This window comes from Ovis canadensis, chromosome 2, assembly GCF_042477335.2.
Source record: "Ovis canadensis isolate MfBH-ARS-UI-01 breed Bighorn chromosome 2, ARS-UI_OviCan_v2, whole genome shotgun sequence".
Lineage (NCBI taxonomy): Eukaryota > Metazoa > Chordata > Mammalia > Artiodactyla > Bovidae > Ovis > Ovis canadensis.
This window is the reverse complement of record NC_091246.1, coordinates 10,813,914-11,042,258: the sequence shown is the minus strand read 5'-3', so window position 1 is coordinate 11,042,258 and position 228,345 is coordinate 10,813,914. Positions and strand designations below refer to the sequence as shown.

The following is a 228,345-nucleotide window of genomic DNA, read 5'->3' as shown; positions in this document are numbered from 1 at the left end:
ACTTCTAAATACCAGATGAATTCAATAAATTCTTGCACAACCAATAGTCATTTCTCTTTAGAGCTGAATGTCCATTTCTTTGCTTTTCTTCTTCTCATTTGTGATTCTGGAGTTGCTCATGAGTTAGTACAGTTGCACTATGGCTGAAGGACATTTTTGCAATATTAAACAATTAATAGTCCTCTCATATTTGTATATGTATCAGTTTATATGTACTATGAAAGTGAAAGTTGCTCAGTCGTGTCTGACTCTTTGCGACTCCATGGACTATATATACAGTCCATGGAATTCTCCAGGCCAGAATACTGGAGTGGGTAGCCTTTCTTTTCTCCAGGGGATCTTCCCAACCCAGAGTGAAGCATAATACTGATTTTTTACTGTCTGCCTCTAGTTATTGCTTTAAGAGATGGTAAAAAATGCAATATAAGTGATAATTTATGATATAAAATATATTTTAATATACTATGATAACCATTTATCATATGTATCCCCATTTTAGTGTTTTAATATATGTAAAATTTGGTTCATTTCTGAATCTAAATATTAAGAATTTAATCAGCAACTTCAGTTGTTTACTTACCAGAGGACATGTTTTCTTCAAATTGAAATTAATTTTTAAAACTGTCTTGAGAAGTATAGTCACTTAAGAGACTTTGTCCAGTTTGACATTACTTTTGTTAAACAAGCAGGCCATTAGGCTGTGGCAAACCCAAATGTAAGCCTGTAAATGACTCAAGGTTATGAAATGGAACAACCAATCACTAACAGCCAAGTAGTCTTTAAGTTACAGACAACCCATCATTTCTTTACTTCTGCCCTTTCCCCATAAAAGTCTCTCCCCAGCTCCTATCCATGGAGGACTCCTAACCACTTCTGGTTTGGCGCTGCCTGATTCAAATAGATTTTTGCTTGAATAAACTCTTACAATTTTAAAAATACTCTTAGAACTTTTAATATACCTCAGTTCATCTTTTTTTTTTTAAATTGGAGCATAGTTGCTTTTCAATGTTGTGTTAGTTCCTGCTGAACAGCAAAGTGAATCAGCTGTGTGTACACATATATGCCCTCTTCTTTGCATTTCCTTCCCATTCAGGTCACCAGAGTAATGAGTAGAGTTCCCTGCGCTATACAGTCATTCTCTGTAGTCAACTTATACATTGTAGTTTTACATGCCAATCCCAATCTCCCAGTCACCTCGGTTTATCTTTCAACCCACCATTTATGTGAAAAATCTTATTATCTTATAATGTAAATATTTTGCTACTATAAAGGCAAGAGAAATTAAACTGTTTATATACTTATTTTGCTACTCATATTAATATCAACAGACACCCACCCCCAGACATGAAAACTAAAGCTTGTTGTCCTTGATATTTAGCCAGCTTTCAGTCATCTGGGGGCTTCCCAGGTGGCACTGTGGTTAAGAATCTGCCTGCCAATGCAGGAGACACAGGTTCTATCCCTGGGTCAGAAAGATCCCCTGGAGAAGGAAATGGCAACCTACGGCAGTGTTCTTGCCTGGGACATTTCCATGGACAGAGGAGCCTGGCAGGTAACAGTCCACGGGGTTGCAGAGAGTTGAACACAACTGAGCACACGCCCAGTCATCTGGATCTATGATCGGGCTGTGTGTGTGTCAGTCAGTCAGTCGTGTCGTATTCTTTGCAGTCCTATGGAATGTACCCCGCCAGGCTTCTCTGGGCATGGAATTCTCCACGCAAGAATACTGGAGTGGGTTGCCATCCCTTCTCCAGGGGATCTTCCCAGCCCAGGGATTGGACCCAGGTCTCCTGCATCGCAGGTGGACTCTTTATCATCTAAGCCACCAGGGAGGCCCATAAATCTGGGTCCTGAATGTAACTTTCAGCCCCATCTTGCTACACTGCTCAGCAGTTAGAAAGACAAAGCCTCATGCCTGCACAGTCTCACTACCTCTGTATAATGAAGATGAGTCTGTGGGCCTGCATGATCATTTATCACCCTGTGTATAAAGCACAGGCCTGTCCTGAGCCACCAGGGTGGCAAGGATCTGGGAAGAGCTGGTGGTGTTCAAAGATTTTGGGAAGGCTCGGGAGCTCTGCCTTAGGAAGCAGGAACTCTCCCGCTGCTGCTGCTAAGTCGCTTCAGTCATGTCCGACTCTGTGCAACCCCATAGACGGCCTCCCACCAGGCTCCCCGGTCCCTGGGATTCTCCAGGCAAGAACACTGGAGTGGGTTGCCATTTCTTTCTCCAATGCATGAAACTGCTCCTCTTCTATTTTAGAGCTTTTCCTGTATCTTTAGAGAGTAGTGTTTTTTTCCTTTCCACCTTTTTCTCTTTTTCATTATCATTACCTCTAGAGGAGAACGGTTAATGAGGTTTCAGATTTCCCAGAGAAGGCAATGGCAAGCCACTCCAGTACTCTTGCCTGGAAAATCCCATGGACAGAGGAGCCTGGTAGGCTGCAGTCCATGGGGTCGTGCAAAGAGTCAGACACAATTGAGAGACTTTACTTTCACTTTTCACTTTCATGCATTGGAGAAGGAAATGGCAACCCACTCCAGTGTTCTTGCCTGGAGAATCCCAGGGATGGTGAAGCCTGGTGGGCTGCCATCTATGGGGCTGCGCAGAGTCAGATACGACTGAAGTGACTTAGCAGCAGCAAGCAAAAATAACTAAATACTAAGGAATCAGATTTTGTTGGGTGGGGCTGAGCTTTGCCAGGCCACAGCCATTGTAATGTCTAAGACTATATGCTCCCCTCACCGCCACCCAAGAACTGGTTTTCACCTTGTCTGTTTGGGAATGCACGTTATTGAAGGATGCTGCTGCTGCTGGGAACGTTGCTTGCCACCAAGGCATGCTCTCTTCTTAGACTTTCCCCTGCCTGCTTGTATTCCTCATCTTCTGAATCCCTAAGGATGAGTTCAGCTGCACGTTACAGGGATCCCCATTAAACAGCCTGAGACTTTAGGGATGTGTGTGTGTGTGTTTAAAAATATTTATTTATTTGGCTGCGCTGGGTCTTAACTTGGTTGCAGCTCACAAGATCTTCGATCTTTTGACAAGGCATGCAGAATCTTTAGTTGCAGCATTCAAACTGAGTTGCCGCATGTGGGATCTAGTTCCCTGACCAGAGATTGAACGTGGTCCCCCTGCATTGGGAGTGCAGGGTCTTAGCCACTGGACCACCAGGGAAGTCCTGGGATGTGCATTTTCCATTTAAGAAGGCCGGAGTTAAGTGCAGTGGCTCAATGATGCCATCAAAGACACACTACATTTATGCCCTCGGTGATCCTCGGGGAATTGGGAACGCTTCGCTGGTGGCCACAAGATGGCAGTAGCAGCTCCAGGCATCAGGGCCTCACAAGGCTGCATTTGAAGGGAGAGGAAGACAGGGACACAAGCAGTCATGAGGGGCAAAGGACGGGCAGCCAACTCACAGCTGCTCACAGTTCTTTCTCTCCTTGCTTACTTCCTCCTTCCTTTGCCTTTTGGCTTTGCCTGAAGTAGCATTCTGCTGACCCACACCACATCAGAATATACCACATCAGGAGGGGGCGCGAGCAGTTAGAACTAACTGGTCAACCTCGTGCAGGTTATTTAACACCGCTGAGCCTCAGCTTCCACACTTAGGGAGTGAGGGGCATAGACTAGATGCTTTATGTAGGTAAGCTTTTTACTGAAGTTATCACATAAGGGCTCACAGAGCAGAAAGGTATTGCTTGATGAAGTTTTACAAAGAACTAGCCCCCCTATTAAAAAACAATACCATTACCCCAGGAACCCCCACAAAGGTAACACTATTCCACTTTTACCTCAGTACATCAGTTTTGTCTGTCTTTGAACTTTATACAAATGAAATCAGCTGGAGACATTCCTTCCTATCTGGCTTTTTTCACTCAACACTATGTGAAATTCATTCACCATGTTGCATCTTTTTTTTTTTTTTTTTGGCCACGCTGGGCAGCTTGCAGGATCTCAGTGTCCCATACTAGTGATTGAAGCCAGACCCCCGCACACAGTGAAAGCCTAGAATCCTAACTACTGGACCGCCAGGGATCTCCCCACCACGTGCTTCTTCATTCTCCTTGCAGTATAACATTATATTTGTGTCACTACGCTGTTGACAGTCAGGTGGGTTTTTTCTAGTTTTGGTTACTATAAATATCTGCTTCTATGGAGATTCTTGAATCCATCTTTTCTTTTTTGGGGGGAAGGGGCCATGCTGTGCAGCTTGTGGGATCAATCTAGCTCCTTGACCAGGGATGGAACCCATGCCGCCTGCATTGGGAGCAAGGGGCCTTCACCACTGGACTGTGAGGGAAGTCCCTCTTGAATCCATCTTTTGATGAATATACATATGCATTGTTTGTATGTCTCAGGAGTGGAACTGTTGGGTCATATGATGTCTGAATGTTCATTTTCTAGATGCTTTTTAAAGATCATTCCTCGTGATGGAACCAAAGACTATCACGGGTCACACAGCTAATAAACAGGCTTTCCATTCTGTCCAAAGATTCACTAATAAGCCTCAGTACTAAGGCTTCCAGTGCTTGTCAGCTCAATACCCTTCTCCAGCCCAGCCTCTCACATGGCTAGACACTACAAAGGAATATACATACACCTACACACTCCAGAGCCATCTTGTAAAGACAGTCAGGTAACAGGTAGCCCTCTGTACTGGCAATGAATCACATTTCCGTGGCCAGATGAAGCTCCGGGAAGCCTGCAGGGTTAGCTAGAGAAGTCTGGGGGTGGAGGGGGCTCTGGAAAACATCTACTTCATTGTGAGGGTCTTTACAGCCAGAGCTGTGATATGAATCTGTCAGCAGACAGTTCATCTGAGCTCTTCGCCCACATTTTAAGCACCTGGTACATGGTCAATAAAAATAAGCATAAAGTTTAGGGCAAAAGGACCAAATAATTAGAATTTTATAAGAGAAAATTGCCTTTCTGAGCAACTTTTCATCAAACAGGAAAATTTTCCAAAGTAACAAGTTTAAAAGCGCTATTGACACAAACAGGCACATCAATATATGATTTAGAGAAATGGGTGGAGCTATGAGAAACAGTATTTCTTAAAGTATGGTCTGTATAGACCAGAATCAGCATCAGCATCAGCTAGGATGTTGTTTTTAAGAAATGCAGATTCCAGACCCCATCATCCCTAAATCAGACTCTCTTAGGTGGGTCTAGAAAGTTGCATCTTAACAAACTCACTGGTGGTTCTTAGGCACCAACTCCACCATCTGTACTACATTCCCTGCTGCAGAGGGTCTCCGTGCTTTCAAGCTAGGAGCTTCTACGTGGAAAGATGAAACAATCCTATCACTTACCCACAAGCTTCTCTGCTGTTTCTGGGGTAAGTTCTAATTTCTTGTTTGCAAAAGGCCTCCAGTGGACCTTCTGGCTTTTGCTTTTTCCTGGGACATCACTGGCTAAATTCAACTGTGCACACAATTTTGCCTCTGTTGGTGATAGCGCCTTCTCAGTTGCCCCTCTTGTTGGAGGCGGCCCGCTGTGGCTTTCTACATGTCACTCTGAATGCCCTCTGAAAACCTCCTTTGTCCTCATCAGCCGTCCACTTCAGAAGTGGTGGTGTTATTTTGAGGCAGGGTTTGGGATGTCATATAAAATAAAGCCATGATTGTATGAAAAACCAGAAGAGGATAAGCAGCTAACACAAACATGAATAAGGCCTAAGCACATGCTGTACCAGGGGAGGGAAAGAGAGAATGCTTCACTGTGACGCTGCTTTGTTTCTGAGGTCTGGGTGCTCATGGAAAGCCCTGAGACTTGCTATGACGTTTCAGGATTCAGGCATACTTACCGAATTCTGGGGCCCAAAGCCCTGTCTTCTGAAAGGTTCCAGCTTATGGACAGCGGTGAGGGGACTGGGAGGTGGGGGAAGGCCCCATGCTGTGTTCTTGGGTCCTGGTGGTACCTCCCCTATGCACACACATCCAGTGCATTTTCCTCAGAGCTGAGCCCTAGAAACCCAAGCTTCCCTCTATAAATTCCAGTCAACAGTGCAACCTTTTGCTCCGATGCAGACACTTCACATTTCCTCCTTGCCACCATGTTGCTTTGAAAACCTTTTAGTAGAAGCTCAGGCATATAGTCTGGAACACTTGCTCTATTTCAGTGACAGTTTTCCACCACAAAGAACACTGAAATACAACAGGAAATGGTGACTATGAATAGGCAGTCCTAGGCTAAATTGGAATGGTGGAAACTGTATTCCAAAATGTTTTCCACAGAAGTTCACTTTCTTTAGTTTTGATGACTACCCACTGGATCATTGTGGCCACAAGCCATTGACCAACCAGGAAACTAGAAAATAAACTGTTTCATATGGGCTTTCAGAGACTCTGTTTTGTTTTTGTTTTTGTTTTTTAAATGGTAGGAGCATAGAAAAATGATACACTGACCCCAAATGAGCAAATAGAGGAGTTTGGAGAGTAGCATGTTTATGAAAGCTTTATGATTATCATTTCATAAGAATAGTAGAGAAAGCACAGAGGGAAAGAAAGGGGATTAAGATTTAGGGAACATCTATCCATGCCAGCATTTTGCTGGGAATGTTAGATAGCAAATGCTATTTTGTTCTCACAACCACCAAGTAAAGGAAGTTTTACTACCTGCTCCTTGTCCTTTTTGGTTTAGGAAGTGGGTTCATTTAGGTTAGGTAACTTGCTCATGGTCACCCACTTAGAGTTTGCAATCAGGAATTCAAATATTGGTCCCTTTTCACTCTTACTTGGCATTCTGAAGAGAAAGCTGTGTGGAGTTTGAATAAAATAAGACCTTGATTATGGGAAGGTGGCCTGGGTGTTAAAGAAAAAAAAAACACCATTCAATAAAAAAAAAAAATCTGTTGTACATCTATAGAACTCTCATGTCTAGTTATATTCATGCTATTTGCTTTAATTGAAAGAACAGACAACAGGGTCTGTCATAGTTGTAAGTATCCCTTGAATATAAAAGTATTAATTTTATACAACTCCAAGATGGCTGGACACTGGCATTCCTGTGAGGTAGATTTAGTATTTAAAATTGTTCCCAGTATCCTCTGAGCCCTGTTCTCCTCCACCAAGGCAGACCCGCGTTGGGGGTGGGGGGAAGGGAACAGATGATAACTTGAGGACTAAGGTCAGATGATTTAGACCAGGGGAAATAAGGAAAGGTCTCAGTGAATCCCTGGGAGATGTTTTGGGTCAGCTTTAGCTCTTGGCATTCTCCTCCTGCTAAAGTATCATTTGTTTGTTTGAAAAAAACAAAAACAAAAACGTGATGGAGACCACAGTGAATCCCAGCTTCAAGACTAGTCAGGTGATGGGACTTCCCTGGTGGTCCAGTGGCTAAGACTGTGCTCCTAACGCAGGGGGGCTGGGTTTGATTCCTGCTCAGGGAACTGGATTCCATAGAAGGCAACGAAAGATCCCCACCCACTGCAACTAAGACCCAGGGGAGCCAAAAAAAAAAAAAAAAGATTAGTCAGGTGAAGCTGGATAGACCTAAAGGGTTTGGGAAATAGATCAGGAAATGCGGTCCCTTATAAGGGCACCCCTCCCTGTTACTGTAGTATCAATCTCTCCTAACATGGGCTGATGACCTCTACTGACTTGGCCCTGAACACAGAAGCGGTGAAGCCAGGTAAAGTGGAGAAAGAAGGTGAACTTCCATCTTCAAATAGCCAAGTAACGCCTTGACTATCTCCATCCGGCTAACGAAGGTCAGAGTCCAGCCCAGCCAAAAGCCTGGAAAGGAAGCACAGAAGCATGAAAACCAACGACAGGGAACCTCACGATGCTTTCAAACGGCAGTTCGGTCAAGGTGTGCGTTTAAGAGTCATAGATCAAGTGTAGCACTCGCTTTCTATTTACTGATGCTCTCTCTCCTGAGGTTCTACCTTACATAAACCCGGTGAACTGCAGAAGCAAGAAGGCATAGGGATCTCAGCGTGCCTCTGATGAAATCCACAATGCCTCCTCGAATTCCCTTGTAGGTTTCCCCGCCCGATGTTCTCTGTGCTCAAGGAGCCTCATAACCTTTTATGCCATTCTTGCTTCGTCGTTCTATCTCGGGTTTGAGAGGCCAGAAAATCCCAACTCACGTGCGTGTCCCTAAAGCCCCTGCCCCAGTCCCAAGCGTGGCTGCCCCTGGGCGCAGCAGTAAACGCGGCTGGAATAGAACAGGGCCCTCCAACGTCTGTTTCCACCTCTGATTTCCGTTAAACATTAGCTCCGGGGTGTGCGCGCAGACCCCAAGGGGCCGGCCTCCGGGAGACGAGCTTGGACGCTCGCCCGACCGCCGCAGAGGGCCGGGGGCGCACTTCCTGCGGGACGGCGGGCGGGGACCGAGCTGACCGCCTCCCCTTCCCCGCCCCTCCCGCGCTCTCCCCGCCCCCTCCACCTCCCCCTCCCTGGACCGCCGGGCGCCGCGGGGGCGGGGCCGCGAGCTGGCTGGGCGGCGTGGCGCTGCGGGCCGGGCGCCCGGGCTAAGGTGCGAGCGGACCCGCCGCAGGCTCGGGTGCCGAGCGGGGGCGCGCGGCGCGGCTCGGAGCGGAGCAGCCCGGCCCAGCCCAGCCCAGCGCGGCGCGGGCAGACGCAGCCGGCGGGTGGCGGCGGCGGCGGCGGCTCCCGACCCCGCTGGTGCTGGGCCTCCGATCGAGCGCGGCCTCGGCCGGGGCGCTGGGGGAGCCCGCGGAGGCGGGCTGTAGAAGGAAGCGGCGGCGGCGGCGGGCGCGTCCCGAGCCGAGCGCGCCATGTCTGGCGGGCCCCCCAAGGCCCTGCCGTCCACGGGGCCCCAATCTCTGCGCGACATGCCGCACCCGCTGGCCGGCTCCAGCAGCGAGGAGGCCGTGGGCGGCGACAGCACGCCCAGCCCGGACCTGCTGACTGCCCGCAGCTTCGGCGACAAGGTGGGACGCGCGGGGCTGCGGTTGGGAGACTGGTTGGGCTCCCGAGGGGGATGAAGCATCTAGAGCCCGGCTGGGCACCGGGCCGCGCCCACCCTGCCGCCCGTTTCCCGGGGGCCGGCGTGCCTTAGCCCCAGAGCCTTGGGAAGAAGCGTCTCCTCTCTGCCGCCCCCGCGGGGTTGCAGTCGCGCAGGGGGAGCGGCCAGAGTCGAGGGGCTGGCCGGGCTTGGCTGGTCTCGAGCGCCAGTGACAGCTGGTGGGGAGGGGTCCCGCCTGCTCGCTGAGGCTGGAGGCGTGTGTGCAGTGCTCGGCGCCAGTGTCCGGGGATGGGGTCCCGGTTCCTCCAGATGCAGTCACTTGTAGCTCCGCCAGTTTGCTGGGACTGCAAAGAAAAAAGAGTTAATGGTTTTCCGTGGTCTTAACTGCCAGAGGCTTCTTACCCCCCGTTTGTCACGTGGGGAGTGATCTTTGTTTAGGTTTGCTGTGTGCCCAGGAGAGTCACCTGACTCAGATCCCCGCCGGCTGCGGGAGGAGAGTGCCCCTGTGGTTTTCTGTCTGGGGCTCCATTTACCTCTGACGGTCTCCCACGCTGTTTAGGCTTGGCAGAGGCTGGTTTTGTGGCTGATGGGAAGAAAGGTCGCCCATTGACCTCCTTTGTGTAGAGGGAGGTTCCTGATTCTCTTAGAGCAGCATGACCCTCCTGCTGCTTTGAGGGACGGGAGAGTCCAGTGAAGGGTTAGGGGCGGACGGCATCTCCCTTCCCCCCACAGGCATCTCAGCTGTGATCAGGACTTAGCAGTGATTGTATCAGCGCTGCTGTGGTGACTTAGTCACTAATTGCAGAAATTAGAGTTGTTCTCAACACCTGTGATCAGGATATTTATTCTCTCCTAGTGAAATACTAAATGAATGCCTCTTTGTCCCAGTACTAAATGAAATCAGGAGACCCAGCTTTCTTTCCCCCTTAGATGGGAGGACATGTGGTGGTGAGTAAAATGAGTGTGAGAGCTCTGAGTAGTCAGAATAGCCAGGGAGTGGGACTTGATGAACCTTCCCAAGAGCTTTGTGAAAGCAAAGAGTAGAGTTGGGGGAGCAAGGGGAGGGACAGCATTAGGAGTAAGGAAACTTATAAAGCTAATGAAACCAATGGGTTGAGCAACTGGAGGTATGTGCATGTCTCTTTGTAAATATTTCTCTTTATTTTATAGAAGATTATAAACTATATGAAGGTTTCAGTTGCTTGGAAATACCTTGCCTATATTTGCTGTTTAATAAGTAATTGTTGAATGATGATAATTTGTTGCTTTCTTATGGACAGAACTTGGTCCTGTGTGTGCATGTAGAATAGGAATTGAGGTTAAACTTATGATATCTTTCTCAGGTCTATATAGGATAGTGAATTAATTATCTATGGCTGTGTAACCAATTACTCCAACATTGAGCATCTGAAAATAGTGTCTGGGTCAGAAATCTGGGAGCAACTTAAATCTCAGTGGTTCTGACTCAGATCTTTCATGAGCTTCTCTTCAAGCTTTGACATAGGCTGCAGTCACTGAAGACTGGATTAGGGGGTGGATTCCAGCTTACATGCTCACTCACTTGTCTGTTGTCAGGCCTTCGTTCCTTTCCATAAGGCTGCTTTAGGTGACAACTGGTTTCCCCGAGAGCAAGGAATCCAAGAGATGGAGAGATCCCAAGATGCATAATCTCAGAAATGATATAGCTGAGCCATATGCTATTGGTCACACTGGTCATCACTGGTACAGTCTGGGAAGAAGGTATGAATCCCAGGAAGTGAGAATTGTTGGGGCCATCTTGGAAGTTGATTGCTTAATGAACCACTGTTGGAGGACACCTGACTCAGAAGTGTGGGCATTTTTGCTAAGTACTGAAAGGACAGATGCCCTGTACCCCCAGGATCTAGTTAGTGGCCCTGAAGTCAAGCTTAAGTCTAATTACCCCTGGCTTCCTTTACAGGGACAGATCCCTGAGAAAGGCAATCTTGAAGGCATTATTATTAATTATTAGAATATTTAATAAGTCTCTTTAGAGCTATGAGGAACATCAAAATGACCTCCCTCCCAAGGGCCTGATTTATAGTGAGCCACTTTTCCTTAGAGGCTTACAGAGCAATAGAATTTCTTTCTTTGACTGGGAGGAACATTTTCCTTGAGTCTTGGCATACACATATGTTCTCATAACTCTGGAGAAATTTGAGAGAGAAGCTTATCAAGCAACAGAGGTGAATCAGGACCCGTGGAAGGAAGCCTTTCCGTTGTCCCGGTTTCTCTTGCCCAGGAAATATCGGGGTCATTGGAGGGCAGGTAGGAGCATTGAGTGCTTTGGTCTGTCTTTGAAAAGGAGCCTGTGTCTTCTTGCCTTTTGGGGCCTTGGGATTGTGACCCTGGATACCTGACTCATAGTCAGTTCTGGACCTGGAGAATGAGTGTTTGACAGGCTGCTCATAGTGCAGGGTTATTATGCAGAGGGGAATTGCTTTCTGTAGTGCTATGAGAGGGAAAGCCTTGCGTCTCAGTCCAGCAGACACTTCTCAGTGGCCTCTGGGGTTTTGGGAAGGAAGGAAAGACCAAATGTGATGGCCTTTTCACCCACAGTCTAAAATCATTCAAACCTTGGTGTGAAGGGCAGACTCCTTTCTATCAACCAAGGGTTGCTAGGAATTCTTTTATGCTAGCTAAACTCACCGGGTCTTCTAGCACTGTATCTTTTATCGCCACCTGAAATGTAAATAAACCACTCAGCCCATTTCTCTTTTTTTACTTTCACCTGCAAACCACTCTGGGCTTGCTTCTCCCCTAACTCAGCCTCCAGCTCTTGTGTTCCTCCCAAAACGTAACACCAAGTCCTCTCAAGCCCCACCTGTGGTTAACACCTCTACCCACATCCTTAACCTCTTCACGGAGCTCTTTCACCTACTTTCTGCTCCCTTAGATCACTACTTCCCCTTCAAAGTCTTCAAAACGGAGATGTCTTTTCCTCCTCCACTCCACTTATTTCAAGTTCAGGCGATGGGGGTCGGGGTCCTTTCCTCCTCCACTCTGCTTATTTTACGTTCAGGTGGTCGATGTCCTTTCTCTCCACTGCCTTTTAAAGACCAAGTGCTGCTCCTTTGAGGCTCATGTCATTGTATTTGCTCACTCAGAATATGTTTGAGGGCCTCCTACAAGCCAGGCACTGTTCTAGGACCTCAAGTCAACCAGCTGAAAACCCCTGTCCTGGTTGGGTATATTTTTAGTGATTTTATGTAATGCTGTGAGTGAGTGAGTGAGTGAAGCTGCTCAGTCGTGTCCGATTCTTTGCGACCCCATGGACTGTAGCCTACAAGGCTCCTCTGTCCATGGAATTTTCCAGGCAAGAGTACTGGAATGGGTTGCCATTCTCCAGGGATCTTCCCGACTCAGGGATTGAACCCGGGCCTCCCGCATTGCAGGCAGACGCTTTTCCATCTGAGCCACCAGGGAAGTCCCTAAGTAATGCTGTGAAAGGAAGTCAAACTAGAGGGGCGGGGGGAGTGTTCAGGATCACTGGCTGTACAGAGGTGGGTAGACCTTATTGAGAACTTGAGATTTGAGCAGAGAATTTGAAGGAGTTGAGGGAGTTAGCGAGTGGATGTCTGGAGGAGTGTCCTGGTGGAACAAACAGCCAGAGCTAAGTCCTGAAGGTACCTGCTCAGCATATCAGGGGCTACCCTAGAAGCCTGTGTGGTTGGGGCAGAGTGCTAGTGGGGAGGCCTTGACCATGGGTAGAAGGGGAAGGGGGCCAGTGATCTAGAGCCTGGTATGCCGCTCTCAACTTATGCCTTGACTTTGAGTCCCATTGCAGGGACTTGAACAGTAGGAGGGTATGATTTGACTTAAGTATCGAAGGATCACACAGGCTGTTGAATTGAGAATCCTTTATTTGACTGCTCCACTGAGTTTAGTTTCCTTTTTGTCAAAAAGACATAAACTGAGCGCAAACTAGCTGAAGAAAAGGAAAAAAAAATCTCTTGGCTCACATTGAAAAGCCGCAGGTATTTTGGTTTCTGGAATGGCTGGAACAAGGTATTCAAATGATGCTGGGAGTCTGTCACTTCCGACTCCAGGCTCTGTTTCCTTCTCTCTGTGTTAACTAGTGACGTTCTCAAGCCGGTGAAGGGATATAGCCTACAGACAAGGTTTGCAACTCCAGCCGAAAGAGAGCACCTCTTTCCTGATATTAATAATTCCAGCCAAAGCTCTGGGCTAGAGTCTTCTGGGCCTGAATTGGGTCAGATGCTGAATCTTTGTAACTGATTGCCCAAGGCCTGGGCCAGGTCCTTATCTTTGGAGGGTAGAGGAGGGAAGTTTTTGTATGTATGTTTTAATTGTGAATATAAAATAGATAAAGTATATAAATGTTATCTGTATTATGTATCTATACAGTTTAAAGAATAATAACATGAGCACTTCTGTTCCTACCCCCACCCTCCAGACATAGAGTTAAGGCATAGACTCTTACTCGTATTCTGGGAGCCCTCTTTGTGCCTGGGAAGAAGGTGGTGGTTTCCGAAGCAGGGTCAGGATGCTCTTAGGAGGAGAAGGAATGAATGAATGTTGGACGAGCATCTGTTGTTTCACAAGTGTCCATCACAGTTTGTCCCTACTTCTTCATAACTTCCCTACTTCTCTTATTCGTTAAAATCTTTAACCCCCCAGCTGTCTTCTCCAATTATATCTTCATTGCAAGAACTCTGTGCAAATCTTTCACCTCCATCCTTTTACCCAGTTCAGTTGCCCTCTCTTGTGGCCACACCCTCGCACTGTAACACCGACAGCTGTGCCCACTCTGAAATAGTGCCATCAGATAGCTCTTATCTTGCCTGTCCTGCTGCCAGTCAGTGAGAACTGCCTGCACCTGTTCCCCCAAGGCCTGTGCTCACTGGACTCCTTTAGATTCCATGGCTCCGCTTGTCGGTTTCTTCTGCCGCTGTCCTTGACGCAGTCCCCTCACTCTCCTTCCTCTACATCCAGTCTGGGTCCTTCCGTTTGTTCCTGTCTTTTGCCCGTGCCTTGGGAGGGGAGGTGCCTTGAGAGCTGCTGCCAGTGTAGCCTCACAGCTTCCGAGCGCAGCCGGGGCCTTGGCAATGTTGGGCCTGTTGTGTTGTGCTCAGGCGTGTCTGACTCTCTGCGACCCCATGGACTAGAGGGGCTGTTAGTCCTGTCTTCACCATAGCCCAAATTGATGAGCCTAACATCCACACATTACTTTCATATTTACATTCCCTTTTCCACCCCTCTGCAATTGTGTGGGAAGAGGGGCTGTATGGACTATAGGACCCCACCAGGCTCCTCTGCCCATGGGATTTCGCAGGCAGGAATACTGGAGTGGGTTGCCATTCCCTTCCCTAGGGGATGTTGGGCTGGGCCTTCCTTTCTTTCCTCCCATTCTGCACCATGGCTGATGGAAGCTTTGCTCCTCACACCTTGCCACCCCCGCCTCCTCTCTACCCGCTCATTCTATTGGCCTCGCTTCCTGCCTTAGAGAAGTTAGAAGCTGCTGTAAAAGAACTTCCTTCCACCAAACTCAGGGTGATCAGAATCCGTGGCCTCCCTTTCTGTACCTCCCACCCGGGTTGCAGTAGAAGAGGATTCAGAGGCCCATCCTGGACTATGGGTACAGCCCACCTGCTCTGGCCTCTCAGAGACCCTCCTTTTTGTTGGCCTGCCTCACTCCTGTGTCTTCACGCTCCCTGTCAACTGGCTCATTCCCATCAATTTTTTAAAAATTTAAAGAAAATTTTTATTAAGAATATTTTTTAAAATTGATGTATGTTTGATTAGCAGTGTGTTAATTTCAGGTGTATAAGCACAGTGATTCAGTTTATGTACCTGTATCCATATATATCTTTCAGAATCTCTTCCCATATAGGTTACTAAAAAATATTGGATGTAGTCCCCTGTGCTATACAGTAAGTCCTTGTTGGTTTTCTGCTTTAAATATACTATTGAGTATGTTAATCCCAAGCCCTGAATTTATCCATCCCCTACCCTTTTCCCCTTTGGTAACCATAAATTTGTTTTCCATGTCTGCGGGTATGTGTCTGCATTTCCATCAGTGTTTAGAGGTCCTCAAGTTGCTCTTGCTTCTAAAACAAAGTAGTTCCCTTCTAAAACAAAGGGAACTCTTATGATGCTTCCTTCTCCATCTCATGCCCTATTTTGTGACTCCTCTTCAGAGCCAAACCTTTTGAAATAAAGGTTTGCTCCTCTTGTCTCTAGTTCCTAACCGCTAGCTTACTCAGCCTACTGCTGTCTGGCTTCTGGCTTTACTACAGGTTCCTTGTGACTTCCTTATTGCTAAATCCAGTAGGCACTTCATATCTCTGCCTTCCCTGATTTCTTGATAGGTTGAACAGCACTTGATCCTGCTGAGTAACCCCCTGCTTGAAACCCTCTCCTCTCTGGGATTTGTGTGTTAGAGTGTACGCTCTGGAGCCAGGTTGCCTAGATTTGAATCCCAGCTCCACTGTGTGTAGTCTTTGTGACAGTAAGTTATTTAACCTCTCTGAGCCTCAGTTTCCTCCTCTGTGAAAAGGGGATAACAGAAGTGAGTACCCCCATCACAGGGTTGATACGAAGATGCAGTGAGTTCACACTTAGAGTAGCGCCTGATGCATGCTGCTGCTACGTCGCTTCAGTCGTGTCCGTCTCTGTGCGACCCCATAGACGGCAGCCCACCCTTGAATAGCTGTGAGGTGGTGGTAGTGGTGTTTGTTATTCCCTGATACTGACCTCTTCACGTTTTCTTGATACATTTCTGTCTGTCCTTTGTCAACTTGAATATTGGTTGTGGTCTGGTCAGGGAGTTAAAAACTACAGTAGGTTTTTTCAAACTGAGAGACTATAATGCAGGGAGTTAATTACATTGGTGCTGGAAGACATGTTGAAGTCACGCCGAGGACAGGGAGGTAACCCAGAGCCTAGGAAAGCAGGAAGCTGCAGTCACCCAAGCGGTGGGGGTGGGGGGGGGGGCGGGAGGAGGTGAGGTCAGCAGAATCCAGGAGCTTCTGTGGAAACTAGACCATGGCTGGACAGCTGAGCCAGTGCAGAGACCACAGGAGGAGGGAGCGCTGGAGAGGAAGCGGCTGCGGCCAGGGATGCTCTGTGACCCAGAGAGGAGGGCTTAGGGTGGGGGAGAAACACACTCTGGCTTCTCTCCTCCTCCCGCTTAAGGTCTTTCATCTGTGGCATCCATTGGCCCCAGCAGCATCCTTGGTGGACACGTGATCCTAGCAGAGCCAAGTAACCAAACAGAGATTTGCTCAGATGGCTGCTGGGGGGAAAGAGTCTCTCTTTTTGTTAGATCATGAGCCATTGTTCCCTGTGATGTGGAGAGTGGAGCTGGAGAGGAAGAGGGGGACGATCCCTGAAGATCACCTGAAGCCTGGATCCACCTGTGCCGGCCGTGCCTGAAGCCAGCACTGCTGTCCGGACATCCTGGCTACAGGAGGCCATGATGCCCTTTTAAAAAGTTCATTTTAGTTTTCCCTGTGCTGGGTGGCCTCTCTTGTTGTGGCTCACGGGCTCTGGAGCGCAGGCTCAGTGGTTGCGGTGCCGAGGCTTAGTTGTTTCTGCATCACGTGGGCTCTTCCAGGACCAGGGATAGAGCCCTTGTCCCCTGCACTGGCAGGCAGATTCTTAGCCACTGGACCACCAGGGAAGTCCCGAGATTGCCTTTTTGTCCCTTGAAACTTTAAAAAAAAAATGACCAATTCGTCTACTTTAAAACATGAAGTGAAAATTAAATTTTACTTTGGGAGCGTGGAGTGGAGGATGCTTAGTTCCTCTTGGCCAGCCTCACTGCTGGATATGTTATAAATACAGACTGTATTAGCAGCAAATCAGCTTTGGTGGCAGAGGTGTGTTTTCACCAGGTTCCTTGAAGTTCGAGGTGGCTTTTAGGGGCCGGGTGGGGAGGGCATCATGGGCCCAGGGAGCAGCTAGAGCAAAGCTCCTGGGACGGAAGAGACTTGTGTCCACTGGGGTTGCGCTGGGTCAAGTTGTGTGTCGGGAGTGGGTTTGGAGAGTCAGGATGGGGATCAGGGAGAGAGGAGGTGGGCAGACAGAGCAGGAGGAGGCTGAGACTGCTTTGGATGCTCTGATGTGGAAGTTGTATTTCTTAGACAGCAGCCAGCCCGTGAGAATGTTTGACCAGGGGAGTGTGTGATCAGTGCTTGGGGTGGGGAGAGTCTGGCAGTGAAAGAGCTAAGTTAGAAAGCTGTCAGTTTAGTTTAGGTTGCCGTTGTGGCCTGAAAGAAGAAAAATGAGAAAATGAAAAGATGACTAGTTTTGGTGCAGTGGGGATGGCTGGTTTTCTAGTCTAAGAAAGAGACTGGCGCCCTCACTGAGAGGAAGAACACAGCTGGGGAAGCGCATGTGAGCAGGTGTAAAGATGGCTGGAATGCAGCAGGAAGTCAAGTTGGGACAGTTTGTCTGAACCCTGCTGCTAAAAGCCCACTCAGACTTCAAGGTTTAGCACATGTGCTGCCTCCGGGAAGCTCTTCTTTATTTTACGAATGTGTAACTCCAAGCAATCCAAAGCAAGATGAGAGTGGAAGATGAAGAGGTTGAGGTCAGAATTTAAACAAAGTGGATATTAGCAGTCAAATGGAAGGCAGGAGATCCTAGCAGTTTGTAGGAAGAAAGGTGGTAGCTTGGGGGAAAAATAGGGTTGAGGGAAGGTCTTTAGGATGGGGGATCAGGGATTAATAGAGGTTACAGGGAGAAAGACAGATGTTCCTTGGTAAATGAGAGTCTCTCAGAATAAGTACATAAGTAACAGCTTGATGAAGGTGCAGTAACTCATATGTGAGCAATTGGGTTTGTTTACTAGACCCTGGGGCGGGTGAGTCATACGTTCTCTCACGTTTGCCTTGCCCGCAGAATTCCTCATTTTGGCTGCCACAGAGCAGGGATCAAGAATTTGTGCAAGTGTATGTGTGGGTGTGTGTTGGGGCTGGAGGGGACAAGGGCACAAGTGACATGCAGAAAAGGTGTTTCAGGACTCTCATTTGAAAAAAGGCACAGAGGCAGGAAAAGCATATGGCACCTTTGGGTATCACAGTTTGGGCACTTCTCAAAACCTGAACCTCTTGAGTATCTGTTACGTGCCCGGCTCTGTGCTGGATGCTGGGGACATTGAGAAAGATTAAAAAAAAAAGAAAAAGATCTCTCGGGACTTCCTTGGTGGTCCAGTTGTTAGGACTCTGCACTTTCACTGCAGAGGGCAAAGGGTTCAATCCCTGGTTGGGGAACTAAGAGTCTACATGCTGCCTGGTTCGACCAAAACAAAAAAATCTGTCTCCTGAGAGAGTCATGGTCCAGTGCAGAAGAGAGGAGACATATACCCAGATGCAATAGAATGTGAAAACCCTAGATATATTCACTGGCACTGCGGCCTTGGGCAAGTTCCTTAACCTTGTAATGCCTCAGTGTCTCCCTTGTTAAATTTTGGATTATTTCAGGTAGTGTTCTGAAGTTTAGAATAGTATCTGGCACATAGTAAGTACTATGAAAATGCTGGTGTTGCAACTGCCTTAGAAGCAATAACTGGGGGTCCTGGGAGCCTGTACAGAACATGCACCTCAGTTATCCCCACCCTGGGAAGGGGCTGGGTCTTCAGACAGCAGCCCTTGTCAATTACTGGTTGACCACTGCATGGATGTGGTGTTTGAGCATTAAATTCTGAGCACTTTTCCAGCCTGCCCATGGATGGGCGAAGCAGGTTCAGCAATGGGGGAAGCAGTTGGGCCAAGAAGTGTGGGTGTTGGTGGTTGGAAGTCAGGTCAGTGGGCGCTGAACTGGCCAGCGAGAGGAGACAGATGGGCACCCACGGCATCTACATGGAAATAACGTGTAGGGGTGGGGTAAGGAGTGATGGTGCTCAGGAGCGTGGTGACTTTTCCAAAGGAGATGCTGTTTAAGCTGGAGGGTGAAGTAGATGTTTCCCAAATGGACAGGAAAGAGGGGTAACTGGAGCAAAAGAACCAGTCTGCGACAAAGCTTGGCAGTGTCCTTTTGCAGGAGTGGTGGGTAGAGGGGAGGCAGCTTCAGGAAGGCTCTGACTCACCGAATTCAGGGGGTGTACTGGTCAGGAGTTTCGTTTGCAAACAATGGAAACCAAGCTCACACTACTTTGAGTGAGTGAAGTTGCTCAGTCATGTCCGACTCTTTGCAACCCCATAAACTGTAGCACACCAGGCTCCTCCATCCATGGGATTTTCCAGGCAAGAATTCTGGAGTGGGTTGCCATTTAAGCAATACCATATGCACAGACCATTAACGCCACCTTTTAGAAACATACAATGTAGTGATTTTTAGTATATTCACAAGGTTGTACAGCTGACACCATTATCTATTTCCAGAGGGTTTTTGTGACTTCTGGACCCCATAAAACTTGTGACCCCAGAAAACTCTTCATTTTTATTATCAGACACTCCATTTCCCCCACTCCCAACCCCTGGCAATCACTAATCTGCTGTTGTTCTCCATGAATTTTTTTTATTCTGAATATTTCATAAAAATGGAGTTATAGAATATGTGGCCTTCAGTCTAATGTTTTAAAGGTTTATCCATGTTGTGTGTATCAGTACTGATTCCTTTTATGGGTGAATAATATTCCATCGGATGAACAGACTACTTTCTGTTTATCCATTCAGCAGTTAATGAGCATTTGGGTTGTTTCTTAGATACATATGGTTGACCCTTGAACAATTTGGGGATTAGGGTGCTGACTCCAACACAGTTGAAAATCCACATTTTAACTTTATAGTCAGCACAGTTCTACATCCATGGTTTCAATCAACCTTGGATTTTGTAGTGAGAAAATCCAGTGATAAGAGGACCCACATGTTGTTCAAAGGACCACAGTATGCTTAAAAAAAAAACACATTAGACTTCCTGGTGGTCCAGTGATTAAGACTCCATGCTTCCAATGTAGGAGACTTGGGTTAGATTCCTGTTTGGGAAACTCGGATTCCAGCTGCCCTGTTCAGTTCAGTTCAGTAGCTCAGTCGTGTCCGACTCTTTGCGACCCCATGAATCGCAGCACACCAGGCCTTCCTGTCCATCACCATCTCCCGGAGTTCACTCAGACTCACATCCATCGAGTCGGTGATGCCATCCAGCCATCTCATCCTCTGTCGTCTCCTACTCCTCCTGCCCCCAATCCCTCCCAGCATCAGAGTCTTTTCCAATGAGTCAGCTCTTCGCATGAGGTGGCCAAAGTACTGGAGTTTCAGCTTTAGCATCATTCCTTCCAAAGAACACCCAGAATGGACTGGTTGGATCTCCTTGCAGTCCAAGGGACTCTGAAGAGTCTTCTCCAACACCACAGTTCAAAAGCATCAAGTCTTCGGTGCTCAGCTTTCTTCACAGTCCAACTCTCACATCCATACATGACGACTGGAAAAACCATAGCCTCGACTAGACGGACCTTTGTTGGCAAAGTAATGTCTCTGCTTTTCAACATGTTATCAGACCTTTGTTGGCAAAGTAATGTCTCTGCTTTTTAATATGCTATCTAGGTTGATCATAACTTTTCTTCCAAGGAGTAAGCGCCCTGTAGTGAAGCCAAAAAAAAAAGAAAAGACATGAAATACAATTTATTTAATTTTCTACAATAATTTTGACATTTGAAGTTAGTAGTAGTTTTAGACTTGAATGTACAATGAGATGGTTGTAAATACCCTGATTATTTGTTTTTTAACCATCTCAGCCATTTTTAGGTATATAGTTCAGTTGTTCAGTCTCTCAGTCATGTCTGACTCTTTGCGACCCATGGACTGCAGCATGCCGGGCTTCCTTGTCTTTCCCTGTCTCCCAGAGTTTGCTCAAACTCATGTCCATTGAGTTGGTGATGCCATCCAACCATCTCATCCTCTGTCATTCCCTTCTGCCTTCAGTCTTTCCCAGCATCAGGGTCTGTTGCAGTGAATTGTCTCTTTACATCAGGTGGCCAAAGTATTGGATATAGTTTGATAGGTATATTCATATTGTTGTGAAACTGATCTCCAAAGTTCTTCATCTTGCAAAACTAAAGTCCTGTACTCATTAAATATAACAGCTCCCATTATCTCCCTCCCCCCAGGCCTTGGTAATCACCATTCCACTGTCTTTATGGATTTGAAGCCTCTACTTTAGATTCTTCATATAAATAGAATCATACAGTATTTGTGTTTTTGTGACTGGCTCATTTCGCTTAGAATCATGTTCTCAAGGTTCATCCATGGTGTAGCATGTCATAGGATATTCTTTTTTAAGACTGAAAAATATTCCATTGTATGTATGCTGCTGCTGCTGCTGCTAAGTCGTGTCTGACTCTGTGCGACCCCATAGACGGCAGCCTATAAGGCTCTGCCGTCCGTGAGATTCTCCAGGCAAGAACACTACTACATTTAAAAAATCAGTTATCCATTGATGGGCATTTAGGTTGCTTCTACCTCTTGCCAGTGCTGCAGTGGATGTGCAGCTATCTCTCCAAGATCCTGTCTTCATTTTTTTTTTTTTGGATGTATAAACCCAAAAGTTTATATATAAAAACTGGATCATATGCTAATTCTATTTTTAAAGTTTTGAGAAGCTTCCATACTGTTTTCTATAGTGTTTGCACCATTTTACAGTCGCACCAACTGTGCACAAGGATTCCAATTCCTCTGCATCCTCACCAGCACTAATTTTTTTTCTATTTTTTTGGTAGTAGCCATCCTAATGACTATGAGGTTGTATCTTGTGGTTTTGATTTGCACTTCTCTGACTAAGGATGCTGGGCATCTTTTCATATTCTTGTTGGCTATTTGTATATCATTTTTGGAGAAATGTCTAGTCAAAATCAGATTATCTGATTTTTTTAATTGTTGAGTTGTAGGAGTTCTTTTATATCCTGGATATTAACCCCTTATCAGATATATGATTTACAGATGTTTTGTCCCATTCCGTAGTTTGCCTATTAACTCTTTTGATTTCATCCTTTGCACAAATTCTTTTAAGTTTGATGTGGTTTCATTTGTCTATTTTTGCTTTTATTATCTGTGTTTTTAGTGTCATATTGAAGAAATCACTGCCAATTCCAGTGGCATGAAGCTTCCCCGCCATGTTTTCTTGTAGAAGTTTTGTAGTTTTGGGTCTTTAATCCATTTTGAGTTAATTTTTGTATATGGTATTAAGAAGAGGGTCCAATTTCATTCTTGTGCATGTGAATATCCAGTTTTTCAGTATCACTTGCTGAAAAAATTATTCTTTCCCCTTTGAGGGTGTATATACTTTTAAGTATTCTTGCCTGGAGAATTCCATGGACAGAGGAGCCTGGTGGGCTACAGTCAACGGGGTCTCAAAGAGTTGGACACGACTGAGTGACTTCACACACACACACACGTACTTTTAAATATAATTTCTTACTAGAATCAATAGAGCGTATTAATACTTGAAGTATTAATACTAACATGAATTTTTGTACGTGTGTTTGAACCTCCTCTGTCTTATGTGCTGTGGGAGGCATTAAGTTCGTTGGGAGTTAAGTTACCTACATTTTGGAAATAACAATTACCTGGGACAGGTCAGGGCTCAGACATTCCAGGTGAAAAATGGCTTACTGGATGTATAGAGTAAAAATGATTGTAGAATAATTCTTTTATTGTGAAAGTGGAAACTTAGACCTTCTTTTCAGGCTATTTAATTAGGGAAGAGGTATGTTCTCAGGAGGGCTTCCCTGGTGGCTCAGTGGTAAAGAATCCACCTACCAGTGCAAGAAGATCCCCTGGAGAAGGAAAAATGGCAACCCTCTACAGTACTCTTGCCTAGAAAATCCCATGGACAGAGGAACCCAGCAGGCTACAGTCCATGGGGTCACGAAAGAGTTGCATACGACTGGTAACTAAACAACAACATTCTAAGGAATTAGGCTTATCATCTTGCTGCGTCAGCATCTGTGCTGCCAAAATGCAGTATAGCAGCCTTTTTTCTGCACTGTCTGCTCCAGTAAATCTTGTTTATTTCATGACTTGCATCAGCACTAGTGAAGGACGCTTGGACTTTTTGTTCATTCCTCAGAGATTTATATGGGCCTCTCATGTGCCCTGCTTGGGGAATGCAAAGATGAACAGATGACCTTACCTTCTAGCCACTCAAGGTCCAGGAAGGGAGACAGGGAAGTACAGATTAGTCACTGCTGTTTAACATGATGACAGGGGTACGTGCTGAATGCCAGGGGGGTAGTCAGAGTAATTTATTAAAGAAAATTTTAAGTGAAGCACGTTGGAAGGAGGTCTTGGGTTAGCTATTAAAGATAACAACTGCATTTTTGCCTTCTGAATTAGTCAGTGTTGGGATTTCAATGATTTAAATAATTGTTTTTTGGCCTGAGTTAATAGTAAAATGTTCAGTCCTTTAGCTTTTATGGTATGCATGTTAATGCAGTGATTGTTCTTCACCACCGTATGTATATCCAAGATTGGCCATGTAATTTGTGGAGCCCAGTGCAAAATGAAAATTCTTACCCCTTGTTAAAAAAAATTATTAAGAATTTCAAGATAGTAATAGCAGAGCATTAAACCTAGTGTGAAATCCTTCGGCACGTGGGGTCCCTGTGAAGCTGGCGCAGAGTGTATCCTTTGGACGTCCTGGTTTCCGGGTCCTATTAAAATCACCTCTTGACCATCTCAGTCTTCTGGTTCAGGACTGTTGACATTCTGGGGGTATGCTTGCAGTGAGTCGGGGTCCCCCAGGCTGGCTTCTCCATTCTGGGTTGACTGTGGGGCTTGCCCGGAACACTCCATCCCCCAGTCAACATCTAGACTAACTTAACACGGTCTCCTGTATGCCCAGACTGTCATGTTTAACATCCGCTTGGGACTGTTGTCACGTCCCTAACTGTTGCTTCTCTTCTCTTTTCCTTATGTTCTGATGTCTTCCCCATCCAGGGTGTCCCCACAGTTACCACCTTTACCCAGAGACGGCAGTAACCTGTCTGTGATCATTACAAACCTTTAGGGAGCACTTATTTTGGTTGGGAGCCGTACTGCATCCTCCCGGAGCACTCCCCTAGCATGCATTTACCATCTCCTTTTCCTTTGACAGCTGGGGAAATACAGGCTTTGAAAGATGAAGTTGCATTTACGTATTCAAGGTCACAGAGCTGGAAGAGAGGGGCTGGGATTTGAACTTGGATCTGTCCAGTCTTAGAGCCCACTCTCTTCAACGACTGCTGCAAACTGGCATCGTTTTCCAAACCCACTCCCCACTGTTTTGAGCGTGTATTTGCATTAGGCACTGTAGGGTTGCGTTTCTTACACAAAACACAGTTTCAGGCCAAGGGAAATGAAACCAACCCCTGTGTATCTTAGCCTGTGTCTCTTCCCTCATCTCAGTTTCTGGTTTTTTCCAGCCTCTTCCTCCCCGCCAGCAGCCTCCCTTGTTAGAGAAGTCTCCCAGGGCTCGCTGCCTGCTGCCTGCTCGCTCTCCCGTCACCGTCAGGCTCCTTGGACGAGCAGTCTTTGCGCGCTGCTCCCATCTGCCTCACCATCTGCCTCCTCTTGCCTCAGCATCCAGCCCCACCGGCCAGGTCCTGCCTCGACCGCTCGCAGCTCAGGGAGAACCGCAGCAGCTGTTTCTGTGCCATTAACGACTCAGGCCTTTATTGCCGCAGAGGACTCCGTGGTCTCTCCCTCCAGGACCCTCTCTTTTCAGTAGAGGAAACTGTGACTCAGAGAGAGGAGTGATATATCAGATAGGGTCACCCGGCTGGTTTGTGGCAGAGTTGAGGTCAGGACCCAGGTTTCTAGACCCTTGGTTCAGTGCTCATTTTCCTTGAGTGATACATTAACTAGCTTCCCCTCAATGCTTTCTTTCTCTGCCTTTTTTTCTCTCAGGGTCTTAAACTCTGTTCACGGCCCAGTGCCTGGCACAGAGTGGATGCTTCATTCACCGGATGAGTTAATTCTCTCCTCTCTTGCCCTTCCTTCCCCTGCTCTGCCCCTGCTTCGCTGGGCCCTCCTCTCCTTCCTTCTAAGTTCTGATGGTGAGCCTGTCCTGCCATGCTTCCTGCCCTTTGCTAGTTCCTTAGGTTTCATCTCTGGATGGACTTTACTACTGCAGCAGGGCTTAGGACTCCCACATCTTCCTTTCTAGCTTTAAACACATCTTTCCAGGTATTTCTGTGATTCTTGTTTTAGCACATTATAATCTCCCTATGGTGAAAGTATTTGAAACCACATCATTCTTTGCCTCTTTTTTTAAACATGCTGTTTTTATATATAACATCACTGCTTTTATTTTTTTTTTTTTAAGAAAAAATTAAAGGTACAGGGCCCAAGTATTATCAAGAGCAGATTTTCCCTAAAAATGCAGGAATCTAGGTCTTTCGCCTATAGGCAGCTGTGTGCCCTGATGTGGAGGCCCACTGCTATGGCCTGCATATCCCTGGCCGCACGTCTGTTGTGTTTTCAGACGAGAAGCCTCAGGTCAGAGAGCAGTTCGTGTGAGCAGTCAGGGAGGTCTGTTGCGCCAGGCTGTCTCTCCAGGTCTTTACTCCAGTGTGGTGTGGCTGAGGTGTGATTCCCTGCAGCTGGTCTCAGGACTCAGTGAAGCTCAGGTTCTCGATGTCTCACTGCAGAAAGAATTCAGTAAGAGACAAAGTGATAGGTAAGAAGCGGATTTATTTAGAAAGAAACACACTCCACAGGCAGAGTGTGTAGGCCATCTCGGAAGGCGAGAACAGCTGACATCACTGTTCCTTATATGTCCTTCATTTCCGCTGTCATTGTGAATATCCTAATCAAGATGTTATGTAGCTAAACACTCATCATCTGAGGACTTCTTCGACAATGCTGTTGCCTGGGCCCCATCTCAAGAAATTTGGATCCCATGAGTCTAGGATGGTCCAGAGCCCAGTATTTCTTAAAAAGGGTTTTCCAGAGAATTATAACGTGTAGCCAAGGTTGAGATCAGTTGCTTTAAAAGGATCCTCTGATTCACTCAGAGGAAACGCGCCCTCAGACGTGTGTATCTCCTACACTGTACTGTAAACTCCGTGAGGCCAGGGGCTCTGATTGCTTGATGCTGTAATGGCAGTGTGTGAACAAAGCCTAGGATGGGGTGAGTACCCAAGTATGTGCTGACTCAATAAATAGACACGTGCACAAATGTATTTGTTGCAATGTTATTTTTAATGGCAAAAGATAAGGAGCCTAAATATCCACCAATAGGGAGCTAGTTTTGTAAACCATGATAATCTTTAAAATGTATTAAAAAGAGTATACACACACACTCATTTGCAGTAGTGGCAAGATATAGTAAGTGAAAAAGGAAACATTACTAACCACGAGTGGCCTGCTGTCGCTTGTGTGCATGTGTGAGAGTAGTGCAGGTGTGAATGCTACCTCGCAAGGGTGCACTGGTGCTTCTCAGAAGGTAATTCTCTGACCCTTTGAGAGTGTGGCCTTCCTTCCTTGGAGGCTCCCTGACCAAATCAGAGAGGAAGAGCCCTCCTTCTCTCTTCCTAATTTGGTTAGTAATAGTTGGTATTGATGAAAAAGGGAAAACTTGATTAACAACCCTTGTGTAACTCTGTGTTTCAAATAGACAAACAGTATATACACTACTGATACTGTGTATAAAGTGGATAACTAATGAGAGCCTACCAAACAGCACAGGGAACTCTACTCTGGTGTTCTCTGGTGACCTAGATGGGAAGGAAATCCAGAAGAGGGCATATACGTATATACATGGCTGATTCACTTTGCTGTACGGTAGAAACGCAATATTGTCAAGCAGCTGTACTCCAATAAAAATTATTAAAAAAAGAAAAATGGGGCTTTTACTCGAAGTCATGTGCGGTGGGATGTGTACGTTGTTCGTGCCTGAAAACAATTAAAACTGCGCAGAGGTAAAGAGGACTCAACTCAGCTGCTAACCCAGGGGAGGGAGGAGACGGTGCTCTTCTGTCGCTTTTTGTTAATATTTATTTATTTTTTGGCTTTGCTGGGTCTTCGTTGCTGTGCGGGCTCTTTTTTGCTGTGGAGAGTGGAGGGAGGCTCCTCTCTCGCTCTGGTGCACGGACCTCTCGTTGCGGTGGCTTCTCTTGTTGTGGGGCACAGGTTCTAGGGCACGCAGGCTTAGGTAGTTACGACCCACAGGCTTAGCTGCTCTGAGGCGTGTGGAATCTTCCCGGACCAGGAATCGAACCAGTGTCCCTTGCATCGCAAGGTGGATTCTTAACCTCTGGACCACCAGGAAAGCCCTTTTCTGTAGATTTTAATCTGTTCTCATCAAATACGGGTGAATACTAGCTCAGAGTGAGCTTTTACCCTTTTCTCCCAATGATCATTCAGTTTTCTGAACTATCATTTTTTCCCTGGGGTTAAGACATTTTTTTCTTTCCTGCTTCAAGTCACTGAGGAGGAGCAGGACCTTGCCGTGTTTCACCAGCTGTCTGTACCTTGTCAGACCCTGTTTTATGCTCTTGCCCCCACCCTCCCTGACCACAGGACTGCCGTGGCCCTCGCCTAGCTCCATGAAAGAGACACATTTTCAGCCAGTGATGATCAGAGCTCTTCTCCCTTCCAGTTTTCCTCGTAGCAGTCCTTATCCTGGTGAGGGGTTTTGGGCTTCGTTGCAGCTTTTTAGAGAGAGGGATGACCAACTTACAAACAAATGCAAATGGAAGACGTGGTACCAGGGGGTGGTTATGTTAGTGATGGAGAAGGAAATGGCAACCCACTCCAGTCTTCTTGCCTGGAGAATCCCGTGGACATGGGAGCCTGGTGGGCTGCTGTCCGTGGGGTCACACAGAGTTGGACACGACTGAGGTGACTTACTTAGCATGCATACATGCTTATGTTAGGGATAGACCGACAGCTCTGTCTGAAACAGTTCAGTGGACTTGACTTTTTCAGTGTAACCAAATTCTCCTTCCCAGGTCTTCTGGGAGGTTCGGCACATTATTGTAGGTATCTATGGAGCTTTTTGAGTAACCTAGGTACTATTTTATATAATATTTTAGACTGGACTGTTTAGATTTTTAGACTGAAAATTGGGGCTAACGTGCATCTACAGATTTCTTTTTTTAATCTTTATATTTATTTATTTATTTGGCTGTGCTAGGTCTCAGTCCTGGCATATGAGATCCTTTTAGCTGTGGTATGTGAGATCTAGTTTCTTGACCAGGGATCAGATCTGGGCATGCTGCTTTGGGAGTGTGAAGTCTTAGCCACTGAGCCACCAGGAAGGTCCCCACAGATTACTAAGCGTGTCTCAAGTGCTGTGGTTTGAGCAAAATGGTCACATCTCCACTTTCAACCTGACTCTGAAGAAGATAGGCACTGCTTTTTTCTCTCAAATCATCCTTCTCTTGGATGTGTGAGTGGAAAAGGATAACATTCGTTAAAGACACACTATAGCGTCCCAAGATTGTAAGCTGTAGAAGTTTTGGTATCACATCGCTGAATATGTTTTCAGGTATTGACCTTGACAGGCTGGGCTGCTTACTTAAAATCACAAGACTGTCCCGTTTTAAACTCTGTTGGAGGTTGAATTATGATGAAACTGACAGAAGAATCTTGCTGTTGACTTACTGGTGAATCAGGGAAACTTCATTTCTCTGTTGGTCTGTGATGTTGCAGGAAATGGATGGAGAGAATCTGTCCATCATGAGAAACAATGTTGCCAGCAGCAAGAGGAATAAAGGGTTTTTGCTCCTCTGGTTCCAAACCAAAGTAATTTCAAACTGTTCATTAGAAGAGTTAGAGTAACTGTAGGTTTGAAGCTGGTGAAGCTGAGTAGAAAGGAAAAAACATAACCTGGAGAGTTAGCCAAGGGAGTCCTAATATAATCACTTACTGGCTGGGAAGTCATTTACCTGCCCTGAGCCTCTCTTATCCTGTCAATAAAATGAGAATTATAGTGCATGCGTACCAGCTTAGTTGCACAGTTATGTCCAACTCTTTGGGATCCATGGACTGTAGCCTGCCATGCTGTAGCCTGCCACGCTCCTCTGTCTGTGGGATTCTCCAGGCAAGAATACTGGAGTGAGTTGCCATTTCCTCAGCCAGGAGACCTTCCCAACCCAGAGATCAAACCTGGGTCGCCTGCATTGCAGGCAGATTCTTTACCATCTGAGCTAGTAAGGTGATTCTGATAACTTAATGACATGCTTCAGTTCAGGTCAGGTCAGTCGCTCAGTCGTATCCGACTCTTGGTGACCCCATGAATCGCAGCACGCCAGGCCTCCCTACCCTACCCATCACCAACTCCCGGAGTTCACTCAAATTCATGTCCATCGAGTTGGTGATGCCATCCAGCCATCTCATCCTCTGTCGTCCCCTTCTCCTCCTGCCTCCAATCCCTCCCAGCATCAGAGTCTTTTCCAATGAGTCAACTCTTCGCATGAGGTGGCCAAAGTACTGGAGTTTCAGCTTTAGCATCATTCCTTCCAATGAACACTCAGGACTGATCTCCTTCAGAATGGACTAGTTGGATCTCCTTGCAGTCCAAGGGGCTCTCAAGAGTCTTCTTCAGCACCACAGTTCAAAAGCATCGATTCTTTGGCGCTCAGCTTTCCTCACAGTCCAACTCTCACATCCATACATGACCACAGGAAAAACCATAGCCTTGACTAGACAGACCTTTGTTGGCAAAGTAATGTCTCTGCTTTTCAATATGCTATCTAGGTTGGTCATAACTTTCCTTCCAAGGAGTAAATGTCTTTTAATTTCATGGCTGCAGTCACATGCATAGTAGGCCCCAAAAGCTGTTCTCACAACTTCATTTGTTTATTATTTTTGGCTGTGCTGGGTCTTTGTTGCCGCATGGGCTTTCCTCTAGCTGCAGAGAGCGAGGGCTGCTTTCTGGTGGCGGTATGCAGGCTTCTCGCTGTGGTGGCCTCTCTTGTGAAGCATGAGCTCTAGGGTGTGCGGGCGTCAGTGGTTGTGGTGTATGGGCCTAGTTGCTTCATGGCGTGTGGAATCTCCTGGATCAGGGATCGAACCCATGTCTCCGGCATTGGCAGATGGATTCTTCACCACTGAGCCAGCCTGTTTTGAAAGGTACCAGTGGTAGGCATATGTGCACCATGTGGTGTGTTAACATTCAGAACATAATAATACAGGTGAAAGAAAAGAAAAATGCTTCCTAGACTATAGCAAGGTTGTGTAGTTAAGAATTTTTATAAGACTGCATAGAAGGAAGAGGAAACAGACCCAGTTCTACAGAAAGAATGCATAAATTGTGGGAAAGAAAACCTTGAGTTAGCTCTAGGGTTATTTTCTGCAGTTCAGGGCCAGATTATAGATAGCTTTAACCAATAAACAGCTCACAATAAACATTCACAATCATGTCATATTTACATTACCATTGATGTGATTATTGCCATGACTTGATTATGGTAGATATTTTCACTTCCTCTCCTTTATTTGATTTTTGTTTTGTTTGAATAAGAGTAAATTACTCTTGGCTCATTCAACATACTAAAAAGGAAGAGAAATCTTTCTAATGTGTGAGCTGTATACCTTGAGAAGAAAGGTCTGTTTCAGCTGGCAAGAAAACAGAACTCCCTCCTAGAGGAAATAGATGAGAGGAACCAGACCTAATCAGGAAGCTCATATTCCATTCATTTATTCATAAAATATTTATCCAGTGCCCGGCACTGTTCTAGGTGCTTCTAGCCAAATCCCTTTTGGACAGACCATTGCATTTCTGGGCTTTTCAGGTTCCTGTTTCTCTTCCTCTGCCCCAAGATCAAAAGATAAAGTTCTAAAATAAAAATTACTGTTAATTGCAGTTTCTTATTGCCTGTATGTACAGAAGCTATTTATTTTTGAAATTTTATCATGCACTTAGCCACCTTATTGAATTCCTAACATGTTTTGAATCATTTTTCATTTATTTTCTACTTGGAAATCCAAGAGAATCATATACTTTGCAACTGAATGCTTCTTTCCTAAAATATATTTTTTTCATTTTGTTGCACTGACCAAGACCTATGGAAATTCTTAAAATAGTGAGGGCATTTTTATCTTGTTTCTTGTTGAAGGGGATATATTGAGTATTTTCTCATTAGATATGTTTGTTGTTGTTTTCTTATCAAGTTAAAGTTTTTTTTTGTATTCATTGCTTACCAATTAAAAAAAATTAGGAATGGAATTGGGTTTAATAAAATGCCTTATTAGCATCTATGAAAATTATTTTTTTCTGCATTGATATTTTAAATAGTTAATTTCCTAATACTTACTTATACTTATTTATACTGAGAATGAGTCCTACTTAGTCTTGGATTCAGTTTGCTAATATTTTGTGTGGAATTTTACTTTTATTCTTTATTTCCTATTTATTATGCTTTCTTTTTGTTTTCTTTCTCCTTTTCCTGACTTTGGATACATTGATCAAGTGTGCTTTTGTTCAATTTTATTTTCTTCCAAGTTCTGTTTCCTGTTTCTATTTGACTAATGTCTATAATTATATTCTTCTACCATAATCAAGTTTTAATTAGTATTTGTAACTTTCTCCAGAACAAGGAGAGACCTTGAGTTAGTTTTTACTTCCCGTCTTAGGTTTTAGTGAAATTATTGAGTTCCTCATTGTGATAAAAATTTTTTTTTAAATTAATGCCTCTTCTATTTTATGAATTCTTTTTAACAGTTGAGTCAAATTATCAGCTCTTCCTTAAACTAATATTTCTTTCTCAAACAAATCTTCATCTGATTTATTTTTCAGTATACTATATTTTATGTCTGAGAGTAACTTAAGGAAAAAAAACACAACCACCCTGGATGATATATATTCTATAACAACAGCTGAGTGGTGTATATTATTCTTTTCTTGTCTGAATGGTGATTTGGCTGAGTATTTCCTCTTGAGACGTACATAGAGATTGCCTTCTTTTCCACTTTAAAAACATAAATTTAAAGCATTGTTGAGAAGTAACTTCTTGGGGTGTAATTTATATAAAATAACTGTGTCATTTAAGTGTGTGATTCAGTTAATTTTGACTCTTGCATACATACCTGTGGAGCCGCTATCACAACCCAGATACAGAGCGTCACCTCCCAAGGCTTTCATGCACTTCCGTAGTTCATATTTTCCCTCACCTTTGGCCTACTTAGCCACTGATCTGCTTTCTGTCACTGTGTTAGTTTGCACTTTCTAGAATTTTGTATAATTGGAATCATAAAATATATACTCTTTTTGTCTAGTTTCTTTCAACATGATGACTTTATATTGTTGCTCTATCTATAGTTCTTTTTTTAAAAAAATTATTGAGTATATTCATTCATTCATTGAATGAATATAATCACTATCTGTTTATGCGTTCACTCATTAATGAATATGTAGGTTGTTTTGAGCTTTGGGCTGTTACAAATTAAGCTACTACACTTGAAGAAAAGAGAACAAACTAACCTTTAAAGCAAACAGAAGGAAGAAATTAAGATTAGAATGGAAATTAATGGAATAGAGGATAGGAAAACAATAGAGAAAATTAATAGGACCAAAATTTCATTCTTTGAAAACAGTCAACAGAATTGGCAGCCTTTAGCTGGAATTGACCAAGAAAAAGAGACAATTCAAAGTACTAAAATCATACGTGAAAGAGTAGACATTCCTGACCTTACAGAAATAATAAAGGGTTATAAAGTAATGGTGTGAGCCGTTCTGTGTCAGTGAGCTGTGTGACTTACAGAGAATGGATGCATTCTCAGACACAAATACAGCTGCTGTGAACATTCATGTTCCTGTCTTGAGTTGACAGGTTTCCCTTTCTCTTGGGTAAGTGCCTAGCAGTACAGTTGTGGTGTCCCAGAGTTCCAGCAGCTCCACGTCTTTGCTGAGGCTTGGTATTGTTTGGTCAGTTCTAGTGGATGCGTAGTAGTGTCTCATTGTCACTTTCGTTTCTTTTTTTATGTGGTTACTGTGACGTTAAACCTCTTTTCACGTGCTGATTGGCCATTTGTATACGTTTTCAAAGTATCTTCAAATCTTTTGCCTATATTTATAGGGTTGTTTTTCTTATTGAGATATATACATATCTCTCTATATATTGAATATGCTATATATACTGAACTAGTTACATATTCTTCTTTTAAAAATCACTTTATTGAGGTACGATTGACATACAGAAAGCTGTTTATGTTTAATGTATATAATTTGAGTTGGAGATAAGTATGTATCTGCTTAAATTGTCACTATCGACTATGCCATAAACATGTCCATCATGTCCAAAAGTTTCCTCCTACCCTCTTTATATTGCTATTCCTAATATTGTTATTTGTAATAAGATCTACCATCTTAGCAAATTTTAAAGTGTACAGTGCAGTATTGTTTTTTTCTTTTTAATTTTTTTCTTTGGCCACAGCTCACTGCATGCAGAATTTCCCTGACCAAGGATGGAACCCACACCCCTGTAGTGGAAGCGGAGAGTGTTACCCAAGGAAGCCTCACTACTGTTAACTGTGGGTGCTGTGCGGTACATTAGATGTCTAGTACTTTCCATCTTGCATAATGAAAACTTTGTACCCTTTGACTAATACTGCCCCATCTTCCCATTCCCCAGCCCATTTCCCATTCCCATCTATGGGAATGAACTATGAAAGAGCAGACTATGCATCTGTGAAATGAACTCTTTTAGATTCCTCAGATCAGTGGGATCATGCAGAATTTGTCCTTTTGTGACCCACTTATTTCACTTTGCATAATATTAATAATGTTCTCCATGTTCATTCATGTCATTGCAAATGGCAGAATTTTCTATTTTAAGGCTGAATAACATTTCATTGTGTGTGTGTATATATATAGGTATGTATCTCACATGTATTCTTTTTAAGAGTTTTTGATACATTCTAGATACAGGTGCTCATCAGATATGTGTATTGTATTTTCTCCCATTCTATAGCTTGTTGTTTTTTACTTTAAATCAGACTGTGTATGTGAGAAGGGGAGGAAAGAGGGAGGGAGAGCGATTGAAAATTTTTGGTGTGTTTTGCCAGTGCATTGCCGTGGCACAAAATCCAGAAGATACAAAATTGTATCTGATGAAAAGTGTCCCTTTTTGCCCAGGCCCCATCATTTCCCTTCCTCTGGCAGCAGGTTTCCCTCCCCAGAAGCAACCAGGTTTACCAGTTTCTGGAGAAGCTTTCTAGACGTAGATGTTATGTGCGAATATGAAAGTACACACCTGTAATCCTTTTGAAAGTCAAATGGCAGCATACTGTACAGAGAGTCCTGTGCCTTGCTGTACACTAGTTATAGATCTTAGAGACCATTCCATATGGTACATAACTCTGTTCCTCCCTCCCCTCCCTTCCTTTTCTGTTAATGACCGCATAATATTCCTTGATCTCAGTTCAGAGTCCCAGGCGAGAAGTCTGTGCCGGTGATTCTTTTTCTTGCTTACCCGATCTTCCACGTATGCCTAGGGTTTTCTTCTTAAATTGAGAGGTTTAGCAGCCTGCTTGTATTTAGGTGTATATTTTTCTTAGATATTTGTACTCTAAAGCCTTTCAATTTTACTGCTTTGTCTGTATCCTTTTTATTCATTCTTTTTTTTCTTTTCCTTCATTCTCTTTTTTAGGAGAAAGGACTTGTGGCTGTTTGGATTTTAGTCTGTACTTTTCGAGGCTCCACTTTTTCTGGGCTGATTTTATCAGGTTATACTTTCATTCTTTATGTTGGGAAGATTCATTGATTTGACCTTCTGAATGATGGATTTATTTTTAATTTCATTCCACTCGACTATTTCTACTTTTCTGTTTAAATTGAATCTAACTTGTTTTAGCAATCATGTCTCTAGACGTGCTCTCACAATGTGGTGTCCACGATGATGATCCTGGCATTGGGCAAGAGCTGACCACCTTTAGACGGAGGTGCGTGGACCTTCTGGTCTGCACGTGGGGTTCGGCTGCTTCTCCCTTCTTGGAGAGGCACATGCTGTTGTCCCAAGTAATGAGATTTGCTCTTGGGCCTCCTCTGGGGCATGCAATTGTTTGGCCATGTCATACCTATGTTTGCATACAAACGTGCATGTATGGCCATAAGCTGGAGGAGGAAATGGCAACCCACTCCAGTATTCTTGCCTGCAGAATCCTGTGGACAGAGGGGCCTGGTGGGTTGCTCTCCATGGGGTTGCAGAGTCGAACATGACTGAAGCAACTTAGCATGCATGCATGCACTGGAGAAGGAAATGGCAACCCACTCCAGTATTCTTGCCTGGAGAATCCCAGGGATGGAGGAGCCTGGTGGGCTGCTGTCTATGGGGTCGCACAGCGTTGGACACAACTGAAGCGGCTTAGCAGCAGCAGCAGCATGGCTATAAGTGATACACAGAGACCGTGTGGTCAGCCTTTGCCTGACTGCAGTGGTTGGGTTGGGATGGGATGCCACGCGGTAAGAAGAGGATGGAGAAGCGATCCGTGGCTTTGCTCTTGGGCAGGCTTCCTGTCGGGGTGGGGGGCAGATAACAGGACAATAGGCTGGGTGGACCTTTCTTAATTGAGGAAGTGGGGAGACAGTTGCCCTTCAGATGGAGAACTTCACAGTTGATCCAAAAATACCCTTCCTCTTTTCTTTCTTTTGTCTCTTTCTTTTTTTGGCTTTGCTGGGTCTTCCTGCTGTGCAGGCTTCTCTCTGGTCGCAGCAATCGGGGACGCTCTCTAGCTGAGGTGCGCTGGCTTCTCATTGCGGTGGCTTCTCTTGCTGGGGAGCCTGGGCACTGGAGTGAGAGATCTTCGGCAGCTGTGGTTCCCAGGCTCTGGAGCACAGGCTTAATAGTTGCGGTGCATAGGCTCAGTTGCTCTGCGGCATAAGGGATTTTCCCAGACCAGGGATCAAACCCCTGTCTACTGCACTGGCAGGCAGATTCTTTACCACTGAGCCGTCAGGGACGTCCCCTTCCTCTTCTCTTTCTTCAGGTTGCGTTAGAAACTCAGCACTCCACTCCCTTTTCCTTACCCCCCCTGCCAACTCAGTGCTTCTGTGCTTAGTTACTTCTGAATTGGGGGTTTTCTCAGACCCTTGCCATATCCAGCATTTCCCACCGTGGTCCAGTTAGGTGTTGGTCTCTCAACTCTGGCTAAATTTGATTTTTATATAAATTTGATCCTGTCTTATCGCATCTCTTCCAGAAATACTGCAAAATAAAATTTTTTTGAATGATGGCATCCATCCCCATTTTCCAGATTTTGAAAACAGATTTATTCCTAATTTTATATTTCACTTGTCATTTCTGTGGAATTTGATGGACTGCAAGAGTCAACCCCAGGGCTCAGCGCATACCCACTGTGGACGTACTGGATTTTGTTATTTTTCATTGGCAGGAATGTACCTGCCTTTTCCACCAGTTTCTCTTTGTTCCCCTTGCACATAATTTCAGTAGCAGCAGCTGCTGTTAAATTGAGTGCTATGGGCTGCATGTTATGTCAGAGCTGATTTAATTGTTCTTTCACTTTGTGCCCCCTGTGTACCAGGTGGACGGTGTTTTGGCTATGCACAGTGCTTAGCAGATCACCCCCAAATGAGGTAGGTTAAAAGACACATTAAAAATATATGTATATATTTATTTGGCTTCACCAGGCCCTAGTTGTAGCATGTGGGAGCTTCGCTTTTCACCGCAACATGCAAGATCTCAACATGCAAGATCTTTGTTGAAGCATGCAGGATCAACTTCTCTGACCGGGGGTTGAACCCAGCCCTCCTGCATTGGAAACGAGGCGTCTTAGCCATTGGACCACCAGGGAAGTCCCAAGACACGTTTATTCTTATGCCTTGTGGCTCTATGCATCCCCTGGACTCAGCTACATGGTTCTTGCTTGGTGTATCTCATGTGGTCATCTGAAGGCTTGCTTGAGCTGGGTGCCTAAATTGGCTTGTGGCTGGCAGTTAACTCAAGTGATATTTTCATGTGGCTTGGACTGCTCCAGGCAGGCTGGCTGGGTTCCTGGAGGATGTGTCCCAAAAATGAGCATCCCAAGAGATGGGAAATGGAAGCTCCTGGGCCATGTGAGGACTGTGCCCAGAATCGGCACAGCATCGTTTCCGCCATATTCTTTTGTTCAAAGCATACATGGGGCCTGTGCAGATTCAGTAGGGTGGGTTGATAGCCTCCATCTCTTGATGGGGAAGTGGCCAGGGCACATTGCAGATAAACATGTGGGATGGGAGATACTATTATGTCTGTCCTTTAAAATACATGAACTGATCCAGACACAAAGATAACTGATCCCAGGACCATAGATCCTCAGACCTTCTGGGACAAAGGCAGGTGAATAAACAGGCAGTCACAGCGCAGGTGATAATGTGTTTTGAGAAGGGTAGACACAGGCATGATAGCAGTGTAGGGGATATCTGACCCAAACTGGGCAAGTGCTGGAGTGGATGGGGAGGTCTGTTAAGAAAGGAGGCATCTTAGCAGGAATATCTCTGGAGCTGAGTCTTAAGGCACACAGGGACATTAGGTAGGTGAAGGTTATGGAAAGAGTTCTAGAGATGAATTGCACAACAATATGAATGTACTTGACACTGTTGAACTGTACACTTAAAAATGACTAAGATGGTTACGCTTCATGTTATATGTATTTTGCCACAGTTAAATAAAAAGCAATCACAGGACCTGTTTGGCACAGCCTAAGGAAAAGGAAAGCACTCTAGAGTCCTGAACACGTGATGTGTGGATTTGCTGATAGCAGCTGGAAGGAGATCTCTGGGCCTTTTACTTGGACTTTTGGAAGCTGTTATCTTTACACCAAAAGAATGGGTTTCCTGCCTGCTTTGCACAGACTCCTCCCCTGTTGTAGTAACACCACCGTGCGTAGAAAAACTTGCTCCTTACTCTGAGTTTTAGTACACCATTTGGCCGACTGTCGTTTGTGTCCTTTGCTTCCTTGGGTGATTTTGAGGACTGTCTGTTTTCCTGGGCTTGAATTTCATAGGAAGATGAAACTCACTGGGTATAAATATTACCGTCTGCTGTTAGTCTCAGCTGACAGAGGAAAAACACACGGGTCATTGAAGACAAATACATGTGGGTCATGCCTCCTGCATCTCTGTTCTTGACAGAGGTATTGATGACACCTAGGTATGGCTGCAGATTGAAGGAGGGGACAGTTCTATCACCAACATTTTCTCATAGCTGATAAAGGTAGTTCAGCCCATCACAGAGTCTCTGAACCATCGGGTTGTCACCCAGCCCACAGTCCTCTTCTTACTTACAGGGTCCTTCCTTGCTCTTCTCTGGTGGCTCAGATGGTAAAGAGTCTGCCTGAGGTGTGAGAGACCCAGGTTCAAACCCTGGGTCAGGAAGATCCCCTGGAGAAGGAAGTGGCAACCCACTCCAGTATTCTTGCCTGGAAAATTCCATGGACAGAGGAGCCTGGCACGCTGCAGTCCATGGGGTCGCAAAGAGTTGGACACGACTGAGCGACTTCGCTTTCTTTTCTTTGCTTGCTCTTCTGGCTCTGAACAGAGCTTGGAAAAAGCCATTTTATTTTATTGTTGTCCTGAATATTTTTTTAATGTTGTTGTTGTTTAGTCATTAAACTGTCTGACTCTTTGTGATCCCCTGGACTGCAGCACACCAGGCTTCCCTGTCCTTCACTGTCTCCCTGAGTTTGCTCAAACTTGTGTTCATTCGGTTGGTGATGCCATCCAACCATCTCATCCTCTGTCTTCCCCTTCTCCTCCTGCCCTCAGTTTTTCCCAGCATCAGGATCTTTTCCAGTGAATCGCCTCTTTGCATCAGGTGTCCCAAGTATTGGAGTTCAGCTTCAGCATCAGTCCCTCCAATGAATATTCAGGGTTGATTTCCTTTAGGATTCAGTGGTTTGATCTCCTTGCTGTCCAAGGGACTCTCGAGAGTCTATTTTAGCATGGTATAGTAGAAACAGCATGAGTTTAGAACCAGAGGTAATCTTTTTAATCTGCACTAATTTGACAGGAGAAATGATATCTTGTTTTAATTTTCATTTTGTTGATTACTGTTGAAGTTGAACAATTATTTTTTTTTAATTGAAATATAGTTGATTTACAATGTTGGGTTAGCTTCAGGTGTACAACAGAGGGATTCGGTACATCTTTTTGGTTATCTGTCTTATATATGTGTGTATGTGTTAATCCCAAACTCCTAGTTTATCCCTCCCTGCCACCTTTTCCCTTTGGTAACCATAAGTTGGCTTTCTATGTCTGTCAGTCTATTTCTGTTTGGTATATAAGTTCATTTGTATAATTTTTTAAGATTCCACATATGTGTGTATATGTGTGTGTTAGTTGCTCAGTTGTGTCCAGCTGTTTGCAACTCCATAGACTGCAGCCCGTGAGGTTCCTTTGTCCTTGGGATTTCCCAGTGATATCAAATGATATTTGTCTTTTCCTGTCTGACTTACTTCACTTAGTGTGATAATCTCTAGGTCCATCCATGTTGCTGCAAATGGCATTATTTTATTCTTTTTTGTGGCTGCATAATATCCCAGAACAATGATTATTTACTGTATTGTCCATTTTTATACCAGGCTCTGTCTGTCTTTAATATTGGTTTCCTGAACCCTTAATATCTTAAATCAGTCTGTGGTCATACATGTTCAAATCCTTTTCCCAGTTTGCTGTTTATATTTCTACTTTTATTGTTTTGCTGACATGAAGAAAAAAATTGTTAAATCTGTTGCTCTTCCTTTATGGATTCTACTCTGGAAAGTAGAAACTCTGGAAAGTTTTTCCAAAGCACAGGATTTTATATACTGTTCATCTAAGTTCAGTTTAGTCACTCAGTCGTGTCTGACTCTGCGACCCCATGAATCGCAGCACGCCAGGCCTCCCTGTCCATCACCAACTCCCAGAGTTCACTCAGACTCACGTCCATCAAGTCGGTGATGCCATCCAGCCATCTCGTCCTCTGTCATCCCCTTCTCCTCCTGCCTCCAATCCCTCCCAGCATCAGAGTCTTTTCCAATGAGTCAACGCTTCGCATGAGGTGGCCAAAGTACGGGAGTTTCAGCTTCAGCATCATTCCTTCCAAAGAAATCCCAGGGCTGATCTCCTTCAGAGTGGACTGGTTGGATCTCCTTGCAGTCCAAGGGATTCTCAAGAGTCTTCTCCAACACCACAGTTCAAAAGCATCAATTCTTCGGTGCTCAGCTTTCATCACAGTCCAACTCTCACATCCATACATGACCACAGGAAAAACCATAGCCTTGACTAGACGGACCTTTGTTGGCAAAGTAATGTCTCTGCTTTTGAATATGCTGTCTAGGTTGGTCATAACTTTTCTTCCAAGGAGTAAGCGTCTTTTAATTTCATGGCTGCAATCACCATCTGCAGTGATTTTGCTGTTGCTGTTGTTAAGTCACTTCAGTCGTGTCCGACTCTGTGTGACCCCATAGACGGCAGCCCACCAGGCTCCCCCGTCCCTGGGATTCTCCAGGCAAGAACACTGGAGTGGGTTGCCATTTCCTTCTCCAGTGCATGAAAGTGAAAAGTGAAAGGGAAGTCACTCAGTCGTGTCCGACTCTTAGCGACCCCATGGACTGCAGCCTACCAGGCTCCCCCATCCATGGGATTTTCCAGGCAAGAGTACTGGAGTGGGGTGCCATTGCCTTCTCCAGCAGTGATTTTGGAGCCCTCCAAAATAAAGTCTGACACTGTTTCCACTGTTTCCCCATCTATTTCCCATGAAGTGATGGGACCGGATGCCATGATCTTCGTTTTCTGAATGTTGAGCTTTAAGCCAACTTTTTTACTCTGCTCTTTCACTTTCATCAAGAGGCTTTTTAGTTCCTCTTCACTTTCTGCCATAAGGGTGGTGTCATCTGCATATCTGAGGTTATTGATGTTTCTCCCGGCAATCTTGATTCCAGCTTGTGCTTCTTCCAGTCCAGCGTTTCTCATGATGTACTCTGCATAGAAGTTAAATAAGCAGGGTGACAATATACAGCCTTGACGTACTCCTTTTCCTGTTTGGAACCAGTCTGTTGTTCCATGTCCAGTTCTAACTGTTGCTTCCTGACCTGCATATAGGTTTCTCAAGAGGCCGGTCATGTGGTCTGGTATTCCCTTCTCTTGAAGAATTGTCCACAGTTGATTGTGATCCACACAGTCAAAGGCTTTAGTATAGTCAGTAAAGCAGAAATAGATGTTTTTCTGGAACTCTCTTGCTTTTTCAGTGATCCATCGGATGATGGCAATTTGATCTCTGGTTCCTCTGCATTTTCTAAAACCAGCTGGAACATCTGGAAGTTCAGGCTTCCTGCTGAAGCCTGGCTTGGAGAATTTTGAGCATTACTTTACTAAATTAGCATTACTTCATCTAAATTAGGAAACAGCAAATGAAATCCAAGAAGCTAACTCTGGCCAGCTACCTTGTTTTTTTTTTAAATATATATAACTCATGAGTAAAGAATTGTTGTTGTTAACTTTCTATTTTGAAATAATTATAATTCACAGTCAATTATAGATTCACCAAAAGTGTGTATAAGAAGATTCCAGGTGCTCTTTATCTAGTTTCCTCCAAAGCTAACATCTTGCTTAACAATACCAGCACATTGACACTGGTACAATCCACAGAACTCATCCAGATTTCAGCTGTTTCACAAGTGCTCCTTTGTGTGTACACTCATGCCCGTTGTTTGCTCTCTACAGTTCTATCACGTGTGTAGATTTCTGTAACCAGGACCACCACAGTCAACATGCCAGCTCTTTCCGCACAGCAGGGCTCCCTCCTGCTGCCGTTTAATAACCACGCCCACCCCGTCCTCCATGACACCTTCAGTCCTAAGAGATTTTGAATGGCATTTTTAAATGACTGAAAAAAATTTATATTTCATGACATAAGAAAATTAGTGAAATTCAGACTTCTGTGTCCATAACTGAAGTTTTATTGGAATGTAGCCGCACCTGTTTGTCCACCTACTGTGTAAGACGACTTCTGTACCACAGCAGACTTGACTTGCTGCAGCGGAGACTGTGTGACCTGAAAAGCTGGAAATATTTACTGTCTGGTCCTTTACCAGAAAAGCTTGCCAGCCTCTGATATAAAACATCATCTGGTTATTTTTTTAATCTTGCGTTTCATTCTTTTTTAAACAATTTAAGGTAGAGTCAATGTATTGCATTTAATTTGGCATATGACGTGATATTTATTTTTGCACTTGCTGTAAGGATATGACTTAATTGTTTCCTAGTTGGTTAACCAAATTCTTCATCAGCATTTATTGGCTAGTCTGTTCTCTCCTCACTATTTGAAATTCCATAGTTATCATATACTAAAAACTCAGATCTGTTCCATCACTTTAGATATTGATGGGATTAATCATTAGGCTATTTTGGCAGGATATATTCTACGCAGGATTTCTCTGGGTAGAGAAGCCCTCGCCTCCTGCATTAACACTAAGTGTTCAAGCCAGACGTACCTGTGCACGGTGGAGGCTGGCCTCTCAGGTTTATTTCTGCGTGCACACCCTGTGATGTCTCTGGCTTGATTCTTCTGGAGCCCGTGGGGGATTGCGGCTGGCCACACGGAGCTGTTGGTTAATGGTTTCTGGTCCTTTATGTTGGATCTTCTCTGGAGCTGGCTGGCTCTTGAAAAATCCTTTGAGAGGCAAGTTCTCTGGCACTGGTGGATTGGGAATTTACTGGTTTGAAGGAACACACGTGAAGGATGGCTCATGACCAGGCCGTGCTGCACGTTCCGAGGTGAGCGCAGTGGTGGTGGGTCTCTTGTTGGGTGGGTCCTTGTCCCGAGAGATCTCTTGTGACCAGGGGCCGGTGCGGGACAGCCATAGCTTCTGCTCGGGTCTCTTGGGACTGGGCTTCAGTTGTGCGTTCTACTTTGTACTGGCAGAGTGACCTTAGGCCCATCCTCTAACCTTCCCTGGACCTGTTCTCTTAGTAGGAACATGTATAGTCAAGCTCACCACCCCCCATCCCACCTCTGTATTAGTTTGAGGGTTGAGAACGTACCATGTCAAGCTTGCACAGTGCTCAGCAGAGAGTATGAGCTTAAAATATTTAATTTGTTTTTCCTTGACTTAGAGGTGTGTGCATATGTATGGATTTTTGTTTCCAAGTCCTGTGATCTTTCCGGAGAAGGCAATGGCAACCCACTCCAGTACTATTGCCTGGAAAATCCCATGGGCGGAGGAGCCTGGTAGGCTGTAGTCCATGCAGTCACGAAGAGTCGGACACTTAGAGAGCGACTTCACTTTCACTTTTCACTTTCATGCATTGGAAAAGGAAATGGCAACCCACTCCAGTGTTCTTGCCTGAAGAATCCCAGGGATGGTGGAGCCTGGTGGGCTGCCATCTGTGGGGTCGCACAGAGTCGGACACGACTGAGGCGACTTAGCAGTAGCAGCCTGTGATCTTTCTCAGTCCCAAGGGTTTGCTTTCGGTTTTGGCATTTTGTTTTGTTTTGAGTTGCTTCATAGCCCAGGCTCCCAGGGCACTCAGCTGGCTGTCTGCCAAAGGTGGGTTCAGGTGACAGCCAGAACCCTGTGGCCAGGTGCTGGAACCAGGCGGTGCTGACACTCTGCGGACGGTTGGCTCATGTGGCTGTAAGTGGACGCTGGTGTGAGATTCTCCCCGTGAGTTCCTGAGTGAGCGTGCTGGCTGTGACAGAGGAAAAATGACCTGAGACAGGTATCCCGAAAGCAGGTGTCGGAAGGTGAGTGGGTGGAGTCTGCTCGATGGAGGCAGCTCCCCCTCCCCAGGTGAGAGTGTCAAGTCCTGGCCACCTTGGTGTAAGCCTTGCTGAGCACAGTCACTTTGGCAGGATTTGCCCTCTAGTCCCAGGGATGGGCTTCATGGATTTAACCACAGCACACAGGGCTGTTGACCTTCTGTTTACTCAGTTTTGCTGGAACTTCAGGAATTTCTAATCCTCTGTAATTTACCTGTGTTTGAAACATGATCCCTCTAATGTGGCCAGACTGTTTTTTTTTTTTTTACCTGCTGAGGAGACATTCATCAGAGTCTCCCAGGCCACCCGACCTTATTGTTGGCGACTCTTCTCACCTGTCCTTTCTTCTCTGTGCCGTCTCCCACCTGACTCAGGTACCACTGGGGGCAGGGCAGGGGAGGTGTGCCTGGACAATTACAAGGGCTTCCTAAATGATCCCTCTCTCGTCTCCTGTTTCTTCTCCTCTCTATTTGATCTGTGTTTGTTTTATTTTCTTTCTGAAGTCTTTTTGAAAACCTTACATGTGATTGTCCCTTTCTTGCCTAAAATCTTAGCCACTGCCTATAGGGTGCACTGCAAATTCTTAAGCCTCGTATTTGAGATCCTTCAGAGTTTGGAGCTCATCGGCGCTCCAGGCCTTCTCTCTAGCCGCTGCCCCTGGTTCAGCCCACGAGGCCAGTCCCTAGCCGTGTCCTTTGCCTCTTAGCCTGTGTCTGCCTGCCGAGGCCACGCTCCAGGCTGGGGACGCCTCGGCCCCACCTGGAGTGGCTCTTCGCTGTGTACACAGGCTTCCACAGGCATTCTCTGTATCCTCCATGCTGCCTGGCCACCTGGGTGGGTTGGCCTTACCATTTTCCAGTGAGCATTGGTGAATTCAAGTGGTGTTCTTGCTGCCACAGAGCTGGTAGGAGGGCTGGGGTGGCAGGGTGCCTCTCTGGAGCTGGCCTCGGAGCGCAGTTACTCTCGCTTTCTCTGGACTCCAGCACAGCGCTGCCCCCTTATTCGTGTATTTGTCTCGCTATATCATGTTGCTGTTTGTCCTGGGTCCCTGCCACACCCGCACTCCACCCTGAAACTTGATTCCTCAAATTCTCCTGCTTCTAGAATAGTACCTGGCCCTCTGTGGGAACTTGATAAATGTTTGTTTGGATGAAGACATGAATGAGTAGATTTTTTTTCTTTCCATATCCTGTAATTTGTGGTTTGAGGGAAGATGGTACCCTGGTAATTAGGGTACTTAAAACGCCTGTGTGTAGGAAAACATCTCTTTTGGCCTACAGAAGAAATAGAAAGTGGTCATTATTTTGTCCCATTCCCTCTGCCATCTCACAGAGATTCCTTGAAGTAAGATGCTGAAAACGTATTTAATTATATATTTTGTAAGAAGGTAATCCTTCAGCTAAATTTTGTCAAACAACAGCTATACCTAAAAGAGGCTTTGAAGAAAGTTAACTCTCCCTTGATCTGTCTGTCCCCGCCTCCCCACAACAACCACCTTACCTGAAGAGTAATAATAAGCATCCTTACTGTGGACAGTTGACATCTTTCTCTGTCGTGTGAAGTGTAAATGAAAGCATCTTGAGAAATCCTTGTGTCTTGCTCTCTTGTATACTGGCTTCAAGACAAACCTCCACACCTCCCCACGGGGATGCGTACCCTCCAGCCTCTGCTGCGCCACCACAGGGAAGCTGCCTGTTTTCTGACTTTGTGTTTATTTATGTATTATTTTAATGATTCACTTTTGGCTGTGCTGGGTCTTGGTTGCTGTGCAGGCTTCTCTCTAGTTGCGGTGAGCGGGGGCTACTCTCTTCGTTGCCAAGCTCAGGCTCCTCATTGCGGTGGCTCCTCTTGTTTTTGGGGTGTGGGCTGTAGGCACACGGGCTTCAGGGGTTGCGCGGTGCAGGGTCTTAGGCGCTCCTCCACGCGTGGGCTCTTCCTGGATCAGGGATCGAACCTGTGTCCCCTGCATTGGCATGTGGATCTGTGACCGCTGGACCACCAGGGAAGCCCCTGACTTTGTTTCATCCTCATAGTTCATAGGCATATAAGGTCGCAGTATTTTTTTTTTCCCTGTCATTCATTCCTTGACTTCTTTTACCTGTTTCTGCCCTCTACGTTTGTACCCAGTCTGAAATACTTCCACTCATCCTTATATTAATATTTACAGAACTCGTTTCTGCCTCTGAGCTCAGAACACCCACATAAGAGGGCCAGACCAACCAGTATGAAGCACAGGGCCCTTTTCTTGCATGTCCTTCGTTCCTGCCTTTCCGCCACTTTCCTTTTCTGGTTACTTAGTTGTGAAACTCTCTTGAGCTGTTTTGGTGTAGAATGTCCTACTCTTGCTTTTTATCTCACTCTTGGTTGTTTAGGACTGTGATCAGCTGGATGTTGAGTGCCTTCTTATTTTCCAGTAAATCCGTTCACCATGGAAATAAAGAGAGATCCCCCATGTCCCGGTCCAGTTCGAGTCATGTCAGTAGGAGTGTGGGGATTAGATCTGGAGCAACCAGGTAGCCAGGTAGGTCTCAAGCCTAGAAATGCATCTGTACTTTTGGGTGGGAGGTGGGCATGCTTCAGGCTTCTAAAAAGGATGCCATGGGGATTGCATATCTCAGGCTTTGAAGAATTTCTCAGAAAACCATCTGTTTTAACTCCTCTGTGGTTAGATGCAGATTCTTGAATCAACACAACAGTGTTTAATGCCACAAGACTAATATTGAGAGAATCCTGTTAGGGAAAGAGTCCTAATAGATGAAGCAACTGTGACCTATTTGAGTACAGTCACATATTTCCTTCTAATTTGACAAATGCTCACCTCAGGTTAGTTTTAGGCTGGGATGGAGGTTCAAGGGCATCCTCCTAAAGGCTGGACCTAAAGGCTGGGTCTGTGTGTCACAGATCGTTGAGCGTGAGAGTACGCAATTAAGGAGCACAGATTGTTGAGCATGAGAGTACTCAACTAAGGAGCGATTTGAATTTAGGGAGCTCAAGTTCAGATATACTTCTGCTTCCTTTTTTAATTGAGAGAGACAGTTAGAAGCAGCAGGGCTTAACTTTGTCCCCCATGGGTACTTTTGGGACTCTAAAAATGCTAGGTTCTCTCCGAAGGAAGAGTAAGATTTACAAGGGCACGTGCAAAATTTTGCGCATAATTTTTGGCATGGGGTGTCTTTGGATTCTAGAAAAGAGTCCCAGTTATGGAGGAATGGTGAGCCTCAGGTCATTTTTGAGGACAAGACACTTTTAGTCTTGCTCAATGCTCAAGGCTGTTTTAAGCACAGCTGAATGGTGTAAGCATAGCCTTAAAAGTAACCACTTCACTTGAACTGGTGGTGGAGTCTTGCCCTGGTCTGTTCCTCACTTGAATGGTTTTTGTCCTTGGAAAGCGATTTGGTCTGAGGTGATGATTAATCAACAAGTGTTTGATCCCCTAGTAGATATTCAACAATATAAGTATATTGTTTTGTCTCAGTCCTTGTTCTGAAAACCAAGATGCTTCCCTTCTCTTTCCGTAGGCGTCTGACTCGTTAACTCAGACTCTTGAGTGCATTCCACGTGTGCAGTGCTGTGTCAGACGGTAACAAAAATCATGTCAGTTAGGACCAGTTTGTGAGATGCACAAATGGTACAGTTAAGGAGTGTTATGTGAAGGGTGGGAAAGAACTAAAACATATAAGGGATTATGGTAGCACATTGCTTGTGTGTTACCTTGAATCCGTACACCCTCTGTGTCATAGATGGAGAAATGGGGCTCAGAGAGATTGAGTACCTCACTCCAGGCCTGGTGAGGAGCAAAGCCAGAATTCAAGCCCAGTCATTTGGACTCTAACAAGCCCAGGTCTTCCTTCCTGCGTTGCCTCGTCTGTTAAAAGACCAGAGGTAGATGGAGTGTATTAAGGTTGGGAGAGTATAGAAATGAGGCCCTTAGACTGAATATCCCCAGTAGGGTTTTTTTTTTTTTTTTTGACTGCACTGGATCTCAGTTGCAGCTTGTGGGATCCATTTCTCCTGACCAGGGAGTGATCCCAGGCCCAAGCTTGGTGTCTTAGCCTCTGGACCACCAGGGAAGTACCCCCAGTAGGTCTTTATGAAACATTGTTTCTCCTCTGTTGATTGCCACCAATCATGTAACTTTTTCTCAGCTGGTCTTCTGGAGCTCTTTATGTGCTCCCGGCCTCATTCTCATTCTTGTATGGGGTGTCTGGGTTATGTGGTGAACCACAGCCCTAGGTGAGAGAGCAAAGACCTGACGTCCTCACATTACTGCCTGCATGACTGCTTACGTGCAACTTCTGAGTCTTTTCTTATAAGTGACACAAACAACTTGGGATCTGAGGGGTTCTCCGCCCCAGAGCCCTGCGTGATTTTGATGTAGAAATGTCAGGGAGGAATGACTTTTCTGCTAAGCTTTCAGTTGGCAGATTGCATCAAGGTGGGAAGGAAAGAGGTTTTCAGAGAGGTTTTTAGTCATGTTCTCTTTGTTGGGTACTTTGGCTGAGGTTTAATTCATGTGTTCAGAAAGCTGTCTGCTTGGCCTTTTCGTTCCTCCACATCATGCATATATTTGACCAGCAACAGAGTTACAACCTTTGTGATGTGGGTCCTAGGTATCATTCAGTTAGGGACAAGCTTGCAGAAATACCTCTCCTTCAGCCTGGAATGTGCAGACCAAGCTCTCCCACTGTCTTGTTTTTCTGTTCAGCAAATTTTCTTGTTATTCTCGAGTTGCCCCAGCAGCCTTTGCGTGCCTCCCTCATTTCGCATGGACCTCCATTGTATCCCAAGTTGTTTTGCGTCATAGGTAGAGGTTTTTGTGGCCATGTGCCCAGCCAGATTGAGTCATCTAAACACAGGGGTCACATCTTCGTAGCTCTGTGTCAGCACTTTGACTAACGTGTGTTAGATATTTCACTATGTGGTTGAACAGTATATATCCTCTTTAGAAGGATGGAAAGAGATCATGTTTAAATTCATCTGAGGGTAGGAAAAAACCTTTCCTCCCAAGAATCACAGGAATGTCTGAAGAGTCTTAGAAAAAGCTGGTAGTAAACATTGGAAGCTGAGCTGGAGAATGTGGATGTGGGCTCTTGCTCTTCATTTGTAATCTTGCTGGAGGTCGTCTTTTGGGTCAGTAGAGGATTTTACATGAAGGGAGTTTTTCTAATAGAAAAGCTGGGGAAACAGTTTCATTTGAAATGACTTTATTAACCTACAAATAATTACAAGTGATCTCTTAACATGTCTAAAGAAGAGCCTTTTTGCCTTATAAGTAATGCTCCAGAATCTGAAGTGGGAAAATGTAAGTCTGCTCAAGGAAGATGCTAACCTAGACGTCACAGACTGCTGGGCTGTGAGAATTTGGGGACACTTGTGCAAGCAACCTTGGAGGTTTGGGAGAATATTGGAGATGTGATTCTAGGACAGGGGTGGAAAGGAAGGAAGACTGAACTTCTGCTGATGAGCAAGTAAGAGTTCTAGGACTTAGGTCACACAGTTAAGATGAATTTTATGTAACTCTGCAGAAAAAAAAAAAAAAAGCTGTACCTCTTAAAATTCCATGTTCTTTATACACTATTTCCTACCCAGGTTAAAAAAAAATTACGCAGACATTTTTGGGACTTCCTGGTGGTCCAGTGATTAACTCCCAATGTAGAGGGGGTTGATCCCTGGTCGGGTAACTAAGGTCCTTCGTGCTGCATAGCTCAGCCACAAAATAAATTGCGTAGACATTTTTATAATTATATGTATTAGCCTTGCTGTGGTAGTGAACAGCTCGCAAAATACAGAGGTTTGCAGCCAGCATTCATTTCTAGGTCAAGTTACGTGTTGGTGGCTATGAGTCCGTTGCTATGGCTCTTTTCCACAAGTCTCCGTTCTGAAAGCTCAGCCCGTTTGGCACGTGCTAGTTGCAGAGCAGAGGAGGGAAGAGACCATGAGAGCTGATGGAAACATGCCCTGGCTCTTAACGCATCTGCTCCCATCTGGCGTAGATCACATTCGCTCATGCACCATTGGCCGAAACAGGTTACTTAGGGAGTGGGGATGAGCTTTCCTGGCGGCAGTCACTTGGCAATAGTGAGGGTATATAATCCTCTTAAAGGTACGGAGTGAATAGTTGCAAACGATAATACAGTCTACCATACGGTTTGGTTTCTGTCCTCTCCTTTGGTTGCTGAACCACGTAGTAAATGCCTTACCTCGATTTAGACTTACAATTTTAAAATGCGTTAAATGCATTTTCTGCCTGTTATGGGTATCACAATTTTAGATTAATTTTTGAAGAAAGCACCCTTTGGCCATAAAGTAATGTGGTAGATCCCTGCGTGTCTGGCTTGAATGACTGCAGTGCATGGAGCCCTGCTGTACATTGTTGATTTAGCTCAAGTCTCCGGAGCGATATGAATAAAGGAGTGGTATTAGGTATCAGAGTCTTGTTTCTGAATTTAATAGACGTGCCTTCAGGGTTTCATATTGCTTCCTTCTTTAAAACTATATTACTAAGATCTAATTCACATACTCTAAAATTCATCATTTTAAACTATACAATTGAGTCATTTTTAGTGTACTCACAGCACTGTGCAACCATCATTAAGGTTGAATTCCAGATTATTTTGTCACCTGAAAAAGAAAACTCATATTTATTGTGTTCACTCCCATTTCCTCTTGCCTCCAGCCCCTGGCAACCAAAAGTCTGCTTTCTGTCTCTCTAATTTGCCTGTCTGGCTTCTTCATATAAATGGAATTATACACGTGGCCTTTCATGTCTGGCTTCTTTCACTTAGAGCAGTGTTTTCAAGGTTCATAGCTGATGTTTTCAGATATATACTCTTTAACATATTTAGGGATCTTTTTTTCCTTAGTTAGAGATTTTAATGGAATGAGTGATATTTACCAGTGAGTGATGCCAACAAACATTTTGGCAGATGTGTACACGATTATATTTGACAATGATCAGTTAATGTAATACATAGCATTATAACTTTCTTAAATAATTTTTGATTTCCTGGAGAATGTTTGACTCAACCCTGATATATTATTTTTCTTTCTTTCTTTTAAAAACCAGTTCTTTTAATGTACCATTTACTTTATTGACAAAGTTTACAATTAATCCGATTTCCTTTTTTTGTCCTACTATCTTGATATCAGATATTCTCTGATGGCTTAGACAGTAAAGAATATGTCTGGAATTCAGGAGACCCTGTTCGATCCATGGGTTGGGAAGATCCCCTGGAGAAGGGAATGGCTACCCACTCCAGTGTTCTTGCCTGGAGAATTCCATGGATAGAGGAGCCTGGCGGGCTACGGTCCATGGTGTTGCAGAGTTGGACTCGACTAAGCGACTAACACTTTCAGTTTTTCATAGGTAACTCCTATAATAAAATGATTTGAAACCTTCCTCATGTTTTGAAGTGTTTTGGAGTGTTTGAACAAAACAGAGCTTTTTTCCATGAGGCTCATTAGAGCTCAGCTGTAAAGCCATTGGGACTTAGCTCACCTCTCAGTAAAAGTTCTCTGACCACAGTGCTGAGGTTATTTATTTGTTTAGATTTTGTGCCTGAATTAATTTCTCCTTGGCCATACATTTTCCTGCAAAGTCATCAAATTCGTAGAGACTTAAAGATTTATTAACATAGCTATTCATAGCACACCCTTGTAATTTATAATCATACGTAGAAGTAAGATTTAAACCACTGTTGCCTGCTCATTTTCCCCCACACTCTTTCTGTATTGATCAGGCTTCCTAAGTTTTAGTTTATGTAATTAATCTTTTAGAAGAATTAAATTTTTTGTTTCATTTATAAGTTACACATTAAAAAAAAAACAAAACACATTGTTTTGGCCAGGCAGCATGTAGGACCTTAGTTCCCCGACCAGGGATTGAACCTGTGCCCTCTGCCTTGGAAGCTCAGAGTCCTAATCACTGGACCACCAGGGAAGTCCCCTGTTTGTTTTCAATTTATGCTTTAATTTTTTTATTCCCTCTTCTACTCTCTGTTGACTTTTCTTTTTAAATGAGAGTACAAAGTAAATGTGGACTACAGCGTACTGTTTCGTGGGATAAATCTTTTTCAAATGTATACATTTATCTGCTCTTAAGGTCTATTGCTTTCCTCATGTTTCAGCTTTCTTGGGTCTGGATGATGAGTTAACATAGGCTGGATAAATGTTTCGGTTTTCTTGGGTCTAATGAGGTAATACAGGCCTGCTAGTTGCCTCTCACCAGAACAGATGAGTAATTAGATACCCTGTTTGCACCTGATGTTACCTTTGTCTTCTCGGACTGTAGGTTAAGTTGAGTGACCAGCTGACAGGTCAGTTGAGTGGTCTGTCTGTGGGGAAAAGCCCTAGAAGAGAGCAAGCCAGGGTCAGGGGCAGGCGGTTAGCAAGACCTGGCTTGGTTCCTCTGTTGTTTGGGTCCAGTATAGCCTGGCCTCCTCCTCGCTCTACGTGCTCTCCTCATCTCGTGGAGTTCAGCATTTTCAGAATGTGCGCTCTTGCCTCCTCTATGCTTGGTGGACCCACCCAGGGCAGCTGACTTCATGAAGGTGCAAGCAGGCACCTTCTTGTTCCTCTGACCGTTCTCTTGTTCAGGATGCCTTGAGAGGCTTTGGCAGGCTCTTCTGAAACTAGATCATTGTGGTGCCCACATTTCTCTGCTGCTGCTGCTAAGTCGCTTCAGTCATGTCCGACTCTGTGCGACCCCATAGACAGCAGCCCACTAGGCTTCGCCATCCCTGGGATTCTCCAGGCAAGAACACTGGAGTGGGTTGCCATTTCCTTCTCCAATGCATGGAAGTGAAAAGTGAAAGTGAAGTCACTCAGTTGTGTCCGACTCTTCGCGACCCCATGGACTGCTGCAGCCCACCAGGCTCCTCCGCCCATGGGATTTTCCAGGCAAGAGTACTGGAGGGGGCTGCCATCACATTTCTCTAACGGTATCAAAAAGAGAAACTGCAGTATTTTAGCATGACTTGTTTTCATTACATCCATGTTGGCTCCTAATGCATACTACTTTCTTTCCTAAACCCTGTGTTTAATATAGCAATAGAATTTTACTGGTGACTTCTGTTAGTTTAATAACCTGTTTTGGGGTTGGTTGACCATGATGTTGGATCTTTTAACTGAAATTCTTTGAATAAGCGGAGTTTCCAGAGTGGCCTAATTATATATTTCTCTTCCTAAGTAAAAAGGGGTGGCTGGGAGAAGAAATTCTCTTATAACTGAAACTGCATAGTAAGAATTGATCATTTGGAGCAATGAGAAGTTTTCATTTATTTGTCAACTCTGCAGTTGTAACTCTCACAAGGGCTACTGTAGATAGACCTATTGTTACAGTGAAATATTAACAAAGATGTGGTTAAGGCAGGGACTGTGACTCTAGGTGTAATTTTAATTTTTAGCAGCATTTATTGTTGGACTGCAAGGAGATCCAACCAGTCCATTCTGAAGGAGATCAGCCCTGGGTTTTCTTTGGAAGGAATGATGCTAAAGCTGAAACTCTGGTACTTTAGCCACCTCATGCAAAGAGTTGACTCATTGGAAAAGACTCTGATGCTGGAGGGATTGGAGGCAGGAGGAGAAGGGGACGACAGAGGATGAGATGGCTGGATGGCATCATGGACTCAATGGACGTGAGTCTGAGTGAACTCCGGGAGTTGGTGATGGACAGGGAGGCCTGGCGTGCTGCGATTCATGGGGTCGCTAAGAGTCAGACATGACTGAGCGACTGAACTGAACTGATTGTCTGCTGTGAACCCAGCCCCATAGTCTGTAAGGGTATGCACGAATATGTGCAGACAAGTTGACTTTGGTGTGTGTGTGTATTTTAATAGTGATGTAGAGACTACCATGTTCCAGGTACTGTTCCAGTTGCTCCATTTGTTAACTCAGTCTCATTATGCCCATTTTATAAGTGAGGAAATTGGGGCATAGAGAGATTAGGAATTTGCTGAAGTCATGCTGCTAGTAAATAGTGGAACCGGGGTTCAAAACTAGACAGTTTGGCTAGGTTGGCCTGTTTCATTCACATTCAACTGGCATTTATTGAGTACGTTATATTGGGAAGAGATTGAGTTGGATCATTGCCAAAACTCATTCATTCATCAAATACTTACTGAGTACCTACTATGTGTCACAGAACAGAGGAGTGGACAAGACAATGTCTCTGCTCCTGTGGAACTTATGGACTGGTGGGGAGTCAGACAATCAATTAATATACAATACATTTTCAGAGAGAAGTGAGTCCTGCGATGAAAATAAAGCCAGGGAAGGGACTGGAAAATGCTGGAGGGGTGCAGGGCTATTTTTAGATTTTTGTGGGCTGAGAACGCCTCTCCGAGTGGGTGTCATTTGAGCAAAAACCAGTTTGAGGAGAAAAGCCAGCCCAGTGGCAACAGGAGCCAGGAGAGCCATGTCCAGGCAAAGTGAGCCGCAAGCGTGAAGGCCCTGAGGTCAGGGTGAGCCAAGGCCAGAGCGTGTAGAGCAGGATGAGCGGGGGGAAGGGGAGGATGTCTGGGAGGAGGTCAGAGATAGTGATAAGATCATGCTGGCCCTGGTGGGTTATGGGAGGGAATCTGGATTTTATTCTGAACGTGAGTGAGTGGAAGTCTTGGAGAGTTTTGAGCCAGTGTGTGTATGTGTGTGTGATGTGTTTTGATTGACATTTTTCAGAGCACATTCTGGCTGCAGTAAGGAGGACTGACCGTAAGGGAGCAGCAAGGAAACAGGAGGGTTTTGCGTTCAGCCAAGGGGCTGTCTCACTTCTCCCGTCCTGTAAGTCACTCTAGTTGCAAAGGCACGGCTCTCCCACAGTGCCTGCTCAGGTCTCAGGGAAGCAGACACGCTGCCGGAGGGCTCCGGGGGCAGAGGAGTCACGTCACTGAGTCCACCTGACCCCTGCCCTTCCTCCGAAGATTTTCATATATTCTCTTTACCTTTGTTCCTCATGGGGACAGTATCTTGAGAGGGGTTATCTGGGGAATAACGTGTATTCAGACCCTAAAGGAAAATGTTTGCATTCCTGGACTTGTTTTAAAAACAGACGCTTCGTGTTTACCCAAAAGGATTTATGGCCTGAGAATGGAGACAGGGGACGGTGTTGGGCTGGGAAATGCCACACAAAGGGGATTCAGCTTGATCACACCCTTGACCCCAGAAGCCTGGGCTCAACTAAGCAGAGTGATGACTGGCTTCCATACATTTGAACACAGTCCTCAACTTTTTGAGTCTGCTTCCTTATTGGTAGAGATAGTGTTTGCTTACTAACCTCACAAGGTTGACACTGGGGGCAGTGAAATAAGAATGTGGAAGCCCTGTGCACGGATGTGTCGTGGAACTCGAAGACCGTAGCTTCCCTTTTTAGAAATTCCAGGCATATCGCTCATTAGCTATGCATATATGCTCAAATAACACCCCAGGGAACACCTTGCGGGATAGGTATGGGTGCTTTTCCTGGTTGTGTAGTTCTAAAGGAAAGAATGCTATGTGACAAGGTCTGGCTGACGTGCTCTTGTCTTCCCCAAACCCCACTCACTGACTTGAGAACTGAAGTTCCCACTCTCCGTCCAAGACTTTTTAGACCTTCTTGTGGGCTGTTCCTGGAGAGTTATTGACTCAGGTCCCCAGAGCAAAGGTTAGGGGAGTTGGCTGGAGTCATGGGGGGACCTGCAAACAAACGGATAATCACACACACACACAAACAAGGCACAGTTAACAGTTGTTGGGGATGCACAGTACTTATGGGTAACCTATATATGTAAATAAATGATTAAAACTATGAAAATTGCTTCCGTGGATGTATCTTCAAGGTATTGAGAAGGGAGTGGCTGTTCTGCCTGGGCGTGGATCCAGGAAGGATTCCAAGAGGGGGTCATTTGGGCAGATTCCTGTGAGATCCTTGGAGCCCCCTGCATATAAAGAGGGGTGTGTATATGCCGTGCAAGCCATGATGAGGATTATGCAATAGCGTAGTGATTTCCAGGATCAGTTCAGGGCAGATTGGGGAAATTTGCTGTCTGAGCTGATGTTGGCTTATCTGACTAAAGGTTTTGAATTCTTTCATTCTTTTGTGCAATGTTTAGCTGTAGGTGATAAAGCTTTTCTGAGGCCCAGTGAGCTAAAGTTGACAAAAAAAAAAAAAATCAGGGGGGGCCCCTCAATGCCTAATTGAGTGTCTTACCTGAGGTCAGCGTTTAAATATTTACTGAAGAGATAAAGATGTGATGGTTGTCTCAGAGCTCCAGAGATGTCCTCTCATGGATCCCTAGGCCCTGGGGTAGGACACTGCATGCCCCGTGGCATCAGTGTGCTGAGGAAGCAGTTTACAGGATACTGCTGTATCAAGGTTCTGTGGGCCACACGAGAGCAGCTGCTGAGGGGCTTGCCTTCCCAGCTGACAAGCCCCTTGGCTGAGAAGTGGAGGGGTGGGGTCCGTTCCCATTGAGTATCTTCTGTGAAATGATACCCTTTCGGTAATTACAAAAGTATTTGTGATGACATATGTTAAGAATGTGATTAAATTATCTGTGGTCAGGGAGACAAAGGAAGGTGCATTTTTAATTTACTTTCCATCACCCATTGAGATGGGTGACATTGCCCTTGACCCCAGGCCATGCTTCCCTCCGCCTTGTTCCAGACCCTGTTCCCAGATGTGCCCTGTTCAGCTGGAGCTCGTAGATATGATGGCTTGGTTGACTTTTCATTTCCTGTATGTTCTTTTCTCTGGGGGCTAAGTCATATCCAGCCTGCACACAAGAAGATATCATTCAGGGGAAAGCACCTCCCCACCCGCAGCCTGTGATCTGACTTCCCCACAGGTCAGGAATGCAGACAACATTCCTGACCAAGGCCCTTTGCTTAGTATCATGTCATTTCTTGCCATATTCCTTAGTCGTTGCCTTCTAATTATTCCAAGGTGACATTCAGAGGCTTTCACATCTGCTAGGACAGGGTTTTGTTCTCTTGTCAAATCTTAAAATCAGAAAAGCAGCAGTAGCATAAGGTAACTGGAAGAAAAGCAGAAAAGGTAACTAGAAGACTGCATATTTTTTGATATTAAAGGGACATAATTGATTCAAGTGGCTTCCTGTTGAGACCTAAGAAGAAAGAAGTCCCTAAGTTTTTAACCTTTCCTCCCCTTTCTTTTCTGGTATTTGCTCTCCCCACCTCCTTTAAGCTTTTCTATTGTGGAGAATTTTAAACAAATATGGAAGAGGAGAGAATTTTTAATGAATCTGCAAGTACCAGCTTCAGTAATGATCAACTTTGGTGTATCTTGACTCTTTGTGAATCCATGGAGTGTAGCCCACCAGACTCCTCTGACTGTGGAATTCTCCAGGCAAGAAAGAATACTGGAGTGGGTGGCTATTCCCTTCTCCAGGAGATCTTCCTGACCCAGGGATTGAACCCAGGTCTCCTGCTTTGCAGGCAGTTTGTTTACTGTCTGAGCCACCAAGGAAGTCCATTACCCACCTATCTGTCTTTAATTATTAAAAAAAAATGTTAACACCACACATTCCATCATTTAATCTATGAATACCATAGTTACATGATACTAAAAGATGAAGACTTTGTAAAATCACCATACTTTCATTACCACACCTAATAATTCCTTCATGTCATCAAATAAATATTTGCTATTAAAGTTTTCCTGAATATCCAAAAATGTTTTAACCCTGTGTTTTAATCAGGACCCACTGCAATTGTTGATAGATCTCTTAAATTTCTTTATGTCTATCGGTGTTCTTTCTCTCTCTCTCTCTTTTTTTTCCTTGCAGTTTATTTATGGAAGAAACTGGATCTCTAGTTCTCTTTAGTTTCACAGAGTGTAGATTCTGCTTATCTCGTCCTTATAGACTGTTTTAACGTGTTCCTCACTCCTCTGTGTTTCCTGTACATGGATGTTGTGCTTTGTTCAGGATGTAGATTCAGTTTTCTGGGAAGCATACTTAATAGGTAGTGGTGTGAACTTATTCCAGATATATAATGTTTAATTATCTCTTTGTGATGGTTGGTTGAGTTTTCAAATGTGTTAGATATTTAAGAGGGTTCTGGCCCTTTAATGTCCACCTGGGCCCAAGTGGCGGTCTTGAGAAAGTGGGGAAATGAGAGACTGGCGTGCTCAGGAGTTCCTTCTCTGTCCAAGTCTGACGGTGCAGGTGGCTTTTAGGAGGTGGCTCTTAGGTTCTCCGTCCCTGAACTGTTGGTTCCTGCAGCGCTGGGAAATGAATCAATAGGATTTGGTGGCGAGCACTGTCTGTCGTGTGTTTCTTGTGGTCATAAAAGACTCTGTTCACTTAAGAAATGTTAAGAAAGGAGAGGATCAGATTCTTTGAAAGTTATTTTTGTATTTAGAGGTGTTTCTCGGTTTGGCCGCGCCAGCCACTTTGGCTGGTGTTCTCTAGGAGAGTGTTTCAGCTCACGTGTAAGGTGATTCTTTTCTTCCCTCAGGATCTCATTTTGCCCAATGGCGGTACTCCAGCAGGCACCGCGAGTCCAGCTTCTTCATCTTCCCTTCTCAACAGACTTCAGCTTGATGATGACATGGATGGTGAGACCAGAGACCTCTTTGTCACGGTTGATGACCCTAAGAAGCATGTCTGTACAATGGAGACCTACATCACGTACAGGATCACCACCAAAGTAGGTCCCTCCGTCCTCCTCCACCTGTGGGCACCGCTTGGAGAAGCCAGCCTCCCGCCGTGGTTCCTGCCTTTTCCTTTTCCCTCCCTCTGCACAGCTCTGTTCGCCTTTATCACAGCTGTGGGTACAGCTCTTTCAGAGAGTGGATATATTCAGATTTAAAAGGGTTATATGTAACTTTTTTCTTTTATCTTAAAATGAAGGAGAAATTGTGACTCCAGTCTTTCAAATTTAGTCATAGAAAGTAAGACATTTACTTTCTATGGTGGCAGTGTTTAATATGTTAATATCTCATTACTTTCTCTCTCTCTCTCTCTCTTTTTTTGTTTTTGTTTTGGCTGCACTGTGTAACATGTGGGATCTTAGTTCCCCAAGCAGGGATTGAACCTGAGCCCCTTGGACTGCCAGGGAAGTCCCAGAATCTCTTTACTGTTGAAATTTATGAGTCATTATATCAGCCTGAAGCTCTGTGATGAGACCATGATTTTAATCTGGTGTCATTAGACTTGATGTCAAAAAAGGATGGGAATTAATATTGATTGACTTTGTGCCACAGGCCACTGTGTTACTGCCTGGTCTTTTCTGCACCGGTTGATGTTAGAAAATTTGTGTGTGTGTATATGCGCACATGCTAACTCAGTTTTCCCCCACCTCTTTTGCCACTGGGTAATATTCCTCAGTATCACTAGGTGCTTCAGTGTGTAGCATGTCCTCAGAGGTCCTAGGTTGATACGTGTATTCCCATGAGTCATTTCTAGTTAGTTAATTTATTCCCCTTGTTGTTGTTCAATCGCTAAGTCGTGTCTGACTCTTTGACACCCCATGGACTGTAGCCAGCCAGGCTCCTCTGTCCATGGGGTTTCCCAAGCAAGAATACTGGAGTGGGTCACCATTTCCTTCTCCAGGGGATCTTCCCCACCCAGGAATCGAACCTGCGTCTCCTACATTGCAGGTGTGTTCTTTACTGCTGAGCCACCAGGGAAGCCTTGGGAAATTAGAACTTTGACTACATGTGCCTTTGTTGGCCTTTTTCACCCCGGGGTCAGCTCATCTTTTAGCCTGCAGTCAGTGAAATGCAAGCCTGGTTTGCTCGCATTTGTGCGCTAAACAGCTGAATGGCGAGGTGGCCCCCTTGCTGGCCCAGCAGTGCTCGCCTGTCTTGCTACGCCCCTACCCCTTCTGTCCTCCGCCCCGCAGTGTGCCTCCCTGCCATCGGGCTCTCATTGCAAGGTTCAGTTTTTACTTCTTACTGTGAATTCCACTTCTGACCTCAAATCAGACTCCTTTTCTTCTCCTGTTTCAAATAGTGACACCAGGTTTAATACCTTGGTGATTCACCTGGAGCCTTCTTTCTGAGTGTTGTATAAAAAGGATGCTTAGGGATATGTGAAAAGGAGAAAAGTGAACTGCATTCACTCCATCTGAATGCAGAGTTCCAAAGAATAGCAAGGAGAGATAAGAAAGCCTTCCTCAGTGATCAGTGCAAAGAAATAGAGGAAAACAACAGAATGGGAAAGACCAGAGATCTCTTCAAGAAAATTAGAGATACCAAGGGAACATTTCATGCAGAAGATGGGCTTGATAAAGGACAGAAACGGTATGGTCCTAACAGCAGAAGATATTAAGAAAAGGTGGCAAGAATACACAGAAGAACTGTACAAAAATGGTCTTCACGACCCAGATAATCACGATGGTGTGATCACTCACCTAGAGCCAGACATCCTGGAATGTGAAGTCAAGTGGGCCTTAGCATCACTATGAACAAAGCTAGTGGAGGGGATGGAATTCCAGTGGAGCTATTTCAAATGCTGAAAGATGATGCTGTGAAAGTGCTGCACTCAATATGCCAGCAAATTTGGAAAACTCAGCAGTGGCCACAGGACTGGAAAAGGTCAGTTTTCATTCCAATGCCAAAGAATGCTCAAACTACTGCACAATTGCACTCATCTCACATGCTGGCAAAAAAGAAAGAAAGAGGGAAGGAAGGGAAGAAAGGAAGAAAGAAAGAAAGAGAAGTCGCTCGGTTGTGTCCAACGTTTCGCAACCTCATGGACTATAGCCCACCAGGCTCCTCTGTCCATGGGATTTTCCAGCAAGAGTACTAGAGTGGGTTGCCATTTCCTTCTCCAGGGGAACTTCCCAACCTAGGGATTGAACCCAGGTCTCCTGCATTGCAGGCAGATGTATTACTGTCTGAGCCACCAGGGAGGTCCACATGCTGACAAAGTGATGCTCAAAATTCTCCAAGCCAGGCTTCAACAGTATGTGAACTGAGAACTTCCAGATGTTCAAGCTGGATTTAGAAAAGGCAGAGGAACCAGAGATCAAAATGCCAACATCCGTTGGATCATAGAAAAAGCAGGAGAATTCAAAAACAAATCTACTTCTGCTTCATTGACTATGCCTTTGACTGTGTAGATCACAACAAACTGGAAAATTCTTAAAGATGTGGAAAACCAGACCACCATACCTGCCTCCTGAGAAAGCTGTATGTAGGTCAAGTAGCCACAGTTAGAACCAGACATGGAGCAACAGACTGGTTCCAAATTGGGAAAGGAGTACATCAAGGCTGTATATTGTCACCCTGCTTATTTATGCAGAGTACATCATGCAAAATGCCGGGTTGGATGAAGTACAAGCTGGAATCAAAATTCCCTGGAATCCAGGGAGAAATATCAATAACCTCAGATATGCAGATGACACCACCTGTATGGCAGAAAGCAGAGAGGAACTAAAGAGCCTCTTGATGAAAGTGAAAGAGGAGAGTGAAAAAGCTGGCTTAAAACTCAACATTTAGAGAGATTATGCTAAGATCATGGCATCTGGTCCCATCACTTTATGGCAAATAGATGGGGAAACAATGACAGTGAGAGATTTTATTTTCTTGGGCTCCAAAATCACTGCAGAGGGTGACTGCAGCCATGAAATTAAAAGATGCTTGCTCCTGTGAAGAAAGGCTATGACCAACCTAGACAGCATTTTAAAAAGCAGAGATTACTTTGCCAACAAAGGTCCATCTAGTCAAAGTTATGGTTTTTCCAGTAGTCATGTATGGATGTGAGAGTTGGACCATAAAGAAGGCTGAGCACAGAATTGATGCTTTTGAACTGTGGTGTTGGAGAAGACTCTTGAGAGTCCCTTGGACCGCAAGGAGATTCAACCAGTCCATCCTAAAGGAGATCAGTCCTGGGTGTTCATTGGAAGGACTGATGCTGAAGCTGCAGTACTTTGGCCACCTGATGTGAAGAACTGACTCACTGGAAAAGACCCTGATGCTGGGAAAGATTGAGGGCAGGAGGAGAAGTGGACAACAGAGGATGAGATAGTTGGATGGCATCATCAACTCGATGGGACATGGGTTTTAGCAAGCTCCGGAGTTGGTGATAGACAGGGAGTCCATGGCGTTGGAAAGAGTCGGACATGACTGAGTGACTGAACTGAATGAACTGAGGGATATTTGAGGATGAGAGAGGGGACAGAGGGGAACACAGGTTCCCAAGCACCTGCTCTTGTCTGGGACCCCGACTCCTGCTGAGATTATCAAGTAGAGTTAATGGTCCAAGGATGAGGTTGTGCAAATACGTTATTGCTTTGACTCCCAGGCCTAGTTCAGATTTCTGATGACAAAAACTGGCCAAAGTACAGAGTTGCTTTTCCTGAGCTCAAATGAACCTAGGGCTGGGACCGAATGCAGGCAAAGTGTTGCCCACCCAGGTCTAAGTCATGGGTACCTTATCTCTCCATTTGTGGAGAGCAGCTTTCTCAGGGCTGGCAGATCCTAGCAGTTTTCTCTGCAACTTCTAGAAGATAACATCCTAATAACAGAATTACTGAGCATTTCCCACATGCTGTACTTTTATGTGTTTTATTTGCAGTCGAAACCCTTCCAATTTTATATAACTAATACGTGCTCATTACAGAGAAATTAAAAAACTCAAGTAAGTTAAAACAATAAAATAAAAAAACACAAGCTCACCAGCAAGAAATAATGATTGAGAATTCTCTGAACTATTTGTGTCTATCCATTCACAAAAATGAGTATTTTGCTAGTGGCCAATTAGCCTAATATGTTGCAAATGTCTTTCGCTGCTAGTAAATGCCAGTGAGCACAATTTTATGCTATCGTTTCTAAGCGTGCAGCAGTATTCCATTCTGTGGATGGACTGTCATTTATTTTGTGCTAAGTGCTTTAAATATATCATCAGTTAATCCTCAATGAAGTAGGTACTGATAGTATTCTTACTTTTGCAAAGGAGGAACCTAAGACGCAGCAATAATTGAGAAAATTGCTCAAAGACATGCAACTAACATGTGTTGAAACTTAAACCCAGATCTGTCTTGTGCTGTGCTTTCAAAAAACATGATTTTCCAGAAAGTTCCACCCCCACGCCCCCAGCACCTTGGTGTCTACTACCATGGTCTGACTGTTGAAATTGATGAAGAAGTGCAAGTAGACGGGTGTTAGACATAGAGAGGCGCCTTCTGCTCCCTTTAGAAGCCATGCTCTTCTTGACTTTTATCCCATCACCTGATAGTCATCACTAAAGCTTTTTTGTTGTTCAGTTGCTGAGTCATGGCCTACTCTTTGCGACTCCATGGACTGCAGCAGGCCAGGCTCCTTGTCCTTCACTATCTCCCAGAGTTTGCTCAAATTCATGTCCATTGAGTCAGTGATGCCATCCAACCATCTTATCCTCTCTCACCCCCTTTTCCTTTTGCCTTCAATCTTTCCCAGCATCAGGGTTTTTTCCAGTGAACTGGCTCTTCCCATCAGGTGGGCCAAAGTATTGGAGCTTCAGCATCAGTCCTTTCAATGAATATTCAGGACTGATTTCCTTTAGGATTGACTAGTTTGGTCTCTTTGCAGTCCAAGGGACTCTCAAAAGTCTTCTCCAGCACCACAGTTCAAAAGCTTCAGTTCTTTGGCGCTCAGCCTTCTTTATGGTCCAACTCTCACATCTGTACATGACTATTGGAAAAACCGTAACTTTGGTTATACAGACCTTTGTCAGCAAAGTGTTGTCTGCTTTTTAATACGCTGTCTAGGTTTTTTTTTTTTTTATAACTTTCCTTTCAAAGAGCAAGCATCTTTTAATTTCATGGCTACAGTCACAATATGCAGTGATTTTGGAGCCCAAGGCTTATGCCCCAATTAATTTCTCTCTTCAAATGCCTCAGTGGTCAACAGAGGCTAAATGCTGCTGAGGTCAAGTTATATATAAGGATTACAAAGTGAATGTTAGATTTAATGACCAGAAGGCTGTTGATGACTAAGGTGAGAGCAGTTTCACCGCGGTGGTGGTACAGCGCCCCGTTTGGCAATGAAAGTAACGAGAGAAGAGCAGTGGCTGTAGTGGGGTTGTGGCTTTGCGGGGAGAGGCATTTTGTTAGGACGGAGGAGACTTGTATCAGTGCCACGTGGCCAGTGTTGGTAGAGAAGAACTGGGTCAGAGGTTGGAGGTAAGGATGGAAGCCACTGAGGAGGAGGAGGGAGAGAGTCCTGAGCAGAATTGGGGGAAGGAACAGCCTCCATTGAGGGAGGCCTACTTTTCCCATTGTTTCTGGAGGAAAAAGGGAAGTAGGAGTTTTTTGTGGCAGGAAGTTGAGGGATTCTTTGCTTATATCTGCAGTTTTCCCATAAAGAGATAACCAAGTCTTTACAAAGAGTGAAGGGGGAGGTTTTAAAGTGGTGCTTAGAAGCTTTCAAAACTTTGCATTAACTCATGAAAAATGGGGAAGAGAATTGACTAAGGAAGTATCCAGAGATTGCTTGGCAGTGTTTCGGGTCCAGTTGTAGAATTCATGGTTTCAGTGTGTTTCTCTGATTCTGTTTTTCCTTCAGAGAGTGCCTAAGTCTGGAAAAGCAGGCAGTAGGTGGTTGCATTTTTGCCAGAGCTGCTTAAACGGTGGGCTTCCCAGATGGCGCTAGTGGCGAAGAACCTGCCTGCCAGTGCAGGAGACAGACGCGTGTTCGATCCCTCAGTTGGGAAGATCCCCTGGAGGAGGGTATGGCAACTCCAGTATTCTTGCCTGGAGAATCCCATGGACAGAGGAGCCTGGAGGGCCACAGTCCATAGGGTTGCAAAGAGTCAGACAGGACTGAAGCGACTTAGCATGCATGCATGAATGACAGCTTGGAAGGGGCATTTAGGATATCAGCAGGGAAGAGGCTGAAGTGATTCATCGTAGAACTGACGGCTGAATAAGGAAGAAGTAAAGACAAGAGTGGATGGATTGTCAGGAACTGTAGATCCCGAGGCTGAATAAACAGGGGTACTGGGAAATGGAAGAGTCCGTATTATAGGAGGTGCCAGTTAGCAAGGGAGATGTCTGAATTTCAGCATGATGGCAACGTCTGTGGGGCTGCCATGGGCATGGGGTGAGGTGCTGTTGGCTTGGAGGTGAGTGTTGTGTGTGGGAACACCTGGGTCTTGAGGGCAGCGCCGTTACAAAGCCTGAGAGCCTGGTCTATCAAGGAGTCAGCAGAAGGGCCGGCGTGTCAGCGGGTGACAGCGCGAGGAGGGCCAGAGAGGTCTGTGTCCTGACGGCAGGGCCTCTCAGGGATTTTCGGGCCGCGGCGGAGCGCGGGAGGAGCGAGCCGGCCGTCACCAGCGGCTCTCCGCACTCTCAGAGGTCTGTGAGATGTGAGAACGCCTGCAGCTTTCCGCCTGATGCACAGCAAGGTGGAGGGCAGGGTGTGGTTTCGGGAGAGCCAGCGTTCAGGACTTGAGCGGGTCGGGGAACTGCAGGACTATCACTTACGGAACAGGAGTCCCAGGGAACTAGGTGGGAAGATCTAAGGAGGAGGTAAATGGGAGCGCAGAGGGAGGCAGCCGGAAGCCTCTTCAGGTGTCCTTTCAGGTGTGCTGAGCGCCGCGGGGCTTTGAAGCAGAATGAGATGCTGCTGCTGCTGCTGCTGCTGCTGCTAAGTCTCTTCAGTCGTATCCGGCTCTGGGCGACCCCATAGACGGCAGCCCATCAGGCTCCCCCGTCCCTGGGATTGTCTAGGCAAGAACACTGGAGTGGGTTGCCGTTTCCTTCTCCAAGGCATGAAAGTGAAAAGTGAAAGTGAAGTCGTTCAGTTGTGTCCGACTCCCAGCGATCCCATGGACTGCAGCCCACCAGGCTCCTCTGTCCATGGGATTTTCCAGGCAAGAGCACTGGAGTGTGCTGGCTACCATTTGATAAGGGAAGAGGTCCTTTCTACAGGGAGGTAGTTGCTTAGGCTTCTTAGGATCCAGCTGTGGCCTAGATAGATGGCATTTATTACAAAAGACTGAATCTCTCTAGAGTGAAAGGACTGTAAATTTTGAATTTAATGAAAATTCTTGGGAGAAGCTTCAGTCCACAGTCACTGGACCCATCAGCCCCTAGGGAGTAAGGAGGCGTTCTTTTGTGGGAAGGTAAGGCCCAGGGGACTGGGTGAGCTCCTGGGTGGTTAATTTTACTGTGGCCCTGTGCTTAGTCTTCCAGCGTGTTAACAAAACGGGCTGGAGATGCTTAAGAGTGACCAAGGAGATATTCGTAGGGTGCAACGGTGAAAATCGATATTCTTCATTACCACTCTTGTGCTCCGTTGCCTATTTGTAGATCTGACTTTAGGTGTGTACACATGATCTGGTGATCTTGTGGAACATTCTAGACTGTGGAACACAGTAAGGTGTGAAGTGGTTGCCTCTCATCATGGGATTGTGGGTGTACACTTCCTTTTTTATTGTTTTGTTGATTACAGATACTAGAAAATAGAGATAAACACTTATGAGTACTTTATTTTTCTAAGTTAGACTCTGAATTTCAGAGAGGAAAATTTTACTGCAGACTCAGAGTTGGGGTTTTATTGACCTGCAACTGTTACGAGCACTGTGTGTCTTATAACAGACGATTTCCCTCCAGAAATCCACAGTGATGTCTGTGGCCCAGTTTTAACAAGCATGCAGAATTCCAAGGTGAGTGCGTGTTGCTAGCCTCATTCTCAGCTCTACTTTTTCTTTCTGTCCTTATTTTTCCTCTGTCTTGCTCACCTACTTCTAATTTATGTCACTTGATCATATTCCAAGTATCACTATATCTTTTCTAGAACAAGAAGTGGTAAAGATAAGTAAAATAAATATTGGGTCAGCAGTTGTGAGCTTCCTTTCTGTTTTATGATTTTTTTTTTCATGTTACTGGTTTCCAAAGCATCAAACAAGTTTCACTGATTTCTTAAGTCTTCTGTCCGTAAATGAGTTATTTTTTTAAATGAGTAGGTTTTTTTGTAACTATTAAAAGTATTATACGAGAATATTAGAAAGTTTGGAAGTAAAGTTGCATGTAAAGTAGATAGTTGTCATTATCAGTTCTAGATTTTTCTTCTAACTTTTTATGTCCAAAATTTTAATACCAATGAAATCATATACAATTTCGTATCCTATTTTTTTTCTTAAAACTATATTGAAACATTTTTGTTGTTAAAAATGACTTGTAGGCATGATTACTGATAACTGTAGAATAATTATATGATAATTTCCTTGACCATTTTTTTTATTGTTGGATATTTAATTTCTTTGAATTTATTTAAATAATATTTCAGTGAACATCATTATACAAATATCTTTGCCACAATTTTAAAAAGTATTTTCTAATGATAGAGTCCTAGACATAGAATAGTAGCAGTTAAAGACAAATATATAAAGGGGCTTCCCAGGTGGCACGGTGGTAAAGAATTTGCCTGCCAATACTGGAGACTCAGAAGATGTGGGTTCAATTCCTGGGTGAGGACGATCCTCTGGAGTAGGAATGGCAACCTGCTGGAAAATTCCATGGACAGAGGAGCCTGGTGGGCTATACAGTCCATGGGTTTGCAAAGGGTCAGACATGACTGAGTGACTGAACACACACACACACAAGCCACAAATAAAGGGGATAATTCAGGCAGATATTTTTAAAAGCTTACAATGAGGGCAGCCTTCTTACCAGTGACACTAAAAGTAGCAATGCTAAAGGGGAAAAAAATGGATAAATTTGACTATTTAACAATTTTAAAAATTCTGTGTAATAAAAGCTATTTGGCAATTATGATAGGTTAAATGGCTCTAAAGCATTTTCACATATGGAAAAGACTAGACTCACAAATTAAGAATAAACTTCTCTAACAAAAGAAGAAAAATATGCAGCCAACAAATATTCTAAAAGATATTCAATTGAAACAGTCATTAAATAAACAAAACAGTATACTATTTTTCAGTTATAATTCCATCAAAGATAACCAGTATTGAGAATATATGGTTAGAAAATAAATTGGTCTATATCTGGAAATAGTTTGTTGATTAAAAATTAGTATAATCTTTCATATTTACTGTTTCATACTTTCAAGAGAATTATCAAACAGTTGCTCAGTGATGTTTGCTGTAATGATCTATTGATTGAAAAATTAGAAGTAACCTAAATGGTTATTTGGTTTAATTCTGGTATATCCATGTGGATTATATTGATATAGAAAGATATCCAAGATATATTAAAGAGATATAGAAAATATGAGTGACTATGCATAGAAAAAAACATGGAAACCGTAATATAATTGCATTTTTCTCTGTTCAGAGGGATTATGGTTTGTATTTTATATTACTTTAATTTTCCTGACATTTTAAAATAAATGTATCTAGTCTAAATAAGAAGGAAAAACAAACAAAAAAACAAAAGCAATTGCCTGAAAGTAAAATTGGTTACAGCAGAAATAAAACTTGTGTTTCATCATGCATACTGCTTTTTGTGGTTATCAAAGATTGATTTTAAAATTAGAGTAGAAATGTTACATAGACTATAATTCAGTGAAATGGTTTTGCAAACTATAATAAAGAGGAGCAACCAGTTGATACCATGTAACATTTAGGAGGGCAGAAAGCAGAGCCCTCTTACCAGTTCTGTTTACAATGAAAACGAGTTGCATTAATTTGTCATCGTTCAAAACCTACTTCTCATGAGCCCATAATCATTGGCAAGTCCCCAGACAGAGTCTGTTGGGGGCACTCTGCAGGGTCTTGAAGCACTTCCGTTCCAGCTGCCTTCCTGCCGTTGAGGGAACCGAAGCTCTGGGAGTTGTGGTGGCGTCCCAGAGATGCTGGGACTGCTCATGCCCCTGCTTCAGGTGCGGGGCCAGGCTCTGTTGTTAATTGTTCTTGTTGTTGTTCGGTGGCTCAGTTGTGACCCCATGGACTGAAGCACACCAGGCTCCTCTATCCTCCACTATGTCCCCAAGTTTGTTCAAACTCATGTGCTTTGAGTCGGTGGTGCTATCCAATTGTCTTGTCCTCTGCTGCCCCCTTCTCCTTTTGCCTTCAGTTTTTCCCAGCATCTAGGGGCTAGCCACCCTGGTGGCCTAGAGGTTAAAGTGTCTGCCTCTGATGTGGAAGACCTGGGTTCGAGCCCTGGGTCAGGAAGATCCCCTGGAGAAGGAAATGGTAACCTACTCCAGTATCCTTGCCTGAAGAATCCCATGGACAGAGGAGCCTGGCGGGCTACAGCCCACAGGGTCGCAAAGAGTTGGACACGACTGAGTGACTTCACTTCACTTTCCCAGCGTCAGGGTTTCTTCCAGTGAGTTGGCTCTTCGCATCAAGTGGCCGAAGTGCCAGGCTACTGCCCATGTTTCTGTCACCCTTGTGCCTAGAGATTCATAAATAGTGATTTAGATTTAACTTTTTTCCTTCTCCTCTCTCTCTCTGGAGTTCTACAACACTCATTCCTCTGGGGAGTCTTCTAATAAATCATAAATGCCTCATTAAACAAACGTGCCCATGTCTCCTGCTCCTGCCTCTGCTTCACAGGGGGAGGTTGTGTTTCGTGGGCATATGCTGGTGTGCAGAACTTTGACAAGGGGAAAAGAGGCAGGAAGAGTTGGGGTCTTGTCCAAGATCGAGTCCTTTGACTTCACAGTTTTGCTCAGTCTGTGAGCCTGGCTTCCGGGGAGGATGAAATCATAATTTTCGATGCCAGAGCTGTCCACTGGCTGCTTCTGTGATGGATGACTCTTGTTTATGTGTTTTTAAGGTTTTCTTGGTGCCATGGATTAAAACAGACTTTTGATGTGAATGATTTCAATAAGTTTATAAAAGATAGCTTGAGCCATTTTTATTCTGTACTTTAAATTCTGAGAACTATGACTGTCATATAGTCGGTACCCTCATAGGGAAAAGTGGTGTATTGGAGACGTAATTTTGGTTTGGACTAATTAATGTATAAAAATCTTGCTTTGGTATAAATTCATTTTATTTAGTATTGGTTTTTATTGTTAAGTGTTGAAATCACATTTCAGAAAACTTAAATTCAGGGAAGGGGATGTGATTAATATTTTTTTCTGCCATACAATGATATTTTAGTATCATTTCCTTCTAGATTTAAAAAAAAAATCATCTAAATTGCAGTATAGTTTCAGGCTTATGGTCCTGGCAGGATATGGCAGAGTAGGCAAAACCTTTTCTATTTTCATCTAATCTGGTTCCTAAATGAGCAGGTAATCTGTTATCTCTACTTTTTTTTTCCTCTGCCTTGGGCAGAACTTATCAGCATATTTAGCAGAAGGTGGAAACTTTTGTTTTTTTTTTTAAACAGAGTCACAGGTTTGGATTCAGTAAGCAAGATTCTCAGTGGAATTACTCTGTGTGTGTGTTATTCACTTCAGTCGTGTCTGACTCTTTGCGACCCCATGGACTGTAGCCCTCCAGGCTCCTCTGTTCATGGGATTCTCCAGGCAAGAATACTGGAGTGGGTTGCCATTTTCTTCTTGAGGGATCTACTAAAAGAAATTTTCAAAGTTAAGCTTGGAGATGAATCAAATATTTTCTGAACGTAGTTTTGGGGGATAGTTCCATTTCCGAGGGGAAGGAAATCTCAACATTTTCCTTATAGATCCTTGAAATGTTTAACTGGACCCCATGCCTAGACTCGTCATTCCATCCCGGGAAACCCTGCCATGTGGCTGGCGTGTTTGGTGGAAGGAAAGTGCGTTCTTGCCCAGTTAGGTTATCCAGAAAGAGCTTTTTTCCTTCCCTGCTGCCAGGACAGCTGCTCTTTCCTCACCCTGATTTTGTTCTGCTCTTCTCGTCTGCAGAGTACTCGGGTGGAGTTTGACCTGCCAGAATATTCTGTCCGTCGAAGATACCAGGATTTTGACTGGTTGAGGAACAAACTGGAAGAATCCCAGCCCACTCATCTCATTCCCGTAGGTACTAAGTCAGTACAGCTTGTTACTCACTTTTCCTTCTTTCTCTTTCCTGACCGTGTTCACTCAACTCTCACCCCTCAAATTATGGGCAAACACTGCCTTACATTTTATACCAGATCCACCCATCAACTGTTCATTTTGTGGATGCTGTATAATTATTTCACATTTTGGGTTTTGATTTCTGATCTGCTATATCATATGCTGGTTTCTTGGGTGGAGTGGGGTAGATTTTCATATTCCTTGTGACAAGGAGATTGATTTTTTTTTTTTTTTTTAAGTATGGAGAGTTCTAGTTCTCCTTTGCTGCCTCCTCAAAGGCTGGCTGTTGCATCCTGCCTAGATACAGTTCTGAGGTTTGGAGAGCTGCCACCAGGTGGAGAAAGATGCCTCAGATTACAGCTGGCTGGGTTTTCATGAGACATGGGTAATTCAGGGAGCAGGAGTCTAGCACACAATCCATCAACCATAGCTTTTCCTTTAAAACAACAAACCCAAAGCCGCCTAACTCTATTTGTTGAAGAAACATACTACTCATCCGTTACTTTAGTTGCACATTAAAAAAAAAACAACAAAAAACTAGAGCAAATAAAATTTAAAAGACTACTTAAAATCAGCATACATGTGGAGTAATTCTCTGACTACTTTCTCTTTGAAGTATAAATGACTATTTAGATCCTAGATGCTTCTTGAGCTTTGGGGCTTTAGGGAAATTTGGGTCATGAAACACTTCAATAGGGCTTTCAGTTCAGTTCAGTTCAGTTGCTCAGTCATGTCCGACTCTTTGCGACCCCATGAATCGCCTCACGCCAGGCCTCCCTGTCCATCACCAACTCCCGGAGTTCACTCAGACTCACGTCCATAGAGTCCGTGATGCCATCCAGCCATCTCATCCTCTGTCATCCCCTTCTCCTCCTGCCTCCAATCCCTCCCAGCATCAGAGTCTTTTCCAATGAGTCAACTCTTCGCATGAGGTGGCCAAAGTACTGGAGTTTCAGCTTTAGCATCATTCCTTCCAAAGAAATCCCAGGGCTGATCTCCTTCAGAATGGACTGGTTGGATCTCCTTGCAGTCCAAGGGACTTTGAAGAGTCTTCTCCAACATCACAGTTCAAAAGCATCAATTCTTCAGTGCTCAGCCTTCTTCACAGTCCAACTCTCACATCCATACATGACCACTGGAAAAACCATAGCCTTGACTAGACAGACCTTTGTTGGCAAAGTAATGTCTCTGCTTTTCAACATGCTGTCTAGGTTGGCCATAACTGTTCTTCCAAGGAGTAAGCGTCTTTTAATTTCATGGCTGCAGTCACCATCTGCAGTGATTTTGGAGTCCCCCCCCCAAATAAAGTCTGACACTGTTTCCACTGTTTCCCCATCTATTTCCCGTGAAGTGATGGCTTTATCTTTCAGTAAAAACCTTGGCTGGGTAACTTCTCAGCACTGCCTGCTGCATCTTCCAGTCATCCCCTCATAGTTGGAAGAGGCTGGCTATGCTGGGAGCTCTCTAGCAGTTTTCTTAATTTTCAGGGCAGAAGTGGCCATGTTGCTAGTGCTGTGATGAGAATGAACCCCACCTCCACCCCCGCCTCACCCTCCACCCCCCACCCCCTACTCCCATTCCCTCTGCTCTTGAAGCCTAAAGTTTCGCTTTTCCTTTTTCTGATCACTTCAAGACATGCCAAAAGAAAAAAAAAAAAAAGCCAATAGTTTGTAAGCACTTGAAACTATCCCTTAAAGATATTAATTTGGCAAAATTGGTGACTAGTGAATTTTTTTAAAATAGACTTTTATTTTAGAACAGTTTTAGATTTACCAAATTCTTGAGAAGACAGTGCAGTGAGTTCTCATAGACCTCATGGCCAGTTTGGCTTATTTTAATAAACATTTTCTATTAGCATGGCACGTTTGTCACAAATAACGAACCAGTACCACTTTACATTTAGTCTCCTTAGTCCCAGGCTGTTTTGGTCGTGACGGTTTCTCAGGCTTTCCTGGTTTGGGATGACCTGGATCGCTTTGAGGAGTGCTGGTCAGGGTTTTTGTGGAATGTTCCTCGGTTGAGATTTGTCTGGTGTTTTGCTCGCAGTTAGCCAGGCGTGATGTGTTTTGCGGAGGAAAAGCACAGAGGTTAAGTACAATCCTCATTGCATCATGAAAGGGTACATACTGTCATTAACAGTATTTATCACTGTGGATGTTAATCTTGTTCACCTGCTTTGAGGTAATGCTTGTCAGGTTTTTCCACGGTACAGTTACCCCTTTTTTCTCTCCTCTGTAGAAGGTTGCTCTTTTTGTGTAGTCCATACTATGCATAAGGGGAATTAATGTGCCACCTCTTGGTAACTAGGTGAATTTGAAGTTCTGCACTTAAAGATCAAAGTTAGACAGCGACACCTACTGGTAAAACATAATAGCCTCATGTGTAGACACAAGCCAGAATTAGGAGACTGGAAGTCTTCCAGAATGCCCAAGGTGAATTTTTAAGTCTGTTATCTTTAACCAGTATCTTTAAGTCTGGTTTCCTTTGGTCTGCGTGGAAGCATTGAGTAGAAGGTACTTTTTAAGCATGTAGAGATTTAAATTTCTTTGTAAATTCTTAGTGCATATCTGGGGAGGAGAGAGATTCAATGTAGGAGAGCATCTCTGACTTAAACATGAAAGTCAGACTGGAAACCGCTTTTTTCCCCAGAAGTTCACTTTACAGCAGCTTTTCTAGGAGGTGATTGTTTGTTGTTAATAATCAACTTTGTGTTGGTCCTCTTACAGCCCTTGGGAAGGTGAGGGATTATGAGATGGACAAAGACGCCTCTCCAGGAGAGTTTATTATCAGAGGGAGACCCAGTAAACATATAGCATAGTTATTGTTTAAATTTTCATTTCTTTTTTTTTCCTAAGAAAAGCTTTATTGAGTTCTGATTAATATACCGTACAATTCACCCATTTGAAAATACAAGTCAAGAGCTTTTAGTGTATTCATAGAGCCATCAGCAGATCAGTTTTAGAACCTTTTCATGATCCCTAAAAGAAACCTCTTAATCCTTGCCTGTTAATTCCAAACCCTGTCTTTCCCAGTGCCTGGCGACCACTACTCTGTGTTCTGTCTCCATAGGTGTGCCTATTTCTGGACGTTTGATATACGGAGAATCATACACAGTGGTCTTTTGTGACAGTTTTTTCCATAGCAGAATGTTTTCAGTGTTCATTCATGTTCTAGCACGTGTCAGTCAGTACTTTGTTTTTGTTGTCAGATGAGTGTCCCTTCTATGGATATATCACATTTTCTCTGTTTGCTGCCTTTGATGGACAGTTGGGTTGTTTCCACTTTTTGGCTGCTGTGAGTAATGCTGCTATGAACGTTCATGTGTGAGTTATTGTGTGGACATATGTTTTCCTTTTTCTCGGGTGTATACCTAAGACTATAATTGCTGAATCTCGTTTAACTGTGTATTTAACCTTTTGAGGAACTGTGAGATTGTTTTCCAAAGTGGCTGCTTCATTTTATGTTCATGCCAGCAGTGTATGAGGGTTCTGTTTCCTCCACGTCTGCATCAACCCTGGTTATAACCTTTCTTTTTGATAATAGCCACCCTAGATGACTCTTGAGAGTCCCTTGGACTGCAAGGAGATCCAACCAGTCCATCCTAAAGGAGATCAGTCCTAGGTTCATTGGAAGGACTGATGTTAAAGCTGAAACTCCAATACTTTGGCCACCTGATGCGAAGAGCTGACTCATTGGAAAAGACCCTGATGCTGGGAAAGATTGAGGGCAGGAGGAGAAGGGGATGACAGAGGATGAGATGGTTGGATGGCATCACTGACTCAATGGACATGGGTTTGGGTGGACTCTGGGAGTTAGTGATAGACAGGGAGGCCTGGCGTGCTGCAGTTCATGGGGTCACAAAGAGTCGCACACAACTGAGCGACTGAACTAAACCTAACTGAATGGGGATGGATTGGTATCTCTCTGGTTTTGATTTGCATTTCCCTGACAGCTAGCATCCAACCATCTCATCCTCGTTCGCTCCCTTCTTCTTCTACCTCAGTCTTCCCCAGCATTTCCCAGTTTCCAACATTCCCCAGGCTTTTTCCCAGGGAATCGTCTCTTTGCATCAAGAGGAGCTTCAGCATGAGTCCTTCCAATGAATATTCAGGGCTAATCTCCTTCAGGATGGACTGCTTTGGCCCTTGCCGTCCAAGTGACTCTCAAGAGTCTTCTCCAGCACCGGGTTGTCCTTTTATTATTGCATTAAGACGGTTCTTTATATAATCTGGATACTAGTCCCTTTTCAGGTATATGATTTGCAAAAATTTTCTCTCATGTAATGACTTGTCTCTTTATTTTCTTGATGGTATCCTGTGAAGTTTTAAAATTTTAATGAAGTCCAGTTTACCTATTGTACCCTGTGTGTGTGTGCTTTTGGTGTTTTAGCTAAGAAACCATTGCCTAATCCCACTGAATGGGGATGGATTGGTATCTCTCTGGTTTTGATTTGCATTTCCCTGACAGCTAGCATCCAACCATCTCATCCTCGTTCGCTCCCTTCTTCTTCTACCTCAGTCTTCCCCAGCATTTCCCAGTTTCCAACATTCCCCAGGCTTTTTCCCAGGGAATCGTCTCTTTGCATCAAGAGGAGCTTCAGCATGAGTCCTTCCAATGAATATTCAGGGCTAATCTCCTTCAGGATGGACTGCTTTGGCCCTTGCCGTCCAAGTGACTCTCAAGAGTCTTCTCCAGCACCGGGTTGTCCTTTTATTATTGCATTAAGACGGTTCTTTATATAATCTGGATACTAGTCCCTTTTCAGGTATATGATTTGCAAAAATTTTCTCCCATGTAATGACTTGTCTCTTTATTTTCTTGATGGTATCCTGTGAAGTTTTAAAATTTTAATGAAGTCCAGTTTACCTATTGTACCCTGTGTGTGTGTGCTTTTGGTGTTTTAGCTAAGAAACCATTGCCTAATCCCAGATCATAGAGATTTACATCTATGTTGCTCACTGAAATTTTTATAATTTTAGCTCTTATATTTAGGTCTTTAACCTATTTTGAGTTTGTTTTTGTACGGTTAGTTTTCATTATCCAGGTAGTGAAGCTGGATATCTTCCTGTGACTTTACTGGAGGTTGGCATTTCTTTTATGAATTGCCTCTTTATTTGAAAATTTTTTTCCTCATTGTTTTGTGAATACTCTGTATATCTGCAAAGGACATTAACGCAGTTGAGAATATCTATTTTTTTCTTAGTTACCTTTTTTCTTCAGCTTGACTCTGTAATAGATAGTATCCCTTCCCTCCCAGTCATGGTAATTTTTCCCTTACAGTTTCTGGCTTTGAAGCTTGTTTCTAACCTGGGATGTTAAAAAAAAAAAAAGTAATATATTTTCTTCTGTTACTTTTATGTCCTTGTGTTTAGTGCTTAAAGCTGGAGTGTATTTTGACGTGAGATGGGGAGATCTTGTTTTTTCAGATGGTGAGTTGTCCCACAACTGCTTAGGAGTAGTCAGTCACCTATATCATAGCTCGTGTGTTAGACTCTGTCATGCATTAGATTTATATAGTCTTGGGCTGTTTCTGAACCTTCTGGTTCATCGATCTCTTTAGTGTGGTATCCCTGCTACACTACTGAATTATTATAAGTTTACAGAATGTATCAGCATCTGGTTGGATAGGTCCCTGTCTCTACCCACAGTATTCTTTGTTTTCCAAGTTTTTTTGGCTATTTGCACATGCTTTATTTTTCAAGGGAACGTTAGAACTTTAGTGAATCAGCTGGAAAATTGGGAATGATGGTGGAGAAATGGATTTTTTTGCTGTTTTTTTTTCTTCCAATTTTAGTCAGCTATGGTTAAAACTTTGTGAGAATTCCTGAGCTTTCAGAGCCTATTGCTTATGTTAGGAGCATGGAGATAAAGTTCCCACTCTTTGGAGGGCTTCCCTGGAGCCATGTGAAATGGTAGACAAATAGCCAGCCGGACTTTGGTTCTGGGGAGGCCCCCAAGTTCTTTCATTTGCTTCTTCCCATTGGCTGCCCTGAGGCTTGCCCGGTTTTCAGCCCCAGTGGCTCTGAACTTGGTAGCTTCTGGGGCTCTCCCAGGGAAACTCAACCCCTTACTTCCTAAGTCGACTGTTGGCTTTGCCTGAATAGTATCACAAGATGGTTAATGGTGATGGGTTTTTCTCTCAACCCAATCTTTTCTGCTTTGTGTCTTTAACAAATTCTGTCCTATTAACAGTACCATTATATTCTCTAGTGCTCCAAAAAAAAATTTCTCTTTTTATATTGCTGAACTTTTCTGGGATTTGAAAAGCAGAAACAATCAGGTGTTTTTCAAATGGCACCCTAAAGCTAGAGTTGCGCTGGATGGGGATGTTTGTCATCTCGTAACGGCAGTTCACTTTGCTTTTCTTTGTAATCTGACAGTGTGAGCCACCAGAGTCTTCACTGTGATGTGGATTTTGCTTTTTAATTTACATTTTGTCTTGGAAGTTGGCTTTACCACTGCTTCGTGAACTAGGGCACAACTCATTACACAGCAGAGAGATTTCATGACTCAGTGGGCACAGAGTTTGGAGATGAAGCAAATACATTTATTAAAATCTTTAGTTTTCAGTTTCACTTGGAAATTTAATGCTTGCTTCAATTTTTATGATGGGAGCTTTTCTAGAAAGCTGCATTTGTGTGTATTACGGACCCATTTATGTTTTGGGTAGCGGTAAACACATAGGAATTAATAAGGAGAAACTTGTAATGCAGTGTTGGTTTTTCTTAATATGAAGTAATCAGTAAAATGTCTCACTTCACTCTTTAGTTGGTTCCTTTTTCGTCCTGTTCAGTATATGTGCTTTTAGCTGATCAAGCACGTAAGTTAATAAGCAGTGAATTCACTGGTTGAACCTTGAATTAAATCAGGCTTGGTGACTGTTCTTTATAGGAACAAAATTTTTTTTAAATTTTATTAAAGTGTAGTTGAGGCGCAATATTATATAAATGACAGGGGTACAGTGTAGTGATTCACAGTGTTTAAAGGTTCTGCTCCACTTATAGTTACCATAGCATATTGGCTATATTTCCAGTGTTGTACAGTATATTCCTGTAGCTTGTTTTGCACCTAATTGTTTGCACCTCTTACTGTCCTCCTCCCGTAATCGCCTCTCCTCTCTCCCTGCTGGTAACTGCTGGTTGCTCTCTGTATCTGTGAGTCTGCTTCTGGTTTGTTACAGTCACTCGCTTGTTGGACCTTTTAGATTCCACGTATCAGTGATGATGTTGTTGTTCAGTCTGCCGGTCTTGTTTGACTCTTTACGACCCCATGAAGTGCAGCATGTCAGGCCTCTCTGTCCCTCACCATCTCCTGAAGTTTGCCCAAGTTCATGTCCGTTGCACCGGTGATCTGGCCATCTCATCCTCTGACGCTGTCTTCTCCTTCTGCCCTCAGTCATTCCCAGCATCAGGGACTTCTCCAGTGAGTCAGCTGTTCGCATCAGATGACCAGAATACTGGAGTTTCAGCTTCAGCATCAGTCCTTCCAATGAGTATTCAGGGTTGATTTCCCTTAAGATGGACTGGTTTGATCTCCTTGCTGTGCAGGGGAGTCTCAGGAGTCTTTTCCAGCGCCACAGTTCAAAGGCATCAGTTCTTCAGCAGTCAGCCTTCTTTATGGTCCAGCTGCACAGCCGTATGTGACCACGGGGATATAAGTGACATCATACAGTATTTTTCTTTCTCCGTAGGACTTATTTCACTGAGTATAATACCCTCCAAGTCCATCTATGTTGTTTCAGATGGTTAAGATTTCCTTTTAATCTTGATGCTCTTTTATTTGTTTGTTACTTATTTTTGGTTAGGAGCAGTGTTTTCTGTTAGTTTGATATGAATAGGAAAAATAGTTTTCTGTCACGTAGTGGCTATGCAGTAAATATCTGTCAAATTGCATAGAAGAAGCAATTAAAAAAATGACAAGAGGACAGTGGACACATAAAGACTGAGCAGTTGAAATCTTTGTCCAGATTTGCTACCCAGAAACAGTAGCTTTTCTGAGACAATCTACTGTACTTTTATTTCATAGATTATAAAATACTTTCTTACAAACTAATATAAAGTATGGTATATATGAAAGTACTTTACCAGAGTATTTAGTGCTCTAAAATGTAAATGTTTTAAGATTAAACCTTGATATAGTTAACATTTTGTAACATTTTGCAAATAGGATTTTTGAAGGTTCCAACATATATATATATATATATATATATATACATATATATATATATATGCATATATAGTTTTTTAAAAACTTCATTATGGAAAATGCCGAAGTCGCTTCAGTGCGGTGACCCGTCAATGTACTCATCACCTAGTCTCAGCACATATCAACTCATGACCAGTCTCGTTTCATCTCTGTCCCTACCCACTCCCTCATCCCCACACCAGCTGATTTTTTTCTTTTTCAAAAAAGTGACTTAAACAACATTTTTAAATCTAATAGTTCTGGAAGTCGAAAGTGCAAAATCAGTCTTCATGGATTAATATCAAGAATCCTGGAGTGGATAGCCTATTCCTTCTCCAGCGAATCTTCTGGACCCAGGTCTCCTGCACTGCAGGCGGCTTAGTAGAATAGTTGGTATATTAATATACACGGGGCTGTATCCCTTCTGAAGTTTCTAGGGGGGATTTGTCCTTCCCTTTTCCATCTTCTGGAGGCTGCCTGCATTGCTTGGCTCAGGCCCCTTCCTCCATCTTCAAAGCCAGTGGCATTACATCTCCTCTCCTCTCTGACATCTGGTTCCATCCTTCAATCTTTTTTTTTTTTAATTAAGATAAAATTTACATAACATAAAATTCACCAAAGTGTATAATTCAGTGGCTTTTATTCTATTCACAGTGTTTTGAATCACCATCACTATCTAATTTCAGAATATTTTCATCATCCCCAAAAGAAGTCCCATACCCATTAAGTAGTCCCATCCAATCCCTTCTTTTTCTCTAGCCCAAATATTATGAATAATGCTGTTTGAACATTTGCCGTACAAGTTTTTGTGTGAAACCTTGCTTTCAGTGATTTTGGCTATATACCAAGGAGTAGAATTGCTAGATCGTATGGCATTCTAAGTTTTTGAGAAACTGCCCAACTGTTGTGCCAGTGGCTGAGCCATTTTACACGCTTGCCAGCAGTGTGGGAGAATTCCCGTCTCCCTATCTACGTGCCAACACTTGTGATTTTCCTTTCTTTCCCACCTTTTATGGCCATCCTAGTGGATTTGCAATGTTATCCCAGGTGATATTTTTTTTTTTAATACTTTGGCTTAAAACGTATATGGAGGTGCTGCTGTTTAGTCCACTTCCTTTTTTGCTTTCTGCCCTCAGAATTTGCAAGTTAATACAAGTAGTTGGCATTCATTTGACATCTACCATGTGCTGGGAGCAGTGTTGAGCTCTTCACTTGTATTATTTCACTTACGGGGTATAGTTACCCTCGACTTGACCAGCAATCCATACTCATATGGGCTTCCCTGATAGCTCAGTTGGTAAAAGAAGATACCTGCAATGCAGGAGACCTGGGTTCAATTCTTGGGTTCAGAAGATCGTCTGGAGAAGGAATAGGCTACCCACTCCAGTATTTTTGGGCTTCCCTTGTGGCACAGCTGGTAAAGAATCTGCCTGCAATGTGGGAGACCTGGGCTCGATCTCTGGGCTGAGAAGATTCCCTGGAGAAGGTAAAGGCTACCCACTCCAGCATTCTGGCCTAGAGAATTCCATGGCCTGTATAGTCCATGGGGTTGCAAAGAGTAGGACGCAACTGAGTGACTTTTACTTCAGATTCCTATGCATAAACAACCCAGTAGGTAATTATAAGGGGGCGGAAGAGAGTAGGTGTATTCTTTTAAGGAAGCTTGAAATGGGAAGAAACAAATTTATGAAGCCACAGACATTTGATGATAAGATTGCTTATTATGGAAGGAAATTCTGTTTGCAGAAGGATTCACTCCCAGGTTCCTTTAACTAGCAAGCTTCTTTGGTTCATTAAACCACGTTCAAGGTACTAACTCTGAAGAATGGATAACTCTTTTCAGAAGGTTATCTGTTGTGTGAAATGAGGCACACCTAACTACTAATTTGCTCATTAGACCTTTTCCCTGATTCTTGTTCAGCGTAAGCAGATGGGAGTATGCTCAGCAGGACTCATGAGATTAAAATGTCACTGGATTTGGTAATTAGAAAGTTTTGATGATTTGAGAAGAGTGGTTTCTGCATTAGGCAGGGATGGGGCAGAGAAATGCAGCCTTGAAGGCAGTACCATAGATGGCTTCATTTTGGGGTGAATAAAGGTTAGGGGTGGAGAAATCAAGGGGAAAGAGTGAAAGTAAAGGTAAATGGTTCTTTTCAAAAAGGTTGAATGAGACAGGAAGGAGATGGAGAAGATATAAGGTTAAGAGATAGATTTTTTTTTTTCCCCATGGTCAGTAGCATGAGAACCAACCATGTTTTTGTAGACTGAGAATAGAGCTAGGTCAGATGTTGAAGACAAACGGCAGAGAAGGTGTAAATAATTGATGAGGACAGGTGCAAGACAGTGAACTAATGGACACAGATGGAATGGTTAGCTCTGGGCACGGGGATGTTCTCTGTAGCAAACTGAGGCGTGGAGGCAAAGGTGGTACCCAGTAGAGTCTTGACTCTTGAGATCGAAAACATGGTCTTTCCAAAGCACTTCAGGTTGAGGCTGTTGAATTCGCTCATACCCAAGTGCTTCTTTTCCAGGAGTGCTGGTATTGCCAATTCCTAAATATTTCAAGTGTCTTCTGTTATAAAATCTGGGTTGCTTCTTGGCTTTCCCTACTCTTAAGTGCTTAGGATTCTACTTTGGGGGCTTAAGTTCTTGTTCATGTATCTTATTTCAACATTTGTGTACGTGTGTGTGTGCACGCATGCGCTTAGGGGTTTATAACTTGAAAAAAATTTCTTTATAGACATATTACAGAATTTAAGGAGGTCGCAGACTTAAATGCTTGTGCCAGTTTTTTGGTCTCCTCATCAGCACTTGTTTATTTTCCTTTCCTGTCTTTCTCCATCTCTATTATGGTCATCCTAGTGAGATACCATCCTAGTGAAGTGGTATCTCACTGTGATTTTGGTTTGTATTTCCCTAATGACTAATAATGTCGAGCATCTTTTCATGTGCATTTTGGCCATTTGTGTGTCTTCTTTGGACAAATGTCTACTGGGTCACTTAACCTTTTAAAAATGTAAATGTTCTTTTAATATTTCATAATCAAAACACTTCCAAATTATGCATTAGTGGGTACTCTCTTTCCCTGTGGTGGCAGTGATGAGGAAGGCCTTTGAATGAAGCTGCCACGGAAATAGGTTAAAGCTCAAAGATCCCTTGGCGGCCAGGTAGTATTAAATTGCCCACAATGTTGGCTGAAAGTAAATAACAGTGGAGAAATTCAAGTAAGGAGTAAAGGAAGTTATATCATTAAGAACTTTTAAACATAAACCTAAATGAAAAAAAAGGGCTTTGGAAAATAGGGTATTTTGTAGACACAGGGGTTTCCCTAATATGTTTATTTTTTTTTTACCAAATTCTTTTATTCTTTGAACTGGAAGTAGAATCTGAAGCTATTTAAATAATATGGTTTGTGTCTGGCTCCTTTCCTGTCTTTCTTATCTTGTGCTAACTTTCCCACTTTGTCACCTGTGCATCAAACGGCGTAAAGATAACAACTGGATTTACTGGAAGATGTTACCTGACTATTTTTGGTGTTCCAGAGACTGTGTTCTACTGTTTCATTTTTTTATTATTATTGTGAAATTGACAGTGTAGTTGTAATTTTACTCCATCAGCGTTTTCTCAGACTTGTTTATACTGATGACTACATAAAGATCTAACTGATTTAAGAAAGACCATTCTTGATGGATGGGTCCCAGGACTTATTTGCTAGCCTAGTTTTTCCTTGCACCTGCCTATCAATTATTCTGAATATTTTTCTCCATGTCATTGTAGCCACTTCCTGAGAAGTTTGTGGTGAAAGGTGTCGTGGATCGATTTTCAGAAGAGTTTGTGGAGACCAGAAGAAAAGCTTTGGATAAATTCCTGAAAAGAATTACAGATCACCCTGTGCTCTCCTTCAATGAACACTTTAATGTTTTCCTTACTGCCAAGGTAAGGCAGACTCTTTTCTATTCCTCCCCCAAATCAGCATTCTTTCTACGCTCCCTTGAAAGGTGTTCTGATCTCTCCAAGGCACACCTGTAGTGAGTGGGTGACATAGAATTGCTCTGGGTTTGTGTCTTAGTGTTTTTTCTTGGTGCTCGTCTGCCCTGGCATGGTTTCCGGGTTAGAATTCGGGAGAACTATCCCCCTGCAGCAGCTGAGGAAGTTAGACTATTTTCACTTGCCAAAAGTAGAGATGTTTTCCTGAACACTTACCAGTGATATTACTGGATGAGGCCATTCTGATAACAGTGGGCATGAAAGGGCAAGAATGTTCATTGAGGGTTTGGTAAGGACATTTTTCACAGGAACTTCATGAGTGTTGGCTCAGAGTCTCATTTCATGGGTGAGGAGACTAAAGCTCAGGGTGTTCAGGGAGTTCAGCTGGCATCACTGGGGTGTAAACTGGGTCTTTGTGGCTCCTGAGGCCACAGTTTTCCTGGGTATCAGACCACCTGACCAAGAGGAGTTTAGCATTACTTCAGTTCAGTTCAGTCACTCAGTTGTGTCCAACTCTTTGCAACCCCATGAACTGGAGCATGCCAGGCCTCCCTGTCCATCACCAACTCCCGGAGTCCACCCAAACCCCTGTCCAATGAGTCGGTGATGCCATTCAACCATCTCATCCTCTGTTGTTCCCTTCTCCTCCTGCCCTCAATCTTTCCCAGCATCAGGGTCTTTTCCAATGAGTCAGCTCTTCGTACCAGGTGGCCAAAGCATTGGAGCTTCAGCTTCAGCTTCAGCTTCCGTCCTTCCAATGAATATAGCATTACTTACCTGCAGCCAAGTTCCTAGCAGGTGGGCATTTTCCAGGCACTTGCCAGGGACAGAGTCAGGACAAACACAGGTGCTGGATTCTACATAGTCAGACTCAAGTTGGCCATCTCCCCTTCAGTAAATTTAAGAAAATTGAAATCATTATCAGGCATCATTGAATCACATCAGGCATCTTTTCTGGCCACAATACTATGAGACTAGATATCAATTACAGGGGAAAAAAAAAAGCTGTAAAAAACACAAACACATGAGATTAAGCAGTACATTTCTAAATAACGAAAAGGTTACTGAGGAAATAAAAAGGGAAATAGAAAAATTCCTGGAAACAAATGACAGCAGGAACATGACAGCCCCAAACCTGGGGGATGCAGCTGACTCAAGGGGGCCACCCCCTGCCTAGTCGCGGGACTTCCCTCTTGGCAGAACTGGTCCAGAACCCGAGGTGCTCCACTCTGTCTGTCTGCGGAAGTGAGAGCTCGTGTTCAGACTCTCGTGCCAGCTGTCTTCCACCCCCCATCCCTTTATGCTCATGCCTCCTAGTCTCATGTTGAGGCCATAGGTAATTCCTCCCGCATTGGCAAGGATATTTAGGTCCAGGTACTTTCCAGTTTTCTTTTTCAAAATCCCATATTGAGAAATATTTACAAACAGTGTCACCTGACGTAAAGACCTTAGGGGGATGCCATTCTGCAGACAGTGAGGACCACATGCCAGAGTCCGCCAGTGTTGCGATTTGTTTTTTTTTTTTCCCCCTTTTTCCCAAACCTCAGTTGGCACTCAACCTCCTGGATGACATTCTTATTCATCTTCTCTTTTCCCTGGAAGCCTTCCCTCCACAGTTCAAACTTGTGTTCTTTTTAAAAAAATGAATATTTCCTGGTGAACTGCTCCTCAGGCACAGTTCTTCCAGAGTAAACACAAAGTAAACTCCCCCCTGTTCTCCAGAAGTACAACACACCGTTTCACCCAAATTGCAGGTTCTTCATCCAGGCAAGCCCTCAAGTTTCATCATTTTTACTGAATAAAGGGACAAAGCAGGAGAAAGCTTGGATCCCTGGTCACTAGGAATTTGTGTGAAAAATAAGGAGGAAGGTATTTTTTGTGTGTGTATGTGTGGTTTTTATTTGTGGGCCAAGCAAGGTGAACTGATGTTTAAAATGTCTTCAGGTTTGTTACTGAAGGAGAACACACGTCCAGAAAAGTACGCCAATCATAGCTCAATAGGTGATCAGAAAATGAACACGCCCTTTGCGACCATTACCTGTATCAAGACAGAAAATCCCCAGCACCCTGGAAGCCCCCGTCCCAGTCACTCCCGCCCTCCTCCTCCCTAGAACGAACGCTGGCCTGATTTCTAGCATCGCAGAGCGCTGGCTGGGTTTTGCCGCACGGCCTTTCCTGTCACTGCGTCCTGCCTCCCACCCTCTACATCCCTTACGTGGCTTCGGTTGGATATAAATGAATGAATCTCAGCTGTTGAATTTTGCTCCTAAAGACAATTTAGGATATTTTGTACAAGAGAAAGGGACTCTTTAAAAAAAAGTTGTATTTCAACAGTTGTGCTTAAAGAAACGTGTGCAGGGTCAGTGTTCCTTGTTGGAAAGGAAGGAGTCCAGCCCTGGAGAAAGAGACCTGGTGTGCAGGAGCAGGGGTGTGAGCGCGGTGGCCGCGATGACACGGGAGGAGATGTGTGTGTCTGTGTGTGTGTGGTTAGCCACGATGACACGGGAGGAGACCTGTGTGTGTCTGTGTGTGTGTGGTTAGCGCCTTACCTAACTCAGCTACTTTTCTTTTGCTTTTTAATAATTAAAAATACATATTTATTTGGCTGTGTTGCATCTTAGGTGTACTGCAGCATACAGGAGCTTAGTTCCCCAGCCAGGCATTGAACCCACATCTCCTGCATCAGGAGGTGGACTTGTAACCACCGGACCACCAAGGAATCCCCAGTCCCTTATTTTCGGAGTCCTCCATTTCCTAAAGGAATTGGCTTACCGAATCCTGGCCGTGTGAGCGGGTGAGCCCTTTGAGTCTGTCTCTTCGTGTGTCATCCTTAGGACCTGAACGCCCACAAGAAGCAAGGGATGGCATTGCTGACTCGAGTGGGCGAGTCGGTCAAGCATGTCGCTGGCGGCTACAAGCTGAGAAATCGGCCTCTTGAATTCGCAGCCATTGGCGAGTACTTAGACACGTTTGCGCTCAAGCTGGGAACCATCGATCGAATAGCCCAGCGGATCATCAAGGAAGAAATAGGTGAGCTGTGTGTCAAGGTCTGGATCAGGCCCGCGAACCACATTTGCAGAAATGGCACTCGTGTGTGCCAGGCAGAATCAAACTGCTGAAATGCTGGAGTGGCAGAACCAGGCCACACTATGCTCGTGAAACCAACACACACACGTATATACACGGAACGGGGGAGGTAGTTGAGACCAGAGGGGAATTTTGTACTCCATCCCTGGCCTTGCATTTCATCCTGTGTTTGATTTCCCCACGACAAACAGCCACTCTGAGCCACTAGGCTTTTCTAGTTTTCTCTCTCGATTTCCCTTCTTCCATCGCCAGAGGATGAGATGGTTGGATGCCATCCTCTCTCTCATCTATAGGGACGATCATTTAAAAATTAAACGAGTATCTTTTCTGGCAGAAAGGTGATTGAGAAGGACAGCCTGTGTTTGCCAAAGTTCTGATCCTAAGGAGGTTTCAGACTTGAAATTGACTCACCTGCCTCGCCTTGGCTTCATTTCAAGCCCACTCTTCCTGAGAGTTCCAGGCCTTTCTTTAACCTTCCTGGTTGCTGCCGCTGCTTCATCCCCACCCCTCTCTTGGCCACTTGCTTTTCTGTATCCCAGAATGTGGGGGCCTTTTGTCTTCTTACACACGTGTAGGCCAAACACACCCAAACACTATGTGTGATCATGCTGGCATGTGATGTGAAACGTAGGAAAGGATTCCCCGGTAGCTGCAGTCCATTGGTTATTGAAAAATGGCAGCAACGTTTTATCGTAATGGCAAGAATCCTGGTGACAATTGATGGCCAGATTTTCTTTGTGAGGAGAAATAATATTTTCCCCTGTGTTTTAATTCTCCTTTACCTGCTGCTGGTCTTATGTGGGCCTGCAGGTTTTAGAGATGGCTTTAGGTACCATCCACACCTAAAGATCATGTGGGGTAAATTCTGATGGGCCCAAGGTGTTGGGGTGACCCCTGAGTGAGAAAGAGAGTCTGCCTATGTAAGCCCACACTTTCTTATATCAAGTATTTCCTAAAATTCGATTGGTTTTCCATTGTGACTGATTTTCTTTTTTTTTCCCTTTTGAAAACATCCCCCTAAACCTATATGAAACTCTGCTTCCATGGCCTGTCAAAATATTGCTTCACTGTAGGAGTAGGTGAGTAAGTTTTTTGGAAGATATTTAGTGGATGTCACTCCCAGCACTTTCCCCCTGAAGGCTTGGGGGCTCCCATTATCCAGAGGCATGACATTTCCATTATGGAGTGGAGTTGACTGATGTTGTGATGTTAGCTACAACATCAGCTTACAGAGATTGTAAAAAATATTCTGTTACCATCAGTGCTGTGTTTAAAGGGAAACATGCTCAGAGAGCTCTTTGCTGCAATAGTTACTGAGTCAGTAATACCAGCGATTACTGCCCAGCCAGATCTCAGCTGGTTTTTCTCTTCCCCCTTTCAGTTCAGTTCAATTGCTCAGTTGTGTCTGACTCTTTGCGACCCCATGGACTGCAGCACGCCAGGCCTCCCTGTCTATCACCAACTCCCAGAGTTTACCCAAACTCATGTCTGTTGAGTCGGTGATGCCATCCAACCATCTTATCCTCTGTTGTCCCCTTCTCCTCCTGCCCTCAATCTTTCCCAGCATCAGGGTCTTTTCAAATGAGTCAGCTCTTCACATCAGGTGGCCAAAGTATTGGCATTTCAGCTTCAACATCAGTCCTTCCAGTGAACACTCAGGACTGATCTTTAGGATGGACTGGTTGGATCTTCTTGCAGTCCAAGAGACTCTCAAGAGTCTTCTTCAACACTATAGTTCAAAAGCATCAATTCTTCGGCACTCAGCTTTTTTTATAGTACAACTTTCATATCCATACATGGCTACTGGAAAAACCATAGCCTTAGCTAGATAGACCTTTGTTGACAAAGTAATGTCTCTGCTTTTGAATATGCTATCTAGGTTGGTCATAACTTTCCTTCCAAGGAGCAAGCATCTTTTAATTTCATGGCTGCAGTCAGCATCTGCAGTGACCTTGGAGCCCCCCAAAATAAAGTCGGCCACTGTTTCTACTGTTTCCCCATCTATTTGCCATGAAGTGATGGAACCAGATGCCATGATCTTCGTTTTCTGAATGTTGAGCTTTAAGCCAACTTTTTCACTCTCCTCTTTCACTTTCATCAAGAGGCTCTTTAGTTCTTCTTCGCTTTCTGCCATAAGGGTGGTGTCATCTGCATATCTGAGGTTATTGATATTTCTCCCGGCAATCTTGATTGCAGCTTGTGCTTCTTCCAGCCCAGCGTTTGTCATGATGTACTCTGCATATAAGTTAAATAAGCAGAGTAACAATATACAGCCTTGACGTACTCCTTTTCCTATTTGGAACCAGTCTGTTGTTCCATATCCAGTTCTAACTGTTGCTTCCTGACCTGCATACAGATTTCTCAAGAGGCAGGTCAGGTGGTCTGGTATTCCAGTCTCTTTCATAATTTTCCACAGTTTCTTGCCCAGCCAGATCTCAACTGGTTTCTCTTCCCCTTTTAGAGTACCTTGTAGAGCTGAGAGAATACGGGCCCGTGTACTCCACATGGAGCGCCCTAGAGGCGGAGCTGGCTGAGCCCCTGGAGGGTGTGTCAGCCTGCATCGGCAACTGCTCTACAGCCTTGGAGGAACTGACCGATGACATGACGGAGGACTTTCTACCTGTGCTCAGGGAATATATTTTATACTCTGACTCCATGAAGGTAAGCTGGCTCCCTCATTGTGCACCTAGGTACTTTCTTTGTTGTCATTAACCAAAAACTAATTGGTTATTGCCTATTTGCTTGTGGTATTGGGCTTCTCTGGTGGCTCAGCTGGTAAAGAATCTGCCTGCAATGTGGTTAGACCTGGGTTCGATCCCTGGGTTGGAAAGATCCCCAGGAGAAGGGAACAGCTATCCAGTCCAGTATTCTGGCCTGGAGGATTCCATGGACTGTATAGTCCACGGAGTCGCACAGAGTTGGGCACGACTGAGCGACCTTCACTTCACTTCACTTAGGTTTCCTTCTTCCTAGATGGGCAGGGTCAGACATGTGGACTGACCTCTTTCCTGAACATGTAAAAAGAACACATGGTAAATCCAAGTATGTGAATTAAATGAAAAAAAAAAAAAAGAAAGTTTGAAAGAGATTCTTACTAGAATCTTAGAGGGGGAGCTAGCTAGAGTTCTCTGAGTGTTTGAGATGTAACATCTGATTAAGAACAGTATGTTGTGAGAAAAGAGCAATTGAATAATAATTAGAGCTCTTTGAAGTTAAAGTGTGGTTGCTAAAATAAAATTGAAGAGCACAGTTGGAAAATGAGGCTGAGGAAATCTTGGGAAGTATTGTAAAAAAAATGTAGCTGGAAAGTAGAACAAAAATGCGAAAATACTGAAAATGTGGAAGAAGGATAAAAGACGTAGAGGATTCATCTCGAAGGTTCAGCGTCTGACTAATAAGAGTTATGATTGAAAGGACAGAGAAAACTGAGAAAAGGAAATTATGAAAGAAGCAATACAAGAAAGTTTCCCTAAACCAAAGGGCATAAGTCTTTAGATGAAAAGGACAGGGTGATTACCCAGCAAAAGGACTGGACAGAAAACCAACCCAAAGCATATCATTGTAAACTTTTAGGGCAGAAGTGATAAGATTCAGGTACAGGATCAAATGCTTTAATGTCCGCATTAGAAACTGCCCCAGCCTGCAGTTAGACCAGTTGGAGAGTGTAGCTGCGGGGGACTCCTGTGATGGTGGGCAAGGTTTATCTTGGCTAGCTGGCTCATTTTTATAGATGAAGAAGCAGAGGCTCACAGGTAGATCTTTTCTCTGCTCCACGGTCCCAGTTCTAATGAGCAGCCACCTTATATTCATGCCTTTACTGTTGGCGAGAGAAACTGGGTCAGTTCCTGCTTGTCAAGGCTGAGGCGGACCTTGTCTGTCTTTAAGTGTCCTCGTGGCACGGCACGTTCTGTTCCCTTCAGAGGCAGAGAGAGAGCACAGCAAACGGCCCTAGGAGCCCACGTGGAACTGATGGGTCATGGTCAGTGGACAGTGAAGGCAGCTTGTGCTGGATTGGTGGCTGAGGATGTGTGCTTCCAAGAACACTGTGGAGTGGACAGAGCTTGAGAGAGAAGGGTACTAGAGTTAACCTCAGGCCCAGGACTCAAACACGCTGTAGACATCTGCAGGTGAGCCCCTTATATGGGCTCACATTCTATACACAGCATGTATATAAAATATGGTTATGATAGTGATGGGCTGGGAGAGAGAACATGTTAGAGTCTTTAGCAAAGTCCTAGCAGTGCTTTTTGAGCACTGGTGTCAATATGACCAGGCCAGGAGTTGGAGAAACTTTATTTAAGAAAGTTAGGGAAGGGCCCTATACTTCATATCTCACACTGCCTTATTCGTGGAAGGTAGTCGGTGAATATTTAATTGAAGCTGACAGTGTGGTGCATTTAGAATGTTTACAGATATCTAACTATTGTATGACACCTATCTTGTTATTTTTAATAACTTGTAGTAGGTTTATCTACACGTAGCAAGTCAAAGAACATGCTTATCTCAGAAGTACTGCTGATAACTAGTGAGATGAGAGTCAGGGAGAGAGTGATAAGGTAAAGGCCAATGCGAGTGGAGCCAGCTGAGCAAGGGAATGGGTGGCAGGTGGGGAGGTCAGATAAGTAAAGGATAAGACGTGAGGAGATATACGGTAGTGTCTTAAAGGTCATAGTTGGTAAGTCTGGATTTTGTTCTTAGGAATAAAAGAGAAGCCATTTGGTTTCATGCAGGGAAATGACAGGCTATGGTTTGTACTTTAGGAAGACAGCTGGTGCTATAATAATGAAGAATGGATTGTGGAGAGAAAGGGTCGGGGGGAGGGAGAGAGAGATAAAGGTCCGGAGGCCATCAGGAAAGTGTTGCAGGGAGCCGAGTAGCAGATAACTGAGGGTAGAGCTTGGGGAAGTGAGCAAACTTGGGGTATATTTTGTGTGCAGGACCAGCTAGACTTGCTGCTATGTTAATGTGAAGTGAGACATGAGGAAATTTGAGGATGACTCCTGGATTTTGGGCTTCAGCAACTGTGTTGATAAAGGTCCTGTTTAGTGAGGTGCAGAAGTTTGGAGAAGAACAGTTGGGAATCAAGTTGTTTTGGCCATACTGAGTTTAAAAAAAGTGCCTATTAGACATTGAAGTAGAGCTGTCATGGCAGCTGGTTATGAGTTCAGAAGGAATAGAAATTTGGGAGTGGTTTGTTTATAGATGGCATTTAGATCTGTGAGAGTTGGGGCGATCGTCTGGTGAGAAGAGACTGAGGCAAATAGTCCGGGACTCTTCCTGTATCTTCCAGTATTTAGCGGTCTGACACCTAATTAGGGGGCTGGACAAGTAGGAGAAAGGAGCCTGAGAAGGAGTGGTCAGTGTGCTAGGAGAAAGAGTAGAGGAGGACCTTAGTGAAGCCCAGAGAAACAACTGTTAGAAAGAACATGGTAAGCAGTGACCATCAGACTTAATAATGCGGAAGTCGCTGCTGATCGTGATTCGAGGTGTAGGATGTAGCTACGAGGTTTGGGTTGGAAGACCCAACAATTGTTTTAAAAATTCTGATCATTTCGTTGCCATACGATCTCTTGACTTTATTTTAAATTTTTCTTAAACATTTTTTTTTGGAGTATAGTTGATTTTACAATGCTGTGTTTGTTTCAGGTGTACAACAAAGTGATTCAGTTATACATATATTCATTCTGTTTCAGACCTTTTCCCCATAGCAGTCGTTTCAGAATACTGAGTAGAGTTCCCTGTGCCATACAGTAGGTCCTTCTTGGTTATCTGTTTTATGTATAGTACTATATGCATGTTAATCCCAAGCTCCTGATCACCATGTTTCCCTTCTGTTAACCATGTTTGTTTTTGATATATATGTCTGTTTCTGTTTTATAAGTTCTTGTGTGTCATTTTTTAAAAGTTGGATTCTACATGTGAGCGGTATAATATGATATTTATCTTTCTCTGTTTGACTTAAACTTCACTTACTATGATAAAGTCCAGGTCCAGTCTGATTTCTTTGGCCCATGTGCCTACTCCCCCAGAGACCACGAGGTGGAGCTAATGAGTCAAGTGACTAGTCTATGCCTTTAGGTTGCCCACTTAGCTGCTGCTAAGTCACTTCAGTCGCATCCGACTCTGGGCGACCCCATAGACGGCAGCCCACCAGGCTCCCCCGTCCCTGGGATTCTCCAGGCAAGAACACTGGAGTGGGTTGCCATTTCCTTCTCCAATGCACGAAAGTGAAAAGTGAAAGGGAAGTCGCTCAGTCGTGTCTGACCCTTAGCATGGACTGCAGCCCACCACGCTCCTCCATCCATGGGATTTTCCAGGCAAGAGTACTGGAGTGGGGTGGGTGCCTTTCAAAACTTAAAAAAGAGATTTTCTAGAAGGCTGATTTGAGGGGAAGAAAGTCCTCCTTCCTAAACAAAAGTGGCTATAGGCTTGAGGGCCTGATTTCTTGAAAATGTGAAGAATTAGGGATGTATCAATGTACATAATGATCTCAAATATTTTTAAATTTAGAAAAATATAAAAATCAAAACTCTGAAATTCCCAGTTAGGGCTGACTGGATACATATTGAAACTTCCTCTTTTCATACAATCAGAATGACTCCAGAATGATTTCTTTTTTTTTTTTTTCAGGGCTTAAGTCCGAGGGGTGGGGGTGGGGGTGGGGGGCGGTGGGCTGGAAGAGCAGCAGGAAGGGAAACTGCAGCAGTACAATTAGGAACCAAAAGCGAGTTGAGAGGTGGTAGAGACTCAGGTGACTCAAGGCTGCTTAAGCTGACTGCAGGGAAAACTGAGAAGCCACCTAGTTTACACTGCGGACTCTTTCAGGAAGGTGAAGAGTGGCCAGCACCAGCTACCTCTGGGACTGCGGGAAAGAGGGAGCTGAAGACAAGGATTGAGCAGGAGTCTGTTTAAGAAGCAGCTAGAACGTCCAGTTCTGTCCTCCTTCCAAACACCGGGGCACTGTCCCTTCACCACTCGGGCAGAACTGGAGGTGTATTCTCTGCTGCACACGCTTGATCGCTCAGTCTTGTCCGACTCTTTGCGACTCCGTGGGCTGTAGCCCGCCAGGCTCCTCTGTCCGTAGGCTTCTCCAGTCAAGAATACTGGCGTGTGTAGCCATTTTCCTTCTCCGGGGGGTCTTCCCAACCCAGGGATCGAACCCACGTTTCCTGTATCTTCTGCATTGCAGGCGGATTTTTTACCCACTGAGTCACTAGGGAAGTCCCCATAGAGGGTCTCTGCTCCAAGAGACACCAGGCACCGTTGAGGGTGGGGACTGAAATCCTAAAATCAAGAGCGAAAGGTTACTGAATGTTGAAACTCTTGGTTGTCTTCCTCTGCTTGGGCTCTCAGCCTTATACCTTTTCCTGGAAGAGTTGGAGGGCCTTTTAGAAAAATCTAAACAGGCTGGGAGAAGAGACTAGAATATACTGATATTTAGTGGGAGGGAGGAATCCTCAATGAAAGGACCCAGCAGAGTCCCTGTAGAGAACTGTCAGGAAGCCCTCAATATCAGAGAAGTTTCAACCAGTTTTTAGTGTTTCCGTCTTGGGAGAGTGTGCAGAAAAGGCTTACCAAGTATTTAAGGGAAGTTTCTAATGTGACTACAAGTAAATACAAAGAGGGAAAAACATGAAACATCACTGCGGGAGAAGAACTTTTCCAGGAAAAAAAATTCATTGGTATCTTCAGAAAGAGAAGAGATGTCACAGCAATAAAACAAGCATTTTTTAAATTCCAGAGAATAAGCAAAGAGCTCATGGAATGACGATCAGGACAGAAATGAAAAAACAAAACCACAAACAGAGTTAGAAGAACAGTTTAAGGAAATGACTATAAAATGAAACAGAAAGACAGATGGAGGATTGGAGAGAAAAAGTACACAAAAGTGAGAGGACCAGACCAGACTAGATATCTACTAATATCTCAGATATCCAATATCTGGAAAACAGGAGGAGCAAACAGAGAGATGGGGGAGCATCAGAGTCATTCAATAGAAAAGACTGGAAGTGAAGACAAAACATGTTACCGGCCGTGCCTGAAAGATGAGGTGGTTAATGCTTAACCTCTTCCTCTACATTTTTCTTTATTTTTCAAATTATCTGTAACAAATATTGTGTAAAATGAAGGCACAATGTGTGGTTTTAGTATTAGCAATATTGTCCTAGAAAATGTAACTCACAGGTGGTTTGTCATCAAAGAACGAATGTGTAAAAAAGAGCCTGTTGGAAAGGGCGACCTAAGTTTGGTCATTTAAGTCACACATTATGTCACCAGGATCAAATTCAGACTCAATTTCTTGCCTCTAGGGAAACGCTCTCATGGAGGGACACCCAAAGACAGGCCCCAGGGCTATGTGGGGTGTCAGATGTTTTTCAGTTATTATAAGTGTTCAAAATCGAAGTGCATTTGACATATTAGTCTCATGTGTGCCCTTAATGACCCCGCATTTGCATACATTGTAAAGTGATCACCAAAATAAGTCTAGTTGCCTCTGTCACCTAACAGGGTTAGCACAGTGTTATAACCATGTTCTCCATGACGGTGCACCCTCATAACTTAGTTATGTCTGGAATTTTGTACCTCTGGATCCCCTTTAGCCATTTCGTAACCCTCCTAATAACCCTTCTTCCCTCTGACAACCACTGACCTGTTCTCTGTGAGTCTGGACTTGGTTTGGTTTTGTGTGTTTGAGTTTTATTCTCATTTGAGCTTCTTTGTTACGGAACACTCCTCATTAAACACAATCTCCCCCTGGCTCTTTCGGGCTGTCAGCCCTAGGCGTACCAGGCCGTAGGCCACTCTGTACTGTCATTCTGTCCATGTGACTGAGCTGTTCCTACTGCTCTCATTTACTCTCTCAATCCCGTTTCACCTCTTACAAAAGGATCTGATGCTCAAAAACCTTCTGGACCCCAGGAGCCTTCGGGATAGCTGCTGACCATTTGCACTGGGGCTGTCTTTGGACTGCATTTTCCTCCGCCCCCACGTCTGTGAACCCACAGCCTCCTTAAGGGGAGGCGTTCCTGTTTCCTGGGTGTCGGGCTTTCCAGTTGATCCTGACCACCATGACACGCTGGAAAAAATCCAGTGCAGATGTCGAGAGCCAAACCACAGGCTGTACTGGGTCAGCCAAAAAAGTTCATTCGGGTTTTCCGTAAATTTGGCTTTTCTGCAAGATGGTATGGAAAAGCCTAAACAAACTTGTTGGCCTGCCTAGTATCTGTGGTCTAATTTCCTGATGCTTTTGTTTAATGGCTGTAAACATTTTGGATGACAGGTATTATGTTTCCATTGCTTAACTTTTTTATTCAAACACTCGCCCACTCACATTCCATCTTATTCTAGCTCTCCTCCCACCTGCTCCCAGCCCCCACCCCCTGGCTTATTTTAAAGCAAATCTCAGGCATTAAATCATTTCATACAAAAATGCATATCTCTAAAATACATTCTTTTAAAAAAATTTTTTAATGCTCATCATTTTTAAAAGTCTTTATTGAATTTGTTACAATATTGGTTCTGTTTTATGTTTTGGGGTTTTTTGACCATGTAGCATGTGGGATCTCAGCTCCCCAGCCAGGGATCGAAACCGTACACCCTTCTTTGGAAGGTGAAGTCTTAACCACTGGACCACCAAGGAAGTCCCCAAGCATTCTTTTAAAAAAAAAGAAGGACCACATTATTCAGTTCAGTTCAATCTCTCAGTCGTGTCAGACTCTTTGTGACCCTATGAACCGCAGCACGCCAGGCCTCCCTGTCTATCACTAACTCCCGGAGTTCACCTAAACTCATGTCCATTGAGTCGGTGATGCCATCCAACCATCTCATCCTCTGTTGTCCCCTTCTCCTCCTGCCCTCAATCTTTCCCAGCACCAGGGTCTTTTCAAATGAGTCTGCTCTTTGCATGAGGTGGCCAAAGTATTGGAGTTTCAGCTTCAACATCAGTCCTTCCAAGGAACACCCAGGACTGATCTCCTTTAGGATGGACTGGTTGGATCTTGAAGTCCAAGGGACTCTCAAGAGTCTTCTTCAACACCACAGTTCAAAAGCATCAATTCTTTGGCACTCAGCTTTCTTTATAGTCCAACTGTCATATCCAGACATGACTACTGGAAAAACCATAGCCTTGACTAGACGGACCTTAGTCGGCAAAGTAATGTCTCTGCTTTTCAATATGCTGTCTAGGTCAGTCATAACTTTCCTTCCAAGGAGTAAGTGTCTTTTAATTTCATGGTTGCAATCACCATCTGCCGTGATTTTGGAGCCCCTAAAAATAAAGTCAGCCACTGTTGCCACTGTTTCCCCATCTATTTGCCATGAAGTGATGGGACCGGATGCCATGATCTTAGTTTTCTGAATGTCGAGCTTTAAGCCAACTTTTTCACTCTCCTCTTTAACTTTCATCAAGAGGGTCTTTAGTTCTTCTTCACTTTCTGCCATAAGGGTGATGACATCTGCATATCTGAGGTTATTGATATTCTCCCAGCAGTCTTGATTCCACCTTTTACTTCTTCCAGCCCGGCGTTTCTTGTGATGTACTCTACATATAAGTTAAATAAGCAGGGTGACAATATACAGCCTTGATGTATTCCTTTTCCTATTTGGAACCAGTCTGTTGTTCCATGTCCAGTTCTAACTGCTGCTTCCTGACCTGCATACAGGTTTCTCAAGAGGCAGGTCAGGTGGTCTGGTATTCCCATCTCTTTCAGAATTTTCCACAGTTGACTGTGATCCACACAGTCAAAGGCTTTGGCATAATCAGTAAAGCAGAAAAAGATGTTTTTCTGGAACTCTCTTGCTTTTTCCATGATCCAGCGGATGTTGGCAATTTGATCTCTGATTCTCCTCTGCCTTTTCTAAAACCAGCTTGAACATCTGAAGTTCCTGGTTCATGTATTGCTGAAGCCTGGCTTGGAGAATTTTGAGCATTACTTTACTAGTGTGTGAGATTAATGTAATTGTGTGGTAGTCTGAGCATTCTTTGGCCTTGCCTGTCTTAGGGATTGGAATGAAAACTGACCTTTTCAGTCCTGCGGCCACTGCCGAGTTTTCCACATTTGCTGGCATGTTGAGTGCAGCACTTTCACAGCATCATCTTTCAGGATTTGAAATCGCTGCACTGGAATTCCATCACCTCCACTACCTTTGTTTGTAGTGTCACACCTAAATAGCTATTTTTTTCTTAATAGTTCCTCAAATATGCAGTTAGTGTTCAGTTTCCCCAGTTGCCTGAGACACTGTTTTTAGGCTTTTTCCAAAGTGGAATATAAATAAAATCCATACATTGCTTGATATAGTTTAATTATTTTAAGAATCCCTCCCCCTATATTTATTTTTCTTTGCAATTTATTTATTAAAAGTAAGGAGTCATTTTTCTCCCCCTCTGCATTTGAAAAGAGAGGTAGTGAAGTTCCACGTTACTGGGACCATTTGGAAATCATGATGAAATGCTCTACATTAAAAATATATGTAGCGTTGAGAGAGCTTTACTCCGTGTCTCTAATTAAAAGCTTCCTTTCATCAAGGTCCTCCCGGGCCACCCCGTGTGCGATTCGCCATCTCCCAGACCCTCAGTCCTGCACGCCTTCCTTCCTGCTTTTGTTTTTCCTCCCGGACACCTAGCGTCATCTTCCAGACTCTCAGGCCGATTCTATTTTATCTGTGTGTTGCCTGCCTCCTCCCTGGAACGTAGGCTCCAGGAAGGCGAGGGTTCTGTGTGTTTTGCTCTCCGCCGTATCTCCAGCACCTGGGTAAATGAAGAGATGTTAAGGCAAGACAGAAGTGGGGTGGGGATGGCCGTGCAGACCCAGGGGAGAGTGACACAGGGTGGGAAGCATGTGTCCCCCCATCCACTGGCATCAGAGAGCTCTGTCGATCTCTGGGAGAAGCTCAGAGGGTAAAGGTCTTTGGCCCATCACTCGGTGCTGGAGAAACTGCTCTGCAGATGCTGACCCAGTATCTTGAAGGCCCTTTCACTCCGTTGTAGGCTGAGACCCCCTCAACCAGAGCCAGCATGGCCGGGACTAACAGCAGAGCCTGTGCTGTTTGGGGAGGGAGGCCAGTCCCTTCAGACCACCGCCCATGGTGTGCGAAGGTGCTCCCAGCAAGGACGGTAGTCTTCAGCAGTTTATCTTGATTCGGAACAGGTTGCCCTGGCTGGCTGGCAGTCAGGCTGGGGAACCACGCGCGCTCTGGAATTCAGCAGAGAGGCCCGAGTGAGCCACCGCTGTGCTCTAAGCCAGCGGTGTGGCCTCAGCCAGGCCGCTTCGGGGTGCCTCAGTGCTCTTGCCTGGAGAGCGGAGATAGCACCCTTTCACCCCCGCAGGGTTGTTAAGAGCTTTTGTGGTTGTCGTGAGTTTTTTCTGCAGTCCGATGAGGTAGGAGCGCTAGCCCAGAGCGCCTCTTCAGGCTTCAGGAGAAGGCCGCGTTCCGGTGGCTCCGGGCTGGCAGCGGCTGAGGAGAAAGAGCCCTTACCTCTCCTCGGGGCCAGGGCAGTCCTGAGGAAGTGTGGCTGCGTCTTCGGCCCCCTCGTCTGCCTGGAGGCGGGGGAGAGGCGACGCACTGAGCTGAGTGGAGTTCACAGGGCTCCTGTCCCCATCCCTCCCTGCCTGAGGGCCTGGCAACCTCATCAGAGAGGCTTGCGACTCTCGGCAGAACTGGGGACAGGAAGCATGCCACACTGTGCTTACTGTGTTTTGAAGGAGTTTTAAGAGCATTTCTAGCTTTGGCTGGGAGTTTCTTGCCACACTGACAGGGGTGTGTCTTTGGAACAACTCATCATTTGTGGAGCCTGTTCCTAGCCTGGATATGAGTGCTTTTCCCAAACCATGAGAGGCGTCCTGTGAAGGGAGTACAAGGCAGAACCAGGTTCTTCAACCAGCACCCCCCCACCCCTGTCCTCCTGGCCCCCAGCGAACCACATTTGTGTCCCCATGGAGAGCAGCTCCTGCTGATAAGAGACCAGTAGATTTAGAATGCTTTCGGCTCTGTGAAATCTAGAAAGGAGCCCTGGCTTTTTTGTTCTTTTGTGTTTGCTTTATAGATTTGTTCCATCCAGTACGACAGCCACTTGCCGTCGGTGGCTATTTCAGTTTAAACTCAAATTATGGAAAATTAAATAAAAATTTAAATCCAGTTCCTCAGCCAAACCAGCCACATTTCAAGAGCTCAGTTGGCATGTGGGCCTAGCGGCTGCTGTGCTAGTCCATACAGGTCGTGGATCCTCTCCATCACAGCAGAAAGTTCTAGGCCCAGAGGCTGACGAGTGTGGGGAGGAGACCTCCGAACGCCTTCGAGAAAGTTGAGAGGAAAACAATGAAAAGCGAAGCTATTACAGGTTTCATCTCCTGCTCTTCTCATGGCGAAACACTTCTCCAAGTACATACTTAGGGGAGACTGGGGGTTCCCCATGTTGACGCCTTCCATGAGAAGGTTGTCCCCAGAGCGCTGTCCGTGACTCAGTCACTCATCACATTTCAGCACATTGTACAGCTGAAGGTGTCCACTGCGGTGGCCGAGGAACGGCCCCATCCCACCGGACCCCATGCTCTGCTGGAGAACGGGAGATTAGAAACTCAGAGATTAGAAACTTCTGAGTCAGTGGCAAAGAAAGTTCTTGTTACTCTTGGTTTGCCACTTGTGGTTCTACTAAAAGAAGAAAAAGAAACCTTTGGATGAAACATGCTTTTCTAGAAGGTTGACTGTAAGCTTTTCTGTTCTATCTGTTGGGGTCTGAGCGGCAGAGACAGAGGGAAGCACCCAGGGCATAAGTTTAGGGACTCACACTTAGGTGCCAGCCTTGAACTTGCACAGACCCAGGACTGAGTGTCTCCTTAGAGTTTGCATCCTGGGTGCCTGGCTTGCCTCCCCCTAGTCCTGCCCAGGCTGGCCCCTCTGCCCATCCAGCGCTGCGTCTGACAGTCTCCCCATGTGGTCGCAGGGCTTCTGGCCTCATCCGTGGCTCTTTGAGCATGAGCAGCCTCGTTCCACATCCACACATCTCCCATAGACAGACTCCCTCAGGTCCGAGCTGTGTATCTTTGTTCTTCAGGTACCCGACCCAGAGTGGAGGACAGATACGTGGCTAATAGTGGATCACTGATTGGATCAGTCCACCAGGGGGCAACTCGATGAATTAAAGAGACAAGAACTCTCCTGACTTAGACTTTTCCATTAACAGTTCAGACAGCATCCCACCTTGGCACCTGCCAGGCTCCATGGCCTGGCACAGCTGAGGTCTCTGTGCACAGGGGGCTGAGGGTCCCCTCATCCACATACCTGTGGGTTGGGCACCGCTCCCCCCACCCACCCTTCCCTGCGATTCTGTGACTTTGAGCATCAGGCTGAGTTACTGCACTGGAAAGCTCCATCTCTAAGCATGGTTCTCCTCTCCCTCCTCCACCGGCTCTCTCCGGAGCCCATGTCAGCCACGACCAGGCAGTCCTGGGAACAGAGCCCGTGTCAGCTGTGGCCAGACCATCCTAGGAGCTTGTGGTGGTGGCTTGGGCAGGTACGGGGTGCAGAGGCAGTGGTTGTGCTCACGCTTCCCTTTCTCCCGCCCACAGAGCGTGCTGAAGAAGAGGGACCAAGTGCAAGCTGAGTACGAAGCCAAACTGGAAGCTGTGGCTCTGAGGAAGGAAGAGCGGCCCAAGGTCAGGGGGACCCCTGGGGCGGGCGGGCTGTGCCACCCCACAGCTGTGCCAGGTGAATTCATGTCCCTTGATCGGTATGACCAAAGTGACCAGTGCCAGCTGGGTGGGGTTGATGCTGTTCTTTTCCTCTTTTTGCTCCCTTTTATGTCTGATGTACATTGAGGGGTTGAGCTTATTCTTACTGTTTCCTGGGGTTTTTTTTTTTTTTTTTTTTTTTTGAGGTTTCCAGCTCCGCGATTCAGAGGCAGTTCCCATCTATGAAATGGGACTGAGGAGAAAGGAGGACAGTCTAGATCAGTGTTCTCAAAACTGTAACCCACCCAAAAGCACAGAAGCCAAGAGGCACACTGTTAAAATGCTGTGTGCCCAGCCACCCTTTGCCTGTAGCTGCCGGTCCCGCTGACTAGCTCCAAGCCGCTCCTCTGATTTTCTGGAACACAGTGCAGCCTGCTGAGCCCACATCTCAGTCTCATTTAAAAGAATGACAAGGGATACTGTATGTAAAAATCTCACTCTTAACAATTTAGCTTCTAAATATAAGTACAGAAGTCACTTTTCCTGGCAAGGGATGGAAGGAGAGACAAGAAGTTCTGCCACTAGCCCAGCTTGGAAGCTGAAAATCCTGTGTTTAAGAGATGTCACTTAAATAGTTCTATCAGCTGTCCTACCTACTCAGCACCCAGTGCAAGCTTTCTCAGAAACTGGTCTTTTGGTAGCTGTTCAGCCCAATTTGGGATGGCGCCTTACCACAGACAGGAACTAAAGGGTATGAGTAATAGGCCAAACTGGCTGCCTGCGGGTCACACCCACCTGGGAGCAGAGGAAGCTGCTGTTTCTGGCTCCCACGTTCCACCCAGCTAAGCTGTGGGGCTCGGGCCTCGTGCTGTGCCCTTTGTGCCGGCCTGGGTGAAATCTTGGGTGTTGAAATCTTCCTGCTGCTGTTGCCCTCACTTCCCTGGAGCATCACTTGCTCACCCATCTGACTCATTCTCTTGGCCACAAGAGTTCTTCCAAGAGGGGGAAGGGTTTCTTTCCAATCTGGAGGTTCCAAACATTCCCACACCCTAAGCACAGCATCGAGGGGGTCGGGGGGAGGGCGCAGTGTCTGTCTTCCCTCTGTTTTGTGGAATTCTGAACCACTCCAAAGTGAACTTGCTTCTCGTATAGCAATGGTGATATTTAACAAAGCAGGTAAGTGTAATCAACAGTGGGGTCAGCTGAAATTGTGTCTCCAGTTTGGGGTCTGGGGCGGCCGCTGCTTTGGTGGACCGTGGAGGGCTTGGTTGGCGGCCTGTTCAATCAACCACCGCTTGGTAGATGGAGCCCAGGCTTGGAATCAGATGGCCCTGGGTTTGAATCCCCACTCTGTCCCCAGCCTCTGTGGGATTCATCCATGTGATTGCTGTGAAGATGGGAGAATCAGTCAAGTGTCTGATGCAATAACAGATGCTGTGCTGGTGGGTGTTCTATTGTCCAGACTGGCTCCGCATTGCCTCTAGTAGGAGTGCTGAACGAGAGCTTCGTTTTCTAGGTTTGTTGGCCACTTTTTTTTTTAATTATTTTTTTTTTCCTGAGTGCAGTGTTGGGGGCAATGTTTCCTTGTGACCCAAAGTGTCCCCTGCATCCCCACGCCTCCCAGATGTCTATAGCAACAGAGAGACAGCTGCTGTGGGAAATTGAGTAGCTTAAGGTTTGGCTGTGTTCTGTTTAATGTCTTATGTTTGAGCTTCACTTTCCAGAGCTGCTGTTGGTGAGAAAAGAGCCAGGCTTTCAGGAAGTGGGTCAGGGCTGATGTTCCCCCAGGACTCAACAGGCTCTACTGTTGGTGACTGTCATGGGAACAAGACTGCTCACAGGTCCATCCCAGGGCTACAGGCAAGGAAAGGACTCCCACCCGAAGACGGGAGGTTCTCACAGGGAGGTTGGGGTCTGGGCTGGAAAACAGAAGATCTGCGGGAGTCTGGGGGCTGACTTCCTTTTGAGTCTTGAAAGGTTGCTCTGAAGAGTGAGGCAAAGTTGATTTTATGTGACGCCAAGGAGAGGTGTTGAAAACTGACCACTTCTTTGTAACCCAGCAGAAGGGGTTGGCCTCTTGGGTCTCAGTGTCCCTCACTGGGATTTCACAGGGGAGTGGATGCCTTTGGACAGAGGGCTGAGCCCTGTGACTCCGGCTGTTGGCCAGGTGGATGGGGAGCCCGGTGACTGCGGCTTCTTGGCATGTGCTGTGCTGGAGGCAGGCAGTAATGAGGCCTCTGGAACGGAGGGAAAATGTTTGTATCGTAAAATTTAAAGATTGCTGTGGTTTTAGGTGAAGGAAAGTCCACAGACCCTGAGGTGGTTTATTCTCAGGCAAGTGGAGCTTTGATTGTGCAGACTCGGCTTCCTTATTTTAATTTTGATTTTAATTTGGAGAAATGAAAGGCTCTGAGCAGGGAGGGAGCTGGCTGCTTTTTGCTGCCTCTGTCAGGACCATGGACTTAGGGAAATCTGAGAATTTGCCCTTCCTTAGAAGCTATCAAAGGGATGCTATCAAAGCTACTAGTGGAAACAGAGGGGGCCCAAGGAATTGCATTTAAAACTGGTCAGCAAGCATGCACACTCTAATGTGAACTCCTGTGAGGGCAAACCCCAGGAGACCAGGCACATTGTATTCTGCATTTGATTCTCTACAAATGCTTATATAGTCACATGTTGATTCAAAAAATTAAAAAAGGGATGCCAAGAGAGAATGTTTTATGAAAGGTTAAAAGAAAAAGAGGGGCTGTTTCAGGCCCCGACCTACTGAAGCCTGGTACTGGATCCTTCCTGAGGCTGTTGGAAGTGGGTAGCACCATCATGGGTGGAGGCGTGTGGCGCGACTGAGGTGGATGGGGCAGAAGGCTAGATGTGCGCTTCTCAGGGTGAGCAAGGGTGAGGAGGGGAGGGAGCGCTCGAGGCCACTTGGACGAGCCTCTCAAGGGCGGTGGACCTTTACAAATTCTTAGAACCACCAGAATGGTGAACATTCTGGAATGAAGGGGATGTGGCAGTGGGTAGCAAGACCTCCAGTTCTGAAATAGCAGCTAGAGACAGGGGGACTTCTGAATACGGAGCTTCCATAGGCCTGAGAGTTCCGCAGGAGTATCTGCTGTTTCCAGATACCTCTGGTGAGTGAGGAGAGGCGCGCCTGATGACTCCCAGTTCTCTCCACAGGAGCCGTGACCTCAGCCTGGTTTAGGAAGCCAGAGTAACCCACCACAGCAGGGCAGGGCTCTGGCACCTCCGTTGTTTAATTCCAACAACAGCCTTCTATCAATGTGGTTCCCACCTTACAGATGAGCAGCCAGGGCTCAGGGGACCTATGTGACCCACCCACAAAAGCTCAGACATGGTGGAGCTGGAATTGGGCCCCTGATATGTCTGGTGTCCAAGCTGGAGCCCTTTATCCCCACTGCGAGGGCTCGCAGCAACCTTTGCTTCATGCTTTTGGAAGATGTGTGGCTGATGCTGGAGGGACTGGCGGGGAGAACCTGGGCCTGCCCGTCCATTCAGCCATCACGCATGTGAGCCCAGGGCTCCTCTCTCCTCAGTGTCCGCTCTCCACACATCTTGGGTGCTCACTTTTCCCTTCTCACCAGCCATTCTCTGGAGTTTGCATCTTTTTTTCTATTTTTTTGAAGCATTCTTACTGAATATTTGCCAAATTCAGTAGCCTCTTCTCAAACTTTACCCTGCCTCAGTGTTTTCTCAACTTCTCTTCCATCTCACAGGTCACATAGAAAATGAAAATATTTGTATGGAACATTGGGATTGAGGACCAGATTGCTTGAAACTGGAGGTGGCCAGCTCTGACTTCCTCGGGGGCTGGGGGGACCAGTATTGCTGTCGTTCACACGGCGCCAGTTAGGAAGTTCTGCCCGTTTTTCAGTTAGCAACATGTGACTGAGAAGACACCTGTCTCGAATTGACTCTGTCCTTGGTCCTGGCACCTGTCCCCCAGCAACCATGAGTCCCCTCTCCCCCCCAGTACTGGGGTCATGTCTGCCTTATGTAATCTTTGAGGACTTTATTAACCTACTGTCATCATGGGAACAGATAATATGTCTCCAGCCTACCTCTGAGAAGAACACTTAGAGATTTATATGTAGGGCCGAGCAATGCCTGTTTCATGGAAAGAGCTCAGTGATACGTTTCTCAGTGAATGCTGAGTGAGCTCACATTCCCGCCCTGCTCTCTAACACAGATATATGCTTTATCTCATCCTGTGTTACCCTTCCCCCTCCACTCCATAACTCATATCCTGTAATGGAACTTCTCATGAGAGTTAGGAGAACCAATATGGAGAATGCAGCCTTGTCCTCTCTTCAGAAATTTTGGTCTCACGAGGTCTTATCTGGGGCTTCCCAGGTGGCTCAGTGGTGAAGAACCTGCCAGTGCAGGAGGCAGGGGAGATGCAGGTTTGATTCCTGGGTTGGGACGATTCCCTAGGGAAGGAAATAGCAACCCTCTCCAGTATTCTTGCCAGGATAATCCCATAAACAGAATACAATCCACAGAGTCATGAAAGAGTTGTACCTGACTTAGCAACTAAATAACAGCGAAGTCTTATCTGGAGACTTTTTTGTCCTTCTTGGTAGGTTGTGAAAAGCAGCACCCAACCATTAGCATTAGATAATTCCATCTGTAACCCCTCCAGACAATACCTCTAAGAATACCTCAGTCAAAAAAATCAAAACTCTGAGATAAGAGGGAATGCTGGTTGTTGCTCATGGGTAAATTGAGACATCATCCAGAAAGAAACAAAAATGAGAGGAACACAAGCCCCAGTGGCCCTCCTCTCCATAAAGTTGGGCGATTCAGTAGCTGGTTACTTCAGAGTACAGCTCACCTCTTAACACAAGATTGCTGTTATTCCCTTCTTTTTAGCTCGCACTCCCCCTGCCTCCTCCATCCTTGCGCTTCTGTGGCTCTGCTCTCTCTGACTTGTTTCCTGCTTCTGTGTCCAGGCTTCTTAATAACTTTTGCCAACTCCTCAAGTAACCCTGCGCATGTGGGTCCTTCCATGAGTTCTGTTCTCTGCCAGTTGGGGTTCTCTCTCTCTCTCTGTCTTTGGGGGTCTGTGGCCTGTGAGCCATTCCTGAGGTGGCTCCAGGGGTTGTCTCGCCTCTCATCACTTGTCTGTCCCCTGGAGTCACAGGTCCCCACTTCTACCATCTTTCTTTTAACACTCGTTTGGCTGGGTCTTAGTTGTAGCACATGGGATCTCTTGCCAGGTCATGTGGGATGCTTTCTTGCAGTACATGGGCTCTCTAGTTGTGGGGTGCAGGCTTAGTTGCTCCTCGGCATGTAGGCTCTTAGTTCCTGGACCAGGGGTTGAACCCACGTCCTGTATTGCAAGGTGAACTCCCCACTGTAACACTGGGGAAGTCCCTCCATCTTCTGCTAGGTGTCGCCTCAGTGGTATCCTCCCCTCTCCCGCATCCACGTTGTCCTCAGTCTCCAGCTCCTCCTTACAGTGTGCGAGTCACAGGCTCTGAGTGAAGTGAAAGTATGTGAACCATCTCCCCTCCATGTCCAGCCATGTTTGTTTTCTTTCTGCCTCGACTCTGGGAGACTTGAGACAAGATCTGCCTGCTGAGACCTAAGCCCTTTCATGTCCCCTCTGTGCCCCGTGTGGAGTATGTTGGGAGAATGATAAGCAAAAACATTTCCCACACTGAGGCTCGGGCAGCCATACAGTCTAGAGCTTCCATCCCCAGACCAGACCCAGGAATCTTTCCTAGGCGAGCGCTCCCTGGAATCAGAGCGCCTGCCCACCTTTTCTCACTGTGTCTGGGAAGTCTACCTTTCAGAGCTTGGCTTTCCTCCTTGCTGCCGCAGTTTTGTTAAGCAAACAGGATGTTGTTTCTGGACACTTTTCCCCAGATACTATAGTTAGCAGTGGTCGCAAGAGGAATAAGGGAAGTGGACTGTGCCTCCCGGGAGGGTGGGGAGGCTAGGCCTGGTTTGCTGGGTGGAGGCTGGTTCCCAGGATGTTTGCCAGGGATGCTCTGCAGACTTTGCAGACGCAAAGTCAGGCAGTATTGTTTTTACTTCAGTTTCCCCCAAGGTGGCCAATAGTAACAGGTGAATCAGCAGGGAAAGGCAAAAGTGACTTCAGTTCTGGCATCAGAAGATAAAAATCAAGTCCTTTTAAAAATTTCCTCCAGGAATATAAGTGCTTTAGAGGACACTCACCCTGGCCCTTAAAAGTTCCTCACTTGTTTTGTTTTGCTGAGTAACTTGCAGGATCTTAGTTCCCCAATCAGGAATTGAATCTGAGCCCACAGCAGTGAAAGTATGGACTATCAGTGCCCTAATCACTGGACCATCAGGGAATCCCCCAAATTTCTTTTCTTTTCAGTTGCCTAGGATACCTTTCTATATCTTCTTCTCTCACTCATCCTTGTCTCTCCCAGGATAGTTTCCATGCCAGGCAACACTTGAATTCCCTCGCCTGAGTGGCTTCCCTTCCCCTGCCCTTGTATACTTCAGCCATGGCCAAGTGCCGTCAGCACTTTGGAAACCCTGAAGGAGTCAACTTCCCCAGGCTTGGGCTTGTTTCTGGGCTCCTTGCCCATAATGTCTGGGTATAAAACTTCCATGGTTGGTAGAGATTGACCTTGATGGTTACATTTGGGATCAGAGGCCCCAGCACACAAAATGTACAAGGCCTCACTTGTTTTGGGAAAGCATTTGGTAGGTGACTGTGTGATGCAGCTTTGGGCAGGTTGCCTCCCTGCCCCAAACCCCCTGGCCACCATCAAAGTCCAGTGGAGCCTCTTGAGTTAGGAGAGAAGCCAGCTTTATGTTTTGGGTACCAGGGTTACCATTTCCCATTACCTTCTTATAATATTGGGTGTTTTCTTTCCAACTATACTGGAACTATACTATCCAGCTATCTACACCCAACAATATTGGGTGTAGAGTGGGTGAAACTCACCAAAGCAAAGTGAAAGTTGTGAAATTCAGGCAACCTAGTTCTGTTTTGAGAAAGTCTTCCAAACTTCCTTAAGGAAAACTAGAACTAGCCTGCTGTATATTTCTTCTTTGAATTTCATGGTTTATGGCATGCATAAACAACTTGCCTTCCATTTTCCCCAGAATTGCCCAGTTTTGACTCTTTATTTTTGATTATCTGCTATCTGAGAGTGCATGGATAAGTATCCAGCTGATTTGTAAAGTGGCCAGTTGTCTTCTTCTTGCAGTGAATTATCTGGCTAATGAGAAACGTCACGGGTAATGGGACAGTTCATATGATGTGAAAACACTGATTTTCTTCTTTCAGTATGGGGCATGGGAGAATAGCAAGGCAGTGCCAAACACTCACAAAGCCTACATACACTTTCACTTATAGATGGGTAACTCCTAAAAGGAACAAAAGACAGATGACTCTGAATCACAGTGTTTCTTCTTCCTGTTTGTAAACAGGCAGGTGTTTCCCCCATGAGTCACTGTTTAGCTTGGATGGGTTTGAAAATTTGGGTCAGGGATGGCACTTTTCAGAATTCCTTTTTTCACTTGGAAACCCAAGGCTATGCCTGCACCTCCAGAGGAGGGAATGTGTTCGTGGCATTAGAAGGCAGTAATCTGGCCTCTCACAAACATGAACCCGGGGCATGAGGTCCTTGTTATACATACAGAGCTCTCACGTACGCATTCCCCTCCCAGGTCCCAGCAGATGTGGAGAAGTGTCAGGATCGGATGGAGTGTTTCAACGCTGATCTGAAAGCCGACATGGAGAGGTGGCAGAACAACAAGAGACAGGACTTTCGGCAGCTGCTCATGGGAATGGCCGACAAGAACATCCAGTATTATGAGAAGGTAATGAGCTGATGATGAGACGACAGTCCTCCCCTTAATAGCCAGAGCCTCTGGTCAGGGCCTGCCAGAAGTCCGGAAGGATCCTGCCAGGCCCATCTCCTTCCCTTAATTTACGTGTTTAGTCTTAGTGAACCCCGTGTGTCCTCGCCCTGCCTCTGCTAGATGTGGTGCTGGGTTTGGAACCGGGGGCCCCCCTCAGGTGCCCACAGGGGTTTCACTTGCACACCCTGCTGATGAAACTGGTTTTACCCTCCAGGCCCTCTAGTTCTTCTAGCAGCTGCTTGCCAGTCAGGCCTGTAGCGCATGGATGCCCCCAGTTGATGGAGGCTCTGGGGCCCTGTCAGGCTGTTCTGGTTCTGCACCCAAGGGTTCTTCGCATTTATTCTTCTATGGATGCCTTTGGTCATCTGGTGAAGAGACTCCTTTTTAGAACACTATTTGTTTTTTAAAATAGACTTTAAAATACTGCTTTTAAATACCTAATACAAAAGGATATAGGATTACAAAGGAAAACTATTAACACTAAAAAACAATTTCTTTTCACGAGTCCCTTGATCTGTGGACTTCACATTAAGCACCCTCAACACACACACACAGGCTTGACTGTCATCAAGCTGCAGCTGAATATCCTCAGTCAAGGTTTGCCCCTAGCACATCCAACTCTAGAGCATGGTTGCTAATGAATCCTAATATTTCTTAAAAGCTTAATGAAGATGAAGAATGGCCCAGTCGTAATTCAACAAGTAACCTGTAGACTTGAAATCAAGCTGGACAACCGTTAACTCAGCTACTCTCACCACAATTCTAGAAACATGTCCTCGGCCCAAACTGGAGGAATCCATCTCCTTCAAAAACATTGATGCTCTGGCCGCTGCTCAGAGGCAGCGTGTCTGCGTCTTAGTTTGGAGGAGGGTTAAGGGAAAAAGTCACGGAATGGCCCTTGCCTGCCAGGTCGAGGATGGACTGCTTCGGGGAGGGGGAGGGGCCGTTCTCCTTTCTTCGGTACCTTTCTTCCAGACGCTCACTGTGTGTCTGAGTTGACATTGGGCTGGATGCTTTGCATATGTAAGCTTGCTAAATTTAAACTTAACTTTGACCATAACACTGTGACGTGGGTTTTAGAGGCCCTCAATTTAAAGCTGAAGACGTGGAAGCTCAGCAAGGTTTTAAAACTCTGCCCAAGGTCACACAACTTGTGAATGACTGAACTAGGGTCAGAGTTGGCTCCACTGGGTCCACAGGTCTGAGGATTCCCACGCACTATCAGTGAGGGGGACAGTCCTGCCTTCCCACAGGTGGAAAGATCATTCCGGGTGCTGCCAAGGCTTCATTCCTCTGCTGACTGGGCCATTAGGTGGGGTGCCTCTCTCTGCCTTTGTTTCTTCATCTCTAAAATAGGAGTGATCCTTCTCCACTGAATGATGGTGAAGAAACACTGAAATGATGCCAGAGCACCTAGAATGTGCCTGGCGTGTGGTTGATGCGCAGTGAATGGGGCTTCCATCCCTCCCTCCCTCCCACCCTCACTGTCCCCCACCTTCCCACTGCACCAGGGCCGACTCAGCTGATGTCCCCTCCTCTTCTTGGTGATTAATTCCAGTGTTCCCAGGGCCCAGATCTCAAACCCAGGGCCTTTATCTGTGTCCTCCCACTATACCACAAACAGGGCCCCTGCCCTGGGGCCTCGTCTTGGCAGATGCTTTCTGTGTACTATCTGTGTACCTGGTTCCTTGTACACATCAATACACAGAGCAGCCGGACTCCTGCCATTCAGTTCAGTTCAGTCGCTCAGTCAAGTCTGACTCTTTGCGACCCCATGAATCGCAGCACGCCAGGCCTCCCTGTCCATCACCAACTCCCAGAGTTCACTCAAACTCATGTCCATTGAGTCGGTGATGTCATCTCCTCCTCTGTCATCCCCTTCTCTTCCTGCCCCCAATCCCTCCCAACATCAGAGTATTTTCCAATGAGTCAACTCTTCGCATGAGGTGGCCAAAGTATTGGAGTTTCAGCTTTAGCCATCAGTCCTTCCAATAAGGACCCCTTGTCTAGTGATAAGTGAAAGGAAAAGTCACGTCCTACTCTTTGCAACCCTATGGACCATACAGTCCATGGACTTCTCTAGGCAAGAATACTGGAATGGGTAGCCTTTCCTTTCTCCAGGGGATCTTCCCAACCCAGGAATCAAACCCAGGTCTCCCACATTGCAAGTGGATTCTTTACCAGCTGAGCCACAAGGGAAGCCCAAGAATACTCAAGTGGGTAGCCTATCCCTTCTCCAGCAGATCTTCCCAACCCAGGAATTGAACTGGGGTCTCCTGCATTGTAGGCAGATTCTTTACCAATTGAACTATCAGGAAAGCCCCTGTCTAGTGGAGGAGACACGTTAATTCAAGAATACCACCTCTTCAGAGAGATGCAGGCCCTCCAGGAAAAGAACAGAAAGCTGGGAGAAAAGTTGAGGGAGGCATCATTCAGATCAGGATGGAAGGGGCAAGCAGAGTGGGCAGGAAAGGCCAGTCTGAGGACACAACTTTTAACCTGAGTCACAGAGACAAAGAACAAGTATTCCAGGCAAAGGGAGCAACATATGTAAGGGTCCTGGGGTGGGAAAAAGCTTGAGCATCTGGCCAGTATTTCACTTGGTAAAGAAAGCTCATATTTAGTTGGTTCATTTGTATTGTTTGAATTTTTTTGCAGTGAAAATGTTTCCATGTAATAGTTGTATAATAAAATATATTTTTAAAATGCTAAAAAGGGAAGAAAGCAAGCAGGCAAGCTGGTATGGCCTTGGTCCCCATCACTGACATAGAACCTTCCAAATGAGAGATGATGGCAGAGGTAGAGAGCGGGACCCAGGATGCCGCGGACCCCACTCTGGGTCTCTCTCTGACAGCAAGGTCCTTGAGGCTCCCCAGGCCTCCTTCTGTAGGGTAGGGTCTGAGTCCAGCTTCTCCAGCTTCAGAGTCACCAAGGAAGGAAGTGGTGAGCCATCCACCACTCCTTCCCCCGGCTTGACTTGGGATGTGTGTCTCCTTGGAGATGTGTGTCTCCTCCTCCCCAGTGACTCAGCACAAAGTCCTGCTTCACCCCGGTGCTGCCTCTCAGGAAGGCCTTGTGTAGTTCTCCACCTCAGATCCAAGGTGGCTGAACGAGAGCCCCCCGAGTCACACGTCTGGCCCATTCCAAGATGGTTTCTACCTCCCACCCACACGTGGAGCAGTGTCTCCACCCCGGATAGGAAGCTGGGGCCTCACCAAGGGTTTGCAGCCTGCCTCTCTCTTCTGCTTTTGAAAGGGAGGGGATTTCTTTCGGTGAGTACCTTTCCACTCACTGGGATGAGCTTTACAGATAGTTCATTTAGGCTTCGTAGAGACATTGCTGTCTCTCACAGAGATGGGGGAGGAGGATGTAGTCAAAACAAACACCTGTTGCCTCCCTTCTTTCTACTAGCTCTGAATAACCCGTGTAGGGCGTCATTAGACACAGGTGACCCAGCAGGATTGACTGTGGGAGGGTAGCTCACAGCTGACCCTGAGATCTGCATCTCCACGCTGATGCGCTGTGTGTGTGATGTCATTCCAGTGCCTCTTGGCGTGGGAGTCGATCATCCCGCTACTGCAGGAGAAGCAAGAGGCCAAGTAAGCTCCTTCCCGGACCGAGACTCTCCTACCTGCGCAGGGCCTGGCCGCCGCCCCGGAACGTCCCTGCGGTGCCGGACTCGCGGCAGCGAGAAAACAGCCGCAGCAGCATCTCTCCTCGGTGTACTCCTTTCCCTCCCCCTCCCCCGCCTCTGTCCGACAGTTGTTTTCCATGAGTATTTATTCCTTGGTGGAGTCCGTAAAGGGCTGTCGTCATCTCTCGGCGGAAGAAGCGTGCCTCCGTGGTGTGAAGGAACCTGCTCGGTGGGACACTATGAAGATTTGAAACTGAGGGGCACGTCAGCCCTCAGCTGACATTCTGACATCTCCTTACAGTCTCCTCTCTGGGGCCAGCAGAGTTGCCTGCTGAGGAGGAGAGCCGGGTCCTGCTCCGCAAGGCCGTGGGGAAGGCATGAGCAGGAGGCGGCGCTTGCTTTCTGTGGACGCCCGGCCGCTCTGACATTGGCCTCCACGGGCCTTGACTCGTCTCGGCCTGGAAGGTGGTGTCGGCGCCTCCAGGAAAAGCCCTTAATGTACAGTGGTCTGTGTGGCTCTGAGTGTGGCCTGCTGCCTGCCCGTCACGAGTGACACCTGTGTTACGGTTTCCGGTTCGTGTGGGACCGCTTAAATCAGTGTCTTGGTGCATCCACGCTAGAGCCAGCCAGCCAGCGTCCTTGTCCTTATGCCAATGCCTTGGGAAGTGGAGGGAGCAGTGTTCCCCAAACTCGTTTTCTGACACTAAAATGTAGTAGATTGGGAACTGTTTTATGTAAAATGAAAAAAAAAGGGTGCATTTTTCTCTGTGACATTCTTCACCGTTCTTTTGCTTGTTAAATGTCATCAGGGTAGAGAGACAGGCCTGAGAGGGGTCATCTGTTGTCTTGAAGTCAGAATAACTCTGAGTTGTTGAGAGTTGCTGAGGTCAGCGGGCGTATACCAAGCCCCACCTCCCGTGTCCACTTTGTGCAATTTGCCTTTACCTCACCAAAAATTGCTAGTGTAATGTTTCCTCCTCTGTCCACTGAACGTTTGGGCAAGCTCTGGGGGAGAGGCTGGCGTGTTCTTAGGATACAGTGAAGGTTTGTAAACTCTAGTGTGAATGAATGCTCCACATGAAGTGCTTTAACTTTGCTGTTTGCTAGTCAGAAAGAAGAGCCCGCATCCAGATGGGCCTCGAAGATGACATGTGTGACAGCAGACTCTTTGCTTTCTAGTTAAGCTCACATCTCCTCCTGGCTCCATTTGAAGCCTTCATTTCAGACTCTTAACAGGTTTCCTTTTCCAGTGTGTCAACACAAAATAGACAAAAAGGATCTCTTCCTCCAGCTTATTATCTTTCCCCTCTTGAAGTGAAACTACCTATGTCATGTTTGTGTTCTTTTGTCTGTGGCTCATCTCTTTAAAATTACAAATCTGAGCCTCAAATAAGCGGTAGTATTATTTTTGTCTGTTTGTTTGTTTGTTTTTAATGAAACAGCTGTGCTGAGACCCTGCTGTGTTTGCAAGTGAACCTGCAAATACTGGTCAGCATGCAACCTCCTGAGGTCTCTGCATCCTGCTTCCAGCTGCAGAGTTGATCTTGGGGTAGCCGTGGCTGTGATGCTGGTGGGGCAGCCATTGGACAGCCCGGAAGAGTTTGGTTTTGTTTTCATCATGTTTGAAAAAGTCATGGTTTAAGGGATAATTTGTGTGTCAGTTGGTACTTTCGTGCACTGTTAGACCCCGTTCATGCCATTTTAAAATCCTCTGATGTGAATCTTCCGTTTGGTACAATTAGAGATGATTCAGTGGAGAAAAAGGGTAAGAAGAGTTCACTGACCCCGAGTGGTGAGTCAGTGTTGCATTCTACCTCTAAACCATCCTGTTGGTGTGGCTGTGGTGGTGCGGGTCCAGCCTGACAGCTTGCTGGTAGAATCGGGGCGTGTATCTGATAGTGGATTGATGGCCTTCTGTGGATATTTGGCAGAAGACACTAGACTGTCCCAGAGGTGAACAAACGTGCGAAGTCTTGCCTGGTGGAACGTATGCTTTAAAAATGTCTGGCATGACGAATGCTTGGGAGGAGCCATGGAAGGAGTTACGGGAAGACGAGACTCTAGTTTGCTGCTACTGGCCAGAGCCCAGGGACGTTCCCGTGGGAGGTCAGTTGGGCAAGAAGGCAGCCCTTCAGAAGAAACCCATCAGGTTCCTTGCTGGGACGTATGGAGATAAGTGGGGTACACAGTCATCCTCTTACATGATTGGAGGCAGAAGACTGGTTCTGAAGCATTGCAGGCATCTTGGGCTTCTGTCTTTCTCTGTTTATGTGGTCCCTCAGTGAAGTGCCTGTACTTTTAAGCCTCCAGGGAGAACTGGAATGAGGCAAACCAACCTCCAGCATGCCACTGTTAGCAGAGCTTGGAGGACCAGGGTACCTTGCAGCCTTCCTTGGAGGAGTGGTTGTTTCAGAAAATGAACCTTTGTCCCTTATTTCTGGCTGGCATTTGATGAGGTGAGGAGGCTGGCCCAGAAGGCAAGGGATAGTAGGCAGTGGTGGAGGCTCTCCAGCCCTTTGCATCCCCAAGGGCCCCACCATGGAAGGTCCGCAGCCCCAAGCATTCACCTCTTTATCTCCATCATCACAAAGGTGATTCCCCATGAGATGCGTAACCCAGAGACCTCTGTGCCAAAGACGGCCTCCTGGTTTGTCACCCCATCCTTCATGGCTCCACAAAGTCATGAATCACCAACTCCTCTCTTGTGTTTATTTTCTGGGAGAGGTTTGCTTCAGGCTGTGTCTTAACCTTAGACACATGTGGACAGGTTGAAACTTGAGTACATGGCCGTGGAGTGGAAAGTCATCCCTGTTGACTGTCCCTGGGCTGGGGAAGTGGAAGGTTCCATTCACCTGAGTTAGAAGTCCAGGCTAGGGCAGAAGAAAGAGCTTGTAGAAACTGAGCGATTTTAGAAATGCAGATGAGGTTGAAGAGAGCAGTGGTGATTTATAGCATTTTAGGGATACTGCTCGTCCTTACCCCATGCTGGATTGCCAAGAAGGCTGTCAGCTACTGTGCTCAAAGCAAAGAACCTGCTCCTGCTCAGGCCAGGTTCGGGATTGGGTTTTATCCTTTATTAAGGCTTAACAATGATTCCTCAGATAAGTGCGATTGTGGACGTGACTGGCTTGTATTTCACTGTGCTGCTCAGTGAACCCGCCACACGCCTTCCTTTAGCTGAAATAACAAAACCCAGCACACCTCTAGGGATGGTGGTGAATGTAACCCAAGTATGTCCTCATGCCAAATTTCAGCCACACCCAGAGGGTGTCTTCCGTGTTGTTGACTTGAATGTGTTTTCTCAGTCGCCATCCACAACTGGGGGAATTAAAAGGCACACGTGGCCCTCATTGCTTGTGAGGCTGCCATTTGTGTTGGGACGCCAGGCAGTTCAGTCTAGAGAAGGGAACCTGCCATGTGGCTGTCTGCACGTGGACTTGCTTTTGGGACAGCATCAGCCCAAGAGGCACTCGGAGTTTGTATGACTTGGCCCTGCCATTGACAGCATTCGAGTTGCAGGCACTTGATTCTGTTTCAACACTATTCACTGAGTCTCATGAGAGTCCTTCTTTGCCCTTTGTCCTGAGCAGATGAGAGTGAAGGGAGAGCAAAGTCTAGACTAGCTCATCTTCTGAGCAGAAACAGCCCTTTAGAGCAGTCAGGGTGGAGCCCATTTTCAAGCCATCCTGAGACCCAAACAGATGAGGCCAGTGTAGGTCTGTGTGTGGTCAGGGTAGGGCACGCCAGTGCTGATCCCTGCCGTCTCACTCATGGCCTGATGGTCTCATCATCAGGCTGGGATAACACAAAATTAGGTTGGGGTTTGCGTCTGCCTTCTCCCTTCCCAGAGTCCCCAAGGGGCCACCAGGTGGAGCACGCCCACGCACCCACTAACTCACTGTGGTCTCTCTTCTTCCCATGGCGTTTCCCTCAGATTTGCCTGCCACCCTCTGGGCCAGACCTACAGATGGAGCTGGGTGTGTTAGAGTTGTTCACCCCCTTGCAGTTTTGAATTCAGTGAATTTAAGAAACCTGATTTTTTCACCAGCCCACCCAGTAGGTGGCCAGCTTTTTAGGTTGAGGGTACCTGGTCTCCCCATGTTGCACAGATCAGAGCAGGTGCAAGGTTGTGTGTGTTAGAAAAGCTTTGGGGGAGGGGTGTTACAGGGGGTGTGACTATTCTCTCAATCATATGAGTTTGAAATGTTCTCTGGATATGACTGTCTATGCCTTTCTCTGTGGCCAAAAAAAAAAAAAAAAGTGTTATCCAGGTAGTTTTTACTACCATAGATAGCCGGTAAATAAGTGCTTGGAAAAAATAACTCTAACAAACCAGTAAGATATTTGTTTCATTCATAAACATTGTGTATTTAGCACTTGAAAATCAACAAATCCAGACTTTTGGACATGCCACAGACTGTTAAATGCCTAACTGTACTTTTTGAGAATTTGTCAACACCTACTAATATGCCTTATTCTTCAACTACTGTTGTTTAGATTCTGGTTAGAAAAGAGTTTTTAGAGATGTAATCAGTTGTTCAGTTTAAACACTTGAGGCCTGACCTAGCCAGTCTTCATTCCTCTTAAAGAAACAAGCCAGAAAGTGAGGTTCATAATTAGGGCTGCCTTTTGGGAAGAGAAAGCTAAGTACTGCTATTGCCAAATGATATTTTTTGATAATGTCAGGAAATACAGGGACCACAAAACCTTTTTCGTTGTTGTTTGCAAGTGTGAAAGACGCATTTCGTGCCTTTTGGCACATATTTTATTGTAGAGGATATTATGGTATCAGCATCGACAAATCACAGATACAAAGAACTCTATAGATGATGACATATAAATGGTTTACCCCGATTCTGTAGAAGAGCTTTTTAAAAGATACTGTGGGGACCTAGAGGCAGCATATTTTACATAGAAATTCTCCACAGGTTGAAATGCCAAAAAACAAAGAACACATGGTGTTGACTCACAGAATTTGGTCCTTTGTCACAGAGTTTTCACTATTAATAAAAGCCAGTAATTGGGTATTGCACAGTGTACCTCTCCAGGCAGTGCAGCCCTCTCACCAGGTGATTCTGGGCTCCCTGGAGCCTGGGTGTGAGCAGGCAGCCCCTGCCAACACGGCTGTGTGACAGGCTGGCTCACACTCTCAGACCATCCCTCCAGTCGCGGGTGCTGCTGGAAGGAGGGAAGGGGAATTGCTTTTTCCCCAGTGGGGAATTGAGGAGGAGATAGTACACTGCAAGCAAAAACGTGACCCAGTGGGATAGAGTGAGGCCTGTGTCAGCTGGGCCCTTGTTGAATAACAAACCAGCATCTCCGAGCAGTCAGCGCCATTGCCCTGGGCACCCCCGCGGTTTGGTCCCGTCTTGTAGCGCCCTGTCCTCTGTCCCCGTGTGCCTGTTCCCTGATGTCTGTGTGTCGGGAATGTGTTCAGACATGAGGTACATCTGATATATTCCCATGAAATAAACTGCCAGCAAACTTTCTAACTTTTAACTGTTGGGGGCGGGGGGGAGGAAAAAACCAAACCTTTTTGCTTAGGTCATGTCCAAATTATCGACTGTTTATTATTTGAGAAATCATTCTTTACGTTTAAAATTTTAAAAGAAAATCCTTGAGGTATTGATGAAGTCCTCTGTGTAAATGTGTTCTCTTCTGTCCATGCTGGCATTAAGCCAAATCAAAAGCTGTGAAAAAAAAAAAATGTGCTTGAGAATGTGTGTTGTAGATGAGAAAGTGGTTTACAGATCAAAGTCTTTGTTTCATGAAGCTACCAAACTTTAAAAAGAATGTCACTTTTTTTTTTTTTAATTACGGAACCCAGAGATTATAAAAAAAAAAAAATTCGTGTTGCATTTTTGATGCTGGCATGAGATTTTTGTCCACTTTTTTTTCATATCTGTGTAAAAAAAAATTCTGTCCATTGTTTACTATGGGATTAGTATTACATTTCAAGGTAAAACAAATGAATTTGTATTGCTTGATAAAAACTATTAGCTTGTAAATTTTAAAAAGGTTTCTTTACCTCAATTAACTTAAAGTAATGGACCAATAAACCTATAAAAGATGCTTTCTTTACCTTGAGTCATGTTCCATTTGTACAGCTTTATAGTACAGAACCGGCATGACTCTTAATCCTATTTTCTCATTTTCTCTAAAGGAGGTATCTGTTTATAGGCAAGAATCAGGATATGCAAAGCAACATGAAAAAAATACCAACTGTTTTATTCTTCATTTCTTATCCTCAATTTACCCTTTCCTACATCTTACAAGATGGTACTGATCTGAGAAGATGAAGAAACCACCTACTGTCCATCTGTAACTGTGATTGGCAGGAAGGCTGGCAGCCGGCCTAGGTAACTACATGAAGGATTTCTTCCCACTTTATCCTGTAGCAAAGCACAGTGTCATATTCTGAGTCAGAGCCAGTCATTGCCTATTTTTTTTATTGCTATTTTTTTAAAAATCTGTAAAGGAGAAATATCTGTGGTTCTTTAGCGCATCTGAGTGTGTTGTAAGTCAGAGACCCCAATGCTCAGTTAAACTTACCTAATGATGGCCATGCACTGGAGCTAGACTTCTGCTGGTGCTAAACTTGGCTTTTTGATAGTAGACATTAATATAAGACTTCAGTCACACAGAATGAGGCAGGAAGGTGTGGGGTAAGAGATTTGAGATCAAGTCTTAGCTTTTCCACTTACTAGCTATGTAGCTTTGGGCAAGTGCCATCTTTCTGAAATTCAGCAATATTATCTTTGAAATGAAGACATGCCTTTCCTGAAGGGTGGCTGATAGAAACTAGCAATAATGTCTACAAAGCGCCCAAGTGTCTGCTGGGCCCTCCTTATGTCATAACCCTTATGGGAAGACTTATCCTATTACTTGTTCAAATCCAGCCAACTTAAATATCAGAGATGTTCCCATAAGAATCCTTCCTGTGTGCTTTACTGAAAATTTATGTATTGCCAGTTGAAAATTTTAAAGGGGGGATATATCATTTTTTAAAACTGTTTTCCTTTTAAGAAGAGTATGAAAATAGTATGCTGGAGGATTATAGTCAGACTGAAGGTCTGGGGAAATAGAAGTGAGTGGATGATTAAACAGGAAGTGATAGGAAGGGGATGGATTTCAGTGGTGAGGCGAGGATGCCTTGGTGATCTCCAGCCTGGGAGCTGGGAGATGATGCCATTTACGGAAACAGGAAATCAATCAGCAGAAAAACCATAAAAGATGGAGTAGGCTTAGATGGTGGGGTAGGAGAAGAATTTGGTTTGGACTTACATTTGAGGAGACCCAGGGGGAGGTGTTGACTAGATTGTTGGTAAGAGCATTCTGGTAGACTAGATTACCTGGGAGGGGAACCAAGGGCAGGACTTTGGGGTCCTCAGGAATTAGGGATCCTGGGGCAGGTGGAGGGGGGCTCAGGGAAAGTTCAAAAGAGAAAAAGATCTCCATAGAGTTAAATAGTGGTTCCTAAGCTTGAGAACTTGTGAAAACACCAATTTGGGGGCCCCACCCCTAGAGTCTGATGGGTTAGGGTTAGGGTTGGTATGGTAATCTCTAGGTCTCAGATCAAATTAGAGAATTTGCTTTTCTAACAGGTTCCCATTGGATGTTGATGAAGCTGATCCAGGAACCACACTCTGAGAACTAATGGTTTATAACATCTGCTGGAAAGACCTGGAGAAAGACCTGGAAAGACCTGGTGACAGGTGGGGTTGAAAGAGAGTCAATACTATGGTGTTGTGAGCCCAGCTTAGGTGAACACCCACAGTTTATGGCAGGGTCAGTATGGACAAGTAAGGAAATTTTTCTAGATGTTGAGAGCAAGCAGGAATGGAGAAGCTAGTGATTAGATTCATTTAGGTTGGGGGACTGGTCAGGGGCTGGGGTGGAAGGCAAGGAGTCAAGAGGAATGAGCAAATTGATTAGAGTTTGCCTAGAGCGTGGCCTTGAACTCATTTTCCCCATCACACGTTCTCTGCTCCTGTTGCCTGTCTTAGCGAGGACCTGTGCCTCCCTTCGAGTTGCCTGAATCCCAAATCTGAATCATTCTTGCCTCCATCTGCCTCACTCTCTGCAGTTCATCCACTACCCACTCCTGCTGACCTCTAGCTTCCAAATATTCCCCCAAGTCTGTCTAACCTTTCTCCATCCTCATAGCTTCTTACCTAGTATCAGCCCACCATCACCTTCACCTGGATTCCTCAACAGGCCTCTCTGCTTGTCACTTTTCTGCAAGTCTTGCGCACTCCTTCCAAAGCCTGTTCCTTCTCAGTGCTGCCAAAGTCCTCTTTCTAATATACAGATGTAAGCATTCGACATTCTTGCCTAAAACCATTCAACAGCTATCCTAATTACTCTAAAGAGAAACTGATTCTTCCTTTTTCAAAAAAATTTTTTATTGACGTATAATTGATTTACAATGTTAATTTCTTCTGTACAGCAAAGTTACTCAATTATACACACACACATATATACTTTTTCATATTCTTTTCCATTATGATTTGTCCCAGGATATTGAATATAGTTCCTTGTGTTATACAGTAGGACCTTGTTGTTATCCATCCTATATATATAATAGTTTGCTAAACCCAAACTCCCATTCCTTCCCTCTTCTACACCACCCCCGCCGCCCTGCCTTGGCAGCCTCAAGTGTCTACTCTGTATCTATGGGTCTGTTTTTGTTTCCTAGATATGTTGATTTGAGTTGTATTTTAGATTCCACTTTGTAAGTGATATCGTATGGTATTTGTCTTCCTCTTTCTGACTTTGCTTAGTATGATAATCTCTAGGTCTATCCCTGTTGCTGCAAATGGCATTATTTCATTCTTGTTCATGGCTGATTAGCATTCCATTATATATATGTACCACTTTCTTCATTCATCTGTCAATGGACATCTCAGGCTTTTCCTTGTCTTGGCTATTGTAAATAGTGCTATGAATCTTTTTGAGTTATAGTTTTGTCTGGGTATATGCCCAGGAGTGGGATTACAGGATCATATGGCAACTCTAGTTTCTGAGGAGCCTCCATACTGTTCTTTATAGTGGCTGTACCCAGTGTACATTCCCAGAAACAGTGTAAGAGGGTTTCCACACCCTCTCCAGCATGTGTTATTTGTAGACTTTTTAATGACAGTCATTCTGGCTGGTGTGAGGTGGTAGGTACCTCATTGTAGTTTTGATTTGCATTTCTAAGGAGGAACCTTTTTTAAAAAGCTAATGTGTTCACTTTTGGTTGCCCTGTGCCTTTCTGCTGCGTGAGGGCTTTCTCTGGTTGCAGTACGCGGGCATCTCATTGCGGTTGCTCCTCGTATTTCAGAGCACAGGCTCTAGGCATGTGGGCTTCAGTAGTTGCAATGTTTGGGATGTAGGGCACAGGCTCAGAAGTTGTGGCACACGGACCTAGTTGCCCATGGCATGTGAAATCATCCCAGATCAGGGCTCGAACCTGTGTCCCTTACATTGGCAGGCAGGTTCTTATCCACTGTACCACCAGGGAAGTCCCTAAAGAGAAACTTTTTAAAGGCTCTGATTTGATGTTCCTCCTCACTGTCCCAGCTCACCTCTCGATTCCAGCCCCCTCGATACCTCTCCCTCCATCCCTCTTTTCTCCCTCCATGTTGATTTTCTGTATTTGGGGATATTTTCACCGTCAGGTCTTCCAGCATGTTCCTTCTGCCTGGAGTCTCACTTAACATCCAGCCTTGGTAACTCATCTTTCCAGTTTTATGCCACTTCTCCCGAGAAGCCTTCTCTGTGCTCTTGGATTTGGGTTATATGCTCCCTTATGTTAGTGTTCATTATAAGATACATGACTGCCTGTTGTTCTGTCTGCTCCGCCCACTAGGTCAGACACTGGTGGGCTGGGAGCTGTCACAGGCTTGCTTTACCTCAGCACCTAGCATGGTGCTAGGACCCGAGAAGATGTGCCTTGAAGTTTTGGACCAGTCCATGCAGGGCATCAGTGATGATAACAGACTCCGAGCCCAAATGCTCTGAGATTTAAATGCATTCTCTAGCTTTAAGTTTTATCCTAGTCTGAGAATGCCATGTCTGAGTTCTAGAGAGAAGCAGACCAAAGAGACAGTGAGTCACACACTCATGCTATGAATGTTGATTTATTAGGAGGTGAGTCTTTTATTCACATAATTTAAAAAAAATAAGTACCTCAAAGTGGTGTTAGCATATCTCCCCTCTCCTTTCACACCTCTCACTGTGGGAAGTACTATTGATGGACAATATTCCTTTGAAGAAAGCCTTTTTGATAATTTCCTTCTTAAAACTACACTGACTTCAAATGCATGAGCCCTAGATCGCTCCCTTGTCATTCATGGCTAACAAGGCCTGAGGGAAGAAAGCTAAACTCTGTTTTCAAGGTTCTGTTTCAATTTTAAAAATACTGAATGATGTTCACTGTTGGCAGTTCTTTTGAAAATTCCCTTCCTCATCCCCCTCAGGTGGTTGACTGCCTTTGCATTCTCACACAGGACTCCTGGGTGACTAGTTACCATGGGTGGAACCCCCAGAACATTCCTGGAAAAAAAAAAACTGGCTTCCATGTTGGGTATGGCTGTGCCTGTGGCCTCTGTATCTCCCTTGAAAATTTGCACTCTACTGTCTGCAGAACCCAACCTCTGCCTAATAGCAACGTCTGAAAGCTGAGAAAGTGTCTCCATCACCAGTTAAGTGCTTTCCGCCACCCACCCAGGACCCCTGAGCCACAGCAAGTCATTCTGAGGCCAACTCTGGCTGGAACTTGGGTTCACTGAGCAATGGATTGCTGTGGACACCAGTCCCTGGTCCCGTCCCTTGGTCTTCAGAGGGAGTCTGGCCGTTGCTGGTCTTTCTGGCTCCCGCAGATCAGCATCTTCATTTCTCTGTGAGGTCTCCAGGCTGCAACCATGAGGCTTGCTTATAGGCCACGATGCTGTAAGAATTTACAACAGAGAATTACAGGGGAACAGCTGGAATCAGGAGGGAGGGTCTCTAGCCATCTCTCGGAGACTCTGTCCATTATGGCAGCAGAACCGCTGTACTCTCTGGAGGAAAGTGGCCCCAGAGAATTTCCCTCACTCCAGCCTCCTTCCTGTCCCGTACTATGGAGAGCCCTTTGCATCTGCATTTTCCCTTTCTTGGAGCCTCTTTCCATCTCACTTCTCTCTGATGATGCACTCCCATGCGGACCTCAAGCTCAAGCTTCACTCATCCCAAGCGGAATTAGCTGCATCCCCTTCTGCCTTTGCATTGCCCTTTTCTCTCTTCCATAAATCATCACATTGTTTAAAAATACTGGGAGATGAGATGGATCCCTAGGAATGAACAGCTGTATTGAAGTCTTGAATCTGTGTGTCCTTCAGCCTCTGGTGTTCTCCTTCTCCACTGTTTGAGCTCTAGGAACCCCAGGTTCTAAGCTGGAACACAGTTCTTCCTAATGGATGGACCACATCTGGAGCTAGTGGGTGGGGTGTGGGCAGAAATCCAAATCCTTCTAAGGAAAAGCTTTGTAGAAACTTCCAAACACAGATTTCCTACCTTCTGTGAGCGCCAGGGCTCTCCAGGGAGGAGTGCTCACTATCCTTAAAGCTCACTGTATGACAGAGCTGGCGGGAGGCGAGTAGAGGCAGGCAGCCCAGGACCACGGGGACTGTTCCAGGCCCGACTCCACGGCTCACCCCAGTATGGTTGGTGAGTTATTTTAAAGCAGGACAGGAAAACTCTTCAACATTAAGATTCTCTGCCCATTTGAGTAACCATCTCCTCCGCTTTAGAGTGTATTGTGCGCCTGCATTGTGTCAACTTGATCCCCTTAGAAGACGCAGGAATTCCTACTCGCTGGGAAAGAAAAAAAAGAATTTCTTCCTGGTGCCAATAAGATAATTCCCTGGGAGATAACATTCCTTTCTCAATCTTGTAATAGGTCACAACCCACCACTCACCTTGTTGGACTACGTAAACTGTCAATATGTTGCTTTGGTTTGTCCCCGCCTGGTCCATCTTGGGAAATGTTTAAAGCCTGAAGTATGGTCATTTATAATGTGTTTTTTTCCAGTGTACAGCAAAGTGATATATATATTCTTTTTTGGATTCTCTTCCATTATAGGTTAGTAGATATTGAGTTCCCTGTGCTATACAGTAGGCCCTTGTTTACCTATTTTATATGGCACCCCACTCCAGTACTCTTGCCTGGAAAATCCCATGGACGGAGGAGCCTGGTAGGCTGCAGTCCATGGGGTCGTGAAGAGTTGGACACAACTGAGCAACTTCACTTTGACTTTTCACTTTCATGCATTGGAGAAGGAAATGGCAACCCACTCCAGTACTCTTGCCTAGAGAATCCCAGGGAGCCTGATGGGCTGCTGTGTATGGGGTCGCACAGAGTCGGACACGACTGAAGTGACTTAGCTGCAGCAGCAGCAGCAGCAGTGTGTATATAGGAGAAGGAGATGGCAACCCACTCTAGTATTCTTGCCTGGAGAATCCCGTGGACAGAGGAGCCTGGTTGGGCTGCTGTCCATAGGGTCACACAGAGTCGGGCACAACTGAAGCGACTTAGCATGCATGCATGTGTGGGAGAAGGAAATGGCAACCCACTCCAGTGTTCTTGCCTGGAGAATCCTAGGGACAGAGGAGCCTGGTGGGCTGCCGTCTATGGGGTCACACAGAGTCGGACATGACTGAAGCAACTTAGCAGCAGCAATGTGTATATGTTAATCCCAAACTCTTTTAATTTATCCCCCACCCCCTCCACAATACGTTGTCTCACAAACATAGAACTGTAACTGTGCCTTGGCGTCTTATAGGTAGAACAGTCCTCGGCGTTTCCTGAAATAGTCTCCCTCTGGGTTATAATCCTTGGATTAGCAGGACTAAAATTTTCTATTTCTTCCTTAGATTGACTGTTGATCAACTTTTGTTGATTATGGTGGTGGCCAACCCCTGACATGGCAGCTCAACAGGCAGCTCCTGGGTGGTCAGTAGTGCTGACGTCACACCCTCTGTCAGATTGTTCTTTCATTAAAGACTTTGAGTATTTCTTATGCACTAAGCTCTCCCAAAGAAAGGCAATGCCAAAGAATGCTCAAACTACCGCACAATTGCACTCATCTCACACGCTAGTAAAGTAATGCTCAAAATTCTCCAAGCCAGGCTTCAGCAATACATGAACCATGAACTTCCTGATGTTCAAGCTGGTTTTAGAAAAGGCAGAGGAACCAGAGATCAAATTGCCAACATCCTCTGGGTCATGGAAAAAGCAAGAGAGTTCCAGAAAAACATCTATTTCTGCTTTATTGACTATGCCAAAGCCTTTGACTGTGTGGATCACAATAAACTGTGGAAAATTCTGAGAGAGATGGGAATACCAGGCCACTTGACCTGCCTCTTGAGAAATCTGTATGCAGGTCAGGAAGCAACAGTCAGAACTGGACATGGAACAACAGACTGGTTCCAAATAGGAAAAGGAGTAGGTCAAGGCTGTATATTGTCACTCTGCTTATTTAACTTATATGCAGAGTGCATCATGAGAAACGCTGGACTGGAAGAAACACAAGCTGGAATCAAGATTGCCTGGAGAAATATCAATAACCTCAGATATGCAGATGACACCACCCTTATGGCAGAAAGTGAAGAGGAGCTAAAAAGCCTCTTGATGAAAATGAAAGAGGAGAGTGAAAAAGTTGGCTTAAAGCTCAACATTCAGAAAACGAAGATCATGGCAACTGGTCCCATCACTTCATGGGAAATAGATGGGGAAACAGTGTCAGACTTTATTTTGGGGGGCTCCAAAATCACTGCAGATGTTGACTGCAGCCATGAAATTAAAAGACGCTTACTCCTGGGAAGAAAAGTTATGACCAACCTAGATAGCATATTCAAAAGCAGAGACATTACTTTGCCGACCAAGGTCCGTCTAGTCAAGGCTATGGTTTTTCCTGTGGTCCTGTATGGATGTGAGAGTTGGACTCTGAAGAAAGCTGAGCGCTGAAGAATTGATGCTTTTGAACTGTGGTGTTAGAGAAGACTCTTGAGAGTCCCTTGGACTGCAAGGAGATCCAACCAGTCCATTCTGAAGGAGATCAGCCCTGGGATTTCTTTGGAAGGAATGATGCTAAAGCTGAAACTCCAATACCTTGGCCACCTGATGCGAAGAGTTGACTCATTGGAAAAGACTCTGATGCTGGGAGGGATTGGGGGCAGGAGGAGAAGAGGATGACAGAGGATGAGATGGCTGGATGGCATCACTGACTCGATGGACATGAATCTGAGTGAACTCCAGGAGTTAGTGATGGACAGGGAGGTCTGGTGTGCTGTGATTCATGGGGTCGCAAAGAGTCGGACACGACTGAGTGACTGAACTGAACTGAAGCTCTCTGCTGGACACAGCATACAAGGTCACTCAAACAGGTGTGGTTCCTGCCCTCAGGGAGCCTATGGTCTAGTGAGCAAGCATGTAAAACTAATCACTAAGAAATCGTCAACTCTCATGCTCTGAAGGAAAAGTATAGGAAGCTAGGGGATCATATCATAGAAGGATCTAACTTAGATTAGGAAGGAAATTTTCTCAAATCCTCTTTGAGAAAATGGTGTTCAAGTCAAGACCACATCTAGCTATATTAAGAAAGAGGTGTGAGGCGTCCAGCTTCTCAGTGGTAAAGAATCCATCTGCCAGTGCAGGAGACACAGGTTTGATCCCTGGTCTGGGAAGATCCCACATGCCAAGGAGCAACTTAGCCCATGAGCCACAACCACTGAAGCCCGCATGACCTAGAACCTGCACTCTGTGATGAGAGAGCCACCGCAGTGAAAAGCCCCTGCAGGAACAAAGACTCAGCCCAGCCAGAAAACATGACATGTGGGTAAAGAAGGGGGCAGGGCATGAGGGGGAGGCTCCTGGGGCTGCAGCAGAGAGGGGAGCATGGTGAGTGGCAGGAATAGCAGGCTGGAGAAGAGGGTGAGGCTGGGTTATGCAGGACCTGTGGTCCACTGTGAGACAGTGGCACTCATCCTAAGAACTGTGGAAGCCAAGTACAGAGCTTTGAGCAGGAGATGATGTGAACTGGTGTCCACTCTAAGGAAATTTCTCAGGCCACCTGGTAAAAAGAGGGTGGATGGATGTGGGGAGATTGGCTCAAGGGTGAAATTGATCCCCCAAGTGATTTGCACTAGGGGTAGCCACAGTAGTTTGAGGCATATATTTGAGGTAGAATCAATGAGGCTTGATGGATGGGAGGTACGGGAAGATGAAGAAGCAGGAGGACTTTGGTGACCCTCAGATTTCTTTCCTGGCTGAGTGTGATGCCATTTAATGGGATGGGCAAGACTGGAGGGAAGCAGATGTTAGAAGAGCATCGAGGATGCAATTTTGGAAACTGAGATGGTAATTTGAAATTTTGAAAATAATTTAGATTGCTTCGAGACTATGAAGTGAGAAGACAACCCAGATCTGAGCCCCAAAGAATTCTTCCACCTGGAGGTTTGTGGAGAAGTCAGAGAGGTAGGAGAAACCCGGGAGAGGAGGTGTTAAGAAAGCCAAGTGACAAGTGCCTTCCAAGGAAGAAGTGACCCACAGTGTTGGGGGCCCCTGAGAACCGATGTGGGGGGGATGGCAGGGAGTCCAGTGTACTCGGCTGTGAGGAAGTCAGATCTCAGCGCGGCCCCGGAGGCATTGAACAGGGAAGTCAGTCTGGAGGGGGTTGAAAGTGAGTGGGAAGTAAGCAGGTGCAGACCAGCACTGGACAACATGGCTGGGGCGAGGAGGAGGCGAGAGGGTGGCCAGCCACGTGTCAGTTCTGACAGGAAGAACTCAGGAGATGGAGTTGCTAAGTACAAGTAAACTCTAAGGGGAGAAAAGGGGTGGCACCGTCAAATAGTGACTAAGAACCAACTGCCTGGGTTCAAATCCTGTCACTGCCCCTTATTAACTGTGTAACCTTTGGCAAATTACATGACACCTTAGATTTTGTTTCTTCATCTGCAAAATGGGGATAAAATAGTAATTGCTTCAGAGGATTGTTTGAGAAGGCTAAAACATATGAAACATTCAAAGTAGTGCCTGGCACATAATCAAGGCTGTTTACATGTTTGCTAGTATTATCTTTGAGAGATTGAGGGAGGGGAACAGGATGGGTACAAAAGAACTCAGGCTTAGAGGTCTCCTTTGAAGAAGATGAGCCCATTCGCTTCTGATGGCATCTATGAACCACAAGACAGCAGCTGAGTACATGTGTGATGAGGGGTTGGGGGCTTGCGGATGGGCAGAATCAGACAGACATTCCCTCAGCATCTCCTGCTGCACATAAGGAAGAGTGAGGAGAGGGCAGGTTCTCATGGTGCCGTGAAGTTGGCTCAGTTCAGTACCAGGAAGGGCTGGGGCCACAGTCACTTATTGCAAATGAGCTGTTGGCAGCTGGGCCCAGGAACCTCTCCTCTCCACCTTCTGCCCTCCTCCACTCCCTGCTGTGACATGTCTTCCTGGGCTTTTCTGCCTTTGGAATGTAGCTCTTTTTTCTGCAGTTCGAGAGTTCTACTGGTCTTTCCTGTTGATCGTGCTTAGTGATTGGTGGTGCAGCCTTGGCCGCTTGAAAGAATTTTTCAGGATTTTGTTCATTTAGTGACTTTGTGGAGAGAAAAGTACTAGAAACACTCCCTTTCTACCAAAGGTTCTCAACCTTGGTTATACATCCGAATAAACTGGAGAGCTTTAAAAAATTCCCATGCCCAGGCTATATCCCAGATCAACTGAGTTAGAGTCTCCGCGGTAGGATCCAGACAGTCGTAGTTTTGTAAATCTCTCCAAATGATTCCAATGTACAGCAGGCAAAGGAGGCTTTGTTAGCACGCAAGTCCCTCTACTGCTAAATGTCTCTAACAGAGGCATCTACTTGAGTGCCTCAATTCACGTAAGCATTACTACTTAGGATTGGTTCAAAATACTGACCCGGCTTCTGTGGTATAAGCTGAGGAAGATCCTGGATATCTTAAAATTCCATGCACACAATGTAGGACTGGGCCCAAGTCCATTGGGGTGAGGTGTCCCCACCTGGGGGGAGAGCAGCCCACCTGCTTCACATGCCCCAAAGTCTCTTTAAGAAGGGAAAGCAATGAAACTGTAGAAAGGAACCATTTATTGCATATTCTTATGGCTTTCATTTGTCTATTTATCTCTCTAGCTATGAGATATTAACTAGTCTAGTCAGACTTGTTTTCTTTTGTTGTTTTTTGTTGATCTGTTTAGGTCAAAGAGACTGTTTCAACCAATTGCCAATCAAACACGACTTGGTAACTTCCAAGTAGCATAGTTATTAATCCATTACTCACTTGGACAAAGAGCTGGCACTCCAGAGAAGTTTGCATTGTGGGTCAGGTCTAGCTAAGCCCAACCCATTCATCCAAGACTCTCATAAAAACAGGGGCACATGAAAAGGCCTAAGGGCTGGACAGTTTGAAAATGAAAACTGGCCAGAGACTACAGTGGTAATCAAGTCTGCTGTTTTGCACAAATTCTCTCAGCTGTTTGATCTTATTTTCTCAACTGTGAAATCAAAGAACCCTCATGATTGATGGCTTCTGTCTTAGGAAGCTCAACTTTCTATGCAAGCACATCAAGCTATACAATGTGATGCGAGAATCCAAAGGCAGCCCTTTTCACCATCCACTTCCCACTTTTTCCAACCTACCTTTAGCTTTTCCCAACCCACCTTTAGCTTTTGCCAGCCTGCCTTCAACTCTTCTACTCTGCAGCCTAGAATGCCACCATTAATGATATGGAGGGCTCCAGTGTACTACCAAGCAGATCCCTTTAAAATGCAAAGCCATGTTATGTCCTTTGTATCTTATTGTGAATATCATACTGTGTTCCTTTTTCCTCTGGTGAGATTGATACAAGCGTGAGAAAAGGGCCTAAACAGACCAAAGCTCGACTGTCTAATATGTAGCCACTAGTTACACTGGCTTCTGAACTCTTGCATTCAAATGGAGTCCAAGTTGAGATGTGCTGTCAGTATAAAATATAGCGGATTTCAAAGACTTAATTCAAAAGAACTCATTCATTTTGTAGGTTGATTACAAAGATATTTTGGAGCTATTGGGCCAAATCAAATATATTATTAAAATTATTTCACCTGTTACTCGTGTTTAAACGTGGCTACTAGAAAATTTAAAATTATGTAATATGGCTTGTGCTTGTGGTTTTGTATTTCTTTTGAATGCGGCTGGTTGAAGACCAGACTATTTCATGTGGTCTATATTGGTGATAACCTCAGCTGGCAACTCTCCCCACGGGCCTTTGTATCTCCAGCCTTCCTCCTGCCTGTTATCTTCCAGAATGTAAGCACTCTTGTTTTACAAATGAGACAATTTCCCCAGAGAGGTCAGAGGAATTACCCATGTCCTTCCGGGGTGCTCAAAGCCCTCCCAAGATACAGAGAAGAAAGAATACTTGAAAGTGAGGCCAGATGACTGTCACCTAAAGGAGACTCAACAAGGTCTGGGTGGTTCGAGAGGGTTTCTTATCCCAGCCTCTGATTACAAGAAAGTATATGAGGTTCCTATTACAAAACTGCCAGGAAGTGAGCCAGCATGTTGAGGCCCTCTGTTTATTACTTATGACTTTAGGGAATTCCCAAATTACCAGATTATTAGTTTGGGGGAACAGGAGAAGTTTTTCTTAGTGGGAGAGCCTACTCAGAACCCATTGTGTAAATGTGAAAAGTAAATATTTTATGATAATAGGCTGGAAATGCTCCAACGGTCCTTGACCTCAGCCCCAGCCCAAAGAGCAGGAACTGCTCCTATCTTACCCAATCGGTAGGATGGCCAGGAAGGAGAGAAAAGAGGAGAGCGCAAAGCAGGTGCCGATGAACTTCTCCATGGTGAGCTGATAGATCTTGTTGTACAGCGTGGATGTCACCACCCCAGTCAGCGTCAGGGACAGCTGCAGGATGACGAACACCTTTCCTGGGAAGGGACCGAGGTTACCAAGGTTACTGGGCTGTCCCTCCGTGTTCCCTGATAGCTGAGTCTCTGGGAAGCTCTCGGGATCCCCCTCCCCTTCCCTGACTCCCTCTGTGTTCCGGCGCATGTTGCCAGGATTCTGGCCTCCATCCACTTGGCTCTCCCCACGGCCTGTGGGTGGCAGTGTTCTCCTTTGTGACTTTCCCAGTCTTTCCCCTGGTCCTGCTCCTACCCCTTCCGCCCTGGATGGACACTGGTGTGTGCCCAGTGTCTTCAAGGCTGCTGCTGGAGCTCTCTCCTGTGCCTTCTGTCAGTCCAAACCCTCAGATTCCTTTCACTCACCATAAGAGGAGCCCTTGATGAGTTTGGACATTGCTGATCGAATGGTTGTGACGGGGATGAGAGCGAACAGCATGATGGCCCGAGCTGGAAAAGAAGCACACGAGAACACTCCTCACTGGAGCCCTGCCTGGGCCAAAGCGTAAATCAGAATAACAGAAAAACCTCCCTTAGAAGCCGCCTCCCCGCCCCGCCCCAGAGCAGGCTGAGTCCCTGAGCTCTCGGATGGAGCTGTAGGTGCTGCAGACCCATCTTGAAGGTGGCAAGGCACCGGGGACGTGGTGACAGGTGGTGAAGGGTGTCTTTATTGGCAGAGTTAAGTGGTTTCTAAGGAAATGGAGCTGATGTCACTCAAGTGACTTACAGCTCCTTGCCTCCCAGGAGGGACGTGTCTGCCCTCACCCTACATCATCATCTCTGGGACACAGTCTCAGTAGCTTTGGCAAGCTGCATCCAGAAACGTGTGCCACTAACACAGCTGCTACACCCCGCTCTTTCCCTCTAGCCCTGTTCATCATCCTGATGTGGGTGTGTGTGTGTATGGCGAGGGGGTAGGGTGGGGTGGGAGTGGCTAGAAGTGATGGGGAGGGAAGGGGAGAGGTTACTCAGGCTTGCACTTGGCCTGTTTAACTGGGAGCTTGCTAAAAGTAATCTAGCCATTTTGTGAGATGTTTTTCTGAGCCGTGTGACCTCAGTCAAAGGGTGGTCTCTGGGAACCGTGTAGAGTTGTTCCGTTAGCCACTGGCAAGTCGCATGACTACTTAAATAAAATGAAAAGTTCCATTCAAGTTGCACTAGCCACATTTTAAGGGCTTCATAGCCACACATGACTAATGGCTACTGTATTAGGCAGAAACGTTACAGAACATTTCTGTCACTCTAGAAAGTTCTGTTAGAGCACTGGTCCAGAGTGCTCTGCTTGTGGTTGTCTGTGTCCTCAGAAACTTCATTCTGCTTCCTTGAGGGAATGTATTATATTGGTTGTGGAAGGCATTTATGGAGGATTTTTCTCTCTTTTTGAAAAGCCTGTGCTTGACCTGAAATTATTTTAATTAAAGGACCTTTTCAGCTGGATTACTTGAAAATGTTTTATCCCTTTAAAATTGGGGAGATAAACTCAACCCCATCTCTTCCACTCAGGGCCTGAAGCCTCTCCTGACTCCCGGCACCACTGACCATCTCTCCCTTGACTTCCTAGAGCTACGGACCCTGCTCTGATTACATTTCAGTGGGCAACGCAGATAACACAATACAGCCAAACTCAAGTGCGCATAATCCTGTGTCCCTTGTGCCTCCTAGGTAGCAGACCTGATCTCTGGTGCTGAGCTGTGACAGACCACAGCACCGCGGCTGTACACCCCGTTACTTAGGGCATCAGCAGTGTCCTCGTCCTGCCTCCCCAAGAATGCCAGACTCACCAATGTAGAACATGTATGTCTCTTTCACAAAAGCCAAGAGGAGGGCTCCTGACGCAAAGGAGACCATTCCGATCATGATCATGGTGGTGTCCTGGAAATAGCGGGAGAAGACCAGCACGCCCAGGAAGCTGGTGATGAAGATGGTGTACCCCGAAGCCATACCATAGCCCACCTGCACTTGGTTCCAACTCAGAGGCTCCCTCAGCACGAAAAGCGGCATCACATCCACTGTGCCCACCACTGCCAGGTCATAGATGATGGCGCCCACAAAGAGCAGGGCAATGATGATTTGTTTGGGCTTAGCCATTGCAGGAGGTGGAGGGGGCCCCGCCACATTCTGCTTGTCTGTCTGATCAGGATCCAGGGTGTCATACCTGCCGGCAGTGCCAGGCACTATATCCACGGCCTTGCGGGGCTTGGCCTTGGACTCGGGGACCTTCAGCACGAACAGGCTGTACAAAAGGGCACAGGTGGCACAGCTTACACTGCAGGCGGTCAGCACCAGGCCCTGCTTGGAGTGCCCGACCATCTGCTTGAAGAGATGTCCCGAGACCATGCTCCCGCAGAACCCCGCCAAGCCCAGAATCAGGTCAATCACAATGAGGCGCAGGGAGCGGCGGCCCTCGGAGGAGCCGAGGGATCCCAGGGCCATGACCCCCGACCAGAAGGCGGAGAAGCCGCCGCACAGTCCAGTCAGCGCGGCCCCTGTGTACAGCATCTCCACGGGCCAGTCCAGCAGCACTTTGAGCAGCAGCACGAGGCGGGAGAGCAGGAAGCCCAGCAGGGGCACGCAGATGGAGACCTTGCGGTGGTAGCGGGCGCTGAGCCAGCCCAGCCCGTAGGCCGACAGCAGGGGCGTCAGGCCCATCACCAGCTGGTAGATGATGTAGAAATTGGAGATGGCCCTCTGCTGTTCGTCCTCGAGAGCCCCCCGGGGCGACGGGCTGGAACTGTGATTGGAGAAGGTCCCGACTCCGAAGGACGCTTTCACCACGAGGAGCAACCCCGCGTCGTAGAGGGAGGTGGCCACCTGCGTGGAGGCCACCACAGGCTCGATCCAGGTCCACACCTGGAGGCGAGGCAGGGGTCCCCTCCACGGCCAGATGCTCCCCTGGCACATGATAGGGCCTCTGATAGGGGGATGGAGGGGCTGGCCGGCTGGCGCTGCGGCTGCTATTCCCGAGGGCTGGGGCTCCGGGTTCGCGCAGGAACCGGGTGAGCTGAGCTGAACCCGAGCACAGGGCGCAAGTGACAGCAGCCAGCTCTGCGGCCGGTGACCTCCCGGACCGCGGCCACTCCTCCCCGGACCAAAAAAGGCCACGCTCCGCCCCCGCCGGGGGAGCAGGACTGGCCGCGGCCCAGGGAAGCCACGCGTCTGGGGAGCGCACAGCGAGTCCCGGTCGCGTCACGCTGCTCTGATCCGTGCAGGTAGCTGGGCGCTCTCTCCCCTGGGACTTGCCCAGGCCTGGCTTGAGTCCCCCGGGCAGGAAGCAAAATTCTGGCCCTGGAAGGCAGTTTGGAGTAAGCAGTGGGGTGCCTAGGAATCTGCCTGGGATCAGTGGAGGGGAAGGACAGTGAGGTTTTATTTAAGCAACGGGGACCTACATGCTGTAGGGAGCCCGGGTAGCGCCAGACTTCGAGAGAAACCAACCAACCCACCCTCAGGAGCGCTAATCTCTCTTTGATTTCAGACTTGTGCATAAATACCTAGCCGCGGGATTGCTGGGTCATAGGGTAGTTCTGCTTTCCTTTTTTTTTTTTTTTTTTTTTTTTGAGGAAACATCGTTTTCCATTGAAGCTGCCCCACTTTCCTTTCACAGCAACAGTGAGCAAGGGCTCCAGTGTCTCACAGCCTCCATCACCTCTATAGCTATTCCGGTATAGCCATCCTGAGAGGAATTAGATACCTCATTGTGGTTTTGATTTGCATTACCCCGACGATTAGAGTATCTTTTCATATGCACGTTGGCCATTTGTCTGTCTTCTTTGGAGAAATTTCTGTCCAAAGAACTTTTTTTTTTTTTTGGTCTAAGTCCTTAGCACATTTTCGTTTTATGGCTGAATTGTAGAAATTCGTACACATTTTGGAGATTAACTTCCTATACGGTGTGCATTATTTTCTCCCATTCTGTAAATTGCCTGTTGACTCTGTTGATTTTTTCTTTTGCTGTGCAAAAGCTTTTTAGTTTGATGTAGTCCCACTTGTTTATTTTTAGGTTCTTGAAGAGAGATTAGCACTCCTGTGCTCATTGTAGCACTATTCACAATAGCTAAGATATAGAAGCAACCTAAATGTGTATTAATGGCTGAGTGGAAAAAGAACATGTGGTATATAAATATAGCTGAATGTTATTTGGCCTTTAAGAAGAAGGTGGTCCAGTGGTTAAGAATCTGCCTTGCAATGCAGGGAATGAGGGTTCAGTCCCTGGTCAGATAACTAAGGAGGAGCAACTGAGCCTGCGTGTGCCACAAATAGTCTGGGCACCGCAACAAGGATCTTGCATGACTCAGTGAAGAACCTGCATGCCGCAGCTAAAATCCGATGCAGCTGATAAATAAATATTTTTTTAAAAAGAAAGAAATTTTAAAAATATTTAAAAAAATAAATAAAAAATAAAAAGAAAGAAATCCTGAGATTTGTGTCAACATGGATCAAACCTGAGGACATTATGCTAAGTGAAATAAGCCAGTTGTAGAAAGACGAATACTGCATGATCTCCCATATGAGGTATCTAAAATTGTCAGAGTGGGACGGTGATTGCCAGGGATGGGGGTGGAGGGAAGAAGAAATGGGGAATTACTAATCAACAAGCATAAAGTTTCAGTTAAGCTAAATACAGAAGAAGCTCCAGAGATCTGCTGTTCAACGTTGTATTTATAGTCAATAACATTATACATGTAAAGGTTTGTTAAGAGAGGAGCTCTCATGTTAAGTATTCTTACCATAATTAAAAAACAAACAAAAACCTCAGGAGAAGCTATGCTTAGCCCTTCTTCCATACCAAAGACCTCTCAGAGAAGAGTCCTGCTTTGAGCACCTGAATTAATGGGCCCAGAGCCACGACAGGACCCAAGCCAGCAAAGGTCCCAGTCTGGAGGCTTTGGCCTCAAACCGCAGGACTGAGAAAGAGACGGGGAGGTCCTGTCAGCCCAGCATGTCCCTACAGATGCTAAACTGGACTCTGGCAGGGGCAGATTCCACAAAAACAGAGTCACCAGGATTATTTGCTTCTGAGTAAAGTCCCCAGGACCCTTTCTCTTTTCTTTGCAGTTCTTCTTCCATGTCATGGGCTCACTGCCTTGGATAGGTGGAGATGGGTTTCCCTGGCTGCTTTGCTTCCTGTACACACTCCTGCAAAGAGGACCAGGGCGATGGGTGGTGCAGGGGCAAAGGCACACCACAGACAGCAACGTTTCTTCTTCAGGATCATCCCCAGGGGTGGAAAGGCAGAACACTCCAGTTCTCTCCCTGTCTGCTTAACCCCGATGCAGCTCAGGCAAGCAGGAACCTGAAGTCATACAAGGGAGGATCAGATCTGCGCGGAGAGTTTATGAAGTCAAAAGGATAACGTACCTGTGGGAGTAGGGACTAAACTCTAAATGATTTCGTGTAGATGTGCACCCTTTAGACAGTTTTTAGATGAGTTATAATCTCCTCTACCCCTCCCTGTGCTCAGGGCCCTGTGTCCAGGTCCAGTCAGCTCTGCCTTCTGCAAAGAGAACGTCCCACCTCATCTGTCTTACAAGCCAGGCAGTCCCTCAAAACTCCCACACTGCCCTCTTGCACTCCGTCACGGAGGCCCACCTTGGGAGGTGCTGGTTTCACCCAACCCATGCCTGGCTCTCCCACTCCATTCTTAACCCTGTTCTTCCAGAGGCCACAACAAACAAAGCAGTCCGACCAGCCTGTACCTGTAACGGGCAGAGGCTCCAGGGGATGGATAGCTTGTGGAGGAAGATGGTATTCATCCATCAGATATGGCCACCAGAACAACAGCCTGGACCAGATGGATCACTTTAGCGATTTAATCAAGAGGTCTGTCTTTTCTTGGGGCCACAGAGCCTAGAAGACAGCCCTAGAGGTCTGGGAGGGTCCATGAGGTCTCACTTCTTCCCATACTTTGTGAAACCAGGGAAATTTGAGGGGCCTCTGAGAGATTCATGCCCAGTCCAGGACACATTTAGTGGGAACTGTGTCATCATGGTGCTAGCCAGCCCTGGGACCTGAATTCTCTGACCCAGAAATGAACTATTATCAGGGCAATTGGCGCCTCTCCCAGTTTAGGCTACTGAGGTTAGCACTGTATCTTTCATCATGTCCCACTCCTCTCTCCATCTCTGAAGCAGGCTATAGCTAAGTGAATGCCTGGCTGTCCTGTGTAATCTAGGCTACCAGCAGGTATAGCCCTTAAGTCAAGTTGAGGCCTGACCCTGACACTTTAGTCTCTAGCACAAGGCTTGCATTATTCAACTGCGAAGGTTAAATACTCATTTTTTTACATTGATAAAGTCACACTATTTGAGAAGAAAGGGACTTATAAAAAGGAGCAGCAACATTTACTGAGCCTGTATTATGTACTAAGCAATTTACAGGGGCTTCCCCATGGCTCAGCGGCAAAGAACCTATCTGCCAATGCAGGAGACGAGAGATGTGGGTTCGATCCCTGGGTTGGAGTAGGAAATAGCAACCCACCCCAGTACACTTGCCTGGGAAATCCCATGGACAGAGGAGCCTGGCCAGCTACAGTCCATGGGGTCGCAGAATCAGACTAAAGTGACTGAGCACGCCCAAAGCAATCTACAGGGATAAATTTCATCCCCCACCCCCCACGCCAAAAGTCTATAAACTAGTTTATCACCTCATTTTGTCAGAGGAGAAACGGGCCAGAGAGGTGAAGTTATTCACACAAGATCACACAGCTAGGAAGGTATAGGGGAAATATGGTGTCAGGGAATGTTATCTGAGGGCATCCTTCCAACCTGCGCAGGAATGCGGAGAGGGGCAGGAACACTTAAGTCATAATGAAACCTTTCTTGATCAACAATGTATGAACAAATGGAGAGGACTCAGAGGGGTGGATGAAATGTATTGATTGAATGTGTATCCCAGGCACTTCTCAACCGAACAGGACATCTGTTTTCTCCACAGACGGCCCCCAAAGAAAGGAACAGTCAGTCTTTGTTTGGATAATGCCTTGGGTTGTTCAGAAGGTGAAATCCCCAGGCCTGGGTTTCAGCTGTGGAGGAGGCACCAGAGAGTGGGTGGAGCCTCTGTGCCTGAGTCAGGACAGCAACTGCTTGCTGCTTTGGAGGGAGGGGGAGTGGTGGGGAGAGTGTAGAGGGGGTGGGGAGGAGGGGAGGTGGACAGGAGGTGTGGGGAAGTGAGAGTCTGGTCTGTTGAGAACAGGAACTCCCCTGTCAGAGAGGTCAGAGGAACTTTAAAAGAATAGGAAGGTCTAACAGGGCTTTAAAGAGCTTACAGTCTCTCCTGTGTATATAAATGTTTCCTGAGACCTCATCCGTGCCTCCTTGGTTCTACAGAAAAGTCTACTCGTGAGCATATTGTATGAGTAGGAGTTTTTACTTTGGTAGAAACTGGTGAAGGAGCTGTAATTCAAGTCTGGATTAACATAACTCTGGGCAGAAATCACATGAGCAGAAAGAGACCATAGGAACACCAGTCTCCCAAGGATTGGCTGTAATCTGGAATGGGCTTGTCACAGGCTGTGGACTGCGGGAGTTAAGCCATCTGACATTGACGGTCAAGGAGCCCTGGTGGCTGATGCAGCCTGCATTGATGGGAAAGGTGTTCTTTATTGCTGATGTTTTGGGGGCTGAGAAGAGCCTTTCCCCAAGACAATGCAAGTGAAAGAAAGAATATGCCTTTCAAGACTTAACTATATAATGAACAAAGAGGCACAAACTCATCCTAAGATACAGAGATAAATCTTGTCAATGACCATCCAAGAACTTTCTTTCTAGGGTTTCCCAATGGCTGGGCCATCTCTGCAAGTACCCAAGTACCTGTGCCTGAGCACAAACAATCTTATATAGCTGCACAGAGGGAGAAGATATGCTAGTTATATGAATAAATAATTTCTCATAGTAAGTTAATACACTGGTATTCTGAATTCTCTGCCTTTCTCATTTAGTCAATGTGGGCCTCTTTTTGGGAAATGACTTCCCTCTTACGTGCTGATGAAATGAAGTTTTTTACTCTGTCAGGCTGAGAGCTAGGCCTTGACTATATTAGGTTATCAAAATAATGATTGCACTCCATGGATCCCCTTGGGAAATTATTTCATTGGCCATTCCCCCTCTACGTGACACTCTAAGCAATTGGTGGCTCTGCCCAATTTTACAGATGAGAAAACTGAGACCTAGGGTAGTGAGTCATTTGCAGCCACACAGAGCTAGAATTCAAATCTTGATTTAACTTCAAAGTCTATCCTATTTTCACAATGTTCCACTTCTGATATAATTGAATAGAAGAGATACATTTTGAAAAGGCATGTATTTGTTGAACACTTTGTCAAGTACTGTGAGCCTGTTTCTATCTACGGTATTTTCAAACTCAGTGACTAACTAATTAATTAATTCATCATCCATCCATCATTTACAGCAATTTTGGAGGATCTGGACCACTATTTGGTACCAGGGAGGCAAACTGTTTGCCCTCAAGGATCTTTCAGTATGAAGAGTTGCCAACAGGCACTGTACTAACACTCCAAATTCTATTTTACACATGAAGTCACTGATGCCAGCCCACAACTCCTCTGTCAAAGATTCTGGCTTAATGAGGTTCCTCTCCACCCCAAGTTCATCTCCCAAACTAAATGGTCTGATGAACAGCCTGCTCGATACTGTAGAAGTAAGACATCTGTTTTTACTAGCCAGGACACACTGATTCTTCTGATATTGTACCGTATTTTCCCTCTGATGAACCATTCCAAGGGTAGATGAGACTCAGTTCTAGCCAGTCACAGCACTGAGTGCTTGTGATCACAGTGACTGGCTCATAGATGGAACTGTGACCCAAATTTGGACCAATAAGAATTGGCGCAGGACACTAGTTAGGGAAGAGACTCTCTGCTCATCTTAGACTGGTAAGGATGAAAGCTTGGAGTTGCTGGCAGCTGTTTTGCTCTCACTAAGGCAGAGCTTGCCTAAGATTGAACCCCTTATCAAGTACATCAGAGCTGAAAGATGGACAGTTAGACCCTGATGGCATCCTATGAGCTGTGCCTAACGTAAACTACCTCTTCATTTTTTGATAATAAAATTTTCTGTCTTCTTTTTTCCCAATCCCAGTTTGATTTAGGTTTTCCACCAGCTACAAATGAAAAAGATTTGATGGGGCCAAGCACACGACCTCTCATCTCTTGTGACGTCTACCCTTCTTCAGCCACAAACTCCCTTGGATCCTGAGTCTGATCATCAACTGTACCTGTACTACCTCTAAAGTCATGGAAAAGGTAATGGCAAACCACTCACCATTCTTGCCTTGAGAATGCCATGAAGAGTATGAAAAGGCAAAAAGATATGACACTGAAAGATAAACCCTCTGCCAGGCCGGTAGGTGTCCAGTATGCTACTGGAGAAGAAGTGGAGAAATAGCTCCAGAAGGAATGAAAAGGCTGAGCAGAAGCAGAAAGGACACCCAGTTGTGGATGTGTCTGCTGGTGAAAGTAAAGTCCAATGCTATAAAGAAAAATATTGCATAGGAACCTGAAATGTTAGGTCCATGAATCAAGGTAAATTGGAAGTGGTCAAACAAAGAGGTGGCAAGAGTGAACATCAATATTTGAAACTAAAATGGACAGGAGTGGGTGAATTTAATTCAGATGACCATTATATCTACTACTGTGGGCAAGAGCCCCTTAGAAGAAATGGAGTAGCCCTCATAGTCAACAAAGAGTCTGAAATGCAGTACCTGGCTACAATCTCAAAAATGACAGGATGATCTTGGTTCCTTTCCAAGGCAAGCCATTCAAAATCATACTAATCCAAGTCTATGCCCCAACCACTAATGCTGAAGAAGCTGAAGTTGAATGGTTCTATGAAGACCTATAAGACCTTCTACAAGACAAAAAAAAAAAAATGTCCTTTTCATCATAGGGGACTGTCAAGAGATACCTGGAGTATCTAGCCTGGATAACAGGCAAGTTTGGCCTTGGAGTACAAAATGAAATAGAGTAAAGGCTAACAGAGTTTGGCCAAGAGTACACATTAGTCATAGAAAACACCCTCTTCCAACAACACAAGAGATGACTCTACACATGGACATCACCAGATGGTCAATAGCGAAACCAAACTGATTATATTCTTTGCAGCCAAAGATGGAATTCTATACCGTCAGCAAAAATAAAACTGGGAGCTGACTGTGACTCAGATCATAAGCTCCTTATTGCAAAATTCAGACTTAAATTGAAGAAAGTAGGGAAAACCACTAGGCAAATCAGGTATGACCTAAATCAAATCCCTTATGATTATACAGTGGAAATGACAAATAGATTCAAGGGATTAGATCTCGTAGACAGAGTGCCTGAAGAACTATGGATGGAGGTTGATATCATTATACAGGAGGTGGTGACCAAAACCATCCCAAGAAAAAGAAATTCAAGAAGACAAAAATGGTTGTCTGAGAAGGCCTTACAAATAGCTGAGAAAACAAGAGAAGTGAAAGGAAAAGGAGAAAAGGAAAGATCAGCTCAGTTCAGTCACTCAGTCGTGTCTGACTCTTTGCGACCCCATTAATCACAGCATGCCAGGCCTCCCTGTCCATCAGCAACTCCCAGAGTTCACTCAAACTCACATCCATCAAGTCAGTGATGCCATCCAGCCACCTCATCCTCATCAGAGTCTTTTCCAATGAGTCAACTCTTTGCATGAGGTGGCCAAAATACTGTAGTTTCAGCTTTAGCATCATTCCTTCCAAAGAGCACCCAGGACTGATCTCCTTCAGAATGGACTGGTTGGATCTCCTTGCTGTCCAAGGGACTCTCAAGAGTCTTCTCCAACACCACAGTTCAAAAGCATCAATTCTTCGGCACTCAGCTTTCTTCAGTGTCCAACTCTCACAGCCATACATGACCACTGGAAAAACCATAGCCTTGACTAGATGGACCTTTGTTGGCAAAGTAATGTCTCTGCTTTTTAATATGCTAAACCCATCTAAATAAAGATTTCCAAAGAATAGCAAGGAGAGATAAGAAAGACTTTTTAAGTGAACAATGCAAAGAAACTGAGAAAAACAATAGAATGTTCATGTTTGGGAACGCATGTAAGAATTAAAGATTTTAAAATTTAAAAAATAAAAAACTAAAAAAACTTAAAAAAATAAATAAATAAAAAATTAAAAAATAAAAATAAAAAAAAAGGAAAGACTAGTGGTCTCTTCAAGAAAATTAGAGATACCAAGGGAATAGTTCATGGAAAAATGGGCACAATAATGGACAGAAACAGTATGGACCTAATAGAAGCAGAAGATATTAAGAAGAGGTGGCAGGAATACATAGAAGAACTGTACAAAAAAGGTCTTAAGGACCCAGATAACCACAATGGTGTGACCATCCACCTCGAGCCAGACATCCTGGAGTGTGAAGTCAAGTGGGCCTTAGAAAGCATCACTACAAACAAAGTTAGTGGAGGTGGTGGAATTTCAGCTGACCTATTTCAAATCCTAAAAGATGATGCTATGAAAGTGTTGCACTCAATATGCCAGCAAATTTGGGTAACTCAGCAGTGGCCACAGGACTAGAAAAGGTCAGTTTTCATTCCAGTCCCAAAGAAGGACAATGCCAAAGAATGTTCAAACTACCCTACAATTGGACTCATTTCACATGCTAGCAAAGTAATATTCAAAATCCTTCAAGCGAGGCTTCAACAGTACATGAACTGAGAACTTCCAGATGTACAAGCTGGATTTAGAAAAGGCAAAGGAAACCAGAGATCAAATTGCCAACATCCATTGGATCATAGAGAAAGCAAGGGAATTCCAGAAAAACATCTATTTCTGCTTCATTGGCTACACCAAAGCCTTCGGCTGTGTGGATCACAAAAAACTGTGAAAAATACTCAAAGATGTGGGAATACCAGATCACCTTATCAGTCTCCTGAGAAACCTGTATGCAGGCCAAGAAGCAACAGAACTTGACATGGAACAATGGACTGGTTCAAAATTGGGAAAGGAATATGTCAAGGCTGTATATTGTCACTCTGCTTATTTAACTTATGTGCAGAGTATATCATGCATATACCAGGCTAGATGATGCACAAGCTGGAAACAAGATTGCCAGGGGAAATATCAATAACCTTAGACATGCAAATAACACCACCCTAATGGCAGAAAGCAAAGAGGAACTAAAGAGCCTCTTGATGAAGGTGAAAGAGAAGAGTGAAAAAGCTGACTTAAAACTCAATATCCCAAAAACTAAGATCATGGCATCTGGTCCCATCACGTCATGACAAATAGATGGGAGATAAAATGGAAACAGTGTTAGACTTTATTTTCTTGGCTCCAAAATCACCATGGATGGTTCCTGCAGCCATAAAATTAAGACACTTGCTCCTTGGAAGGAAAGCTTTGACAAACCTAGACAGTGTATTAAAAAGCAGAGTGTCCATATAGTCAAAGTTATGGTTTTTCTAGTAGTCATGTATGGATGTGAGAGTTTGAGCTCTAAAGAAGGCTGAGTGCCAAAGAATTGATGCTTTCAAACTGGTGCTGGAAAAGACTCTTGAGAGTCCCTTAGATGGCAAGAAGATCAAACCAGTCAATCCTAAAGGATATCAACCCTGAATACTCATTGGAAGGACTGCTGCTGAATCTGAAGCTCCAATGCTTTGGCCACCTGATGCAAACAGTTGACTCACTGGAATAGACCCTGATGCTGGGAAAGATTGAAGGCAGGAGGAGAAGAGGGCAACAGAGGATGAGATGGTTGGGTGACATCACTGACTCAATGGACATGATTTTGAGCACACTCTGGGAGATAGTGAAGGACAGGGAAGCCTGGCGTGCTGCCGTTCATGGGGTCGCAAAGATTCAGTCAAGACTGAGCAACTGAACAACAAAATTCTGACTACAGTCCCCTTTCCTGTGTTTCTTGTTCAGCTATTTCTACTTCAGGGTTTCCTTTATCAGGACCTGCTCACTCCTACATTAATGTATGACTTTCCAAATCATTCCAAATCAATGTATGATTTTTCCTTCTTTCCCATCTTAGATTTTATGGTACATCATTTTAGCAATACCCTTTTCCATATATCAAACTCTCTGGTTTTTCTATCTTTGCATGTCAACCCTGGATGAACCTGGTTATCTGCTGGCATTCAGGTAGCTGAGGACTTGTTGTAAGTCTCACAATAAGGCAGATTTGCACTATAAATTTATTGGCTCCAATCTCAAATGAGCCCTCTAAGCTACCCAGCTGTCCTATGATATTCCTCCAGTCAACTCTCACTCTTTCATCCTCCAAAATTACAAGTTCAGAACTTTGCCATGCCCCTCAAACTTTATTTTCCATTTTACTTCTAGACAGTCCATTCAAACTTTTCAACTCTGCAATTTTCTATCTTCAGCTCTGTCACAAAATGGATTTTCTGAAGTCATTGATACATGTCATTAAATCTAATGGACATTTTCTTTCCTTAGCGTACTTTACTGAGCAGCCGTGGAGAGTTTTGCCCTCTCTTTTAAACCTTTGAGAGTTTATGCTCTTGCTTTGCCTATACCACGCTTCCTGGTTTATCTCCTTTCTCTGTGACCACTCTTTTCTTTCACCTTTGGAGATTCAAACCCTAACCAGTCTTTAAAAGTTAAAATTCCTTGTAAGTTGGTGCAGCCACTATAGAAAACAGTATAGAGACTCCTCAGAAACTATATAGAAACTAGCTTCTATAGTATGAAACTAAATATAGAATTATGATATGATCCGCATATATCCAGACAGAACTCTAATTTTAAAAAATACATGCACCTCTATGTCCATAACTTTATTCACAATAGCCAAGACATGGAAACAATCTAAACATCCATTGATGGATGAATGGATAAAGAAGATGCAGTACCTATATGCAATGGAATATTACTCAGCCACAAAAACATGAAATAATGCCATTTACAGCATGGACCTAGGGATTCTCATAATCAGTGAAGTCAGTCCAAGAAAGACATATACCACTGGATATCACATATATGTGGAATCTAAACTATGACACAAATGAATCTAATCTATGAAATAGAAAGAATCACTGAGAATAGAGTGGCAATTGCCAAAGTGGAGGAGGTTGGAGGAGGGATGGAGTGGGATGTTGGGGTTGGCACATGCAAGCTTTTATATATAGACTGGATTAAACAACAAGGTCTTGCTTTTTACACAGAGAACTATATGTAGTATCCTACGATGAACCATAATGGAAAAGAATGTAAAAATGAATGTAAAGGTAAAATTCTTTATTGGTGCAGCCACAGGCTCTCATCTCAGTCTCTTCTCTAAACAATCTCACCTACACACATAGCTTTTTTTTTAAATTTGTTATTTTAATTGGAGGCTAATTATGACATTGTGGTGGATTTTGCCATACACTGACATGAATCAGCCACGGGTGTACATGGTCCCCTATCCCGAACGGCCCTCCCACCTCCCTCCCCATCCCATCCCTCTGGGTTGTCCCAGTACACAGGCTTTGAGTGCCCTGTTTCATGCTTCAGACTTGCACTGGCCATCTGTTTCACATATGGTAATATATAGGTTTCAATGCAATTCTCTCAAATCATCCCACCTTCACCTTCTCCCACAGAGTCCAAAAGTCTGTTCTTTATATCTATGTCTCTCATACTGTCTTACATATAGGGTCATCATTACCATCTTTCTAAATTCCAAATATGTGCATTAATATACTGTTATTCTTTCTGATTTACTTTACTCTGTGTAATAGGCTCCAGTTTCATCCACCTCATTAGAACTGATTCAAATGCATTCTTTTTTAATAGCTGAGTAATATTTCATTGTGTATATGTACTACAGCTGTCTTATCTATTCATCTGCTAGTGGACATCTAGGTTGCTTCCATGTCCTGGCTATTGTAAACAGTGCTGTGATGAACATTGGGGTACACGTGTTTCTTTCAATTCTGGTTTCCTTGGTGTGTATGCCCAGCAGTTGGATTGCTGGGTCATATGGCAGTTCTATTTCCAGGTTTTTAAGGAATCTCCACACTGTTCTCCATAGTGGCTGTACTAGTTTGCATTCCCACCAACAGTGTAAGAGGGTTTTCTTTTCTCCACACCCTCTCCAGCATTTATTGTTTGTAGACTTTTTGATAGCAGTTATTCTGACTGGTGTGAGATGGTACCTCATTGTGGTTTTGATTTGCATTTCTCTGATAATGAGTGATGTTGAACATCTTTTCACATGTTTGCTAGCCATCTGTATGTCTTCTTTGGAGAAATGTCTGTTTAGTTCTTTGGCCCATTTTTTGATTGGGTCATTTCACCTACACATATAGCTTTAGGTACCATTTGTATATATCTGCCTGCAATGCAGGAGACCCAAGTTCAATCCCTGGGTTGGGAAGATCCCCTGAAGAAAGGCACAGCAATCCTTTTCAGTATTTGTGCCTGGAGAAGCCCATGGACAGAGAAGCCTGGCATGCTACAGTCCACAGGGTCGCAAAGAGACAGACAGGATTGAGCAACTGACACTTCCACTTTCATATACAGATGACTCATTGCTTTGTCTCCAATCCAGACCCTTCTGAACTCCAGACCCACATATCAACTCCCTGCTTGATATCTTTCTAATGTATACAAGTCCATACTCATCATTTCCTTCCCCCAGCCCCATTACAGCATCCCCTGTTATTGTGAACAGTGCTAACATCCATCCGTCCAGATAATATGTTATAGAAATATCCTTGATATCTTTCTCTCTTGCCTTATTTATGCAATTCTTCACCAAATCATCTTTTCTTAATCTCTTAAACATCTCCATGATCCATTGAGCTCTTTCCCTTTTGATATTAGCACCCTAGTTCAAAGTATCATTATCTCTTGTTTAACCCACACAATCAACTACCAATTGATCTTTATTTATTTTCATTCTTCTTCGGGAATGAAATCAGATTTCTCTTTTCAAGATATATATATCCTATTTGAGGGCTTCCCTGGTGGCTCAGAGGTTAAAGCGTCTGCCTGGAATGCGAGAGACCTGGGTTTGATCCCTGGGTCGGGAAGATCCCCTGGAGAAGGGAATGGCACCCTACTCCAGTACTCTTGCCTGGAAAATCCCATGGATGGAGGAGCCTAGTAGGCTGCAGTCCATGCGGTTGCAAAGAGTCGGACACGACTGAGCAACTTCTTTCACTTTTCACTTTCATGCATTGGAGAAGGAAATGGCAACCCACTCCAGTGTTCTTGCCTGGAGAATCCCAGGTATGGCGGAGCCTGGTGGGCTGCCATCTCTGGGGTCACACAGGGTCAGACACGACTGAAGTGACTTAGCAGCAGCAGCAGCAGCAGCAGCAGCATATGACCATGGAGCTAAGTTTGACTCACTGGTACCTTTGGGATGAGATGCTTAGCCTCATTAGCACTACACTTTGGACACACAGTGGATTTTATTGAGTGGTGACAAAGGTGAGCTCACGATCCTACTATTCTTGCAAGCCCTGGTTTACTGAAAACTTTGCAGTCAGTGGGGCTGGATGTAGAGGCAGGGGTGACAGCCCATATTTCCTGTCTCATCACCTTCTGGTGGCTCCTAATAAACCAAGAAACTTCATTGGCAAAGGTGCTTTAGGGATCACATTAATCTTAGGAAATCAGCCCTTGTTGGTTCTCCTAGGTCAAGATATAGCAGCTCTTAAAATACACACACACATACACCTGTCTTGCTTCTTGTCTCAGACAAAAGCTAATGAATGTAAATTGATACAGCCATTTTGGAGAACAGTATGGAGATTCCTTTAAAAACTAGGAATAAAACTACCATATGACCCAGCAATCCCTCTACTGGGCATATACCCAGAGAAAAATCACAATTCAGAAAGACACATGTACCCTAATGTTGACTGCAGCGCTATTTACAACAGCCAGGACTTGGAAGCAACCTGGATGTCCGTCGACAGAAGCAACCTGGATGTCCGTCGACAGATGAATGGATGAAGACAATGTGGTCCTTACACACAATGGAATGTTCCTCAGCCACAGGAAGGAACGGATTAGAGTCAGTGGCAGTGAGGTGGATGAAGCTAGAGCCTGTTTAAAGCAAGTCAGAAAGAGAGAAACAAATATCATATTAATGCATTTATATGGAATCTAGAAAAAATAGTACTGATGAACCTATTTGCAGGGAAGGGATGGAGACACAGATGGATAATGGACTTGTGGACACAGCAGGGGAAGGAGAGGATGGGATGAATTGAGAAAGTAGTATTGACATACATACACTATCGTGGCTAAAATAAATAACTAGCGGGAAGCTTCTGTGTAACACAGGGAGCCCAGCCTGGCACTCTATGGCAACCTAGAGGGGTGGGATGGGAGCGGGAAAGGAGGCTAAGAGAGAGGGGGGATATATATATATATATATATATATATATATATATATATATATAAAATTATGACTGATTCACATTGTTGTATAGCAGAAACCAACATAATATTATAAAGCAATTATCCTCCAATTAGAAAAATAAAAGCTAATGCCACCATTCTCTCCTCTCAGGTACTTCACCATATTGATTCTCTAGGGGGAAAGATCCCTATATTTCAGGAGCTGACAGAAACTTGAAGTTCCCTAATTTAGGAGTGGGATTCTAAATTATGCCCCTTACCCAACACATGCTCAGCCACCTCTGAGTGAAAAAAAATCTCCAAAATGTTACCTCCCAAATTCAAGAAATTAAAATGCAGTGTCTGTTCCTAGTTAAAGAAGTTTTGTCTCAAAAACCATCTTTTATAATTCAGGAAGAAGGCAAGGAAAAAGGAGGAAGCAGCATTATTGTTATTTTAAAACTGAAATATATGCATGAGTCATCCTGACGTGCTTTTTTTTTTTTTTGGTTTGCACTATCATTTTTACGAGTCAAATTTTCTTGTGTGTGTGAAACAGAAAAAGTAGATCTTAGAGAGACATGAAGGGCATAGGCCTGGGAACACCTCTGTAGTGAGGTAAATCAACTTAGGACATGGTCACTTTCTGATTTCAAAGACTGCAAGTATCAGGGAAACACAAACACTATGGAAACGGCTGAAATTAGTCCAGAGGAAGAAAGAAACAATCAAGGGCATTTTCCCACGTGTAGATGTTGCCAAACTTATAGAATCACAGTAGGGCTGAAGAGAAAAGACCATCTGCTTCCCCTTTCAGAAATCAAGATTCAGGAGGAGTTTTCAAGATTTAGGAGGAGTCATAATAAACCTGGGTTAGTTTATTCCACATCACTTCCCTTTATTGAGGGAGGGGTTCCAAAATCACTACAGATGATGACTGCAGCCATGGAATTAAAAGATGGTTTCTCCTTGGAAGGAAAGCTATGACAAACCTAGACAGTGTATTAAAAACCAGAGACATCGCTTTGCCAACAAAGGTCCATATAGTTAAAGCTATGGTTTTTCTAGTAGTCATGTGCAGATGTGAGAGTTGGACCATAAAGAAGGCTGAGTGCCAAAGAATTGATGCTTTCAAACTGTGGTGCTGGAGAAGACTCTTGAGAGTCCCTTGTAGTCCAATCAGACCAGTCAATCCTAAGGGAAATCAACCCTGAATACTCACTGGAAGTATTGATGCTGAAGCTCCAATACTTTGGCCACCTGATCCAAACAGCTGACTCATTGGAAAAGGCCCTGATGCTGAGAAAGACTGAAGGCAAAAGGAGGAGGGAGTGGCAGAGGATGAGATGGTTAGATAGCATCACTAACTCAATGGACATGAATTTGCTCAAACTCAGATAGTGCAGGACCAAGGAGCCTGTGTGCTGCAGTCCATGGGGTCACAAAGAGTTGGATGTGACTTAGCAACTGAACAATAATAACATTTGCACTGATACTTACTGCATGCAAAATTGTGTCCTTTTGGCCAACCACTTAAAATGTTATACAAGATGTATTATTGATTATGGTAAAAATTTTTGTCATGATTTTTAATGACTTTTGTTAGATGGTGAGATAACAGTATAAAAGCTATCTTTTGGGTGAAACCTTTCGTCCATTTACATTTAGAGTAATTATTGATATGTATGTTCTTATTGCCATTTTAATTGTTTTGGGGTTGTTTTTATAGTGTTTTTTTTTCTTTTTTTTTTTTGGTGGTTGTTTTCTCCTGTGATTTGATGACTTTCTTTAGTGTTATATTTGGGTTCCTTTTTTCTTTCTCTGTGTATATTTACTATATATTTTTGGTTTGTGGTTATCATGAGGTTTTTAATATAGCAATCTATATATATGATAAAGTTTCTGACTTCTTAATCTTAAATGCATTTTAACAGCCCTGCATTTGTACTCTTCTCTTATGATTACTGTTCTTAATATTATTTCACATCTCCATTTTTGTGTATCCCTTAACTGCTTATTGTGGATATAGTTGATTTAGTACTTTTGTCTTTTAATCCCCTGCTAACTGTGTGTGTGGGTGATTTCCTACCTTTTATGTATGTTTGCCTTTACTATTGAGCTATTTCATAATTTTCTTGTTTCTAGTTGTGGCCTTTCCTTTTTCACTTAGGCAAGTTCCCTTGACATGTGCTGTAAAGCTGGTTTGGTGGTACCAAACTCTTTTAGCTTTTGCTTGTTTGTATATCTTTTGATTTCTCAGTCAAATCTGACTGGGAGCCTTGCTGGGTAGAGTATTCTTGGTTGTAGGTTTGTTCCCTTTTATCACTTTAAATATATCAGTACATCATGCCACTCCCTTCTGCCCTGAAGTTTCTGCTGAAGTCGGCTGATAGCCTTGTGGGATTCCCTTGTCTTAGCCATAGCAATCAGAGAAGAAAAAGAATCCAAATTGGAAAAGTAAAACTGTCTCTGTCTGCAGATGATGTGATACTATACATAGAAAATCCTAAGATGCTACCAGAAAACTACTAGAACTCATCAATAAATTTGGAATTTTGCAGGATATAAAATATACAGAAATCTCTTCTATTTCTATACACTAACAAAAGATTTAAAAGAGAAATCAAGGAAACAATCCCATTTGCCATCACATCAAAAGGAATAAAATACCTAGAAATAAACCTAAGGAGGCAAAAACCTCTACTCAGAAAACTGCAAAATGCTGATGAAAGAAATCAAAGATGGCACAAACAGAAGAGATATACCACGTCCTTGGATTGGAAGAATCAATATCGTGAAAATGATTATGCAACCCCAAATAATCTACAGATTCAATGCAATGCTATAAAATTGCCAATGGCATTTTTCACAGAACTAAAACAAAGTATTCTACAATTTGTATGGGAACAAAAAAGACCCCAACTAGCCTAAGCCATCTTAAGCTGGAGCTGGAGGAATCAGGCTCTCTGACTTCAGACTATACTACAAAGCTATGGCTATTAAAACAGTATAGTACTGGCACAAAAACAGAAATGCGAATCAGTGGAAAAGGCTAGAAGTCCAGAGATAAACCCATGCACTTGTGGTTACCTAATCTGTGACAAAGGGGGCAAAAATATATGATGGAGAAAAGACAGTTTTCTTCAATGCTGGGAAAACTGGACTGTTACATGTAAAAGAATGAAATTAAAACACTAACACCATACACAAAAATAAACTCAAAATGGATCAAAGACATACATGTAAAGTTGGATACTATAAAACTCTTAGAGGAAAACATAGGCAAAACACTCTGACATAAATCTCAGGAGTATCATTTTTTATCTACCTCCTAGAGTGATGGAAATAATAACAAAAGTAAACAAGTGGAACTTAATTAAACTTAAAAGCTTTTGTACAGCAAAGGAAACCATAAACAAAATGAAAAAACAACCCACAGAATCGGAGAAATGAAATGACCTACAAGGGATTTAATCTCCAAAATATACAAACTCATGCAGCTCAATAACAACAACAACAACAAAACCAACCTAATCAACAAATAGGTGGAAGATCTAAATACGCTTTTCCCCAAAGAAGACATACAGATGGCCAAAATAGCATATGTAAGGATGCTCAGCATCACTAATTATTAGAGAAATGCACATGAAACCTACAAAGAGGTATCACCTCACACAGCCCAGAATGGTCATCATCAAAAAATCTGCAAGCAATAAATGCTAGTAAGGGTGTGCAGAAAAGGAAACCCTACTACACTTTTGGTGGGAATGTAAATTGGTACAACTATTATGGAGAACAGTATGAAGGTAACTTAAAAAACTAGATACAATACTTCCCTGGTGGATCAGTGGTAAAGAATCTGCCTGCAATGTGGGAGACCCGAGTTCAATCTCTGGGTTGGGAAGATCCTGGAGAAGGAAATGGCAACCCACTCCAGTATTCTTGCCTGGAGAATCCCATGGACAAAGGACCCTGGCAGGCTCCAGTCCATGGGGCCGCAGAGAGTCGGACATGACTGTGCAGCTACCACTTCACTTCACTTGGTTCAGTTCAGTTGCTCAGTCATATTCGACTCTTTGCAACCCCATGAATCACAGCACACCAGGCCTCCCTGTCCATCACCATCTCCCGGAGTTCACTCAGACTCACATCCATCGAGTCTGTGATGCCATCCAGCCATCTCATCCTCGGTCGTCCCCTTCTCCTCCTGCCCCCAATCCCTTCCAGCATCAGAGTCTTTTCCAATGAGTCAACTCTTCGCATCAGGTGGCCAAAGTACTGGAGTTTCAGCTTTAGCATCATTCCTTCCAAAGAAATTCCAGGGCTGATCTCCTTCAGAATGGACTGGTTGGATCTCCTGGCAGTCCAAGGGACTCTCAAGAGTCTTCTCCAACACCACAGTACCAAAGCATCACAGTCCAACTCTCACATCCATACATGACCACAGGAAAAACCATAGTCTTGACTAGACAGACCTTTGTTGGCAAAGTAATGTCTCTGCTTTTGAATATGCTATCTAGATTGGTCATAACTTTTCTTCCAAGGAGTAAGCGTCTTTTAATTTCCTGGCTGCAGTCACCATCTGCAGTGATTTTGGAGCCCCCAAAAAATAAAGTCTGACACTGTTTCCCCATCTATTTCCCATGAAGTGATGGGACCAGATGCCATGATCTTCGTTTTCTGAATGTTGAGCTTTAAGCCAACTTTTTCACTCTGCTCTTTCACTTTCATCAAGAGGCTTTTTAGTTCCTCTTCACTTTCTGCCATAAGGGTGGTGTCATCTGCATATCTGAGGTGATTGATATTTCTCCAGGCAATCTTGATTCCAGCTTGTGTTTCTTCCAGTCCAGCGTTTCTCATGATGCACTCTGCATGTAAGTTAAATAAGCAGGGTGACAATATACAGCCTTGACGTACTCCTTTTCCTGTTTGGAACCAGTCTGTTGTTCCATGTCCAGTTCTAACAGTTGCTTGCTGACCTGCATACAGATTTCCCAAGAGGCAGGTCAGGTGGTCTGGTATTCCCATCTCTCTCAGAATTTTCCACAGTTTATTGTGATCCACACAGTCAAAGGCTTTGGCATAGTCAATAAAGCAGAAATAGATGTTTTTCTGGAACTCTCTTGCTTTTTCCATGATCCAGTGGATGTTGGCAGTTCACATATTGCTAAAGCCTGGCTTGGAGAATTTTGAGCATTACTTTACTAGCGTGTGAGATGAGTGCAATTGTGCGGTAGTCTGAGCATTCTTTGGCATTGCCTTTCTTTGGGATTGGAATGAAAACTGACCTTTTCCAGTCCTGTGGCCACTGCTGAGTTTTCCAAATTTGCTGGAATATTGAGTGCAACACTTTCACAGTATCATATTCCAGGATTTGAAAGAGCTCAACTGGAATTCCATCACCTCCACTAGCTTTGTTCATAGTGATGCTTCCTAAGGCCCACTTGACTTCACATTCCAGGATGTCTGACTGTAGGTGAGTGATCACATCATCGTGATTATCTTCATTGTGAAGATCTTTTTTGTACAGTTCTTCTGTGTATTCTTGCCACCTCTTCTTAATATCTCTGCCTCTGTTAGGTCCATAGAATTTCTGTCCATTATCGAGCCCATCTTTGCATGAAATCTTCCCTTGGTATCTCTAATTTTCTTGAAGAGATCTCTAGTTTGGTGGTCGAATGTAAAGTTGTGTGTCCACTTTGGAAAACATTCCAGCAATTCCTCAAAAGTTTACACACAGAGTTACTATAAGATCCAGCAATTCTAGTCCTAGATGTTTATATAAGAATACTGAAAACATATGCCCCTACAAAAACTTGAACATGAATGTTCATAGTAGCATTCATAATAGCCAAAACGTGGAAGCAACCCAAATATCCATCAACTGATGACCAGATTAAAAAATGTGTTATATACTTACAATGGAATACTTTATCGTAAAAAGGAATGAAGTGCTGATTCACACTACAACGTGGATAAATCTTGAAAATATTTTAAGTGAAGATCAGGCACAAAAGGCCCTGTATTCTATGATAACACTTATATGCAGATTAGGCAAATCCATAGGGAGAGAAAATAGACTGGTGGTTCCCGGGGACTGCAAGGAGGGAAATGGAAAGCCCGTTAATGGGTAGCAGATTTCTTCTGGGGTGATAAGTGTTCTGGAATTATATGGTGGTGATGGTTGTACAACCTTGTTAATATTTAAAAACCCCTGCACTGTAAACCTTTATTGAAGTATGGTTGACTTATATATTGTGTTAGTTTCAGGTATACAGCAGAGAGCCAGTTATACACATCTATTTTTTTCTTATTCCTTTCCCTTATAAGTTATTACACAATATTGAGTGGGGTTACCTGTGCTATACAGTAGGTCCTTATTGGTCATTTATTTTATATATAGTAGTGTGTATATGGCAACCCACTCCAGTACTCTTGCCTGGCAAATCCCATGGACGGAGGAGCCTGGTGGGCGGCAGTCCATGGGGTCGCTAGGAGTCGGACATGACTGAGTGACTTCACTTTCACTTTTCACTTTCCTGCATTGGAGAAGGAAATGGCAACCCACTCCAGTGTTCTTGCCTGGAGAGTCCCAGGGACGGGGGAGCCTGGTGGGCTGCCGTCTTTGGGGTCACACAGAGTTGGACATGACTGAAGCGACTTAGCAGCAGCAGCAGTGTGTATATGTTAATCCCAAACTCCTAATTTATCCTTCCCCTTGCATTTTCCCTTGGGACCATAAGTCTGTTTTCTATATCTGTGAGTCTATTTCTGTCTTGGATATAAGTTCATTTGTATCTTTTTTAGATTCCACATGTAAGCAATATGATATTTGTCTCTTGTCTGTGTTGCTTCACTTGGTATGATTATCCATGGGTTCATTCATGTTGCTGTAAATGGCATTATTTTGTTTTTTGAATGGATGAGTAATGTTCCATTGCTTAATATACCACATGTGCATTATATACTTTAAAAGGATACATTTTATGATATATAAATTATCTCAATTTTTAAAGGTGGACTCTAAACAGATTCTTTAATTTCATTTAGAAAATTACAAGCCAGGATCACTGATAACATAGATGCAAAAATCCTCAACAAAATTCTAGTGGACAGAATCCAACAACACATTAAAAAGATCATACATCACTACCCAGTGGGCTTTATCTCAGGATACAAGGATTCTTCACTGTATGCAAATCAATCAATGTGATACACCATATTAACAAATTGAAAGATAAAAACCATATGATCATTTCAAAAGGTGCAGAAAAAACTTTTGACAAAATTCAACACCCATTTATGATAAAAACTCTCCAGAAAGTAAGCATAGAGGTAACATAATATCATAAAGGCCATATATGACAAACCCACAGCAAACATTATCCTCAATGGCAAAAAACTGAAAGCATTTTCTCTAAAATCAGGAAGACAAGGATGCCCATTAGTTCAGTTGGTTCAGTCGCTCAGTGGTGTCTGACTCTTTGTGACCCCATGGAATCTCACTACTATTATTCTAATTTTAGATATTGTCTTACTCTTTGTATATGACCAAACTTTTAAATCATCGAATGATTATAAAGATTTTTTATTGTATAAATTTCGTTAAAAATGCATAATAGTCATTTACATTCTTGCTTGCCACTTAAAAATTGCTCTGGACGCATATGATTTAGTGTGTCATTAAGCCCACATTTATGTTATTGTTATATCAATAATGATATTGCTCACAAGAGATTTCCATGAGGAAAAACCCTGTTTTAACTCTCCAGAACCTAGCAATCTCTGACATTCAGTAGATATTCAGTAATTATTTGTGAATAAATCAGTGGATGATTAGTTAAGAGTTACAATTCCAAAGTTTTTTCTAAAGCCATTTAGCACTTCCTGGTCAATAATACAAGATACTAATACAGATGAAAGGAAAGGTGAATGATGAAGATAAAGTCAATTTTCTAAAGTCGACCCTATGTTTTGAAAGCATGTTCTTTTTAATTTGTTGGATGTTGGTCTGCACCCTGCAGGCCTGAAAGCCGTGTAGTTGCCCAGCCTCAAGACCAAAGAAAGAGCCTGCAGACAGTGACGGAGACATCGGTAGTTTATTGCACTGCTGCTGCTGCTGCTAAGTCGCTTCAGTCGTGTCCGACTCTGTGCAACCCCATAGATGGGAAGCCACCAGGCTCCCCCGTCCCTGGGATTCTCCAGGTAAGAACACTGGAATGGGTTGCCATTTCCTTCTCCAATGCATGAAAGTGAAAAGTGAAAGTGAAGTCACTGAGTTGTGTCCAACTCTCAGTGACCCCATGGACTGCAGCAGGCTCCTCCGTCCATGGGATTTTCCAGGCAAGAGTACTGGGGTGCGGTGTCATTGCCTTCTCCGAGTTTATTGCACAGGGGGATCTTATAGGTCTGAACCAACACCCAGATGAGGCAGGCAGGTAGTGGAAGCAAACTTCACTACTCGGGGGTGTGGCTACATTTATAGGGGTAATTGATGTCAGGTTGACTCATCAATTACCAAGGAAACCACCAGGAAGGGAAAGTCCCTCGTAGACCTTACAGATTAAGGACCACCAGGAGAGCAGATGTTTCTGCTCTCATTTAGTTAATTGTTTCACTTATTGCTTCCCTTCAATAAGCTAGCAGGTAGAGCCAGTCTGGCCTAAGGATTCCAACAATCACTAGCTGGGGAAGTGGGAAAAGCACTTGCATGTGACTAGTGGGCAGGCAAAGTGGGGACTGGTCAAGCAGGAGATGTCCAAAGAGCAAGAGAACAGCCGTCTTGAATGGCCTGACCATCCATTCTGCCCCTACATACTCTGCATGACCCTTGCAGTGGTGGACACTTGGTCCACCCCTTTTCTGCTAAATCGTTGGGGTCAGTCTGTAGAGACACAATGCAACTGAATACCACAAATACAATACAGATTACCAGCAGCTAACAAGCAGCGAGAGGAAGCCAGGTGCTTATCGGGTCAGTTTTTCATGGCCAGAGGAGGATAACAACCACATCTCACTGTAGACCCAGCAACCAGACTCAGTTCACAGTAAGGCCAACACTGTCACCCAGTTTGCAAACAGATTCCCTCCACTCAGACTGGAGTGGAAAGATGTTTAATAAGCATATTACAGGGCAGATCATGACCATTAAGCCAAATGCAAGAAGTAACAGCATTCTGAGAGAGCACCACCCCTGCCTGTGATTTTTGTCCCAGCCTGCAGGACCACACTGCCTGTCCACCCCCAGTCCCCACAGCTGGGGCCAAATCCTGGTTAGGTTAATACAACGGTGCCTTTCTCCATGATGGGGCTGCTGCTAAGTCACTTCAGTCATGTCCGACTCTGTGCAACCCCATAGACAGCAGCCCACCAGGCTCCCCTGTCCCTGGGATTCTCCAGGCAAGAACACTGGAATAGGTTGCCATTTCCTTCTCCAATCCATGAAGGTCCCCATATAAACTTTAGTAGTCTCAGGTGGGGTTGATGAGCTCTGTAAACCCCTTTCCAGCCCTATTTCCCACTGGGCAGCAAACCCAGACCTCTGGGACTTCTCTGCCAGTCCCAGGGCTGTTTTATAATGTGTTCCCTGGGGGTCGATCCTGTGGCAAAGGCAAAAGTTATTGTCCTGACCAATAGCTGCCCTGTGAAGCGCTTACGATCCATGCTCACGGGGGTCCAGTATTATTACACACAGCCGTTCTAGACCCCAAATAATGTTTTCCTGCATTGCTTGGCAACTCAGGTAGGCCTTTCATGATGTCTTCCACCTGTTATAACACATCATATTCAGCATGTAGCTATTTTCCATCACATAAATCTTTGCTCTGTCCCTTCCCATAGCTAGGACTAAAAGCCCAAGGGTACTTTTATTATTTTGCTGTTGCCACAGGTTCGCTCCAAACCCTTCCAGGTAATTGGCCATGTCCAATTCATAAGCCTGTCCCTGAGTTAATATTCCCAGCGCCCATGCCTATAGTTGTTTAGGTGTGGTGAGTAGGTGGTATGCACGTATTTTGTAGATATTCCAGGTTCTTATGTTTTGTCTATATTCACCAGCCACCCCCTGTGCAATCAGATGAGCCATGAGCACAGGGCTGCTACTTTTAAACTTGAAAGAGACTGAGGTTAACAATGCACCATCAATATAAGAGAAAGACACCTCTCGTGGTGGTCAGCTGCCACAGGGGCCCACGTGCTAGTGGGCGCATTACCCCCGGCACTTTCCCTTCCCCATTTTTATTTCCCAACATCTTGGCACTCATCAGAGTTCCTCGGCCTCCCAGCTGGTTTGCTAGTTGTTGGGCTGCACCCCAAAGGCCTGCAAGCCTCATAGCTGCCCAGCGTCAAGACCAAAGAAAGAGCCCAGAGATAATGAGAGAGACACCAGTGGTTTGTTAGACAAGGGGGTCTCATATGCCTGAAGGAAAAGGTCCAGGAGCAACACCCAGATGAGGCAGGCAGGAAGGCAATGGCAGCAAACTTCGCTACTGGGGGCGTGGCTACCATTTATGGGGGAATTAACATTGGGTTGGCTCATCAGTTACCAGGGAAACCAGCAGTTAGGGCACGTCCCTCATAGCCCCTTGGATTAACACTCATCCCAAGAGCAGAACTTTCCCTCAATATACTAGCATGTGGAGCCATTCTGGCTTAAGGATTCGAATAAGCACTCGCTGGGGTAAGTGGCAAAGCGCCTTCATGTGAACAAGTGCCGAAGACTCTCTGCCACCTTCTGGGCTGTGGCCTGCCAGGCTTCTCTATGGGTTTTTTTTGGGCAAGAATACTGGAGTGGGTTGCCATTTCCTCCTCCAGGGGATCTTCCTGGCCCAGAGACTGAACCTGCATTTCTTACGTCTCCTGCATTGCTGGTGGATTCTTTACCCGCTGAGGCATCGGGACAGCCCTCATGTGAGTAGGGGCAGGCAAAACAGGGGCTGAGGTTCAGGGGATGTACAAAGAGCAAGAAAACAGCCATTTTGAGTGGCCTGACCATATACTGGACATCTCTAGTCATCTTCCAATATTTGTTGTTGTTTTTTAGTAGCTAAGTTGTGTCCAACTCTTTGTGACCCCATGGACTGTAGCTGGCCAGGCTCCTCTGTCCATGAGGTTTCCTAGGCAAGAATATTGGAGTGGGTTGCGATTTCCTTCTCCAGGGGATCTTCCCAACCCAGAGATCTTCCTGATCCAGGGATCGAGTCTGCATCTCTTGGGTCTCCTACACTGCAGGTGGATTCTTTACCACTGAGCCCCCAGAGAAGCCCTCTAAAAGATAACCAATTATTATTTTGGGTTTATATCTGACTGTTCTTTCAGTGTCTTAAAATATTCTTCATCTGGGCTTTAGATTAAAGTCAAATAATTATAAACTCTCTGATTATCTTCTCTAACTTTGGGCTTTAATTCCTTTTAATCATGTTTGTATTTTTCCCTTCTAAAAGTTTGAAGATAGTTTTTCTAACGTTGGAAGGCAGTGTAGTGTAGTGGTAAGAGCACAATCCCTGAAATCAGATTAGTGCTTGAGTCTAGGCTTTCATGATTACTGATTACATAACCTTAGTCTCTCGTACCTTATTTTTCCCATCTGTAAAATGGGAATAATATTAGGACCCACCTCAAAGGTTGTTTTGAGGACTAAATGAGTCAATGTACATAGTATATATTTTAAAGTCTCAATGAATGTTGACTTCTATTAGTAACAGCCTGATGGAGAAGTCAGAAGTTAATTTATGATTTTTCTAGCTGTCAGGCTGTAGGTTTAACACTTCCTTGTTTATTTTCATACTCTAAAGTTTAACATATCAAGCCTATCTTTTATATTAATCTTAATTTCTAGAAGCTTTGTCTCATCATGAGATTTAGTCTTTATTAACCAACTGAGACTGTTCTGGAAAGGGCAGTGAGGATGGCAAAAGGAATTCCTTTTCAGGCCATTTGAGGACCTGTTAAAAGAATCATGCTTTTTAAACAAGAAGAAAGGAGGACTTTCTTGGTGGTCCAGTGGATAAGAACCCACTCGCCAAGGCAGGGGATTCAAGTTCGATCCTGGTCTGGGAAGATTCCACGTGCTGCAGGGCAACTAAGCCTGTGTGCCACAACTACTGAGCCCGTGTGCAGCAACCGCTGAAGCCTGTGCACCTGGAACCTGAGCTCCACAACAGAGAAGCCAGTGCAGTGAGAAGCCTGCCCACCGCCAACAGAGAGGAACTCCCAATCGGCACAACTAGAGAAAGTCCGTGCAGAGCAATGAAGACTTGGTGCAACCAAAAAAAAAAAGAAGAAAGGAGACTAAGTGGTTAGGGCAAGAAGGGGCAGAGTACACAAAGTGGTAGCACAATGCATTCCTCGATCTGCTTAAAAGTCTGCCATAGTGATGTGACTTGTTCTGTGTGGTTCCAGAGAAAGATCTGGGGGCCACAACGCATGTTTGATATAAGGAATGAATTTCTAATAGAGCTTTTCAAAGCTACCTCCATACAAGCCACTGGTTTCTCTCCTGTGATCTATTTCAATAATCTCCCAACTTGTTTATGAGTCCTGATCCTCCCTACCCCTCCAGTCTCATTTCACTTGACCCTCCTCCTTGCCTACAGTGGTCCAGCCACATTGGTTTTCATCATTCCCTTCTTTGAATCCCCCACAGGGCCCCTAGAACATGCTTTTTTCTCTGCTAAGGATATTTCAATTCCATTTTATCTAATCAACAACACTTACTCTCCCTTCAAAGGTTAACTCACCCATCCCATTCTCAAGGAAGTCTTCCTTGCACTTCTTGTTTTGGTCTATTAGATGTCCTCATAACATCATGTACTTTTAATCTGTAACTGTATCCACTGTTGTAATTTAATGATGCTTGTATGAATTTTTTTATTAATATCGGAAAGTTCCATGCTTTTTTCTTTTTATCCTCACCTGAATCTTTAGCATGGAGCACAGTGCCTGAGAGATAGGAGGTGCTCAGTCAAGGCTTCTTGACTGACTGGACAAAGAAACGATTGAACAGTTGGCTAAGCTAAGTGGGAATTGTACTCCTTCCATCCAGAGATATTTTTTTAAGCTGAGGTGATGCAAAACTCAAAGTTTCTTTCAGAATTTGACTTTAATCCCAGGACCCTTGTGTTTAAAAGATTTATGCTGCTAAGAAAATGGTAGTGAGCTCACTGGATGGAACCACTCAACCACTGACACAGTGGATAGTTAAAAATTGGTAGAGCACCGCCTGTGCGTGTACATGTGTTAAGTCACTTCAGTCGTGCCTGACTGTGTGACCCTAGGCACTGCAGCCTGCTGGGGTCCTCTGTCAATGGGACTCACCGGATAAGAATATTTGTGGGGTGCCATGCCCTCCTCCAGGGATCGTCAGAGCACCGCTTAGTGAGCTCCATTTCCCACTCATCATTGTTCATTCATTTTATTCTGTGCTGTGCTCAATGCCAGGGGGCTCCAGTTACATAGAGGATGATGTCAATGGTGCCTTGTGGAGCTGTGCAACATGGCGTCCCTATCCAAAGTGTGGTTATTGAGAAGGATTTTAGACTAATGGGAAAGAGCCAGTGAAAAGAAACTGGTGGAAGAGTTAGCTTGGAGAGGGAATAAGGAATGGATCATGATCTTACAGTGAATGGAAGGGATGGAAGGGCTAATCTCTCTTGAGCTGGAGAAGATCACAGGGAGGAAGACAGAATGGGCCAGATGTAGATGAGATAATGTGTGGGTAGAAGACACCATACAGGAGAATATCTCATTTTCTGGACAATTTTGAGCTTTTACACTGGGTCAGGGCCAGAGGGCACAAACTAGGGTCATGAACAGGTGGCCCAGATCTCATGTCCTCTGGTGCCCTCCCTCAACACCAGCTGCATGAGGAATCTCTTATGACAGCCAAGGAATGGGGAGAAAGATTGAGCTTGGTTCACAAACAGTCAGTGCCGACTGAATACGTCAGAGAACTTAATAAGCCAAAGGACTGCTGCTGCCTCAGAACCCCACTCAGGTGTGGTACTGAAAGAGAGCAGCAAGGAAATCCCCCCAATGAGAAAGTTTCTGGGAAGTGTACCTAGTTCTATAAGTCCCCCAAGGTATTAATATTGCTTCTGTTGAAAGTCCAACTTGTCAGCGAGACCGCCACTGAGCCCCAATATAGCATCATGCCCTAAGGAAACTCACCAGTCACTTGGCAGCAACTTGACTACCTTGTATCCCTAGCACACTAGGATGGGCAGCTATCATCTTGACCAAGTTCGATACGTATTCTGTATATAGGTTAACTTTTCCTGATGTGGGGCCTCAGCCAGCACCACTATCTGAGACCATATAGAGGGTTTGGTATCAGCAAGAGATCAAAGCTAAGCGTCCTACTTTAGAACAAAAGAGATACAGTAGTTGGCACAAGGCCATGGGATCCACGAATTCTTGGAATACATACCTCATCACTTGGAAGCCACCAGCACTGTAAAGTAGTACAGTGGTCTTTGTAAGACCAACCAAGGGACTTCCCTGGTGGCACAGTGGATAAGAATCTGCCTGCCAATACAGGAGACACAGGCTCTATCCCTGCTCAAGGAACAACGATTCCACATGCCACAGGGCAACTAAACCCACGCACCACAGTTACTGAGCCTGCGCTCTAGAGCTCACACCACAACTAGAGAATCTGCATGCCACTGTTGCTCTGCAATGAGAAGCCACTGCAACAAGAAGCCTGTGCACCACAACTGAGGAGTAGCCCCCACTCGCCCTGTGCAGCAACAAAGAGCCAGTGAGCCGTAACAATGACCCAGTGCAGTCAAAAATAAATACATCCATAAATAAATCCTCTAAAGACCAACCAGGATCTTAGGTTAGAGGTAATACCCTTTGAGGATGAGCTGTTATCATCCGGGTTTTTCTAAATCAATGACCATTACACAATGCTGTTCTGATGCTGCTTGCTGCCAAGTCACCCACTTGTGTCCAGCTCTCCACTGCCCCATGGACTATCGCCCGCCAGGCTCCTCTCTCCATGGGATTCTCCAGGCAAGAGTGTTGGAGTGGGTTGCCATGCTCTCCTCCAGGGGATCTTCCTGACCCAGGAAGGGAACCAGCATATCTTACATCTCCTGCAATGGCAGGTAGGTTCTTTAACACTAACCCACCTAGGAGGCCCATGATGCTGTTCTCTGACCCTTAAAATGTGGACTACATGGGTCTGAAAGCTAAAAGGTGGAAGTAAGTGTGACCCCTCTTACCATCACTTCCAGGGACCCTCTTGGGGAATTTCTGTTTCCCAACCCTGCAGCTTTAGCTCTGCAGGTCTAGAAGGGGCCATTACCATCAGGGGACACAGAATCCCATCGAACTTTAAGCTATGGCTGTTGCTCAGGCCCATGTGACAAGAGAACAGCAGGCAAAAAAAGGAAAGGTAGGGGTAATTAGGGCTGAAGCTACTCAACGACACAGGAAAGAATATTTGGTGCTCAGGAGTTCCAGCCCCCTGTTAACGATAGTAAATGGACAAGTGCAGTGGCCAGACTGAGTAAGACAGTAGGTTTAGGCACAAACACCTTAGGGACAGTGATCCGGGTCTCCTCACCAGCTGCTTAGACTAGCAGGGGTGGTGAGAGGAGTATATAAAGGGAGGGGGAGGAGAGAGTATCATTCATGGCCTCACTTGAGCTGTGGCCGTAGTTTGGCACACTAACCCATCTCTTGTCAGTTTCCTAGTAAACTAGGTCAGTCAGAACTGTGGAAAAGTCAACCCCAGCTGGATCTGAGAGACGTGAGAGGTGAGCGGCAGCAAATATTGTCGTGTTTACTCAAATCCCCTCTTCAGAGCCAATGCACCTAATCCCCAGCTGAGTATCAAATACTGCCCGCCCGCAGCTGCGTCCCTCACTGGTAATTCCACTCACACAATAGGCTGCTTTGCCCAAGCTTCTGCACCGTTCCCAGGGATCATCCCCTCAACGAACAACTGGCAACTGAAAGGATACAAAGGTCCAATTCCTTTGCTTCAATTTGGGACAACTCCAAAAGTCCTTAGCAGAGTTGTTCAAGCTTCACAGAACTGGTGTCGGTTGCAGCCTCACTGCAGGTCAGCGGCTCCCTATGCCCAGCCCCGCCTTCCTGATTTCCTTACAAGGATACCTCCAAGAACACTCCTCAATAAACCTTCTGCAAGCAGTTCTCTGTGTCAGTCTTTCTCCAGGGAATCCAATATAAAACAGTGCCCATCTCCACAGATGAGCAATGATAAGGAGTGATCGTTGGTTGATTGAACCCAATAGAGCCAAAATACAGCTGACTCTTGAATAACATGGATTCGAACTGCATGGGTTCATTCATACCAGGATTTTTTCAGTAGTATATACTACAGTACTATGCAGTCCGGGCTTGGTTGAATCCATGTGTGTGGAACCACGTTTATGGAGGAACAAGTATACAGGGGAAGTGTAGATACACAGCCAACTGCACAGGGTCTCCATTGCACAGAGGGTGGCGTCCCGAACCCCCGTGTTGTTCAAGTGTAAACTGTACCTCTTTATGAAACGAAGAAAAACACTTGAATTCATTACACCAGGATTCTCTCCAGGCAGAGAACTGTCTTTGGTTTAGGAAAATATTTTGATAAACTGATTGGTAGAGAGTGGGAGTCAACAGCAAGAACCACGGCCACAAAGTGGAATGGTTAAATTGCTCTGCAGCAGAGGCTTCCCAAGTGGTCCAGTCACTAAGAATTTGCCTTGCAATGCGGGGAACATGGGTTTGATTCTTGGTTAGGGAACCTAGACCCCACATGCCCCAGAGAAACTAATCCTGAGCCCTGCAACTACTGAGCCTGTGCACCACAATTAGAGAATCCATGCACTGCAACAAAGATCCGCGTGTCGCAACCAAGACCTGAAGCAGCTAAATAACAATATTTTAAAAAAATAAATAAATTGCTCTGCTGCAATAAAGAATGAAATTTGTTTGGAGAGTTTGGAAAAGAAGGGATAGAGAGAAGTATATGATCAGATGGGGAGTTCTATGTAGTTGGTAGTTAAAGGATATTTTTAAGACGGGAGAGAGATTTCAAGTTCAACTGAGATGTCAAGTGAGGTTGCTTCTGTTAGGGATCAAACGACGGGCTCTAGGACCTGAGTCACGTTTCCTTGACCAAATTAGAAAGACTTCCCGCACACACCAACCAGAAAGAGACAGGATATGCGCTCATCCTGCCTGGCCAATCATGTAACGCCAGCTACTCCTGTAACTGAGACAAAGAACTGCCTGTATATAAGCCGCCATACTCCTTTGTTCGGGGCTCTTGTCGGATTCCACTGTGCTGGATGAAACTTGGGCCCTAGCATGCTAGAAATAAACTCCCTTCTTGCCTTTGCATTACTGTGGTGGACTTGCTCTCTCAGTCGGTTCAGAGATACGGGCTCGGTGCATAACAGCTTCCATTACTGACTTAGTCCAAATTTTGATGAAAATATAAAACACTTAAACTGTTTATATAGATGAGAATTATGTGATAACTATAGAAGGAGTTGAACAGAGAAAGGTAGTCCATGCTGGAGCATGGAAGCTGAGTGACCGTGAGAATGCACCCTCTGGGCACTTGTAGGAAATATTGAAAAGCTTTAGACTCCATAGAGTCCATGGACTTCCCAGGTGGCACTAGCAGTAAAGAACTTGCCTGCCAATGCAGGAGACATAAGAGACTCAGGTTCAATCCCTGGGTGGGAAAATCTGGAGAAGGAAATGACAACCCACTTTAGCATTTTTGCCTGGAGAATCCCATGGACAGAGGAGCCTGGCAGGCTACAGTTCACGGGGTTGCTAAGAGTCGGACATCACTGAAGCAGCTTGGCACACACTCACCCTAGACTCTAGAAGAGGAGGGTTCAAGCCTGTGTTCTCTAGAACTTAAAGGGCTAGAAGCACCACCTAATAAGATCTGGGTTACATTCAAGCGGAACTGACCCACTAGCGAAGTTTAAAAATAGAAGTTGGATTTCTTAATATGTTTCTGGAATTGAAGTAGGAATTCTTAGAAAGAGGCTGATGGGTATCTATGGCAAAATTTTGCATCACCTGAGGATATCAGATCAAAACCGGGGATCTAAAGGTTGAAATGTCGGTGAGCCCAGGTCTGGGTAAGGGAGCCAATATTTCTTTGGTGATTTCTGAGGCCAGAATTACATCCTGGGAGAAAACTCAAATGCCAAACCATCAAAAAGCTGATAGGAATCAGGAATAAGAAGTTCTTTTCCCCCCATGGCTATGCCTCATGATCATATAAACACTCTGTTCTCTGCTTCCGATTTGAGAGCAACTGCCTCCCAGCTATTCACTGCTGAAAACCGAGGCGGGGGGGTGGGGGGGGTGGGGGTGGAATCGCCTCTCTAAAATGTCCCTGGAGAGTAACCTGCTAGTGGGGATGTATTGGACTCTGAAGTTGAAGCTGACAGAGGAGACAGAGGAGAACTTTCCTGGTTCACTGAAGAAGGGAGAGCAGGGAGAAGCCCTCAAATTACATATTTAGGCTTTCTCCTGCTCTGGGATCATGAATAACATGGTCTCACACACTGAGGAGAGACCCACCATGTCCATAGCACTCTAGAGAGTGTGCTACGCCTGTGAGGAGCTCTGGTGTGAAGCTTCAGCCAACCATGGATGGAAGATGCATCTCTCCCGTGGCCAGCTGCCCTCCACGTATTCACGCTGGAGTAACTCCAGAGGAAGACCTGCAGTGGCATCTTCCTTCCAGGCGAGCCTCCACCCCACCTATGCTCTGTAAAGATGTTTATGACACTGCTGTTATTCTCACTCTTCAAGCGGAAATCTGCTTGGTGTTTGGTTTTTGAAATAATGTGGTAATTGAAATATGTTTACGAAATGACGAGCAAAGTCCAAGTATACTTGGGAAGAACACCACAGGATTAAAAAGTCTAATTTTGTCATGTAAATTATATAAACACAAAACTTTATGATGATGCTATATTTAAGAAGACACTACCCTTAGGTAACTGGCATGGCTTCCTCGGTTGGTATATACAAATACCTTCATCCTTTCCTTCCTTCAGTGAACACTTATTGAACATCTGCTTGTGCAAGCCACTTGCAGTGTTAGGGAGACTGCCAAACTGTCCTCGCTTTTGACAGCAATGGAAAGTTCGGGGGTGGGTGTTCTCAAGTCCACCCTTGGGTTTGATAATTCACTCAAAGACTTGCAGAATTCACTGAAAGCTGTAACACTCACAATTATGCTTTGTTACAGTGAAATAAGACAAAATTAGCCCAAAGAAGAGATGCACAGGGCAGAGTCCAGGAAGTTTCCAAGAGTAGAACCTGCAGCAATCCTCTCCTAGTAGAGTCAGGGGTAGACTACTCTCCTGGCAAAAATGTGTGACAGCGTGCTTGGAGTAGGGCCAGCTGGAGAGGCTCCTCTGGGACTTGGTATCCAGCGATTTTATTGGAGCAACCATGCAGACGTGGTTGACAGCACGTGTGGCTGACCTCTAATTTCTAGCCCCTCTGAAGACTAATACTGCATAGCCCAAAACCCCCATCATACACCACACTGTCAAATGACCTTGGGTGGCCCAAGGCCCCTAGGTAAATGATAGGGCCCACATGGGGTCTCATTGATAAGATGGCTCTTTATGTCGACCTCGCAAACAAAGAATAAATCACAGTGATCTGTGAGACTGACCAAATTGCCCAAATGGCATCCTGTTATCTCACTGGTGCCTATCTTCTCAAAGCTTTGAGACCACCAGATTCCAGACCTCTGGCTACATGACCATCCCTTCAGAGGATCTGTCATTGGTGGGGTGTAAGAGGGACTCCGTCAGAAAGGGAGAACGCTGGTTCTCCTTGAGGGCCAGTCACCCTCTCTTTTCCCTCTAATAAATTTCCCTTTTCTTGCCTGACTGCCCGGCTTGCTCTCTTTTTCTCTGCACTCACCTCACAGTAAACAAAGACACTTTTCTCTGGTAGGATATTATAAACGAGATCACCTGGAGATCACCTTCCAGTCACTAAGGGCAAAGGCCGGAATTCTCTTTGGGCAAGGTTAATTCTTTACTAACACGAGAGTGTTCTGGGCTCTGAGGATATAGCAGCAATGAAACCAGAGTCAGTGGTCCTTGAGGTGGCTGAACCTAGAGCCTGTTATATGGAGTGAAAAAGTCAGAAAGAGAAAAACAAATATTGTATATTAATGCATACACATGGAATCTAGAAAAACAGTGCTGATGAACGTGTTTGCGGGGTAGGGAAGGAGATGCAGAGGTGGAGGAAGGACGTGTCGGTGCAGCAGCGGAAGGAGAGGGTGGGTCAGACGGAGAGAGTAGCACTGACATATACACTCTGCCATGTATAACATAGATGGCTAGTGGGCAGCCGCTAAGTAACAGAGGAAGCCTAGCCTGGAGGGGTGGGACAGGAAGCGGGAGGGACGCTCCAGAGGGATATATGTGTAGCATTATGACTCATTCGTGTTGTTGTACAGCAGAAACCAACACAAGATTGTTAAGCATTTATACTCCAATTTATAAAAAACAGAAACAAGCAAAAAACATCGAGTCTCTACTCTCCTGGATTCCATGATCACGTTTAGAAGACTGCCCACTGTTGCATGCTCCAAGCCCCTACTGGTTTATTAGTCTGAAGCACATTATTTTCCTAGAAACAGCTCCCTGAATAGTCCCAGACATTTTCGGGGATCCTTGCAAATATAGCTCACTTATATTAGAATCACTTATCCTCTTGGAATCCTGAGAAAGGAAAGTAGAGGAGAGATGTTTTTCTTATAGAATGCCTGTCAGTTGGGTCTCTGGTTCATTTTGTACTTGAGCTTGCTCCTTTTCATGGTCAAACTGTGAAAATCACATTCTGTGCTTGAAATGACTGCTCATTCCAAACTCTAAGCTTGTTGCTCTCACGTGGTCTGTTCTGCCAGGCTTCTCTATCTGTGGTTGTTCCACCATCCCAGTTTGGCCTCCTTCAGAGATCCAGTACATCTTCCGATGGGTCTGAACATCTGCTCTCTGCTGTTGGGGATCCAGAGGGATGCAGAAGCCAGTTTAGGCTAAGAAAGCCAAAGCTGCCTTGGAACAGTCAGCATTTGGAAAATAACCGCCTTCTCTCCAAAAGGCAGGGCAAAGCTCACACATTCTCAGAAATGGTTACAGAAAATGTTGGCCAGGACTGTAAGAATCCTGCCCAAGCGGATGACCTTCCAGGGGAGATTCTGTGATGTGCTACAGGAAGATGCTAAGTGGGGGTGAGAAATATCAGTTTAGTTTAGTCGCTCAGTGGTGTCTGACTCTTTGCGACCCCATGAATTGAAGTATAGATAGGAAGAAACCAGTCAAAGGAGCATTGGTCCCAGCATGTGGATGGTAATCAGTGGACACTCAGGGGGATCACCATGAGAAAGGATCTGCTTTAAACAGACATCAAGTCCAGAGAGCACAAAGTCACCTTAGGATAGTATCAGCCAAGGGTGAACTTTTCCACTCCTGCCTGTTCCTTGCCCCTCCCTGTGCTCCTCAGAGAGCCAGGAACTGCCTGGAGGAATCTGAGAGAGGAGAAGACGGGGAAAGCAGGACACATTCTCTTGTAGCCTGCAGTGGACTTGGCCCTGGGAGAAGGGTGAAGACCTATCTTTGAAATAAACATAGAAACGTCGATAAATATTTTGAAGTGGACATTCTAATTGCAGTATTAAGACTCTGTTTGTAACTTGAAGGAATCCCTGGCATATAAAGGGGTGCTTGATTAGAGGACCCTCTATTGATGAGGACACTGTACAGGCAGAAGAGGCAGAGAGATTGTTCTCATTCTCCTCCTCGTGGCAACAGTTTCATTCTCCCTCACCTGCAGCCTCCCTTGCCCCTCACGTGTTTTTGAGATCTTAGAGCAGAGGGCTCATCCTGATCAGTCATGAGTATCCCACAAGCCTTACCTGTTTCCAGCTCAGACAGTGTTTCCCAAGAGCCTACTTTATTTGGGAGGAATTTACTTTAAGTAGAAAATTGCGTGTTTATTACCTATCTTTAAGCTCTCCTCATACAAGGTCATTGAAAAATTTCTTGGTGTTTTGATGAGTCTAGATGCTGTCTACATATTAATAGTTAAAATGGCATATAATTGAGCATCTCACAGTATGTTATTACTATCCGTCACAAATTCTGTTAACTATAAGTACCCATTTTCCAATTATTTGAAAAGAACAATTTTTGCATTCATGCTTTGACAGGTTAATTAGTATAAAATGTTTTTAGTTTAAAAACATGATCTGAGACTCAACAGAAAGCACTCAAGTTCAACATCTCTATGAGTTCCTTATCTTTCTTATTTGCTTACACCTAATCAAAATCTTTATGGATTCTGGCTTTATGGATTCTGGATTATTACTTGATAAATAAAGGCCAGAGATATATTAGTTTAGCTAGTGAATCAAATTAAAGTATAACACTTCTGTGTAATGAATAATCCTCTTAAGGCCACTATTTTTCAATCTGCCTTACCCTCAGACTATTTCTGCCAGCACAGATGCATTTGGTATTTGGAAAGACGACTGTTGAATGCATCTGATTCTCTTCGAAAAACTACTAAATGACTTCTGTTTCTCTCAAAAGCAATGGCCACTTGGGGAAGTCTCCAAACAAAGAGGCATTCCAGGTCAACACAGCTAGATTGTTTTATAAAATAGAAAGTTGGCCCAGGTTGACTGTGGTAGTAGCAACACCTGTCCATCATGTGAAACATATTTGCATATTGGGATCTAATTTGATTTAGGCAAGCGATACTGTGAAATTTTTAAAGCAGATTTATGCTACATGTTGTGCTCAAGGGTGGTCTGATGCTTGAGCTGCAGTACTTTTATAATAGCTTTTAAGTGAAATGAAGTAAACTCCCTGTGTGAACACTCAATCGAAAAACTATGTGAGTGATCTGATTCAGTTGTAGAATCATGTACTAAACTGTTTCTACAGAGATATCTAAAGGGAGTATAAAATGCAAGTAGATAGTTAAATAAACACTTTAAAAGGGCAGCATAGTCTTCTTGCCCCAGGTCTCCCGAAGTTTGGGTAAGTTCATGGCTGGATCGTGGCTGTTGAAAGGCATAAGCTGATCCTTTTGCTTTCTCACCTGGACTCTGGCATTGGGTTGCTGATGGCCTCCTTGACTCCAAAGCCTCCCCCACAGTGTTCATAGGTTCTGATCTCAGTACTTCCTTGCCTAAAACTCTTCCTCTGTCCCTGCTTTCTGCAGGAGAGAAGCCCTCAAGTCCCTTAGCATCAAGACCCTTTGTGGTTCAGCCTCGATTCCCTTTTCCAACTTCATCACTGCCACTTCCCCACAGACTCTCTTTAGTTTCTCAGCTCAGAGAGAATGCAACTTATTGGACATCGTGTTGAAATCAGGTTTTTCTTTTTTGGCCATGCCTCACGTCTTGTGGGATCTTAGTTCTCCAATTAGGGATGAAACTCAGGCCCTGGAAATGAAAGTGCCAGAATTCTAACCACTGGACTGCCAGGGAATTTCCTGAAATCAAAGTTTTGTGGGGCCTTAAGCTTATGTAATTTGGGAAACCTCCTTAACCAAATTCTAAATTACCCAAATAAAACTAAACATTGAAGAAAGGGAATGAGAAAATAAATCACAACAAAACACAAATTCCACAAAGCTAAGATATAACTCAAATATCACAAAATTCAGAATTATTTTTCTGAATTTTACTTAACATTTCTATTAATCAGCTGTTTGACACCTTTCTGTAATGCTCTTTTCCCCCTTCAGGTCTTTTTTATACTCTTTGACATGGCAATAACTTTTTAGTCGATAGTTTAGAGAAGTTTCTTGTTTCTTTCAACTTTTCACCTCATTGGTAATACAACTTTCTGGGATATTTGTCACATATGGAGACTTTAACAGGTTCTTTCAAATATGAGCTGTGAGATTTCAGGGCAATTCATTTTTTATTGGGCAATAACTAATATTACATAATCTTTAAGTTAATGGCACACGAACCTATTTATGGATGATGTTCTTACTATATTAGATATTATGCTGTCTTTATTGATGTCACTATTTCATGTCAAGTCATCAAGACATTAAAATCTTTTTTCCTATATGTTCCTATAATTCATTCTTTCTTATTCATTGGCTTATTAAGTAATATAATAACCTATTCATGATACATTTATAATTGGTCTGGATCATCCCACAGATTTTCTTGTTTGACTAGGTATTATTGAGAACTGAATCTTTTGCTTTCAATCTTGCTGTCACACCGCTCAACCTCTATCCACAGTGATTCCTAGGGAAGAGGACCCCTGGAAGCCCTGTTCAGATGGTTTCATTGTGCTCTTGAGACTCCATATTAAATTTGTGGGAAATTGGAGAAAGCAAGGCTTTAGGAGAATTGAGTAGGCATATCAGCTTTTTTTTTTTTTAAGGTAAAACTGACTTGGCAGTAAGTCTATGGACTCTGTGACTAGCAGCCACCCTAGTGATGGACTGCAGAGAAGATGGACTGCAGGGAGGAAAGACTATAAGGCTTGATAATCTGCAGGTGGATGGTTTGACTGTTGGTCCTGAGTCACCTTTGTAGGAAATCACTTCTTATATCCTGCTGCTGCTGCTGCTAAGTCGCCTCAGTCGTGTACGACTCTGTGTGACCCCATAGACGGCAGCCCACCAGGCTTCCCCGTCCCTGGGATTCTCCAGGCAAGAACACTGGAGTGGGTTGCCATTTCCTCCTCCAATTCTTATACCCTAACCTGATATAAAGGGACTATTCATATCCATCTATGGTGTATCTTTCTTTTGTAAAATTTATTTATTTGGCTGCGATGGGTCTTAGTTGTGGCACATGGGCTTGGTTGCCCCGTCGCATGTGGGTTCTTAGTTCCCAGACCAGGGACTGAACCGGTGGATCCTGCATTACAAGGTGGATTCTTAACCCCTGAACCACCAGGGAAATCCTATCGTGTATTTTTCAAAGGAAGACTGTATTGAATGAAGGAGTTATTGTTATCTTAGTGTATGTGTGGACAGTTTTCCCTGGGTAGATGTTATCTGGCATGGTTTCTTAAATTTTTAAATCTTCTCTAGCAACCCCACTCCTGGGCATATATCCAGACAAAAGTATAATTCAGAAAGCTACAAGGACGCCTATGTTCACAGCGGCACCGCTCACAATAATCAAGACATGGACACAACCGAAATGTCCATTGACTGATGAATGGATAAAGAAAATGCATATATACAATGGAACATGATTCAGCCATGAAAAGAGAAATAATGCCATGCACAGCAACGTGGATGCAGCTAGAGATTACAGTGAAGGAAGTCAGAAAGAGACAAAAACCGCATGCTATCACTAACATGCGGCATCTAAAACACGACACAAACGAAACTGTGAGGTAAACAGAATCATGGGCACAGGGAACTGACTTGTGGTTTTCAGGGGGAGGGGTGGAATGGGAGGTCTGGGCTAGCAGGGGTGAGCTTCTATAGCTAGATATATAGAACGGAAGGTCCTACTGTATAGCACAGAGAATTATATTCAATATCCTACAATAAACCATACTGGAAAAGAACATATATATATCTAAAAGAAGAATGTATATATACATTTGTATACATATATCTATAACTGAGTCACCTTGTTATGCAGCATAAATTAACATAACATTACAAATCAACTATACTTCAATAATGACCTAAATCAAATCCCTTATGATCATACAGTGGAAGTGAGAAATAGATTTAAGGGCCTAGATCTGATAGAGTGCCTGATGAACTATGGACGGAGGTTCGTGACATTGTACAGAAGACAGGGATCAAGACTATCTCCATGGAAAAGAAATGCAAAAAAGCAAAATGGCTGTCTGGGGAGGCCTTACAAATAGCTGTGAAAAGAAGAGAAGCGAAAAGCAAAGGAGAAAAGGAAAGATATAAGTATTTGAATGCAGAGTTCCAAAGAATAGCAAGGAGAGATAAGCAAGCCTTCCTCAGCGATCAATGCAACGAAATAAAGGAAAACGACAGAATGGGAAAGACTAGAGATCTCTTCAAGAAAATTAGAGATACCAAGGGAACATTTCATGCAAAGATGGGCTCGATAAAGGACAGAAATGGTCTGGACCTAACAGAAGCAGAAGATGTTAAGAAGAGGTGGCAAGAATACACCGAAAGATCTTCACGACCAAGATAATCATGCTGGTGTGATCACTCACCTAGAGCCAGACATCCTGGAATGTGAAGTCAAGTGGGCCTTAGAAAGCATCTAAGGCCAAAGCTAGTGGAGGTGATGGAATTCCAGTTAAGCTATTTCAAATCCTGGAAGATGATGCTGTGAAAGTGCTGCACTCAATATGCCAGCAAATTTGGAAAACTCACAGTACTGGAAAAGGTCAGTTTTTATTCCAATCCCAAAGAAAGGCAATGCCAAAGAATGCTCAAACTACCACACGATTGCACTCATCTCACATGCTAGTAAAGTGATGCTCAAAATTCTCCAAGCCAGGCTTCAGCAATATGTGAACTGTGAACTTCCAGATGTTCAAGCTGGTTTTAGAAAAGGCAGAGGAATCAGAGATCAAATTGCCAACATCTGCTGGATCATGGAAAAAGCAAGAGAATTCCAGAAAAAAACATCTATTTCTGCTTTCTTGACTATGCCAAAGCCTTTGACTGTGTGGATCACAATAAACTGTGGAAAATTCTGAGAGAGATGGGAATACCAGACCATCTGACCCACCTTTTGAGAAACCTATATGCAGGTCAGGAAGCAACAGTTAGAACTGGACATGGAACAACAGACTGGTTCCGAATAAGGAAAAGGAGTACGTCAAGGCTGTATATTGTCACCCTGCTTATTTAACTTCTATGCAGAGTACATCATGAGAAATGCTGGGCTGGAAGAAACACAAGCTGGAATCAAGATTGCCGGGAGAAATATCAATCACCTCAGATATGCAGATGACACTACCTTTATGGCAGAAAGTGAAGAGGAACTAAAAAGCCTCCTGATGAAAGTGAAAGAGGAGAGTGAAAAAGTTGGCTTAAAGCTCAACATTCAGAAAACGAAGATCATGGCATCTGGTCCCATCACTTCATGGGAAATAGATGGGGAAACAGTGGAAACAATGTCAGACTTTATTTTGGGGGGCTCCAAAATCACTGCAGATGGTGACTGCAGCCATGAAATTAAAAGACACTTGCTCCTTGGAAGGAAAGTTATGACCAACCTAGATAGTATATTCAAAAGCGGAGACATTACTTTGCCGACTAAGGTCCGTCTAGTCGAGGCTATGGTTTTTCCTATGGTCATGTATGGATGTGAGAGCTGGACTGTGAAGAAGGCTGAGCGCCGAAGAACTGATGCTTTTGTACTGTGGTGTTGGAGAAGACTCCTGAGAGTCCCTTGGACTGCCAGGAGATCCAACCAGTCCATTCTGAAGGAGATCAGCCCTGGGTGTTCTTTGAAGGGAATGATGCTAAAGCTGAAGCTCCAGTACTTTGACCACCTCATTCGAAGAGTTGGCTCATTTGAAAAGACCTGATGCTGGGAGGGATTGGGGGCAGGAGGAGAAGGGGATGACAGAGGATGAGATGGCTGGATGGCATCATGGACTTGATGGACGTGAGTCTGAGTGAATTCTGGGAGTTGGTGATGGACAGGGAGGCCTGGCATGCTGCGATTCTTGGGGTCACAAAGAGTCAGACACGACTGAGTGACTGAACTGAACTGAACTGACACTTCAATAAAAAATTTCGAATCTTCCTTTTTATTCCACTAATGGTTCGAAGTATCTACTCCTCAATTGTTGACTTATTCTTTCAGTTCATCTATCAAAACCCAATTAATCCCAGTGAGCCTTTATTAGAAACTCCAAGCAACAGATCAATGATCAATAGATCCCTGGGAACAATTCTCCCACTTTTCTCTACATCATTGCTTTTTGACGTGCCATTACTGCCATGGTATGGACTTTTTGAAAAGAATAGATCAGTGCTTTTTTTTTTTACACCCTACCTTCTGGATTTGTCTTTTTTTCATAGTGCTGTTTAACCTGTTCTTGTATCCCCTGGGTTTCCTGTAGAGACTAGAACTAAAGGCTTGATTAACTTCGAGTTAAACATTTTGGGCAAGAATTGGTCATAGGTGATGCAACGTGTTTCATTTTGTAACTCACGAAGAGCCACATTACCTCATACTGTCTCACTCCTGCTGATGCTTTAGCCATTTGGTTAATACGGCCACTAGATGTCACCATTGTAAAGTATGGTTTGTGTTTGCAATTACAAAGGGCTGTGTATGTTAGTCCCTCAGCCGTGTCCGACTCTGCGACGCCTTGGACTGTAGTTTATCAGGCTCCTCCATGGAATTTCTCCGTGGAATTCTCCAGGCAAGAAAACTGGAGTGGGTAGCCATTCCCTTCTTCAGGGGATTGAACCTGGGTCTCCAGCATTGCAAGCAGATTCTTTACTGTCTGAGCCACCAGGGCAGCCTATAACGTGGAGTTGCTTGAAAAATATGCTCATTGCCAAACACTCTTACTTAGGGCTTTAAAACACCCCTGTACTTTAATGGACGTGGGGCTCACTTAGTCATCTTGACGCGGTGCTCTGTAAATTATCTTTAAATGGCAAAACGTGTAGACAAGAGGTACAGCATGGTGTTGGATATCTCACTTGTGGATTTCTTATGTTCATATATTCAATCCATCACAATCATCATTCCTGTTGGTGCTCTTAAGCAACTGTTAAAAAAAAGTTTATAGGATCTAAAAAATAATACAATAAATCTATATATAAAACAGAAACAGACTCACAGACATAGAAAATAAAGTTACGATTACCAAAGGAAAGCAAGAGGGATAAATTAGGAGTATGGGATTAACAAATACAAACTGCTATACATAAAATACATAAGAAACAAGGATTTATTATACAGGACAAAAATTTATATATAATATCTTATAATAATCTATAAAGGAAGACTATCTGAAAATATATATATATATATAACAGAATCACTGTTTTACACCTTAAATTAACACAATAATGTAAATCAACTAAACTTCAATTAAAAATTTTTAAAAAGCTTTTTATATTAGTGACATAACCCTTTGTGACATGATAGTAAATTGTTTGCTCAGTTTGTCATTTATCCTTTGATTTTCCACATAGTACTTTTTGCATGCAAAAATTTTCTGGTTATTGTGTAGTCCATTTTATCAATATATTCTTTCATGGCTATATCTTGAATAATTAGGAAAGTTTTCCTTATTGCCGAGTGTAAAGAAATCCACCCAGATTTTCTTCTATTTTTTTCCTTTACATACAGCTCTCTAATCTAGCTGAAGTTTATGCTAGTGTTATCTTTTTCTAATTAGTTGTGACAACACCACTTATTAAAAGTCTACCCTGGAGGTATAGGGGAAGGGAGAATCGGATGAAGGTGGTAAAAAAGTACAAGCTTCCAATTAAATAAGATAAATATGTACTAGGAATATAATGTACATTATTAATATAATTAACACTGCTGTATGTTATAAATGAACGTCATTAAAAGAGTAACTTCTAAGTGTTCTCATCATATGGAAGCAATCCTTTTTTCTTTGGTTTAATTTTACATCCATATGAGATGATGGGTGTTCACTAAACTCACTGTGGTCAGCATTTCACGGCACCGTGTAAGTCAATCGTTGTGCTGTATACCTTACACTTATACAGTGGTGTGTGTCAACTATGTGAAATTTATGTGAAATTTCCACATGCACTTGGCTCATGTAACTGGATTTTTTCAGGTTTTGTTTTTCCATTAGACTTCCTGTCTAGTCATTCATATGTTCTTTGGCTGATGCTTGATTAATTCAACGGAATGGACTGAATCCCTTTAAACAATTTCACTTCTAAACAAAAAAGGGCATGTCCCATGATAAGCAGGAAATTTTAGGTTGGTTTTAGCTTACAGGCATTTGGACAGGCAGGCTTTTAACACCTCCCTGTGAAACCCTGATTATTTGAGGGTGATCATCTCAGAGCATGAGTTATATGGGGCATGGTTAGCACCAGGAAGTTCTACTTAAACTCTGAATTCTCAAAGTACTTGTTTGAACAAGGAGGCAGTTTTTCAAGGCCTCCCATTTAATCCCAGTGTGATTTAACACCTATAGTCTAAAAAGCTTTTTTAAAAGATTAAATCAAAGTTTTAGTTTTATATTCTCTCTATCCACAGAATTAATGAAGAATTTCCTTGTAGTCTAAAAAATCACCAAGGGTATTTGTACCCTCCAAATAGTGAATATATATTCTTTTCACAGTCTTCTCTATATATTTATGTACTATATTTGTGTTATTAAGAATGATTATTTAAAAATTCTATACTCTTATTTTTTATTTACTTGATCTGTCATTTTCTAGATTAAAATAGTCCAAGATGGTAGGTATAGACTTTGGGTTTTATAAGATGAAAAGAGTTTTGGAGACGGATGTGGTGAGGGCTAAACAACATTATAAATGTATTTAATACCACTACGCTGTATGTTTTAAAGTACTTAAGATGGTAAATTTTATGTTATGTTATTTTATTTTACATTAAATTTTTTGTGTATTTTATCACAACTTGAAAACATTTTCATTAGAATTCTGATTTTACCCATTTCTGTTTATGTAAATCTTACAATCAGGATCTGAGTGGGAAAAAGCAGCTGGAGAAGGAAGCGTACGGTGTGATGCTACTGATATGGAGTTTCAATTCACACCAGTTATGCTACGTATTTTTCAAGAAGACATGTAGCAAAAGGCTTACCATATGCATGGGGCAAGGAGAAGGACAAAAACCAGTTTTTCAAGTCCAAGGTATTTAATAATTAATCTCAGGTACACCAGTACTTTCCAGAGAATCATCTCGAGAGTCCCTTGGACTGCAAGGAAATCAAACCAGTCAATCCTAAAGGAAATCAACCCTGAATATTCATTGGAAGAACTGATGTTGGAGCCGAAGCTCCAATACTTTGGCCACGTGATGCGAAGATCACTGGAAGAGACCCTGATGTTGGGAAAAATTGAGGGCAAGAGGAGAATGGGGCAGCAGAGGGTGAGATGGCTCAAAGGACATGGGTTTGAGCAAACTCCAGGAGATAGTGAAGGACAGGGAGACCTGGTGTGCTGCAGTCCACGGGTTGCAAAGAGTCCGACAGGACTTGGCAATTGAGCAAAAACTAAAACACTTTCCCTCAAAGGTTGGCTCCTTAAAGACTCCAGAACCAGTCAGCCCTTTCAGTCTACAGATTAGAAGCTGCTGCTTCTGCTTCCAGTAGAAACGGAAGGGGTCATTCGACTCACCTACAGTCCGAAGCCCAGCCTACACTCCAACTGAGAGCTGGTCAGAGGAGGAAATTATTTAAGTACAGGAGCCCTACCATGCCAGGACATCAGAACTCCTGGCCGTAGCAGCTCAGAGAATAATGAGTGCGGACTCCAGGCCTCTGGCAGTGGGATTCCTGGCTGCGAGAGAGCCTGTGGGTGGGTAAGCACCATGCTGGCACCCTGGCAGCCCTGCTGTCTCTCTCTGCACTGATCGGGCCCTGTCAGCCATGGTGCTGGACTGAGGGGGCAGCTGCAACCCAACCTGAAGCCCACAGGCACACAAAGCGGTCTCACTTGGTCCATACAACCTTGGTGTTTCTTAAAACCAGGACATTTCACATACATCTCCAGCTTCCTGGCTTTTCTTAGAAGAGCAGGAAGCTCTGGTGGGGTTCATAGCAAAAGCTCTCAGGGGTCAACCCAGAACCCCAGCAGCAGCTGGCTTCCCCTCGATAGTCAGTCAGCTGCAGCAGTGACCAGGCTTTCCCCCTGCCATTGTGACCTCCTTCTTTTGTCTACTTAACACCACAACATCACTTCATGCCTAAGAGTCTTCCTCTTCCATCAGGGCTTCCAATTATGGATACCACAAATGGACCCAAAAGCAGGGCCCCTTGGCTTGGATGCTGTACTCATAGGTGCCCCTGTCTAGAAGGCACTCCCTGACTAATAACAAAGGGCCTGGAAGAAAGATGTTTCCCACCACGGAAGAAAATATCAAGAGAATTCTTTAGGTGAGTGTTCCTGAGTGAGCCTGAGCTATTTCCTGATTTTAATTTTTAAATTAAGTTAATTGTCACTGGGTTATAGTTGCTTTACAATGTCATGTTAGTTTCTACTGAACAGCAAAGTGGATCAGCTATGCATATCCATATATCCCCTTTTTGGATTCCCTTCCCATTTAGGTCACCACAGAGCACTGAGTGGAGTTCCCTGTACTATCAGGAGATTCTCATTCGTTATCTATCCTACATATAGTAGTGCATATATGTCCATCCTAATCTCCCAGCTCATCCCATCCTTGCCTGTGCCCGCTTTCTGAGCTACTTCCCCTTGCTGAAGAGTGGAGCCACAGTAGAATCCCCAGGGGACTTCCCCAGTAGTCCAGTGATCAGGACTTCTGCTTCCACTGCAGGGTGGGGACTATGTTCCTCTTTGTGCAGGAACTAAGATCCTGCCTGCTGCACACTATGGCCAAAAAAAAAAAAAGCACCAGACAAGCTTCTAAACGTGAACTTGTATGTAGCTTCTGTGTATGATCCTAAGCTAGGAAAGAGCCTCACCAGCTAGGGCCCGTAGCAGAGCAGGAGAGGGCAGGGCTCATGAAGGCTAGGAGAAAGGCCTGATGTGGCTCCACCTCCCTACCCCCACCACACCCTGCAGAGTCTCAGGGCTCCTGAGTGTTGCAGGAGAGTCTTCCTCACTGCCCAGGATAGCAGAGTGATGGTGAAAAAAACAGACATGCATGGATGGTCCCATTGTTAGGAAGGGAGGTTGAATAGAGACCAGTGAAGGGGGAGAGGAGGTGGGCTGACAATGTTCAGCAAGGAAGACGAAAAGGATGGGTGCCAATGAACCACGACCAGAGCGGGCAGGACGTCTCTGAAAGTGGGTACTGGTGATAGGCACCCACGTGCCTCCTCCCCAAAGTCAGGACAACACTAAAACCCTCTAGGAATCTAGCCAGGGAGTGGAAAAAAATAAGGGAGAAATTCTGAAGCCACTGAGTATTAACCCAAAAGGGAGACTCCCAAACTGGAAGTGATAAGTGTAAGGCGAGTCCAGAGAAAGAGTGAGCCGAGCAGTCAGGCAAGAAAAGGGAAATTTATTAGAGGGAAAAGAGAGGGTGACTGGCCCTTAAGGAGAACCAGCGTTCTCCCTTTCTGACAGAGTCCTTCTTATACCCCACCAATGACAAATCCTCTGAAGGGATGGTCACGTAGCCAGAGGCCTAGAATCTGGTGGTCTCGCAGCTTTGAGAAGACAGGTGCCAGTGAGTTAACAGGATGCCATTTGGGCAATTTGGTCAGTCTCACAGATCACTGTGATTTTATTCTTTGTTTGCGAGGTCGACATAAAGAGCCATCTTATAATGAAACCCCATGTGGGCCCTATCATTCCAGCCTTTTGATTTAGGATAAAGGCCGAGGTCTATCTTCTGTAACTGCTTCCTGTAGGATGAGGCATCCTGGGGATAAGATAAGAAAAGGCTGGAATGCGGATCAAGGAGATTTGTGTGGGGTCCAAGTTTTTGATAATCTGAGTGAGATAGAAGTAGCTCGTGGATAGTTCGGTTGGTGAAGGCTTGTAAGCAGTCCTGAATAAATTTTGAAAAAAGACGCATTAAACATGGACCAAAAGTTAGAATAAGGGTAAGCAGAAGGAGAGGGCCTAGAAAAGGGAGGATCCAGGGCATCCAGTCACAATTTTTTAACCAGTTTTCCCACGAATTACTGAGGTGTTGGCGTATTCTCAAGGCCCTCTTTGTCAGATTTCTTGCTGCTTCCTTTACAGCACCTCATTTATTGGTGTAGAAACAGCAGGCTTCCTCCAAAAATAGGCATAGGCCTCCTTTTTCTGCTGTGAGGGAGGTCTAATCCTCTTCTGTTTTGGAGGACCACAGCTGCCAGGGAACCTAGCTGGTTTTGGATAGTGATAAGGCTGGGCTGTCAGTGAGGTCTTTAGAAAGGCTTTCATAGTAATTTAAAGAAGTGGTGAGTCCTGCGGTCCCTATCCCAATCCCAGCAGCTATTTCTAAGCTGATTAATAGAGGAATGAATTGAATTGCCTGTCTGAGTTGGTTAGGAGTTAGTGGGATAGGAAGGGTCTGATTGTTAGGAGCAATAGAAATATCTGGGGCCAGATATACCAGGGTGCATGTTTCTGTCCAGTTAGTGGGAAGACATAAATAAGTAGTGGTTCCACACGAGAAAAATATTCCAGGAGTAAGAAGACACCAGCTGAAATCGATAGCAAATAGGAGTCTTTCTGGGAACTTGTTAGTAGTCTCTGAAACTGACTGTGTAGATGACAACGAACTGTGGAAAATTCTGAAAGAGATGGGAATAACAGACCACCTGACCTGCCTCCTGAGAAATCTGTATTCAGGTCAGGAAGCAACAGCTAAAACTGGACATGAACAACAGACTGGTTCCAAATAGGAAAAGGAGTATGTCAAGGCTGTATATTGTTACCCTGCTTATTTAACTTATATGCAGAGTACATTATGAGAAACACTGGGCTGGAAGAAGCGCAAGCTGGAATCAAGATTGCCGGGAGAAATATCAATAACCTCAGATATGCAGATGACACCACCCTTATGGCAGAAAGCGAACAAGAACTAAACAGCATCTTGATAAAAGTGAAAGAGGAGAGTGAAAAAGTTGGCTTAAAGGTCGACATTCAGAAAATGAAGATCATGGCATCTGGTCCCATCACTTCATGGGAAATAGATGGGGAAACAGTGGAAACAGTGGCAGACTTTACTTTTCTGGGTTCTAAAATCACTGCAGATGGTGACTGCAGCCATGAAATTAAAAGATGCTTACTCCTTGGAAGAAAAGTTACAATCAACCTAGACAGCTAAAGCAGAGGCATTACTTTGTCAGCAAAGATCCTTCTAGTCAAGGCTATAGTTTTTCCAGTAGTCATATATGGATGTGAGAAATGAACTGTAAAGAAAAAAGAGAAGAAAACTCTTCTGTGTTGGAGAAGACTCTTGAGAGTCCCTTGGACTGCAAGGAGATCCAACCAGTCCATCCTAAAGGAGATCAGTCCTGGGTGTTCATTGGAAGGACTGATGTTGAAGCTGAAACTCCAATACTTTGGCCACTTGATGTGAACAGCTGACTCTTTTGAAAAGACCCTGATGTTGGAAAAGATTGAAGGCAGGAGGAGAAGGGGACAACAGAGGATGAGATGGTTAGACAGCATCACTGACTCAATAAACATGAGTTTGGGTAAACTCTGGGAGTTGGTGATAGACAGGGAGGCCTGGCGTGCTACGGTTCATGGGGTCGCAAAGAGTCGGACACAACTGAGCGACTGAACTGAACTGAATAGGGAACTAGATCCTGCAAGGTGGAACTAAGACCTGGAGCAGCCAAATACATCTTTTTTTAAAGGTGCTCACATTAAAAAAAAAAAAAGAGTGGGAAATTCCGTGGTGGTCCTGTGATTAAAACTCTGTGCTTTCACTGCCAAGGACCAAGGTACCATCATTGGTTGGGGAACTAAGATCCCTCAAAATGTAGGGGTGTGGCCAAAAAAAAAAAAGACAGCTAATGGAGATCTTGAAAAGTTAGTGAGGATATTTGATATGACTGTACGCTAATGTCTGGCAGTTAAGTTTCACCTGTTCACTTCTGGGGCAGGGTTTACACGTACTGAGCTTGGAGTCTGGGATAGGAGACTTGAAGCCACTCTATAGTGAGTCTGTTCTTCCATGGGTGTAAATTGAACTTCAATCATTCAATAACTTTCACAAGTTTCCTTCGGCTCAGGGAAAGTCATCTGGGAGTGACTGCACCAGACCTTAAGTTATGCTATGGAATTTATACTAGTGACAATCTACTTTTTCCCTTAACCCTCCCGGTTGGCTTCAAACTCCTGTTTCCTACCATTACCTCAATCTTAGAACTTTTCAAACAAGATGAGTGAAACACAGGCCTGAGTCTGGACCATCATGAAAACAGAGAGATTCCCTCTCTTTATTACCAAATCCAATTCTGTGAACCAAAATACTGGGTCCTTGTTTCTTCTACTCTCACCAAACCAGAAGATTTTCCTGACAAACCCCAGACTCCAAAGGCTTCAGACCTGGATTTGGAGGAAATTACTACCCATGGGGACCAGGACCATGAAGACAACTCAAATGAAACCTTCACATGGAAGGGATGGGGAAAATCATGGTTTGACAAGGTAGGTCCCTGGGTTCTTCCCACTGGAAACCAGGGAGGGAGAACACCTCCTAGGAAAGGAGAAAAAATGTCATCTCTACTTGCTATGGACTCTTGCTTCCACAGGCTCCTCCTACAGCACTGAGCAAGCCAGAGGTCCAAGCCGTCAGAAAATGGAATTTTCTACACAAGAAGAAAGTCCATAGAATCACACGATGAAGCTACTTGAAAGCAAGTGGGGATCTAGATTTTAGCCAGACCAGCCTGAGGGTTGGTATCTGAGAAAACACAGCGGTAGGAGGTAAGCACAGTACAAACTGTCAAACAAAGGTCCTTATGTTGCAGGGACTACTCATCTTGCCAGAACTGTTAATTTCTAAGTCACTTAAAACTAAGTGGGTTTCTCCTTGAGTACTCCTGATGAGACATTCTGATAAGTGATTGAAATTGGACATTTTGGTGGCTCAGACGGTAAAGCATCTGTCTACAATGTGGGAGACCTGGGTTCAGTCCCTGGGTCGGGAAGATCCCCTGGAGAAGGAAATGGCAATCCACAGACAGATCCCATGGACAGAGGAGCCTGGCAGGCTACAGTCCATGGGGTCGCAAAGAGTCGGACACGACTGAGCGACTTCACTTTCACTTTAAATAAGTGGAGTTTCCTAACACTAGATTTCCTTAGCTATGACAGAGCGCTCCATGTATAGCATCTACCTAAGCCTGTTCTACTTTGCTCCCCTTGGACTTAGCAGCAAAGGTAACCCATGTAAACATGGGCTCATGCTGCCTGTCATGTAATAAGTCTTTCTGGCTTTGACACAGGGCTTTCGTGTCTTCTTGCCTGGTATCCAAAAAACAGTGGCCTTTAGACTAACTTGCCAGCTTGCAAGTAGGGTAAAATTGGAGACCCTCTACAGTTAAGTTTTTGGTGAGATGAGATGGGTGATTCTGAGACCAACTGGAGTCAAGCTGCTGACCTAAATCTATTTTTTATGTCAAAAGTTGATCTGCTCGTCCTATGGCCAGCAAGGACAGATCCTGAGGGACGTTTCCCCTCCATCTGCTAGCAGATCAACTCTCAGCCCTTCGATCCCCTCTGAGGCTGTAGGGGCTGTTCATCACTGACCCTACTTCACATTACTTCTCAGCTTACTCTGACTACACTGAAAGGGAGGCCCAGAGGATCCCCATGTTAATTCTTCAGTTTTACAAAAATGCCCTTGTCTCTTACTTGACTCTCCCAGATGGAAGGTCTGGATGTGAGTAGGAGATGATTGGATGACAAGTAAAATCACAGCTACTGGAATAGGACACAAGATTTTGTGGAGTTGAAGGAAGAACAGCAAAGTGGAAACAAGCAGGACCCTACAGCCCCCACTTCCCGCATCAAGTACAAAACCAAGCAATTAATGGTTAGGACAGTAGAGTCTCAGACTCAGTGTCTGATGTGCATTCCTGAATTGTTTTATAAATACTGTAACTGCCACCAGAGGGAAAAAACTAAATACCTGATGTCTAAACTGTAGCCACGACATAAGGTGCTCTAACTTGTGCTAGCCATAGATTTCAGTACTGCTCAATTCTAAGAATTGAAATGGGGTTCACATTATTGCTCATAATAATCAGTATTTTTGTGGGCATCAAAATATCTGTAGCTTATTCTGCCCATATAAGTAAATGGGCAAATAAAATTGTCAGCAAAGAGATACTATAGATCAATGTTGACATCTCCCACTCTGAGAATATGGCACCCTATTGTCACCATGGAGAAGTTACAGAAAATAGGCCTTCACTCCTAATCCCCTAGAAATGGAATGCTGTTCTGACAAGTGGGGATTTGTAAGCAGCTCCTTGTAGGAAACTGCCCTAGGTAGGAAGCTCGTGCTTCTTGTCACTTTAGCAAAACTTCATTGTAACTAATTTTTAAACCAGCACCCTCAGGTTCTACTCACCTCTGGCCCAAGCACACCTGTCAAATCTTTTAATCACACACACACAATTCCTTACCTAACTTATTGATTCTCCCCATAGACCAAAGAAGTAGAAATGAATAAGTAATTAACAGATGACAGTATCTCTTCCCTAGCTTCCCCTTCAGTAATCTCCTGAACAAACTGTAACCAAACTGCATGAACAAGGTAGCATCTACACCAGAGGAAGATCACAAGGAGCACGAGCCCACACGCAGTGGGGGGTGGCTGTGACCCTGACCTCTGTCTCAGTGATTAACTGAGATTACTTCTCTATTTCTCTTTAAAAAACCTCATGGCTGAGCAGAATCTTCAGGTATGGTTTTGGAGGGGATTTTGAGTCCCCCATCTCCCCAGATTGCCAGCATTCTGATTAAAGGCACCTTTTTCCTACCATTTGTGAGTATGTAATTGATTTGTAAGTGGCGAGCAGTGGAACCCAAGTCACCCAATTTATTTGGTAAAAAAAGCAGCACCTGGGAGGTGAACCTGTCTGGAGCCTTCCTACAGGAGGAAACCCATGATATTTTTCTCCCAAACTGTTGCAAGAAATTTAAACAGGCTGACTCTGCCATCCTCAGCCAGATGATTCTGACCACTGTGAGGTGGACAGATACAACCCAGCTGGTGATGGGAACTGGCTACACTGACTGTCCTCAGGCATACCTTCCAAATGGATATAACTGGGATCTTAAGGGCATACTAGTTGACTATCAATCTGTGCTTTCCAGCTGACGTAGATCTTACTTCAGAGCCATCCCCTGACCCAAACTGGAAACTTTCCAAGGACACTGCAATTGTGAATACATCCTGCCCTACTTGGAGTAATGCTTTGGGGTAATACAGAACCTTAGGAAGAAAGTCATTTGGCTTTCTAAGGTAGACACTGATAGTTGAGCTCTGTTCAGCTGGACCTCACTGATAGCTGAGGTCAGCATTGTAGGGTGACCAACATGTCTAATTCTGTGTAGAATACAAATTAAATGGATCTGGTCTTAGTTCCTGGTGGCTTAATTAATCATAATGGCTGACTCAATGATATATTCACAGGAAAATGTGCCAGAAGTCAGAGAATGTAGAAATGAGGGGTGGATATTGTTGGGAAGGTAGTCTTCAATAGCATACCTATATATCTTGTGACAGTTTATATCCTGAACCATCTTTTCACACATGTTCATGTGGCAAACAGCTTGGGAGGACAGATAATGCCCCTCTCTCGGGTAGAGGACATTTTGTTTGTTGACCAGGATTGCAAAGATAATGGCTCACCATTGCAACTGGAATGTCCAATAGGCATCTCAAATCTATCTAAATCTGAACAGATCTTCTCTCCTAAGCCTGTAACTCTGGCTGTTTTCAACTAATGTCAACTCAATGTTTCCTGTTGCTTGAGTTGAAAACCTAACATATTCTTTCTCTCACACTACATGTCCCAACCATCATAAAACCCTGTTGGCTCTCTTTCAAAATAGAGACAGCTATTTTGACTGACAAGGGTTTAATTTCCAAAATATACAGATAGCTCACACAACTCAACATAGTGATCCCCTCATTTTTCACAGAACTAGAATAAATAACCCTAAAATTTATGGGGAACCATAAAAGACCCACAATTGCCAAAGCAATCCCAAGGAAAAAGAACAAAGCAGGAGGCATAACCCTCCCAGAATTTCAGATGATATGACAAGGCTACATTAATTTTTTTTAAGTGTGGTATTGACACAAAAAGAGACATATAGATCAATCGAACAGAACAGAGAGCCCAGAAGTAAACCCACACATCTACAGTCAATTAATCTTCAATAAAGGAGGCAACAATATACAATGAAGAAAAGAGAGTCTCTTCAGCAAGTGGTGTTTGGAAAGGTGGATAGCATTGTATAAATCAATGAAGTTAGAACACACCCCCACACCATACACAAAAATATACTCAAAATGACTTAAAGACCTAAATATAAGACATGATACCATAAAACTCTTAGAAGATAGCACAGGCAAAACATTCTGACAAGTTGTACCAATGTTTTCTTAGGTCTGTCTCTCAAGGCAATAGAAATAAAAGCAAAAATAAATGGGCTCTAATCAAACTTACAAACTTTGGTACAGCAAAGGAAACCATAAACAAAATGAAAAGACAATCTACAGAGTGGGAGAAAGTATTTGCAAATGATGTGACCAACAAGGACTTAATTTCCTAAATATACAGACAGCTCATGCAACTCAATAACAAACAACCCAATTAAAAAATAGGCAGAAGACCTAAATAAGCATTTCTCCAAAGAAGACATACAGATGGCCAACAGGTACATGAAAAATGCTCAGTACTGCTAATTATTAGAGAAATGCAAATCAAAACTACAATGAGGTACACCAGTCAGGATGGCTACCATTAAAAAGTCTGCAATAAGATGACATGATACTGTACATAGAAAACCCTAAAGATAGTATCAGAAAACTACTGGAGTTAATCAGTGAAATTCTAGTAGTCATGTATGGATGTGAGAGCTGGACTATAAAGAAAGCTGAGTGCTGAAGAATTGATGCTTTTGAACTGTGGTGTTGGAGAAGACTCTTGAGAGTCCCTTGGACTGTAAAGAGATCCAACCAGTCCATCCTAAAGGAAATCAGTCCTGAATATTCATTGGAAGGACTGTTGCTAAAGCTGAAGCTCCAATACTTGGGACACCTGATGCGAAGAACTGACTCATTGGAAAAGACCTTGATGCTGGGAAAGATTGAGGGCAGTAGAAGAGAATAACAGAGGATGAGATGGTTGGATGGCATCACTGACTCAATGGACATGAGTTTGAGTAAGCTCTGGGAGTTGGTGATGGACAGGGAGGCCTGGCATGCTGCAGTCCATGGGGTCACAAAGAGTCAGACAAGACTGAGTGACTGAACTGAACTGAATCAGTGAATTTAGCAAAGTGGCAGGATACAAAATCAATACACAGAAATCACTTTCATTTCTGTATACTAACAATGAATAATCAGAAAGAGAAATGAAGAATCAATACCATTCACTATTGCAACAAAAGATTAGGAATAAACTTACCTAAGGAGACAAAAGAACTGTACACAGAAAAGTATAAGACACTAATGAAAGAAATCAAAGATGATGTAAACAGATGGAGAGATATTCTATGTTACTGGGTAGGAAGAATCAATATTGTGAAAATGACTATACTACCAAATGCAATCTACAGATTCTATGCAATCCCTATCGAATTACCAATGGCATTTTTTACAGAACTATAACAAAATATTTCACAACTTATATGTAAACACAAAAGACCCCAAACAGCCAAAGCAGTCTTGAGAAAGAAGAATGGAGCTAGAGGAATCAACCATCCTGGCTTCAGATCTATAGTCATCAAGACAGTATGGTACTGGCACAAAAACAGAAATATATATAGACCAATGGAACAAGATAGAAAGCCCAGAAATAAACCCATGCACCTATGGGTACCTTATTTTTGACAAAAGAAGGCAAAAATATACAATGGGGAAAAGACAGCCTCTTCAATAAATTGTGCTGGAAAAGCTGGACAGCCACATGTAAAAGAATGAAATTAGAACACTTTCTAACACCATACACAAAGATAAACTCAAAATGGATTAAAGACATAAATGTGAGACCTGAAACTATAAAACTCTTAGAGAAAAACATAGGCAGAACACTCAACATAAATCAAAGCAAGATCCTCTTTGACCTACATCCTAGAGTAATGGAAATAAAAACAAAAGGAAAAAAGTGGGACCTGATTAAACTTAAAAGCTTTTGCACAGCAAAGGAAACTATAAGCAAGGTGAAAAGACAACCCTCAGAATTGGGTTGGAAAATAATAGCAAATGAAACAACTGACAAAGGATTAATTTCCAAAATATACAAGCAGCTCATACAACTCAATGCTTGAAAAAGAAACAACCCAATCAAAAAGTGGGAAAAAGACCTAACAGACATTTCTTCAAAGAAGACATCAGTTCAGTTCAGTTCAGTCACTCAGTCATGTCCGACTTTTGGTGACCCCATGAATTGCAGCACACCAGGCCTCCCTGTCCATCACCAACTCCCGGAGTTCACTCAGACTCACGTCCATCGAGTCCGTGATGCCATCCAGCCATCTCATCCTCAGTCATCCCCTTCTCCTCCTGCCCCCAATCCCTCCCAGCATCAGAGTTTTTCCCAATGAGTCAACTCTTCGCATGAGGTGGCCAAAGTACTAGAGTTTCAGCTTTGGCATCATTCCTTCCAAAGAAATCCCAGGGCTGATCTCCTTCAGAATGGACTGGTTGGATCTCCTTGCAGTCCAAAGAAGACATACAGATGGCTAACAGATGAAAAGATGCTCAACATCACTCATCATCAGAGAAATGCAAATCAAAACCACAGTGAGATATCACCTCACACTGGTCAGAATGGCCATCATCAAAAAGTCTACAAACAATAAATGCTGGAGAGGATGTGGAGAAAAGGGAATGCTCTTGCACTGTTTGTGGGAATGTAAATTGATTCTTCCATTATGGAAGATGGTATGGAGATTCCTTTAAAAACTAGGAATAAAACCACTATATGACCCAGCAATCCCACTTCTAGGCATATACCCTGAGGAAACTAAAATTGAAAAAGGCACATGTATCTCATTGTTCACTGCAGCGCTATTTACAATAGCTAGAACATGCAAGCAACCTAGATGTCCATTGACAGATGAATGGATAAAGAAGTTGTGGTACATATACACAACGGAATATTACTCAGCCATAAAAGGAACACATTTGAGTCAGTTCTGATGAGGTGGATGAACCTAGAACCTATTATACACAGTGAAGTAAGTCAAAAAGAGAAAGATAAATATCATATTCTAGTGCACATATATGGAATCTAGAAAAATAGTACTGAAGAATTTATTTACAGAGCAGCAATGCAGAGACCATTAGAGATACTGAGGGAATATTTCATCCAACGATGGGCACAATAAAGGACAGAAATGGTATTGACCTAACAGAAGCAGAAGATATTAAGAAGAGGTGGGAAGAATACACAGAAGAACTATACAAAAAAAATCTTCACGACGCATATAATCACACTGGTGTGATCACTCACCTAGAGCTAGATATCCTGGAATGCATAGTCAAGTGGGCCTTAGGAAGTATCACTATGAACAAAGCTAGTGGAGATGATGGAATTCCAGTTGAGCTATTTCAAATCCTAAAAGATGATGTTGGGGAAGTCCTGCACTCAGTATGCCAGCAAATTTGGGAAACTCAGCAGTGGCCCAGGACTGGAAAAGTTCAGTTTTGATTCCAATCCCAAAGAAAGGCAATGCCAAAGAATGCTTAAACTACCACACAATTGCACTCATCTCACATGTAGCAAATAATGCTCAAAATTCCCAAGCCAGGCTTCAACAGTATGTGAACCATTAACTTCCAGATGCTCAAGCTGGATTTAGAAAAGGCAGAGGAACCAGAGATCAAATTGCCAACATCTGTCAGATCATCGAAAAAGCAAAAGAGTTCCAGAAAAACATCTACTTCTGTTTATTGATTATGCCAAAACCTTTGACTGTGTGGATTTTTTCCACAAACTGTGGAAAATTCTTCACGTGATGGGAGTACCAGACCACCTGACCTGCCTCTTGAGAAACCTGTATGCAGGTCAAGACACAACAGTTAGAACTGGACATGGAACAATAGACTGATTCCAAATAGGGAAAGGAGTACTATGTCAAGGCTGTATATTGTCTCCTGCTTATTTAACTTATATGCAGAGTAAATCATGAGAAATGCCAGGCTGGATGAAGCACAAGCTGGAATCAAGATGGCCAGGAGATATATCAATAATCTCAGATATGCAGATGACACCACCTTTATGGCAGAAAGTGAAGAAGAATCTCTTGATGAAAGTGAAAGAGGGAGTGAAAAAGCTGGCTTAAAGCTCAACATTCAGAAAACTAAGATCATGGCATCTGGTCCCATCACTTCATGGCAAATAGATGGGGAAACAGTGGAAATAGCGACAGACTTTATTTTGGGGGGCTCCCAAATCACTGCAGATGGTAACTGCAGCCATGAAATTAAAAGACACTTGCTACTTGGAAGAAAAGTTATGACCAACATGCTGCTGCTGCTGCTGCTAAGTCACTTCAGTCATGTCCGACTCTGTGCGACCCCATAGACTACCAGGCTCCCCCGTCCCTGGGATTCTCCAGGCAAGAACACTGGAGTGGGGTGCCATTTCCTTCTCCAATGCATGAAAGTGAAAAGTGAAAGTGAAGTTGTGTCCGACTTCGCGACCCCATGGACTACAGCCTACCAGGCTCCTCCATCCATGGGATTCTCCAGGCAAGAGTACTGGAGTGGGTTGCCATTGCCTTCTCTATATGACTAACATAGACAGCATATTTAAAAGCAGAGACATTACTTTGCCAATAAAGGTCCATCTAGTCAAGGCTATGGTTTTTCCAGTGGTCATGTATGGATGTGAGAGCTGGACTGTAAGGAAAGCTGAGTGCTGAAGAATTGATGCTTTTGAACTGTGGTGTTGGAGAAGACTCTTGAGAGTCCCTTGGACTGCAAGGAGATCCAACCAGTCCATCCTAAAGGAAATCAGTCCTGAATATTCAGGGAAAAGACTGATGCTGAAGCTGAAACTCCAATAATTTGGCCACCTGATATGAAGAACTGACTCACTGGAAAAGACCCTGATGCTGGGAAAGATTGAAGATGGGAGGAGAAGGGGATGACAGAGGATGAGATGGTTGGATGGCATCACCGACTCGATGGATATGAGTTTGAGTAAGCTCCGGGAATTGGTGATGGACAGAGAAGCCTGGTGTGCTGCAGTCCATGGGGTCACAGAGTCAGACACGACTGAGCGACTGAACTGTATGGAGAAACAGACAGAGGATAGACTTATGGACATTGGAAGAAGGGAGGAGAGGGTGAGATGTATGGAAAGAGTAACAAGGAAATTTACATTGCCATGTGTAAATTAGATAGCCAAAGGGAATTTGGTGTATGGCTCAGGAAACTCAAACAGGGGATCTGTATCAACCTAGAGGGGTGGGATGGGGAGGGAGATGGGAGGGGGGTTCAAAAGGGAGGGGACATATGTGTACCTGTGGCTGATTGGTGTTTGACAGAAAACAACAAAATTCTGTACAACAATTATCCTTGAATAAAAAAATAAATAAAATTTTAAAAGTCTGCAATAACAAATGCTGGAGAGAGTGTGGAGAAAAGGGAATCCTCTTATATGGCTGGTGGGAACGTAAACTGGTGCTTCCACTATGGAAAACTATGGAATTTCCTCAAAAAACAAAAAAATAGAGTTACCATATGATCCTGCAATCCCACTCCTGGGCACATATCTAGAGAAAGCTGTAATTTGAAAAGATACATGCACCCCAGTGTTCATAGCAGCACTGTTTACAAAAGCTAAAACATGGAAACAACCTAAATGTCCATTGACAGATGAATGGATAAAGAAGACGTGACAACATAAACAATGAAATACTGCTCTTCAGCCATAAAAAAGAATGGAATAATGCTGTTTGCAGCAACATGGGTCGACCTAGAGATTATCATACTAGGTGAAGGAAGTCAGAGAGAGAAGGACAAAGACAAATACTTCATCACTTACAGGTGGAATCTAGAACATGACACAAATGAACCTGCCTAGGAAACAGAAACATGTTCACAGACACAGAGAAAGAGACTCCTTGTTGCCAAGGGGAAGGGAGATGGGGGAGGGATGGACTGGGAGTTTGGGGTTAGCAGATGCAAACTGGTACATATAGAATGGGTTAAAAAGGTCCTACTGTATAGCATAGGGAATTCAATATCCTGCGATAAACCATAACGGAAAAGAATATGAAAAGAATGTATATATAGATGTATAACTGAATTACTTTGATACACAGTAGGAATTAACACAACATTGTAAATCAACTGTATTTCAATAAAATAAATTTTAAAAAGCAGTATCTCAAGGGGGAATTAATTCCAGGATCCTCTGCATTTGCTCAAGTCCTTTATATAAAATGGCACAGTGCAGACAACCCACTAAACCCAAAAATGGGGATCCAGACACTAGCCACATGTCACCGCCTCCATTACCCCCACCACGGAAGCAGTCTGGACGGCTGGTGGCAGAGGTGGTGTCAAAGGGCATCTCTGATCCATCTCCCAAGATGTTCCTTCTGCCTCCCTATCTCCTGGGCTGGACCTTTCCTGAGTGTTGCGCTGAGAGGCTGTGCTCTTCTTGGCTTTTCCAATGCCATACTTTGGGCTTTCTCTGGTTAGGTAACTCCCAAATCTGTGTCCTTCCGTCACTGCTGTTTCTTCCTCTTTATTTTTTTTTTTTTTTTGCCTTGAGGGATTCCATCACTTTCCTCTCTTTTTCTCCCCAAAGACTTAATTTTTGCAGGTTTCAGGAGGAATCACAGGCAATCATTCACCCAGTGTACCATGTTTAACTTGGAGTCCCAGCATTAATTGCCTCAATATAAGCAGCCTTACAGACCACACAACCAACCATGCTATTTCCTTAACCATTCTCCAAACACTTTATATACAGTAGATGTATTCATAAACCATGCCTTGAAGCAGTAAGGACATTTCTAGAACATTAAGCTTAAGACTAATGTTAAGTATATCTAGAGAGTGACCCGGGAAGGTTGAAGTATGTTGAAAATGAAGCTAATGTGTTAATGCAGATAATGTCTAAGGATCACCTGGGATTTCCCTGGTTGTACAGTGGATGGGATGGAAGTCTGCCTGCCAGTGCAGGGGACATAGGTTTAATCCCTAGTCTGGGAAGATCCCACACGCCAGCCTGTGCTCCGCAACTACTGAGCCCACGTGCTGCAACCGCTGAAGCCTATATGTCTAGAACCTGTGCTCCGCAAGAGACACCATTGCAATGAGAAGCCTGTGTGCTGTAACTAGAGAGGAACCCCCATTTGCCACAACTAAAGGAAGCCAACATATAGCAATGAAGACCCAGAACAACCAAAAATTAAAAAAAAAATCACCTTGATATAGAACTCTATCTCTAAGCTTGCACTTTGTTCTCTGTATCTAGTTCCTAGCCATGGCTTGCCTACAAATTTCAATGTCTATTATGTTCTTCGTGTTCTACGGCTCCCTACAGTATATGATACACTGGAGTTACATGAACAAAATTATAGGTTTTTCCCTCCCTCCAAACGTCCACTTTAATCATGTTCAGTGTGTGCAAATGTGAAATAGTTAATCTCTTCAAAATGGAAGGTTGAGACTATTACAGCAATAACAGGACAAACAGGGATTTTATATAATTAATTGGTGTTTAAGTAGGAAATGTGGTAGTCAAACTTGGCCTACATTTAGCCAACCGTAGAAGCAAAAATTTCCCAAAAGACAATGGAAACTTGATAAGAAAAATTTTAGTGGCATTGTTAAACAGTAATTTTTAAGAGCTATTTAGTAGGCAAAAAACAGATGAATAATACATAAGCAGTAATATAATAGCTCTAAGTGAAAAATTTTATAGAGAACATACGTTCTGTGGAGCATATGAAACAGTATACATATTTGGCCACTTAAAAAATTCAAAGGTTCTTTTCTAATCAATAAAATTAGAAATAAAGATGACAAATTCTTAATTTGAATTGAGAAATTTTGATATCCTATTTGATTCAGGTATTTTTACTCAATTATGAAATTAATCTGTAATGAAAAGGGAATATTTCCCCAAAGTGACACAATTAAAGCTGAAATCTGAGACCATCTGTCAGCTTTAAATGTTTTAATATTTTCAAGATTGAAAGGAAATGAACCAAATATTAATCTCAGTAATTTGAGGAGAACAAAACAAAGAGAAATAGTAATACCATTGAACCTGCATAATTGCTAGGCACTGTTTTGCATGTTTTAATCCTTACAAAAAGCAAATGAAGTAGGTAATTTCATTATCCTAATTTACTGATGAGGAGGCAAGCACAGGGAATAAAAAGCTTGCTTAAGATCACATACCTAGACTCTGATAAAGCCTTGATTCATGCCCAGAGAGTCTGGATTTGAGTTTATGATATTAACTACCATGCTAGACTCTTCCCTTCATATAAAAGTTGAAATTAACGAACTAGGAAAAAAAAGTTGGACAAATAAAGCCCAAAACTGGAGTAGTAAAGTATGTAAGGCAAATTCAGATATTCAGTAAAAATGTGATCGAGAATGAGAAAAGCAACATACTTCACAACATAATTAGAAGAGATGAGACATATACATGAGAATATTGAGTAAAACTCTGTGGCAATAAACTTGAAAACCTAGAGGAATTTTGCTTGGTGTCCAAAATTGACTTCATGTATTCTGCAAGGGGATCAAACCAGTTAATCCTAAAGGAAATAAACCCTGAATATTCATTGGAAGGACTGGTGCTGCAGCTGAAGCTCCAATACTTTGGCCACCTGATTTGAGAAGCCGACTCATTAGAAAAGTCCCTGATGCTGGGAAAGACTGAAGGCGGGAGGAGAAGGGGATGACAGAGGATGAGATGGTTGGATGGCATCACTGACTCAGTGGATATAAGTTTGAGCAAATTCTGGGAGACTGTGAAGGAAAGGGAAGCCCGGCATGCTGCAGTCCATGGGGTCCCAAAGAATCAGACACAACTGAGCAACTGAACAAGATTCAGCATAATAGTAATGTTGTATTGTGGTAACAACCTTCAAATTTCAGTGGCTTACCACTATAAAGATTTCTTTCTCAACCAAACTGCCCATCACAAATTGGCTGAGGACTCTATAGACTCTGGATCATCATTCTCTGGGACCAAGTGGAAGAAGTAGTCATTGGGTGCTGCCAAAGGGATAGATGGATAAATTGCATACTGGCTCTCAAAATTGCCAAGGAATGACACACCATTGCTTCTACCAACATGCTACTGGCCAAGCAAGTCACATGATCACATCCAACGCCAAGGTAGGGGTGTGGGTAGTTGGGTGGAAAGAGCTAATTTATTATTTGAATCTGAAGGTTGCATAATTTCTGTTTTAACAGGAAGAGGGGATAAAGGAAAAATGTGATAAGACCAGGCAGTCAAAGGAACAGAGTAAGCACAGTACCTATTGTGAACCCCAAGGGAAAAGCAGAAATAAAGGCATATGTTATAGAATGTCTTCTCAGTCGTTTAGTTTTTCATACCCAAATCTTCATGGAATATTTGTATTTCTCAGTACAATGCGGGGGCGGGGGGAGGTTGGCAGCTCTTTGGGGAAAACTTAAGTTCACAATAAAAAATATTGTGCCATATTTTTAACAGTCTGGGGAAAGTTTGGATTCTAGTTCACATACAATTGGATTATAGTCCAATACTTTGGCCACCTGATGCAAAGAACTGACTCGTTGGAAAAGACCCTGATTCTGGGAAAGACTGAAGGCAGGAGGAGAAGGGGATGACAGAGGATGAGATAGTTGGATGGCATCACCAACTCAATGGACATGAGTTTGAATAAATCCAGGAGTTGGTGATAGACAGGGAGGCCTGGCAAGCTACAGTCCATGGAGTCGCAAAGAGTTGGATACTACTGAGTGACTGAACTTACTCACATACAACTGAGAGAACTTCAGAATTATCAACAAAAATCATGTGCGTCTCTAAGGGTCTAAGAAAAGTATCCCAGGCTTAGGTGAACACAAGGCAGCCCTGTTAGTTTTTGGAAATGAAATAATGCTTTAAGCTTTTTATGTCCCAACATTACAATTTACTGTTTATTCGATTAATGTGGTCTGCAAGGAGATCCAACCAGTCCATCCTAAAGGAGATCAGTCCTGGGTGTTCATTGGAAGGACTGATGTTGAAGCTGAAACTCCAATACTTTGGCCACCTGATGCGAAGAGCTCATTTGAAAAGACCCTGATTCTGGAAAAGATTGAGGGCAGGAGGAGAAGGGGCCGACAGAGGATGAGATGGTTGGATGGCATCACCGACTCAATGGACATGAGTTTGAGTAAACTCTGGGAGTTGGTGATAGTTAGGGAGGCCTGGCGTGCTGCAGTCCACAGGGTTGCAAAGAGTCAGACACAGCTGAGCAACTGAACTGAACTGAACGTGTCTTACTCAGATTTTTGGAAACTTGGGAATTTTGGGATTCTGTGTAACACATCACAGTTTTTTCTACTTAAAATTCCAAGTGTTTGTGAGGATCTGCAGGAATAGGAACTCTCATACACTGTTGATGAATATGTAAAATGGCAAACCACTCTAGAAAAAAATCATCAGCTCCTTACAAAAATTAAGCATACACTTACTATATGACCTAGCCATTCCATTCCTTGGTATAAACCAAGAGAAATGTAAACATATGTTCATAGAGATTTGTAAACGCATGTTCATAGTAGTTATTTGTAACAGCCAAGAACTAGGAAACAACCCAAATGTCCATCAACATCAAAAGGAATAGGTAAACAAATTGTTGCGTGTTCATGCAGTGGAGCACCGTGTGTGTGTGTTAGTCGCTCAGTCGTGTCCAACTCTCTGTGACCTCATGGACTGTAGCCTGCCAGGTTACTCTGTCCATGGAATTATCCAGGCAAGAATACTGGAGTGGGTTGCCATTTCCTTCTCCATCAATGGAGCACTATTCAGCAACAAAAAAGAAAAGAATATTGATAAACATGACATGAATGAATCTCAAAATAATTAAGCCGAGTGAAAGCAGAACAACACAAATAGTACATACTGGTAACTGCATTTATATAAATCTCTAGAAGATGCAAACTCTAGAGACAGAAAATGGAAACACGGTTACCTGAGCCTTGGGTGGCGATGTGGGAGGAAAGGATACCAACGGACAGAGGATATTTTGGGGGATCACAAAGATACCTCCTATCCTGACTGCGGTGATGGTTTCATGGGAGCATCTATATGAAAACATCAGATTTAAATATATGCAGTTGATGGTCAATTGTACCTCAAGAAAGCAATCATTAAAAACAGGAAATAACTTTCTGGTTAGCATTTTCGCACAGAATCTCTGATTTTCATTAACCTGATTTTCATTTCTGATGGTCAGTGGGAAATGCCTATATTTGGAGGTTAGAACTCATGACTTGCCCACATTGCACTGACTCACAGTCCTCAGAGAGGAGGCTGGAGGAGCACTGGGCTATTGTGGGTGGAGGGTGCTTCCTTAGTTCCTAAAGGCACTGGAGTTGCTGGGTAAGCGAAGACTCTAAATTCACTCACTTTCAGCCAAATGCTTCTTCCCCACCAGGCCCTAAATCTGAGGTCCAAATTCTGAACATGCATAGGGGTGCCCTAGGCCCTGGTAGGTGAAGTTCCCAGTCCCCAAACACTTTGAGGGCTACCTCTAACCAGCAAGCAGCAGAGATCAACTAACCACCTGCTGGCTCCAGGTTTTGCCAACACAGGGCTCCTGCAGGCTCTAAGTTTTGCAACTCCTGTGTGGAGAGGTGTGGGGAACTCTAGACACCCAGGTTCTAAAAACATCTGTGCCAGCCTCATACTTCCCAGTCAACCCACAGCCCCCTTGGGAGGCCTTCCCTACACGTTCGGCATCGACTTAGTTTCTCTGGCTTGCAGAGAGTCTGAGGAACCCTAGCAGAAGCCCCCAGACCCCAGCCTTTCAGGAAGAGGCCTTCCAAAGTGGCCCATGTGGCCTGTTTGCACCTAACTCAGCCCTGGCCACTTGGCCACCATTGGATAGTGTCGGTCGCTCAGTTGTGCCAGAATCTTTGCGACCCCATGGACTGTAGCCTGCCAGGCTCCTCTGTGCATGGGATTCTCCAGGCAAGAATACTGGAGTGGGTAGCCATTCCCTTTTCCAGAGGATCTTCCTGACCCAGGGATTGAACCTGGGTCTCCTGCATTCTAGAATTCTAGTTTACAGATGTGTGGGGGGAACTAACTCATTCCATCTTTACGTAAGCATTTTTTCAGCTTTGGCTGCACTTTAGAATCACCTGGGAAGCTTTAAAAAAATCTTGATACACAGGACCTATGGAACTATCGTTCACTATCACTGATTAAAGCAAGGCACATCTAATTTCAGTGTGCTCAGGAGAAATGTAAATTTTTGGTGGACAACAGAAATATCACAGCCCTAGAGGAACAGAAAATTAGAAGACAGCAGTTACCAAAGATGATGGCTCAATTGTTCTACAGATACTTTGTCTATAATTTAAATGATAGTCTCTAATGACAAGATCCTCCTAAAGCTATTTGAATCATTTTCAGGTAGAAAACTCCCTTATATATTTTATGAAGTTAGTATTATCTTAAATAAAAATCTGATAAGAATTGTTCACTAAAAATACACTATGGATGAATTGCAATGATGGAGATAGATAAAAAATTATAATTATTAGCAAAGTGAATCACCAAATGTGTTAAAAGCATGATCACAGCAAACACTTCAGATAGTACTTACTGCATGTGAAGCATTGTTCTAAATGCTTTGCAATATTTAGTAATTTAATCTTCACAACAATCTATTATTTAGTAGGTACTAGACTTCCCAGGTGGCACAGTGGTAAAGAATCTGCCTGCCTATGCGTGAGATGCAGGTTTCATCCCTGGGTCAAGATGATCCTTGGAGGAGGAAATGGCAGCCCACTCCAGTATTCCTACCTAGAGAACTCCATAGATAGAGGAGCCTGGCGGGCTACAGTCCATGGGGATGCAGAGTCGGACATGACTGAGCAACTGAGCATGAACACGGGCACTTCTAGTAAAGAATTAGGGGATGCTTCCATACCAAAAAGGAGAAACTGTGCACTTCCATTTGTGGCCACAAGTACCTGGTCACGACCCACTGACTGAGCATGCATCATTATTATTCCCCTTTTACAAACAGAGAAGACGTAGATGGATTCTTATTCTATTCCTTGCCTTACAGCTGAGATGAAAAAGTGCAGTGAAAGAGAAATGAGAGCAACAAGCCAGTGGTGGGGGGAAGCTTTTTACAAATCTTTTCCTGGCCTTAAACAATGGGGAGATGTGGGCATAGCTGTCAGTTTGGGGAAGAGGTATAGCAATATATGTATTATACAAGATGACCACGAATGTAGGAATTTCTTTATGTTTTTTTTTTTTTTTAGAATTAAGACTCATATTTGTCTACAAGGATCTATGAGTCAGGACCTTACCTGCTGGTCCAGTGGCCAGGGAGCTAAGATCTAACATGCCTCCGAGCCAAAAAACCAAAACATAAAAACAGTAGCAATATTGTAATGAAGTCAATAAAGACTTTAAAAATGGCCCCCCCCCCCAAAAAAAAAAATCTTAAAAAAAAGTGTGAGTCAGATTAGGCAAACTGATTTGAGGAAATGGAAAACAGTATAGCCCAAGCACAGGCTGTCTCCTGAGCTCCCCTCACACAGTCCCTCCTTTTCTTCTGAATCCTGCAAGTCTGCTCTTCCATTTTTACCTGTATGTTTAGAGACCTCTAGTGCCTTCAGCTCACTCAGAGTCAGCTCAAAAGACTGGATCACATTCCAGAAACACCCATCTCCCTCCATCTGGCCAAATCTTGTACCTGCCATGTCAGTAGCTTCTTGAATCTTTTTTCAAGACTCCCAGAAGACTGGGCAAACATGGAGTGGGAATAGTACTGTGGCCAGGCTGTAGGCACGTGTATGTGTGTGAGAGAGAGAGAGAGAGAGAGAGAGAGAGAGAGAGAGAGAGAACTTGGCTGCCATATATTCATGGCCTAGTGTTTTGTGAAGAGATTTTCTGAACCAATTGCCTTAGAGTTCCCATCTTTCCAACTCCACCAATGGGAAAAATGCTAAAGGCCCCACTTTCTTTGGTCTGAGCTGAAACACACTCATGAAAGTATTACCACCAGACAAGGGAGAAAGAAGATGGGTTCTCCAATCTTTCTGGTGCAGGAAAGATTATGGAGATTATTATTATTCCTCCACTTATGGAGGAAACAAGCCTGGCGTGCCTGCTTGTGTCACGCTGAGCAGTTTCACCTGTTGGATGCTGCAGAGAATAAGAGAAACTCCTTGACTTCAACACGTTTACATTCTAGAGGGAGTGGGTACAGGCAATAAACAAATAAATATGAGAAGCCCATCAGGAAAGATGGGGGAAAGAGTGCTACTTAGACTTGGGGTGTGGAGGAGTCACCCAGGTGCCAAGAGGCCGTGAGACAGTAGGTCACGCCGGTATCTGGGAGATGAGTGTTTCACACATAGGAAGCAGCAAGGCCTGGGGTCCAGAGGTGGGCTTGCTCATGCAGTGTCTGAGGAAATCTGTGAGGAACTAGTTCAGCTTTAATAGAAACATGGGGAGAGGAAGGTAGCTGTGTTAGGTTGTGGGAATTCTGGCAGCTGGATAATCCCCGTCAGCACTGCTGACCAGACCTTATTTCCCAGGCCAGGCTCTCCTCAACAAACTGTCTTCTTCCCAAGTGCTTAGCCAGTAATTGTCTATTACTGATGGAGGAGATAGATGGACTTCGGGTTAGACATTTACAACCAGCCTCCTGTTACAACTGCCCCACATCACGGGGCACGAAGATGTGGGCTTCAGGCTGAATACTTTTGGCAGGAAAGTGTTAACATTTCCTGAGACAAGAGATAGATGGGCTCCTGTTAAGCCATTTACAGTCAGCCTCTTGTTTACCCTCTGAAATGGAACTAACAACAGCAACAGGGTAAATAGCCAGTGTTCGTCTCTTGTAAACACCTTAAGGGAATAGTCATATCAAGGACAGAGAGGCAAAACCCTATTTGAATAAAGGATTAAGGGATCTCAGACTTCCTTGGTGGCTCAGAAGGTAAAGCATCTGCCTACAATGTGGGAAACCCTGGTTCAGTCCCTAGGTTGGGACGATCACCTGGAGAAGGAAATGGCAACCCACTCCAGTATTCTTGCTTGGAAAAATCCCATGGACGGAGAAGCTGGTAGGCTACAGTCCATGGGGTCACAAAGAGTTGAACACAACTGAAGTGACTTCACATCCAGGCATGCAACTGTATCTTTGACACAGCAACAGAGTTTCCTAACATATAAATGTTTAACTCTTGGAAGGAAGTGTGGCTCATATGATCTACTGTGCAACCCTAGCTCACACTTGCCAGAAATTAGAATGTTATTCTGTGGTGCTCTTTACAGTAGGCTTATTTCCCTTTCTTTAATCAACTTGTTTTCAGAACCTAGGAACATGTTCATGGGACGTGAAGCGGCAATAGGGTGATAAGAAAGAAATGAAAACACTAGATTTGGCTGTGAGCGTGGCCTCCATCCCTGAGGAAAAGTGGACAAGAAAGTGGTATAGCTCTCACTGACAGCTGATTCTGAGATGGTCTGGGACCTGGGACCCTTTGCTGCAGTGCTTGTGGCTGGACAAATGCCTCCTCCAGTAACAGAATACAAAGAAACTATATGGAACTGAAAAATAGCTTCAGACATGTGCAGTTTGGGTTCTTATGAACAGTAAAATACAAAAGGCCACAAAAGCCTACCGCTTCTGAAGTGCTAGGCACAAGCAGGATACACAGAGCCACCGAGTGAACAGGCAGACCCCCTAAGGCACTCCTCCTGCTCAAAAGCCCCAGACCCATCCCTGTTGTTATCCCACGTAAGGAACCAGCGCACCTTCCCTCTAGGAATGAAGAAAGGGCACCTGTTTCTTGTTTTCAAGCCCTCCTGCAGCACAAATCCCAATGAAGCCTTGCCTGAATTCCTCATGGAGCAAGGACCTGCATCAGTAATAATTCCACCATAACTTTCATTTGACCCCTGATTTCAGTAGATATTCTAGAAAAATAAGAAATAGTTCTGAAAACTCAGTGTTTTGGGACTTCCTGGATGAGAGTCCACACTCCCAATGAAGCAGAGAGCCCAGGTTGGAACCCTGGTCAGGGAACTAGAACTACATGCTGCAACTAAGAGTTCATACACTGCAACTAGACACTGGCACAGCTAAATAAACACTTTTTAAAAACACACAACAACAACCTCAATGTCTTTCTCTCTGTGTGTCTTTTGGGTGAAATGATGCACAACTGATTCGGGTTCATTAGCAAGATGGTAGAATAGGAAGTGCCAGCCCACATAACCCCCCGGATACACCTATTTTAACAACCATTCATGGGCAAGAATACCCTTATGAGAGTTCAGAAGTGCAACAGAGAGGTTTCAGCATCCACACAGAGCAAGACAACTGAAGGAAGTAAGAAAGTTTCACTTTACCTGTGTCTCCGGTCTCCCATGATGGTGTACCAGCATCTCTGGGAGCTTGTTAGAAGGTGGAATCTCAAGCTCCATCCCAGACCCGCTAAATCAGAGCCTACCAATGTTTAACAAGATCCGCAGGTGATTCACATGTACATGATAAGAAACACTGTGTGATCATACTTATAGGAATCCATAAATAATATATTGCATTGTTCTGTGTTATTTGAATTTATATAAATGGGGTCATACTGCACATATCATTCAGCAGCTGGCTTTTTTCACCTTACAATTTACTTTTGAGATCTAACAATGCTAATATAGATCTAGTACATATTTTGGCCACCTCATGTGAAGAGTTGACTTATTGGAAAAGACTCTGATGCTGGGAGGGATTGGAGGCAGGAGGAGAAGGGGATGAGAGGATGAGATGGCTGGATGGACATGAGTTTGAGTGAACTCCAGGAGTTGGTGATGGACAGGGAGGCCTGGCGTGCTGCAATTCATGGGGTCGCAAAGAGTTGGACACGACTGAGTGACTGAACTGAACTGACTATTCCCTTTTAATGTGTTGCAGAATGTTTACATTTATGTTGCTGATAATGAAATCTCTCACTAAGTTATGAAATTAACTGTCACTTACTAATTCATACTGAAACGAAGCAGGACGCTATGGTCCTTGCCCCCTGCCCCATGTTATCTGCCTGCCTTTTGTCTTTGGAAAGCTTTAGTCAAAGAGTAAGTTTAATCGGAGAAATGAGAGTATGCAGAAGCAAGGGAAAATAGTCAGACAAGACTAAATCATAATAATGTAGCCATTAAGCAGAGTCAAAGACCTTTAGTTCCTTCTCAAAGGGTATTGATATAATTCGGAGCCATATCCTGTCTCATAGACACTGAAACCCCCACGAGGTGGAAGAAGTTAATTACATGGTGGCCAGACTGTACCTGTGACATAAGCCGCCACAGTTCCAAGAATGGGCCTTAAAGAAATGGAAACAAACCAAACTGTATTTAAAACAATCAGCATGACAATGGTCAAACCACTGATGACCAATTTGAAGATGACTGTCAGAGCTGACTGTGCTGTTTCTGCAGGCAGCCCTCTCCCTCATCCTAGAAAAGCTCTGTCCCACTAGTTGTCACCTGGGCGGGGGGAATAGTCAGCTTTTGGACAGGTGTCCACCCCCTGCTTCCCCCACAGTTGCCAGCATGTGAAATAAAGCAAACTTTCCTTCCAGCAACCTGGCCTCGTTGGGTTTTGAGTGGTGAGTACCTGGACCCATCTTTCAGTAAAATACTAAATTACAATTGGGTCTCTTTTATTAAATAGCAGCTGAGCTTGATAAGTGCTTCCCAGGTGGCTCAGTGGTTAAAGAATTGCCTGCAACTCAGGAGACCCAGGAGATGTGGGTTCAGTCCCTATATTAGGAAGATCCCCTGAAGGAGGGCACCGCAAACCATTCCAGTATTCTTGCCTGGAGAATCCCATGGACAGAGGAGCATGGCAGGCTACAGTGCATAGTGTCACAAAGAGTCAGACATGATTGAACTGACTGAGCACACACACGAGCTAGATAAACGAATTCTAAATGTCTGAAACATTTCATCCTTCTCCACTAAACTGGTTCCTCTAATTAACTGGAGTTAAGGGCAATTCTATCCTTTCAATTGCTCAGGCCCAAAGCCTTGGGGATATCCAGTGTGTTAGCCATACCTACGTAAATGTGGTTTGGTTAAGTCGTGTTTGACTTTTTCCATGATAACCACGATGGTATGATCACTCACCTAGAGCCAGACATCCTAGAGTGTGAAATCAAATGGGCCTTAGGAAGCATCACTATGAATAAAGCTAGTGGAGGTAGTGGAATTCCAGCTGAGCTATTTCAAATCCTAAAAGATGATGCTGTTAAAGTGTTGCACTCAATATGCCAGCAAATTTGGGAAACTCAGCAGTGACCACAGGACTGGAAAAGGTCAGTTTTCATTCCAATCCCAAAGAAGGGCAATGCCCAAGAATGTTCAAACTATACACAATTTCACTCATTTCATATGCTAACGAAGAAATGCTTTAAATTCTCCAAGCTAGGCTTCAATACTACATGAACCAAGAACCAGATACTCAAGCTGGATTTAGAAAAGGCAGAGGAACTGGAGGTCAAATTGCCAGCATCTGCTGGATCATAGAAAAAGCAAGAGAATTCCAGAAAAACATCTATTTCTGCTTCACTGGCTACACTCAAACTGGAAAACTGTTAAAGAGATGGGAATACCAGACCACCTTACCTGCCTCCTACAAAACCTGTATGCAGGTCAAGAAGCAACAATTAGAACCAGACATGAACAATGGTCTGGTTCAAAATTGGAAAAGGAGTACATCAAAGCTGAATCTCGTCACCCTGCTTATTTAATGTATATGCAGAGTAACTCTGAGAAATGCTAGGATGGATGAAGCACAAGCTGGAATCAAGATGGCCAGGAGAAATATCAATAATCTCAGATATGCAGATGACACCACTCTTACGGAAGAAAGCAAAGACGAGTCTTTTGATGAAAGCAAAAGAGGAGAGTGAAAAAGTTGGCTTAAAACCCAACATTCAGAAAACTAAGATCATGGCATCTGGTCCCATCACTTCATGGCAAATAGATGGGGAAACAATGGAAACAGTGACAGACTTTATTTTCTTGGGCTCCAAAATCACCGTGGATGGTACCTGCTGCCAGAAAATTAAAAGACATTTGCCTTTCGAAAAAAAGCTATGACACATCTAGACAGCATACTGAAAAGCAGAGACATCACTTTGCCAACAAAAGTCTGTATAGTCAAAGCTATGGTTTTCTCCAGTAGTCATGTATCGACACGAGAGCTGGACCATAAAGAAGGCTGAGCATCAAAGAATTTATGCTTTTGAACTTCGGTGCTGGAGAAGACTTCTGAGAGTCCCTTGTACTGTGAGGAGATCAAACCAATCAATTCTAAAGGAAATCAACTCTGAATATTCATTAGAACAACTGATGCTGAATCTGAAGCTCCAATACTTTGGCCTTTCATTAGGAAAGGAAAAAGACCTGATGCTGGGAAAGATTGAAGGCAGGAGGAGGAGGGGATGACAGAGGATGAGGTGGTTGGATGGCATCACTGATTCAATGGACATGAGTTTGAGCAAACTCTGGGAGACCGTGAAGACAGGGAATCCTGGTATGCTGCAGTCCATGGGGTCACAAAGAGTCAGACACAACTGAGCAACTGAACAACAACAAAAACAAAGATACAGGGAGAGTCAGATGCCTAGAAAGCCTTCTCTTGTTCATTTAAAGAGAACCTTGTGTGCCCATAATGAGTTATTTTTTTTGCATGGCAACTGCTATCAATGTCTTGCCGTGCCACAACACTCATCTGTAACTCTTACACAATTTTCATTATCAGCTGATGTTGGCAAAGGATTACAAATGAAAGGGAAGTTTAATTTCCCTTTCTCCAACGCTTGTAAGTTCCCCAAAGAAGAGACTAGTAATAACATTTGGCCTCCTTGATGCCTGCTGACCGTACTAGGTATAGAATGCTGAAGATGAGTATTGACTACATTCCATGGAATCTCACTTAACATGTTCACAGTAAATAGAAGCAGTGGTTGAAGGTTTTCCAAGAGTATGAAAAGACCCTGACCAAGAGAAAAATAAACGGCATATGATACCACTTATATTTGCAATCGAAAACATTGCACATTCTAAATAAAACAGAAACAGAATCATAAACATACAAAACAGACCTGTGGTTGCCAAGGGGGAATAGGTGGTGGGGGGAGGATAGGATGGGAATTCGGGATTAGCAGATGTAAGCTACCATATACAGAATGCATAAATAATAAGGTTCTATTTATAGCATGGGGAACGATATTGAATATCCTATGATAAACCATAATGGAAAGGAGTATGAAAGAGAATGTGTATATACCTATATAACAGGATCACTTTTCTGTACAGCAGGAATATTGTAAACCAACTATACTTTTTTAAAGGAATAAAATTAAAAATAAAAATTTTTAAATTAAGAATTTGGCAAGAATACACGGAAGAACTGTACAAAAAAGATCTTCACAACCCAGATAATTATGATGATGTGATCACTAATCTAGAGCCAGACATCTTGGAATGTGAAGTCAAGTGGGCCTTAGAAAGCATCACTATGAACAAAGCTAGTGGAGGTGATGGAATTCCAGTGGAGCTCTTTCAAATCCTGAAAGATGATGCTGTGAAAGTGCTGCACTCAATATGCCAGCAAATTTGGAAAACTCAGCAGTGGCCACAGGACTGGAAAAGGTCAGTTTTCATTCCAATTCCAAAGAAAGGCAATGCCAAAGAATGTTCAAATTACCGCACAATTGCACTCATCTCACATGCTAGTAAAGTAATGCTCAAAATTCTCCAAGCCAGGCTTCAGCAATACGTGAAGTGTGAACTCCCTGATGTTCAAGCTGGTTTTAGAAAAGGCAGAGGAACCAGAGATCAAATTGCCAACATCTGCTGGATCATGGAAAAAGCAAGAGAGTTCCAGAAGAACATCTATGTCTGCTTTCTTGACTATGCCAAAGCCTTTGACTGTGTGGATCACAATAAACTGTGGAAAATTCTGAAAGGGATGGGAATACCAGACCACCTGACCTGCCTCTTGAGAAATCTGCAAGCAGGTCAGGAAGCAACAGTTAGAACTGGACATGGAACAACAGACTGGTTCCAGATGGGAAAAGGAGTATGTCAAGGCTGTATATTATCACCCTGCTTATTTAACTTATATGCAGAATACATTATGAGAAACGCTGGGCTGGAAGAAACACAAGCTGGAATCAAGATTGCTGGGAGAAATATCAATAACCTCAGATATGCAGATGTCACCACCCTTATGGCAGAAAGTGAAGAGGAGCTAAAAAGCCTCTTGATGAAAGTGAAACAGGAGAGCGAAAAAGTTGGCTTAAAGCTCTACATTCAGAAAATGAAGATCATGGCATCCAGTCCCATCACTTCATGGGAAATAGATGGGGAAACAGTACAAACAGTGTCAGACTTTATTTTTTTGGGCTCCAAAATCACTGCAGATGGTGACTGCAGCCATGAAATTAAAAGATGCTTACTCCTTGGAAGAAAAGTTATGACCAACCTAGATAGTATATTCAAAAGCAGAGACATTACTTTGCCGACTAAGGTCCGTCTAGTCAAGGCTATGGTTTTTCCTGTGGTCATGTATGGATGTGAGAGTTGGACTGTGAAGAAAGCTGAGCGCCCAAGAATTGATGCTTTTGAACTGTGGTGTTGGAGAAGACTCTTGAGAGTCCTTTGGACTGCAGGAGATCCAACCAGTCCATTCTGAAGATCAGTCCTGGGATTCCTTTGGAAGGAATGATGCTAAAGCTGAAACTCCAGTACTTTGGCTACCTCATGTGCAGAGTTGACTCATTGGAAAAGACTCTGATGCTGGGAGGGATTGGGGGCAGGAGGAGAAGGGGACGACAGAGGATGAGATGGCTGGATGGCGTCACTGCGTCGATGGACGTGAGTCTGAGTGAATTCCGGGAGATGGTGATGGACAGGGAGGCCTGGCGTGCTGTGATTCATGGGGTCGCAAAGAGTCGGACACGACTGAGTGACTGAACTGAACTATAATAGTATTTTCAACCTAGATATCATAGATGTGTTTCTACAAAATAAAAGCATTTTCCATACCAGAAAAAGAAAGAAAAGACACTGACAATCTCAGAGGATGGATGAGTTAGAGAAGCTGGGTTGTAAAGTCGTATCATAAAAACATGTTGAGCTGGTGTCAGCCCCAGCAACAATGCTCTCTCAGTACCCTCACTGAAAAAGAGAATTCTAGGACAGAGCAATTTCTAGGGCAAGTCTTACAGTTTACCAGGTCACTAAGAAATGGGCAACTCTAAAGATCAGTAGCACTCATCAGGATAGAGAATTATTGCAGACGAGGGAAAATCCTGAATCTCAGGAAAGGTTCTGAGAGGCTAGGGGAAGATTCTGGTCACAAGGCCTCATTTTCTTCCTGTCACCCCACGACTCTCACATAAACGAAGAAAAACCACATGGCTGCAAGGCAAATCATTTATTGAACAGGTTGAGGAAGGTCTTATTCATGGTCCTGTTGTCCTGAATGGGGCAAAGCAGATCGGAAATCTGGAGGAAACTTTGATTCTCGGTGAGCTGCTAAGTCTTCCTAGATAATTAGGGAATATCCTGAAGATGCAGAGACGGTGCCTTCCCGCGCAATAGTGGTAGAAGTCAGGTCGCAGCGCTTGTCATACGATGATATGGGAACCATGGAAGAGAAGATTCTGGAGCCCAAACGAGGTGGCACTAAATAAGCAAATGAGAATGAGAACACAAAAGCTTCTTAAGTGCTTCTCAGACTGAACTGAGGATGAAGAGAATTTCTATTACCAAAAATACGCTGAAAAATAGTCATCAACCTGCATTCTAACCCATGCTATTTGCCAGAATAGGGGAAGGGGGAGTGTTAATGATTCTTTTCCTGTTTTTCTCCTATTGTTGACCCCATCTTAACCTGCCCCAGAGCCTATGAAAAGAAGAGTGGAAGCAATGAAGGATGCTAGGCTTATTCTGCCATCCTCAGCACTGGAAGTTTTAAAGTATTTTTGACAAATTGGCAAAAGCCATAGCAATCTTTTATTAAATGCTGACTTTATGTAAGCCATAGTTGCTAAGACTTTCACCTACATTATCTGAATGAAGCCACACAATAAATCTGAGGCAAGAAACAGATGAGGAAACTCAAGAGTCTATTTTCCAGGTTGGAAGACAACTAGAAGCTCAGACAGATTACAAATTAAGGATGTGCAGATTACAAGTTAAGGATGTGCAGATTACAAATTAAGGATGTGCAGAGATTGAAGGAAGAAATATTTTCCATATATTGGAGGGTGAGATGGGCTTTCAGGATTTGAAGATGGACCACAAACACAGAATGTATTTGAGTTTCATATTTGCACCCTTTTCCCATTTAAAACTGTAAGTCCTACTGATTTTTCCCACATTATCAATTACTGAACCCTTTTCTCCAGCATTATATTCACATCGATTCTGTAAGGTAGACCTCATTGTTCCCCTTCTAATTGCTGTATCATTTGCTAAAAAACTCATGGCAGGAGTAGATCCTGAACACAGATCCTCCAACTCCAAATTTCAAGCTCTTCCTATCAAATTATTTTTATTGTGATCTTCTAAATCTCCTCCTGTAATCCCCTAATGCTTCTGGAATCCTGGGCCACCCCGTCTCCAGCAGAGCTCACCAAACTGCAGCCCTAGGCCACTCCATTCCCTCGCGCCTGGAAGCAGCGATCTGTAGAGGCAGAGAAGAGCACATTCAAACACCAACCCCAGTTTATTTCCCAGAACGAAACCACTTGATTTTCCAGGTTAGGACAAAGGGGACTGAATGGGGGTATTAACTTCTCTTGGATTTCTCCCCTCAGTAACATCCTACTCAGCAACATGGGATTTCAGGCAGAGAAAGCCAGAGATAGCTCAACTTACCCACTCTGGTCAGGTCAATAATGTTTTCCTTAACAATTCCATACTTTTGGCAAATTTCCACAAACTCGTTCTTCAGTTCTGGACTCGTATCTGGTTCTCGGGCTGTGGGAAGAGTAACAGGAGCTGCTCTGTCCTGTTTCCTGGTGATGGAGGCTCATGAGAGGGATGGGTCTCTGGCCGAGTGGGAAAGTGAATGGCACTGATTACGTGCTTAGGCACAAGTCTCAGGGATGGAAAAAAGTCTTTCTTGAATGTGACACCTTTAGGATATCTTTCTGGCACAGTGAGAGAGTCATCATCTTCCCATCACTGAGCCTGAGAGATTTTACCAAAGGGGAACATCCATCTTTAATGAGGAGAGAGGTCCCAGGGTACGATTGGGAAGTCCACTCTGTCTCCAGGCTTCCTTCCTTCCCTGGCCTCCCCACCCCAAGATGAGCGCCAGCATGAAAATACTCTACCGTAGAGCTCTAGCAGTTGGTATGAGTCGCTGAAATTCTCGAGATAAAAAATAATATGGCGACTATAGTTCACCTGAAGTATGCGAAATGTATTATTTCCATCATCTGTGGAGAAAACAGAACACGGCTCAGAACTTCTTTGGTCTGTGGGAAAGAAGTGAAACCCTTTTACCTGTTCTCTCCCACAAAACAAATCCTGGAAGAAATAGAAAGTGATGTCTACTGCCTTCCATCTGCATCTCTCTGGGCTTCTTGAGGCAGCTTCTAAGGAACACTGACGGAGTGACCATTAGGGGTAGAAAAATTGAGCCACAGCAGTAGCTTCCCCTCTATCCTGACACCTGAGACTCACCTACCTCTCTCAACCATCTCTGCCAACTATGTGCCTCTGTCTTCTCTACAAGCCCCATTGGCTTTATATACCCAGTGCTATATCCTGCATGATACGCTGTGGCAAGGGCCTTTTGACACTGTCAGAAAGTGGGGCAGGGAACTACCCTGGTGATCCAGCGGTTAAGAATCCATCTGCCAATGCAATGCACACAGGTTTGATCCATGATCTAAGAAGACTCCACATACCTCAGAGCAACTAAGATTGTATACTCTAGAGCCCACAGTCCTAACTCCTAAGCCCATGGGGTGCAAGTGCTGAGCCCAAGAGCCCTAAAGCCCTGAAGCCCTGAAGCCCATGATACACAGCAGGACATAAGCTGCCGCAATGAGAAGCCTGGGTGTTGCAATTAGAGAGTAGTTCCTGCTTGCTGAAACTAGAGAAAGCCTGAAAAGAGCAGTGAAGACTCAGTGTAGCAAAAATAAATAAACATAGTTTTTAAAGTAGGCAAGGAATGAGAAGCTGTCCTTCCAATTTACTTTTTTATTTGCCAACTTCCTTTTGTTGCAGGAAGTACATATGACCGAGGTGCTTTCTCTGTATGATCCTATTGCATGCCAGGCACTGGCTTTGACACACACATTTCTGCCAAATTCAGGATACTGGCTATTAGATGGCCATGTTAGATTATCATTATGCATATCAGGAACTGATCAACATCCTGGACCTTAGCAAATTCCTTGCACTTGGAAGTAGAATTTTGAAAGATTTTTTGTAAAAAACATACTCACAGCTAATAGTATATATGCCATCCTCTCCTGTGCTGTCAGAAACCAAAGGAAGCTCAGTACACACTCCGTTTACCCTGTAAAACAGAATGAGCTGATGCCCAAGAGATCCTGATGGGATTGGCTCCCTCACATTCTACCTGTAACTTGAGTTTCCCATTCCACTGATTAGCTGTTAAGCACTTTTATTTACATGATTTCACTTCATTTGGTACATCGAGAATGAGTCCACTTCTTCTATCGCTATGCCTCTAACCTCTTCCCACTCTTACTATTATGACAGCTACTCGTCTAGAGAATTAGCTGGGTTCTGACCAACTTCTCACATAGTGACTTACAAACATCACCTCACTTGATCCTCACAAAAACACAGAGAGAGAATTGTATCATTGTCTTTTACTCCAGAGAAGACTGAGAAAGAAAGAGATGAATTTTCTTGGTAACTCAGAGATTCAAGAACTAGATAGGGTATTGATTCTGAATCCTGTGCTCTTAACCTGTGCTGTCTTTCCAGGCTACTAATGATCTGAATCCCGTCTGCCCATTATCTCCTCTACTCCCACAGGAATCAAGTCTATTCCCTGACCAGCAATGATGAAGAAGCTGAAGTTGAATGGTTCTACGAAGACCTATAAAACCTTCAAGAACTAACACCCTGAAAAGATGTCCTTTTCATTATAGAGGACTGGAGTGCAAAAGTAGGAAGTCAAGAGATACCTGGAGTAACAGGCAAGTTTGGCCTTGGAGTATAAAACGAAGCAGGTCAAAGGCTAACAGAGTTTTGTCAAGAGGACACACTGGTCATAGCAAATACCGTCTTCCAACAACACAAGAGAAGACTCTACACACGGACATCACCAGATGGTCAATACTGAAATCAGATTGACATATTCTTTGCAGCCAAAGATGGAGAAGCTCTATACAGTCAGCAGAACAAGACCAGGAGCTGACTGTGGTTCAGATAATGAACTCCTTGAGTTCAGATCAAGAACTCAATCTTCAAGAAAGATTGAAGGCAGGAGGAGAAGGGGATGAATAGGATGAGATGGTTGGATGGCATCACTGACTTGATGGACATGAGTTTGAGTAAGCTCTGGAAGTTGGTGATGGACAGGGTAGCCTGGCATCCTGAAGTCCATGGGGTCAAAAAGAGTCAGACACGACTGAGCGACTGAACTGACCTGAACTCCTACGTACATGTATTCCTGTCCCAGTTCTTATCTCCAAATCTAGAAAAGTCACAGGTTCATGTTCATCAAGCCTTGGGTCAGTGCTAGATGATGGACCCTGATTTTAGGTACAGATGCAGAATGTATGCATACGTGTGTGTCTGTGTGTATGTGTGTAAAGGTCCAGGACCATATCCAGGCTTCTAGGTTTCCTTTCCCAAGCAAAAAACCCCATACTTACTTTGTATGAAATTTAAATGACAATGAAGAGTTTTCCAAGACATCGATGTGCTCCACAAAAACTCTCATGCTACCATTTTCTTCTATTTTTTCCCTGTGGTCTGAGGCCAAGAGAATGGAATACCACTCCCCTGCAATCTAAAATAAATCAATAAAATGATTGGGTAAGAAAAGAGGAAAGGAATACAACATGAACCCTTGTCTCCTTGAACCCTGACCTCTGGGCCAGGACCGTCGTCATGGTGAAGATGAAATTAGACTCGGGTCGATCGGCACCACATCGAGGACTCTTTCCACTGTTCACTGTACTTCTTGTAAGTTGGAGCTTCCCCAGGTGTTGTCACCTTTTAACATGGTGCCATTGCCCTTAAACTTCCCGTTTCCTCTACTATATCAAGGAACTCCTGCCCTTACAGATTGCCAACCTGCTTCGGAATCTCCCAAACTATCCTGCAAAATTCGAAGACATTATGCTTCCCTGCCCTTACCTTTGGAATATCGAAGTTGCTTCTCACAACATCAGAGGTTCCCTCCTGGGCACAGACTAGAGTCAGCCCCAGACACAGCAGCAGCAGCTTCATCTTGGCAGGAGACAGACTGTCTTCTCTACCGTCACTGGGAATGAGTCTCTTCTTGATGGTGGCTTGGCTCCCCAGGGCCTCTTTTTTAAAATCTGCTCCAGGTCCAGTTTACTGTCCACAAGGCTCCACCTCACTTCCTCCCACAGTGTGACATGGGCTGTCATTCACTTAGGTGAGGCCAAGGACTGTTCCTGACGTTTTGAAACTTGGCAACATCATCTCTTTTAGATCTACTTAGTGACCTTAAACTCCTCAAAACAAAACCTCAAGAAAAATAGTGGAGGCTTGAAAGGGCTGTCTTGTGGAACCAGATTTAACTGTGGATCTAGCTTAGAATCCAAACTCCAGTTACATGTGGCAGAAATGGAGTCTTAACAGGAAGTGTGATGTTTGGAGACTCTGTGTCTCAGTGGGATTTGGAGAGTCATTGGTTCTGATAGCCTCAGAAACAAAGAAACTGTCTCTGCCAAAAGTGAGAGTAACTATCACAAAGCATTAACACAGAGTTGGTTACAATGGGATTGGATAAAATATTAACAAAGTCTCCAAAGTATGGTGCCTGATATTCCGTGCATTTAAATTCCTTTGCCTTATACTCTGAACTCAACCCCTGTAGTCTTTCCACACAATGACTGAGCATTTAATCACCCTGTGTACCTCACCATTCTTAGGTCCCACAAGATAAATAGAGAAGTACAAGATTTCTTCTTCCTTTAAGCAAGTTTCAAAGATAGGGAGATGCTTCATATACTCCGTAAGAACTTAATCCTACAAGCAAGAAAATAACTCCACTGAGTGGGACCAAGTCCAGACAATCATCGGTTAGCAAAGGGGTGATGGCAGGAGGTAGTATCATGCAGAAAGTGCCTAAGTGGACTTCCCTGGTGGTCCATTGGTTAATCTGCCTTCCAATAGAGGGGATGTGGTTGGATCCCTGTTTGGGGAATTAAGGTCTCATATGCCACAGAGCAACTATGTTCATGAGTCACAACTACTGAGCCTTAACTACAGGGTCCACCTGCTTGTAAGACCCAATACAGCCAAAAATAAACACATATTTTATAAAACGGAAAATGCCTAAGAACACAGGTTTTGAAGTCATGGAGACCTAAGCTTCCTTCCTATCTCTGCCATTTTGATGCCATGAGGACAGATTTAAGATCTCTGAGCCTCAGATTCCTTATCATGGGGATAATTACACCTGCCTGTGGGTCACTGCAGGGATTCAGTGAACTCTGTGTGGAACCCTCAACAGAATGTCCAGCACATCTTGGGCTAGTGGGTCAGAGGCTTATTCCTGGAGACAGCGGGACTTGGGGTGGGTCTTGAAAGCTAGGGGGGGACTCCAGAAGTGCAGAGCATGTGGGAAGAGCCTGGCAGGTGAGAGGACAATGTTGTGTTAGGATCCTTGACTTTCAACTGGAGCTTGTTAAAAGTTACAGCACGTTCTGCCTTGCTCAGCAGGTCTGACTCTGTTTGAGCCCACGACTGTGCTCTGTCTGGCTCCTCTGTCCATGGAATTTCCTAGGCAAGAATACTGGAGTGCTTTGCCATTTCCTTCTCCAGGTGATCTTTACAACCCAGGAATTGAACCCAAGTCTCCTGCATTGGCAGGCGGATTCTTTACCGCTGAGCCACCAGGGAATCCCAATGGTCCCCTTCTGCACCCCTAAAAGAGAGAGTGACTGGTGTCATGAGAGGAGCGAGCACAGGCAGTGGACCTAGGGATTGTGGCATTCTATCTATAGTTGTTTTAAAAGTTTTCCCAGGGACTTCCCTGGTGGTCTAGTGGTTCAGACTTTGCCTTCCAACACAGGGGACATTGTTCCCCTGGTCTGGGAGCTAAGACACCACATGCCTTATGGCCAAAAAGTCAAAACATAAAACAGAAGTAATACAGCTACAGATTTTTATAAAAATGGTCCATATTAAAAAAAAAAAAAGTCATCCCAGGTCCCGTGTGATTATTACTGCTGCTGCTGCTGCTGCTGCCAAGTCGCTTCAGTTGTGTCTGACTACTAGCTCATGCTTAACTGATATCCAGTCACTGGTATTTTGTCATCATAGGTAGGTTGTGGGTTTTCAAGCCCCTGGGATGGAAGAACTGAATTTGATAAGTGGTAGCAAAGGCTCTGGACTTTATTCCCCTCATTTGATTCTTTCCAAGAATGGAGGGCAGCCTATAAGCAACCAGGTTTGCACAATGGGCCCCACTTTCCCTGGACTGTGGTGCGAAGGGAGAGTGAGCTACCACTGCTTCACACAGGATTACAACCCGATTCATTCCACCACCACTCCCAACCCTTAGAGCTCCACACTATAACTTTCTGCTGCTGCTGGAAATGTCTTTCTCCTTCTGCTTTGAACCTACCATAGCACCTGATACCTAGAATCACCTCTGGAATGACTGAACCTTAAATCCTGTCTTAAAAGCACTAGAATGTGATCAGTTGTGTCTGACTCTTTGCAACCCCATGGACTGTAGCCCTCCAGGCTCCTCTGCCCATGGGATTTCCAGGCAAGAATACTGGAGTGGGGTGCCATTCCCTACTCTGGGGGATCTCCTGGCTCAAGGATCGAACCTGTGTCTCTTGTGTCTCCTGCTCTGGCAGGAGGATTCTTTACCACTGGCGCCACCTGGGAAGCCCAGAAAGCACCAAGGATTCTAGTTTTGAGAAATAACCTTGTAGAAAATCCTTTTGTAAATAAGAATATTACTTTGGGGCAGTGACTTCATTGTTAGCTCCTGGTCCACAGGAGTGGAGAGAGGGCAGAGGATTGAAATCTATAATCTGAGGCCCATGTTGTGGGTGATCTTATCTTTTGATATTAAGATCTGAGTTGACTGTTCCCCAACTCTGGTTATTCACTTCCATTTCAGATCTACCTCATTTTTGGTGGTCGGCTCAAGCACTGCCAGGACAGCCTGTATTCACTGAGAATAGTAAGGTCAGGGCTTCAAAAATACCAAAGGTGTGATGCAGTTCACCTAGCGGCCTGGTGAGAGAAGACCCAGTCAAAACCAAAGCTGCACTAATATTAAACCAATCAGGGGTGATGCTGGCTTTACAGTAGGATTCCCTTAAACAATATTCCTGAATTGTGCTTAAATATTTGTGGTAGGAGTTGTAAATTAACAATATAAAACACTCTCACAACTTGTAGATTACCAATAAATATCACAGTTGAATGAATTATCAACCTTTATACTGTGAAAGAGAAGGGGTAGAGAGATGGGGAAAGATGAGCATAAAAAGAAAATAGAAGAGTGACAAGCACTGATGCTGGCATCTCTCAGAAGATGATGCAAGCACATGTAGGATTCATTTTACAAAAGTTCACTTGTTCCCCATAAATGGTGAACACATCTATCAAAGAATGCAAGACATACAGGGTATTTGATGTAGAGCAGTTTTGTTTGTGGTGTAGCAAGGTGCTTTAGTAGACAGTGCTACTAAAGTAGTTTTGAAAAATAATGATTCAGAATCTGAAAAGAATAGAAGTATATATACATATATAGCTGAATTACTTTGCTATACATTTGGAGCAATGCAACATTGTAAATCAACTATGTGCATGCATGCTAAGTCACTTCAGTTTTGTCAGACTCTTTGTTACCCTATGGACTGTAGCCCACCGGGCTCCTCTGTCCATGGGATTCTCAACTATACTTCAATTAATAAATAAAGGGAAAATAATTAAAAGCAGAAATTGACCAGATTGCACACAAAAAATAATGATTGAACTTAACTACCATTACCAAACACCTGCTCCACACACTGGGCTTAGGCACTTTGGGGGCCCAAAGAGATAAAATAAGGGCTGTGTCTTCAAGAGACTCCCAGCCAGTGTGAGGATAAATTGAAAACAATCGAAATATAAGGTAAAAGGGGAAAAATTATATCGGGAAATAGAGAATCCTATGGTAATGTACAAGAGGAATAAAAAGGAGAAAAAGAAACCATGATTTTGTCTCATCAAAGACTGACCGACCACCTAACTCCAGGATCAGAGCCAGAAGAATGCTTCCCCTTCAGAGCAGCAGTTTTATCTACAGACACCAGCTTCAACAGACCACAGTCCTCTCCTGGCCCAGTGGAGAGGGAAAAGGAGGCTCCCTGAGAAGCAAAGACTTTGTGGAGGGAGATGAGTGAGGCTGATGAGACAGTCTCAGGCAGTACAACAGAGGCAGGTGACCAAGTGTACATCCTGTCTTCGTTGCCATCTGGAGAGCCAGCCTCGGGGTTGCCTCCTTTACGGGATCAGCTGAATATGGTCCTCATTTTTGTTAGGGCTTCCCAGGTGGTACAGTAGTAAAGAATCTGCCGGCCAATGCCAGAGGCCCAAGAGTTGAAGGTTCGATCCCTGGGTTGGGAAGATCCCTGGAGTAGGAAATAGCAACCCGCTCCAGTATTCTTGCCTGGAAATTTCCATGGACAGAGGAGCCTGGTGAGCTGTTGAGGTCCTTTAATGGACCGGAACCTGGTGGTCTGGAGTTGACGACAAGAAAGTAAAAGAGAGAGAGAGAAAGAAAGAAAGACACGGGGACCCAAGCTCTGATGGAGCAAACATGTTTTATTCAACATTGTGTGGATATTTATACTGTCTTACAAGGTAGCTATTTTCAGCAGAGATAAAATCAAAACTTACAAGTTATCAGGAAACATGAGGTCATCTATATGAAAGAGAGAGGGTTTAAATAATCACTTTTACTGTATGGTTCATAAAAAGGAAAGAGGGTTGTAAATAGTTACTTATCATCATATGGAAAAATTAACGAAGGAAATGCATGCATTCCTAAGCCCGGGAGTAGCCTGATACTCCACTTAATTCCTGAATATTCAGGAATTAATAAGGGACAGAGGATTCATGACAGATCCAAAACAGCACACAGGAAGCCTCCTACTAAATGCTTCCTGACAGTGAGCTACAGTCCACGGGGTCTCAAAGAGTCAAATACAACTGAACCCATGAGCACACATGAACCAGTCATTACAGAGGTGGCTGCCTACGCCTTAAACACTTAGGGGTAATCTTTTAGGAACAGAGAAGTAATGTTTAATGCCTCAGTTCAAACATGGCGTTGACATCTGAATCCAAATTACTTTATTACAGTCAACTTGCATCTGTTATTTTTATTTTTAAGATGATTAGACTTAAATAAACTTAGAAACAACTGGCAATCAAATAAAGAAGGGCTGTTAAAGACATATTTGTTTAAGCATGGAATTGTTCCATAATCCACTTACAAAGGCAGGTAGTTACTATGGCAATATATCTTGCAGCAGTACAAAAACCATCTGTACTGGGGACAGATAATTAAAAAATAATATTTTGCTGTCATAGAGTAAATATCAATGAGTATTAAACAAGTGCTTTATAAATATTATTTCATAGAATCTTCATAATAGATCAGTATGATAAGTATTATTATCCTGTTTATAAAGGTATAAACTAAGACTCAGGTTAAGTAAACTTACCAAGATCACACAGCAAGCAAGTGGGAGAACCTATATTGGAACCCAAGACTGTCTGTTCCCAGAGCTCCTACGCTGACTGACTCCATGACACAGATCGAGGCTTGATGTTTCTGACACAGATGACAGATGGAACAGGAATAAGTAATGCTTTAGACCCTAAGGGATGTCTGCCTGGTAGTTACTACGGAAGAAGTTACATGTAGATTTCCCCAAAATGTGACACTAGGGACATAGCTGAGAGTCTGATCAAGTGGAGGGCAAGTAGCAACCCTTTTGGTCAACAAATACTTGATGGGTGAATGGATAATTTGAGGGGTACTGCTCATCTAATGGGACTTCCCAGCTGGCTCCATTGTAAAGAATCCTCCTGCCAATGCAGGAGATGCGAGTTCGACCCCTGAGTCAGGAAGATCCTTGGAGGAGGAAATAGCAACCCACTCCAGTATTCTTGCCCAGAAAATTTCCATGGACAGAGAAGCCTGGTGGGTCACAGTCCACAGCGTTGCAAAGTCAGACACGACTGAGTGAGAATGAACGCAGGCACTTCTAAAAGGAATTAGGGGATGCTTCCATACCAAAAAAAGCAGACACTATGTGCTTCCATTTGTGGCAACAAGTTAAGTACCTGGGACCCACCCACTGACTGAGCATGCGTTATTATTATTCCACTTTTAAAGATAGAGAGGACATAGATAGATTCTTATTATATTCCTTGCCTTAGAGCTGAGATGAGAAGGTACAGTGAAAGAGATTTGAGAGCAACAACTGAGTGGGGCGGGGGTGGGGGGGGGAAGCTTTTTACAAATCTTTTCCTGGCCTTAAAGCAATGGGGAGATGTGGGCATAGCTGTCAGTTTGGGGAAGAGGTATAGCAATATATGTATCATATAAGATGACGACAAATGTAGGAATTTATTTGCTTTTGTTGAATCAAGAGTCATATTTTTCTACAAGAATCTATGAGTTAGGACCTTACCTGCCAGTCCAGTGGTCAGGGAGCTAAGATCCAACATGTCTCACAGCTAAAAAACCAAACATAGAACAGAAGCAATATTGTAACAAAGTCAATAAAGACTGTAAAAATGGTCCACATCAGAAATGCCTTAAAAAAAGAAAAAAAAAGGTGTGAATCAAATCAGTCAAACCAACTTGAGGAAAGTGAAAAAAGTAAAGCCCAGGCACAGGCTGTCTCCTGAGCTCCCCTCACACAGTCTCTCCTTTACTTCTGAATCCTGTAAATCTGCTCTTCCATTTTAACCTGTATACACAGAGACCTCTAGTGCCTTCCAATAGTCTTTCAAAGTCTTCCCTGGTGGCTGAGATGGTAAAGAATCTGCCTGCAATGCAGGAGATCCGGGTTCAATCCCTGGGTCAGGAAGATTTCCTGGGGAAGGAAATGGCAACCCACTCCAGGGTTCTTGCCTAGAGAATCCCTTAGAAAGAGGAGCCTGATGGGCTATAGTCGATGGAGTTGCAAAGAGTTAGGCACAACTGAGCGAGTAACCCTAGTCCCTTCAGCTAACCCAGAGTCAACTCAGAAGACTGGATCACATTCCAAAAAGCATTCATTTCCCTCCATCTGGCCAAGTCTTGTACCTACTATGTCAGTAGCTTCTTGAATCTTAACTTTTTTTTAAGACCTCCTAGAAGGCTAGACAAAAATGGAGTGGCAATAGCCAGTGTGGCCAGGTTGTAGGAGTTGGGGAGGAAGGGTCATGGATTCTCTGCTCTTCTCTCAAGGCTGACTGCTAAACGTGTGTGTGTGTGTGTGTGTGTGTGTGTGTGTGAAAACTAGATATTCAGAGCGTAGTGTTTTGTGAAGAGATTTTTCTGAACCAATCACATTAGAGTTCCCATTTCTCCAATTCTACCAATGGGAAAGATGCTAAAGGCCCCACATTCTTTGGTCTGAGCTGAAACACACTCATGAAAATATTACCACCAGACAAGGGAGAAAGAAGATGGGCCCTCTAATCTTTCTGGTGCAGGTCCGGAAGGCCACATATGGAGGAAACAAGCCTGGTGTGCCTGCTTGTGTTGCTCTGAGCACTGCTTCACCTGTTGGATACTGCAGGGAATAAAAGAAACTCCTTGACTTCAACACGTTTACATTCTAGAGGGAGTGGGTTCAGGCAATAAACAAATAAATATGGAAGGCTCACCAGGAAAGATGGGGAAAGAGTGCTACTTAGACTTGGAGTTTGGAGGAGTCACCCAGGAGCCAGGAGGCTGTGAGACAGTAGGTCACGCCGGTATCTGGGAGATGAGTGTTTCACACAAAGGAAGCAGCAAGGCCTGGGGTCCGGGGGTGGGCTTGCTCATGGGGTGTCTGAGAAAATCTGTGAGGAACTCGTTCAGCTTTAATAGAAACATGGGGAGAGGAAGGTAGTTGTGTTAGGTTGTGGGAATTCTGGCAGCTGGATAATCCCCGTCAGCGCTGCTGGCCAGACGTTATTTCCCAGGCCAGAAAGTGAAGTCGCTCAGTCGTGTCCGACTCTTTGCGACCCCATGGGCTGTAGCCTACCAAGCTCCTCTCTCCATGGGATTTTCCAGGCAATAGTCCTGGAGTGGGTTGCCATTTCCTTCTCCAGGGGATCTTCCCAACCCAGGGATCGAACTCGGGTCTCCCACATTATAGACAGACACTTTACTGTTGTAGCCACCAGGGAAGTCCAGGCTCTCCTGAAAAAACTGTCACTCCATTTTCTTTCTTACCAAGTGGTTAGCCAGTTGTTGTTCAGTTGCTCAGTCGTGTCCAGCTCTTTGCAACCCCATGGTCTGCAGCATCCTAGGCTTCCTTGTCCATCACCATCTCACGGAGTTTGCTCAAACTCATGTCCATTGAGTCGGTGATGCCAGTAATTGTCTATTATTTATGCAAGAGATAGATGGGCTCCAGGTCAGACATTTAGAACCGGCCTCCTGTTTACATTTCATGGGGCACGAAGATGTGGGCTTCAGGCTGGATATTGGCCACTATTAGCATTTCCTGAGACAAGAGATGGTAGGGCTCCAGTTAAGACACTGACAGTCAGCCTCCTGTTTGCCCTCCAAAATAGAAGGAACAAAAGTAACAGGGTAAATAGCCAGTGTTTGTCTCTTGCAAACATCGTATGGGGACACTCATGGCAATAATCAAGGTAAGAGTCAAGGCAGGGACATGGAGGTAAAACCCTGTTTGAGTAAAGGATTAAGGGATCTCAGCTCTCACCTCTTTCAGGACAAGGGAGACGCTACACAAGCACAGAAAGGCTCCCTGTGAGTCAAAAGTCAAGGACTGACTCCAGGCCGTAACGAGTCTTGCTCCTCCCAGAAGCCTACACTTCAAGATCCATCTTGGTTGGGGGATGCGGGCGTACCCAGGGGAGGGTCCTCGTGTAGCTCAGGTGTGGAAAAAGAAATCAGATAATTGGCCTGAAGGAAGACAAAGACACGGAAGAACTGATCTACATGAACGACTTAACCATCTCTTTACTGTACTCCTCCTCACTAGGGCGATGCCCACACCCTTCTCTCTGGGTGTGCATCTCTGCCTTGCTTCTGTCTCATCCAAACAAATTCAATTTGGTGGGCAGGGAAGGAAATTAAAATCTCGATTCATGCTTCCACTCACTGCTGCAGTGATAAATGCATTTTTCGCTGAGGGCAAAGATCCAGGGGAAAATAGCTTCTAGCCTCTAGCCCTTGCTGATCTTGGGGCTAGGATCCCTGGTTCTCATCCAGGCTACCCAGGTTCAGTTCCTGGGCAAGGAATTAAGATCTCCCTTCATACCTCCACTCACTGTTGCCTCGCTGAGACCATTACTACCAAAACAGACTTATCACACATTTTGATATCACACAAGAGAAGACTCTACACATGGACATCACCAGATGGTCAACACCAAAATCAGGTTGATTATATTCTTTGCAGCCAAAGATGGAGAAGCTCTATACATTCAGCAAAAGCAAGACCAGGATCTGACTGTGGCTCAGATCAGGAACTCCTTATTGCCAAATTCAGACTTAAATTGAGAAAGTAGAGAAAACCACTAGACCATGTAGGTATTACCTAAGTCAAATCCCTTATGATTATACAGTGGAAGTGACAAATAGATTCAAGGGATTAGATATGATAGATAGAGTGCCTGAAGAACTATGGACAGAGGTTTATGAATTTGTACAGGAGACAGGGATCAAGACCATTCCCAAGAAAAAGAAATGCAAAAAATCAAAATGGCTGTCTGAGCAGGCCTTATAAATAGCAGTGAAAAGAAGAGAAGCAAAAAGCAAAGGAGAAAAGGAAAGATATACCCATTTGAATGAAGAGTTCCAAAGAACAGCGAGAAGTAAATCCTGAATGATTAGTGCAAAGAAATAGAGGAAAACAATAGAATGGGAAAGACTAGAGATCTTTTCAAGAAAATTAGAGATACCAAGGGAACATTTCATGCAAAAATGGGCTCAATAAAGAACAGAAATGGTATGGACCTAACAGAAGCAGAAGATATTAAGAAGAGGTGGCAAGAATACACGGAAGAACTGTACAAAAAAGATCTTCATGACCCAGATAATCACGATGGTGTGATCACTCATCTAGAGCCAGACATCCTGGAATGTAAAGTCAAGTGGGCCTTAGAAAGCATCACTACGAACAAAGCTAGTGGAGGTGATGGAATTTCAAATCCTGAAAGATGATGCTGTGAAAGTGCTGCACTCAATATGCCAGCAAATTTGGAAAACTCAGCAGTGGCCACAGGACTGGAAAAGGTCAGTTTTCATTCCAATTCCAAAGAAAGGCAATGCCGAAGAATGTTCAAACAACCGCACAATTGCACTCATCTCACACGCTAGTAAAGTAATGCTCAAAATTCTCAAAGCCAGGCTTCAACAATACATGAACTGTGCACTTCAAGTTGTTCAAACTGGATTTAGAAAAGGCAGAGGAAGCCAGAGATCAAATTGCCAACATCCACTGGATCATGGAAAAGCAAGAGAGTTCCAGAAAAACATCTATTTCTGCTCTATTGACTATGCCAAAGCCTTTGACTGTGTGGATCACAATCAACTGTGGAAAATTCTGAAAGAGATGGAAATACCAGACCACCTGACCCGCCTCTTGAGAAATCTGTATGCAGGCCAGGAATCAACAGTTAGAACTGGACATGGAACAACAGACTGGTTCCAAATAGGAAAAGGAGTATGTCAACGCTGTATATTGTCACCCTGCTTATTTAACTTATATGCAGGGTACATCATGAGAAACGCTGGATTGGAAGAAACACAAGCTGGAATCAAAATTGCCGGGAGAAATATCAATCACCTCAGATATGCAGATGACACCACCCTTATAGCAGAAAGTGAAGAGCTAAAAAGCCTCTTGATGAAAGTGAAAGAGGAGAGTTAAAAAGTTGGCTTAAAGGTCGACATTCAGAAAATGGAGATCATGGCATCCGGTCCCATCACTTCATGGCAAATAGATGGGGAAACAGTGTCAGACTTTATTTTTTGGGGCTCCAAAATCACTGCAGATGGTGACTGCAGACAGGAAATTAAAAGACGCTTACTCCTTGGAAGGAAAGTTATGACCAACGTAGACAGCATATTCAAAAGCAGAGACATTACTTTGCCAACAGAGTTCCATTTAGTCAGGCTATGGTTTTTCCAGTAGTCATGTAAGGATGTCAGAGTTGAACCGTAAAGAAAGCTGAGTGCCAAAGAATTGATGCTTTTGAACTGTGGTGTTGGAGAAGACTCCTGAGAGTCCCTTGGACTGCAAGGAGATCCAGCCAGTCTGTCCTTAAGAAAATCAGTCCTGAATATTCATTGGAAGGACTGATGTTGAAGCTGAAACTCCAATACTTTGGACACCTGATGCAAAGAACTGACTCATTGGAAAAGACCCTGAAGATGAGAAAGATTGAAGGCAGGAGGAGAAGGGGACTACAGAGCATGAGAGGGTTGGATGGCATCACTGACTCAATGGACATGAGTTTGAATAAACTCCGGGAATTGGTGATGGACAGAGAGGCCTGTCATACTGCAGTCCACGCGGTCGCAAAGGGTCTGACACAACTAAGCAATTGAACTGAACTGACACATTTTGAAACCAACAAAACAATGCTTCTGAAATGCTAATTTTTAAGAACAGCAGCTAGTATCCTGATTGGCCCACCTCCAGGAGCAAACAGTTTCGACTCAAGTTCTGTCCTGGGATAAGAGAATCAAGTGACAAAGTCTTCTAAGCCAAGAATAGAGATTTATAGTCTTCATCATTGTCCCTGAAACTCCAAAATAACCTCAGGGTGTCCTGGTTTGATGTTTACTCTGGAAGTTAATTTGATATTTATCTAAATTTCCTCTATTCAGGTTGAAGGTGTTCATAATATTTTAAGGGGTGTGGTAACAGGACAACTTAAAATATCTCCTTAATCCACAATCCAATAATTTCAAGCCTATTTTATTGAAAGCCTTCTGAGGGATTCCATTTGACAAACTTATTTATTCAGAAGAAAATGTAGTACGAATAACTATAGTAAATAATAGTCAGGAGAAAGGCCATGATGTAGAAAAGGGAGTCAGCAGACATTTCCTAAAAGAGCCAGATAATAAATATTTTAGACTTTATAGGCCAAGATTCAAAATTGAAGATATTATGTAATAATAGAGAAAATGTATTTCCACATTTTCTGATACAATTAAAAATATAATATTGAGTACAGTTTTGAAAAACCACATATCAATTAATAAGAAGAATGAAATTCTATTTTGGAATAATATTTTGCTTAAGTGGGCTTAAAAGTGATTGTTTCTAATATTACATCAATTGCAAATGTTCTTGCCTCATGGGTTATATACAAACAGGCACTGAACTGAATTTGGCCAATGGGCCATAGTTTGCCAAACTTTGGTACAGAAAATATGATATCAATGGTTTAAGTATTTCTGGAGATTCTGGATAAAGAATGAGGAGTAAGAAAAGAGAGAGAGGTGTGAGGACTGGAAGAGATACATTGACATGCAGATAATATAATCATATATAAGTACCTGTAAAACCAACAGAATCCACAGTGTTAGGACTAATTTTATTACACCTAATGAAAAATTTCATCAAGGTTGCTAGAGAGATCTTACAAAAATCAGTAACATCTCCCTATACCA

The 228,345-nt window shown here is 44.2% G+C and overlaps 3 protein-coding genes across 6 annotated transcripts; 1 reads left to right on the top strand and 2 right to left on the bottom strand.

Moving 5' to 3' along the window:
* The first annotated feature begins 8,301 nt into the window (after positions 1-8,301).
* Positions 8,302-140,992, top strand: SNX30 (sorting nexin family member 30). Of its 4 annotated transcripts, none has more exons than XR_011254203.1 (12): positions 8,419-8,906; positions 58,035-58,226; positions 70,312-70,422; positions 82,426-82,584; positions 85,470-85,665; positions 88,184-88,383; positions 100,287-100,373; positions 108,063-108,215; positions 111,801-111,856; positions 118,168-118,250; positions 119,496-119,606; positions 139,917-140,992. XR_011254203.1 is itself a non-coding variant. In XM_069575414.1 (9 exons), the coding sequence occupies exons 1-9, from the start codon at positions 8,751-8,753 to the stop codon at positions 111,858-111,860; spliced, it is 1,314 nt and encodes a 437-aa protein (XP_069431515.1). In that variant the 5' UTR covers positions 8,302-8,750; the 3' UTR covers positions 111,861-117,767. The 4 variants fall into 4 exon arrangements, 2 of the variants coding, with proteins under 2 accessions (XP_069431515.1, XP_069431516.1); XR_011254204.1 differs by having other exon boundaries at positions 111,801-112,464; XM_069575414.1 differs by lacking the exons at positions 118,168-118,250; positions 119,496-119,606; positions 139,917-140,992 and having other exon boundaries at positions 8,302-8,906; positions 111,801-117,767.
* Positions 122,000-134,314, bottom strand: SLC46A2 (solute carrier family 46 member 2). The gene is made up of 4 exons (XM_069575413.1): positions 132,606-134,314; positions 131,191-131,274; positions 130,695-130,851; positions 122,000-122,824 (listed from the first exon to the last, which is right to left on the bottom strand). The coding sequence occupies exons 1-4, from the start codon at positions 133,723-133,725 to the stop codon at positions 122,767-122,769; spliced, it is 1,419 nt and encodes a 472-aa protein (XP_069431514.1). The 5' UTR covers positions 133,726-134,314; the 3' UTR covers positions 122,000-122,766.
* Positions 140,993-211,887: 70,895 nt separating the features above from the next.
* Positions 211,888-215,793, bottom strand: LOC138434500 (major allergen Equ c 1-like). Its single transcript, XM_069579340.1, has 6 exons — positions 215,634-215,793; positions 215,147-215,283; positions 213,740-213,813; positions 212,618-212,722; positions 212,157-212,258; positions 211,888-211,962 (listed from the first exon to the last, which is right to left on the bottom strand). The coding sequence occupies exons 1-6, from the start codon at positions 215,724-215,726 to the stop codon at positions 211,925-211,927; spliced, it is 549 nt and encodes a 182-aa protein (XP_069435441.1). The 5' UTR covers positions 215,727-215,793; the 3' UTR covers positions 211,888-211,924.
* Positions 215,794-228,345: the final 12,552 nt, after the last annotated feature.

Excerpts from the sequence above, each read along its gene's own strand:
- LOC138434500 (XM_069579340.1), bottom strand. The coding sequence starts at position 215,726 with ATGAAGCTGCTGCTGCTGTGTCTGGGGCTGACTCTAGTCTGTGCCCAG. Across the intron at positions 212,723-213,739 it reads TGGCATATATACTATTAGCT|ATGATGGAAATAATACATTT; the intron begins GTGAGTATGTTT and ends TTTTCTCCACAG. Across the intron at positions 211,963-212,156 it reads TATTGACCTGACCAGAGTGG|ATCGCTGCTTCCAGGCGCGA; the intron begins GTAAGTTGAGCT and ends CTGCCTCTACAG.
- SNX30 (XM_069575414.1), top strand. The coding sequence starts at position 8,751 with ATGTCTGGCGGGCCCCCCAAGGCCCTGCCGTCCACGGGGCCCCAATCT. Across the intron at positions 8,907-58,034 it reads CCCGCAGCTTCGGCGACAAG|GATCTCATTTTGCCCAATGG; the intron begins GTGGGACGCGCG and ends TTCTTCCCTCAG. Across the intron at positions 70,423-82,425 it reads AGCCCACTCATCTCATTCCC|CCACTTCCTGAGAAGTTTGT; the intron begins GTAGGTACTAAG and ends ATGTCATTGTAG.
- SLC46A2 (XM_069575413.1), bottom strand. The coding sequence starts at position 133,725 with ATGTGCCAGGGGAGCATCTGGCCGTGGAGGGGACCCCTGCCTCGCCTC. Across the intron at positions 130,852-131,190 it reads CATCAAGGGCTCCTCTTATG|GAAAGGTGTTCGTCATCCTG; the intron begins GTGAGTGAAAGG and ends GTCCCTTCCCAG. Across the intron at positions 122,825-130,694 it reads CTGGCCATCCTACCGATTGG|CATCGTGGCCTATAAGCAAG; the intron begins GTAAGATAGGAG and ends AAATTCTTACAG.